The 284,015-nt window shown below is 39.9% G+C and overlaps 22 protein-coding genes and 5 long non-coding RNA genes across 45 annotated transcripts; 13 read left to right on the forward strand and 14 right to left on the reverse strand.

Annotated features, from left to right (window-relative positions):
- Positions 1–1,971: 1,971 nt before the first annotated feature.
- LOC118496047 lies at positions 1,972–2,395 on the forward strand. The gene is made up of 2 exons (XR_004898518.1): positions 1,972–2,062; positions 2,102–2,395. It is a non-coding gene; the product is annotated as an uncharacterized LOC118496047 (long non-coding RNA).
- zmp:0000001114 (suppressor of tumorigenicity 14 protein homolog) lies at positions 2,226–22,671 on the reverse strand. Of its 2 annotated transcripts, none has more exons than XM_036006129.1 (19): positions 22,394–22,671; positions 14,842–14,989; positions 14,045–14,205; positions 12,794–12,864; positions 12,181–12,353; positions 11,455–11,490; positions 10,685–10,913; positions 8,796–8,935; positions 8,548–8,651; positions 8,086–8,195; positions 7,681–7,811; positions 7,085–7,189; positions 6,385–6,492; positions 6,071–6,184; positions 5,513–5,632; positions 4,821–5,001; positions 3,317–3,585; positions 2,615–2,751; positions 2,226–2,478 (listed from the first exon to the last, which is right to left on the reverse strand). In XM_036006129.1, exons 1-19 carry the CDS (start codon positions 22,418–22,420, stop codon positions 2,317–2,319), a joined length of 2,526 nt encoding a protein of 841 aa, XP_035862022.1. In that variant the 5' UTR covers positions 22,421–22,671; the 3' UTR covers positions 2,226–2,316. The 2 variants fall into 2 exon arrangements, with proteins under 2 accessions (XP_035862022.1, XP_031154748.1); XM_031298888.2 differs by having other exon boundaries at positions 11,452–11,490.
- Positions 22,672–24,057: 1,386 nt separating this feature from the next.
- On the forward strand, positions 24,058–58,533 carry aplp1 (amyloid beta (A4) precursor-like protein 1). 2 transcript variants are annotated; one of them, XM_031298894.2, is made up of 17 exons: positions 24,058–24,323; positions 44,898–45,077; positions 46,101–46,230; positions 47,807–47,919; positions 48,404–48,597; positions 48,693–48,994; positions 50,286–50,413; positions 52,043–52,117; positions 52,222–52,380; positions 52,543–52,671; positions 53,158–53,257; positions 53,379–53,546; positions 53,676–53,696; positions 53,807–53,874; positions 54,039–54,104; positions 54,262–54,405; positions 55,558–58,533. In XM_031298894.2, exons 1-17 carry the CDS (start codon positions 24,264–24,266, stop codon positions 55,657–55,659), a joined length of 2,139 nt encoding a protein of 712 aa, XP_031154754.1. In that variant the 5' UTR covers positions 24,058–24,263; the 3' UTR covers positions 55,660–58,533. The 2 variants fall into 2 exon arrangements, with proteins under 2 accessions (XP_031154754.1, XP_031154755.1); XM_031298895.2 differs by having other exon boundaries at positions 55,561–58,533.
- LOC116049349 lies at positions 52,324–77,666 on the reverse strand. The gene is made up of 3 exons (XR_004104856.1): positions 77,594–77,666; positions 76,745–76,853; positions 52,324–52,399 (listed from the first exon to the last, which is right to left on the reverse strand). It is a non-coding gene; the product is annotated as an uncharacterized LOC116049349 (long non-coding RNA).
- On the forward strand, positions 65,810–75,667 carry zbtb32 (zinc finger and BTB domain containing 32). The gene is made up of 5 exons (XM_031298899.2): positions 65,810–65,918; positions 68,550–69,589; positions 70,466–70,575; positions 72,692–72,859; positions 73,930–75,667. Exons 2-5 carry the CDS (start codon positions 68,574–68,576, stop codon positions 74,157–74,159), a joined length of 1,524 nt encoding a protein of 507 aa, XP_031154759.1. The 5' UTR covers positions 65,810–65,918; positions 68,550–68,573; the 3' UTR covers positions 74,160–75,667.
- Positions 77,667–94,029: 16,363 nt separating the features above from the next.
- LOC116049350 lies at positions 94,030–96,447 on the reverse strand. The gene is made up of 4 exons (XR_004104857.2): positions 96,417–96,447; positions 95,875–96,019; positions 94,141–95,322; positions 94,030–94,090 (listed from the first exon to the last, which is right to left on the reverse strand). It is a non-coding gene; the product is annotated as an uncharacterized LOC116049350 (long non-coding RNA).
- An 878-nt stretch (positions 96,448–97,325) lies between these two features.
- On the forward strand, positions 97,326–104,112 carry igflr1 (IGF-like family receptor 1). 2 transcript variants are annotated; one of them, XM_031298901.2, is made up of 7 exons: positions 97,326–97,672; positions 97,763–97,955; positions 98,238–98,277; positions 98,888–98,966; positions 99,054–99,134; positions 99,324–99,428; positions 99,759–104,112. In XM_031298901.2, the coding sequence occupies exons 1-7, from the start codon at positions 97,585–97,587 to the stop codon at positions 100,082–100,084; spliced, it is 912 nt and encodes a 303-aa protein (XP_031154761.1). In that variant the 5' UTR covers positions 97,326–97,584; the 3' UTR covers positions 100,085–104,112. The 2 variants fall into 2 exon arrangements, with proteins under 2 accessions (XP_031154761.1, XP_031154763.1); XM_031298903.2 differs by having other exon boundaries at positions 98,894–98,966.
- A 274-nt stretch (positions 104,113–104,386) lies between these two features.
- kmt2bb (lysine (K)-specific methyltransferase 2Bb) lies at positions 104,387–133,539 on the reverse strand. 2 transcript variants are annotated; one of them, XM_031298886.2, is made up of 36 exons: positions 133,140–133,469; positions 131,470–131,548; positions 127,749–131,294; positions 127,457–127,638; positions 127,140–127,259; positions 126,619–126,805; positions 125,826–126,057; positions 124,693–124,760; positions 124,344–124,601; positions 123,462–123,568; positions 121,912–122,037; positions 120,912–121,025; positions 120,544–120,690; positions 120,351–120,443; positions 120,126–120,243; positions 119,908–120,021; positions 119,370–119,554; positions 119,080–119,181; positions 118,573–118,683; positions 117,728–117,804; positions 117,278–117,501; positions 117,060–117,163; positions 116,791–116,928; positions 116,412–116,570; positions 116,183–116,300; positions 116,004–116,082; positions 115,746–115,906; positions 115,486–115,638; positions 112,247–115,394; positions 111,537–111,637; positions 111,228–111,365; positions 110,814–111,066; positions 108,458–108,565; positions 108,099–108,182; positions 106,936–107,065; positions 104,387–105,426 (listed from the first exon to the last, which is right to left on the reverse strand). In XM_031298886.2, the coding sequence occupies exons 1-36, from the start codon at positions 133,467–133,469 to the stop codon at positions 105,151–105,153; spliced, it is 11,670 nt and encodes a 3,889-aa protein (XP_031154746.1). In that variant the 3' UTR covers positions 104,387–105,150. The 2 variants fall into 2 exon arrangements, with proteins under 2 accessions (XP_031154746.1, XP_031154747.1); XM_031298887.2 differs by having other exon boundaries at positions 105,151–105,426; positions 133,164–133,539.
- A 1,178-nt stretch (positions 133,540–134,717) lies between these two features.
- On the forward strand, positions 134,718–137,497 carry psenen (presenilin enhancer, gamma-secretase subunit). 2 transcript variants are annotated; one of them, XM_031298911.2, is made up of 4 exons: positions 134,718–134,875; positions 135,267–135,347; positions 135,645–135,749; positions 136,654–137,497. In XM_031298911.2, the coding sequence occupies exons 2-4, from the start codon at positions 135,287–135,289 to the stop codon at positions 136,791–136,793; spliced, it is 306 nt and encodes a 101-aa protein (XP_031154771.1). In that variant the 5' UTR covers positions 134,718–134,875; positions 135,267–135,286; the 3' UTR covers positions 136,794–137,497. The 2 variants fall into 2 exon arrangements, with proteins under 2 accessions (XP_031154771.1, XP_031154772.1); XM_031298912.2 differs by having other exon boundaries at positions 135,270–135,347.
- Positions 137,498–138,552: 1,055 nt separating this feature from the next.
- Positions 138,553–140,335, forward strand: hspb6 (heat shock protein, alpha-crystallin-related, b6). 2 transcript variants are annotated; one of them, XM_031298909.2, is made up of 4 exons: positions 138,553–138,740; positions 138,829–138,986; positions 139,708–139,830; positions 139,927–140,335. In XM_031298909.2, the coding sequence occupies exons 2-4, from the start codon at positions 138,831–138,833 to the stop codon at positions 140,086–140,088; spliced, it is 441 nt and encodes a 146-aa protein (XP_031154769.1). In that variant the 5' UTR covers positions 138,553–138,740; positions 138,829–138,830; the 3' UTR covers positions 140,089–140,335. The 2 variants fall into 2 exon arrangements, with proteins under 2 accessions (XP_031154769.1, XP_031154770.1); XM_031298910.2 differs by lacking the exon at positions 138,553–138,740 and having other exon boundaries at positions 138,746–138,986.
- A 110-nt stretch (positions 140,336–140,445) lies between these two features.
- proser3 (proline and serine rich 3) lies at positions 140,446–146,506 on the reverse strand. Its single transcript, XM_036006273.1, has 13 exons — positions 146,051–146,506; positions 145,862–145,970; positions 145,491–145,765; positions 145,108–145,259; positions 144,899–144,975; positions 143,797–143,882; positions 143,587–143,717; positions 143,174–143,388; positions 142,578–143,074; positions 142,296–142,491; positions 141,317–141,488; positions 140,780–140,861; positions 140,446–140,593 (listed from the first exon to the last, which is right to left on the reverse strand). Exons 1-13 carry the CDS (start codon positions 146,059–146,061, stop codon positions 140,557–140,559), a joined length of 2,040 nt encoding a protein of 679 aa, XP_035862166.1. The 5' UTR covers positions 146,062–146,506; the 3' UTR covers positions 140,446–140,556.
- Positions 146,507–146,588: 82 nt separating this feature from the next.
- Positions 146,589–154,790, forward strand: lin37 (lin-37 DREAM MuvB core complex component). Of its 2 annotated transcripts, XM_031298908.2 has the most exons (10): positions 146,589–146,689; positions 147,123–147,169; positions 147,401–147,476; positions 147,567–147,617; positions 147,783–147,812; positions 148,015–148,100; positions 148,270–148,430; positions 153,503–153,634; positions 154,005–154,078; positions 154,346–154,790. In XM_031298908.2, exons 2-10 carry the CDS (start codon positions 147,136–147,138, stop codon positions 154,431–154,433), a joined length of 732 nt encoding a protein of 243 aa, XP_031154768.1. In that variant the 5' UTR covers positions 146,589–146,689; positions 147,123–147,135; the 3' UTR covers positions 154,434–154,790. The 2 variants fall into 2 exon arrangements, with proteins under 2 accessions (XP_031154768.1, XP_031154766.1); XM_031298906.2 differs by having other exon boundaries at positions 146,665–147,169.
- Positions 154,791–160,370: 5,580 nt separating this feature from the next.
- Positions 160,371–162,813, reverse strand: LOC116049348. Its single transcript, XR_004104855.1, has 3 exons — positions 162,747–162,813; positions 161,275–161,341; positions 160,371–160,408 (listed from the first exon to the last, which is right to left on the reverse strand). It is a non-coding gene; the product is annotated as an uncharacterized LOC116049348 (long non-coding RNA).
- Positions 162,814–165,266: 2,453 nt separating this feature from the next.
- Positions 165,267–167,755, reverse strand: LOC116049342 (chymotrypsin-like protease CTRL-1). Its single transcript, XM_031298904.2, has 7 exons — positions 167,542–167,755; positions 167,231–167,334; positions 167,053–167,132; positions 166,877–166,958; positions 166,552–166,732; positions 166,245–166,372; positions 165,267–165,600 (listed from the first exon to the last, which is right to left on the reverse strand). Exons 1-7 carry the CDS (start codon positions 167,696–167,698, stop codon positions 165,439–165,441), a joined length of 894 nt encoding a protein of 297 aa, XP_031154764.1. The 5' UTR covers positions 167,699–167,755; the 3' UTR covers positions 165,267–165,438.
- Positions 167,756–168,368: 613 nt separating this feature from the next.
- Positions 168,369–182,191, reverse strand: hsc70 (heat shock cognate 70). Of its 2 annotated transcripts, XM_036006095.1 has the most exons (10): positions 182,070–182,191; positions 180,119–180,323; positions 179,812–180,017; positions 179,444–179,596; positions 178,816–179,371; positions 178,461–178,663; positions 178,149–178,347; positions 177,778–178,010; positions 177,457–177,591; positions 168,369–168,801 (listed from the first exon to the last, which is right to left on the reverse strand). In XM_036006095.1, the coding sequence occupies exons 2-10, from the start codon at positions 180,321–180,323 to the stop codon at positions 168,700–168,702; spliced, it is 1,992 nt and encodes a 663-aa protein (XP_035861988.1). In that variant the 5' UTR covers positions 182,070–182,191; the 3' UTR covers positions 168,369–168,699. The 2 variants fall into 2 exon arrangements, with proteins under 2 accessions (XP_035861988.1, XP_031154757.1); XM_031298897.1 differs by lacking the exon at positions 168,369–168,801 and having other exon boundaries at positions 177,078–177,591.
- Positions 170,394–172,218, reverse strand: LOC116049340 (C3a anaphylatoxin chemotactic receptor-like). The gene has a single exon (XM_031298900.2). The coding sequence runs from the start codon at positions 172,208–172,210 to the stop codon at positions 171,182–171,184; it is 1,029 nt and encodes a 342-aa protein (XP_031154760.1). The 5' UTR covers positions 172,211–172,218; the 3' UTR covers positions 170,394–171,181.
- Positions 173,987–176,337, reverse strand: LOC116049343 (chymotrypsin-like protease CTRL-1). The gene is made up of 7 exons (XM_031298905.2): positions 176,267–176,337; positions 175,956–176,059; positions 175,777–175,856; positions 175,601–175,682; positions 175,276–175,456; positions 174,969–175,096; positions 173,987–174,320 (listed from the first exon to the last, which is right to left on the reverse strand). The coding sequence occupies exons 1-7, from the start codon at positions 176,316–176,318 to the stop codon at positions 174,159–174,161; spliced, it is 789 nt and encodes a 262-aa protein (XP_031154765.1). The 5' UTR covers positions 176,319–176,337; the 3' UTR covers positions 173,987–174,158.
- Positions 182,192–183,341: 1,150 nt separating the features above from the next.
- si:dkey-238d18.4 (TBC1 domain family member 15) lies at positions 183,342–194,407 on the reverse strand. The gene is made up of 11 exons (XM_031298885.2): positions 194,396–194,407; positions 190,241–190,674; positions 188,418–188,603; positions 188,146–188,264; positions 187,529–187,632; positions 186,351–186,418; positions 186,093–186,239; positions 184,844–184,934; positions 184,566–184,714; positions 184,321–184,462; positions 183,342–184,227 (listed from the first exon to the last, which is right to left on the reverse strand). Exons 2-11 carry the CDS (start codon positions 190,449–190,451, stop codon positions 184,059–184,061), a joined length of 1,386 nt encoding a protein of 461 aa, XP_031154745.1. The 5' UTR covers positions 190,452–190,674; positions 194,396–194,407; the 3' UTR covers positions 183,342–184,058.
- A 1,530-nt stretch (positions 194,408–195,937) lies between these two features.
- LOC116049329 (myelin-associated glycoprotein-like) lies at positions 195,938–199,190 on the forward strand. The gene is made up of 9 exons (XM_036006250.1): positions 195,938–196,160; positions 196,255–196,626; positions 196,817–196,849; positions 197,008–197,037; positions 197,143–197,272; positions 197,692–197,766; positions 198,003–198,084; positions 198,188–198,276; positions 198,369–199,190. The coding sequence occupies exons 1-8, from the start codon at positions 196,064–196,066 to the stop codon at positions 198,260–198,262; spliced, it is 894 nt and encodes a 297-aa protein (XP_035862143.1). The 5' UTR covers positions 195,938–196,063; the 3' UTR covers positions 198,263–198,276; positions 198,369–199,190.
- Positions 199,191–199,597: 407 nt separating this feature from the next.
- On the forward strand, positions 199,598–201,397 carry LOC116049328 (myelin-associated glycoprotein-like). 2 transcript variants are annotated; one of them, XM_031298880.2, is made up of 4 exons: positions 199,598–199,848; positions 199,963–200,004; positions 200,086–200,463; positions 200,579–201,397. In XM_031298880.2, the coding sequence occupies exons 2-4, from the start codon at positions 199,965–199,967 to the stop codon at positions 200,854–200,856; spliced, it is 696 nt and encodes a 231-aa protein (XP_031154740.1). In that variant the 5' UTR covers positions 199,598–199,848; positions 199,963–199,964; the 3' UTR covers positions 200,857–201,397. The 2 variants fall into 2 exon arrangements, with proteins under 2 accessions (XP_031154740.1, XP_031154741.1); XM_031298881.2 differs by having other exon boundaries at positions 199,750–199,863.
- A 2,648-nt stretch (positions 201,398–204,045) lies between these two features.
- Positions 204,046–206,317, forward strand: LOC118496070. Its single transcript, XR_004898547.1, has 2 exons — positions 204,046–204,730; positions 205,861–206,317. It is a non-coding gene; the product is annotated as an uncharacterized LOC118496070 (long non-coding RNA).
- Positions 206,318–206,753: 436 nt separating this feature from the next.
- Positions 206,754–214,021, reverse strand: LOC116049327 (myelin-associated glycoprotein-like). Of its 3 annotated transcripts, XM_031298878.1 has the most exons (10): positions 213,862–214,021; positions 210,943–211,012; positions 210,407–210,766; positions 209,384–209,674; positions 208,260–208,511; positions 207,893–208,150; positions 207,684–207,774; positions 207,437–207,529; positions 207,267–207,339; positions 206,754–207,188 (listed from the first exon to the last, which is right to left on the reverse strand). In XM_031298878.1, the coding sequence occupies exons 2-10, from the start codon at positions 210,989–210,991 to the stop codon at positions 207,153–207,155; spliced, it is 1,503 nt and encodes a 500-aa protein (XP_031154738.1). In that variant the 5' UTR covers positions 210,992–211,012; positions 213,862–214,021; the 3' UTR covers positions 206,754–207,152. The 3 variants fall into 3 exon arrangements, with proteins under 3 accessions (XP_031154738.1, XP_031154739.1, XP_031154737.1); XM_031298879.2 differs by lacking the exon at positions 213,862–214,021 and having other exon boundaries at positions 207,437–207,526; positions 210,943–211,114; XM_031298877.2 differs by lacking the exon at positions 213,862–214,021 and having other exon boundaries at positions 210,943–211,110.
- A 6,349-nt stretch (positions 214,022–220,370) lies between these two features.
- Positions 220,371–238,046, reverse strand: LOC116049324. Of its 5 annotated transcripts, XR_004898568.1 has the most exons (15): positions 237,762–238,045; positions 236,864–236,933; positions 236,344–236,739; positions 235,943–236,239; positions 235,708–235,807; positions 235,561–235,572; positions 229,274–229,344; positions 226,266–226,322; positions 225,750–226,145; positions 225,349–225,645; positions 225,114–225,213; positions 224,958–224,993; positions 224,817–224,849; positions 221,102–221,197; positions 220,371–220,964 (listed from the first exon to the last, which is right to left on the reverse strand). XR_004898568.1 is itself a non-coding variant. In XM_036006321.1 (14 exons), exons 2-14 carry the CDS (start codon positions 236,901–236,903, stop codon positions 224,449–224,451), a joined length of 1,845 nt encoding a protein of 614 aa, XP_035862214.1. In that variant the 5' UTR covers positions 236,904–236,933; positions 237,762–238,045; the 3' UTR covers positions 223,511–224,448. The 5 variants fall into 5 exon arrangements, 4 of the variants coding, with proteins under 4 accessions (XP_035862214.1, XP_031154732.1, XP_035862216.1 ...); XM_036006321.1 differs by lacking the exons at positions 220,371–220,964; positions 221,102–221,197 and adding an exon at positions 223,511–224,458; XM_031298872.2 differs by lacking the exons at positions 220,371–220,964; positions 221,102–221,197 and adding an exon at positions 223,511–224,461.
- Positions 238,047–242,794: 4,748 nt separating this feature from the next.
- On the reverse strand, positions 242,795–244,192 carry LOC116049326 (sialic acid-binding Ig-like lectin 13). Its single transcript, XM_031298875.2, is given in 5 exon segments — positions 242,795–242,898; positions 243,034–243,330; positions 243,435–243,617; positions 243,620–243,829; positions 243,954–244,192. Coding segments are annotated over 5 exon segments (834 nt in total). The 5' UTR covers positions 243,994–244,192.
- A 6,630-nt stretch (positions 244,193–250,822) lies between these two features.
- LOC116049325 (myelin-associated glycoprotein-like) lies at positions 250,823–256,406 on the forward strand. 3 transcript variants are annotated; one of them, XM_036005862.1, is made up of 13 exons: positions 250,823–251,451; positions 251,963–252,056; positions 252,186–252,581; positions 252,680–252,976; positions 253,389–253,488; positions 253,649–253,684; positions 253,797–253,829; positions 253,935–253,976; positions 254,209–254,235; positions 254,431–254,466; positions 254,548–254,619; positions 254,746–254,773; positions 254,861–256,406. In XM_036005862.1, exons 2-13 carry the CDS (start codon positions 252,011–252,013, stop codon positions 254,921–254,923), a joined length of 1,176 nt encoding a protein of 391 aa, XP_035861755.1. In that variant the 5' UTR covers positions 250,823–251,451; positions 251,963–252,010; the 3' UTR covers positions 254,924–256,406. The 3 variants fall into 3 exon arrangements, with proteins under 3 accessions (XP_035861755.1, XP_031154734.1, XP_031154733.1); XM_031298873.2 differs by having other exon boundaries at positions 250,824–251,451; positions 251,981–252,056; XM_031298874.2 differs by lacking the exon at positions 253,649–253,684 and having other exon boundaries at positions 251,981–252,056; positions 253,818–253,829.
- A 521-nt stretch (positions 256,407–256,927) lies between these two features.
- Positions 256,928–281,181, forward strand: LOC116049323. Of its 2 annotated transcripts, XM_031298867.2 has the most exons (19): positions 256,929–257,069; positions 257,171–257,554; positions 257,644–257,931; positions 258,013–258,309; positions 258,756–259,133; positions 259,214–259,501; positions 259,970–260,263; positions 260,486–260,515; positions 260,610–260,951; positions 261,052–261,348; positions 261,473–261,569; positions 261,690–261,737; positions 262,080–262,106; positions 262,232–262,276; positions 262,363–262,389; positions 262,565–262,603; positions 262,700–262,765; positions 262,876–262,909; positions 264,838–265,064. In XM_031298867.2, the coding sequence occupies exons 1-19, from the start codon at positions 257,027–257,029 to the stop codon at positions 264,862–264,864; spliced, it is 3,051 nt and encodes a 1,016-aa protein (XP_031154727.1). In that variant the 5' UTR covers positions 256,929–257,026; the 3' UTR covers positions 264,865–265,064. The 2 variants fall into 2 exon arrangements, 1 of the variants encoding a protein (XP_031154727.1); XR_004898450.1 differs by lacking the exons at positions 261,473–261,569; positions 261,690–261,737; positions 262,080–262,106; ... (4 more) ...; positions 262,876–262,909; positions 264,838–265,064 and adding exons at positions 267,841–267,844; positions 281,012–281,181 and having other exon boundaries at positions 256,928–257,069; positions 261,052–261,411.
- On the forward strand, positions 276,432–280,562 carry LOC116049319. Its single transcript, XM_031298860.2, has 11 exons — positions 276,432–276,515; positions 276,619–277,002; positions 277,108–277,395; positions 277,477–277,773; positions 278,214–278,591; positions 278,672–278,959; positions 279,050–279,343; positions 279,570–279,599; positions 279,694–280,035; positions 280,135–280,431; positions 280,551–280,562. Exons 1-11 carry the CDS (start codon positions 276,473–276,475, stop codon positions 280,553–280,555), a joined length of 2,646 nt encoding a protein of 881 aa, XP_031154720.1. The 5' UTR covers positions 276,432–276,472; the 3' UTR covers positions 280,556–280,562.
- Positions 281,182–284,015: the final 2,834 nt, after the last annotated feature.

Here is a 284,015-nt window from a genome sequence, read left to right on the forward strand (position 1 = left end):
ATAATACAGGTAATGCAATTAGGCACTGAGGAATCGGATAAAAGATGTTTATTACTACGACTCTTTCATATTAAAAAAAAATAAATGCAAACACACACAAAGAAAGGTTATAAAGTATGTCTATATTCCAAATCACACTGTACAATGCTCATGAAAATATCTTCATAAAAATATCTACTATCTCAAAGTTGTGGATTCTCCCTACTTTTTGAAAAATACACATTTACGCTTGCATAGTTTCACTGTAAGACTCAGTGGAATTATTAAAAGAGGTCCTCTGAGTGATATTCTCAACACATTTTTCTTCTTAATTCTTTCCCCTCCAATAAATAATACTTATGCAAATCTTTGGTTTGCTTATCCAGGATACAATATTTCCAAGATAAGTCAGAGATGAAGGCAAGTAGAGTAAAAGAAACCATCCAGTCAAATCTTAGATTTAAAAGTTGACTGAGTTGGTCGTGAGCAAAGAGAGGAAACTCTCATAGGGATAAGAACTTATTGCATTGCTCTGGCAAACCGATGAAAACCCATTGGTTTGCTTTGGCTCTCAGGTGTGTGTGACTGAAGACCTCAATCATGCTGAGCTTAACTAGAGAGCTGTGCAAAAGCCAACTGGATCTAATCCTCATTCACAGACCAGACAAGGCCAGTGAGCATCTGTAAATATGTAATAAAAATACTAATCTAGGACCCCTGTTCAGATCAACAACAACTTAAAACAACTTTAGCGTCACTCCATCACTGATGGAGGCTTTTAGATTGATTATTGCATTTTATACGCTTCTGGTTTCAATTAATTTTAGTATTATATGAAAATGGCCCTGCATGGATTTGAGTAACATGTTGAGTCTTTTGCTTTTCTCTCTTAACTTGTGTTATCACCGGTATTGCAGATGTCTCTACAAGTTAACGCTTATACTTTTCTGATCACTGAGACTAATGGCTACGTGGCAGATAGGTAGATAAAAATTAGGGATGTCCAGATCCGATCACGTGATCGGAAATCGGGCCCGATCACGTGGTTTCAGACTTGATCGGAATCGGACGTTACCTCCCAATCAGGACTCGGATATATATGTATATATATTCTCATTATTTTTTAACACATCTATAGTTATGCGGTGGCACAGAGTTAGACCCTTTTGACTCCACACAGAAACAGCAACGCATGCAGCATGACATCACTTTGTTGCAGAGACGCTATTGGTTAAATGCCGGCAAAGTAGAACACGGAAGCAGCTTGAAGCGGAAAGCGCGAGTATGTCTGCGGTCTGGAGGTATTATAAAGTTGATGACAACAAAATTGCCATAGCAAACTGTGAGATATGTAACAGAAGTGCTCCGTTTGTTAACAGAGTTGTTGAATGTTAAAATAAGATGAATTAAATAAAAAATAAGGAACATCCTGGATCTGTTTTTTCGCTCTTCTTTATTCTTTTTTTATATATTATAGAAGTATCGGATCGGGACTCGGTATCGGTAGATACTCAAAATCAAATGACTCGGACTCGGACTCGAGGGCAAAAAAACCTGATCTGGACATCCTTAATAAAAATGCTTTAATCAATCAATCTAAAAACCTATGCTATGCTTTGGAAAATAATCGTCAGTAATGTATGAGTGTTTTGTAGCAAATAGGCTAAAACAAGAGTAATGGTCCTTTAAGATACTTTGATAAATAAAATCCCAAATGTATAGCCATATACAGTATGAGCCCACTGGCGAAGTGCAACGTTTGACTGCAGCCAAAGAGGATGAAGGCATCTCACCAGTTTAGAAATACACTATACTAAGGCTTAAAAGCACCATCTACTTGTACACTATCAAATGTGTAAAATGTTCAGATTAAAAAGTTGCCTTGGACAACTAATTCCCAGAATTTGCATATTTCATCATTTGCACTCAGGGTATATTCACCAGTGATACATGACAATATTGATGGGGGGGTAAAAGACATTGTGCTCATTTACACCTTTAAAAACTATACAAAATATGAGTTGGAGTGGTTTATGTGTAACTGTGTGTGTGTGTGTGTGTGTGTGTGTGTGTGTGTGTGTGTGTGTGTGTGTGTGTGTGTGTGTGTGTGTGTGAGTGAGAGTGAGTGGTAAAATGGGGGTTGGCAACCAAATAAAGTGCTTTAAGTCATTCATGTTGAGTAGTTGGGTCCGTGCAGCAATATCCTCAGTCTGCTGCTAAATTAATACATGTTGGAGAGACTTGTCCCGAATCAGACTCAAATGTTCCGTCTCCATCATCTTTAGCACTATGATGTTAGTCCCCATTCTGCATCCCTCTCTGTTCCTACCGACATCATCAAATCCCTGTCTCCTTCTTGACCCAGTCTACTAGCTTGGTGACGCGCGAGTAGACACCAGGCTTGTTCCGACGAGCGCAGCCCTCACCCCAGCTTACGATGCCGGCCTGGAACCACTTCCCACTCTCCTCGAAACATACCAGGGGGCCTCCGGAGTCTCCCTGGTGACCACGGTGAGGGGAGAGTGGTTATTAGATCGGGTTGTGATGTGAGAGCATGATAATTATTTGGTTGGGAAAAATCTGTATCAGCCCTTTGTCCTTATTCTATTGTGGATAACGTGTTGCTCGGTCTCACCTGGCATGCGTCAACTCCTCCAGCCAAGAATCCACTGCAGAGCATCCTGGAGGTGAGTTGGCCCTCCGTGACCACGTCACACACCGTGTCGTTGATGATTTTCACCGATGCTTTCTGCAGCAGCTGTGCCTTTGAACCTGCAGGAGCAGGACAAAGGGGTCACATGACCTCTGTGTTCGCCGCTAACATCAAAGGTGTTAATGGGCTGGATTAGTGTTAGCTAACGAAGGTTTAAGAGGCGTCCCAGGAGAGCAGACGCCTGTCTTGATATATGGATATGGAAGAAGGCTTAATGGAATAGAGCAGATTAGAAAAAAAGATGAGAGAAAAGGGAGGGAGGGTTGAGCGGAAAAGAAGTATGTCATGATGGGAAAGATAAAGAAATGGGAGGGACATTAAAGGAAAGGAAGGCTAAAGGATGAAATGAGAAAGAGATGAAGGGAAGAAGAAGCAAGCAGGCAGGGAAGGAAGATGAAGGACAGAGAATGAATAGCTCATTGTGAGAAGGATGGGGGAGGAGTAGGATGTCTTAATCTTGATGTGAGTTGGATATGCAAAAATTAAAAACACAACTGTAGAGGGGGTCACCCATAATTGAGAAATAACAGTATAAATATTCAAAATTAGTATAATATATCAGTTACAGCGAAAAACAACAAATGACGACAGTTCTACCCAGAATCACCAATTCCTGCATAATACCTCCTTCTCGGAGCGCGCCCCAGCCTGTGACCCAGCAGGACATGCCTGCAGGGAAGACGTGGGAGAAAGCGGGTAGGCAGATGGGTTGGATAGTGTTGGTGAACTCCAGCGGCTCGCTGAGTTCCAGCAGTGCAATGTCATAGTCAAAGGTCATCTGGTTGTAATTTGGGTGGGTGATGATCCTCTTCACTAATCGGAGCTGCACTCCATCCTGCTTGTACTGGTCCTGCATGCCACTGTAGGTTTGCCAGTTGGATGCAACAAGGTTCCTGTGGTAGCATCGTGGGGCAGAGGTTATGTTTCTGTACATGTGCGAGCCAGGATGGGTGAACCCAACATTATGAACATGTGTGCAATGCAATACAAGCCCACACAACAGTCCTGCAACATATGCTACTAAGGTTACAGTTTCTGTTGAGACAAAATGATAAGAACAGCTTCAAACATATAGCAATCCAGTATCCTCGCTAACAGTCTCAACAAGACCTAAACATTATAAGTAGGGCTGGGCAATATATCGATATTATATCAACATCAATATATGACACTAGATATCGTCTTAAATTTTGGATATAGTGATATGACACAAGAGTTGTGTTTTTATGGTTTTACAGGCTGCATTACAGTAAAGTGATGTACTTTTCTGAATTTACCAGACTGTTGTAGCTGTTCTGTTATTTGCCTTTACCCACTTAGTCATTATATCCACATTATAGGTGATTATTTATCTAAAATCTCATTGTGTACATTTGTTGTGAAAGCACCAATAGTCAACAGTACAATATCGTGGCAATATCGACACTGATGTATTTGGTCAAAAGTATCGTGATATTTGATTTTCTCCATATCGCCCAACTCTAATTATAAACAACAAAAGGTATTTGATTAGATTATTGTACTGGATTGCATTAAATTTTCATATTGTCTCCACCCCTGTACAAAAAATATGCAAATATGCTACTTATTGTGATATATGACATATATGATAACTGTTGTGGCTTCCATAAAGTAATCTGAAAAACGCTTGCAAATTTGATATCATTTTTGTATAGCAAATATCAACTGTGAATCTTGTGAAAATGAACACATTCATCTGTCAACAACAATAGAGGTGGCTCAGGTCGAACAGCATGGTTAGTGCTCCACCTACAGGGCACTCTGATGAATACAGCTCCATGCTTTCATAGATGAAATGTAAATTTTGCCCCCCTCCCCTTCAAAGTTTTTCCGAATTAACTGCATCATCAGGGGCTAATTTTCAGACTTTGCAATTTGTATATAAATGGTCCTCCGATGTGCCTTTTTTTCCCTGCAGAATATGTCTGAGCATATTGCATAATGAGATGTAATAAAATCTTGTCTAATGTGATGAATAATAACATACTAAGGGAAATAATAACAGATTATACACCCAAATATATGAGAGGGAATGTGTTACATATTATATACATATTACAGTCCTGCTCTGTATATGTGTATGCACACTATGGATGTTGTGACTCACGCTGCGCTGCTGGTGACAAAGCAGTGGGAGGCCGAAAGGAGCCACTTCTTAGATATGATGGAGGCCCCGCAAACATGCCCATTGGTCAGGAAGTGAAGGCTGACCTGCCAGGGCCACTCCCCCAGCTCAGCGTTCTGCCCTCCTACGATGCGGTTCAGCTTATAGGGCCTGGTGCCACAAGCTGACATTTAACAGAGAATATAATTAGAGAGGAGGGGCGTTGAACAGTAAGAGCAAAATACTAGGTGAGACTGGCTTTGTGATCAGAGGGAAAAATCAGAAAATGAGATTAAGTTGACTGGAAGCTATCATGATGCCAGCCTTTGCTGTGAATCCTACTATGACTCTTTGGAATCCTAATAAGGCACACTGGCATATTAGCTGATCAAAAAAACTGAAAAAAACACAGACACACCCTAAGGCTTAAATGGAGGAAAAAACAAAAACTTCAGAGATGACAAGCACTGCTTTCAAAGACGAATGAAATAAATAACGCAGTCAAGCCCTGGGGCTCTTATCTAACAGACAGCCCTAACGCGCAGCTCAACCCAGCTATCTATAATCTAGTTTGAATGACACTGAAGAGATTAGATCCATTTTCAGCTGTTTTACAAATTGTAAAAACAATAAATAAAAAATAAAATAAAAATGCTAAATTTTGTAAGGCGGAAAGAGATTAAAACATTTCTTACCGCAGCTGGCCTCGTCAGAGTTATCAGAGCAGTCGCTGACGCGGTCACATTCGGCATTCACCTTGTTGACACATTCTTTGTTCCCACACTTGTAGCTGAACTCAGAGCAGACGCCCGGAGCTACAGTGGGATGGAGACGGGTCCCAAAATCAAAACACATAGCGTATTTCAATGAAGCGTTAGAGCTTTGCTAAGTAATAGTAATACTATGCAATCAGCAAGGCTTCAAAGTGAGGCTTGAATGCACAATGCATAGTGATTGAAGAGCAGATTGCATTGACTGGGGATATTGATTGGGGTTAAGGTTTAATATTCCCCTTTATTCACAGAAGTGAAAATCAAAAGAAAATGCAAGAGAGCCCTGTGTGTGTGTGTGTGTGTGTGTGTGTGTGTGTGTGTGTGTGTGAGGAGGAAATAAGAGAAGGAGCTAAAAGAGAGAATAGTGAAAAATACTTTTGAATTAAGAATGAAGTATTCAGTGCAGCAGGGTTGTAAAATTCTAAAGCTTTTTTTTTCAATATGTGACTGGCTGGGAAAAGAATAAGTGCTGCCACTTACAGGCTTCACAAGAGGCCTCGTCGCTTCCATCTTCACAGTCCTGTTTCTTGTCGCACACAACTTCCTGAGGCATACAAACCCCGTTACCACAGCGCCACTCAGTCTCATCACAACCTGGAGGCAATGAAACATAGTGATGAGGAAATCATTATAAAATAAACATGAAGACTTGAATAAAGGACAAGACATGGATGCAAAATAAATATGCACACAGCCCAGGAGTCAGTGACCAGAGTATTAGCAGTGATATGTCTTTAATGTTAGCACAATTAGCATAGCATTAGATAGGGTTTGAATGCTTTAGAAATACTTACTGCAACTTTTCTCATCGCTCCCGTCTCCGCAGTCATTGACGCGATCGCACACCCAGAGTCTTGGTTTGCACAGGCCATTGTCACAAGCAATCTGATCCTTCCCGCACTCTGAGGTAATACAAATGGCAAGTATTAGTGCAACCGAGGAAGAGGTTTATAGGAGTGATTGGAAAAGGGCATGTTCAACAACACAAATCACAGGATATACCTTACACCAGTAGGTCAAGATAATTAGAAAAAGGTAATGGCTAGAGCCTTAAAGAAATAGCCACACATTTTCTTTTATTTCTTGCCAAGAGTTTAATGAGAAGATAGATACCCCTCTCATGTTTGTAGGATACATTAACGGCTACAGCCAGCAGCCAGTTAGCTTAGCTTATCACATACTGCTGACTAAGTCGTAAGTCTCTTGTAATAAACTAACATTGCAAGAGTTTGGAAAAGGGCTCCCTTCACAGGTCAAATGCAAATAAAATAAAGGATAAAGGGATACGGATGTTCCAAATGCAGTTTGAATAGTAAATATATACATCCAGCCACTGTGGAGATATCAATGTCTTAATGTGTCTTCCTGCAGTTTGTGCTTAATGTTTGGAACTATACCTTTAGGGGCTGAGAGTGGAGGATATAGGAAACAGGATAAGAAATAAGGAGAGGAGGAAAGACAGAAAAAGTGTGATTGGGTCGAGGGGGAACTCACGGCAATTCATCTCGTCGCTCATATCACCACAGTCGTTCCAGCCATCACACTTCAGTTCTTTTGCGATGCAGATGCTAGAGGCGCAGGCAAACTTGTTGGGGCAAGCTGCTCACAAAAACAGAGAAAAGAGGGAGGGAGCAGGGAGAAAAGGAGCGAAAGACGATGATGACAAATTGAGCGAGAGAGAGTGACAGTGTATGTTCGCAACATCCATCATGTTGCCAATGCTTGTCCCTGTTGATCAGAGCAATTATAAATCCATTTCGGTCAAACTGGGAGACAACGTAAAGAGCGGAGGGTATTGAAAGTGGAGTGCTCCTGACTGACAGTGGCAAATAAAATGGACCCAATAAACAAGCTCTCTGGTGATTAGTCTAGCTCTTGAGTTTCACTGCTGCAGTTTCTAAGCCTCTATCACTAAACAGCTCCTTTAAATGTCAGTCAGCTACTGTCTCGTAGTCTCTCAGACTACATGGTTACTCCCCCCATCTCGCTCTGTAATGGCAGGCTACGAGTGTCAGTGTCACGTTGCAACGTTTTGCCCATCTTGCCAAGTGTCGTGTAAACGTGGGTGCGAGACGAGACTTTAAACTCACGGTTTGCAGGATCATAAGCGCTGTACTCGGCACTGAAGCCTTTGTCAGTGTAGGACACATCAGAGTGGAAGCTCACATCTAGGACGTTGGTGTCGCTGGTCAGAGCCAAAGAGGAAATTTCTCCGCAATACCTGGGACACAAGACCAATGTTTAAAGTAACATTCAGGTTTATTCCAACTTGGGTTTTATTTTTGTAGTTCTAGTGGGTATGATGACAATGTGCTCACTAAAGTAAATGCTAAGATTAGAGTAAAGGGCAACATTACTACAACAATGTCTTAAGGAGTCGAGAAACTAGAGCAGTCAGAATAAGAAAAAGTTGTTCTGTGAACTGTGACGGATGTTTACTACAGATGGTATATAGGGTATCATTTAGGGTGTCATTTAAATGGTTAAAGTCTTACTTGTTGCCCATAACCTCCACATAGTCTTTGTGACAATCACGGGTGTCCACCCTGGGCTCTTTCATGCGGAACATGGTGAACCTCACCCGCACCTTCTGCCCAGCAGGGACCTACAGAGGAAAAGCTGATTGGTACTAACAACCTTATTTACCATGCATGTCACTCCTCCACCTACACACCAAGACATGTATCTGTATCCCATGTAAATGCAAGCAGACAAGTTTGCAACACACCAGGCCATGGGCGCACACACACACACACACACACACACACACACACACACACACACAGAGCTGCGGCAGCAACAGCGGTCTGACAGATGAAGATAGAAGAGGTACTGAACAGCTTGGCTTCTACAGTGCTGTCTCAGCATTCCTCTCATGGCAGGCTAAGGATGGAGGAGGAGAAGAAGGGGTTTCAGGTAGAGGAGGGGGCCAGCGTAAGGAGCAGAGTGTTGCAAACCTTGATGGTCCAATTGCAGTCCACTTCAGGAGGATAGAAGCTGGGGTAAAGTGGGGAGGTAAAGACTCCTTGACTTTCAGAGAGGATGCCACCACAGGCTCTAACTGAAAGGAAAACGCGTCATATATTCACATTTGAGCATAACACAAAGGGTTTAAGTATTAAAAGAACTAAACAAATTGAGGTGAACTGTTGTAGATAAAGTACAGAATGCAGCTGATGGTAAGTGCTGTAAATGTCTTAATTACCGTTGGACCTGAGTCTGGCGCTATACACGGCCTGGAAGCCAGGCCTATGGATATCAGAGTCAGTTATCAAATTAATCAGCATGATGTTGCCGGATGACACCACCGCCAGAGGGTTGGAGGGGGGCCTCTGACCACACTTTCTGTGAGAGAAGGATGAGTAGTCAAGCAAGATGGTACACAAACCAGGTACAATTACAGAATCAGAAAAAGGTGTTTGCCACAAATTGTAACAACCAGAAAGCGTGAGCTGAACGCCTGATGCATTTACTGACCGGAGTTTTGCTCTTTCTTAAGATGTGAAACATTATACAGCTATAATTCCTTTTAGTCAGAAGCACTAAAAACATCAATTTGGTAAACAAGTTTAAAATGCTTAACAGAAAAAATATTTTTGAAAAGAAATCAATAGATAAGCAGAGAGGGGTAGAGTAAGAGATAAATAAGGAGAGATGTGCCACCACTAGATAGAAATTGCTTAGACGGAGTTTCAAAGTCAAACATTAGGTACATTAGCAAAAAGTTTCAGCACTGCTGGCGGCAAAGCAATGAAGGTGTGAATGACACTGCAAGAGCAGCAATACATCTACCTCTAGTAGAATAATGTCATTATAGAGTATTATATTATGGCTCTCATAAACCTCATGTCACCTTGGATAAAGTTCATCGCTCAATAGCTTTATAAAAATGTTATGCATCACTTGGTAAGGCATATTTTTTTTATTATTTTTATATTTATTTTTGGGCAATAGTTTCTGAGTTCTGAGTTCTGCAGCCACAAATAATGTTGCATTCAGGAGCCTTTACTTTCAGAATCATAGCCCTCCCCCATAGACAAAGTGCAATTACACACAGTGGTGTAGCAGGATTCAGGTTGGCAACCTTCACAGATTTGAAAGCAGAGGTCTTTTTGAGCCAACTCAATCTCACTGAGGTCTCAAAAGTTAACGATAAAATGAGACATGCCGTGGTAAAGGCTTCAGGGCCAAGAAAAAAAGTTGTAATCACAAATCCAGTGAAAGGAATGAAGTGGAACATGTTTTCCACCCACATCAAAAGAGCTTTTACTCCTAAATCCCTCTGCAACATTTCAGTCAAGTGATTCCTAGTGGTTGTCCTCTGGGAATCATGCAGAACTATATTTCCCCTCTCTGATCGTCAAGGCTAAATAAAAAGAGACAAATGTTGGTTGAGCCCTATCAAACAAACCCTGCTAACAAGGTTTAAGGCAAAACGAGAATATGATTTATCTCACAGTTTGATGTACTGTGGGAGCAAAAACTTGTCAATTTACTGGTTTTCTCTTCCTCTCAGGGGAGAGGCAATAGCGCAATGGAAATAGTCCTCATTAGGGCTGCACAATATATCGGTTTTTTTTGGGTTTTTTTTTTTAAATCATCGCAATATCAACTAGCGCAATATACATATCGCTAAAGGCTGCAATATATCGCAATAGACACTACGAGATTTTTTGTGTTAGTTGAACAAATATCAGTAGAAAACTGCAAATTAAAATGTAACTCATTCTTTTTTAAGTGGTGCCTTTTATGTTCAATTCAATGTTCAATTTGTTCAATAAAAGAAATTGTTTTGAATTCAACAAGTAATTTGTTGTATTTTAGAAGAATACTGAAAGCAACAGAAGGGCAGAACCGAGTACACTTCAATATCTGTTTATTTATCGCAAGTAATATCGTTACCGTTAAATTCAACGTTATTGCATATGGCATTTTTTCCTAATATCGCGCAGCCCTAGCGCAAGGAATACTGCATGGCATAGGCTACTGCGAATAAATAGTATGAAACCTGATCCAGAGAGATTTTACTTTTAAAAAGCACCAGTATGACCTTGTACCATGAACCACGTTTCTATTAAAAAGGCTCCGACTTACATTGTGATGGCCTGAGAGTAATCTGGACTCAAAGAGTCATAGATGGAGACAAAGTCATGATTGCAGTCATCCTCGATGTGGAATAAAGGGAAAGCGACAAATATGACGTTTTCCTCTGAAGCTCGGATTTGCCACTGACAACGAGCCTTGGTGGGGTAGCCTGTGGGGTACCCTGGTGACGTAAATGTTTTTTCTGTTTCTTCAGCCTCCAGACGGTAGAAACACTCCTCTAGAAATAAAAATATTGGGGATCATAGAGTGATCGTCATTGTGTTTTGTATCCTGCTCATTTAAACTTGTTTTCTTAAAAAACATTGACAGTAAAGTTTTTTTTCCTTGCAATATTATTTTTATTCTGAAAATTGTTTTTTCCTTGCAAACATTTTTTTTTTATTATGCATAGCAATGACTTTGCATTACAAATTACACAGTTGAACACTATTTATTCACAAGTTCTGCCATCCTTTATGTCATAGATGTATGTAAAGACAGATTCATGTCCGGATAGTACAGCTACTCTGGTAATGCAGTGTAATGTAATCTAATCATCTCAAGGTAATAAATCAGCAGACAGTGTCAAAGAAAAGTGTTGTGCATAGTGACTGACTCGCTCTGGCCTGATACAGGGTTCTCAATCTCTGACTAGAGCAGCACATGTACAGTACAGGCCAGGCCAGTCATTCGTTACAGACTGGCAGGAGGCTGAGCATCTAGCCAGCTGGAAAATTACAACTGCGAGTGATTGAAATGGGACATGCCGTACTCACCGCCGTCTCTGGGGTTCCTCACCATGCGAGGATCTGTTACTGTAGACAGAGCGAAGAAGCAGTCAAACAGGAGGAAAGGTAAGAAAGGTCGCTAATGTTGGGTGGTTGATAGGATTTGATTTGATGCAAATATTTGGGTTGCACGTTTTCTGTTCAATTTCCCTGCGGTTAAGAGAACCAGTGATGGTGTGTAGCTCTTTCTGCTCCATCTCACCTTGCCCTACAGCAGCAAACCCATACATATCTGTCTAACTATCTTGGACAGCAACATCAAATCACAACCACAGAAATAATTTTAAAGAAGACCAAAAACCACTGAGTCACAGGGCCAGAGCTTGGCGGGTGGCCAGGATGTGGACAAATGCAATGTGAATGCTGAGAGGACAGAAGGAAGAAAAATGGCTGTCTCAAGCCAGGCCAGAGCCCAGCTAATATCATTAGAGGATCCAAACAGCATAAAATGTGCAATCTTAGATGCAGCACAAGCAGAGAGGTCTGGCTTATCTATTATCATCTTATCAGCACAACTCAGAGCGAGCTCCTGTAATACAAATAGAAAGCATACCAATGATAAAATAGGAAAATACCAATGCTAATAGGAAACGACAATGACCTTATTTATATCTCTATTCACAGAGCTTTATCTTTGATGATTGTTAAATGTCATAATCTGGAGCCAGTTGTAGATCCATCTTTCTGCCCCTTGGTGTGACCCCTGGTGGTACCTACATGAGGCAGTGACTTCAGTGATCTTGATATCCGCACGGTTCCACAGGCTGCGCTGCCCCTTAATGCCATTCTCCAGGACCTTCAACACCCGCATCTCTGAGAACTGCGGCACGATCTCCAGGTCTTCGACTGGAATATCAAACTGGGTCCAATAGAAGGCAAACATACCCTCACTGGTGTAAGCAGAGGTGAGAGAGAAATGGGTGGGTGGGAAGTGAGAGTATAAACACTTGTTACTGAAAAAGCAAAAATTAGTGGAATATGGGTGATTTGGATTACTGTGAATCACAAAATTCAAAGCAGTAGCTGAATGCTCTGTGAGCTGTTGGGATTTACTGCAACGGTTGTACAGAACTTCACAATCCACTACAGTGCAATGCTACACACATAACAGGGTGTGGTCACAAGACAACATCTAACATTGATTTTGGTTGATCCAAGAAATGCAACAGATTTGAAACCGATTGAGGCTTCAAATGCCTACAGTTGTGCAACAAAGCTTTTCCTTCATACAAGATTTAGTGTGAAGTTTATTTTTTTAACATACGTTTTCACTATCTGTTCAGCAGTATAGAAAATAAAAAAATTAGAGGAGCTCAAAATCTCACAGTACCTGAATGCAGTGATCTGAGACTTAGTGTAGTACTTTTGGAGGAGTGGATCTTTGTTGTAGTTTTCCTTAAGCTGTGTAGAGAAGATGTATTTTGAGAAGAAAGCTACTGAAAAGAACATGTACACGATTTCTGCTTGTCTGCCTAAAGACAAAAGTACAAATTAGCATGTTAACATTAAAACCGCTTTCCATGAAAAGCACAAAACAATGGGATTCTCAATTAACTGTTTTGCCTTCAGCAGCAGTGAGCTGCGAACTGTGTCAGACAAGGCTACAGTCATACTTTATGGTCTTAAACGTGGGTCACTAACATATATTATGCATGTAAGGCATTATATAACCTCAAGTGCTTGTTGTGAAAAAAAGGAACAAGAACCAGCTGCAGAAGGATGAGCAGGTGTCATTTGGTAATAAAAGCCCAAAATGACATGGAGAAAGGAAACGGGTTGTTCGTAGGACAAAGAGTTCCGTTATCATAAAACATCAACACCAATTTCAAAATGGCCATTTCTTAAGTTAAAGTCAGGAACATTAAATATGAACCCATATTAAACTAAAACAATTTAAGACACACAGATCAGATAAAATACAGTTTTTCAAGGACTCCAAAGGCAGGTGGTGCAAAAGTGGCAGAGTCAAGTTGGTTAAACATGTTGCCTCTATCTCAAAGGTGCCTTAGCTCAGCAGTTTACTTAAAACTATAGTCCATAAGTTGTACTAATCATGTTAACAGTAACCTAGATCTGAAGATATTCCTCAAAAGCGGTCCTTTTTGTTGTTGTATGCAAGTGCAAACCTAGTACACCATGAAGCTTTCCCCCCGAATCATCTAGTCATCTAATACTCCAGCTCCAATCTAATCCTCAGCCAACACCCTCACTTCGGTAGCTTTTCACTGAGAAAGTGTGCGCTTGATGGGATTTGAGCGAGTTTTTTTTTTTTTTTTTATCAACATGCTCCTAAGTAGTGCTACAAACATCTCCACTGCCTCCAATAATAATAGATGCTGTGGAGGGAATTACAAAGAGGATGTACAGCGTTTTATTCCACCCACGCAACTGTGCCTTCAGCTGTTTCTGTGCAATGGTAGGGGCGTTTTAAAAAAAGCATTTCCACAATGCCAAACAACTAATCCTCAGTTAGAGAAGGGAACTGAGTGTAACACTGCTCAATATAATTAACAATAAACACTGTAGATGATAGAAAGGGAACAAAAATAGGAAAGTCATCTTCTTTGGGTGTCAAACTCACAAGTGCCTCCAGGTTGACTGCCAAATCCTCGAATTCTGTGCTGTCAGTATTCTCCAGCTCCTGGTCATACGGTACACCAACCAACTTCATATGCCCACTGAAGACCCGTGTTGATGGGCTGAGCTGCTTACTAGAAGTGGCTTCTGAATCAGCATGTTTAACTTGGAGGAGAGAGGAAGATGAGAGGTAAGTGTTTGATCAACACAATGCTATAAGATAGCTGCCTCTGATTAAATGGGAGAAACAGACCCTGAATCACCATTTTAAAGTTGTGCAGTGTGATCTCATATCAGGCACACAGTTTGGCTCTGAGATCAATTAAAACAGCCAGTTGAATCAAGAGGCTGTTTATCGAGACTTCAGAGGCCTTTTTATCAGACCCGGTATGTGTAAATGACAGGGAAGCTGTGCCATGGACTCTGTGACATTTTTCTCCTTTGCATTATTTAAGGAGAAAGTCGGAGCTGTCAAATAGGCCAACACTAATGGGAAATTACAAAGTCCAAACAAGCCACTCTTACTCTCTTAACTCAAAGTGATGTGCTCAAAGCAAGTGGGAGTGATGCAGTTTCTGATGTTATGCCTGTCTTGGCAGTAACTGATTTTAGAAATGTAAATATTTACAATATTTCATTTAATTCTATTAAGAAACTAAAACTTTGATTTATGTACAAAAATGTCCAACATCTTTGGATTTTCTTCATCTTTAACTTACCCACACATAAAAAAGCATAGGACTATACATCAAATCTCTACCGTGGATGATATAGGAGAGGAAAGCTTTCAATTATACTCACAGACAAACAGCCAAATGAGAAACGCTGCAATGGCCGCAAGGATGAGAAGCGCCACAAGGACCCCGATCAAGATGCCGACCTTCCGCTTTGATGAGACCTTCTCTTTGCTGGTTAGGAAGTCAATCTGCTCGTGATGGCCATTGCGGCCCTGATGCAGAAAAGGAGCAAAACACAGTCAGCGAACATACAGCAAGTATGCCATGTTCAGGATGCAGATAACATTTACTTTGATTACACTGAACAAGTGGGAGAAGGGTTCTCATTACAGTAACACTAACCTCTGCTTTAACCCAAACCTTAAAAAAGATACCCAACTTATTCTACAAGGATTTCAGCTTCTGATTGAACAAATCACATGTTCTCCTCATAGATAAAATAAATAATGCATGGTAGTTAGTTGTGAACCTCCAAAAGATTAGTTTGGTAAACAATTTGTTTTAAATGGTAGGATAATGATTTGCCAGTGTCAGATGGGATTTTCTATAAAGGAAATTAGAGAAACAACCCTGGAAACACACTAATCCCATAAAAGAAGATAATGCCAGTCAGTCTTGTATTAGGGAAACATCTCTGACCTGTAGAGTTTGTACTCGAGGAATAGATTATTTGCAAAATGGCATAAAACAAACAATAGTTTTACTTTTCAATATTGAAACTGCTAAACTATGACATGTTTTTTTTTTAAAAACATGATGTGAAACGTCTTACTTCCCAATGTGACATGTTCAAACAGGCAGCTAGGCATATGTTACCAAACACAACTGGCAAAACCTGTTTGGCAAGTGTGACAACACTCCCACACTCATACCATCATACATGCATAGTACATGCATTGAGAAATTTCATGATAATTTAGGGAGTCCTTGTAGAGATTATGGGCCTGCTGCTTTAGGCTGTGTTTGTGCATGTGTCTGTCGATACTGTGTGCATGTGTCTGTTGTTGAGCTCTCTCAAGTGGGCGGACTGAGAGAAAGGTTTCAGGCCGGTTAGTAATCAACACACAACGAATTCAATGCCAGTAGCCCATGAGTGAAGAAGCCCGAGTGCCATTAGGGATGGAGAATCACTTTGGTATTAAATCAATTTGTCAGATGTGCTGCCCCTTAAGACGGGGGCTCAATTACATAAGTGTAGATGATAACTCATGGCAATTAAGGCCTATTCTTACCCGGCTCGGGCTTCCACACATGCTTTCTAATTGGAATCTCTAACAGCAATCATGGGCCAGAATGAGCAGAATCATTAGAGATGGGGTCAGCAAGTGCTCCAGGGTCTCTCGCTATCAGTCACCCTGATCACAGCCTAATAAAACCATTACATACTCTTCATCATATTTCATTCTTCAGTCCTAGAAAGAGACACTATCCCATTTTTTTTTAACTGTGTAGCTTTTCTTTTTAAATACCAGCTCAGAGTGTTATGCCATTATTAAACAGGAAGTAGTGCTATCTGTCTCTCAACACTGACTGAAGAAAAGCCACAACATGATGATGCAAAATACAAGTGTTAGCCTAATGTTTTGACAAGAAAGCTATTAAAGTTGCTGGTAAACATTTTGTCTAGTCAGTGTCTACAGTGTATTTTTAAGAAGTATAACCCGTTTTGCAAGTGGGAAACAAGGTACCACTGCTGTGAGGTGTGGTTTAAGAAAAAACACCTTAAGCAGAGTTACAATTGTCATTTCAACACTTGTCCTTAATAACAATGATTTATACCAATCCAGATCTAGATCATAGATATAAATCATAGATTGTACTGTATTGTAATGTACAGTACTTGGCTACTGGACACCTTTGGCACTTGTTCCTGTTCACTAGACTGGATACTAGGGGTGGGACAAAATATTGATACGGCAATATATCGTTGTCCTTCGTGCGATACGATAATCAATACGCTAGCGCCAAATATTGATATTTTAATTAATAAAATAAGGCGCTCTAAATCAATTTCCTGCTCCCAGCGTCGCTACTTCATGGCTTCTCAAGGTGGAGCTCAACACATGAAAACGGACAACAGACTGAAAAACTTGTGTTGCAGAATTGTGCTGTTTTCTAACAGTTTGGACTTGCAGTGAATAAAGAGAGAAAACCTGTAATTAACCTTTCCACTGGCATTTTGTATTCATAGTTAGACCGATATCGTGACGTATCATTATAGGATTGTCTAGCAATAAATTGATTATCGTAGAATTGCTGTATCGTGATATTATCGGAATTGTGAGCCATGTATCGTGTATCGTAAGCTGTACCGTGATTCCCACCCCTATACTGATTTTATGCGTAATTATATTAATTTGATAACTGCATTTACTGAAACATTTTTCAACCAGGTTAAAGCATCAATAATGGGACCATTTTTCAGTGTGTCCTTTTGATACTGAAGTATATGCTCTGCTGGATATTTAAGCAAAATTCAAAATGCAAAACTTTATTTTACATTAACTCAGGGAACAGATCGAGCTACTTTTTCTGCCACAGATCCAATCAAATCTGCCATGTTGACCTTCATTTTCAATACTCAATAAATCAAACATCAATATGCAATGCTACAGAGCACAGGGCTGCAAAAATCTAAAGCCTGTAGCCCAAACAACATTAGTCGTGGATTATTTTTGTTTCAGTTCTCAGTTGCCACACATGAATATAGGAAGACATAAGAATCTTGAAGTAATAAAGATGAACCAAGAGCAGAGTGAAAAGAGAAACTGAAATCTAAATCAAAGTGACTGGTGCCAACAAAGTTATTTTATATTCTGTACTTCAGTCATGCAAGATGTGGCATTATGAAGTGCTGTGTAAGTGTCCTAAATCCTTAAAAAAGTGAAGTAGGCTCAGTAAAATAAATAACTGTCTTGCTATTTTACTAATCTACTGACTCTCTACACATGGAAATTGACTGTCAGACAGATTTGTCTCAATAGGTAAGTAACCTAGCTGACACTTCAGTAAAAGAAACATGGTACATACTGTGAAACTGGTTTGTAAATCCGTTCTGTATCTGCGTGTGAGATAACCTTTTTTTTGTTTTTTACCTTTGCCCTGTCATCTCCCAGACTGTTCTCCTCTGTTGACCTAGGGTGGCTATAGACTCCCAAAAGCCTCCTCCGATGCACACGGAAATGCAAGCATCTTGCTTTAGTTACACTTTACTTACACTTGAACAGATCGGAGTAATCATTAATGTTAAAAGCTTTAATGATTACAACACCTGTAACATTTGTGCTGTCCCTACAGTGACAAAACAAAATGGCTGGTGTAACAAAAAGGCCTATGGGCTTCAGCCACTTATTTTCATGTCTCAGCCAGTCGAGTCCTGTCTCCACCTAAGGGCAACAGAAACACCACAGATGATCCTAGAACCCCTTGTCTTAACTTGGGGTGAACAGCATGTAAGCAATATGCAACCAATTCTGTTCACACACTCTTTATCTGATAACCTTTTTATGTGTAGGTTTAAATCAATATGGAATGCGTCATTGAGACTGTGAAATCATTCAAGGCCAAGGTACTTAACAACTACTGTATAACTAACAACTAACATGTATAAGTGTTCATGGAGACTGACTTCTGTGCCATCTTGTTTTCCATTGAACTTAGTTCCACTATGCATTTGTGGTATTGTAGCGAGGCGTATTTCTTGGTGCTCCACCCTCCAGGCTTCAGCCATACACTCTTGACATACTCTGAACATTTTCCAGGGGTTATAAAGTAGTCACACAATGCAGTCACAGTTTCACAGTGACACAGCACAACCTGTAAGAGGCTAAACATTCAGCTCTGGGTTAGAGCTCAAGAGTAGTGATGCTAGATTTGCAAACAAATCGTTCTTAAAGCTGAGTAGGTAATTTATTTTTGGCAAACTTGGGCAAAAGAAATTCATAATAACCTTTAAGCATATTGTAATTCAAGTGGTCTCATAAAAAACCTAGACTCCTGCGTCTCCTTCTTGGCTTTGTTTTAAAAGTCCCATGGCATGCAACTTTCACTTTATGAGCTTTTTTAACATTTGGGGTGGCAGTAGCTCAGTCTGTAGGGAGTTGGGTTGGGAACCGGAGGGTCGCTGGTTCAAGTCCCCGTACGGACCAAAATACGGAGGTGGACTGGTAGCTGGAGAGGCAGCACCTTGGCAGTTCACCCCCTAGGCACTAACAAGGTGCCCTTGAGCAAGGCACCGAACCCCCCCCAAACCGCTCAGGGTGCCTGTTCAGCAGTCGCAGTCACTCTGACATCTCTCCATTAGTGCATGTAAAAGGACCTGAGCATGTGTGTATTTCAGGCCTGTGTGTAATAACAACAGAGTGTAAATTGTCTCTCTCTCCTCCTCAATAGCATTTAAAGCTACAGACACAGAAATGGCACATCCTAAGGAAAGTGGGACTGTGCTAGTGGCTATAATTCTGCACCAAGGCTGAATTTCAGGAAAGAGACTTCAGATACAGTATTAGGCGACCACTGATATATTATGATTTTATATTATTATTTTTATATAGGCCACTGGCCACCTATATAAAAGCATCCAAAAAGCAGCATGTCATAGGACCTTTAAGGCTTAAGTAAATCTAGCTGCCACATGAGACTTTGGCCAATCACAGGTAATTTCAGAGAGAGAGAGCGTTCCTATTGGCTGTTCTGCAAATGCAGATGTGCGCGTGCACGTCCCTTTTGGTGAGAGTTCTGTTTACCGTAGCCAATGGCTCAGGGCTGCAGCTGATTCAAGGCTCAACTATTAGAAAAGAGAGTTTATTGTCATCCATCTATATACACATTAGCCTTCTACATGGACCAGAGACTGCAGCACCGCCTATTGCTGCCATCCAGCCACTACTAAAGAGAGTACTCCACCCATTTAGCATTGCACCCCCATAACATTGTCGCCCTCACAAGGGATAGGTTTTGAAAAATGATGATAAAATTGATGCAGCACACCCAGATAAATCATCTTATTTATTCCACACATTATTCATCCTTGTCAGAACCTAGACCACCAGTTAAAAATGTGGACGCAACATGCTAGAAGCAAATAATCTAGCCTTGAGTCACTAGCCTCAAGCAGAGATGAGGAGCGAGCTACAGAGGTCTGGTTACCCCACTTATTTCTAATTCCACCCCCAAAAGTTTCTTGTAGTCTTCAACCCCAACCGACGTTGCCTGAAGTGACATCTCTTAAGGCAATTTGTCATATTTCGAGCAGCTCCCTCTGAAACCACAAAAGGCTAAAAACAACTGTTTTCCCCCATATGCAGAGGTACCTCCCACAACCTGTAAACATGATGTGTAAAATATGTGGGTTTCCCTCTTTACAAAGCTCTTATATGCCTTCTCCGCATTCACCAGCACTAATCTGTCCTTTCCAAACTAACCCGCCTGGAGACTGCAACCAAAAGGGACAATCAAATATGACAGCCAATTAATGCAATTTAGGCCTCTGATTCACTTTTAGTGAACAAACACCTACACACATCACTTACTTGACAGTGGCCCTAAGCAGACATTTAGCAGTTAGCCTCTTATACCACAGCATCAGCCAGGTAGCTGTGTGTGAGGAAGAGTAGTGAGGGGGAGTAAATCGACAAAATCCTCATTACAGAACTGAGGAAGACTGAATGAAGAACAATGCTGCGGCTGCCATTATATGGAAGTAGGGCTGGGCAATATATCGATAAACGACGCTAGATATCGTCGTAGATTTTGGATATCGTAATATTGTGATATGACACAAGTGTTGTCTTGTCCTGGTTTTAAAGGCTGCATTACAGTAAAGTGATGTAATTTTCTGAACTTACCAGACTTACTAGCTGTTTTATTATTTGCCTTTAACCACTTAGTCATTATATCCACATTATTGGTGATTATTTATCAAAACTCTCATTGTGTTCATATTTTGTGAAAGCACCAGTAGTCAACCCTACAATATCGCCGCAATATCAACATCAATGTATTTGGTAAAAAAAAATATTGTGATATTTGATTTTTTTCCATGTTGCCCAACTCTATATGGAAGCAGCCTCCATCAGGTTGTGCACACAGATTGTCTAATTTTACACAAAGATGCAGACAGTGGCCAAAGATGGAAAGCCCTGACTGAAGTGTAAACAAAGCCTGCGTGAAACCGAATATATAACTGAAGATAATTAATTATTTATTAAACTCCCCAGTTTTGTCAACTGTTCATTTGAATGTATCACTCAGTGGAGTCATTAATAAGAGACGTGGCGTTAACACATCATTGACTTCACTTGCTTAAATTCAACATGGCTGCCCTTGAGATGTGGCCTAAAATGCAAGAGAAAGGCAGTATGTCCTTGCCTGAAGAATTGTGTACAGACGACTCTGCTGAGCCACCACATAAACAGAGAACATACTGACTACAATTATCATAGTTCCCATTTGATCCAGTATCTAAGACTGACCTCATTGTCTATGAGTAATCAAATATTAACAAAGGAAGAAACAGTTCCACTCATGCATCTTGCATCATTTAAAACAAGTATCTCTCCCAGCTTTCAGAATAAAAAAGGCAGGGGTGTAGCATGACAACCTTATAAATTGAAATTTCTTGAGAAATCTCACACACCCTTCAAAAGAAAAACCTAACTTAAAAAACACTTGTTTTGATATGTCTCAACAGAAGCAGGAAGGGGTCAAGTAAGAACATGCTTGACAATTCCCTTGTGTCTAATACCTCACAGTGTGGGCACCCTGTCCTTTCGGAGCTGGCTCTCATGGATATAGATATTTTCGAGAACAAGCTGCTGTTTTTGAAGTCCTTGTTAATGTCACACTAAATTAAGAAAGAATTATTTTGCTGGAATCCTGTTACTGTTTGCTCACTTTCCCAGCAGTGCACACACTGGTATACTCACACTGGCACATATTGCACTATAAAAGCCATCCACTTCACAAAACTGTCTTTGTGAGTGAAAATTATAACTATGTTTTGTAAAGAATAGGTAATGTAAAAGAAGCATTGTTTAGAAATTAAGTGTGAACAAAAAAGATTCTGCAGAATGGATCATTTAATTACCCACATTTCCAACTCCAACCGTTATTTGATATTAAATTGAGTGTATTCTATTATTTATTAAAGTATATGTCCTTTCTGATAGCAGTTTAGATGTTAATAAACAAAATCTCCTTGTTCATAACAAGGTTCACTTACCACACTCATGCTAACACCAAATTAAAAACTTTCCAGTCACAGACCACTGACAACACCACAGGGAGAAACCGCATTTAACAGTAGTCAAGACTGGTTTAATCATTCATTCAAACTTCCATAACATTCAAACTCCGTCCTAGTATCGACGTTGATCCTAGGATGAGAGAGACCCAGAAACATAGGCTACTGATGAGAATATAGCCTCTAAACGCCGTCAAAGGCCAAAATATCATGGTTTGAAATGTCTGTAGGCCTAATCGTGTGAACACTGTCAATAGCAGGTGTATGCCCAAAGCAAACCGACTTTAGGTGTGTAGTAAAACTGTGTCTCTTTGAGGGACATTGACACAACGGACATTGTCATTGATACGAAGGATAATTTGACCAAACTTACGTCGTATTCATATCTGGCGGAATGCATCTTCCAAAAAACGCTCCAACTGAAGTCCAACAGGATCCAACAGGATCAGTTCACCTTCCCAGCAGTGTTACACAGTTATGTATCCTGAATTTGCAATGTGTAGAAAAAGTATTTGCAAGTCTTTAAAGTTAAATCCAAATGTCAGGAGGTCTTCCTGTACCGTCGCGAGCTGGCAGTGCTGAACCACCTGAAACCGACCGCTTCCTCACACACCTATGATGTAAACCACGCCCAAATGCCTGCTAAAGCTATATTGGCGCTTTTCCATTACACGGTACCTGCTCGACTCGCCTCGAAAGCTACAAGACCACGCTGTCATGTGTAGAATATCAGCAGTTAAAGTTATATTTGTGCACGTTACAAAAGAAGCTGTGTGCAGTCATTGAGGAAGTCGTTCAAGGAAATGTCACTGATGCATAGAAGGTTAACTTTAAGCCGCTGTGTTGTGTATACCCACTGCTCCTTTTGGAGATTCCAGACACTGTCCAGCGGTTTTATGTGTTTGTGTAAGTCTAATGCAATACAACAGCATGTCCACTCAGCTAACATAACTGGAAAACAGCTATTTTGAACACAATTTAATACAATGCAATCCACTACAGCATCATAATACGGCCTCAAAAAGTAATTACGCCAACACTCTCAGGATTTTAAGAGGTTTGTAGTATCCAGTGTTGCACAAGAAAATAACAAAAAATGAGAAAAGTCAATAAATAAATAAATAAATATAGGCTACATTCCAAGGCACACATCTAAAACTAATGTAGTCTACAACAGTACTACCTTCTTTAAGTTTATAATGTTCAGGTTTTGTTAAAACAGTTTGGTGTTGATTCAACTTTCTGATAATTTTGGCAGCCACATTTATAGTCCTGTTAAATTAGATCACGGTATACAGAGTAGTGTTTCAAATATGTTGTCCACCCCATTTAGATCAATAAGGGTATACTAAATATTAGAAACACCACTCAGTATAATGCAACACAGTTTATTACAGGACTGTTGTAATTAGTGTTACCTAGCTGTTCCTAATATGGCAACTGAGGGTAATTGTATGTATCTCTTTTTTTTATTTCTTACCCGGTTTAATAATTATGTGACCCGTATTTGTTTTAGTAGATTTATTTATTTAAACTGTTAAACGTTTGAAATGAAAAACGCTTGTATATTCATATGCTGGATTTTTCAATGAGTGTGAAGGAGTAGGTGCAGTTTTAAGAATATTTATTATTTAAGTACTTAAACAATTTTGTATGAAAAACATATCAGACAAAACATATTATTCACAGAGGAGTGTTTTATATGTCTTAAAATGTGCGTTGAGAGGGATCTTTAAGTTGTATTCTCTATGGCTCAAGATGACGTCATCACACAGCCAGATCTGTTTGCTGTTCAGCTGAAGGAGAAACCCACTTCATTTAATTCACAAATGAAAACTGCAAAGTAATGTTAATTAGCTAGATATTTTTGGGTGCACTCCACTCCCTTTAAACTGACGCACTTATAATCAGCAGACGAGCCCTGTCGTGCATTCTCAACCCATCACCACCAGATGTCTCTCCTCACTAAGCCACCGTGAGGTCGCCATGAGTAAACTGTGATAAATTCCCGCAGAAACAGGGCTTGGTTCTGTCAGGCTTCATCCACATAAAATCCCAGGCTGCCATTGGAGAGCCCATTGGCAAGAGCGAACAGGACGCAGACGCAGGAGATATCGCAGGAAGGCTCCCGACGAACGCAGTGTCCATCACTTCAGCTCATGTAACCAGACAGCGTATGTTGGAGGCAGTTATTTAACAAAATCAACTTCGTTATAAAAAAAGAGACAAAAGAAGGCGAGAAAATGGGACATACTGCAATATTGATAGCTGTATTGTCCTACTGCGTGTTGGAAAACGTCGAGGTAAGAACAAGACAATCTGAACCATTTGTACCGATGGCGCATTGTAATTCTGCTGTCCGTTTAACTGAATGTCGATGTGGACAAAATGCTGCGTTATAGTTCATATCGACATTACACATGCCACGCATACAGCTGCCTTTTTCTCCATATTGCTGACACGCACCCTTATCTAGGGCAGATTTAATTTGTAAATGCATCCTCGGGCTATGTCCTATGACAACAAGAGTAACGACACACAGAGTCCACGAAAACGCAGTGATAGTGAGAGGATTTAAAATGCAAATACTGCAATAGCACGGACGTTGACTTTCAGGACGTAAATAAAAGAGTCTTCATAGAGACGTGGTTTACAGTGCATTCGGCTCGCTGCGTCAAGCCTGGGCCTGTGTCGAACATGAAAATGTCACATAGGCCTTTTGCTCTGTGCAAGGATGGAGCTTAAATCCCATCTTATTGGTATGGGACATCTGGCCTTGTCAGAGAGAGAAATCAGCTTGCATCCGCTGCAATTTAGAGGAGTCATGCATATGCAACTGCTGTTTTGTGTTACATTTGGTCTTCATGACAGAGCAGTGAATCAGAAAACTCCCAATTTAATCTCACAGTGAGGATCAGGAAATGTCAGAATTTCAATGGGTTGTCCTCTTTCATGTAGCTCTATTTCTAAATATGTTGCCTTGAAAATGCATGTGAATAAACTGATCATCCAAGAGGCTGTGACTTTGATATATCTTTGGACACAGAGTGCGATACAGAGTATACAAATGAGAGATATGTGGTCATTTTATTGGCATCTGTCTCCATCAATAGGTAGAGAGGAGACAGTGAAAGTCTCTGATAGAGAGCGACAGATCAATGGGCCACCAGCTGATTCCACCTCCCGCCTGTCTCATCACGACTTACAGCAGACGCAGTTTGATGGACTCTGCCTTTAATAACTCTTTAGTCACCGATCATGTCCCCCACTGTAATAGACCTGAGGCAGGAATTCAGGTTGGCGCATGGGCATTTGTTTGTAGGAGCAGGGTGGTGTTTGGAGGTGGAGGAGAGGTGGATGAGTCATGATGTCCCAGCTGGAGCTGTGTTTCAGGTCAAACGTACTTTTCCACCTGGAAATGAAGAGTGAATGAAGCGGCAGTATCGTATGTAGAATATTGAGTCTCCCCAAGTTCCTAAGAGGATTTGTGAGATGTTTATTTATTAGCCATCTTCCACAGTGAGTCTGCAGCAGTCATAAAGCCTCTCCTTTCATTCTGAAATAATTTCACTTCTCTAAGAGACTTAGCAGGATTACTGCTATGCTAAGGAACAGGCTTTAGCTTCATACAAGGAGACCTACCCATGAAGGTTTACACTGAAGATTATGCTGTGAGAGGGTTGGCTGGCTGGATTACACTGTGGTATTAGTCCTAATAAAGCTGTCAGCTTCCCTTAATTTACTGAACATTCATTCAGCTGAAATGTGTGAATTGGATCAATTTGTTTTGATCTCTCTTTTAAAATGAAATATATTTAAATGTGTCAGTGCTCTGGGATAATCAAAACGTAATCAAATTAAATTTCCAGACTGCGTTCTGGATTAGTTTGTTTTAGCTGAAATACAAATTCAGCATCGTTCTGTGTTCCGATCGGACAGACTCATCGATGCCAGGTTGTCACATATGTCAAGTCCAGTAATGGCTTCCCAGGTATCTCAGCTGCAATAGCAGTTACCTGTCGCAGCACCCAGAGCATTTAGCTAATTGACACTCAGATACAAGAAGTCATTCATGAAAAAATGACAATAACAAGTAACAACCACCTTTATGGACAGCCTGTAAACCTCTATATCATGTAGTTTGACTGACTCCATGGAGCAGAGGAAGTTTGAATTATATTACATTTGTTGGGTTTTGTGTGCCCACAGCCTTTTGGTCGATTACATGTGCTCTTTCATCTTTAATAGGTGTGGGCAATATGGATAACATATCACAGTCAATCACATTGTGATACTATAGAGGTGGGCGATGTAACAATATACTGTATACTGTAAGATGATATACATTTTCTTAGAGATTTTGTCATACTATTCACCCCTAAATCATATTGTTCATAGGTATTTACTTTTCTGGGTTTGTTGAAAAACAGACATTCCTGACTAGTTATTTTATCCAATGACAATTTCTCAACTGTGTATACAGTAGATTTTGTGATCAGTGTTGCAACTAACGTTTTTTCGTTAACAGTCAATATATGTTATCTGACCATTATTTTCTCAATTAATCGATTACATTTTATAATGTCAGTAAAATAGTGAGAATAAGGACCAAGCTGACATATTAATGATTCCTGTTTTGTCCAACCAACACTCCACACTCCAAAGGTATTCAGTTTACGATCAGGAAAGATTAAAAGTTTTTGCCTACATTTTTTTACTTAAATGAATATTTGATTATCAAAATGGCTACTGATTAATCTCTGTCAGCCGACTAATTGTTTATTGCTTCAGCTCTTATTATGATATTGAATTACATACACCATTAAAGAGGATTTTATTGTTATCACACAGCCCTATCATGATGTAGTTTATTCTCTGGGAAATTAATAGAAAACTAGATGCAATTACCTGACAGCTATGTCTTGGCTAATCCAGTAAAAAATAAATAAATAATATAACCAATCCAAGTTCCCTTATTGCAGTAATGCAAACATATTAAAAAAAATCTGATATTGTCATTTAGCAGTCCTGGTCATTGATTTGCAACATTGCATGCAATTGTTTAATACAACACAAGATATTAAAGAAGTACAGCTACTACTGCAGAAAAGGTTTGTTAAATGCCATATTTGATAAAGAAAAGAATAAGCTATAGGAACTACAGGTATGCTCATCTTAAGTCAACCAGCTCTGTATTTATCAAGATAAATGACTGCAGTGTGACCCGGAGCCTGAGCACTCCAGTCCAGAGAGGCTCCAAAGAGTAGTCGCAGACCCAGAAACTAACCCACCATATCTACAGGTTTCAGCAAATGCAGAAGCATAAAGGGAGGATGAGAAAATGGAAGGAATGAGCAGAAGTAAGACATAGGTTTTAGTATGGCTGAAGATAAAATAAAAATGGTGAGTCATAAAGCTGCTGTGTAACCCCCCTTTTCCACCAACACATCCCCACCAACAGCAGTTTCAGGTCTTATGCTGGAATACAGCCATACAGATCCATGCACCTCCCACCGCGATATCCCTCTCAGTGCAGTAACACAAGAGGATTTATTGGGGGAAAAAAACAAGAAAAAAAGATAAGGACAACTACACAACTACTCTCTCTCTCTCTCTCTCTCTCTCTCTCTCTATATCTATCTATCTATCTATCTATCTATCTATCTATCACACACACACACACACACACACACACACACACACACTGCCCTATACTCACTTAATTAATTTTAGAGCCAAGAGATAATCTGGTTCCACTAATGGATTCCCGTGCGCTTGCTATTCTCTACTATATCCACAGGCAAGTGGGCATAAAACGTACCATTTTGTTGTATCACATGTTTTCCCCCTGTTCTCTGTATCGGAGTTCCTTTCCAATGATTTTGGTGTGCAGCACACTCACAGGACCTGGATTAAATCCTGCAGAGTCATTGTGAAATGAGAGCTGTAAAAGTGTCCTAGTAATTGAGCTTTTACTAAAGGTGACAAACTAATGAATGATATTATTGCACCCTGTTGGCCATTCTTGCAATCGACAACATTGAAACAGTGCCTTGTGCTGTGCGGTTAAGAGGGTTATTGGGTGGTTCATTTTCTATTATCGCTACAAGTTGTTTAGAGTGTGAATGAAGAAAGTATATGTGTTTGGGTCTCCAGGCATGGAGTTCATCCAGCTATTCTGCTGAAAATAAATTGACATTAATTGCACATTTGCATCCTCCCAATAGGTTCAGGAAAAGCTCTGCCAAATCCTGTAAATGATTCAATCTTGTCTTCTGGCCTTACTGAAATATTTCAAATTATGCGTCTCAGCTGGAAAGGGAGTAATTCCCAATTCAGCGTTTAATAATGTTTGCTTGCAAGGCTCATCACTTTATGTCATCTCTATAACCTGCCATGCATAACCTGATGCACTGCATTTGATGAGTTAATTTCTTTGGCTTCCCAGACTGCACAACTGTTTCATAATCAAGGACTAATATTAATTTCCAGTTTCCTAAAGTTTACTTTACTTTTCATCATCTACCTACTGAATGTCACATATAACATATTGGCTATGTAGATTTGTGGGGCAATTTCAAGCCTTGAGTACTTGCAGATCAAATGTCTGTTAAATGTGTCGGTAAAAGCTGAAGCCCAGATGGGACTGTGTGGTTCGGATGTGTGCAGGTTTCTAATGTGTGCGTTTTCACGTCATGAGTTTGCTCAGTGTCACCTAGAGGGATTGAGATACTGATACTGATCACATCCATGTGGCTTGCAGGGCAGAGATATCACTGCAGACCAAGGTCTTCACACCCTGCACAACTGGCTCAGTAAGCCTAACGGGTTGGATTTCTGCGGAAAAGTTTAACGCCATGGCGAAACGAGATGTTTAGTCCTGCCGCAGCTAGTGGGAGGTTTCAGAAGAAGCCCCCCTCAAAAACATCTGCAGGGTGGTGATAACACTTGTCCTCCATGTTCAGGAGGAAAAAGAGAGAGCAGTGAAACAGATTGAGGGCTGAGAGAGAGAGAGAGAGAGAGAGAGAGAGAGAGAGAGAGAGAGAGGATGATCTGAGAAATGGAGAGGGTGAGGGAGGATAGTGTAAGTGATGTAGAGCATGTAGAATGTTATGTGGGTTGCAGGGTGGAGTGCATGCTAATGGAGGAACCCAGCCCTATGGCTGTTCAGCCTGGGCATCTGGAAGAGCAGAGAGATCCATCTCTGTCGTATTCACAGGTGGCCTTGAAAAGAGACAAGGGGTGCAGAGGCAAGAAAAAAACCCTGTAGCCAGAGTGGAGCACTAAAAGTGGGACTGTAAAAAATTTAATTTTCTTAACGGCCATTGCTGCAGGGTTGGAGAGAGTGTGGGGTTGGTGGGTCCGCTGAGACTGATCAGGCTAGTATTAACATTCTACAGGAGAACATTGGGAGCTGTTATGAAGGGAAATGGATGTTCTTTTTGGCAGGTTGTTTTCACTCTGCAATCATTTGCACAGCATTGGCTACAAAAACACACAGCTCCTGTCAGAAGGACTTAAAGCTAATTTCTAAGACATAAATCCAAATGTAACAAAGGTACTGTGGTATTGATGGGTAGAAACCACTCCTACACACAATTAGGTCACACACTTACACAGATAACTCAGAAATACACACACACACACACACACACACACACACACACACATTCACCACACACTTGCTGCTTTAGAAAGATGGCACGCTGCAGAAGCTCCATCAATTATTAAAGGCCGTGGAAAGGTCTGGGCTCTTGCTTGTCGACGGGGCTTTGGCACTTGTCACGCAGCCTCTCAACGCTTCGATGCCAGTCCTCTCTCTTCATGCTACCTGTTTTTTTTCTCACCCCTCTTCCCCGCCCTTCAGGTCCACTCTCCAGGCTCGCTCTACAGAACACAAAAGAAAATCCCCACGCCTGTCTCCTCCTTGCCTCTGCCCCCCTCATCCCTCCTCTGTCTCTGCCCCAGCCTCCCCTGCCACATCCCAGAGGCACTCCTTACCCCTCCCCTACCCTCTCTCCCAGACACTGCTCCTCCATCTGCCTCAGCAGCTTTCAGTGGCCAGTGACATCTTTTAAATTTCCTTGTGTATACTTTCATTTTTCTTGAATAATTCATGCTCCAAACTCATCCTTTGTTTTATTCGTTTTTTACATTTTTTTCTTCATTCTTGATATTTTCAGACATCTGACTCCATCTGTCTTTATTTGCACATAACTCTGGTTCTCTATTGTCGCTACACAAAAGTATTACCATCATATATTCTTCCAATATGAACCAATACAATACAAAGTGAATTTCTTTCAGCAAATATCAGGAGTTACATTGTTAGGTTTGTGCTGTAATCTGCTTGTTGGTTGTACCCATTTCCCCTAAATACATGCCATCAAATTCTCTTTTAGTGATTTCCTACATTTCCCTAAATGCTTTTCGACAATCCCCAGACAACTGGTGTAAACTTGTTGCATCCAGCTATGATGTGTATGCGTAAGCAGTAAAGTTATCTTAATATTGAGTATTGGATATTCAATGAGTACTTCAATGAGACAAACATGTGATATTTTCCCAAATATGCAACCAAAAGGATTGCCAGCAGTTGTTTATTTACCAGTGTTAATGTGTTATTGTAGAGGAGTGCATATTTCCTCAAACATACCCTCCCTTCCCCTGAGACAAAATGTTCCCACAGCATTTGACTCAAGGCTTAGTATTCAGCAACCCCAGATTAGATTCTCCAAAGGCTGCCTGCAATTGACTCTGCCTCTGTTTTATACAGTATACATAGATGGCTTACCTACTATAAACAACCAGGCTGGTGCAAGCAGCTATAGATGATACAGGGACTCAGGTGCTGCTGTGGCTGCTGTTAATCATCAACAATAAGATTCAGCCAGTGATGGGAAGAGACAAATCGTATTCCTTTCTTTTCTCAGCTCAGGGTCATTGTGCTCGCCAAGGCCAAGCTGTGCCAGTTAACAGCCAATACTCAACCAAGCTCATCTGACAAATTGGATACTTCGCGTGAGTCTAGCAGGGGTTTGAAAAAAGAGTGTAATAAAAGCACAAATCAGAAATGGAGGTTCCAGGCCCCAGTAAGGGGTCTTCTGTACAGATTGTCTCAATGATTAAACCATTTTCCCTTCAGTTGGACACTGTGGAGACTTTATGGCCTGAGGAAATGAGATAACACTAATATTTAATCTACTGAGTGATTCTGCAGCACAGACTGGCAGACTGCACCGCCAGCACGCATTATCTCACCAGAGTGGCCCTACTCTAAAATAACACTGCAAAGACTAATGCAAGACGGGACATGTCAGCCTCATATGATCTCAGTTGTCATTAATATTTGTCCTCAGTGGATTTGTTAAACTGCGCTTTCTAGTACTACTGAAATGTAAAAGTGCTTGTTTTGAATATGATGCATAAAGACACTTGGTGAGGTAATTTATCATTTATGCCTCTGCCGATGATAATCAGATGATTCAAATTTGTTAATACCCCATCTTTTGTAATAGTGAGTATGAGCATACTTAAAGGAAGTCTTGGAGGGACAGTTGGTAAAACAAAAATGGAAAACTAACCAGTTGTGTTGTAACACGCAGGCTGTGCTGGCCCTGAAGCAGAGGAATAAGAGGAACATGTGATGAATCATCATGCGTGTCAGCGACTGAGTTACCACATTGAGATTTACCAAGAGTGAATCATCAAAAATAATACAATATAATGCTGTCACTGATAGTGGTGTAATAGCAGCCAAGACTTTGTTAAATATTGTATATTGCATTAATTGTATTTATTATGTTAATACCATTGATGTATTATATTATAATTTATATTATATTATACTAATTACATTTACGGCTGTGACTAACAATCATTTTCTTGATTGATTATTCTGTAGATGTTTTGCAATGGTTGGAGTAATTGTTTAATCGATGAAAGAATCTATGAGAAAAAAATGCCCATCAGAATTTCCCAGAGCCCAAGGTAGTGATGAAAAATGTTTTGATTTCCCCAAAGATATACAGTTTCCAGTCATATGAAACGTATAAAAAGTAGCATTTTGTTTGCCATTCTTCATGAAAAATGTCTTTTAATATTAATTCATAAAAAATATAGTTGGCGATTTATTTAAGTTTTCACTGCCTCTAAAAAGAGTCAATAAGCCCAACTCAACAGGGCCCAGTATTGCATAAAGTAATTTAAGTGGCGAGTAAACAACCAACAGACAGTGATAAGGAAAGCTAACCAACCATTAAGCCAGCGATCAGCGACCCGCCGAGGATACAAAATCAAACCAAACATATGGGGACTCTTTCATGTGAGAGAGAGAGAGAGAGAGAGGCAGACAGAAAACGAACGGGAGAGAGACTGAGTGACATGCTTGAAATTCTGTAGGGAACCAGTTGCTACGGTAACAGGGAAGGTAGCTGGCTCCTGTGGGTGGCGTTACCATGGTAACCACCCTTAGTGGCCAAGTGATGCTGAGAGGGAGAACGTAGAGGAGAGGCCTAAAAAAAATTCTGTTTACGGGTTCGATGGGAACAAATGACACAGATGAAGAGGACAACAAGTGAACTGAAGCTGATGTTAAATTTGATTGATTTTTTTTTACTTTGCTTTGTACAAGCGGCAAGCCGGTTCCAGCGGGCCCTATCATTAGCTGTTCATCCTGCTGTTCACTAACAGAGCACCTCATTACCATGAACAGTAGGCCAAAGATGCTGTGCACGGCAACCTACTCTCTGAGAGACCTGGGAAGAGGTTATCCCCTCATTATGTCTTTGCCGTTTGTTGGGGTAAAGCTAGCCATACTGTACAGTCGGATCTCTCACTGGGAGTTAAAGACCAGTTTGTTCCCACTGTGGCGATACCACATGCCTCTGGTTTAAAGCCATGAACCAACATGTTGTGGAGTTTGGTTAAATGGTACATACACATACCATTATACTTTATGTGACGTATAACGTATTGTATGCAGTATGGATGTGGGGTCTCCGCCACAGTTAAAAAGATCAATTATTGCTTTTAGCTTTCTGGTCACACCACCACCTCAACAAATACATATAATAATGATGTAAATAAATACACACAACCACACACCAATCTGCCTCTACCTCACATTCTCTTTGTGAGGCTCACACAATATATACTGTGTGTGTGTGTGTGTATATATATATATATATATATATATATATATATATATATAACCTCAGAGCCTAATTTTCATAAGATGCATCTGCTAGACATGCTCCCAGGGGAGCAGGCATGATGTGATTAGAATTGTGCATGTGCATAAATCAGAGACAGAAGGAAAAAGATATATGAATGTTTTAACCCCCTTTCCATTCTGCCCCTCCTCTGTTGCTGCCTCTTCCCTATGCAGTATATCACTCCATCGTCTGCTGAAAGTCTCTATTTGTTTTATGTGCACATTCAGTTCAGCACAGTTTTATGTATTTGACTTGCTTTAATTTAAAAGACTTATTTGCAATCATAAAAAACAAGATATAGAATACAGCAGAAAAAGACAGATAATCAGTTCTTTATTTACATATTTTGTGCTATTAAAGTGCAAAGAGCAGAGGAGGTCATAAGTCATATGGATGACATGCATCCATGTCCCAAAGGACTCAAAATTTTCTGAAAAGAATATGAACTTGACAAATAATTTAAAATCGTACTTGAGTGATTTAAGTTCCAAAGCAATTTAATGTGTTTCAAGTAATTTGCCTTCCTGCAAGATGCACTCCAAACTGTTATAACTGATCATGAAACTTTTAACTCTATTGGCAGATTCCTTGTTTTAACAAGCACAATATGCAGTGTAGGGCTGCAACTAACGATTATTTTAATAATCGATTAATCTGTCGATAATTTTTTCGATTAATCGATGAATCGGATAAAAAAACAAAAAAGCATTAATTTACATCAACTCAATACATACATACATACTTGTTGTTTTAGTTAATAGTTGTGTAAAGGTAAGTAACTCAAAGAGCAGATACAGACAAAACACACACACACACACACACACACACACACACACACACACACGTTCACTTGAAGCTTATTCATTAAATTATTACCATCATTGTAGTAAGTGCAAGTTAAGTTCATTTGTACACCACATTTAAACACAGCTTAAGATGACCAAGTGCTATAAAAGAACTTTAAAATGAAATTAAAAAGTACAACACACACAAATATATATGTCAACAATAACTGATATGGGACAAAGCACAGAATATATATATGACAATAGATTGAAAAATTAATAGGCCAAAAAAGGCGAGTGAATAAAAACGTGTCTTTAGTCCTGCTTTACTACTGTTATTAACAAGCTAACGCTAGCTTGTCATGCTAGTCAGCTGGATAACGAGTAAACACCACACCAGCACCAGAAGAGAGACGTTACGTTCCTCACTTCAAAACGGAACAAAAGTAGGATTCTGTAGTGACTTTACCCTGCTGTTGAACTCCCTTCCTCCTCATCAAGGACTCCAACATGTTTACGTTTTAGGTGCTGAATCATCACCGTGGTGCGCCCGTGCCATGCCATGTCGCGTTTGCTTTGATTTATTTAGTGTGAATTCTCCCACACCTTGGATGACTTAGGTCGTACTGATTTCTCTGCCTCCGCCATGTGTTTCAGAACAACGTTAAGGGTCCGGTCTCTCTCCGTATTTCCTCTACCCCCGCTCTGCTCTTTTTTCTTCTCTTTCGCTCCACGCCGCTCCGCACCGCTCCGCACCGCACGACACTCAACTCAATTGCAATCTCCGCGACTGAGTGGCGTGTCGTGCGACACAACGAATCGATAATGAAATTCGTTGCCAACTTTTTTAATAATCGAATTTTATCGATTTTATCGATTCGTTGTTGCAGCCCTAATGCAGTGTAGATAGATCTGTAGAGGGTACACTTACCCTTTATGTGCAATACTCACAAAGTGCATGAAGAGACAGGGAAGTAAAAGTAGAACTGGGGGAGAGATGACGTGCAGATCCAAAGGAGAATACCCAGGAAGAAAGACTTCAGTGCAAATCGGCTGCAAAGACAACAGAGTCAAAGGCAGAGTGAAGGGCTTGAGAGATGCAGCAAAGGCCCAGAGTGTGAGATAAGAAGAAGCATCAGATCTTATTGATGCTGGCTGCCTGCTGTTCGTCAGGGAGACCGTAGAAATACAGTCTGTTTTTAAATGGATCAATTATTACAGACTTTTAACCTAAACATACCCTCATTTAGGATTTCAGATTCCTTTAATCTACTTAAAACATGCTCAAGGGCGTTATGGTATTGCTTTAAGACCTCCAGTCTCATCTCCCCCTGCACAAAATACACACTTGTCCGATAACTTACTCTACTATGAATAAAGTTATCATTTGTATATATGTCCTCTTTCTGAAATTGAAAATCATGTTACTGCATTATCTCCATTTACCTTGGGCTTGAGAGGCAGCAACGGCCCAGAGTGTGAGATAAGAAGGTTTGGTTCCAGGGTGGATTATCCATTCTAGAGATCCAGCTCAAAGTCTGTCAGTCATTTAAATGGGGAACTAAATTAAATGCTGCTCTTGTCCTGTTGTAGTCTCAGGATAATAATTATTTGACATATGTATGCACGTTTTGCTTATCAGAAGAGAGGTTAGAACTATGTATGTGGGAGAAAAGGCAACACTAGCCTGTAGAAAATAATTGTCTTTGTGTTTAATACATTCTAGCTGTGACCATGCACACCATGCACTTGCTAATAAAAATGTGAACCTTCGAGTCACAGATATGACTGAAGACTTTTGAATGTATTTACCACATGAATACAGATTTGGAGAGCTTGTTTGCATTGTGTCAATTTTAAAATCTGACTTGATTTAGTGGCAATTGTGTGACATTAGGATGTTTCAGATGGACCTGAAGTGTTGAAATCTGCGCTAAGCCTTTGATTCCTTCAATCCCCTGAGGTAGCTCTTCCGCTTGAAATCGTATCTGCAGGCTCACAGTGTTTGGTATTACCATGTTGGCATCCCCATGTTGTGTTGCTTAACTGTGAAGGAGGTTCAGCAGTGTTATGTAACAGCAGAAATGCATCAACAATGCTAGCAGAAGACAAAATCATTTCAGTTTGGCAATGTGGAAGAAGCTCTCTGGACTCCGGAGTCTCTGTTTTTCTGGCTGGATTTATTTTAATGAAATATTATTATGCAGTTTTCTGTGTCCCACATATCTGCAGGAGAGGATCCAGTGAATGACAAACTACCCTTTGTGTTTTTGTCCTTTCTGGAGAGAAAACACGCACAGTGTGGCGTCATTATGGTGCGTGAGTCAGAAACAGCATTTGTTGAAATGTGGGTGGAACAGAGAGGAAGACAGAAGTTGAGCCTACTCTACTCTATGCAACACAAGGATCATGATCACTTATTTAATTTGGAATATTGCGTATGCTGCCTTCCCAGAGAAATGGAAGCACCACCCATGAAATCAATGTTGTATCTGTGGGAGTTTCCTGTTTTTTGTTCCTGTGATTGCTTTGGACATTTCTGACAAGTTTGACCACAGATGCTGCTGAAAGGCAGGATGTTTAAACGATAGAAAAAGCTCACAGGAAACATATCTGTAACAATGTTGCCTGCACAATGGGAGTAAAATACAGGTGTGTGTATTATGGAGTGTAATATAAAGAGAGAAAGGGGAAGAGAGATGCAGGATGTGTGTATACATGATATTTATCATGAGTCATGTGAGTCCTAGCTGGGAAAGGTGGTCATTGGGCTTCTGTTGAGTCCCATGGGGTTATCATACATAAGGGAAATCGGTATCCAACTCATATGATTCCAGGAGGTGTTAGGACCTTTACTTATTTCCCAACTGCAGCAGCATGTAGACTGCTAGTTGGAAAGATATATGTTAAAACCTAGAGAAAGAATATATATTAAGACTCCAGTGTGCACAAATCTGAGTACTCCTAAATAACCACAATCATGAAATGGTTGGCACTGCCACCCTTCAGATCTATGATGTCTCTTGCAGTGATGCCATCTGACATGCCCTGTATTTTAAGCTATACTTGAAATTAAATCAAATATTGGGAGCTGGTTTTGGTTGCTATTTCAGACCTAGATGAACCCTGGTGATTATTGGGCCATCTGTTCCCAGTGTGCCCAGCTGGAGGCTGGACCGCTGTAAGCTGGACTGATGAGACCTGACTTAGAGAAGGCCGTAATGGTTGCACATCTTTGCAACCAAAAAGCCTCTGTCATAATGGTTGGCGATCAGGCATTGAAATAAGGCATTCAGATTAGTATGCAATAAGTAACTTTACAGATGTGGTTTACAGTAGGAAGCAATAGAACAATACATAAAACACAATGCAATATGTTCCACTCTGCCCATCAGTCTCTTCTGAATAGAAAATGAATGGCTTCAATTAGCCATTAGTCAAAGATGTATAATAATGAGTGTCAATGTGCTGAGCTAACCTGCTCTATCCTCCTTTGTCCCCTCTGCACCATGAGAGTCTGGCAGACTAATGTTGCTACTCTCTAATAACTACATGCCACACCAGGAAGAGGCCTGATGGAGCCTATGAATAATTAACCAACATGATTACAATGATGAATGCTCACAAATCTCTCTGGCCATTTAGCACTGGCCTAGGGAGGGAGGCCAAATAGCAGAGTGTCAGGCATTGTGTGAAAGCTGTTAGGGAGGGAGGGGGAGACAAGAGAGATATCAAGGATAGGGCGGCATGGGTGGATCGGGCTCAGCCTTGAGAGGAGGCGGAGAAAGGGGAATATAGAGAGAGAGTGAAGGAGGGGCCCGGAGAGCAGGAAGACACCCACTATTCAGCCATCTGTGCTGCAGAGAAGTACAAAGACATGCTCAGGAAGGCGTGTGTGTGTGTGTGTGTGTGTGTGTGTGTGTGTGTGTGTGTGTGTGTGTGTGTGCGTGTGCGTGTGTGTGTGTTTCATACATGTATAGGTTATGCATCGATGAGGCCTATTTGTATGTGGGTGTGTTCCCTACATGAGTGATGGAAAGTGGCCAGTCCACAATGTAACAGCAATCATGAGCAATCCTAGCTAACCAGTCTTTTCACACCAAGAGTGAAAAGCTCATAATTTTCACAGTAGATAGACATGTATCACCAGCATTACATAATAGTATTTATTTGGAAATATAATGACTTGAAGTATATAAACTCTCATAGCAACATTTAGTAGTATTGAGAGCAAATGTATAATGTACAAATGTTGCTGCCTGGATCTTCAGGTCCTGTAATTTTACAAGTTGTCTGTCCTTGTGATGTATGTTGTCACTACATGGTGTATTTTAGTTAGATGGGATATCCCAGATCCTTGTTACTAGGGAGTAGGGATTAGCTCCTCAGGGGTCTGATGTCTCTAGTTAATTATCAGGTGTCAAGCTCTCTGCAATATATCTCTGACCAAAGAGTCTGTATTTATGTAGTTGCTAGTGCATTTTCAACTTTAAGTAAGCACCATAGTGTTTCACACAACATATGCACAGATACACACATGTACTTTGTAATAACACAAATACATAGGGCATACAAAGGGCGCATACCTAACAAAGGAAGTATAGAACAGAGGAATTATAGATAAATTAAATTCAGAGAAACATAAAGCAGGATCTAAAGCACAATTAATCACAATTGTATGCAAGGGAATAAAAATGATCTTAGTGCTATCAAAGGCCCCTATGTGACTGTAATTATTCTGCTCCATGCTCTAAGCACTAAAATAATCTACCTAAAGCATCTGATGCATTTATGGCATGGTTCTCCGATGTATAGTCTGGCAGCAACTTATAAAAGGTGAGCAATGATGGGTGGGCTCCTCTCCCCCGCCCTTACTGGTCTGGCTTGCCTGCCAGGGCCGGAGATTGCATCATCACAGAGGATGAAGTCATCCTGCAACATAAGGGTGGAACAGGTGCTGAAAATTTAATTAGACCAGTGTGGAAGATGCTGAGGAACATGTAAATGTACTGCCCTTGCCCAAACCCAGCCCTGACTTGCAGAATTATTTATTTTACAAGATCATATCTGTTGTAGGCTCTTATTTTGGGTGTTCCACGCTGCAGCATCATAACCTAGAGGGATATCTGTGAAAATATAATTAACCATTATTATATCCGCATTAGCTTTTTCACAACTTCTGGCACAGTGTGTCCTTGTCTCAATGGGATCACTTAGTTTCCTTGTGAAGCTTTCTGCTACTGCAATTGTGGAGGCACCCATGTGTGAAGTGTGAAGCAGCACAGTCAGTATGCAGCGGATATGGAGAAGCAGATCAGAGAAAAATAGAATTTCAAGGGAGCTAACGGATGCAAAGAAGAACCTGATGTAAAAGCAGAAAGCCAATCAATGCTTTATATCACCAGGTCGTTATTAATGATGCAGCATTCTCTGCAGTGGGGAGCTGTCAGGCTTCTGGGCTGTCTGCCTGTTCAGCCTCCTCAGCACTAGGACATGATATGTGGGACTCAGCATGGTTGAACAGTGCTGCCTTACCAACGTCTGAACCTCTTGCAGACTGTACTGCACAGAGATGCTTCAGTACACTACTGTATTTTCTCACTGAGACATGGAGAGCAGCTCTGCGGCCTGTCCTTTACTGGAGAAGAGGCATAATTGTTGACAGATTGTGAAGCATTATTGTGAAGCAAACTGGATCAGTGTGCCTCAGTGAGACTCAGAGAGAGTCTTACACTGCCTTGCTCACACCACGACAGTCTTAACACTAAATACAAATTGCGTACCACCAAGACACTGAAAATCATTGTCTTCATGTTTGTCAGTCCTAATGGAAGTACAGCTATAAATTGTAAGTATAAAACATGGACAAAACAGCTTAATGAAGGCCCGAGAATGATTAATTCACAGTAGCAAAAGCTATTTTTAGCTGTGAATAAAAAGCCTAATCCCTCACCACAGAGGACTATTGTCTTTCTATTTAATCTGTAGCTAGTGAATACAGCAATGTGTCTACTAAAGACCTCATAGCATTGAAAGAAAAGCACGTTTTACTTTTTGTAATTTTTGTAAGCTTTACCTTTCTGCTTTGGTTAAATAAATAAGAAATATATTTTTAAATAATGATCAGTAATATTAAATATATGTTGTGAATCAAGTGAAATGAGTCTACAGCCATGCTAGCAGCTCTGAGAGGCTGCACTCAGGTACAGCATTGCTTTGAGCTAAATCCTAATGCTAGAATAACAACATGCACAGAATGACAATAGCATGCTGATGTTTAAGATGTATAATGTTTACCATGTTCAACATCTTAGTTAAGCATGTTAACATGCTAACATTTTACTAATAAGCGCTAAACACAAAGTGAATCTGAGGCTGATGGAAATGTCATCCACTTTGCAGATAATTGGTCATCAACCAAAGTATAGGACAAATTAGAAGTTTTGACATGATGATGGTGCTAGAGGTAAAGTCAGGGGATTAATAAAGTCATTACAACACATTGTAATTTAACCATAAATGTCTGTACCAAATTTCACTAAAAGCCAAAAATGTTGACCTTGTGATGGCGTTAGAGGAAAAGTCAGGGGATCACGTCAGTAGGCTTCATCCTCTGGGGATCATGAATGTCTATCCATCCAATAGTGCTTGAAATATTTTAGGCTGGTCCAAAGTGGTGGACCGACCGACCAGTGGACTGACATTGACATTTATAGAGCCATGCTGCTTGCATGGCTACATTTATTATCTATTGTTACCTATTCAGGTTCACTAATTGGTAAGTTATATGGGAGACAATTTGCTGTGTACATGTTTGGTCTGTATGACCCACAGTTTTGGAATAAAGTAGGTGTGTGCAACAGAAATAAGTGTGCACCATACCTAGCTACAAATGATTTTCCCTGCCCTCCAAAATCTGTCTGGACTTTCTTTATCAATTGACGATTGTTATGTTGTTAGACTCTGCTCTTGGTTGAATGACCAACTTGCCATGATTAGCAACTTAGCAAATCCTCTCCACCGTCCTCAACAGCACTCTGGTACATACATATTTGTGCAGTTCTGTCGTAGTTGGGCTTCAGGTCGGATATTGGAGTTGATTTTACAGTAATACCAATGATATGTGATCTAGGGCTTAAGAACGATTGACATGATGCAATTATTTGAACTGGGCAAAAAGTACAATAGGTACTATTTAGCAATGCATGCTAAAAGGTATTTTAGCATTAATTGCCTAGGTATTTTAGGATTAATTGCCTGGCTTAATTGTAAAAGTTATATGTATATATTTTAGTGTAATACAGTAATTAAAGCTATAGTGCGTAGTTTCTGCCACCCCCATGAGCAATTCTAAGTAATGACAACAAAACTGTTGGCGCGTCCACATGATACAAGCCTTCCGTGACCGCACACAGCCCCCACCGCTCCTCCACACAGTTGCTAGTAGCCAAGGAGGACACAAAGAATTAAAAAACCATGATGTACTCTTCAGAAGAGGTAATTATCTTTACTCGAGTTTCTGCGCGGGAAAGTCACCGGACGCCACAATCTGCTGTACATAGCCATACTGAGAAATACAGAGAGTGTTTTGTAGAGCTGATAGTCTTAATTAGCTTTGTAGCAACTCATTTGGCAATGGCTTGAATGTTCATTAATATCAAAAAGTTACTTTCTAAAGTTTTAAGGTTCCACTTGACTAAACATGATCAAATTAAAAAGCTAATGAAAACAGTATGTTTTCGGAACAAGTACAGTCAACAACATTCACTGGAATGAAATCAGGCATCTATTGTCTTGCTTGTCTTGTTAAAGCACTTAGTCTTGCCAGATGTTTCCCTGACTCATTAGTGTTGCATTAACTGATTTCCCAGGTCAGTATTTATTTTTCAAAAAAATAGGTCCACAATCTGACCATTCTACGTGAAACACTAAAGATGTTAAATACCGCAAAATACATTTCTGTCTAGCAACTGATGTATCCTTAAACGTGTTCTTCACCATTTTTGAGTAAGAACAAAAAGGACTGACGCATGTTGATGACAGCTTTAGTTATTGCTGTGAGAATACAATGACACAGTACGATGAAACACATACTGTCCAAAGGCACTGCATGGCATTTACACAACAGAGCAGACTGTTGAGTCTATGTGATGTCAGGCCCTGAGCAAGGTTTATAGGATGCTGTGGCTGTGTGTGGTGGTGACCAGCGTGTGGCGAAGGAGTGATCATAGGAGACCAAAAGAAGAGTACATCATAAAACAGTATTTCTTATTATGGGTTATCACAAGAGGGAGATCTAATCTGGTTCCAGATCAGGCTGGAGGCTGGGTGTGCGGCCTTGCCTGGAGGTCAGGGCCTCAGTCTCCTGATGGACTGCTATTGATTGGGGGGAACGTGGCGATACAGTTGCAGTCGCTCAGCATTGATTTTCTGCAAGTGCAGTAGTGTAGAGCAGGCAGAATGAGAGAGCTGGACCAGGGGGAGCTGCCAGGTTATCTTCTCAAATATCAGGAAGTATTTTTCTTCTTTTTTTCATGGCACTGACCTTCCCTGAGTCAAAGAGATATATCTGTTTAGACATTAGATCAGCAGCTTCAGCAGTGTTTTCTTGTGCTCATCCAACAATACTCTTAAACATTAAAAAGCTCAAATTCAGCACTGTCAATATAGTCAATATTTTATAATACAAAAAGTAATGCAGAATTTAATTTGTATATAACCCACGTAATCGTGAGCCAAGATGTGCAGGATTGCCTATAAGGAGGAAGTCAGGCGACGTAGTTTATAAACTGACAAAGTCCCCTAGGGAGGAGGTAGACGGATGGGTCAAAAAACACACAGGACTCACACCCAGAAGTATGCTGTTTGTGTCTCTGTGAAAGCAAAAGTCACCATTGACTTATTTTACCTTACTCTTGTTACATAACTTACATACTTAACTAACGTCATATACATAAGTAATGTAACAAACATACTTATTTTAACCCTAACCACGATCTTTTCCTAAACTTAACCAAGTAGATTTGTAGCCTAAACAGGTTGAGCACTGCACAGGTGCAAAGATCGCTCATGTTGCTGAAAATCTGTAGAATAACGCACAATAAATTCAATATAAATATCATACGAACTACAAATAAGAGCCAAATTCTGACCAGCCAAAGCGTTAGAATTGGCTGCAAAAAAGCATTGTTTTAGAATGCAATATTGTGAAAACCCCAGAAGGCAAACAATGGGAAAATATGCTCAACAAGAAAAAGGAAAAGTCAATTTTGTAGCATTTACAAAATGAGTTATGTTCAAAGTATAAATCTATGCTGTAGCATGTTGACTGTGACGGATTACCTGTCTCAAGCTCATTTGCTCATCATCCACTGGCAATTTATATTCAAACAATATTAAAATGCATTGGAAAAAGCCTATAAGGTAGGAAAATGCATTCATAAATCTAAAAAACTCTGCTACGCTTTGAGAAATGGTCAGCAGTAATGAAAAGTAGATCCGTAATTTGTAAGAAATCTGCTAGGACATGCAGAAACACAACCTCCTCTTAGCGTAATTATAATGCATAGACTGCTCAGGGCCTTTTATATTTATTGTACATTTACTCAAAGGGTTTTATATATTTATTTTATTCTGTATGAATTTTAATTAGGACTTCAAACACTTGAGCTCCGGTCGGCCAAAGCAGGGCTTCCCTTTGATCAGGCGTCACTCTCCCATATTTTATCTCCTCCATTTCTTCCCTTTGGGTAACTTCCTTCTAATTGGCTCAGCGTCGCTCGCCTTGTCTGTCATCAGTATGTCTATCTCTCTGTCTGTCAGCGCAGATGAAAGGATATGCGTTTTACATAGCCTCCGGGGCGCGGGATGCCTTTTTGAGGAGTTGGGAGGTTGGACAGTAAACATTATTGCATGCTCTCTACCATGAATGTTACTGTCAAGTGATGCACTGAGAAACCCACATCTTTTACTTGCGCTAAGTGACCTCCAGCAGACTGTGTGCATGTGTTTGGTAAACAACTCATGTTTGCACCAGAGATGACTCAGACATCCAACATAATATACTTTTGCACTTTCTCATGATTTTTGAAGGCTTGCTGCCGTACCGTTTTCTAAAAAAACAGTTTTGTATGTTAGGTCAGATGAAGTCCTTGTTTGTGCTGTTTTCCTCCTCCTGCCTAACCCCTCCCCTCCTTTATTCCTCCCTGGGCTCTCGCTGTCTCTGTGCTGTGTGTTAATGTAGTGAAGTGGCCCATCGGTCAATGAGCTTGTATTAACACCTGACTCCCAACCCTAGCTGCTGTTTCTTCCCTCCCCCAGGCAGAGGCAACATATCCCACGATCAATAACAACATCCTAGAAGGCAGCTGGAGAAGGGAGAGAGAATCTTTTACATACTCTTGTATATTTTTGCTATACACCTTCCTTTTCATCCACCATCCATTCTTTTTGTCAGCTGTCTCTGCTGTCAGGGAGCATATGCCATCAGTCAATAACTCAGGCTTTTTATTGGCTCTTGTTGTCATTCACTTCAGGGTTATTTCAACAGGGAGTCTTCTATGGATCTTTCCTGAATTTTTAGGTTTTCCGATATTCTCTTAAAGCTTGCAGTGTGCACTCAATTCTCCTGTGTATTAGCTTCTACTTCCTTCCTCTACATTCTTGCCTCTCTGTTTCGATCTTACACTCACTCAGTCTTGCACCCTGGCTTACACTTGGGGTTGAATGTTGGATAGTGCTGGAGTGCATTTAGGAATTATCTGTGGTCTACCCACCCTGGATCAGCTTCAAACACAATATTATCTGTCATTGTGTTTGTATCGACTCCACCTCACCTCCCTTGTCTCTCCCCCACCCCTCCTCCCATGCTTTTTAGGCTCTGGCAATGACCGAGGTGAACGGGCCAGGCCTCCAGGTGGCAGAGCCGCAGATTGCCATGTTCTGTGGCCGTCAGCTCCTGCACATGAACCTACAGACTGGCCAGTGGGAGCCGGATCCTCAGGGCCGTCCGGGCTGCTTCAAAGAGCCTGGTGAAATCCTGTCCTACTGTCAAGAGGTAGGGTCCTGAAACTTGCAAGGGAAATAACATAAACCTGAACAACTGCAATGAACACCAGTCTGGATCAATGCTTTTAACAGCAGCGCAACAGAATCATCCTTAATGGCAAAGAGCTGGTCTTGAAAGAATGTTGCATTAAATCAACACTGTAGAAGTCATAGAAAAATCAAGTAAATGTGCATATTCTTATTCTCTAATTTGCTTTTTTTAACACCTGTCCTATAAATCTATATATTTAACCATATATAGTAAAGTGATGGTGGCTTGTTGGAATATTTCAATATTTCATTTGTAGCACCATCCACTTTTCCTCCTCTTGTTACCTGATATGTGTACTCTTTAACATCTACTGTAAAGTAATCAATGGTACACATACTCTCCATACACTCCACATTTATTTGAAGTGCAACAGTAAGGCAACCAAGCGCCACCTGGAGGTCAGAGTAGACATAGCTGCTACAGAGAGCAGCAGCCACGAGCCTGAATGGACTGTAATGTGATTAGCAGACACATTATGCATCTGTGATGGCTTTTACACAAAAGCCTCCCTGTTTTCCTTGACATTTGTGATGAAAGCATTTTTAGTGTTCATTCAGACTCTGTGCAAGCTACATTTCTCTCACCATTAAACCTCACGAGTTTCAAATTATGGGCCTCAATTTTAAGTGTAAGTAGTCAGATGTGAAATTGGAAATATTAAAAAACAAGAATGTTCATTGAAATGATAACTTCAGAATGCCATGTCCAACGTGGCTTCAGATGAAGGCCTTACACAGCTTTGTATACGTATTTAGAGAATATGTTGCATGACTCTCTCCCTTGTTAGTGTTTTCCCCACTGACTGTCCTCTCCCCCGGATCATGCTACATTGATTCTCCCCCTCTCAACCAATTCCTGAACCTCTTCTCTAACCATTTTCTCCCTGTCCACTGCTCCTCTTGTCTTAAAACCCTCTGTTCTGTCCATCCATCTATCTATTTCTGTGTCTCTTGTCGTCTCTGCATGTACCTGTATGTCCAGATGTACCCAGCACTTCCGATCTCCCATATAGAGGAGTCAAAAAGACCTGTCACCATCCCCGCCTGGTGTAAGAAAGGTTGGGGCCACTGCCAGACACACCCCTTCATAGTCCTACCCTACCGCTGTCTAGGTAAGAACAACACACTGGACTGCCATTAGATAATTACACTACCAAGAATACACAAGTTTAGATTTCCTGTTTTAGATAGATTGACTGTGTGCTTGAGATCATGCTACCTGTCTCAGTAATATTTTAAGCTTTTGGCCTTTATTTGATAGTAGACAGTGGAAACCGAAAAGTAATGTGGGAATAGAGACAGGGGACCACCAAATTCAAACCAGGATTATTGCAGTTATGCTTTGACCACTAGACCAACAGGACACCCCTATGGAATAGTTGAATATTTTGGGAAACATGCATATTCGCTTTCTTGCAGAGGTAGATGAGAAGATTGACATCACTCTCATGTCTCTCTGTTAAAAGTTGTGAAAAGAAATACTGGGAACCAAGCAATCGGCCTGTTCCAAACAGGCACTCGCTTCAAACGGGCACTGCACTAGTGAATACAGCCAGCAGCAGCTTAGCATCAAGACTTGGTATTTCCCAAGTTGAGCTGCTCCTTCTCTTGGTTTATTGCACAAGATAGAATAGGCCAGGCCTCAATAGTATCAATTTTATAGTTATCAACAACACATCATTTTGAGATTCCCTTGAACACTACACAGCCTATAGCAGTTTTATTGGGACGTAAGATACAACAACATACAGTATATTAAAGAAAATAAAGTGTGACATCATGAATCAAAGCAGAACAATCATATACATAGCTCATGCCCATACAAATAATGTATATGCTAACATGATAAGCATGCTTACCACATATGGCTTTACATTGATTAAAAAAAATCACTTTGCATCTCTCCCAGCATCACAGCTTTCTATTTGGGTTACTATTAGAACTGTAGATAGGCGGTGATACAAAGCAGGATGTGCAGTTTTACAGTATTGCAGACGAGGCCGTCTGATATAAGCCACTAGGGGGGCAGATAGGCCTACAATGGATGAGAGAATGACTGAGTGAGTAATAAACAGTAAGTCAGCCTGGATTCATGAAGCACTTTGATTCTTTTGAACAGCGCTGTAGAACTGGCTCTAGCTTGTTTGATTTCTGCTTTCTTCTTACTTTCCTTTATGCATGAGACCTAAAGACCAGCGTGTAGTATTAGTGCTGTATGAAGAACAGCTTTTAATTGGATATAGACTATTAAACCTCTTGTTCATTTATGTATGGTCTATTGTATAAAACAAATAAGTCATATGCATTTATGATCTCTATAATACATGTTTTATATTCATTTTTAGCAAAGCACATTTTTACTTGATGTCCTTGACTTGCTACCATAGCTGCAATTTGTCTGCTCAAAGTGCTTGTACATTACACATGTACGCCTTCTGTCTGTCCTAATTTATGCACTCTAGCTTATCTATTCTAGTCCACAATGTATCTACTTGTTTCATGTAATCTGTGTATCGCTCAGCTTGTGTTTATTCATGTACACTGTTTTTGCGCACTTAAAGTACTCCCACTGCTTTAAATCATCTTACACTGACCTCACTTTTTGCTTTAAATCATCTTACACTGACCTCACTTTTTGCTTTAAATCATCTTACACTGACCTCACTTTTTTCTTCAATCCTACTGCAGAGGGCGAGTATGTGAGCGAGGCCCTGCTGGTGCCCGACCGATGCCGTTTCCTCCACCAGGAGCAGATGGATGCTTGTGAGAGTTACGTGTACTGGCACAACATTGCTAAGGAGGTGAGAAGGGCAGATCAACGGCATGTTTCCAATTGTAGAATGACGACCTGTGAGTAAGAAAAAACAAAGGTTTTCAAGCCATGTTAAAGCATCAGGTTGATTTTTATGAGACTTTCCACTGGGGGCATTTTCATGTACACAATGAACTTTCCAATGCAGATTTAAAACCTATTCTGCAGCCAGCCCTAACAGAAATAACAGAGTCAGACTAGACTAGAAAAGTCTTCCCAGTGGTGTGTTGTGTATCACGTCGCCTACATGAGGTTTTTTTTAAGATCAAAATGGTGGCGGAGTTCAAGCTGTAATTCTCCCTCATTATCACCTCCTGTCAACTTATTATATTCCCACAGGAGAAACTCAGAATTCTGTCTTGCTATATTTAGAATTTGCAGTATTTTATTCAACTTTAACATAGAAAAATAAATTCCAAAACTCAATATACATTGTGTTTTCAACTTAGTGGAATTGATTGCCTCTCTCTTAGGAATGCACTGCAGACAATCTGGAGCTCCACAGCTACGGGATGCTGTTGCCGTGTGGAGACCATTTCCGCGGGGTCGAGTATGTGTGCTGCCCAGGCCGAGGCAGTTCAGGCGGTAAAGGAGAGACGGAGGAAAGAGAAGTCCCTGCTGGTCCGCAGACTCTCACATCCCAGACCAGTGAAAAACTCAACTCTGTGTAAGATGATTCAGCTTGACCACACGGAGATGTCCGAGGATGAGAGATTGTGTGTTAATGTTCATCAGACTAAGGACTGTTCCACTTCTCCACAGCACCAAAGTGACAGCCCCCACTCCGAGCCCCTCTCCTGACACAGATGTGGACGAGGCCGATATGGAAGAGGAGGATGATGAAGTGGTGGAAGAGGAGGGGGAGGAGGAAGAGGAAGAGGAGGAGGAGGAAGTTGATGAGGAGGAGGTAGAAGAAGAGGAAGAGGAGGCCATTCCTGTTAAAGATCCAGAGGAGTATGAATACCCCATTGACCCCTACCAGACATCAGACTATCTGGACTCTTTCTACTACAAGAAAGGCCATAAACCCACCACCTCTGCACCTCTGATGAAGGGAGACATCTGTGAGTGTCCCTAATTTATTCTGTTAATCGTTCAAGTGTTTGTAAAAAGTGGCCTGCAATGAGTGTTTAGTAGCTGCGGCTAAAAATTATACACTCCTGGAGTATAAACTGTGGTGTTTAGTAATGGAAGGATAGCTCTGTTTTGTCCAACATATATGGCCATACTCCCCATATGCATGCATGCAAACAAGCCTCTCTGTCTAAATATATATGGGAGCTGTATTTGCTGCTTAATTCCTTCCAGTTCAGCCTCTGGTGAGTCTATACTGACCACTGACCTCACGGCCTGTGTGTCATGTAGATCTGGTGCATATCACACATCCACACCCACAACAACCTGCAGGCCTCAGCGGAAAGATACTGTTCACAGGAAATGGAGCAGTTGACCACTAGACACATGAACTTGACTAAGAACAAACTCAGGATGGTAAACCATGACAGTGCTCACTGTCTGCGTGGGGAAACAGTGTAAGCAATTACGTGAAAGAAAATACTGATTGATACTGTGTCAGTCGGTCTTGGGTTGGGTGTGTCATGATGCTGTCAGAGGTTTATTTTTGCTGAAAGTATTATTAAACCCTACCATACAAAAAGTACAAACCCTCATGCTACTCTCTCTTTTGTATAATACAGCAGATACTTGTTTTCTATCACTGTACATACTGTATTTTCATTTCAAATATAGGAAAATGTCAAAAGTATATAAGTAATAGATGTAAAAATGTAATGCAATAGTACTGCTGCGTACACATATTGATGTCTACTTATCCAGAAATAATGTGACATTGTAACAGATAATAAATAATAATGTATTTCCATTAAAACAAGTGGAATTTATGTACTGTAACTAATTCAGTTTACTTGAAGTCTCAATACAAATTCCAATTTTTTCATCACAAAAATATCATGGATTACATTTAATAATCTTGTAAATTGCTTTCCAATATTGGGGATTAGTTGAAAGCCAGAGATCTATAGTAATGATTCTTCTTGTGTGTTGCACAAAGCGATGCTTTTCCTGGTACTCTGCTGAGGTTATAAAAAAGTAATTATCTTCAGTCAAAATTCTCTCCAGGACACAGCAGATGTAGTTGCACATTGTTGCCTGTTTAATTTTTCCCTTTCCTCAAATGATGGTGTAAAATTGCCCTCTCTCCCTCTTGCTACTTTCTCAATGCACACCCTGTCACATTTTGACCAGGGCTGTTCTTTTAATTACAGGAGAATTGCTCTCTGGCTCTTGCGATCTGTGTGACAGTAATAACCTCTGTTTTCTGTCTCTCCCATCTAGTGACTACACCTCGGCCCACAGATGGCGTTGACGTTTATTTCGAGAAGCCAGTGGATGACACTGAGCATGCCAACTTCCTGCGTGCCAAAACAGACCTGGAAGAGCGCAGAATGAAGCGCATCAATGAGGTGACTTTCACAGGGCTAAGAACAGGCTAATAGTTTGTTGGCGGGCAGGTCGGACTGAGACTGGCTGTTCCATTGCTCTCATTTTCTAATCTTATTCTTAGAATGACAAGTCACGACCTGCACATGTTTTGTGTATTCAAGGAAGCAGATAAAGAAAAGAATAATATAAATGTCACATACGGCGCTAAGAAACAGAGCTGGGTGGTGCGGTCTAAAATAAAAAATCTTATGGACAGTGGACTGTATATATTCCCATGTATAATGAATCCTCTCATAATTTCAATAGAATGGGATTTCAGTGCAGCATAAGACTCTACAATAGTAACCATTTATTGCCAGGAGTTAAAGTTTTTATCAATAAACCAATAATATACTTTGCAGTGGTTGTAGAGGCAGAGCTTAGACAGCACATTATGTAAGTTACAGTTTTTTTCAACTGCTTACACACAAAATCTTTTCATGTCACACGATTTTTAAAACCTCTCACCCAAGTGCAAAATTACACAGCAAATCTCCAAAACCATAAGCTATTTCTCAGCCTTTCACTCAGTTTTCAATTGCATAAAACACTTTTTTCAAAACACTACACACAATTCTCCTAAGACACAAAAATCTAACAAGAAGTGACTTGCTTTCCTTTTCTAAACACAACCAATCAAAATGCTACACTTATTTACCAGGGCACACACACTCTCCTCACGTGTATATATCCAAAAATTTACTATTATGAGATGTGTTTATGCTATTTTGGATGCAGTGTTTCATTTTGAAGGAGATGTGAGGCATTTTGCATTTTGTGTTTGCAGTTTTGGGAATTGTGTCTAGAGTTTTGAAAAAAGGAGAGTTTTGAAAACGTGTGTAAGCAGTTGGAAAAAACTGTAAGAGCGAATCACACTGCACATCTATGTTTGCGTGCATGTGTGTATCTTACATGCACACAATCTCAAGACAGCAGCTGTACAACTTCAAGATTGTCTTTTTGATTTGTGGTTTTACCACAAATACCGTATTTTCCTCACTGCAGTCAAGCCATCTCGCTCAACAGTTTCGATCAGCACCATGTCTTTACAGATGCACAGATGTATTTACTGTTCTTAACTGGCCTTCTATATAAAAAAGGACAACTTAGTAAGTCAAACAATGATATCTGGATCATAGTTTTTATTTTTATTTTTAACAGTCATTGTAACCAGCATTTGTTGTTGTGGTGATAGAGTTGATCAAAGGTGTTGTTGTGGCAACTAATACCCCACTTTCTTGAAAGAACAGTTCAACATTTTTGGGAAATAATCTTATTTATTTTCCGTGAAAAACTTAACTTGTCATTTTTACACTTCACATTTGTACATGCTATGAGAGTGGTATCCATGGCGGAAATTTGAATGAAGATCAGTGATGTTTTTAATCGCTGCACTAGTTAACAGGCAGAGTTGCTTGTGTGCACTTTATGTGATGTGACAACTTACACACAGTCTATAGCAAAACAAATGGTACAGCCAAAAATATATATCCTGTTGCGTGCCTCTGTCAGTGTGCTATTTATACAGGTTATTCCCTATTTCATACTATGATAGTGTATGTGATACTTTTATAGAAATAAACTGGTGTCATGTCTTTTTAATTCCTTAGATCATGAAGGAATGGGCAGAGGCAGACAACCAGTCAAAGAATCTGCCAAAGTCAGAGCGACAGGCCCTGAATGAGGTAAGCAGACATTTGTCAACCTGCTGCATTGGGTTTATTCAAAAGTTGAAGTTATCTTGTGGCAGTGTAACACCAGCTCTACTCCCTCATCTTTCCTCTATAAGCACTTCCAGTCTGTGCTGCAAACGCTGGAGGAACAGGTCGCTGGAGAGAGACAGAGGCTGGTGGAGACTCATCTTGCCAGAGTAGAGGCCATACTTAACAACAACCGCCGCCTGGCCCTGGAGAACTACCTCACTGCCGTACAGTCTGATCCCCCTCAGGTAAGTCCATCGTGGAGTGCTGAGGAGGGGAGAAAAACAGCACATATAGAAAGTTAAACCTGGCAACAATCATAAATCTGCTTTAGATTCTTTCTCTGTGGTACCTTTTATCTTACTGTCTGGCATTTCCTTACTCTGTCCTCCTTCAACTCTGTCTTCCAGCCAGAGCGCGTGCTGCAGGCTCTGAAGCGATACATGAACGCAGAGCAGAAGGACCGCAGACACACACTCCGGCATTACCAGCATATTGTGGCTGTCGACCCCCAGAAGGCTGAGCAGATGAAATTCCAGGTGTGTGTGTGTGTGTGTGTGTGTGTGTGTGTGTGTGTGTGTGTGTGTGTGTGTGTGTGTGTGTGTGTGTGTGTGTGTGTGTGTGTGTGTGTGTGTGTGTGTCTGAGAGTGTGTGAGGTATTTGCTTCCAAGAGGCTTTTTATCCACACCTGTGCTTTTGAGATGCAAGGCTGCTTTCTGCTGACCATGAAACGTACAAAACATTGTGTGCTGAAGAGCTTGTACGTGTTGTGGATAAGTTAATAAATACTGAATTCACAGAGGTAAAACCAGCTACCAATCTTCTTTTTATTAAACTTAGATTAAAGCCAGTCTTTGCTGACTTGAAATGCAGCTTTAGACACATGACTCCATATAAAATCTGTTGGGCTTTCATTTTGTATTAATTTAAGGAAGCAATTCACTGCTTCTTTTATCACAGCTAAGACCAGTTTGACACACAGACTCATTGTATGAGCTCCGTGTCCTTTTTTTGTTTTTTTGCAGGTGTACACACATCTCCATGTAATTGAAGAGAGGATGAACCAGAGTCTTGCACTGCTGTACAAGGACCCTACCTTGGCTGAGGAGCTGCACAATGATATCCGTAAGCTTTAACTACCATTATCCATCATTATAACCTTTTTTTCAGTGTTCAAATCTGCAGTCCCCTGTGTGTGAACGTGTTGATGACTTCTGTTTTTTTTTTCTTTATGTGCCACCTGTAGAGGAGCTGGTCAAGGCAGAAAGAGGAGACATCAGTGAGCTCATGACCACCTCCTTCTCCGAGACCCGCACGACTGAGGAGCTTCTGCCGGCTGAGAGCGAGGAGGAAAAGGATGATGAAGAGGAAGAGGAGAGAGCCTTCCAGAACAGGCCTTATCCTCCGCGCATTGGTATATACATCCACATACAACTCATACAAATTCAACATCCTTAAGTCTGTCCTAATTGTGTAAGTGAGGTGTAAAAACGCAAAGCTGCTGTTGTTTATAATGCTTTTTTCACTCTTTTTTTCTCTAAAGAACTGCAGTCTAATAAGAAAGGTGAGCTGTTCAGTGTCATTAAATGCATGGCTTCCTTTCTGTTTACAATGATTGCAGTGTACTTACTCTTACTTTTGCTCACAGCTACATGTTTTTGTCTCCACCCTTAGTGTCTGCAGTCGATGAATATGACTATACCACATCTGAGAGAGGCCCTACTTATGAATATGAGGAAAAGGTAATGATGATGATCATTTTGGCCATTCTGAAAGGCTGGTGATATTATTTCAGTTTAATAAACACTATGCTTAGACACAGAAATATGTGCTTTGTGTTTGTATGTTTTCAATGTTTATGCGTCCCAATATTTCTCCTATTCTTACACATTCCCTGTCCTCTTAGATCAACACCTCTGTGGAGCTCAAACAGGTAGTCAACAAGCCTCCTGAGATTGAGAGAGACGAACTGGTAAGGGCTAGTATGAGAATCATAATGTTCCTGTGTTCAAAAACAAGTGAAGACATTTGCATGAATTCAAATTAAAATGACTTAGTTCATATTGTCCCTACAGTACAGTACATGCCACTTTTTTAATGTCTCACTGCACATTTCTCTCTTTTCACAGCAACCCGATGCCTTGGAGACGTTTAACCGTGGCGCCATTGTGGGGTTGCTCGTGGTGGCCATGGCGATTGCCATGGTGATGGTAATCAGCTTGCTGCTGGTGCGCAGAAAGCCATACGGCACTATCAGTCATGGCATCGTAGAGGTACGATCCTAGATAGGCCTTTTTATTTAAGCCAAAATCAGTCTTAATGTGTAATATATTTGCATTGAAATGTCTTAAAATGGCTATACCTGTGTTATGTACTTTTTTTTACTTGTGTACTTGTGTACATTATCCCAAATGTTTCCAACAATGTTCAAACCCAGAGAAATCTGTAATTTGAATCAGTGACACAGAGCGTGTCATACAGTATAACCTGTGACCACTCTAGCTGCTCTAACGTCCATCAAAACATGGGGAACACCGGAAACACCAGATGATACATTTGGGAGTAATTGTAAATCATACAATGTCACAGACATATACTCAGTAACAGTAATGCATCATTTGTTTCTGCCACACAGCATGTTTTTTCATTACTTACATGCCACTTTGCAACACAGTAATACAGTAGAGACCTAATTTACTGATATGATATTTCAATATCGATCCCTAGTTCAATTGGGAGACCCCTAGCGGCAGAAAATGACGTATTGTATATTTAAAGGAATAGTTTGACATTTCGGAATATATGCTTATTCACTTTGGTTGCATGGAAGCATTAGCATTAGCATGGAATACTGGAAAGATTGCAAAACAGCTATCCTGGTTCTGGCCAAAGATATAAATACAAAAGAATGACTCTTCCTGCACCAAGCACATAACCCTCTGTAAAACAGTGAATTGTCAGTTTACACTTTAATACAATTACAAGTTTTTCTATGGATTAACTGACGTGGATGTAACATATTCATTATTGAGATTTAGAGATGCTGGTTGGCAGATTTTGTTACCTGTGGACAGAGCCAGGTTAGCAATTTCCCCATGTTTCCAGTCTTTATGTTAATCTAAGCTAACTGGCTGTTGGTTCCAGCTACATACTTACAGTACAGATATGAGAGTGGTATTGATCTTTTCATCTAACTCTAGGCAAGAAAACAAATAAGCATATTACCTAAAATACCAAATTATTAATTTAAGGTAGTTGGTGATTAAATACTATATATAAGAAGGCTTTTGGGCTCTCCCAGGCCCAGAGGCCATGGCAGATTCTTAAACAATAAACACTTCATTCACATCTCAGTTGATGGTGTAGTCCTTGCTCGTAAATTTGTCTTTAGTGTGTAATAATTAGAGCTTTTGTGTGTCTCGCAGCAGGTTGACCCCATGCTGACGCCAGAGGAACGACAGCTCAACAAAATGCAAAACCATGGCTATGAAAACCCTACCTACAAATTCTTTGAACAGATGAACTGAGGTACTGGGGCTGCCAACAAGTCATGCCTGACCACTTGTTTTGTCGTCCCCCTCCCCCACCACCCCCACTCTTCCTTACAGTGGTGTCCCAGCTACACTCCCTTTGACGGATTTATGATATGTTGCAAACATGAAATAACTGAATAAGTATGGGGAACCTATTGTAAATGACCAAAACAACCTGTCATCACTACTAGAATGTGAATAATGACATATGATACAAACTTGCATCACCTATTATAAACTAATACTCCTAGTCTGAGTAGAGGGGTAGAGTCTGAGGATTGTTCTTACCATTAGCGGTGCCACAGCGTTTCATAATCCTGAAAACATTCACCTCATAGACAGGAACACCATCCCAGTGGCATGACTTGACCCATTGCTCCTCACTAGATGTGAAGTTGAACGGTACATAATGCTTTATAGTATTTATTTTTTAGTAGTAGACTCTTTCGTTCAAATTGTATCGCAGATATGATGTATCTGTGTAGATGAGTGTGAGTGACAGCCTAGTTAAATGATGGTGTAATTCTCAATTTGAAACCCACTCAGTGATAAAAGGTCAATTACGAAGTTCTTGTCAAGCTGTCCTTATCTCCATGAGCTACTGTAACATTGGACAATACCTCTAATATTCGGACATGAACATTAAGTGAGGATGTGGAGGTGTTTACTTTGAATGTGTGAGACATTTAGGTTTTCATTTTAAAACATACAGAACTATGTTCTGGTACAAAAAGCATCATGTTTTTTAATTCTAAGGATCTGCTCTCATTATTATTATTAATTATTTGGCCAAATATACCAAATATTCCATTTAGCTAATTTAGTCAGTGAATGAGTTTATTTTATTTGTACTGCTACCTAAATAACTGTAAACAGAATAATCAGAAGTCTGTTATGTTAATGAAAGCATGACAACTTGGTGTATGATACTGCTGTATTTATTTGTGTTGTTCTTGTCATTGCTTTTGAAAAGTTGGAAATGTCACCGTTCAAAATGGACACTGTAAATAACGTAAGAAATACATACTACTAGATGTAGACATTTCTATGATTAATTTGCATCGATGTTATGGAATAATACATAAACTAGTACATTGTGCTGTTGCGAGAAGGAGAAACATTTTCCTAACATGGCTGATTGAAAACGGACTGTTGTAAAAACCAGCACAAGACAACGACACAGTAACTTCTTTCTGAATGTATTTAAGGTAGACATTGAGATTCCATCTTCTTTTTCAGTAATGCATCATTCCCCTAGTAGACCTAATAGGAGTAGTGAAGTTCAACACATCCAACAGACAGAATACATGCGTGGCGTCCTTCTCATCACTTCCTGTAGCAGCCTGTTCATTTTCACATTTGGCAGATGCTTAGGCGTGTTATAATGCACAGAGCAGCGGAGTGTAAAAGCCACAGCTATAGTGATGTGAAGTGTCAGTGTGTTTAGTAAGACCACACTCAGGCATGATAGTAGTAAAACATGTTGTATGTCTTTAAATCTCCCAGTTTGACAATTTTGGACTCAACAACATTAAATGTTAGTACTCTATAGATGCTATATTTAAGTTACTCTCTTCTTAAATAGCTTTTCACTGAATGACTCATTGTAGTTTGTCATATGTATGATCAACATAGTACCTTGTAGGTAAAGAAGAAAGGGATTGCCCCTTTTTTCTGGCTGATAACTGCTTAGTGTGTCAGGTAGAATTTCCTTTAGCCACTTCTATCAGAACATCTTGGTTAAGGAAGGTCACATTGTGGGATTTTGCTTTTTGTTTATCAGTCTTTACGTAAATACGCTATAGTAGAGATAATCCATACCAAAATTAGTTCATATTTTATTTATTTATTACTGGTGGAAGTTTTCTTTAAAACCCTGCATTTGTCCATTCAATGTAAAAGTTGTTTACTTATAAGTTGTGTTTTTTTTGTAAAGTTTGCTTTTCAATAAGCAAAAAAGAGTTTGACTATCGGAGGTGTGATTTAACATTAATCTTCAGTTTTTTTCGTTAGGCAGGTTAATTGCAGGTTGCGGTTGTGTTATGACAGGTGAAGAGAAGTCATAGCCCTTGTATAATTTGTACAGCTACGTAAGTGAATGAAAACGTATGTTCACAGTTTAAGTCAGTTGATCTTGTAATGATACTACTGAAACCATAGATGAGAATAAGCTTGCCTGTGTTTCCCAAACCACTGAAGGTTTCCTACCAGCATTTAGCAGACTTAGAATGGTGTATACTGTAGTTAATCGAATCACATTTGTATGTACGTCCTCTGTCAAATTCTGGACTTCTTTGTTGGTCTGTCCCCTTACTTCCCGGCGAAATATAAACAATGTTATTGAGATTTTAATTGCTGCATTATTGCCTTTTACAATGCTGTGTTTTGGATGTAATTATTCTGTATTTTTTATTTCTATGTAATAATCAGTTGGATCAAGGGTCATGCTTTTCACCTGTAATGTAAATTTAGAAGCTTGTATGAGAAAACATTGACAAGTTTATAACATTCAGAAATATGAAGTATAGACAGACATATGGCCTCTGCCTAATTGACAAGGAGTGGCACTAAGCACAAGTAGAAACAAATTACTCAATTTGTGTACAGGTTGCTAAATGTTACACATTGATTCTGTCTGTCTGATTTCAATTATACCGCATTGATTCAAGGGATGTTGATAGCACCATTGAGAGAGCTGTTCTTCATTTTCATTCAGACCTTTAACCAAAGACATGCTCCACAAATAAGCAGACAGTTATTCCTATTTGGCAAAGATGTTCTCTGTTGTGTAACTGTATTTGCAAGCAATCTGAGAAATTAAAACTGGTCAAGCTAATTAATAGTGTAATAAAAATGAATGACCCATAAGATACTGTGTCTGTGCTTACTGAATTACTTCTTCACAGATTTGCAGATGTTCATTCATCCATCTCACAGAGGCAAGATGCAGGAGATTGAAAACTGATTATGATGTAACCTGTGTGATGATGTAAAAGCCCCAGTCAAGATGGGGGAAACTGACTAACTCATTCTGGAAAATCTTTTTTTTCTTTTCTTGCATCTCCTCAGTTGAATTTTTTGGAAAAAGAAACCTAAAGTACACTTAGAATATATTAGAATTTGTTTTTTGCCACATTACAATCTAAATTACAATTGGTTTCATGACTAAATGCCAAAACAAGTTCCACAGTGCAGTTTTTAAGGTGTGATTTGATGTTTATGTCTGAAATACAAGTCCTGCTTTTTTGTGTGTCAGACATTGACGTAATATAATACATTTGATAGCAAAACTTTCTACAAGATACAATCTTAATCAAGATATAGGTCAGGTGTAAGATAAGGTTTTCTCTCATTTCTCAGTATGGAGTTTCAGTGACTCCTTAAGCCACAGTGTCATTTCTCTGAGGCCAAAATTAAAGTTCACTTCCTATGTCAGGAGAGATACATATGATACATATCACATCAGTGCTCTAAACAAAGCAAAAGAAACTATGTAGGCGTTATGTTTCAATGAGTTTCTTTCAGTTTTAGGGGCCATATTAAGTTGTGTAAATGAGGGGCCGGGGCTATAACATTTAATTTACATTAGAATTCTACAAACAATGGTACTGTACAGAGAAAACCGACCAACACCAGAGACAAAAATTCAACTGATTAGCTGCCTTGACACAGTTCCCAAGCAGCAATTCACCTGACTGTCACTAGCGTGGGTAGGCCTCACACTTCCTTCACCCACAAATTACAACGAAGCGTCAAGACCCAGGCCCTAGCCCTGCACAGGATCACTTCTTCCAAACCACAACACTGACGGGTAGTCCTGCTTACCCAGATTACTGTGAAAAGGCTCTGTGGCTGTACAGTGACAGTTTGTCATTGATGCCTCAGCGCACATCAGTCATCTTGGTAGTGGTTCCTCTGAAGTCGACTGCTACCTATACTGCCACTGTGGTAATGTAAGACGACTCATATTAACCATGACTTTTATCACATCACAGTCTGAGTGAATTGTGTTTAGTTCACTAACACTTTGATTCATTCAACAAAAGAACAATATGAAACCCCTTAGTATGCAGAGATTAAAATGCTTGGTAGGTAGATCAAAGGTGAGTTGCTTACTTGATGAATTAAAAGATAAACATTGTTAACATCATATAAGATGTGTGGTTGCTGAGGGACACACTAGTGTAGAATGAATGAAGAATGTGCATAGACTAGCTTTTACCTCAGATACCCCACACAGTTAGACACCTTAGTGAGTCAGCATTGATGCTGGGTCTGATGGTTATTGTTAAACTGACAGTGAGGGGATAGCAGATGCTGAGGAGTGTGGTGTGGGGGACTAACAGTCTTGATATTACTGGAAGGTGAAGCCCTCAGCTCTAGCTGTATCCTTTCCATATGGTGCAAGATGACATTTAAGTGTTGGTATAATGCTAATTTCTCTGAGAGGAATACATGAGATCACACTGGTTTGTAGCAATACTTGATGATAACTGTTCACACAGAAAAAGGTATGCACAGAAGCCCCCCAAATGTCAGCGCACGCACACGCACACACACACACACACACACACACACACACACACACAGTGGGAGGTCAGTAATATATACGTAGCTGTTGGAAGGAAAGCACATCTTCTGAAAATAGAATCATAACTTGAGAAATGTCACCTAAAGTCAACAAGTCAAACCTGTGAACACACCAATTACAAGAAATCACCTTGTGTTTAACACTACACAACACACACTAACACTACACACATGTCCCTTGACTACAAAAGTGACAAGTGAAAAGGGCACTACCCTATGCGTGTTAAATGATATATTTGGAATTTAGTTCTTAGTTCTTTAGTATTTGGGGGCATGCTTTGCAGCCGCTTAGAACGCCAGATATTTTCAATTGTGTAAGGTTTGGAATGCAAGAAAATTCCAAAACAAGTCCATATGTTTGCTTACACTATACTCATGACATAGAAACATCACTACACAGGACAAATGGAGGGCAGCATGCCAAATTTAATTTCATTTATTTTACATCATATATCTTTCCATATATTACATGCATATGTCATGACCAAAACAACTATGGAAATAAGACGGTACTGTATGTAACATTAGAACATCTCTTCCCGAGCACACTCATATATCACTTCAGGTCATATATCTACAGTTACTGTAATTAGACCTACACATAATGCTTTAGATCTGGTGCAGAACTTCTGATGACAAGCCTAATCAATATTAGATCACTTTCCAATGATGCATTACTAACTAGTGGCCCGATTAAAGAGCATAATGTTGACATGAGGAATGTACATTTAGTGAGAACTGTATATGCCAAAATATTATTACCTCCTGATGAATTCTGTTTGCCTGATATCAGACAGAATTGTCAACTCATTACATTCAGTTTCCATATTCAGCCTGACATTACCTCCACTCTAACCGATTTCCGTGGGGGAGGGGGATTTGATTTTCCCCAACTAATCGCAAGAGACCAACATATCCGCCTGAATCTAACGTCATTTTAAGCCAGGACTTTAAAGAGTGGAGTGAAAACAAAACAAACTACGATGTCGGGCGATAAAGAGAGGGTTAGAGATGTGTTTCATCTAGAGTCTTTTTATCATCTGGGAAGACAAAAAAAAACAAGCAAGACCCATAGCTCGTGTGAGTACATCCCAGTACAGAACACATACACACACAGGCATCATAGCTTCAGCGAAACGTCACTTACACAACCTTTGGCTGTGCAGTCTCTTATTACCTATACGCCCATTACTAACAGTACATAACAGTTTTACAACAAACTGGGAATTTCTTGACTTGCAAAATTATCTTTCAAATTGACAGAGAATGTGTAATTCATGGCACAATTTCACAGGATCAAAAATGTATTTGTCTCTTGTCTTGACTACCATTCATATTTCTTCCGAAATAAGGTCCCATGGTGGTCCACTGGAAGGGGAGGGACTTTGCCTCTCTATTTTGACAGCTTGACAACAGCTTGAAATGGCATTGATTGGCTTATTGGGAGTCCCCCCATTGATTGTTTTTTTCAGTGAACTCTGGAGTGGGCAGATTCAAAGGTCTGGACCCCAGCAAGAATTCTGTCCGAATTGCATTGTTGTCTCTTTATTATCCTATGAGCCAGCTGTGTTGACTGTGTTTTAATTGTAATGTCTGAATTGTGAATATTAAATATCACCCAGATTAACCCTATTTGTGTGGACTGTCACCACAGGAAAATCAGAACTGTGGTTTGTTGTACCAATCATTTTTAACAGACCAGCAGAAAATTAAAGTCAAAGTATCAAACAGCCCAAATAGGCATAATTTCAACAGACAGAACCAAACTTTGATGTGTGCATCAGAACTACTGAAACCTCAGAGCAATCAATTTACAGCATGCCTCAACAATTGTTAACTGTCTAATAGCTTAGATGTTGGAAGCTGGGTTTTAGATGTTTTCCTCTCTCTAAAACTAGTCTTAACTTCTCTCTTCCTTCTCCTCTCTTCTTGCTTTTGTTTTAGCCTACCTTAGCCTGCATGAGATCAACCCTGATAAACTTCTTGTACTGTCTCAAAACTACATTAGTATTCATCGATGGGTGTGTTTTTGGTCCTATCTGTAATTGTATTCTATTTTCCAAAACAGCATAGACTCAGAGTATTAAATTGTTGAGATTGGTGTACCACAAAGCTTTGTTTTGAACCCACTGCTAATTCAAATCTACATTATGATGCTGAGCTAGGAGTAAATTTGGCATCTATTTTCAAAGCTATGCTGATGACACTCAACTCTATATATTCTTTAAAAATGTCTTGTCCCTGAATCAAACAATAGAGATAATGCCTTGTACTGTATAACATTTTGATATTTGACTGATTATTCAGCTTGAGTCAAATATCAAAAACTTAACTAGAACTGCAAGCAGTTATGACGGGGTCCAAGCCTCCCTGCACCAGTCGCCCCTGACGCGAGTTTTCCCCGTCGACCCAGGGAGCGCACGAAAGCGGGACCCAAAGCGTGATGGTGGGGAGGCAAACATCGGGAAATATCAAGGGTGTGAGCTGCAAGGTCTGCGGAATGTTGCCGTTGCAAATATCCCATAACATTAATTGAGTAAAAGGGCCGAAACTGGTCTACGTTGACTATAGCGCCCCCTAATGGCCGATCTTTCTAACTTTTGGTCAGGTGCATCTGGAGATGCTACGTACCAAGTTGCGTGCCAATAGGTCGCACGGCCTAGGAGGAGATAAAAAAAGTTGTTTTTGCGAATTGTTTTATATATTGCGAAAAAACCTTAGCGTAAATGGGCGTGGCCTATATCATCAGATTCAGCTCAATTCAAGGAACACGGGGACGTAAGAATTTCTAATGTGCGATGTGGGAGTTATAGGCAAAACCACGTTTTACATCATTATAGCGCCACCTAGTAGTCCATGTGTGTAATATTTGGTATGTGAGGTCCATAAACCATTGTACATCTATGCTGTAAATTTGAAGTTGCTCACATTAGTGTAAGTGGTGAATCCAAACCTGGGTCCCATAGGCCACGCCAACTTTGACGAATCAGTACCCCACTGTAGGCGTGGCCTCAGGAGTGGCCCTAGATGATAACCTCAATGAGCTGTTCATGATATATAAACTTTTTTAACTTGTAGCGCCCTCTAGTGGCCGATTTTTGTAAAATTAGTTTTGGAGACCCAGAGGGTCATGGCAAACAAGAATCTAAAGTTTCGCGATGATAGCATTTATTTTGGCCGAGATATGGCAAAGTTCGTGTTTTCATAGCTAGCTACACAAATTTGTTTGTGCGTAATTTGCGCAATTTTCATCTGATAAAAATTCTTTTGATAACTTTTTATCAGGTCGGTCTGGAGAGGCTACCTACCAAGATTTTAAGGCCAAACGCGTTTTTTCTGCTATAGCACCACCTTAGTGGTGGAAGTGTCTGAATTTTTGTGTCCGAGGTCCGTGCAGGGTTCTGGACCAGTCCTGAAAACGGCACCCCCCCACCATGTACAGTTTAGGCTGTAGCATGTTTTATGCGGAGAAAAATAATAATCCTTAGGAAAGCAATAGGGTTCCATAGCCCTGCTGTGTGAATGGCGTAGCTTTGCTACCGCTGGTTCTTCCAGACTCGGGCTTGGATCCCTAATTAAAATGAAATGTCATTACATTACGCAGTTTCAATAAAAGTAAACAGGGTAATCAACAGCAAACACAGCAACTTTTTTCTGTCTAAAGCTTTATTAACGATAATTCATACAAAAAAGCTGCTTTCAGAATCTTGAATATGAACAATACATTTGACCACATAACACCATTGTACCTTTCTTCTGCTGCTGCAATTCATACCAGATGTGACTTCAAAGGGATTTTGCCATGTGATATCACATCGGCTTACACGCTTTCCAATTATTCAGATTTCATTGCACGAATACTGCCATCTGCTCCCCATTTGCAATTTACCATCAACAATCTATCTCAGCTGTTGAAAAGGAAAGAGTGGAGAGCATTTAGTTAGCAGTGGCTAACTGTGTTTGTCATTTAGTTTTTGTTTCAGTTTGTAATCAAAATGTTTCTTTCTTTCTACACTTACATCATTGTCTGATTGTGCTCAATGCATCTCTCTTAATGTGGTCTTCCCTTTTTTCTTTTTCTATTGGGGTTGTCTTTTGAGATCCTTGTTTGCTTTATAGTTCCATGATCGTCTGCTGCCTTTTTTATTTATTGTTTCATAATGGAGTAACCTTTTGGGGCCACAGAACTTTACAACAACCTGTATAGAACAGACTCTAGTTACACTACAGCCAACATTCACTCTCCTTTAGCTATGTTTTGGTCTCCACCAACTCTCAGAAGTATCTTGCTCTTTAGCTGCTGAATGCTCCACTACAGTATGTACACCAGCAATGTGCTAACTTTGTCAGCTGCATTTTACAAATACATTTTGAAAATCATTGTATAAATATTCACATATATCAAATTATATGACAGTATATTCCAATGATACTTGCATTTCAAATGCAACAACTGAAAAACAAACCTGAAATGTGTATGACCATAATACAGAGTTTTAATAATACTGTATAGTACAATAATAAATAGGCTGCTAATCAAAGCTTAAAACATAGCTTTAGTTTTTAATGGCCAAATAAAGCTTTAAAGGCAAACAAAGGAGTAATAATGTACTCATTACTCAACCATCAAGGTCTGCTAAGCTGACCAGCTCTCTACAGTTGGCCTATTTTTACAGGTTTTCACACTGACATCTGATATATCGAAAGGACAAAGCAGATATTTTTATTTTAAAGGTGCAGCTTTCAGTTAGGCCTAGGTCTGCATAACGCTACCACTGGGCTTTGTCTGTATGTTTCCTGTCACAGATCAGTGTCTTTGAAGTGGTTTTTGTCTCAGCACAGAACAGCCTATTAACATAGTGACCAGCAAGTGATGCTGGAGGGGAGGAAATCATGTACAGCATGTACAGGTATACAGCATCAGTAGGGGATGCAAATACCACTCTAACCACTGTCCCTGTTACGCTCAATTTCTTTTTTGCGATGAGGACTTGTAAATCTAAAATTTAACTGCCTTTAAAGTAACATTAAGCACACCGCATATGGTACAACTAATCTACAGTGCACATATTTACCTGCGTAGCATTCAAGGCGACATGGTAAGTAAACTCACTTCTACTGCAGAAATGTTGGGATTTCAAGGGGATTCAAATCTTTCTTTTCGAATGCGGTTCAATTGCAGCCAACAGACAGGCTCCTCATTTAGAGTCAAAACTGTTAAAAGTGATGGCGCTGTGGTTAAGTTTCAGAAAATGTGTTACTTCTATTGTTACTTCTGTTTATTTCGTGATTTGCATGCAATATCAATATACGTTATGTTTTCTACCCTGTAAAACATTTGAAAAAAAAAAACTGCCTCCATGCTTAAGCAAAATAGACTTAAAAAAAAAAGAAAAAAAAAAGAACCGGTTAACACAGGAGAAAGTTAGTCTTTCACAGTCAGTCTTTTATCAAAAAAGAACAAACCACTGAGCACCATAATCAATGAACCAATAAGGAAAAGAGATACGTTGAAGAGGAGGGACTGTAAAGGCAAAGGAGGAAACCACCCTGTCCCTCACCAAAACCTGTACCCAGACAGACATGTCACCTTGCAAGTCACTTCACAGTCATGATGCGAGGTAGCTTTTCATTCTCCAGGGAGAATTTTCACTAAATACCGGGTAAGTGTCTCATTCACACACCTTGCTGCTTTTAAGTTTCTAAACTTGAAACCACAAGGAGATACACTTTAACGTTGCTTATCTAACCTGTTTTCTGTGATCTACTGTGAACACAACCTAGTGTGCCGCTATTGATCTTCTGTTGCCGTGGAGGCTTTAAGTTCAGGCAACTCTCTTGTGACTCCAGTTCTTTACATGCGAGCTTTGGGGAGGCTGGCTGTAAGTTCATGTCCTGTCAAAGGATGTGTAAACCTGACATATGCATGCAAGGTTTTCCCCTGTGTAAGCATTGAGATAGTACTGTGACTGCAAGAAGCTCAAAGACCTGCTAACTATGTCACAACTCTGCAAGAGTGCATTGTAAATTTGAACAGCATCAGGGGAAATTTGATTATTGCACAAGCCAGTTACAAAATATATTCTAAAGATACAACAGATTTAGACAAAGTTCGCAGGGACTTGAAGCATAATAAAACAGAATACAATACAATAAAATAATTGATGTAAAGGCCAGCGGCCTCGGGAGAAGACCACTACATGCATTACTTTGACGCATAATTAAAAATATATATATGTCAGGTGCATCACATTAATCACATTAATGAGAGTAGGAGTCAGCCACAATATTTGAAAGTACAAACTAACAAGCAGTTAAAACTAAAGTTGTTGTTTTTTTTTATTGTTGAGCCAATCTAATAAACAGTCACCACTGAAAGACAGCAAAATTTCTCTCTCTGCAAATGAAAAGGATTAATGGTTTGTATATTAAACAACACATTGCACTACTTTAAAGTTTCTGCAGAATATCCTTGTGCATTAAATAGCATGTTGTTAACTCAAGTCACTTTAAAGTTATTTATCATAAAATACAATGTAGAACCATGTGAATCGACCTGCTAAATTACTATCGCCACAGTGCTGCTGCTATGACTACAGTAATACAATTACACCACTATATATTAATAGCATTATTATTTTATAATTATATATTCATTTTTATTGATCTTATGTGAAAGGAAATTCATATGAAATAAAATGACTAATGTACAAAATGCATGACTGCATATTGTACAGAATATATTTTAATTGGGCATAAAAGATGAACTAACATAATTTAAAAATGTATGTTGCATGATGAGACAATATACAATACTTTGATCAGGCAGCGCATGGCTTTTGACAGCTGTAAACGGTCTACTGCTTTATATTCATGTACGCAGATGATACTGTAGGGTTCACTGAGCTGATGCGTGCTTGATTTGTATGATCATTTTCCCTACGTGCTCTCAACTTTGTGCAAATTGTATAACTGTAATTAGTTTTTTTAATTAATAAATTAACGCTAAACTGACGCCTGAAGCTTGCTGGCTGGCTCTTATCAGATACAGTAAATATAAATGACTTTCTACTTCTGATACTGGAGCTGCTTCACTGTCACTTTCACTCTCAGCGCTATATGCTGTTATATATATGCTATAGGCTGTGTTTAAATTTTAAATAAAATAGTAGAATTGAGTTAATTTGATTAAGAGCAGAGAGAGAGAGAGAGTGGGTTTTGGAAGGCGCACAAATAAAACTGCATACACATTTTAAAAGAATTCCAGTAATGAGACAACTAAATGTCATTTTGTTTCACATCTACTTTCCATTTACAGTCACCATCAGGGGACCGAATGGGGTTGCAACTTGCACTGTAATAGCTCACAGTACTTGTGACCTCCGCTGCAGAAACCAACCACACACTGTATAATCATAAAAGTTCCTTATAGACTTCAGACTGTGTGAAGATGACAACTTCAGGCATCCGGTAGTTTCGACTCACAGCCACAGCGTTTTCATCCATGTAATCTCAATTTTATTAAAATTCCAAATATTTCTGTCACATACTTACATATTTACATAATCCCACCCTTGCATTTGATGTTTGTTGTATATAACAATACAGTTATTGTTGTTGACGCTCAAACTTTACTCATGTTTACTCATGCGTACAGTCATTAGTCATGGTTTCATATACTGTTACGGCTTTGTGGCTTGAGAGTGTGTATGTGAGCGCAGAATATCAAAGCTTTCACAAAACAGTACATTTCCACACATCAACCAGAAATTCAGACACAATATCAGATACAGTTGTGATTGAGGAAAGTTTTTCTGCACATTTGAGAGTCTCCTAAAAACAAATTGTGTGAAACCTATTGGTTGTCAAGATAGAAATATGTGGGTGGGTTATTTGCTTTAAATAAAAACCCATAACCATTTTATAAACTATTCTGCAAACTAGTTAAAAATTTAAATTCACTGTTACACCGTCTCGGCGCAATATAAACAAATAATGAAATCACTTTGGGTACATTCTGCCCCCTCAACTCTCATTATAGGTAATGCTGTTTGGAAAGAATTGAAAAATCAGACTGTACGAAACACAGAGAAACATATTATCTGCTAATCACACGCCAATCCCTGCTGTTGATTTGCAAAGTGGTTTTCCTACTAACAATTTAGCATTTCTTGAAATGTCACATACCTCGTAACCATCTGGAAAATAGATGTTACTAATTTTGACACAGTGTGGGCATAATCTGATGGGATCTCTCTCTGATTGTTTTTGTTCCTTTGACTCTCTCTTCTCAGACGTTTGATAATTTAAATTTGAAAATGATCCGAATCAACAACACCCAATACTTCCACTTCCTGCAGCAGGCAGATGCCTTACGTCGCTCAGGGTCGCTCTGTGATGCCATCATCTCTGTGAAGAGTCAAACTTTCAGGGCTCATCGGCTGGTACTGGCTTGTGCTAGCAGAAGACTCGCGCAGCAGCTAGCCCAGGCAGACATAGACAGCCCAGTCCACTGCACTCTGGAGTATTTATCACCCCACACCTTCCAGCAAGTTCTGGACTTCACCTACACACAGACTCTTGAAGTGTCTGTGCATGACCTGCACCTGCTGCTTAGAGCTGCTCAGTTGTTGGAGATGCAGCCGCTGGAGGACCAGTGCCGGAAGCAGCTGGGCAATCTCCACTACAGAGCCAGAGAGGAGGGCAAAATGAGAGAAATCATATGTGTCAAAGACGAAGAAGAAGAATGTGGAGAGAACGATCAAAAGCGAAAGGAAAGTCCAGTTCAGGAGGAGAAACTGAAAGAGACGCCTTCCCCAGTGGAGGAGGCAAGCGACTACATTGTCATGGAAAACCTCTCGCCCTCTGATCCTGATAAGAACTCCAACAGTCAGCCATCCCCAAGAAAGAAGCCCAAACTCCCCCCTGTGTCAGCAACATCCCATAACAGAGACAGTGTTTTCACCAGGCCTGCCAGCAGCAGTTCCTCTTTCTCTTCTCCCTGGACAAACATGTGGAGCTCTGTGAGCACCCTGAGGCGGTTAGCGAACTATTCAAGCTTAATTGCAACTCACCCCCTTCAGTCCCCAAACCAGTCCTCTGTAGCATACCCATTCTCCCTCTCCACCCCTCACATGTTCCCTCTTCTCGGCTCTCATTTTCAAACCCCTGTTCACAGCTCTGTAATGGGTTACTCAGGCTTTTATCCACATTACACACAAAAGCTTTACACCAGGTCTACAGGGATGAGGAACATAATCAAGCAAGGCCTGTTAAAAAGAAAAAAAAACAGCCAGAGAGCATTTACTGGGACCGTTCAAACCAGTGAGCAAAGGTAAGTCGAAACTTGGACATGATTTTGGAAACTTCTGTTTTTTAACTTTCAGTCATTGTCTCCCTATTTTTCCTCTCACAGTCATTTAGAATCCCCTAATTTGCTCAATTGTTCCCTTGCGACAGGTTATTACCTGACTCAATGCTGTTTGAGTGTGATAGAGCCTCCTGCACTTTCCAACTACAGCAGTTTCACCTGTTAACCCTTCCCTGTCAGTCAAGTCTTTTTCTTTTCTGACAAGTCATAATCTTTGTTTTCAGACTAATTACAGCACACAAGAGCAAACTCTAATACAGTTACATAGAAGTTAATTTTCCAATAAAGATAAATATAAGTTTTTAGCTTTTTTGTTAGATTAAAACAAACCATACTTGCTGTTGTGATACTAGAAGATTGTTTTTGGGTGATTTACCTCCTACCGTACAGTTGTTCCAAAGGGGAGCCCCCTAAATTTCTCCCCTCCTTTGCAGAATTCAAGGTTTTCCACCCACTAAAACCTAGTTGTTTAGACATGGCCACTTTGTACCACAAGAAATTGTTTTTCTGGAAAAATATAGCTTTTCATTATCCTGCTTGTACTCTCACATTACATGAAAGTTAAATGAACTTTTACTCTGAACAAGCGCTATAGATACAGTATCTTGTGGTTGGGGATGGAGAGGAAGGAAAGGGTGTTAAAGGATGTAATCTGTGATAGCACATAATGTCGTAAAATATACGCCGACTGACACATTTTACACGGGAGACTTTTACTTGCTGTATGGTTCCTCAGTGAGCTCTCTCTTTGGAGCACAAATAAAAGCAGTTTCTTTCTTATTGTTAAAGGTACAAGTAGTGTACTTTTTTGCAACCGTTATAAAAATATATTTTCCACAGTTACCATGAGGTACCCAAAGCCAGCAGAGAGAGAGTTAAAGACTGCAAACACTGCAGTACAAGCCTCCGTGTTGATCCAGTGCTGCGGGAGTCAGCCTCCACACTACCAGGTAATGATACGGTCATAACAGAAACCATACTGTTATATATTTAATGATCACAACACATTAAATATGCTAGTATTACTATTCAACACAATCACGGCTGTAAGCAGTGCTCCTGTGCAGAACCAATCAATGTAACACGATAGTAAGACAGTTCTTGTCATGACCTCTAACCTCGGGTAGACTCCAGCAGCTACGTAGCTACGCAATGGAAAGTGATAAAAAGAGAGTTGTGGTTTTGAGAGCATGGTGCAGCAGAAGCAGGAGTGTGGTTACTAGATACAGATATATATGTATATATATATATATATATATATATATATATGCAGTACAGTATGCACTGCATCGCAACAGTGGTTTGTCCTATACCAAACAAAAATCATACATATTTATTTTAATGAATGACATAAATGTAAATATAAATTAAAAATTATAATTTTAATGTAAGTCAATGCGATACCACAAAAAAATAGCTAAACCAACAGAGAGAGTGAGTGTGTGTGTGTGTGTGTGTGTGTGTGTGTGTGTGTGTGTGTGTGTGTGTGTGTGTGTGTGTACATGCAGGCAAGTATGATAGTTCGTCTTGTACAATCAAGCTGATTAACATGTTTTATCTGATGGAACATTATGTTCTTACTTAAAGAGATAAGGCTATTGGTAAAACTGTGCTTTACAAGTGACTTACTCCAATGCAGTTTGCAGTGTGATAACTTACGAAAAGTACTATAGTCAGTAAGTACAGTAAGTACATAATACTACTCAAGCACTTATGGAAAATCTGTCTCTCTAATGTATACGATTATAAAATGTATGTGTGACAGCACATATACAAAAAGAGTATAAATGAAGCATTTGTGTTCAGTGTCGCTATGAAATGTTTCCTTGTCTTTTGTTTTTGCTTTCCCCTGAAATTATAGTACTGTATGTTAATAAGGGAAATTCAAATTTAAACATTATCTATACAAGATGTTAGTATTTTATTCTTTTAAAGTGAGAAGTGAATAGAAATATTGGACAGGAAGCATGCTAATGACAACAGGTCTCAGCAGGTTATGTTTGTAGAGGTGAGTGTTCAATTGTTGTGGTTTATTCTCTCATTTTCCCCTACTACAATACACACCCTTCTTATTTCAGCATCCTGTCTATACTCTGAGGCCCAAGTTTTCACTTGAGAAACCCTAAACACATATAAGGTACTGAAAGGCTTCAGAGTTGCTACTTTAACCTCAAAATCACACCTTTGTAATTTAAAAAAAGACCCAATAACATCTATGGTTGCAGACAAGAGACGTGTGCATTATGACACGAAAGTAAGCTTGTAAAAACTGAATGTATTGTCTTGCAACAGGATGCTGACCTAAAACAGACTTGTGCCTCTCAAGGTGATTCAAATACTGTGCATCCGACGTATTATTTTAAAGCATATGCAAGAAACTGAAACTGGTATTATGGGAGTATTATAATGGGTGAAGGCTCCTGTCGCTTTAAGCAGGATTTAAAAAAAATGCAGCTTTATTATCGATTAATATGCTGATTATTATTTCAATTCATCGGTTAATGGCGTGGTCTATAAAATGTTAGAAAATACAAAAAAATGCAGAGCCCAAGGTGATGTCATCAAATGTGAAATGTTTTATCCAACCAAAAGACAAAAGACAAAAGATATTCAATTTACAATGACATAAAACTGAAAAGCAGAAAAGCACCACAAAGGAGAAGCTGAAACTAGGGACTAACAATTAATTCATTATCAAATCATTTGCTGATTAATTTTCTCGATTAATCAACTAATCAAGCAGCTCTTAAATGATTCACTTTATTGTAAGTAATTGGTCATTTAGGCGGCTTGTAAATCTCATTGTCCTTTAATGTTTTTGTCTATAAGGACTAAAATATGACAATATACATAAACAATTTACACATAAGAGCAAAAGAAAAAAAAGCGCAGTTTTATGAGCTTACATTTTTTACTGTGTTTGATAGTAGGAAACATGAATGAACATGTAGGGGTGGACTGTTGGCTGTTGCAGGAATTATATTTTTTGTGAAAAGCCAGGCTCCTCATTGCCCACCGCAATGTTCAGACCTTGATCTGTTTCGACCTCATCTTGTGTTTGCACAGGTGATGCCTGTGCAGGGTGTCGATTCTGTGGAAGAGGAGATGTAGTTCAGCATGAACCACAATCCAATCGACCAGACCACAGAGGTGATAAACCCTACCAGTGCCAACACTGTCCCAAGAAGTTTAGTCTGAAACATCAACTCGACACACACATCCGTGTTCACACTGGTAAGCACACTGTTAAAATCGACAGTGCACGACAAAACATGCTTTGTCTGGCAAAAGAGGGCACTTATGACTCATTTTTATTGACTCTCACAGAGAAGTAGTCTCTCTTTCTTTAGTCTCTTTTTTGTAGCCAATGGGTTTTTTTATGCTTAAAACCATGCTAGCACTTTTGCATGTTGTAGACCATTTACCAAAGTATTACTGATGCACATCTTCCAAAGCAGCACTGTTGTGGTTTAGATTTTTGACCAACTTCCAGGCAGGGGACGGTTTCCATTCATTGTAATACTATGAGCCACACCTTACAGGAACTTGAAACTTGCGTGAGATAATCCATCAATCAACGATGAGCATCTAGCTGCTTTAACTGCTTTAAAGCTACTATGATTATTTCTGTAGTGTAATGCAATTAAAAGTGTGCCCTTACAACTGTATAACCATGCAATAATAGCTGTGATCACAGTAACAACATCAGGCAGAATATTAACTGTGATGAATTTCCTTTGTCAAGCAATTTTCTCTGCAAATAGGCCCCTTTTTTCAGATAGAATGGGTCTTTAAGATGAAATCTCATCCTAAAAACAATATTTTAAAGAACTGTTTTACGTCCCCTGTCATCTAAATATTAAATATTAACTTGTTCTAAAACTGAAATATGTAAACACACACATGAATATATTTCAAAAGCAGTTGTTTTAAAAAGGACCTGCTGTTGAGTTTTAATCTTACTTTTAATTTTTGTTCAGAATGATAGTTAATACCTATTGATCTACTGTATTTTGTTTTTGTTACATCCACACACAATCATGATTATACAAACATATAAGTTTTGCATAAATCTGAGATCTGAATGTTTTCTTTAATTTCACTCTAAATTAAGCAATTAATCTCACAATAGGTAACAATTAGACCGGATAAATTACAGTCAAGTAATATAATATACCCTATCAAATTACCAAATGGTATAACACTGGCAAGGAATACACTTTTAATGGCTAAAGGTATGAGGCCCTCTCTCATGTAAACACACCTTCATTGTCTTCCTTCTTGTGCCCCCCTGTTCTCTCAAGGAGAGAAACCCTTTGAGTGTCGTCTCTGTGGGCAGCGCTCACGGGACTACTCAGCCATGATCAAGCACCTGCGCACTCACGGCGGGGCCACACCCTACCAGTGCACAGTGTGCCTGGAGTTCTGCAATAGCCTGGCCGCCATGCAGAGACACGTCAAGAGCCACGCAGTGCAGGACTTCCCTCCTGACTGGAGCATCAACAACACCTATCTGTACAACTCACACATGTGAGCCTCACAGCACAGACTCCTCTGTCTACACAAAGTTCTCACAAGTGTCGCTTTAGTTTGTGCCTCTCATGTACCACCAATAGGCCTACATCTCAGTCACAGAGATAAGCATCTGTTTTTCTGAAGAATACATCCCCGATGATGTTTATAAAAACAAGAAGGTCCTTTAACAACACTTAACACTCTCAAAGTTATAACAATATTTGGATCAACGACAGTTCATATCCAGGATAATCCCCAGATTTTCCGCCAGATGTCCCTCACCTTCCGTTCTTTGTGTTGCCGTTCTTAAACTTTGTTCTCTTCAGGAAACAATCAGAACCTCCAATCAGACAAGCTACACACTGAAAATGGCAAGTTTTGAAGAAAATTGGGATCGTGCAACAAGGCAGGCCTGCTTGGCTCTTTCAGGGAATGATTGTAAAGATTTACAAAGAATATGTTAAGGGCATTTACTATCTAACTGGGATGTTTTGGGATGGATTGGCAGGGATTTGTTATGGACAAACTACACTGGTAAGAGCAAATTAAGTTTAACCATGTATCCTGCTAATTTAAATAGCTCACTGGTCTCAGGTCTACTGTGTTGTGTGAACCGTTAACTTTATTTAATATTGTATGTGGCATTTTCTTTTGCGGGGTGCAAATGTTTCACCAAAACAAGTTCCTTCCCGAGACCATTTTGAAGAGCCACTTTGTCTGCGTCTGGACCTTAGCGTTGCCCAGAAAGAAATACAGAAACACAAGAAATACAAACAACCCACAGCATATTTTTTTCCTATCCAGGAATGTATTTGTGGAGGAGCCGGACCTTACTCCGCAGTGGAGATAGGTCTGGCAATGTGAGACTATAACAATACATGAAAGGCACAAACTGGGGCTATCACTGGTGTTGCAATAACCTCTATACAAACTGAAACGGCTCTGTATTCACATTTACAACTGTAGAATATAGAAATGTGGGACTAATTTCCCTTGACATGTCAGAAAAGGTAATGAAAGTGTTTACCATTTAATCAGGTCATGTACATGCATTAAAGCCACATCAACAGCTTCTCCTTGTGAAATGACGCAGGCGCCATCCCTCTTACTTTCATACTTATTGGAACTTCTTGTGAACAAAAGTCAGCAAAATCCCATATATGGTAACATTAAACCATTTTTGGAAGACTGTATTTATGAAACACTGACAATAAGGAATGTGGTGGAAGAATAAAAACCTCACTGGACAGCTCATTAAACTGCTTTGGTTCATTGAGATGAGAATAACTGAGCTTTTGTAGGCAGCTATGTCTGTCTAGCTAGTGACAAACTATAGAGTAGAATTTTCTTCTTTTTTTTAATTCTTCCATAGGTAGTTTTTTTGCATCGTCAGTCACTGACCTAATTCACTAGTTACAGTTCAAAGGCATGAATACTGAATAAATACCAAGTGGGGTTTGTTGATTTGTACAGCATTATCTGAATGTGTATAGGGAATGAAATAAATAAATACATGTTTAAATCCTTTTATGCCATGTTTTAGACTACTAATGCATCAAATAAACAAGCTTACACAAAACGGCTACCTTGGCAAATTTGTGTCATTTGTACAGATAATAAAACACATATAGATGTAAATGTTGAAAGGAAGTGCTGGGGCAGTTGACCACACATTTTTCATTTTATCATTACATTTGAAATCATTAAACATTTTCTGCTGTTTCTTTTATATTCTTTTATATACTCAACATGTCTACCCTCTCTACACATGATATCATTAATGAGCATTAAATCATTAAGTATCAACTCTGTCAAGGAACTGTATACCTTACTTATAACAGTGTGAAGAAGATAAAGTGTGTTTTTCCTCTTGCAATTTAAATGAAAACTCTCTTTCTTTCTCTATTTTGCTGATCAGGCTACATGGTATTCCTCAAAAGTCCTTTTCATTTTCCATTGCACAAGGCTTTGTGTAACAGAGTTAAAAATGTAGTGTATTGTTATATATGATTTTCGCCATAAATGAACAGCCTTGGTTAATAGTTGTGAATGAAGCCACCTTTGGCCATTTGGTGTACTACAGATCTGCTGCGTGTAGTCTCGCGCTGCTCCCCTACCCGATCAGAGAAGCTGTATACTTTTGATCGGGTAGGTTCAGTGTACAAAGTACTTCAACCAGTATATCAGTTTCCTAAAAAAGCTGTAAATGTGTACACCAAAGCCTGAAGACAATGTTCTGATTTGTTTTCCAAAGGAAAAATAAAGAAAGAAGAAAAATTCAACATTTTGCCTCTGTTCCCCTGATGCTTGACCACCGTTACATTTGCACCAGCAGCAAATGTAGTATTTGGGATCGGTGATTGTGGCTGTGTCCACACTGGCATACAGAAACTGATAATCGACTTTAGTCAATGATGCAGTCCCTTTGATGATTTAGGGAGGCTTCATACCGGGACCCTGAAACTGAGGCAGCTAAATGGAACTGACTGTTAGCTTAACCCCTTCCCATAACAGTGATTGTCCAATCATAGCTTAGCAACCATAACTAGGCACAGCAGAGTGCAAAAGAGCAAAAGTGTGAGGAGTGCAGTTAGCCAGTGGTACCTGGTAGGTGATGTGGTGTGGAACTGACGCAGGTCTACTCTGAACTAGCCCTTCTCAAGTGGCATGTAGGGTCAAAGCGAGTGGGATGTTTTGGCTGGGCACATTATGCCTGTGTGTAAAATGATGAGATGGAAGTGGCTGTTAGTGTTGTTAACTGCATCACTATTTCAAAATAGAAGTACATACCATTTGCCACAAGATGTCCCCATGTGTCAAACTATATAAACTTTATTTATAGAGCACTTCAAAACATCCAAAGATGACCAAAGTCCTGTACAGAAGAATAAAGACATAAAGTACATAACTCACACAGGCACAAAATACAAACAGAATTCAAACTACTCAATAAAAAAAAAGGGTTCCGTAAAATACTGTCACTCTGAACACCTACTGTAAATGCAATCTGATGTAATAGCAGTGAGGTTTAGTGTTTTTACACTGAAGCTAAGGTGATGTAATCTATGAAAAATATATTTTTTAATCAACATTATGAGGAAACATGTTAAATGAAGCACACACACACACTTTCAAATGTCCTCAAACTGGAGTAATTATGTTTTGTTTGTTCTGTGGGAATACTTCCGTAGCTTCCAGCTTTGCGGTTTTATGAAACCACTCTCCCACACAGCAAGATTTCAAAAATGAGGATTCAGCTTTCCAGAAAACCTCATCATCCTGTTTTCATGAAATTCATAAAATTTGCTGCCAATCATGATTTCACATGGGGTAAATTTATGTTCTAAGAAATGCTCTGATTAACGACAATACAACTGAAAGTAGAATAGAAAAATATTATACGGCCAAAATAATGAGGCAAAACTGAATAAAAATGTTAACTGGCACACTTACTTAAAAACAAAGAGGATTAAAGGGAAAGTTTAGATCTTTTGAAGTGGACCAATAAATGGCGGTCAGCGAGTCCCCAGTTTGGAGAGTCCCGACATAGAAGCTAAGCAATGTACTGCTGTGGACGGGGCCACACAGCAAAACATATTTTAGCCACCTAAAAAATGATCCACCTAAAAAAAAAAAAACTCAGTTTCAATTTAAGTGTACCCTATATTTAGATCTAAAGTATAAGCATATTTCACCATAATAGGCATGCCAGCTGTATAGATTATTGTAGCCTCTAAATCATTCAGGTTTGTTTTAGCTATGTGAAATCAACATGGACATGTCTTCACTGAAATACAATCCTATGTTACATTTTTTCTCAGTTACTTTGGTGCATTTGTCAAATCATAATTTGCATTTGCACAACAGTGAGTGCATTTCTTAAAACAATTGGTGTAAACTGCACCGCATACTGACTGACCTAAAAAATCGTGTATCTTGCTGGAAATCTTTTGTGTCCAAAGCAAGTATTTATACCAATGAATCACACTGACAAGTCCTTACGCTATTGTTTATACCAAGACAATGAATCTGCTTTGTGTTGTTGTCCATATTTAACAGTTCACTCTGGAATGAACAATGTACATGAAAGGGAGCACTATTTCCTATGTGACAAAGTTACACATTATTGTCATCTCTGATCTGAGAATTGCGCCAAAACAACTGAGAAGAACTGTAGCCTACTGCTGTAAGCTGCAAAAACCAAATACCAACTTGATTATACAGCTCCATACAGGTATTTGTAGGATATATTTGTATTTTTTATTAAAAAAATAATAATTTATACTCTTTATTGATCCCCAATGGGGAAATTACAATTTACACTCTGTTGTTATTACACAATAATAATATTGTATTTGTATGTTTATATGATGTAAAATATGTTTGGACTGATTGACACAAGTCATGTTCATTTTCACTGAAGTTCACATATAGGTAGTTAGGTATATGGCATTTACACCGAATAACTACCCATTTCCAAATGTGTAAGCTCCAGTTTTGGAGGAATTAATTGCACATATGCATTAAACAAAGTGTTTTCCAGAGAATGAATGATGCATGTATGAAAAGTGAAAGCGGAGCTCCTTCACCAGCCGGAATTCCCCCAACTGCTCTCTGGACCTGAGGGATCTCGTGCACCCACACCCTTCTTGCTGCTGCCTTCCTCCGTCTTCTCCTCACAACCATGCCAAGGCTTTCTTAAGTTTCAAAGACAGAAACATCACTAATCACAACTGTGTATCCTACACAATGTCGCATGTACTGCACGTCTGATGTGAACACCGGACGCAGACGTGACGTGCATTCAAATATTGGCGTATGTATGACGTAAATTTGCGCTGAACCCCCACAACAAATATAGTTGGGAATAGGACAACCTAACGGCGAGCGCAGCGCATGCCGCGTACAATGTGAACCGGCCCTAAATGTCCCTTGATTTCTTTTTGTCCCATTATTTTTTCTCATTTTAATGCTCTTATCAACATGGAAAAGTGGATCAGCTTGCTTTGCGCAAATGTTTTTTTATTGAAAACAACATTGGCATACTGTAGTGTTCAATTTCACACTAACATTCTCACTTGGAGCAGTCATTCACACTTGGAGCAAATAATCTCTCACTCAATGTAACGGCTTTGACGAGGGGGCAGAGAATTCGCATCAGCTGCGTGCTTGGTATCAAGCCGGCCAGCTCCGCAGAACTCCAGGGAGCCCCGAGCCCCGGTAGTCCAGTAACCCAGAAACGGTGACTTTGCCCTAGGTATGGAGCGCGGACTGCCGCTGTCTCGTCAGACTGTGTGGAGCTCCTGAACTCCGACACGTCTTACCAAATTTGCAAATAGCCGTATCAATTTTCGTAAAATGGCCCATATTTGAGCTTTATATAGTTGATTTCTCGCATAAAAAAAGTCTCAGAAGTGAATTTAGTAACGAAATAGCAGACAAACAATGTATAACATTGCAGTGTCTGAAATATGAGACCTGCTGTCTCTTCTCCACTGTATGTGTATGTGCTTCGCTCAACCAATCAGCGCGCAGCTCATCTAAATATTCATGAGCATGCCATATTTGGAAGAAAAGCTCTCGTTCCAATAGAGCCATTCCACAGGGATGCATTAGGGCCCCTAGAATAGCACCTGGGTCATTTTCAGCCCAACCAATGTTACATACCCTATTAGGAGACCTTAAGGAACAGTGTGACATACCCTATATAATCAATCATTCTATCACCCCTTTAACCTACAGTTTATTCAAATGAATAATATCCCCTCTTTGGGGATAAAGCATTCAATTGACAGCTTTCAATTTACAGATATGTTTCATGTAAACAATGTGAAATGAATGTGCTTTCTGTTGCATGTTTTAAGTGTTGTTTCATCAAACCCTGGTCAATTTTCTGCTTTGTTAAATTAACTGTGTGGCATTTTGGGATATACGCCTATTCACTTTCTTGCCAAGAGTTAGATTTATACCAATCTCGCGTCCGTCTACAATCTCTTCATTCAACTTTTGGCAAGAAAATCAAAATATCCCAAAATGTCAAATAACTCCTTTTGTTAATACATTTTGTCCAATATTGTTGTGCTTTGCTCCTCAGAGTCACCCTAACCCATGGACTGTTCAGAACAGTCAGTAACAAAAACAGGATGAAAGGAATTCCTGCCCTGTCCTGAGTAAGGCATATTTCATTTCCTGTTTCATTTGTGTTTTTGTGTGACTTTTTGGCCTTCAGCCTTTACAGTTTTTTCCCCGATCGCTATGACAATTTTCAATACTTTTAACAACTTTCCTAAACTCTTAACACAGTTAGCACAACATCTGTCTGTGTAGGCTATACATTTAACATATTTCTTGTTGCTTTGACACAAAATGCATACAGTTAACACAAATTCAAAATGCTTTTAAACATTTAGATGCATTGCATGCACTATTTAGAACAAGGGTGATTTTAAATTGTCCCTTGTGGTGCTCATAGCACCTAAAATTACATATAAAAATGTTTCACTTGCAGGACATAAAAGAAGACAGGATATTACAGCTGACAGGAGGAGCACTTAGCTACCTTAAAATTAATTTAACTACTTTTAACACTTAGCTACAAATAAACAAAGAGCAGACAGTGGTGACAGACATGACAGCTCTGAGGGACTTTTATTTTTTTACATTGCTTCACCCAGTAAAAATAGATTGATGGGAACTAATGAGTCAGTTTTCTAAAAGTAAAGCTTATTTGTAGGAAAGAAGCCTAAACTTCTAGATCAAATCTGAGATTAACTACCCTGAGGGCAGTGTCAATGCATCCCATCAATCCATACAAGACACTAAATACTTCCTTTTAAAAGCAATGATTTTATCCTGCATAATTTTAAGTAAGACTACAGCAGCCAACACAATGGGGGTAAGTTTAGGAAGGAGCTAAGCTTGATCGTCCTACTGCCTCAGCAGTAGAGATAAATAGAGTAGACTCAGCTGTTCCTCATCTACACAGTAAAGGGTGCAAGGGTTATCTAAATCTACACATTTTGACACTATCTACTGTAACCCTCATTTAACACTTATATCACAAAAAAGGCTAAACAAGGCTATGCTATTCATTACAATGTATTTAAAGTGCCCATATTATGCTCATTTTCAGGTTCATGATTGTATTTTGAGGTTTTACCAGAATAGGTTTACATGGTTTAATTTTCAAAAAACACACCATATTTTTTGTTGTACTGCACATTGCTGCAGCTCCTCTTTTCACCCTGTGTGTTCAGGTCTCTATTTTAGCTACAGAGTGAGACATCCTACTTCTGTACCATCTTTGTTGGGATTCGCACTTGTGCAGTAGCTAGGTAAGGATCACATCAGCTAGCTAGCTGTTTCTCCAACTTCAGTCTGTACAAGGCAAGATTAGCCGGGAGACTTCTTCTATCAAGGGCGCACTTCCAACTTTGCGTGGAATACCTGCAGAACAGGGACATGTAAGTAGTTCTTTTGTAGATTATGGTGAACTTGTGTGTTGTAGCAGTGTTTTGACATTGAGAACAAGGGGGCTAACCGCTAGCATGCTAGCGCTAGCATGGTTTAGCCCCCTCGTTTCGGCTAGTGACGTAGAAAACTCTGCAGATTTTGAACAGCTCACCCGGAGACTGAAGGCAGGTTACATTCAGAAACCCGTATCTCACTCAAAACAGCATGGATGGTTTTTTCCAAGTTTGTATGCGTGTGGAAGCACCAGAGACACAAAATAACACCCCAAATCACAGAAAGTGATTTTTTAATAATATGGGCACTTTAAATACTGTCAGCATAACTGTGACTGCACAATGAGTGGAACTTACTCAGTTACTCAACACTAATAAAATACGTCATTGGCATTGCCCACTGTTTTGCAAGTTTATATCCAAAATTTCACTTCCACTAATTATATTAGTCATCTTTTAGAAAAAAACTAATTCTCATCATCATTTGCTTCAGGCAGGCCTTGATTTTCAGAGTTACTGCCATCCAAACTGTCGAATATTGAAGGTATTGGTGCTCTGCAGTTACCTGACAAACTGGCATTCCATAATCATGTTACTGTGATAGACAGATGGCATAATAAACTTTATCCTTGTATCTGCATTATCTGCATTTGTTTATAGTATTAGTGACAACAGTAACAACATGAGGTCGCTGCCACAGCCTGCTATTACCTTCTCCGTGCATAATGTAAATTTAAAACAACGCATACATAACTCTAAATTAGAAATGAACTATTTGGACACTATACAGTATATTGCGGCTGTAAGCAGTCCAAAATATTGCTGCCACAAGGGGCTAAACACTGAGAGATACACAATGTGACGCGCTCGAGATTTTATTGCAATGATTTTTATTCTTCTTCTTCCACACGTAAAATACACTTAGCACTGCAGTTACCAAATGTAATTGTTACCTGGTGAGTAGAATAATTGCGTTAATGCAGCGTGATGCGTGATACGGTCAACAGAAAGTGTTCGGTCCCAGTCACACCCCCTCTCTGTCAATGCCCAAAAAACCCAGGTGCACAGGTGAAGCGAACAAATAGAGTATCACTTCCGCTCAAACTGCGATGACAACGCCCACCACCTGCCATATCAGTGCACAACACAATAATCAACAAACAACACAAATGAGACCATAAACAACATCCAATATGTGGCTCCTACATTCCGGCCCCTAATTATTTTACCACAATAATTACACAACTACACATTATGTAGGAGGCCAACGATACACCCTTTTTTTTTAAGGATAAAAAACAGTCCATTAAAAAATGTCCTTTTCTTCTTGAGCTCAGAAAATCAAACCGCATAGAAAGAGTCCATAGACTATTCAAAAAGGGTGATCCTTACAATCACTTAGTCATGTAGGGACAAAAAAAAGGCCCGTGAGACAATTTTCAAGTCACAGTCAAAGTCTATGAAGTTCAAAGGTCAGCTTGATGTCCTCATGGATCCTCTGCTTCCTGTAGAAGGCAAATCTTCGTAATAGGCCTGTCCAAATAGCTGGTCTTTGTCTTGATTCGCACCTGACGAACAAGTCCTCTTCTATCAGGGATAGTTTGCACAATCCTTCCTGTAAGCCATGAGTTGCGAGGTGCTGAGTCGTCAACTATGAGCACAATATCTCCAGGAAGAAAGTTGCGCTTGACACTTGTCCACTTCTGACGCTCCTGAAGAAGAGGCAAGTATTCCTTAATCCAACGTTTCCAAAACAAGTCAGTTATATACTGAACTTGTTTCCATCTGCGACGAGCATAGATGTCTTCCTTTTGGAACTGTCCCATTGGCAAAGATGGCTTGCTTTTAAGCAGCAAGAGATGGTTAGGGGTTAGTGGTTCCAAATCATTGGGATCATTGGATGCCTTGGTAATGGGACGCTGTTTATGATAGCTTCTGCTTCACAAAGAACTGTATAAAGACCTTCCTCATCAAGGTTCTGCACCTTCAGGGTGGAATTCAAGACCTTCCTCACAGATCCTATCAACCTCTCCTAAACTCCTCCATGATGTGATCCTGTGGGGGGATTGAAAACCCACTTAATTCCTTTCTGAAGGAGGGTGTTGTTGATTTGAGCAAGATTCCAACCCTCCATTGCCTCCCGTAATTCACGCTCAGCACCAACAAAGTTGGTTCCATTGTCTGAGCGCAATTCCAATATTTGTCCACGTCTTGCTATAAAACGTCGAAGAGCATTAACAAAGGAATCTGTGTCCAATGACGATGCTACTTCGATGTGTATTGCTCTTATAGAAAGACACGTGAAGAGAACTCCATACCTTTTCAATATACTCCTTCCCCGCTTAACTTCGAAAGGTCCGAAGTAATCCACTCCAACACGAGTGAAAGGAGGTTCATCCGGAGAAACTCTGTCCTGAGGTAAATCCGCCATCTGCTGTTGCCCTGGAGCTGCATGCAGTCGCCGACAGACAATACACTTTGACAGGGTCTTCCTTATAGCCAAACTAGCCCCAGGGATCCAGTATCTTTGCTGCAGGCTAGCTAGCATGTGATTGTGACCACCATGTCCCACCTCTCTATGTATATGCTGAAGAATCAGGTCAGAAATGTGTAAATCTTTTGCCAATATGGCAGGATGCTTAGATTCTTCGGACATAGCTGCTCTGCTAAGTCGTCCTCCGACTCTCAGGATACCGTCTTCCAGTACTGGGTTAAGCTTGTAAATGTGGCTAGTCCTTTTCACATTTTCTCCCTTTTGCAAACTGTTGAATTCTTCTGGAAATCTCCTTTTCTGACAAAACCTTACAATCTCCATCTCAGCATTTCTGAATTCCTCAATTGAAAGAGGCTCACCAACAGTCTGAGCCTTGAAACTCTGCATCTCCTTTGCCATCTTCCTCTCCTGTTGGTCCTTATCCAACCTACCTTGAGCAAAAGTCACACTCAACTGCTTCCTCTTCTGACTGAAGCTCAGTAGCAGGCTCCTAAGCTTAAGGATCCAACCAACACTCTTCTTCAGACGGATCAAGGAAGAGAAGTGATTGATCAAGCAGGTGACTGCATCCATCTTCTCTTCAGCCTGCACAGCATTCACCATCAAGCTCATCTTGACTTCAGGGTCATCTAGTAAGATTCTCCTAGAGCCATCAGGGTTTTCAGGCCACCTCTCTTCTGGCCCAACAAGAAACTGAGGTCCAGACACCCAAATGTTATCTTTCAGAAGTGTTGCCACCTTTACTCCCCTAGAAGCCAGGTCAGCAGGATTGCTTGTAGTGTTAACGTATCTCCACTGAGATGGATTTGATACGCTGAGTATCTTTGAAACCTGATTGGCTACAAAGGTCCGAAACCTTGAGGTCTCATTGCTGATGTACTTTAGTACAGAAGTACTATCTGTCCAAAAAATTGAGTCCTGAAGTGGCATCTGCAACTCTTTCCTCCACAACTCATCCATTCGACCTGCAACCATGGCAGCCGTCAACTCCATACGAGGAATGGTAATTGGTTTCAATGGGGCCACTCTGGCCTTTCCCATTATGAAAGCACAGTGAACTTGTCTGTGAATATTGTGTAAAAGCAGGTACGTCACTGTTCCATACCCACTCTCACAGGCATCTGCGAAGTGGTGTAACTGAGCAGAGATTACTTTTCCAAAATCCACTGGTTTCAGACATCTGTCAACTTTAAAACTTTCAAGCTGACAGAGCTCTTTCAGCCAACTTCTCCACTCTTGTACAGCCGAGTCTGGTACAACATCATCCCAACCTAGGTTCTTTCTGCACAAATCTTGAAGGATCCTTTTGGCAGACAAGACAACAGGTGCCAAGATTCCTAAGGGGTCATATATTGAACTGACCGTGGAAAGGATCCCTCTTCTGGTTAAGGGTTGCTCTTTGATCCTGACTTTGAACTTAAAGGTATCGGACTGAACACACCACTGAACGCCCAATGCTCTTTCTACAGGAAGTGTATCATTATCCAAATCCAAATCCTTAACCTCTTTCGCTCTCTCTGTGGTGGGTATAGCTGCCAGCACGGCACGTCTGTTGCTGTTCCACTTCATGAGTTGAAAGCCCCCTTTAGCACAAAGGGTACGAAGATCTTTGTAGAGTGCCGTTGCCTCTTCCTCAGAAGCCACTGATGTAAGGCAATCATCCACATAGAAATCGTGCAGAACTGTTTCAATTACCTTGGGGCTGAACTGTTCCCTATTATCCTCTGCACATTTCCTAAGGGCAAAACTTGCGCAACTTGGCGAAGATGTGGCTCCAAACAGATGCGCAACCATTTTGTGCTCTGCCAGGTTCTTACTATGGTCTCCATTTGGCCACCAAAGAAACCTCAACAGATCTGAATCCTCCGCTGGTACTCTGACCTGATGAAACATTGCCTCGATGTCTGCCATGAGTACAACAGGCTCCTTTCGAAATCTTGTCATAACTCCAACTAGCTTGCTAGTAAGATCAGGTCCCTGCAGGAGCTGTGCATTCAACGAGGTTCCTTGGAAAGTAGCTCCGCAATCGAAGACAACCCTGATCCTTTTCTTCTTCGGGTGGTATGGTGTGGTATATACCATACCCTACCGTCACTCCTTTCCAGATCCTCAGGTGGTACCGTCTCCGCATAGCCCTTGGAGATGACGTCATTCATGAACGCAGTATAATCAGCGTGAAATGAAGCATCTTTACCAAACCTCCTCTTGAGGCTCAGAGCACGCTGTTCGGCAACTCTCCTATTATTTGGCATGTTTACATCCTTTTTCCTCAAAGGTAAGCCAATACTATAATGGCCATCCATCCACCTAGCAGTTTTTGTAACGTATTCCAAGAACTGACTGTCTTCTCTCGATAACCCCATCTGCTCGTCCTGACTGCATTCAGGAAAATCGGTCTTTAGCTACTGCTTCCACAAATCATCCAGGCTTACAACAGAGATTCTATTGACAGTGACATCTGGCTGTCCACAAGTAGTTTTTGTAATCCCGTCGCCTTTCAAAGGTCCATTTACAGTCCAGCCCAGCATAGTTTTGATTGCGTATGGACTCCCATCCATGCTTCGGACAACTTGCCACGGCTCCAGTGCCTTTGGGACGTTGGTTCCAATCAGCAGGTCAATCTCTGCTTCAATCTCTCTTATCTGTACATGTTTCAGATGTGGCCACTGTAGAAGATCCTTCTGGCGAGGAATGTTGCCTCGATGAACTGGCATGTTTTTCTGTGTGTAGATATCAGGCAGTTCACAAAAACAATCTCCGTCCAATTCAGCCACCTCCAAATCTGAAACAATATGGCTTCCAACAACTTTCTCCTGACCCATAGTCCGCAGAAGAATACCTGTTCTTCTTCCCCTGAGATTCAGCCTGTTCATCAGCCGCTCCGTGCAGAATGATGCGGAGCTCCCAGGATCCAGGAAGGCATAGGTGATCAATGTCTTATATCCCTTCTTAGACTTAACTCGAACTGGAACTATGGGGAGTGTACAGTCTTGCTCACCGGCCCCTGTTAGACCACTGGATTGAACAGAGATCAGAGCACTGCTCATCGCTGTCTCAGATTCTCCTTTGGCTTGCACTAAATTTATTTCCTTCTCTTTTGGGGAAATATGGAGTACACTAGGGTGTCTCTGACTGCATATCTTACATGAGAGACGCTGCTTACAGTCTCTACTCATGTGCCCAATGCACAAGCAGCCAAAACACACCCCATTTTCCTTTAAGAAAGCTATTTTCTCATTGTGCAACCTCCGTCCAAATTGGATGCACAGATCCAAAGTGTGCGTACCTCCACAAAACATACAAGCCTTTCTATCAGATGAGCTTCTCTCCTTCCATTTTGGTCCAGATTCAACTTTCCTTTCCGCTGTTGCTATGGTGGTAGCAAAGCTACTTCCCTTGTCTCTAGAACAAGGCTGAAACTTAGATTTCCTCAGAGTCTTAGTTGCTGCCGTCAATGGAGTATCCTGTATATCTCCAAATAACGGATCACCTGCTATCTTCACTTTCAATAAAGTCAACGATGTCTGTAAATGTGGCTCTCCTGCCATGCCTTTCTTGCAACTCCCATGCCACAGTTCTCCATCGGTCCCTATGTTTATAGGGCAACTTCTTCACAATGGTCAGCATAGTGGTAGGCATGTTCAATTCTCCCATGTATTCAACTTCTTCCATGGCATTACAACATCCTCTCAGAAACAGGCTGTAGGCCTGTAGAGATTTCACATCCTCAGATTTAATTGGTGTCCATGAAAGAGCCTTTTCCATGTAGGCAGAAGCAATTTTCTGTACATTACCAAAATGCTCTTGTAGCAAAGCCTTAGCCTTTGCATACCCTCTATCATGTGACATATGTTGGCAGCTTCTGACAAGCTCTCTTGGCTGCCCCCTGGTGTACTGTTCAAGGAAGTATAAGCAGTCTTTAGGATTGCCTGCTTTCTCTTCGATGCTGTGTTCAAAAGCCCTTATGAAGGTATGATATTGCAAAGGATTGCCATCAAAATCTTGAATATCTCGTTTTGGCAGAAATGAAAGAGATTGTTGCTGGACCAATAAGGCAGTTATTTCATTTTGTTTTTCCAAAACCGTAATTATTTGACTGTGATCATCGCTACTTGGCACCAGTGCTACAGGCTGATTACTGTGGTGCTGAAACGGTGGTTGTGATTGAATGGTTTGTACTGCACCTTTGTGCCACCTGAGCTCTGGGTATCCTGATGATGTAATTTGGGTTTGGGTCGGCTGGATGATATTTTCCACTTGAGGTTTTGCACCCAACAAATGTGGACTTGGCTTTACATGTACTGGGATGTTTGAATCAGGCACAAATGATTTTGCATTAGCACTGAGTATTTTGTCTTTCATTTGTCCCCTTTCAAAATAAGAATCCATGCCATTGGACTTTATAGATGGATGACTTGAAACATGAGAACCTCCAGAGCCTCTTAACACACTCACTTTAGCCATTGTTGCGGCTATTTCCACTTCCAGTGCAAGCTGTTCCTTTTTTTTTCTTATCTGCTCCTCCATGTCTTCTAGCTCATGTTTATCCTTCAATAGCCTTTGTCGTGCAATGAGAGCAGCCATGTTGGCCTCAGCTTTAGTGCATGCTGAAGATGTTGTTGAGACACTTGACCTCGAACGAGCCGAGCTCCTCCCATTAGACCTTCTACTTCCAGTGTTTGACACACTGTCACTTGGTTTAACTTCATCTTGTATGACAGAGGCTTGAATATTTAGTCCCAATTGTTGTGAAACATGAGGATTATTCTCATCTTGATGTACATCCAGCTCCTTTGGTTCCTTTTGTGATACAGACATGGGAACATCATTTGTGGAAATATGAGCAATATCGCTTCTTTGTCTCCCAGTTTCAGAAAGCCATTTCTTTGCATCCTCATGCAGTCCGTTGTGGCGTTTAAGTACACTCGAAAACCACTCATTTTGTTTTTCATATTCCTCTCTAGGAAGTAGAGGAATCACCGACTCATGCAACTGATTAGCTTCACTAACCATTTGATTCATATTCTCCAGATGCAATCGCACCTGTGAGGCATTGTCATCATTTTGCATTAGATCCTTTATTGTCTGTATTAGACCTTTAATTCTGTGAATCTTTCCTTTGCGTTCCTTCTGAAGTTTCTCAATTTTATTCTCCAAAGCTTTAGAGGTGAGTATGATTTCTCTTTTTTGTTCTTCCATCTTTGAGAAATTGACATTTGAAATGGCTTATGATCCACTTGTTGCCTTTTTCCAATGTTCCACAAATCACACGAAAATCCACACCTTCAATCACTCAATCCACTGATGCCTCATCAACCACATCGAGAGACCAACAATAAACCACACAAGCAAACAACAATGCATCCCCAATGGACAAGCGGCAGTAACTAATTGACACAAAGTTACTAGGCTACCTACCGCTTCCGTGGCTAGGTTGCTTGCGGGCCGGTCTATTGTTTTCTATTGTGAAAAACAAATAACTTGAGAAATAGCAGAGTCATATGATTTATATATGAAAAAAGCTTATATTCTTTGTTAAGTACAAGTAGTTTAGTTCCTTAAATATTTCCTTCAAATGTTGGAGACATGACCAATGATTTTCCTCTGCTCCTCTTACCAAATTCAGAATTTGGGATTTTAATTTCACAATTAGGTTGCCAAAACAGACTATAGTACCATAAGAGACAATTTAATTGGTCTGCAGATATGAATATATGTAGATATAGAATATAAATGGAATTGCAAGGAAACAAATGGATTGTTGCCAAGAGTTGCCAAATTTGGTAAAAAATTAAACTAGAGACAAAATCAGGATGCTGACAGAGTGAGGTGACTCAGAAAGGAAAGAGAAAAGTGTGTCATAGGCTAGTGATGCATAGAGCTAAGCACCTCTCATTTTCCCTAGCTCCATGTGAACAATGTAATAGGCCTACTTGGCTATGCAGCCTTTCATCAGACAGGGTTTTAGTAGGGATGGACGATAAACAGAATTTATCGAATTATTGACATTGTTAATCTGTTAGACAACAACAGTGATAGGGTCCAAATCCAGGCAGCTAGGCAGGCTGATTCAGTTCAGGGATGTATTGCCAAAGTGAAAGTATATGTAAGCTTACAGGTACAGGAATCATGAGGCAGGCAAGGGTAAAAATCAGGAAGGAAGTCCAAACAGGCAAACAAATCCAAAGGGGCAGGCAGGAAATTCAGAGTCCAAAAGATCTGCAGTTAGGTTCAAAAGAGGTAGGTAATGTCCAGATTTCATGGCAGACATACAGAGCCTGGAAAGTAAAGGTACAACACACATGGCAACTTTGAGGAACTGGAAGGATTGGACTGAACTGGAATGAGTGGAAATGGGCCGGTTATATAGGTCTACACTGCCCTACAAAGCAAAAAGGCAGTAACTATGCAGAGTGCAGAACTGAGAAAAATGACTTTAAAGTTATCCTGTCATCCAGCTAAGTAGTTGTAGGTAGATTATTGGACATGTGGCTGTTTTTGTTACTTTATATTAGCTTATTCTTTGTACATATCAATCCTCATATTTAATTTGATATTTTACCCCTATTTTGCAGTTACTGTATTCTTGCTTTGTATTACTTACCAAAAACGTGGCACCATACCAAGGAAAAATGCAGTAACTACAGATTCTCCAAAAACTATTTTGCCACAACCTGGGCTCTGGGTGTGTTAGATACACTGTATTTGAAATAATTGGAACCATTTGTTTTTCTGAACATGGTATACCAAAACCAAAACTAATTTGACTATTTTAGGTCAATATTTTCCACCCGGAAGCTGTTCTGGTGCTGAAACGGCTGCTTAAAGTCTCACATTGCTAAGCTGTTATCAAGTTATCCTGTCATCCAGCTAAGTAGTTGTAGGTAGATTATTGGACATGTGGCTGTTTTTGTTACTTTATATTAGCTTATTCTTTGTACATATCAATCCTCATATTTCATTTGATATTTTACCCCTATTTTGCAGTTACTATACTCATGCTTTGTTTCACTAGGGCTTTTTGCAGTTACTGTACAAACGACTACCATTTTTCTCCAAAACGACACACATTTGAGATAAGATGTTTTGTCACATAACAAAGGATGCCTTGAATGTCATGAAAATGATAATAACTCATTTTTGACCAAAAATGCAGTTACTGCCTTTTTGTTTTGTAGGGCAGTACTGAAAGGCTGACGAGGGAAAGTGGAAACAGGTGAGCAGCTGTTGAGGATGAGTCTGTGACTGGAACAGGTGGAAAAGTCTGAGGGCATCTAGTGGACAGGTAGAAAATGACAATGACCAGGTTTGGCAAAGCGGAAATATGGCTGGAGGGAGGGAGAGAGAAAAATTAACACACTATCAATGTTTTTAACTTTTTCTTATGTTTTTGAACACTTTTTTTTACGCTTTCAACACTACGTAACACTAACTTAATAACTGTAGTTTTACACTTATTTTTGGAATTTATGGTCAATAAACCTAATTTATAGGAAATTATACCTAATTTTTGAGTTAAAAAAGCAGAAATTAGGAATTATATAGATGGATAATCACAGACTAGAATATGTCAACTTTTATTCAATACTATTTTGAAACCACTTCAATTTTTTTCTCCAAATGCTATAAAATTGAATAAAACACCCCAAGATTAATGAAAGTAGAGATTTGTATTTATCAAAGAGCGTTGTGTGGAATCAGCCATGTTATTTTGGGTAATTAAAACCGGGTAGTTAAAAAGAAAATTGATGTAGGAATTTGGAAAACGGGTCAAATTTGACCCGAGGACAACATGAGGGTTATAGTCTCCTGTCCTCACTGATACAATGATAATCTTTGAACTGTGGAGCGTATATGCTTAGCAGCCTCTACACTGCCGGAATCCTACAAGAAGAAGAAGAAGAAGAAGAAGAAGAAGAAGAAGAAGAAGAAGAAGAAAAAAAGAAGAAGAAGAAGAAGAAATAATCAGGTTTTTTTTTTTTGTTCAAACTTTAGAGAGCAGACACAACTCTTTTAACAGGCTAAGAAGTACTTGGCATGATGAAGAAACTGAACTTAATGTGTTAAATAGGTGGAGAAAAAAGTAAGCAGCAGGGAAGGGAATGCCATGCAGTGATATATACTTATCAATACTTAATGTTTAGATTAATGTGATAACTAATAGATTGATTTTAGATAATACCTTCCAGTCCTTGCTAAAGCCCGTTGGATGTACTGTGAAGCCACAACAAATAACAAACAACATTAAAAGCAGACAAACATAGTTATATTACACATTTTCAAACAGTAAATGTCTGTGGCTTGAATGTCAGTCACTTTGTTGAATTAAGAATAGCCTACTATTGCAGTTCCCAATGGGCTTGTTCAAAACGGGCCGACTGCTTAACCCCATTTTCCACTGGGCGCGTAAAGCGTGTTTTACACTAGACGCATCCAATGTGGCGCGCGCCATCGTGACGTCAAAATGACGTAATATTCTGCCGGCGCGCTCGGCTCTTTTTTTTTTGACTGGACTGACCCTTAAAGGGTCTTATACACTAGACGCAGCCCAGCTGGCGCGTGCAAATGTGACGTCATGAGATCGCCGTGACTATTTATACCCGCGCTGGTGCTCGTGACACTAGTTGCAGTCTTCTCCTGAACAGCGGTGGCGCTAATGAGCAAAGGCTACCGACGTTGCTATTTCTACAGACTAGAAGAAGAAGAAAAAGGTAAATTATATATATTATATATATTATAGATATTACGTCATCCGCTCCCCATTTCCGGGCGAGGCCCGACTTAGGTCGGTGACTCGAGTCTGTTCGGTGTGTCCCAGGCCGTTGGCCATCCGAGGAGCCGTCGGCCTTCATTTGGGCTGACCCGACATGTTCAGTCGGAGATAGGGCAGTCGGGACTCGCCCGGAAATGGGGAGCGGATGAGCCGCTCAAAATCTGACGAAAATCTTTTAAACTGACCTTTGTCAATCTGAAATGAAGACAGATTCAGCAACAGCACGGCCTATTTCTCGCTTAAAATGTTTTCAGAAACACGTTTCGGTGAACTATTTTAGTACAATATGAGATCATATTCTGAACAAGCTGCCATGACAGTCTGGCTGTGAATTTCCAATATGGTCCAGCTGCGGCTTGCGTCCGCTCACGCCACGCCCCCGCTCACACCACGCCCCCCGCTCACGTCACGCCCCTTATTTTCTTCGCCTTCAAAATAAAAGCCAGTTTGGGGTGGAACCATAGACTGTATATAGTCTATGGTTGGAACTATAGAATGTCAGTTCATATTGTATTGGATTCGTTTTTTTAATTTGCTAATACATAATCCATTGAACTGCAAACAACAATCATCAGTTCATGTTGTATTGGATTAGTTTTTTTTTAATTTGCTAATTTATAATACAAACAACAAAAGTTCAAATATGTATTTAAAAAAAAATCTATATCCGTAGTATAATTTCAATCCCTCTCACCACTGCATAGATGCTTGGAAATGTATGCATTTGACTTTGTTTTAAAGATGTGGGGTCAGAAGTGGAGGAAGAATAAGATATTGGTGACAGGAGGAAGGAAATAACAGGATTATTTGGCAATGGGAAAGAAACAGGGGACAATGCCTTAGTTAAGGGAGTTTTTCCTTGCTACTGTCGCACTAAATGCTTGCTCTTGAGGGAATTACTGGAATTGTTGGTCTTTGTAAATTATAGAATGTGGTCTAGACCTACTCTATCTGTAAAGTGTCTTGAGATAACTCTTGTTATTTTATACTATAAATAAAATTGACTTGAATGAGATAATTTGTTGCTAATAACATTTTATTCAAAAACAAAATCAAAACATATGGTATGTATGTCACAAACAGCAGATTACTTACAGTAAGGCTTAGAAGAACATGTTTGGCACAGTTAAAAGCCAACAAGTAAGAGTGTTTTTTTAAGGTGAAATTAGAAAGAATATCAATCAATAGAGAGTCAATAGACAGAGCCTGTTAACTTTCTCTAGGTCAAACACAGAAAATTGTTAAGAGTCAGGAAATAAGGGAGGACTGCCTGATTAAAACTACTTGACAAGACAAAATAAAGCAGATAGGTTTTATGCTTTGGACTAAATAATATAACTTTGGGTTTATTCTCATTCTGCTGTAAAAACGTTTCAGTCAACCAGGCTCCTGGAGATGATAATAATTGGTTAGTTTACTGTAATTATTAGGCTCCAAAGGTACATACTGTAGGTAAATCCGTACCTGTACTGGTCTATTCTTGTTTTGCACATGATAATATGTTGTGCACAACTAGGATAATAAATAAATGAAGGGGAAGGACCGAATCCTCTGATTCTGATGATTATGCACTGGTGAAATCACAGTAATAAACATAATATAATTATATTGTGATAACGTTTTGACTTATATACTAATGAGCTATAACACTATTTAGGAGAAGAGAAGTGAAGCCGGATAGGCTTCACAGCTACAGACTGTTTAGATTCAACGTTTCACCTGTTCAACATGTCTGGACTGTGGGAGGAAGGAAGGAAACCCACACGGACATGGGAGAGATCGTGACTGTACTGTAAGTAAACACAACCACATGCAAACACATGCTGCTGAACACAGAAAGACCCCCGCTGGTTTGAAACCAGAACATTCCTGCAGTAAAAGTGCTGAACACTGAGTCAACCATGAAGATGTGGATGTAAATATATGAGAGGACATGTTAGATTGACATGAATGGGGCTGGGTAGGGATTTGCCTTCTTGTAGTTTTTCTTCATCTTATTCATCTGTTCTCCATCAAACCCTCCTTATTTTGTGAGAGTAATTGTTGTGTTCCGAACAACCTTATGTACGTATTTTAGAGTTTTTGGTACCCTGGTGATCAATGAACAATCTTTTTCACCATCTCTCTTCGGGTTGACCTCTGGTCTGAGAAGATGAACCTGTTCTTCTCTCAGGAATTCCCGTCTCTCTTAAAGTTTTCACTTATCCAAATATTTCAAAATCTACTGGATGGATTGACACAACGTTTGGTGCACACATAGCTCAGGGTGTCTCTAGGGTCACAGCAAAGTCCCAGCTTATTGGAGGACACAAAAAGGTGGGTGACAGCAGCTGTGTTTGTTGCATGGGTAGGTCCTGGTAATGCAACTACTGTCTGTGTGTGTTCTCCTTTTCCTGGGCTGGTCGCAATAGAGTACATTTGAGTAGAAGGCTCTCTCTAGATTGAAGCACTAAAAGAGAAAAAGAGAGTAAATAAATGCAGCAAGTACATATTAAATTATTTTTTCACACCCCTTTGTTACATAAAAAGAATAGTAATTGTATTATTTATTTGTTACATAAATCTAATTTTCCTTTTTCAGATGCTCAGAGCTATTTGTTAAAAGTTCAATGACAAAGTAAATGTCCTGGGGAGCATGTGTCAGGGTGTACATACAAAGTAATCAGTTCTGTTTCTTCTGATGTTTAAAATACATCTGACAATGCAGTAATGATGTTGTGAAATGTCATGTAGCAATAATAATGAAGCCAGATATGCCAGACCGCATTATTATTTTTACTATTATTATATTACTCTGTGTTGCTTTTATTCAATTTGAATACATTTATTAACTTTACAACTACTATTGTGACACTGCATTTTAATGTACTTTAACGTGTAGATCTTAAATTTCATTCACTGTTCACCACAGTTATGAGGCAATACCAAAATTTGCAGTCAGTTATTTCAATAAAACATGAGATATTTAATATCACATTGTATGTTTTTCAAAAAAAAATACCTGCATGTTTAACTGTGTTTCGCTTGTGGCCCTGTAAATGAGGGACCAGCTTACACAAGTCTCCCTTCTTTTCACAAAGGGGACACTTGTACTGTGAATCACAGGTCGGTACCAACTGAGGATCATTGTGCTCTGGCAGAACAGACTGAAGAGAAGAGGAAGAAATGATGTATACAACACAATGTTAGTAAAAGAAGCTTTAACTTTTGAATGTAGCCAATTCTCAATAACTCAAATTACATTAAAGTGACTATGTCACTTTGTAGTGTTTCTGAAACTCTGTCATATTTCATTTAATAAAAACTATCATCATCTGAAGTACCTCACTCAAACACACACACACACACTAACTGTCAGAGTTAGCTTAACTCTGACAGGCTAAGCTAAGGTTAGCATACACTGACACAGCTAACTTTAGCATACTTTTAACACACCGTGTTAACTATAAGCTATCATCAACATCAACATCAATAGCTGTAGATAGTAGCCTAATATTAATTTTAAACAAGCCGGGCTAAATAACTCTATTATCAGTAGCTTACCTGGTACTCACTGGCAATATGAAGCTGTAAGTCAGACGTGGCGTGAGCGGCAGGGGGGCGTGGCGTGAGCGGATGGGGGGCGTGGCGTGAGCGGACGGGGGCGTGGCGTGAGCGGCCGCAAGCCGCAGCTGGACCCTTCTGGAGAAAAAAGAACCACGTGACGCGTTCGTCCAATCAGCTGCCGGTTTTCATTTTCTGGGAAATCATCAGACTGTTAATAGAAATAATACAGAGCAGCGCCGCCTGCTGCTATGGAGACGTATTACGTTTTGCGCGCGCGCAGAGCGTATGCTCAAGTCGGCGTCGCCTCAGTGTGTTCTGAGGCATTTTTTGGACCTTGGACCCTGATCAGTCCGACTGGCTTTTCTGCCGACGGTCGGCCCGTCTGGTTGGTGTGTCAGGGCCCTTAGCCTCCTGTACTGCTGCAGCTTTCCCCGGAACCATTTTACCCGGAAATAACTAACAGGAGGCCCTCAAAGCAAATCATATGCATCTCCACTGTTTACTACTAACTTACTGTCTACTTCTACTTATTTAGGTGATTAGGTCATGCTTTAATCAGCCGACTGGACCGAGTGCTGACGCGGACTCATCTGGCGATGTCGGTGTGACTTTGTCCGTTTGAAAGAGAGAGATAGAGGGGAACAAAAGGTGAAAGGCAACGAAAATAAACTTTTTAGTATTTTAATTACATTTTGGTCTCGTCTTATTTTTCAGTCAGCATTTAATGTTGGCGGTGCTTAACTAAATTAACACTTCAGCAGAGGTGTCAATTTTGATTTCTCATGCTTGTAGGAAGTGAAGAAGAGTTTGTCAAAAACACACACCGTGAAATAGCCTACACTTAAAAAAATACACAGCGGATCGAGGTATTGGTTTCCAAATAGGAATAAATCTAATGAATAAATAATACACGTATTAGATCTACAGTTAGGTGACAGTAGGTGATAAGTTCAAATACTCTCAACAATTACTTATTACAATAAATATTAAACAAACGACATAATAATGGTCTGAAAAGATGATTTAAAAAGCCGACAGCATTGGATTGTTATACAGCTCAAACCAATGCCCCTTAATTTGCGTTGTGTTGAGTGTGAAGGAGTGGGAGGCGCCATGTCGAGAGATTAGGTAGCCTACTGAATTTCACTCCTGAGAGCAGTTAGTGATGATGGGGCACTCTGAAAGATGCCCTGACCTGAAAACCTTCTGGGATAAGAATACTTTAAAATGTGAATTGTGTTCTGTACGCCCAGGTAGGTCATTATTATTATTATTATTATTATTATTATTATTATTTTATTTTATTAGTTATATTTTATTGTTATTTTTAACAATACCTACAGGATATGGAATCACCCCTAACTGTGGCCATGGCGACGACGGATCTAAACATGATGTCCCGTACAAAGAGTGCAAAGACAATACGTTTAATGATGGCAGCAGTCCAGATTGTCAAACTTGTGCCTCATGTCCGCCCAGGTTTATCATTTCGAGCCCGTGCAGCACAACTACTGACACGAAGTGCGAAGATCCAGGGTAAGAAAGCATGTTTAATAATCTGGAGGGAAAAAAATGCAAAACTGCGGCTGTCGATATGTCAGAAAAAGGCCAAAAATAAATAGCCTATTGATTATGCACTCCATCGCTAATTATTATCCATCCTAAGTAACGGTAGAAGTATCACACCAAACCATGGCATTATCGTTCCCACGGTGCGGGAACATTCTAGAATGACTTCTTTAATCCAAGTAAAGACCGCTTTGTGTTGTGCAAAGCAAAAGCCTACTCAGTAATATTTTCTTTCTGAATTTCTTTCAGGACGACCACAGTTCCTGTCACAGTGAGTAGGCTGACGCCGGTAAGCATTGTTTAGTATTATTTTAAAGGTGTTTTGAATGGGCGTACATGATCCCAGTTTCTCTCTTTCTCCTCAAGAACCAACAGCATCGCACCATGTTTCAACTTTTTTCAGCACGACCCCGACGGAAATTCTTTTAGGAAATGACTTATCTTTTATAGACTAATAGGCCAGTTACTTGCGTGCTGATGAACAGGAAGTTATTGCGTCATGGTTTATTTTGTAGACTGAAATGAACCCACTTAAAATATCCCCGGTTTCATGGTTTGAGTCATTTAGTTTTTTATTATTATCTTAGAAATGGTTAAGTAGCCTAATTACTGGCAGGTATATAAAAGTGTTTTAAAAAATAGAATTAAAATAATTCTCAGCAAGTCACAAAATCATTAATTCCATAAATTCATCATAAACCTATAGCCTTTTAATCCTTACAGTTGTTCTACAAAAACATGTTCCTTCTTTAAACGAAAGAATGAAAGAGCATTTTCCTCTCTAACATGGAACAAAAACAGGAATATGGTTTTGGTTTAACGTGACAGATGGTTTTTGGTTATTTTGATTTGAACTTAAAAGCAAACAGTCACCACAGTTCACTCTGTTTTCATGTCTGACTCAGACAAACCCAGGATCAGGCTTGAAACCAAATGAAGCTACTACAACTCCCCTCTCTTCTAATGCAGGCCTATTGTGTAAGTTAAACATACACTTAATTATGGAACACATTTCTCATAGTCTAAATTTAACCTAGACCTTTTTTCCTTCTTCTATTTTTGCAGGGGCAGTGCCGTTGGTCATCGTAATTTCCATCATGCTTGTTGTGTTATGTGCTTGTCTAATCTACATGAAGAGGAAAAGAGGTTTGCATATTGAAAATAAAGGTTTTAAACACAGATACGTGAGCATTAAAGTGAAAAAGAAACTGTGGACAAGTCTGGGAAACTGCACAAAAGCTGACCACTCCCTTTCAAAATACACCTTTGGAATGTAATTATACTGGGGTGGTTCTGCCATTGATTATAACTATGTGTGTCTCATTCTTAACACAGGCCAGCCCACAGTGTTGACATATAGCAGAAGATCATCATATGTCAATTCAGGGTTCTCTCCTCTGCCTGACCCACCTGGTAACAATGATCTGGAGGGGATTCTGAGTGAGTGGAAATTACACTGATAACTCTAAATGTACTAAAATATGTGGGCCTATAGCTAAATGTTTTAGTCAGCCTGTGACAATGTTAAGATTCAGGGGTATTAGTGATGTGTAGGTGAGGTTTTATACCTCGTTCATGCATCCTGTTCTACTGGAACAGTAACAGTCACAACCATAACAATGAGTATGACCCTGGCTGCTGTTACGTGACGTCTATTGCGTTATTACTGGAACAACCATTACACAGAGCTTGGATAATACCAATTAAATAACCTGATATAATAAATTGGCAAAAGAATGCATTTGATCCCCCCACATCTTTCCTCTGTAGGTCCCAACATCCTGTCAGCACCTTTACAGACAGTGCTGGACAACCTGGATGTTTTAGAAGAGCTGGTGATTCTATTGGATCCAGAAAGCCGGGGAGTAAAGAACACCAAACATCTGGCGTCTCTTTGCTCCTTCCCTGCCACCTGGATTACTTACACCTACTCTATGAAGGAGAGTAAGAGCCCTCTGAAAGCCGTGTTGGAGGGAGTCACCAGCAGGCACCCTGACTTGACAGTAGGGTACCTGGCTAATCTACTCAGACGTATGGAGCGCAATGATGCCATTGCTGTTCTTGGGAAACTAGGACAGGATGTGATGCAGGTGTAATAGTTATTTCACCTGTGAATGCCAAAAGCCTTTTACTGCAGGGTTTGGACTGTTAGTACATGTCTGCATTACTCTGATCATTTCTGTGGAATCCACAAAGAAATGGTGGAAAAGGAGGCTTTTTGAACAAATCTGTAGTAACACAAAGGAAAAATATAGGGAGTGGTTGTTAGAATAATTATATTATCAAGATTAGACAGAGACCACTGAAGAGATATTAAAGTTCATTTTACTCAAGAACCCAACGAGGAGGCTTCTCCGCGCTACGGAATAGTACAGACAATGACCTAACGAAAAGCTCCTTACAGCTACTTTTTATAATAAATGTAATAAATCATGATACACAGTAGATGTCGTCAATTGTTATCTTGTCAGAGTCGATGACGTCTCCCCTATCTGGTCTGGGAGGGCATGTATGCCCTCAGGAACACACCGTGCTTTAGACAAGGACAATCAATGGCTCCAGTTATCTTGTTTAGTGTATTCAGTATAATATTATTCTATGCAAACAGTTTAATAATAACAAGAAGAGAAAGTATGTAAATCAAAATTTCTTTAACAGTGGTTTGATGCAGAATAGAAAAAAATGATTAATCCATTAATTGTACATATCATGTTTAGTTCACTTGTCACAAGGAGTACTACTCAAGTTGTAAAAACAGCTGTACAATGTCCTCTGTGGTTCTAAGCAGGGACTTTTTGTTGCATTCTGGGATTTTTTTATTGGCATCATCTTCTAGAGCATAGCCTGGGAACTGGATGATCTACAAGCTGTTCTATTTGCTCTGGCAGATACGTCTGGCCCCCATCCCATTCAGACAGATTTCTAGCCGAGCTGGCCCCTCCAACGCAGTGCACCAGGCTCACGAAACTCAGATCAAACTGTCAAACTAGGCGGTGCTGATCAAATACTGTATGAATCAAGATCAGCGTTATGTCACACGTTTCGTTGCTTGGATTGGTTGTAGGTCTATCCAATTGCGTCCAGAGGCATTTTGGTCTAGCCCCTTAGAAATCAAAAATGACTAGGTTCCAGACTAATACGCATTTGGGAATTAGTCTGGCAATGCCAGGCTATATAGAGCATAGATTTCACACATAAATTAGACACATAAAATGGCAAAGGGTAAATGTAGTGAACAACATAGTAAATAGGAAAGGGATATCAAACAGCCATTGGCATTTATTGGACAGAAGTGTTCTAATGAAAGATATTATCAAGTTGCATTATGGGAAGTGTAGGATAAATTTTTTTGGAAATGTGCAATACTAAATTAACACAATAAATGGATAAAGTGGCAGCTACTCTGCATTGCAATTTCATTCAAGCTTGGCGCTCTTCTCTGGGCAGCATAAAGAGGTTTATATGTATAGAAATATCTCTGAAAGGACAATAGTACTAGCAGAACTCTATTTTGTGCCTTGAAGTACCTGCATTTGTGCGCATGTTGAGCTAATAAAAAGTTTTCATTTTTCTGCATTGAACCCCTCCTTTTTTTCTTTGTACAACTAAAAGTTCCAGACAGCTTCTATCTTCTAATCTTTTTACATCATATTTACCCAGCCTTTTCACATTATTTATGCACATATTGAAATACAATTAATAGTCTAATGAATCATTTTTTAAACAAATGTTAATTTAGTTATTTTTTAAAGCCTCTTGTAACATGCCTCCAAATGAGTATCAGGGCCACATTGAGGGGGGAAAATATCTGATAAAGTAGTAATATTTTGAGAAAAAGGTGAAATTATGAGAAAAAAAGTTGTAATTTAATCAGAATAGTCATGATAATGCAAAAAAAGGTCGCATTACAGTCGCAAAATCAGCAATGGTAATGACCATAAGTTACATGCACCAGTTAGCGCCTTATAGAAGGAAATAAAACCAGTCGCGTGATGTATGAGCAAGAAATCTTTTTTTTTCTTTGTACAACTAAAAGTTCCAGACAGCTTCTATATTCTAATCTTTACCCAGTCTTTTCCAGATGTGCTTTAAAGTGGGAACCGCTGACCTCAGGGAACCTGGTTTCCTCCAGGCAGCTGAGACAAGAGCATCAGAATATGATTAGGCCTCATTCGCACATACTCAGGCGGTCTGGCAAAAAGGCAAGTCTTCCCATTCATTTGGAAGGGGGTAGTGCATTTAAGCTGCTTTAAAACAGTACGAGGGTAAAAAAAAACAAAAAACTGACCGTTTCCTGCAACAAGGTCCAGCACAAAGCACAGTCCTTCCGTTTCTTTGCTTTCTCTGTGAAATGAAGCTGGCTTCAATTGCAGTAGGAAATGTCAAGATCTACAAATGATCTGACGGAAAACAATAATTGTGTCTACTTGTGCTACATTGGGGGTTTAAAGAACCCAATAGGATGTCACACAAATGAGCCATTTGACACTCCCACACTGCCGCACAACCCTGTGCCGAATCACTGGAATGCCTGATCTAGTGTGAATGAACCCTTAACGTCAATAGGCTGTATGTAAATATGACAAAGGCAGCCAAAATCTAGTCTGCTGTATTTCTCTGTGCTCTGCTGACATGGTAGTATCCCATTACAGGCCGACACAGCAACACCACCATCAGGACTTCTTGAAATAGTAATAATAAACTTTTTCACCGGAATAATTACAACTTCATTCTCGAAATCTCACTTTTTCTTCTAACAGTGGTCCTAATAGTGTCGTACATTATTATTGTTTCACAGGATTAGTTTTTCTACCTTCACCTTTTATAATAAAAATTGAATTTCTTCAAACATCTTAACATCTTTATTAAGCAAATAACATTATAAATAAAAAAGTGCATAGAAAAATTAAACAGGTTTAGAAATATGTATACAAATATTTACAAACCCGGGGTTTATTTGTACATGGTAACAAAGACGTAGATTTAAAGATCACATATTTTCGCATTTTTATGTCTTTTACACTTTAAAATAACCCTACTATATATATATATATATTTATATATATGTGTGTATATATAACATACAGCTTTCTTAACAGATTCTGGGAGAGATGGTCATGATAACTTCAGGTTTTGACTAGTGCTTTCCATCCTTCATTGCAAACACACGCACATACAAAATGACACAAACAGACGCACGCACACACTCACCAGCTCTGCAGGACATTAAAACCAAGTTACTCTTAAATTATCATCCTCTATTTGCATCAGTATTCCCAAACATCTGTGTAAACAGCTGAGGTAGAATCCTTGCAAGGAGTTGGGAGTGACTGCGCTTGTTGTCAGCTAGGTGATTGACACAAGTTGTTCTGGGCTCCATCCCAGTGATTGGACATGCAAGAAGGAAAGGGGATTAGGATCAAGACAAAACATGGTGGGGGGAAAAAAGATGATCATGGGCTGGGGGAGGCAAACAGTGCTCACTTTACTCCTGTGGCTGATTCTAAGACAGTCAGTAATCTACCATAACAAAAAATAAAAATTATTTTTTAAAAATACCTGCATTAGAACAATTTCTGTCATAAAGGCTTGAACGCATGCCAAAACTGCCCCCAAAAGAAAATTCAAGTAAATTAGTTTAACAGAGGACCTCAGTTGTAAACAAAACAAATAGGGGAGATCTAACACACTACACCGCCACCGTTTATACAAAGCACAACCTTTTACCATTAAAAATATAAATCAAAACATGAATAAATATAACTACCAATTTGAACAGTGTGTGAATTAGATTATTCTCATCAATGACGGCACTGAACATCGACTAAGAACAACATTAAACATGATTTTAAGGTGCTGAGTGCATTCTCTCAGCTCCTTTTCAGACTGAATGTTTTCTTAAACATCTAGAAAGTCTGTGCAGGTGCTGAATACACACACTCAGTGGCGATGCTTTATACCAGTGCTCTCCCTGATTAAGAGGCAAACTGTAGCAGGTTTCAAAAAGATGAAGATAATTTGTACGTTTGATGGTTATTTATGTGCAACTTTAGGGCAGCAACGTCTTATTGCAATAGGTAATGAGCATCTGCCATGAGAGTAATAAAATATATATTTAAAAAACTGATATTCACCACAACTCTTCTATTTTGGCTTGGGTAGTGTTTGCTACATACACTGTACATCAAGAGGAAAAACAATGTCTTAAAGACCGATTCTGTCTTTATAAATATGACACTACGTTACTGACTGAAACCGTTAAGATTGCTATCTATTTTTAAGTCAACACAGGAAGAGAGGAGAAAAAACAGCACACCAATGATCTGAAGTGTGAAACTTAGCAGACTCTTTCCATTCCGTTGACGATAAGAGTACTGCTGGAGTGCATACATTTGAGATAAATGGTATCAGCAGGGTGAATAAACAGCCAAACAATTCCTGATTTGCAGGACATTTTTGTCCAACTAAAGACGTTAAAGACCTTTCAAAGCTTAGCACCATGGTTGTTTTGTCATTCCCGAAAAAAAAAAAAAAAAGAAAAAATATTAACAATGTGAGAAATTTTAAATGAAAGATAAAACACACATATAAAGGTTCGGGTGAATGTATGGCTCAAGAACTGACTTCACCACTGCACGGATGGGGCAATAATGTTCCCATCACTGGAGGATGGAGCAATCGTGATTACAAGTGTATTATAGACAGAAAAGAATAAAAACGTATAAGGAATCTCTCAACGCCTAGCTATAGGGTTTCAGCAATGATTCAAAACAAATAAGGCTTGACGTGTGTATCAAATAAATTCTGTTGGTGTCATCCATACTGATCCAAGTTTTTAATGTCTGGTTTTAAATGTCCTGTTCTCATGAACATCAAAACCACTTCCACACTATTTACTGTTGTGGTGGTTATTGTGGATGCTGTGTCAGCTGTACATCGGAACTCTTTCCAAGGAAAAATAAAAAAAACTTGCCAATATGAACTTTCTGAGGAGGTTCTTCTCTTCTCTTCTACAATCCATAAAAATGTCACTTCTGAACAGCCAAAATATTCCCGACTGGTCTCATAGTGGCTAATTCCCCTTCTGTGCAGACTGCCCGCTGCTTCCCCAAGACCTTAATTTAAGGCTGACTAATAAACAGTCGGGTTAGGGTCAACTGTCTCAGTTGAGGAAACGCCGACATCGCCGGGTCCCACAGTTACAGTTGAGTTTGCTGCTGGCGTCTTCAATGGGGAATTTGTAGTCATATGTGAGCTCCTCCCCCCTGTAGATCTTCCGAAGAGCAAAGATGACGATATGCTTCCGGCCTTCCACATTGATCACTCGAGAGTAGCAGTTAGGTTCACAGGAGTGGTTGATGAATCTTGCTGCGTTGCCATGCATGGTTGCATCCACCACATCAAAGTCATCGATGCGGAACATGTAACAGCCAATACCCTGCAAAGGCAAAAATAAAACATATTGATACATCCTCTAACCCAGTGGTTCCCAAAGTTTTTTCAATAATGTACCCCCTTTGAATTGTTTGTTTAAGCCAAGTACCCCCTGACCAGCGCAAAACAATATAGGTACAATACAGCGCTGGCAGTAGGGCTGGATGATTAATCGAAAAATAATCATAACCGAAATTCAGAGCCTATAACCGACGTAATTTTACCAAGTCGGTTATTTCGGTCTTTTAATCCTATTAATATTTCCGCGGCCGCCCACTGTGTGTTAATGTACTTTCCCCTTAAAACGTATTACGGCCGCCGCGTGTGTAGTCACGTGACTCCGCCCCGTCCAGTCTGCGACCATAGGTGCTTTCTGATCGGATAGTACTTTTACTTTTTAGAGGAAAAGTACACTTCTAAGCAGTTCTAAGAACTACTCTCCCCCAAAATCTTTTTTCCCCGTTTGCATTCCCACTGGCCAAGTGGCCATAGGGACTGGTAGGAGGGGTAAGGGAGCGACGCAAGCACGGCAACGGTCTTTATAGCATTGTCACTAGACCTTAGCGCCACATACAACAACAACAAATGATGCTAATACTTGTGCACTTTTCCCATGACTTTTCCTATATTAAATGCACGTCCATTCTCGTAGTAATTCACGTAATGTTTTGCTCAACACAGACGGGGCTTTATTATACTCAGAACAGACCCCGCCTCTGCCTGCAGCGCTGGGGACGTGTGTGTGTGTGTGTGTGTGTGTGTGTGACGGCCGGCGAGCCGCAGGACACGCTTGTGGAGTTTAACTCCGAAAAGACAGTTAACCACAGGTTCCCGTTAATCTTATGATGGACATTTATTATTTATTTTCTACATTTTTCAGAAACTTTTTTTTACATTAAAACTTAAATTACTTTTTTTATAAGACGTTTTTATTTCATTGTAAAATCTACTGTTGTAGATTTCAGTTCAGTTGTTTGAAATATTTAATAAATAAGCATTAATTGCTATCTGTGTGTTGTTTCCTTATTTTAGAATCGCAAAGATAGGATTATGCACTCTTTGATTAGAAAAAATAACCGTGAACATATTTACAGTATAAGAAAATAATTTTTTTTTAAATAATCGTTTAATAATCGTAATCGAGGTAACTTGTTCGATTAATCGTGATTATGATTTTAGCCAAAATCGTCCAGCCCTAGCTGGCAGTGATAGATTTACTAAACAACAACCTTGTAACTGAAAAACATTTAAATGCTGCGTTTCATATTTTTAGAATCCATCACTAAGATAATTCATTATTATAGTATAATTATTTTCACAATAATGCATGACATATTTTTAAATTAGCATTTAGCAAAAATCTCACGTACCCCCTGCAGTACTCCAAAGTACACCTAGGGGTGCGCGTACCCCCATTTGAGAAACACTGCTCTAAACTTTCTCAACTGTAACCGTCAATTATTGTAGACTACATCTGAATGAAACTGATCAAAGAAACAGAAACCCGACCAACCTTGCCATCGTAGTACTTCTCCCTTTTGTCAGTGAGCACTGAGCGAATAACGATGCCTGCATATTCAATAACCATCTCCCCTGCTTCGATGTTCCTCTTGCAGAAAAGACCACGGCCGTGGATAGCAGACCTGCAACAGACGCACAAAGGTCCGGTTAGGTCAGACAAGTTCATTTGCTGGGACGCCAACAGTGATGATGCGTCAACTGTCTTGTCGAGGTGCAGACTCAGCCAATTTCTGGATGCTATTTTCCCATAATTCTTTGTTATTTAAGGTATAGAATGGGATTAAGTACAGTGTATTGAGTATTAACTAACATGCTAATCTGTGACGATAACTAAAGCAAATATTATCTGCTGAACATTAACATGTAGAGATTTTCAAAGGGACCATGTTACCATACTAACTTTAGAATTTTGTTTAAAGATCACGGTGTCTAAATACAGCCAGACACAACAGAAAGCACAAATATTCGGTTATACATTTTTTTTTTTGCAATACATGTTTTCCACTCTACCTACAAATGTTATCTAATCCCCCCCCACCATTTTTCATTCACATTTGGATATTCCCCAAAATGACATGTGCACTTAGGCAAAGTGATCCTGCGACATTTGATAGCACTTCATGAATAGATGGCATTAAAGCTACATGATACATTTCAATGGACATAACTCATTGGTCATTAGTTTGTCTCACTTAAAATATTCCACAAGTCATTTTTGTACAAAGCCCTAATATTCCCAGAAAGGATTTGGGTAGTCTAATCATTGTCCTCATCAGCATAACTATTGTCCTTGATGCTGATTGAAACTCTCTAAACATTTTCTCAGACCATTTTTATAATGTTTTTGGCTATCTGTGGGTTGTAAACTTACCTTGTGAATATTACAATTTTTTACACTTAAATGGTGACCTTAAACATTGAATGTGTAACTAATGATGACTGGAACTTCTTGTTTGAGTCACTTGTGGCACTGTCTTCACAAAGGCATTTGCTATGAAAATTATTTGCAATACAGTTTCATTGTTCCCACCCAGAATGTTAAAACCCAACAATGTTGGCCCCAGGTGCTCCTCCAAGACAATAACCCAAATCAAAATATGTGTTTAAGTATTGTATAGAATTCAGATTATTTTGCAAATGTAGTACTGTGCTGACCTGTACACGCCTACAGCCTCCTTCGATGTCCTTTCCAGATGTCTGAAGCGCATGGCCATGGGCAACTCCAAACTAGTGGCCCGTCTAAGAGGAAGAGCAGACGATAATTTATCAAAAACATCCAGAAAAGATTATTTTTGCCATTTCTTTAAAAAACAAAATGGTCTGAATTATCTAAATATTTAGGAAATATGTGGACCGCATGTACCCTTCCATCTAATAGGTTACCATACCTGTTTTAATACCAAATTGCAGAAAAGTTTGGTAAAAAAAAAAAAAAAAAAAAAAAAAACGAGCAAGGAAAGTGTTACTACATTTTAACTGAGGAAACATCTACAGTTAAGTGAGTGAAGCCTGACCTTGTGGACTTCAAAAGAACCTCATCTTCCTCATCGTCATAAGGCCCAATGTCAGGAAGCTGTCTATGCTGAGAAGCCAGGAAGTTAAACATGTCAAATGTGGACTTCCTGTTGAGAGAAAACAGAAAAGGATATATAGATAAGTATAGACTGATTCAAAAAGTCAAACACAAAAAGTCAAATACATTAAAGCTATAGTGAGTAGTTTCTGTCTCCCCCATGGGAATTCTAAGTAATGACAACAACACTGTGATCACACACCACCCTCACCCAGGGGCGGACTGGGACCAAAATTCAGCCCTGGCACTGTAGTCACACCAGCCCACATTACCATGCAGCCCCACCCACGGACACGTGCATTCACTAATTACATTTGTGTACAGATGGTGAAATAATATAAACAGTACCTTATGTAACAGATTTTTAAACATTTAATGTAACTGGCAAACAATGCTTACTACTTTTTAAAGAGCACACGTTTATAACAAATGTACACATACGGTCTGTTTATGCTGTTTGTATGCTGTTACTGTCATTCTCTACAGTATGTTGTTCTTTGTTGTCACTGTCTGTCTGTTTGATTGTCCATGTTTCTCTCTGTTGACACTGTACATATTGTCTGTCTGGTTAACCATCTTTTCATCCGTTTCAACTGCAATTTTAATGTTTTTGTGGCTGTCTATAATTATACTTCCGGGTTTTTCCTTGCTCAGAATTTGTCTTTGCTGGAACACACAAAGCAGGGGGAGGAGGGGGTCTGGGGGTCCTCCCCCAGGAAATTTCGAGGGTAAAAGACTTCAATTCCTGCATTCTGATAAATGTTTGGGCACCAATTTATGGTAAAAATGTCTATATTTATGGCAAGGAAATCACAAAATTCTGGTGGCTGTTAACAATTTAAAATACAAAATATAATGGAATATTATTATATTCAGTAGTCCAGTAAGGGGGCTTTCACATCTGGGACATGGGCCCGGATAGACGACACTTGACCCCAAAGTCCAGTTGTTTAATTAGCATGCATGAACAGGGCTTTTTTTCCCCAAAGAGCACGTTTTGCTCCCATGTTGAAAAATGTAGGTTTGACTTACAGAGGCTACTGCTTTTACTGCTAAATTGTACAATAACACAATCATGTTATGTATACAAAACATAGTGAAGTGTAATGTTTTCTATATTCTATTGATCAAAAATGATCAGTGATGTTGAGACTACAGTGTAATGGACCACCACAGTTCATGCATACATGTGAACCACAGATTAATTGCAGAGTTTAACCTACATAGTGTAAAATGTGACACTACGTGAATGGGGCACAGCAGAAAGATGGAGCAGAACGATGCTGCTTGTTCAGGGTTTTCATGTGTACTCCTATAGGCCTACACTTCACATCAGGCGTTAAAACCCAACTGTACCAAAACACTGAACTGGACTACTATTTAACGCGACAACGAGACGTTTTTAACCGGTAATGAAACTGTCTGAATTTAATACTGATGTTGTCAGACGGCTGCGCGGAGGGACAGCAGTCAGAGCTCCGGCGGAGCTCTCTGCCCGTCAGCAGCAGCTTCACCCTGCTGCAGCCGGTCCCCCAGAGCAAGGGCATGATTTTGAGTGAATGTCCCAATTTGAGTAACTTCTGATTGGGTCGGTCGGCCCATCTCGGGACCAGCCCGGCCGTTGCCGACTGGCCAAATGCTTAATATTTATCATTATTATTATCATTATCATTATTATTATTATTATTATTATTATTATTATAACTATAGTGAAATCGTGCAAGCGATAAAAACCCGTCCTCTGCGCTGTCGGCCTGTAAAGACAATTTATTTGTATATTAAAAAAAAAAAATCTGACCGGCCCACATTAAAAAAAATGGTCCGGCTCCTCTGGCATTTGCCAGATTTGCCAGATGGCCAATCCGCCCCTGACCCCACCCCTCCTCCATGCAGTTGCTAGTAGCCAAGAAGGACACAGAGGATTAAAAACACATGACTGACTCTTCAGAAGAGGTAATTATCTTCACTCGAGCTTCTGCGTGCGAAAGTTGCCGGACGACACCATTTTGTAAACACAGCCATACTGAGAAATACAGAAAGAGTTTTGTGGAGCTGATAGTCTTAATTAGTTTTGTATCAACTCATTTGGCAATGGCTTAAATGTAACGGACGTCCATTAATATAAAATAGTTGTGCACTATAGCTTTAAAACATCACACTTTTTTAAGAAAGAAATCATTTGTAATGCACCTGTACTTTTTCCACCTCTATTTAGAGAAAAGGACTAGATAAAAGATTCAACAAAGACAAAACATCAATAAGCAGAATTAATCTGTAACTGTAATTGGTATACATACCTAAGGTACAGCTCAGAGCGGGCACAACCACTGGGATTGACAGGGAGGTCGTCCTCCTGTGTGAACTGTTTGAAGAAACGGAAGGCGTGACGTTGACAGCGGTGGGCTCCTTGAAGTTGCTCCAGTAAGAACACCACTGCATCATGGACGAGACCCAGCATATGAGCACCGGTGATCCTCTGAAAGGTTAGAGGTCTCAACCTCGCAATAGCTCGTGCCTCCTGCACCCCGTCTATTACTGCTTTCCAAGCCACTGAAGGGAGAGTTAAGAATTAGGCGTAATGAAGTGAATGCAATAAACATTAATGGATACAGAATTACCAATTCAAGAAACTGGTTTTATTATTTTGAGAACATGTTAGATCATTTAGAAGGCTTTTGAGGGAAATATTTCTTATGCAATATTAGCCTTACCTTCAATACTGTCTGCCTCTACACTGAAACCATCATCGCTGGTTATCTCAAATCTTAGGTATGGCTGGTCTCTGTTAGTTGGAAAGTCCTCATCCTCGTCAGACGATGGTGGTTCCTCCTCTGTGGTAGAAGCAGCGCCTAAAACAGAACAGTTTATACAGTCTTTTACACTACTCTTACATGTTGTGGCTACAATTTAAGCAAAGTTAGTTAGTGTCATACCATATGTGGGAGACATTGTTGAACTATGGAATTGCTTTTTTCCATTCAAATAAATCATTAAATTATGCAGTTAAAACTCAAGAATACCAGAGTATTTCTTCCAGTCAGTTAGAGTGCTGAGTCCCACTGGTTCCCATGCATGCTGTTTGCCTTGTTCACCCCTGGCCATATAATCCCAAGGCTCTGATCTGAGAAAGATAATACAAAAGCTTTAACACAAAACAGTAACCAAATGCACTCAATGTAATACATTTGTCCTGTGTAATATACTGTTTCTAGAATCCACAATGTGAACACCAATGCTGTATTGGTCTAGTAAATCCAAAAGTATGCCATTCATTAAGAAAATGAATGTAAGTTAAGTATAGAAGCTTAATTGAAGTCACTGAAAAAACATTTGTCAATGTTGCAAAAAATTGGATGTTGGATGAGTACCGAGTACTAGTGGAGCTTGGATCGGTAAGCTCCACTAGTACTCTAACAACTCTTACTACTGTGTATATTAAGCTCAGCTTTTATTTCATTTCTTTGCGTTAGCTTCATTTCAAACAAGCAGATTAGATTAGATCGAATAGGTTAATCGTTTCTTGAGCAAAAATGCCAAACATTTGCTGGTTCCAGCTTGTTAAAAGGGATGGTTCGGAGTAATTTGGCTCGAGGTCATGGTGCAAAGGACCCTAGGGTGAAATTACTCCGAACCATCTGTTTAAATAGATGGGCTGCTTTTCTTTTTCAATTAGTTAATAATGAAAATATTTGTTAGTTGCAGCCCTATTTAAGGAAAAATCAAATCTTACCCTGCGCTATCAGAATCGCTTATATGCTCCTCCTTTAATTGGTCCAGGTTTAGTACTTCTTTCACTGTTGGGGTCTTGATGCGGACTCCTGAAGCCCTGCTGGAGATGCTTGGAAAGGTAGGTCTGTGACACCCCTCATCCTCACTGGGGGGCTCTGGTTTTAGGAAATCAACCTTAGACTTCTTTGTGACAATACGGTCTGAAAGCGAAGACACTCTCTTCATGCGGACGTGGGTGCGAGGTCGGGGTATAGGAGCTGGTGTTGGTGGTACTGATGGAGAGCGAGGCAACACTGGAGGCTCTGGTTCAATTAATAGGCCAGGTGGCAAAACTAGTGAGGAAGGGCTTAGTGTTTGAAGCCCACACCACTTGGGGGTGTAGTTACTCGCCATTGCTTGATTAATAATTGCTTGAGCACTTTCAGCAGGAGTCATGGGAGGATTCTCAGTTGATGGAAAAGGCTGCCCTGAGGCCTTGGATTTTCTGGATGCACTTGAATCCTTCTTCTTCTTTGTTTTTTTCAACTCTGGAGCGGTTTCATCTTTTGGGGTTTTTGCACTCTTTCTTGGCTTTTTCACATTAACTGATGCCACTGCACCGTTGCTATTGTGAGTTAGCAACTGTGTAATTGTGGTTGGATTCTGAACTGTGGGTGTAAGCGATGCAGGAAATGCTGTTGCAACGTTGGCCCCGGGGGGTGGAGCATTCATAGTACCAGCTGCTGCTAGTGTTGCTGACAGTGCATTGCTTTGCAAAAGGCTGGCAATCTGAGTGACACAGTTGAAGGAGGGGGAGCTGGGAGTGGGCAGCTGGAAAGTGTTGCTTTCTGGGTTCTTCACAAAGATCTGCCCGAGGCGGTTCACAAGCAGGACATGTGGTGTAGGATCCACATTTGGACCTCCCACCTCCTTCACTGTAAGAATAGCATGTCCAGGTAAAGCTTGGGGAACCACTGGCTGTTGAGGTTCTAAAGCTGGTCTGGGTGTAGAAAAGTTGATGGAGATTGTGTGACCTGATGTAGCTTCCTTCTGCAAAGATGACGAGCTGTAACCATTTAAGATCACAGGGGCTGACGTGGTTTGGAAAGGCGTCGGAGCTGTTGAACATTGTGTTGACAGTCCAGAAAGACACGAGATAGACGCAGAAGAAACAATGGTGACAGCTGTAGAACCCAATGGCTGCGTTTGTGTGGAGTAGATAGGTAGAGAGACAGTTCCACATGTTCCTGCTGGGGGACAAGTGCCTGATGTAGCTGATAGCACTGGATCATTTTGAGGGGTAACATTTAGCAGTGTTTGTGCCACATCTCCAACAGGAGTGAGGGTGGTTAGTTTAGTAGACAAAGGCCCCATGGATGGGAAGGTTGTTGACTCTTGTGAGGATGTTACTGGCTGAAGTGTAATACTCGTTAGAGGAGGCTGACTGAAACCTGGTAAACAGGAATACATCTGCAGAGAGTCTACAAGGCCTTGAGAGGAGGTATGTACATCTGTAGACAATACAGGGGAGGGCTGAAGAAGATCCAACAGGGTGCCCTGACTGGTATCAGCAGAATCTGCTAATGAGGGTCCCATTTTATTAGCTGTTAAGTGGTTCATCAACACAGTGGAGTTGCTGCTGTCAGGCTCTGAGTTCAGGGGTTTACAAGCTTCAGACTGTTGTGTCTTAAGCGGTGTGCCTTCTAGCAAAGGAACCATCTCAGTTAAATGTGGACTAGTGTCACATCTCTCAAGAGCAAGAGGTGTTCCAGAGGAAAATCCTAAACTGGAACCTTGGAATAACTCTTTAGAATAGGAGGTCTCAGGCACCTTTGTGAGTAGGTTAGGCAGAGCATCACAAACTGCAGTAGGAAGCACGGTCTCCTGATTTACTAAAGAAGTGTCAGAGCTTTGCTCTTTGAGTGGAAAGTTTACCAAGGTTTGTGGAGAAACAAACCCCATGTTGTTCTCATTTGATCGCCTGGAATCATAGGATTTAGGTGGACCTTGAGGTGAACTATCTGTAGGTCTTTTGCTGGCAACTGAGATGGTGACTGATGAAGAATCAGTGTGCTTATCATTGGATGAAGCATTGGGAAAAAGACCCTGAACAGCCTGCGTGCCGTTTGTAGTGTCCGATTCAGGGACACTTTTATTATTTTGGCTTTTGGCTTGTATCTGAGCTTGACTAGAACCCTCAACTTTCTGAGCATCATCGTTGGTCGCTATACTTGCATCACTCTCTGTACCATCATCTACACCATCTAGCTGAGCCATAGGCCGGGAGGAAGGGGAAGAGGGAGACTTGGAATGATCTTTTGATCCGGGACAGCTGACTATTGTCCTTGAGAAGTCAAAATAGTGTTCCATATCATCATCAGAAGAGGTGTTGCCCAAGTCATCCCTGGCTGAGGCTGCAGACCGTGGCAGGTTGGCAACGAGAGTCTTCCTCTTGTGTACCTCTTGGGCTCTTCCCCAAAATTCCTCCTGATCATCACCTTCCACCACTATTTGTCCCCCACAGTTCATTGCCACGCCTTCATTCAGGAGTGTCTCTTCAATCTCCAGTTCTGTCCTCATCTCTTGGCCCAGACTCATGTTGGGATCCTTGTGGAATGCACTGTAGGGGAATTCTTCCTCATCCTTCTGTTGATCTACATCCCCCTGGGGTGATGTACCATTTGCTGGAGAGACATCTTCAGGTTCTGGTGAAGCTAAGAAGTTGTGAGGCACCTCGACTGAGTCTGACTGGTTCAGATCAAATGACAATCGATTTCTGGGTAGATGTTGTATGGATGGAGAGAAAGAGAGACTTGGAGAGGGAAAGCTTCCTGCACCGTCTTGCCACGGAGACTGAGGAAAGAAAGACGAGGTACAATGGGTCATTGTATTACCAGGGCATCGGACTGAGGAAGCACTTCTACCTCCGACTGGGCGGGCTGATGGACTTATCACGTTGTCTGGAGCACCAAGTGGGTACAGTGGGGAATTGGGAAGGGAAGACTTTCCAGCACGGAGAGTGATGGGTCCAGTCAGAGGGCCCAGAGGAGGGGGGGGCATGTGACTGCGGAGGCCTGTTGTCTGTGAGTGTGGGCTGTGGCGACGAACCCTTCGAGTATCCTCCAGATCACTTATGGTTAGTATGTGGTGGGGTTTCAACTGGATTACTCCTAAGAGGAAATCAGAATTGAGACTTGTGTGCTTCAACATATGTTTTGTTAGTGAACTTACTAAAAATATTTTAATGAATTTATATTTTACCTGGGGAAGGCAGAGGTCGAAACATTCCTCCAGCTGGTCTCCTGGGAATCTTTGGCCTTGCACCGTGATCTGACTTGGGCGTAGGTCCAAGGATAAAGGTTTCCACCATTGGGGGTTGGGATTCTGTTAAATCAGTCTCTTGGGCTTCAGATTCTAAAGATTCATAAAAATGGTTTAGGAAACTATTAATATCTTCATCTATCAATTTACAGTAAATCACTTCTGAATGTACTGCAGTTTTTCAGTAGTAAAATACGCACCAGGTAGTGGACAGGGGCTGTGAGCAATGGTGTGATTTTCTCCTTGGTCAGGCATTTCCTCAACAGGCTTCTCAGGTACAACGGGCCGAACCTCCCGCACTGTACATGTATATTTGCACCGGCGCAATGGATTAACTGTACTCCAGTACCAACGAGTGCACCTTAGAAACGAAGAAGAAAGTTTTAAAAAGGCTTTTCATGCCATGTTCCATGTAATTTATTTATATAATCAAGTTAAAAAGATAAAATGCAACTTACTGAAAACCCACAGGAAACAGTTTTCCTTTAATAGCTGAAAGTTCTGTCAGCACACCCAGTTGGTCTATCTGTAGGGAACCTGTGTAGTGACAATTTAGATACCAATTAGTTAAACATAAGATCATTATTAGTAAATGCCAAGGAGTGAACAGGAAACCAGCTAAAAGATAGGTACTTACCAATCATCAAGTTGATTGATTCTGGTTCAAGTCCAGTCAAGAACTTTCTGCGGAGGCTGATCCCCTCAAAATCCACATACACCCTGCGTTTTACTTCAAATTCTTGACCAGTTATCATCTGTAAAACAAAGGAAAAAAAGTGATAATGCAACCTTTAAACTGATAATTCAAAACCTTTAAACTGATACGATCAGAGAATGTTGGGAGAATTGGAAGAGCAAAAATGTACCCTGCCACTGATGAGATGTCGGTGTTTGTAGCAATAGACCTTCTTATCCTCCTGGAACACACAGTGACGGGAGCGGGCACACATGAAGTGATAGTTGCTTTGACATGATGTCAGACAGCAGCCCACTGTGGCACCAGTCTGGTTGCAGCGTTCACATCGCTAAGAGAGGATTGGGATTGATGTAATAAAAGGAAGAGCAATCAATTATAATGCATATTTGTTTACGATTAGAGCCTGCTATCAGATTTTTTTAAATTGTCAAATATCAGTATTTATATACAAGTTTACAAGCAATCAAATTCAGATTCCAAGTAATATTGTATAGCAATATACATTATTAAACAGGTAAATCAAATGATGAGGTAGATTAACAACCAACCATCAAGCGGCCCCTTGTGACAGCACTGTGTACGTGTAGTAGAGAGCCATTATCCTCTTGAAACACCTCAGCTGACCACAGACAGCAGTTGACATGTGCCCACTCATTCTGGCCCAAGTACAGCAACCGACCTGCTTCCTATGGAACAACAGCCACAAAACAACTGTTAAACCCCTTGAGTAACCAATCAACTGCAAGTACAGTATTTACAAGTAGTTTACTCTCCAAGTTGGGTATTTACAATTTACTCTGAACTGAATATTACTTACATTAGGTTTGAGGTCACCATATTTTTGGCACAGTGTGCACTGTCTCTCGTCATCCTTAGACCATCCGGTGTCTAAATCAGCTTTTGAAAGACGGCCTCTTTTCCCTACATAAATGTTAAAAACGTTAAGACTTAAAGGGCCAAATACTGCAAAAGATTTTTAAACATAAATACGAGTAGCCAATTCAAACTTCATCTCTCCTGAATTGACAGCCTTACCTTTGAATTTGAGCCTGACAGCCCTGCTGGTTTTGAAGTGGTTGCGACTTGTTGGCTCCCCAGACAACGGAGAAACTGCCTCTTCTTCCTTTACATCTAAGCTTTGTCCATTGTCCTCCTGCAGGAGCCCCAGTGGGGCCCTGGACACGAGCTCCTCCCTCTCCTGCCAGCGGGCGTAAACATGCTCCGTTGTAGGAGGATGAACAGCATGGGACAGCATCCCCCTATTAAAGAAAGAATTTGACAGTTTAAAAGCTAATAAATATTTCTTTTCATGCCATAAAAAAACAAAGCAGTGCTTGTACCTTTCATATATGTATACAAGTACATCAAACTCAAAATCATGATAAAGGCCTATCTATCAAATACTTTTAAAACATTTTTTTTTATATGTATGCACATTATTATTATTATTATTATACAAACCAGTAAATGGAAACCATTACTCACATGGGCAAGTCTTTGGTACAAGAGTTCCACACCTTTGGGTCTTGGCTGTTGAACCAATTAAATACTTCCTCGAGGAGCTAAAGACAAAACTCATATCAGTTAATTATAAATGCTAACTTACTTGCATTTTTACAACTATAACATAGCTTCACTAGTTTCTCACACTATAATCTAGGGCTGGACGATTAATCGGAAATGTATCGACATCGAAATTCTGAGGCCGTTATTGACGTATTTTTCACATGTCAATAATTTTGATGATAATAAGGCTCTGACAAGCTTTGCCCACTCCGTGTCTGCGGACAGCTGTAGGCTTGTTCCCGTGTTGATGTTTTGTGCATTGTCGGACACATGCAGCCACTTTCCTGAAACCACTTGCGGGACTGATACAAGTCCACAGTGGCCCGCGGCGTGTATGTCCGAGCCATCTCCAGCGCCTCCACCTGCAGGTTGTCATCTGTGTGTCTGTCTGGTATACTCTCGGACGGCCGATTTAACTCGCCGGTCCTCATCAACATGAATATCAATATGTGTCACATAGCTCTTCACAAGCAGAAAAAACGCTGGTTCAAAGTTAGAACTAACAAGTTAATTAGCAGTTAAGAAATAGATTGTATAGCCTATTTACATTTGTATCAAGCAAAAGACGTTTTTTAAAACTTTATACAAAAAAAATTAAAAAAACGCAGTCAGTCGGCGAAAAATTTAATTATCGTTCATTTATCGTTATCAAGGTAAAATATGCAATTAATCGTGATTTTGATTTTAGGTATCGTGCAACCCTACTATAATCCTAAAATAACTAATAGGTTTACAGACAATTCTACTTTTTTGTCATACAGCACCTTTAAATAGTAAGAGCGTGCCAGGGCAGTAGGTCTCTGCTCCTCTGGAAGATCCTCTTCTTGCTCAAGCCTCTTTCGCACAACCTGAACCACATCTTCATGAAACATTTTCTATAAAAAAAACAAAAAAAAAACAACAACACAACATTTTTAGTGTCCATTAAGTTGCATAACTTAGTTTCCCATACCACTGTAGAAGCATGATGCCTTGCAGAAAAACACCAAGATGGAAAAAAACTATTAGAGTCATGTCACCACCTATAATACCGTGGAAGGAGGGGCTGGCACCTATTCTTAGGCTCTCCTTTTGAAAATCAATAAGTGGCTTTAAAGCTACAACTTTGGTTATCAGTGACATCATATGATTTCCCCAGTTTTCCTGTGTGGTTAGTGTTCACGCATATCAGAATGTCTTATTAGGTGCATAGGATGAAAAACTACTGACTGTGAAAAATGTATTAGCTGAAGTACTCAAGTGTTCAGACACTGAATAAGAGGTTTACTCACCAACGTAGTATAAAGGCCTTTGTCAAACTTTTTCCCTACAGCTCGGAGGTCACAGGCTGGCTGTCCTTCTATTCCAATGTCAGGGTCAACCAACTTTTCACACTGCAGCAGAAACCAAAGCATATTTGACACACGGCATTTCACAAGTTTCAGTACTGCATCAGCGCATCATGTAAAAGATACATAAATTCCAGGGAACTGTAACAAGCACTTCAACATAAACACATTGTGTGACTGTCCTATTTTTCGTGTGGCTTTTGATTCATAAGAAAGAAAGCTGAGTCTTCTACCTGTGAGCAGGTAACAAGGTGCTGGGTAAGGGTGGAGGAGAGCAAGCAAGCCAGCACCTTTTCCACCCCAGCCCTGAGCTCAATGTACAGCAGCTCCCTCCAAGCACTGGGCTGGGTCACACTGCATGGCCGACATGAATATACGACACTCTCTGGCAAGCTGGACAGGATCTCATACAGCTCATCTGAAATTATTTTTTTAGAGGAATTTCACAGTGGAGGTTTAGTGAAATGCATTTCTAACCAAAACATGTTCACATACCAAGGGCATGTAAAGCAGGGCTTTGTATGCACGCTCAGCAAATAACAGGTAATAGAAGGTATTACATATCTTCTTTTTGAGCTTTTTTCTTCCTGCTCACTACATTCTTTGTTATTCTGATGCCCTTTGTTTTCTTTTAGGTTTTGGAAATAAACCTCAAAACAAAAAATGTTAAATCATTAAGTTTGACATGTCTTCGCCAGTGTTAATGAGCACAAGGCTTTGATGCCATCAGTTAGGGTATTTCCATCCTCAAAGATAAAGAATAAAAGTCACCTGTTAGATCCTCACACTTGGCATGTACCCAGTGGTTACAGGTGCCACACTGCATCATCTGACTGTCATAGTCATTGTCCTCATAGCACTTGAAGCAGATTGGACAGTAGTTACCTTATGAGAGAAAGAGGCATTCAGAAAAGATTAGCCTCAACATAGAACGGTAATGTTGGTAGATGACGAAGGAGTGACAGATCATTCATCAATTCTCCCCTCACCCAGTTCATAGAGTTTTGAACAGTCTGGACAGAGTCCTTTGTCGTGGTTCCAGTCAGTGTCCCAACCCTTCCCTGGTGTGACGCCACAACTTTTACACCTGATGCATGTCATACAAACCTGCACAGAAACCAGCATGTAAGGACCAACAATCAAAGTATTCCAACCTCAGCATGCTTACAGTAAACATACATGACTTTATGTTTACTAAGAAACATGAAACCTACCCAAGCTTTCCTCTTCTTGTTTTGCTTTGGATAGTTGGGACCCAGACACGAAGTATGATAACAGTTCTGACATCGTTCACACTCCAACAACGGCTGAGGGAGACAGGAAAAATGTAATGCTTACTGACTGAACTACAATAATACTGCGTAGTAAGTAAAATGTAACAAAACAAGTCAAAATAGCCGGCCGAACCTTTGAGTGCTTATTTTTCCTGCCGCACACATGGCAAAACTTGCAGCGACGACAGCACCAGTTTTCCTTGTTCTCTTCAGAGGGGCGGTCCTCTGGTTCAAGGCAAAACTGGTGGAAGGGCTCACAGCATACTTGGCAATACAGCATCTGCAAAAAGAAATTCACAAAAAAGAAATCTGAATTTCAAAATTGCCCTCAAATTATACAGACAGACCTGATTTTTTTTTTTTTCATCTGCATTATTTGGTGTCATGTTTTACTATAACACAGCTGTAAGAACCTTGTCAGTCACAAGCTAACACAATTTAAAGAAGGGCAAAGAAACAGATCAACCATTTCTATTGAAATAGAGCAAAAAAAGTAGTTACCTCGTGTTGCCCTTTACTGGCACAAAGGAAGCAGACATAGGGTGGCATGAGGGATGCAGAGGTCAATATACTTAACCCACCCATATTCCAGACGTTGTCCAAAGCACAGTCCTCCTGAAAATAAAGACATTGTGTACACAACACGATTAACAGCTGAGAAAAGTCTGCCCACTGTAGTTACCAGCATTATACTATGTCTGGTGACCAATATAGGGGGTGACTATATGAAGAGTCAGTTTACATTTTAAGTTCTGAAGAAGTTGTATGGTCAACTGTACGTTTTTATATATTATTTATGTTAAAATGTGCCACTAAAGACTTCAGTTGAAACACATAATTAACAAATAAACACTGACCTCTAGTGGCCTCCAATAATAATATTATGTAAACTAATGACTTACAATGGCTTTAATTTACTACATGTGTGACTTTGTGTTAAACAACGATGAATACACCTTCTTTGGAATGAACGTTTGAAGACAAAAGAAGTATGTATATGTCATTGTACATCGCATAGCTGTAGCAACCAGAAATGCTGTGGCTGTAACCACTGAACATCATCATTTAAAGGAGCCGTGTGGAGGATCAAGTGGCATCTAGCGGTGAGGTTGCAGATTGCAACCAACTGAATACCCCTTACTTTACCCCTCCCTTCCCAAGCATGTAGTAGGACCTAATGTGGCCTTCAAGTAATGTAAAATGCAAAAGGCCCTATTGACAGCAAGTGTTTGGTTTGTCCGTTCTGGGCTACTGTAGAAACATGGTGATGCAACATGGCAGGCTCCGTGGAAGAGGACCCGCTCCCTATGTCGATATCAAGGGCTCATTCTAAGCTAACGAAAACACAACAACTTAGTTTCAGGTGATACACTAATGAAAACATCATTAGAATTATTGTATTCTATTTCTGCCAATAGATCTCCCTAAATCCTACACACTGGTCCTTGAAAAAATGTGGTTATTTTACAATATGTGTGATGTACTGTAAAAAGTGACATACCTTGAAGTCAACCCTGATTTTGTGAGTAGGTTTAGAAGACTCAGCTTCTCTCTGCTCAAATCCATGGGCCAGGGCAGCCAGGACACTGGGGGGAGTCTGCTCGCAGGGACCCTGAGATGAAAGACCCTGAGAGACAACCATAACATGAATGTGGGCACGAATGGACACACTTAAAACCCTAATATACTTGCTTTTCACTACGCATTCTAATGGCCATGTATTACGCTTTAATTACATTTCCTGTTTTTATCATTTTTCTTTCATCCACGTTGCAGTATAGAGCAACAGTGGGCTATGGTGTACTTATAAATCTGCAGTGCAATTGCCGTGTTTATGTTCATTCACATTATTTTGATTGTAGTCATCTGGGAGTTTGCCGTGAAGACTGCTTTGCTAAATGTGTATTACTTAAAAGAAGACTACTGAGTCTTTCTTCCATTTCCTTAATGTTGTAAGTTAGATTACAATTATGTGGAATGCACCAGAGTATTACACACCTTAGTTGAGGACTGGCTGAGTTTTCTTTTGCACAACTAAAACAACTTTTGAACGAGAACATGTTCCACCAAGGTAAAGGCCGTTTTATAGTAGAGCGTAGAATCGACGGCGTACCCACGCAGACCCCTCTGCGTCTACCCCGGACCCTACACCGTAGCCTGGCGTGCACCTCTCCAAAAATGTAACTACACGTCGCGGCCACGCATGTCACTCGGCTGTGGCTTGGTAGCATTGCATTTCCCCCGACTCATTTCCTGGTTCTCTTTTTCCATAAACAACATGAAATCAAGGAGAGGGTTAACTTTTCCTGCTACAGATTTCCCACCGTGGTCAGAAGGCACAGGGGAGACACTTTGTTACTCTCACTATGACTCTAGAGTTACAACTAGCTCCGAAGACAATTGCCGTCACTCTCTCACTTTCTCCCTCGCTCTATCACCCACTCCCCCTACACACACACATGCCGGCTCGAGGCACACACCGACGCATAAGTAAACAAAGAGTTTCGCGATTGACCCTCCGGAAACCACACACCCCCTAGCGTCCTGGCGGTGAAATGCACCGCGATGCAAAGAAACACGTTCAACCCCGACGCAGAACTCCGAAAGGGTCACGACGCTGTAGGAGCGAAGGCGTAGCTATGGCGTGGAGTTTGCGCACAACCGTAAAACGGTCTTAAGTTCCTTCCAGAGGCAATTTTGCAGAGGCACAGCTATTGCAACCCTCCTCAGCAGCGCTGTGGAGAAAGGTCTGGCAATGCGAGACTACACTATGCCAAAAGCTGGCAGTATACAAACAAAAAAATCGCATTTGGGGTGTTCTCAGAGACAAAATTTGGCAGGTTGGCGTCAAAGGATTGTGAAAATGTCATCAATGTTATTCAAACCGCTTAATTATCAAAATAGTTGAGGATTAATTTAATAGTTGTTAACTAATCTTTGTAGCTCTAGTGTTGACACTTATTGTGTGACAGAGCAAATCAAACACAAAACAGCCACAAACACAAGTTGTGTATTCCAACCATGGCACTGATCAAATTCAGAATTACTAACCTTCTCAGGTTTACGCCGAACTTGTGGAACACGGTGTGAACTGGACTTTCGATGCCTGACTTCTTCATCTGAAATGTCTCCAAGGAATCCATCCAGTGACACAAAGTCTTTAGAGGGCAGGAAAAAACAAAACATAAGAGGCACATCATAAGGCGTTAAAAAAAACATTAAGTTTAAAGACATGCATTTGCAGTTTGTTTACAGCTCTACATGATATGTAAGCAAATACATAATGTGGTGTTAAGAATAAAAATAATCTAGATTATGAATTAGGAAGAGCTGCAAGTAACGATATTTTCGTTGTCAATTAAGTTGATTATTTTCTCAATTAATCAGTTTGTGGTTTGGTCTATAAAATGCCAGAAAATGCCGATCAGTGTCTTATTTGGTCCACAACTCAAAGATATTCAGTTTACTGTCATAGAGGAGTGAATAAACTAGAAAATCCTCACATTTAGGAAGCTGGAATCAGAATTTTTACTTTTTTCCACAAATAATGACTCAAACTGATTAATCGGGCCCCCTCCGAAAAGCTTTTAGTAGCTTATTTGGGGTTCCCCATTTCACGCGGCTTATATATGATTATTATACCTTATGAGATTGTGTTTAATGATACATTGATGACATGTGAAATAAACATGGTTAAACAGGTTCTTGTGGGCTGCTTTGGCCTCTGATCTGGAGCTGACATCAGGGATCATGCCGTGAAAATGTGATGCCTTACGTTAAATAATAAAAATGACTGCTTACGCTAAATAAATAAGAGCTAAAAAATATCGATTATCAAAATAGTTGGATATTAATTCCATTGTTGACAACTAATGGAATAATCAGCTCTAGAATGAAGCATCTATGTCATCTGGTTTATGAACGTTAATTTACCTTGACTGAAACGGGATCCAGCACCCCTTCTCCTGGCTGGGGAGGCAGAGCTTGAGACAGCTTTGTCATCAAGATCAGAGTCATAGTCCACCAGGTCAAAGTAGACTCGGGGTTTCACGACACGCTTTGGCTGCTTCCTTACTGACGGACTCTGACCATCACCCTGGAGACCAGATGGTGATTCCGCAGCACCCTCGTTCCCTTCGTCGTTACTTGAATGACCCCCGCTGAGAGAGGATCGCCGTCGCTTAGAAGCACCTTTAAAAAAAGAGGCAGCATGAAGCTGACATGCTGATGCTATGGAAGTATTACAGCAACTTGAAGCTTGCACGCTCAAATGAAAAATTACCTTTGGGTGCTGTTCTTCCACTTAGTCTGCGTGCTTTTCTCTCTTCAATTTGATCACATCTCTTATACCTTGTGGTAAAACACACAAACACATTCCTCATGATTTTGAAACACTGATAAGCTCCACTATACAGTCCCTCCAGGATTTCGCGATTGCGCAAATTCAACCAATCACCGCGAATTTGGTGTGACTCGCAATTTTGACCAATCACCTGAAGTTTCCCGCGACTTCAACCAATCACAGCAGTCCCACGTGCACTCTGAGAGCCAATGACCAATCAGGAGTGAGAACGGGTTGATCATTTCCTTGTTTTTGATATGAAGACGAGACGTGTGTGACTCATTTACCAACAAAACGTACAGCGAAAGACCGTGCAAAACATTTCAGACCGTCCGATACATTTTAACATCAATGTAGACTTTAACGATTTAAAAGTCACTGAAGTTGCTGCCGTTTCCATCCTGGCTGTTGGCTCTCTGCAGCGGGTGGGGCTGCTGCTCCGTTCCCCCTGCGACTGATGCTTGCACACACACACAAGCACACACACAAACACACACGGTGGATGCAGGACAAAAAGGTGATGAGACGACACGATGACCTAAATTGAGGACAGCTGCACTCGTTATTGTAAGTGCAATGACAAGTTAAAGTCAGTACTTTATCAAACCGTATGAATGTGTGTCCCAGGCCAAGTTAGGAAATTAACTAATGTAAAGATCAACAAGCCACTGACACATATGTTCAAATTTGATTCATTCAATAAATTATTATTTTTTGTCTTAAATCCACCAGCCATTTTCATATTATACCAACATTTGCAGCATCCTGAGCCTTTTTGGTAAGGTTAATAGGAAAACTCAGCCCAGAGTAGTTTTATTTTCCCCAAAACAAGTTTCCTTTTTATTTTGAAAGAACTATACAAAAAAAAAAAAAAAAAAAAAAATCGCAACTTTTTTGCAACTCTCCCTCAACTTCATTGCAACAAACATACAAAAGACATCGCAACTTTTATCGCAATTTTTTACAAAAGCTCCCGCGAAATCAGGCATTTTGGGCCGCAACAATGTCAAAAAAAGGCCGCGAAATTCTGGTGGGACTGACTATAACAAAAAATGAAGTAGAGGTCAACTTACACACAACACTGCCGCTTGGTATTGGGACCACCAAACTTGGGTTTGTCGAGGCAGTTCATGCACTTGCCACAGTCATCCTCGTGGTTGCAGCCTTTGCATATTCCACACCTCCGAGAGCGATACCCAAAAGGCCCGAGTCCTTTCTTTTTCACAAAATTCGACGGCTTCTTGACCTTGGTGACCTTTGGATCTGACAGCCCAGGGCTGTCTGATTCAGAGGGAGACCCAATATCTGCAACAATAGACATTCACCCATTAGTAACTTAAGTTAATCATTCACCTTTCAGGATGTGGTTGCAGATCATTTGGTGGCACTAATTTTGGTTTGGACATTGACTCACACTCAGTAGCTAATATCTTGCCTATTAAAAATGTATTTCTGTGTATACACAAGCAAATAGAATCACAATGACTAATGATACACCAAATCTCTTGAATAACAGATTTATGGGAAGAAGGTTTATAGTAATAAGCCAACTTTAACAGTTTTAAACGAATCATAAATGAAATAGGGCTATATTTATTGTGGGGTAGAGGTGTAACGATTCATATATTGTATTGATGCATTGCTCATGAATTATTCAGTTTCAAAGCATCCGTCTGCTAAAAGAAATCAAGTGTCTCTACTACTCCGTCCTCTGCCAGGACTGAGAAGTTGTAACTAGCAATGTCACCATGTCTACTATTAGTCCTACTGCTGCTGCCATCAAGTCATCACATTAAAGTCTTGAGAGGTTTTACGAGCATGTAATGAAACTAATCCAGATAAGACTTCCCATCAGTTGACACCTACCTTTAGGGATGGCTGTAGGGGAAATGCCAGTTCTTTCATGCAAAGGCAAGGCGCTAAGTCTGGGAATGTCATCTGGTACCAAGGCTCGAGGCTGCCCCAGCACCACGGATGCAGCACGACACACGTGCTTGATACGTGGACCCCCTGCTCTACGGAACTCCTGGCACAGGGGGGATATGAGCTGCGGCTAGAAGAAGGAAAACATAAAAATCCACTCAAGATAGAGGCACTGATGTAAAGAGGCTGGAATTGACAGAGGACTCAATTATTTTCTTTTTCTTCAAAATGCATTGTTATTACATCCCCAGGCAATACAAATGGAAGTGATGGGCTACATTATTTTAAATTCTGAATCACTGGTTATACATTTCAGTAAACTGAACAGAGCATGTTTGCTCATGCTAAGTTTGCAACTATGGCAGAAGGTTAATTAACAACAACAAACTGATAAAACCAGAGACAGAATCAAGATTTGCAGTTGGGTCGATTTCCGCCTCGGGCCTATTGATTTGTACACTTACTTGTCCTTGAGGTGGCTCTGTCTTGACTGGAACATCAGCATCAAGCTTAACCCTCTGCTGCCTCCTTTGTCTCTTAGAGGTCACATCTCGAGACCTGGCGCCACTCGGGCCAGACAACAGCTATGGGGTTAACAGGCAAAAACAAGGCATCAATACAAGCCTCAGAATACTACCCCTGAATCATTCCACACTTCAACACTTGGAGGTTTTCCTCATCTATGACAGGTCCTATTACACAGATTCAGACTGTATCTAATAGTGAACAATTAGAGTGTACAATGACAGAGATCATGTGCTTGTGGTGATCGTGACCTTACCCCAGATGACTTAAGCTGTTTCTGCTGGTCAATCTTAATGAGCTGGACCTTGGCTTTCCTGAGGAGATTGAACATTCTTTTATTTGCACCAGTGAGGCGCGCTCGTTGTGTAGCTCCCTTCTCCACAGATCCAGGATAATTGCCTTCACCTGCGCCTGAGTTCTGTTCTGACTGCAGCTCTCCTGTAGAGATAAAAGTAATATATGACCATAACATTGGTCCATTATAAGTAATAAAGCAAAGGTGTGTTTAGCGTTTAATAATCTGATGCTTTTTAAATAATTTTGCTTACCTGAGTGACGTTGGGCAGTGTCTTTCCCTGCTAAATCCTCCTCTTTCCCGTGCTGAAATGCAAGGGACTTGAAGTTCATAGTCCTAACACACACAGAAACTTTTCTCACCACTCCAGGAGAATCAAGGTCTTCTATCTTGAGCTTGGATTTGTTTTTCCCTGCATTTGTACTCCGTTGCCTAAGGCTGATGCTCATGGCCTCATCATCGAGTCCTTCTGCTAAATCAACAGGAGGCTGAAGAGGTTTACTCACACTCTCTGTCTCTGCTGTGTTTTTGCTCTTAGGAAGTCCCGTGTGCGACTTCTTTAGCCTTTGATAAATCTTAAGATGCGCCGCTTGTTTATTAAACTTAGGGGAACTTTTCTTTTTCTGGGCATCCAGGACGTCAGTAGATACTTCTGTGGGCTTATCAACTGGTGTAGATAAAAACAAATCCTCACATTTGTCCTCTGAAGTTTTGTCCAGTGTGTACACTTCCTCGCTCGACTCTTCTGGCACATGCCACTTGAAAGTAGAGTTCTTTAGAGACTTCTTCTTTTCAATTTTGCCACTATTTATCTCAGAAAATAGGCTGTCAGCTATATCAATGTCGTCATCTAGGTCCTGAGCTGAAAACAGATCGACATCCAATTGAGCTTCACTCAATAGGTCTTCCTCGTCAACCGGCAGGATTGGGGATATTGCTCTGCCTGTCCCATCATCTCGCCTCTTCCCTGGGCGCATTGGCAAGCCTAATTGTAAACCCTTCTTTGGTGAGTTTCTTCGAGGCAAGACCGACATTCCAGCATCATCCATAAACCTTTGTGGGGTCTTGATCACACGTGAGGATCTGGCACTTACAACAGGCATAATGAAGTGCTTGATGTTTTTAACAAACTTTGATTTACCAGGCTGGGCATCCACAACATTTGCTTGTCCACCATCGACTAATGTGTCTGTTTCTTCCTGCTTTAAACTATCATTGCCAACCCCCATTTCCATCAGCTTAGACATTATTTTAGAATGTGGTTTTGGCCTTTTAGAACCAATAAAATGAAGGCCTGAAGGTCTCTTTTTGTACTTTTTATGTACTCCAATAAGTTTGGAGCTTGGGGTTGGTGTTATAGTTGCCAATGGGGTGGAAAGGTCACTCTCCCTCTCAACAATTTCTTGACTTTCAGATAATTTAAGTGGAGCAAATTTTCCATCTGTGTTCCTGTGCCTGTGTTTCTGACGCTGCCCAATCAAACTTTTGCGCCTCTTTTTTACTTTTTTGAGAGATTTCTTTTGTCGGCGCGGTGTTTTTGGGTCACTTGCTTGAATTTCTTCTACCAAAAATGGTTGACTATCTATCAACTGAATGTCGGTTTCCTCTTTTACCGGTGGCTGTATCTGCACTTCTTCCACTGACACAGTGTCCTGTTTTGCCTCAGGCTGGGTGCAATCTATTGTTTCTGACTGACTGACTTCTGTTACTAAAGACTGAGTATCCTCCTTGAGCACAGACTCTGTGATAGTAGCTTCAACTGTAGCCAACTCTGTGCTGACAGCAGTTTCAGGAGAGACAACCACCTTCTTCCTTTGAACAGACCTCTTTTTCCCTAGTTTATTATTTCTACATCTTCTAGGTTTGGAAGGCACAGGCATTGGTTTGGCCTCTTTGATCTGCGGTTCTACCTCAATCTCCACCTTCTGTGGAGAATCTTCAACTGGCACTGGTGAGGGATCATCCGCAATCTTTGAGGAAACCTCATCAGGAACGTCAGTGGAGTTTAAACTGGTCACCTGTGAGGGATCCTCAGCCAAATCCTGAAAGGAGTTTTTAGGAAGACCATGTGAGCTTGAATCTTCCGTTGATGCCTGAAAAGTGTCTTCAACGTGCACCTGCGGCATTTCTTCATCCTGTGGACTTGTTCTAAGCCTCCGTTTCTGAGTGGTCACTGGCTTATGACTGACAGACTTTGTTTGTGGTAAATCACAGCTTGGTGTCCTCCTCCTTAATCTCCTCGTTGGTGTGACTTGAGTATCCAGACATGAGGATTTATCCTCATTAACTTCACTTAGATCTTTCAGAACATCCTCTTTCTTTTCAGACACAGGGCTAACTTGCTGAATTAAAAAGGATGGTTTTGAGCTTTTATGTTTCCCAGGAGAGGAGACCTTTTTGATCTGAAGAGGTGGAACTTTCCCGCAATCCATTTTAGTCATTTCTTGTGGAGGTGTTTCATTCACGCGTTCCACTTCAACTTCCACGTGTAAAGTGGACTTTTCCTCAATTGACACGTCAGCCTTGTTTTGGGAACCCTTCTCATTATCGTCCAAGCTTTTACTCTCTTGGGGGGCTGAGTTTTCCAGTTTGGATTTTTTATCCATCGCCTTCAAACTCTTGTTGACACTGGTGTCACAAAAAGTGGACTGATCCACCTTACTCACAGTCTTCTCTGTTACTTTGACAGCATTTTCAGCCCCCTTTGTCTGACTTTCTTCCTTCACTAAAGTTAAAGTCCAGACAAACTTTTTTCTCAGTTTTTTCTTTCGAGTTGAGTTTTTCCCACTGGCCTGTGCATCATATTTTGGGTTTCTGACCTTCAACAACTTTAAACTTGGGACTCGCATGTCCTCAATTTTCAAAGCCAAACTGTCATCGGATTGTACAGCTAAATGATCGATCTCTTGCGATGATGGACCATAGTTTTCTGGCACCGTAGCATCCTTATTCAGCCTCTTGCTTTGCCTTTGTTTGCCACTTCTCGCTGATGGTTTGGTCTTCACTGTTTGAGAAATTTCTGGCTTTGACTCCACCAGAATGGCATCACTTTTACTCAGACTTTCTGGTTCAGCTGCACTGTCTGAGACTCTTTTAGTGAGTGGGTTAGTGACTCTATTGCTCCTACGAGTGACTTGTTGATTAACTTCAGAACCTTGCTCTGTCACAATTTCCTTATGCTTTAATTTCTTTGCATTCGTTTTTGGCTCTACAGTCCCACTCTCCTTTACAGTCTCAACTAGATCGGATGATTTTCTCTCTTTTGATTTTTGGTCATCAACCACAACTTTGGCACTAGTCTGGCAGACAGGCTCGGTTGTCTTTGAAGCAGATCTCCCACGCCTTCTTGCAGGTACAGTCCCCCCTTCCTTATCTTCTGTGCCATATTTATCCTCATGCGGTTCAGTTTTTAATTTGACGTGAGCACTTGAAATCTGGTCGCCCTGAATGTCCTTGGCTTTGGGCTGATCCTGGATTCCTTTTATCTTTAACTTCTTCGCAGATTTTTTATGAGGCTCCCTTACGGTTTTCATTTTCTTTTTGGCCACCAACTTTATAGTAATCCTTGGTGCTGCTGATGAGGCTCCGCTTTTAGTGGACTGCCGATCCATGGTGGTTTTTCCTTTCGAACCTTTCCTGCAATCCTTTGCAGGCTCTGCTTCAGGAGATAAGCCGTGTGTTTCCTCCAAAGATTTTACATCCTTTACAGGGTCAGGTGAGGTAATATCTGCCTCCACTGCTAGCGTTTTAAGCGGTAGCTTCTCACTTTGTCGTTTAGATTTTGTGTTGACAGCATCACCTACAAATCAAAAACATTTTAAATATTTTTAAAATTCATGGCTATCAGTGAATGCAAAATCGGGAATAGAAAACAACCCTTTTTCATATTGTGTTGCCTGCTTAATCCAAATGTATGTGTTGTTTATAAATTACAACAAATACTTCATGTGGTGCAGTAATATATTTTTCTTTACCTTTGGAAGGGTTTTGTCGTGACCACACAGGTCCTTTGGAGCCGTTTCTCTCAGTTTCAAATCCTCTGAAGTCGTCTCCCTTGCAAAGTAAAAACAGATCATTAACACTTGAGTCAAAGTAACACCACTCTGCTGGAGGCTGCCGAACCATCAGCAAAAAACAATGACTAAATGTTTAGTTAACAGCATTCATTTTGAATTCGAGAGCATGGCATTAATTGTATCCAGTATCCACTGCACCGTAGATGGAGGAACACTGATAATGGCTCTGAAAGCTCATTATGAAGAATGGATTCATGTCGAGCATAATGATGAGTTTATCAATACACCTAACATAACAATTTATTTATCTTAGCATATTGGACCAACGGCTATGTCAAATTATTTAAAAAAAAATGGTTATTTGGTTAAGAAGTTACAGCAATAACATCAATGACAGACAATGAACAATTGTTTTAATTTTTCCACATTCAAAACAACTTTTTTCATTCATCTCATCCGAGTTGTAATACATAAACCATGAATAGAGCCTGCCTTAGTAACAACCAAAAGTGTATACTGTTTTTGGAAGAACTCTTCCTGGACTTTTTAATTATGCAGTTACGTGTAATCTAGATGATTAACCACCTCATGCAAGATCAGAACTTTATAACATTTGTATGACTCACACTTGAGTAGTTAGGACGAACTCCTACACTCCCTACAAAAAACTGCAGGGAAAGGTAGCTAGGTCTGTAATTACGATTCCCTCCAAGTACTGTACATCTCCCTCATGCTTGCAGCTGTGACCTGAAAGCCTACAAACAGCTCCACTCTTATGAGTCAGGATTATACATTAACGATAAACATTACATGTATTAATCGTATGGAGCGGTCAGTTCTAACAACAAGGGTGCAAGTGGCTTTGGCACACTTCTGCACCACCATTTAAACATGTCCTGTTTGGTAACATTAGCTAGCAGTTAGCCATCCCCTCCTCTTGAAAGCATTTAAACTCACTTCTGTCTGCAGAAAAGATAGCCAAAATGAAAACTTTACGTTAGTTATCTGAGTTTTGATATCACAGTTACCTCAGGCGGAAAAGTGTGGTCCTAGAAAAAAAATTGTGTTTTACCTTATATAAACTAGTTAAGCAGGCAACTGTGCCCGCATCTGGACAGCGTATGAAAACAGAACAGTTATTAGCCGCTAGCTGCTAGCCGCTGTGCAGGATACAGAGGCGCTAGCCGTCCCGTTCTTTGTGTTCGCTACTATTAGCTAGCTGCTACTCTGGCCTGATAACGAGCGGGCCATAGATGAAATAATTGCGATTCCTGTTTACAAATTGCCGTACTCACTCACTGGCTTTTAAAAATATATTCTACTCACGATTTCACGCTTCATTATTTAAAACTACATGAGAGCAATTGAGAGAACAGTGCTAATGTAACTTATCTGCTTAAGTAGTATTTTGTGTTGCGGCTGTTCATTAAATGTCATGGGAAGCTGCCCTATGCTAACACAAATTAGCATGCAATGTTAGCTTACCAAGCTTGAAGCTAACGTTAGCCTAGCGAAGGGATGTTGACATTTCACCATGGTACTAACCTGTCACACTGCTGTGGACAGCACTCATACTTGCACATTTAACAATCACACAAAATATGAGAAGATGAAATAAAGATACTAACTCCTGGTTCGGTTTGGGACCTCACCTCTTCACTCCCACTAGAGCTGTATCCAGCCTGGCCAAGGGTCTGGTGGCTCGCCTCTATCCCAAGTAAGCGCAAGTGAGACTGGTCTTCGTTTGACGATAGAACCTGGTTTGCGGGCCTTGGCCCTCCGTCAGTCACATCATCAGCTTCTGAGCTTGATCGCCCGAGTTGCCATCGCTTCTCGGAGCGCAAACGACTGCGTGACGACCAAGGCCGACCGGGGAAACGACCTCTGGCCGTAGCGGTTCCACCTTGGCCTCCTACGGCAGCCGCGGTTGCTGATCCGCATCCCGCTGCCGCCATCATTGCTTCAACAACAACACCACACACCGACGGCTAGCAGTTCGAGGAGAGACAAGAGGGAAGGCGCGAGATGGGAGGGGGGAGCCGCAATGCTACAAGGGAAGGTGAGTTTTTTCGGTGAGGCTTCAACGGTAGGTGAAAGTGGGTCGACCTCTGGTGGTGATTATAGGCCACGTCACATCTCCAATCAGAAATGTGTACATATTAGCTACATCTCCGACTATGCCACTTCGCTAGATAGATATGATTCATAGATATGAGTCCAACTTTAGTGATCGCACGAATTTTAATTCCGCTGATGAACCTGAACAACTAAACCTGATCATTTGTACAGATGTTTCAAGCCTACATTAAATTTCCAAGGCTGCATTTATATGCTGTTAAATGTTTTATTAAAGAACAGAAATATTGGTGAGGTAAAAGTCGCAAGACTTCTCAGTATATGATAGGGGGAATGCAGAGGCAGAAAATAAAGAAAAATAGTTACAGTTTGTTAGTCTGCTCTGATGATTAGTAGTACCCTGGCTCTAACACATTGCAAATACAGTAGATGGCAGTATGCATCTGTAGCCTATTGTCACCAGAAGAAGCCGATGATGAAAAACAGGAAGAAGCAGAAATCTTCATCAATGAAATATAATTCACTTGTATAGTTTGTATTTCTTTATGTTAATTTCACGCTCATGGAGCAAATAAGGAAATATTTTTTGCAGAATAAATTGGCCAAAAGTGAGTAGGCCTAATAGACTATACTACTACAAATAGAAAGAAAAATCTTTTCTTCAATAATAATTTTGAGTATGATTATATTGATTTTTTTTAAGTACTGGGTTTTGGCTTCAGACCTCTTAAATATCCTCATTTCAGATTTGATGAGCATTTTTTCAAACGAGTCAGTCAAGTGTGAGGTCTTCTGTATGCAAAGAACTGAGTGAGAACAAAACTCTCAGCTCATAGCCTTTCAGAGCGTTCCACAAAAAAGCTAATTGAAATATTTTGTCACACTGAATGTAAAATATGTGAAAAGAGACAGACCTACACAACAATTTGATTGGATGGGAGGTGAGTATTACAGGATTGTTATAGCTAAATATATAGATAGGGGCAGACAATGGGAGGAAGGACAACTTTATTAACCCGGCACGTAGGCCCATGAACCATCCATCAATATTAAACCGCTTATATAAGCACACGAAGCAAAATCATGTGACGCATGTCCCACACTCCAGTAAAGTAGGTGGCGGTATGCAGTGCAGGTTAGCGGGTGCTTTCCTTAAAAAAAAGAAAAAGAAAGACGAAGAAGAAGAAGAAGAAGAGGGAGGAAGTATTTGATTGTTTGTATTGAGCTAGCTAGCTAGCTCATTTGCGACGATCAGATTATCTGACTTTTTTGGCCTTGTAAATATCAGGTAAAGTACCACATTAATATACAGTATTTTGTCCCGAAATAATATCAAACGACTTCGCCCATAATCTGGAGAGCGATGTAAGTTACTGCTACAGCTGTTTGTAGCATTCGGAACAACCTAGTGTTAAATTGCTAAGCTAACAAAATGCTAACGTTAGCCTGAGGTCAATTTCGAGTCATCTGACAATCCAAACTAGGTACTAGCAGGCTGTTTATTGCTTGAATTTTATACAATTTAATTACAATGACTTTGCTTTAGTCATGTCTTGGCTAGTAGTCGATTGCGTTTCAAACGGAGACATAACCAGCATCACCTTTGTCACAAAAGTTTCATGTTTTTAAGTTGATGTCTCAAGCTGGTTCTGCCCTGTAACTTGTTTTTCTTTCTGTAGCAGGATCCACCAAATTCACGATGAACCTGGAACGACTGCCCAACGAGGAGAAACTGAGCCTATGCCGAAAATATTATTTAGGTAAGAGTACTTAAAAATGGACAGGACACGTACCGATACAAACATCTTTATATTCCATCAAATCTCCTCCCCTTTGGTTTGTAAATGCTGGTTAAATGCAAGTAGTGTTAACACCTGCCTCCATAAGTTATACATGTATATTAAATTATCTGATGCATGTCACTTAGGTGAGAGGGAGGATAGGTTAAAAGTGACTGGAAGCCTTTTGTAAAGCAAAGCATGAGCAACTTGAGTAGATGTGTCTAAATATGAATTCAGTAGACTTGTCATTGATGATTTTTTTTTTTTTTTTCTCAGGTGGCTTTGCGTTTCTACCGTTCCTGTGGCTGGTCAATGTTGTTTGGTTTTTCAAGGAGGCCTTTGTAAAGCCAGTGTACAGCGAACAGCTCCAAATAAAAACGTGTAAGTGTCAGAACTGCTACTTTAATACCAGACATTTTACATAATTAGCTTAGTTTAACAAAACACATGTATTTAGAAACGGTATGTTTAATGTTCACGTCTAGTTTCCCCCTCTATTTATGCTGTGGATTCAACACTTGTTAGGACTCAGTTCATTCACTCATTACATTTTTAATCTAGTCAAGACGGTTAGTAAAACCTCAAAGTTTTGGTCTACATTCTGTTTACACACATCTAACAGAATATGTGGGCATTATTGTTCCATCATGGTCAAACTACTGGGATGAAGTTAAGACATCTTCAAGTTCCTTAAATCCTGGAGGAGATGGGACAGCTTTTCTTGGTGAAGAGAGTTGATTAAATGCTTTCTAAGCAGCGCTGGACAATGGTTACATTTACATATGTATATTATGGCTTTTAATGTAAAACTTGTATTTATAATAGTCTTGTATCCACATACATGAGATCAAAAATACCAAAGAACATTTTTTTTAACTGTTGGATTGGAAACACACAAAACACATTAGACTCAATATGTGATTTTTAAATACTTAGCATGTTGACATACTGCTGCAAAATAAAATTCTGGGAGAATTTTCACAGTTAATTTGATCTATGCCTAAACCTATAAATTAGGACAAAATACTCATCACACATTTTGGGCTAGCTGACATTAACAGACAGTATATGTCCTTGTGGTTAGTATTTTCTGTTTGAAAAACAATATTTCCCCACATAAATGCGAGCCACTATTGACACATTTGGTTTAAAATATGTACTTTATAAAACACTATCAAACACTTTTTAAAGACCGCTTTAGGCAAAGCTCGAGCATGATGTGATATACCTGTGTGTTGATTGTTTTTAATGCAAAGTAATTGTCACTTGTGTGTTTTTCATCTAGACGTAAAGCGGTCAGCGCTGGGGTTGCTGCTGTGGGTAACAGTACTCACTACCTGGATAACCATATTCCAGCACTACAGAGCAGAGTGGGGGGAGGTGGGAGATTACCTCTCATTTACCATTCCACTGGGCATTCCTTGAAAAATTTGTCTTTTTTAATGACAGAACTAATGATCCACTATAATGGACCAAAGAATGTTCCTTCTTTAACTACAGTGAACAATTCTGGTGGTTTGTCTGGTCTCTAGAGCTAAATTCAATGGCTGAATCATATTAACAGTAATCCCTTGTGTCTTCAAAAGAGAAATGCTGTAGGATTTGAAAATTAATGTTTTTTTATGCTTGCCAAGGCATTTGAGAAAGTTCTTTGAGTTCTTTTTTTAGAGTAGGCTAATTTTGTATAGCAGACAATGTTAACTGTCATGACAGTATCTAATAATGACATTCAGGACTTTGATGATTAATAGATTCAACATGCTTTTTCTTTTTTTCTTGACTTATTGTGGAGTTTAATGTTTGTGTGTGATTGTACACCCAAAACAATTTTTACATGTGTATGAATGACGAATAAAAAAAAAAAGTCCATACTGCCTCCAAGTTACTGTTTTTACTCCATTCGCTGTTTTTCACATGGCAAGTCGATGAGCTATTTTCTCCATATATACTCCTAATATTTTGCATTGTTACTGAAGGCTCCTAAAGTCTGGGCAATCACTGGCGCCTGTTGTGAAACCCAATAGCTTAATCCCTCCAAATGTCCCCACTTCCCTATCATCCTATATGAGTCATAACATAATCAGTGCCATTTTTAGTCACTCCCGTCAAAGCCTAAGTGACAGGTTCTACATTACTAACGGGGAGAACATGTGCTCAGCGTATAAGCGGCTGACCTCACTAGAGTGTGCCAAGAACAAGTCAGAAGCATCAGCATGTACCATGCTTTTATGATGCAGGGAGACCCTAATAAAACTGATTTACAGGGAGTAAATTAAAGAATCCTTTTACGGACATTGTTTCCAAGTGTGTTGTGTTTTATGTGTGTATACTGAGTGAAGAGATGGAAAGTAACATTTACTCAAGTACAATTTTAAGGCACTTCCACTACACTTCAGAGGTAAATATTGTACTTTTTACTTAACTAAATTATTTGACAGCTTTCTTTGCTGATAAATATTGTATAGATATTATAGAGAGATAGATATAGATTAAACTAACCAGTAATATGTAAAGTAACTCCAGCCTAGGCCAACTACTGCATTAAAGTGCCACTTCTATAATATACAATAATACAACACCAACAGGACCACGTTTTCTGCATTGTATTATTTATTTATTTTTTTACTTTTGATACTTCCAAGTACATATAGCTGATGAACCTTAATTATTGAATGCAGGACTTTGACTTATAATGGAGTATTTTAATTTTTTTTTTTTACATTGAGGTGTTGCTAACCTTAAGTAAATGATCTGAATAGTTGTTCCACCACTGTGAGAGTGAGTGATGGGGGGGGAAAGCACATGCTCTGGCATGTGTTAGGGACATTCCTGCTGTCACTGTCTGTCTGGCATCAGCTCACGAGGGTTAACAACATCTCTTTTGAACTTATTTTTGGATAGACCTTCCTTGACAACCGACCTTAAGCATATATTTCGTAAGAGGTCTTATAAGAAAACAGTTTGTAACGGTGCCATTAACCCTAGGAATAAACTGCAGGCTACAACATTGGTAGGCTAATAGCTAATAAACACATTCATTGCCAATAAGCTCACAACAGCTGCGTCACTCCCAAAACAATACACTCTTATCCAAAATGGTCCTGCCTGAACACCCAAGGGTACGCATCCAGAACATAACAGAGGCAAGGTGCCCCACTATGAATTCCCAACTAATTATGCAACTCCAGTATAAAACACACACACACAGTCAGTCACGTCAAGCATCCAGAGGACAAGGAGCTTGGAGTCAGACAGACCGGCGCACCAGTGCATCATCGTTACTCACAGTACCTGCTTTAGAACTCACCACAAGCAGTTAAACAGGGGCTGTCCTTTCCCGCACACTTATTTAGACAGGGAATATAAGAAGAGGTAGGTTGTGGTCAGTGTTGTATGCCTTGTAGCCTCAACTGCTCTCAAGTCAACTCTCCTTTTTTTAATTCTTTTTCCTACTGATTAGAAATGGACTTCATCCTGCCACCCAATCTGCCAGATGGTGGTATCCCATGGGAGAAGGTTTTACCACCTCTTATTCCTGGTCTCAATGGGACTTATGGACAATATAATTGGTTTCCGAAATTACTGATGCCAGAGACTGATAATACCAGCTCCGCAGAGGTAGGTCATTTTAAGTCACTTATGTAAATAAGTTAATATATTGGCTCAATAGAACTGCATTGAAACACAATTAAAACACAGTGATACCAAATAACCTTTTACAATGGTAATTTAAAATGCAACTATATGTACAGTACATTATAATGTACATTGCAAATGTATATTGACTCCAGGTCCTAGCTTTTTTTTAATGCATCTGCCTGATGACCTGAGGTCCATCACAACTGTCTGCATTCAAAAGCAAACTCAAAACCTTTATTTTCTCAGGCATTTGTTTAGTGTGTGTGTGTGTGTGTGTATGAATTTGTATGGTCTCACTTGTATGTCTTATTGGTTTTTGTTGATCGTCTTGTTTTGTATTCCCATTTCTATTCATGCTTTTTTTAGTGTGTATGCTGTTTTTAATGTAAAGCACTTTGGGGTTAGGTGTAATGAAAGGTGCTATACAAATAAAATTGACATCTGACAGTCATTTTCAACTGCTGAAAACCCTGATTTGCAGCTGAAAGCTAAAAAAACAAAAACAAGAAACAAGTAGAACTGTTCTGTCAAACTACTGTTTCCAAAGTCAAGAATGAACTTTTACGCTCAAATATCATTAAGGATATCTATTTAGTAAATGTTGGTGGCAAATAGGGCTTTTTTTTTTGGGCTACTTGCTGCGATTAGAAATATTTTATTTCTATATAATAATACACAGTATTTCCACTCCTGTTGGTAGGTTAACTGTGACAACAGTGGATTTACAGTTCAAGTTGATGTAAAGCACTTCAACCCAGAGGACCTAATGGTCAAAGTAATAGGAGACTTTGTGGAAGTGCAAGGAAAGCATGAAGAAAAAAAGGTTGGTATTCTGGAAGGAACACTGATGTATTTTGCGGTTTATTTGCAATAGTTAAGATTTGTCTTATCCTCAAAACCTTTCTTAATGTGTTGTTAGAAGGATGGTCCAGGGGTTACAACACGGCAGTTTAACCGGCGCTACCGAATCCCAAAGGGAGTGGACACCATGGCTTTGGAGTCAGCGGTCTCTCCAGATGGCATCCTTATCATATCTGCACCGATGCTGCAAACCGAGGACCCCAGAATCCTGACCAAATAACCTTAATACCAAGCACTCAAATCTCAACCATCTTCACTGTGCATAAAAAAAGTGTAATGGAAGCCTTTGAGAACTCACAGGCACATGCAAAAATAACTTCAGGCTTCTTTATCTACAGCAACACTCAACATGTGCCAAAACACCCATTTGTTCTGTTCCTGGCACTGTTCTAATATTCCCTGCTCTCTGAGGTTTGTATATACTGCTCTGCTATTACTCATCAATCTTACATGATGTTTCAAGGAACCAGTCTTTGTAAATATTCTGCATTTGAAAGTTCAAATTGCTGTTTTTGTTTGTGCAACTTTTGTAAAATGCACTGTATTGTAATGATGTGATTAATGATGCACACAAACATATCTCCAAACTCTTTAATGTGGCAATATTTCTTCAAAAATGAAAAAAATAAATAATTTTATTTCTTTATAAAATAAAAAAATGACTACAACAAGTGCCTCTTGTCAACGTTCAAGTAACTTGTTGCTCTGTAACAGAGTCCACTTCACTAAAAGGAAAAAATACAGAAGATTAGTTTTCTGGAATTCCGAGTGCTATGTTTAGAGGATTCTAACAGCAGCTACAATTCTTATGATTTAAGATGAATGGGCTTCTACAAAGAATATCCTTTTACATAAATGATGACAATCAATTTGGCTAGCTGAGCAATTTCATTTATAGGTTATTATTTTACCTGATCTGCTCCTTTACCCATCTTCTCTGCTTGCGAAGGACTTGTAATAAAGGGTCATCTTCAAACTCTTTTTCATCTGAATCTGAAAAAGGACAAAACACTACTGTTGAAGAGGGTTAATAATAATAATAATAATAATAATAATAATAATAATAATAATAATAATAATAATAATAATAATAATAATAATAATAATAATAATAATAATAATAATAATAATAATAATAACAACAACAACAACAACAATAATAATAATAATAAGACCAACGCTATAAGTTATTGTTTTGATATTTTAACCCCTGAAAAACAGTATGAAGTTATGACTACAGCGAAATTCAAAATGGATCACAAATGTTACAGCACAAAAAAAAAAAAATAAAAAAAAAAAAAAAAATAAAATAAAATCGAGAAAGTTCTTGAGGATTTGACCTTAAGGCTTGTGGCATGTTGGGAATGGAAACTAATCATAGGTCAGAATATATTCTCCACAATTTACTACAAGCTAAAGGTTGGGGCTCTTTGTTGCCATAAGCTCACCTTCAGCTTCTTGCAGCAGCTGTGAAATGACCTCCATTGAGTTCTGTGCATTGCATGGAGGAACTGAGGAATGTGGAGGTGCAGAGGAAGTGCAAGTAGGAGAAACCGACGAGTCAGGGTTCCTTTGTGCTGGAGATGAATCCACCGTAGGAAACAATACCTCTGAAACTACCTGTCAAGGCCCAATGAGAAAACCCTACTGGTTAATGCAGCTTCTGATTACCATGACATCACCAAGGTGTGCAGAGTGATGGCAGGACCATTCAATATCTGTAGTAAATGGAGTATATTTAAAGAATGTGTGCCATTTTTTCATGACATTCTAACAACTTAAATTATTTAACAGGACAATGTCTCACACACAAGTCTATTGAAGACACCTTGGAAGAACTCAAGTATAGGTTTCTTGGATTTGATAATCACCTTGTGTGAACAATAGAACCCGACTGATACATCGGCGGGGCGATATTATCAGCCGATATTAGGCATTTTCCAAACTATCGGTATCGGCATTTATAATGGCCGATAAATTAATATTTAAAAAATAAAAACGTCCGAAACCCCCTTTAACCATGTTATGAGTGTTGGCGTTTCATAGTTTGTCCACCAGAGGGTGAAGTTTATTTTTAAACTGCATTATCATAAATAACTAATGTTAGGGGAATCTGTTTTGTTACGCGTTTCTGGATTAAAAAAATAAAATAAAAATAATTATATATATATATATGCCTTAAAAATCCTTTATCGGTTGGGCTCTAGTAAACAAGCGTGAATATCAACTCTAAGATTTATAAATTCTACTGTATTTTGAGCAGCAACACACTGACATCTTTCAGTTCTTCATACTGCTGTCAGATATCAAGTTATGACAGCAGGAAAAACATTAAGACAAAATATATGCAGACAACCTCCGTGGCTTCATAAGGCCCTTGTATTACTCAAACTACATAAAGAGCATTAAAAAAAATAACTTGAGAACCTGTCCTAAGGCACTGTGGATTGGAGAAGGGGGTGGTGCATGATTGCCAGTACAGCTCTCACTGGGAAACCCCTGGCTTCCCTCCTGTTGCTGCTGCGCTGCCCACGGCATGACCTTATGACCGGAAACTCTTTGATGTGAAGAACTCCTGTTTGTAGAGCCAGGGCCATCAGCATGTTCCCTATCTGCAGTATATCTGCAAAAAAAAAAAAAAAAAAAAAAATTATATTAAGCATTCAGACTTGATTTTTTTTTATTTATTTTTTTATGTTTCAATACTACCTTGTTGATTTCTTCTGCTTTCTGAAGGACGGAGCTGTCTTCCTCTCATTCTTCCCTGACTCTCTTGTCAGAGCATTCTCCCTCTCAGATCTTTTGTGGTGACTAAGCCCTACTCTTTCTATAGCTCCAGATGAAGCCAGTGGTGGGGATGGCATAAGTTCACAAATAGTCTCATCCGTGAAGGTGTTCACCGAGTTTCCAGGGACTCGTGTCTTTTTTCGGACAACTTTTGTCTGAGACTCATCTTCACTTTCTGAAATGTTTTGTTGCGTGTTAGCACGAGATGACTGGATGGGACAGGGCAATACATCACAGAGTAAATGCATATGGGCAGGAACATGGGCAACAGTCTGGGGATAAGAGACTGAAGAGCCAGGAGGTGGACCTGAAACTGGGGGACATGGTCCGGGGGCTTCTTTGGTCTCTGGCCAGGGAGCAGTGATGTGCAAATGTGAAGCTTTTTGTGAGAATACAGGAGGTTGTGTACTCTGATGTTGCTATAGATGATGCAAGAAAGAGGAAATTAAAATTATTCTGAAAATCTGCAATAAATACAACAAAAACATGGAGTAAATATCATGCACTTTGACTCCAACCTTGTAAGCCTGTCCACTGGCTGAAGGATGGCTTGAAATGGGGGCCTGCCAGCTAAAAGTGGGACCATGCCGACTGGATTGTTGCAGGGACTGGGGCCACTCCCTGGCCTGCTCCATCTTTCTCTTTAAACGCCACTGGAACAAGATGTCCTCTTCCCGGCGTGTGGGGGGCAGCAGTGAAGGAATGACGCAGGAGGATACAGCTTGAACTGGGTCTGGGATGTTAATGTTAATAAACACATTGCACAATAACAATGACACAGCAGTACAGTTTAAAAAAACAAGCATGGAAAAAGGGGAACCACCTACTACAAGTTGCATAAGGAGGAATGGCATTGAGCAAGTTTAAATTCAAAAGAAAAGTGACAAAATTCCAACTCAGAAATGAATATTACTCAACACTCTTGCCTTACCAGTAGATCTTATTAAACTGGGAATCAAAGGTCTTCGTGCTGGCTCATCAACACTGACTGGAGAAGAGAAATCAGAGCATTCCAGGCCCTCTGAGCTGACAGGGATAGATCCATCACTCAGAGTACATTCACTGTTAGAAAGACAAAAAGTTATTTACAATTCCAGGTATGAATTAATTTATAATTAATGTTACTCGCTGGTCTTCATACCCTCTCAGCAAAAGTCTGCTGGCCTTTTCTTGAAGGTGTAGGATCTCTGTGTCATCTAATTCACCCTGATATGTGTCTGACAAAATCTGAGAAATAAGGAGAACAGACAGACCACTCAATAAGCCACAGGTTTGCTCTTAATGTTTCATTAAAAAGAACACTCACAATAGTGTGTAAATGAATACAACTAGATAAATATGCAGCATTTGAGTAAAAAAAAAAAATCTAATCAGTCACATTATCTGGCCTAACATTGTTAACAAATACAGTGGCACTGTACAGTAGAGATTGGCTTGGTTTAATGTCAGTTAGCCTAATAGCTGGTTTGATTTGCATTGAGAGATGATTTTATGGAAAGTACCCCTTGCCAATCTCTAGGTATGGTGAAGGGTATGTGATGATGTGGGGCTATTTTAATTCCAAAGGCCAAGGGAACTTTATCAGTATCCATGAAATAACTGGCCATTAAAAATAAACATCTGCCTGCCTCTATGGGAATTTAACATAGGGGTGTGCTTTCTTATGCCCTCTGTATTTTAAGGAAGAACATTTATTTATTTACGATACATTATTCATTCACAAAGAAAATTGGTGTCCTTAAAGGTTGGATTTTTCCTCATTTTTTTTAAATTAAGGCATTAAGATCAATTTCCAAAAGATGATTTTTGTATTCCTCTTTTTAGTCAACTTTAGCATGGGTTCATAAACGTATGAGTGCCACTGTATACTGAGGTTATTTTGTGAGGGTGATACATTTGACATGAGCAGGCTGAACAAGCCATACATGTATCAAACTTGGCTTCATAAATGATGGCTTCCCAGATATTTAGTAAACAGACGTTTCCAAATGGACATGTGGTCTGGTCTTAAAATGCAAATATTTATATGCCTACTTAGTCGGTATAAGGCGTTTCTCCTGCAGACACTCTGCTCCCTGGGCATTCAGACAAATTGGCATAAACAAGGGCAGGGTGCAGACAGGGTATAATCCCTTATAACAGCATACCCAAAGAATAAAAAAACAAGATGGAATAGTATCTGGTGGTTTGTTTTTTTACTTTTTAAAAGAAATGAATCTACATTTGTAGGTAAATGCACTCACACTAAGCGATCCTCTGCATGGGGAAAGGGACCCGTCACGTCGACGCTGTCCAGCTGGACTGTAAATGGCAGGTCCATCTGTTCAGAGGAAGGGATTCCACAGAAAGATTTGACCAGCAAGGTTGCTTTCCACATTACAATTTAGGAGCTGGTGACAGTTAATAACCCCATAACATAAAAAAAAAAAAAAAACAGTAAGTGAGAATGTACCTTTGTCTGTTGTTTTAGTTGGTGTTGAACTGCGGGGTGAAGATGAGGGTGGCATCCACCAAAAAGGCAGCTGCTTCTCTCCAATGGCAGAGTGCATCTGCTGGCGCTCCTCTCGACTCTGCGGTCGACCATGGCGAAAGCGATCTATGTACCTGGGAGAGCAAAGGCCAATGCTGACTATAAGTAGTGATTCAAATTATAATTTAAAAGAACCACTGACCAATAATAATGGTACAATAGCACTGTCAGTCATGCCTTCCATATTGCAGCTTTTCATTGCGAGAAAAAGTTACATATCTGTTTAAGAAGATAACTTAGGGCATAGGCACCACTACGTTTGAGGGTTCGAGGGTCTTGACTCTAAACTACAAACAAAAGCATACTTTGCCATTACGGAGTCCTGCTGAACTCCTAGCTCTGAGGTATCTGTGGATTTTCCTGCTCTTGCAGACTGTTTATGTGTCTCCATGTCAGATGAAGTTGTACTGCTGGCAGGAGAAGATCCACACTCAGTGGAGGGCCAGGACTCTGCAAAAACAGGTTGTCCATCCGAGGCAGCAAAATATTGGCCACGTGGCTCAAGCTGCCGTTGGCTCTCTGGGCTCAGAGTGTGTAATTGTGGACTGGATCGCTGGTTTGAGCGTACAGGACTCAAAGTCTGCAAAAGAACAACAAAGTGACAGAAATATTTGCGATGACTTAGAAAAGTAAAGTAAGAATCAAATATGTCTTGCAGTATGATAACATTACATACAGTTTTTTTCTTTTTATTTGACAGGGACTGGTTGTGGGATGGGTGGTAGTATGCCTTCCCCACTCTGGATGCTGGTTGAAAGGGATTCTTCCTTGTAAACACAGACCCACTGTAAAAACAACACTTCTGATATGACCAACTGTAACTATTGTTTAAGGTACTATAAAAAATGTGATCTTTAGATCTTACCTGGATTTCATTACAGCTTTAGAATGTCACAAGTGATTCATAGCACACAAGACAGGATGCACAGAAGAAGTTGCTTCAGTGTGGCTCTGATTTATACCTGATACACCTGATATACTTGATCCCAGCTCTTTGACAATAAATTATAGCTGGATCGGCATGTTTTACTTAGGTCTTACCGTAAAATAACAGTTAACTTAGAATGACGAAGGCCACATCATCCGCCGGCCTTCTTTGTTGACTTGGCATGTCCACAAAAGAAAGTTACCATGGTGGCAAATGCCAGTACGACACAAATTGTCCATTAAACAGCAAACTGAGATGCTACAGCGGGCACTTTAAAGATCTATTAATGCAACCAGTCCAACTTTGTAACTGAAAACATAATTACTTAGCCCTTTCACACAAATGTAACACTATCGATGAAACCAGAAGAACTCGCCACCGTTTATGCCGATCGTTATTTACTACAAGACTTACAACCAATAGGCACCGAGTTAAATATGATGGACATCAAATTTACCCAATCACTTAGAATGTCCTCGCAGCACAAGCGCCAATCAGTTAATAGGAAACCGGCAGCGCGCGGAAGAGGAAAGTCTGCGAAGGATCGTTGATCAAAAACAAGCTATGTTAGCAACGGTAATTTAAGCTAGTAAGCGCTACGGTCTGATACAATAATACAACGCCCAATCTGCAGTTTATTTCCTGTAAATGTTTGGAAACCGCTAGGGGTAATCATTAGTCAGCTAATCGTAATATAGGTAAACGTAGATAACGCTGGGCTTGAGAAACTGGATTTTGCGTTATCCAATGGTTACTGCTAACACAGAAGGTGGCTAACGTTAACGGATTGTAAACGATCCTATCCTAACCGCAGCCAGCTAACGTTAGCAAGCAAACGTCCTGTAGAAGTCCTAGCTAGCTAGCTAAGTTAGTATTGTCAAGTAACGTTAGCATAAGTTACAAGTCGGTATCAACCTATAAACACTGCATGGTCAACGATAGTGATTAACTTAGTGGTTATAAAATTCGGCGTTTTTCATAATTAACGCTAACGTTACACATATTATAGAAAGGTGGAGATAATGCACCACGTCAAGATCAAGACTGAAAGGCCAGGTAAGTAACAGTTATCGTTAACGTTACTACATTTTTAATGCAGGCAATTTGATGTAAATGTCCTCCTGACCTAAGCTAGCCTATTGCATTTGGGTAACGTTAATCAGTAACTTTACTCAAATCCAGTAATAAAGTATGCATTGAATATGAATTCTTTGGTGTGAGAGTTTTCAGTAGCTAAACGTTAATTCTTGCACCCACTGTTTACAACTTGTATTATTACTTCTGCAGATTTAGAGGGGGCTGGTGCACGAAGCAGATTGGATGCTGTGTTAAAGGGACTGGTAGAGAGGAGTGAAAATGAAAGGTCAGTGAAACTAATAATATTAAAATTTGAAACTCACCTAATCATAGTTCTTACTTTACAAGCAGACTAATATCTTTGTATTTTGAACAGGGAGCAAAATGAGGGCGATTCTGGAAAAATATCAGCAGACTCCTTAAACAAGTATGGATCAGTGATTTGGATTTAAAATGTATTTGCCAATTTCGTAGAATGTGTGATATACCGTAGTTGCTGCTGTGAAGTTAGTGACTATTTGTTATATTATTTCAACATTAAATAAGTGTAAAGGCTTGTTTTTAGATTTCATGTTTCACCTGCTGTTTCTAGGGATTTGTCTCCATTGTCTGCTGGAAAAAGGCAAGTGATTTAATAATTCCATTTTTTACAGTTGTCTACAATTGTGGCTAAAAAAAAAACATCTCACTGTGGTCCTGCCCTGTCAATGATTTTATAATTTCTCATTGACAAGTTGCATGTCTGCACAGTACACCATAATAGATGTAAAAGCAGTAACATTTATGAAGTTTTCTCTGTTCCTACCTTTGCTTTGATTTCCCAGGCTGTCAGCTCGATTTCCACAGCACCGGCGGAAGAAGCGCAAAGAGATGGATGAGGGCATACCAGAGAGCAATCAGCACAAACAAAGTAAACTTAGTGCAAATATAGAAAATAATTCTGCAACAAATTAAATTGTAGTATTTGTCCTTTTTGTCCGTCAGTTACTGTATGGTCACTTTTGCCTTTTACTTCATTGTGCAATTTCTCACTTTTTCTTTCTTTGTCTTCCCATTTTCTGTCTTTCTCCATTTGTTAGATGCTTACATTATTAAGTTGTTTGATCGCAGTGTGGATCTGGCTCAGTTCAACACCAGCACCCCACTATATCCTATCTGTCGTTCCTGGATGAGAAACAATCCTTCTGTCCGTGTGCTGCCTGCTTCCCCAAGCCCCCCACACAGTATGGTGGAGGAAGAGGTGAGGCTATACAGTTACGCTGGATAACTTCACTTGTATTCAAAAAATTAAAAAAACACCACAAAGTCAATTATAATTTTAAAGTTACACTTCACTGAAAACCGTGAAAGATTCATTAATTGTAGACTAGAATGGTGGCTTTTGTTGTGTTCCCTTACAGAGTAGGGAAGCTTATATTGTGGCCAAAAATATTACAGAGAGCAGTATTATCACAATATTGCATCAAACGTTGGGGTATTACTACTTCTGGAGAGAGAGAGAGAGATAGATAGATAGATAGATAGATAGAGAGATATATATATATATAGAGAGAGAGAGAGAGAGAGAGAGAGAGAGAGAGAGAGAGAGATATATATATATATATATATATATATATATATATATATATATACAGTGAGGAAAATAAGTATTTGAACACCCTGCTATTTTGCAAGTTCTCCCACTTAGAAATCATGGAGGGGTCTGAAATTGTCATCGTAGGTGCATGTCCACTGTGAGAGACATAATCTAAAAAAAAAAAATCCAGAAATCACAATATATGATTTTTTAACTATTTATTTGTATGATACAGCTGCAAATAAGTATTTGAACACCTGTCTATCAGCTAGAATTCTGACCCTCAAAGACCTGTTAGTCTGCCTTTAAAATGTCCACCTCCACTCCATTTATTATCCTAAATTAGATGCACCTATTTGAGGTCGTTGGCTGCATAAAGACACCTGTCCACCCCATACAATCAGTAAGAATCCAACTACTAACATGGCCAAGACCAAAGAGCTGTCCAAAGACACTAGAGACAAAATTGTACACCTCCACAAGGCTGGAAAGGGCTACGGGGAAATTGCCAAGCAGCTTGGTGAAAAAAGGTCCACTGTTGGAGCAATCATTAGAAAATGGAAGAAGCTAAACATGACTGTCAATCTCCCTCGGACTGGGGCTCCATGCAAGATCTCACCTCGTGGGGTGTCAATGATCCTAAGAAAGGTGAGAAATCAGCCCAGAACTACACGGGAGGAGCTGGTCAATGACCTGAAAAGAGCTGGGACCACTGTTTCCAAGGTTACTGTTGGTAATACACTAAGACATCATGGTTTGAAATCATGCATGGCACGGAAGGTTCCCCTGCTTAAACCAGCACATGTCAAGGCCCGTCTTAAGTTTGCCAATGACCATTTGGATGATCCAGAGGAGTCATGGGAGAAAGTCATGTGGTCAGATGAGACCAAAATAGAACTTTTTGGTCATTATTCCACTAACCGTGTTTGGAGGAAGAAGAATGATGAGTACCATCCCAAGAACACCATCCCTACTGTGAAGCATGGGGGTGGTAGCATCATGCTTTGGGGGTGTTTTTCTGCACATGGGACAGGGCGACTGCACTGTATTAAGGAGAGGATGACCGGGGCCATGTATTGCGAGATTTTGGGGAACAACCTCCTTCCCTCAGTTAGAGCATTGAAGATGGGTCGAGGCTGGGTCTTCCAACATGACAATGACCCGAAGCACATAGCCAGGATAACTAAGGAGTGGCTCTGTAAGAAGCATATCAAGGTTCTGGCGTGGCCTAGCCAGTCTCCAGACCTAAACCCAATAGAGAATCTTTGGAGGGAGCTCAAACTCCGTGTTTCTCAGCAACAGCCCAGAAACCTGACTGATCTACAGAAGATCTGTGTGGAGGAGTGGGCCAAAATCCCTCCTGCAGTGTGTGCAAACCTGGTGAAAAACTACAGGAAACGTTTGACCACTGTAATTGCAAACAAAGGCTACTGTACCAAATATTAACATTGATTTTCTCAGGTGTTCAAATACTTATTTGCAGCTGTATCATACAAATAAATAGTTAAAAAATCATACATTGTGATTTCTGGATTTTTTTTTTTAGATTGTCTCTCACAGTGGACATGCACCTACGATGACAATTTCAGACCCCTCCATGATTTCTAAGTGGGAGAACTTGCAAAATAGCAGGGTGTTCAAATACTTATTTTCCTCACTGTATATATAGATAGATAGATAGATAGATATATATAGATAGAGAGATATAGATAGAGAGAGAGAGAGATTGATTGATTGATTGTCCGTCCCAAAGCAGTGACAGAAATTCTCCTTCGACAGGGCAACACACGTTTTAAAACATACAAAACAGCAGCTGTACATTGTCTATTTTAAACAAATGGATTTTATCACACTTAACAAACTCTGAAAAGTGAACCACTTAACTCACCATCAATTCAAGCAGGTTGGTTGTTAAAAGCCCAGGGCAGTTGACTGGCAATTATTTAAAATGCAGCACAGTGTCTGCAAAAGCCTAACATAGCTGGACACTTACATGGGGCTTTCACAAGCCAGAAGCGCCTCTCTCCCTCAGTCTGACCAGCATTAGGGTGCTCTCTTGTGGCTCAACAATTTAAAGCTGCTTCTGAAAACAAAAGCTTTGTGCTGTGTTCACATTCCCCTCTGAAATGGGTGTCACGGTAATGATAATGGAAATTGTCTGCAGGTTTGTCACTACCAGTATGTTTCACCACACTGTCTGTCTATCTATCTATCTATCTATCTATCTATCTATCTATATATACTTAAAACTTTGAATCTGTGTCGTTAGTATGATCAGTAATTTAGCAGAAAATTGTCTTTGAAACAGTAAAATGAACTGTTGACAGTGTTAACTTAGTTACTTCCAAAATGTAATACATTATAGATTACTAGTTACTGTCATTTGAGAGTAATTAGTTATATTACAATATTACTGTCTCTGAATTGTAATGTGTTACACTACTTTTGAGTTACTTTCACCAAAATAACGGGAAGTTTGATTTGGCAGCTAGCTTGTGAATTTCACCACCGGATCAATAAAGTTTCGTCTTTATCCACTTTAATACATCAGAATCAGAATCAGAAAGGGCTTTATTGCCAAGTACGTTGCACATACGAGGAATTTGTCATGGTGTTGTTGGAGCATGTCACACATACAAATATAAGAAGGATAAAAAGAATATAAACAATATAAGTATAAACATATACACACAGTATGTATTAATAACGATAAAATAAATGTAAATAAATAGTAAAATAAGTTAAACAGTAGTAAAAAGGAACGCTACAGCAGAGTAGGTACAGTGGCATGAGGAGCTAGAGGTGGGGTGTGGAGAGAGTCAGGGGGGGGTTCCGGGCCTTGTTAATAAGGCTAGTGGCGGAGGGGTAAAAACTGTTTATGTGGCGTGAGGTTTTGGTCCTGATGGACCTCATCCTCCTGCCAGAGAGGAGTGTCTCAAAGAGTTTGTGTCCGGGGTGGGAGGGATCGGCCACAATCTTTCCAGCACGCTTCAGAGTCCTGGTGGCGTATAGGTCCTGGAGCGGCGGCAGATTGCAGCCAATCACCTTCTCAGCTGACCGAATGACACGCTGCAGCCTGCCCTTGTCCTTGGCAGTGGCAGCAGCGTACCAGATGGTGATGGAGGATGTGAGGATGGACTCAATGATGGCTGTGTAGAAGTGCACCATCACGTCTTTGGCAGGTTGAATTTCTTCAGCTGCCGCAGGAAGTACATCCTCTGTTGTGCTTTCTTGACGAGGGAGCTGATGTTCAGCTCCCATTTGAGATCTTGGGAGATGGTAGTTCCCAGGAAACGGAAAGACTCCACAGTGTCAATTGTGGAGCCACAGAGGGTGATGGGGGCAGGTGGGGCTGGGTTCTTCCTGAAGTCCACAACCATCTCCACTGTCTTTAGAGCGTTGAGCTCTAGGTTGTTTTGCTTGCACCAGGTCACCAGGTGGTCAGCCTCCCACCTGTAGGCGGACTCGTCTCCATCAGAGATGAGTCCGGTGTCGTCCGCAAACTCATAGATCATCATAATCATAGATTATTCATATTTTGTATAATTAATAAAATATGCAAAGTAACTAAAGCTATAAAAAATAGATAAGTAAAACGTATAATAGGCAAGTAGGAGAAAATGAAAATACGCAATTAAAAGTACGGCATTGTTGTAAAATGTTTGTTTATAGCACTTCAATAAGAAATTCATGTTGTTTAGTTTAAAACACTCTAAAGGAAATGTTCAATTATAGTGTGATTAAAACTCACTATTTACAGTGCTTGATTTACAGCTGATTTGTGAAAAGGTAGCCTACACAACCTTATTTAACAGTAATTTAGTTTTACTGCGAACCGTCACAGGAAGTGCTTTTATTATGAAGTAGGCTACACGGAAGTTGTCTGTTGTGTAGCCTACTCTTGCTAGCTTACTGACATGCAACATGTCCGTAAGGCTGAAGTTGTTCACTTTCTTGTTTGTAAAACTGCAACATATTGAACAGTAAATGGTCACAGTAAAAGACAAGCGCTTTTGGTCGTCTTTCGAAGCCATTCCACTACAGGCATAGTTACTTATCACCGCTGATAAAATGCAATGATATTTACGTGTAGCAAGCCTCAACATTAATTCCCGACATGTTTATATCTGTCAGCCGCTGACGTACCGTCACCTGTTGGGACATACGTGCTGTCCGTACCGTCTCTGGTTCTGACCACGGGAACAGAAACAGGACAGCTCACTTCAACGCAGCGTAATAACTCCTGAAAATAATGTCCATCTCGCAAATGTATCTGTCTCTGCAGTCATCTCAACCATCGAATACAGCGACAGGAAAATAATACACCTTTTTTTTTCCTGTGAAGAAATGTGTCGCGGTGTTGGTGAATTCTTAAAAAAAACAATGCACCACTAAATGTTGCGTTAAAATGCGTTGTAACTCGCGTTACTGAGATTGTAACGAGTATAATATTACCGAAATTTAATTAGTAATGCGTTATATTACTGCGTTACAGCAAAAAGGAATACATTACTGTAACTGCGTTACTTTTGTAACGCGTTACTCCCAACACTGACTGTTAATGAAATTAACTTTTAAACAAAGTATTTACAAAAGTCCTTACAGACTTACTAGAAAGTATTAGTAATTTCTTAAATTCTTTAAAGATGTCATTATGCCATAGTCTTTGGGCATTGTAACGCCAGGAATAATATTGTGTAAATGTTTTCTTTTTCCAAATCTCTTTCTTTTTCCAGCTTACCGATATGATCAATGGTAAAGGTCAGATTGTGTACAGACTCCCTCCTCCAACCTCCTGTCCAATCAGTGCCTCTGGTGAACCCATCAATCTCAGGATCCCACAGACTGAAAAACCCACTGTTACCAAGGTTCTGTAAAATATATGCATGAGAATTATTAGTGGTGTTTTTCCTTGTATTGTGATATTAAATGGCACACATCTATTACATTACATGTCATTTAGCTGACGCTTTTATCCAAAGCGACTTACAATTGCTATATATGTCAGAGGTTGCACGCCTCTGGAACAACTATGGGTTAAGTGTCTTGCTCAGGGACACATTGGTTGATGTATCACAGTAGGAATCGAACCTGGGTCTCCCACACCAAAGGCATGTGTCATATCCACTGCACCATCACCACCCAACTATTATTACTGTCAAATTATTACATAAAATTCATTAGTTAAACAGGTAAGAAATTATAACTAACTAAATCTGAACATTTTGTCTTTCTCAGTTAACAGATTCAGTTCCTGTATCCGGTTCTCTCATATGTGACCACATGGAACGTTGGAAAAAGATAAGACAAAAGTATGTTCTTTGTGACAAGCAACTTGTTCTTATATAATTATAATAAATAATTATTCACATTTTCATTGATGTTGTGTACTGTAGAGTAGACAGCCCACCTTGAGGTCAGGGTTTCACCCGTGTGTGTTCTTGTGCGACTTGGTCAACATGCAACGTAGTTGAATTGTTGCCGTTATGAAGTTGGGTTATTGTGTACAATTTAAAAACTCTGAAACATCTAACAGTCCTGTATGAGTTGAGCTGACCCATATTGGTACTTTTTTTCAGATGGAAGGAGTGCTCTAACAAGAACCAGTTAAGATACAGCGAGAGTATCAAGGTCCTTAAGGAGATGAAGGAGCTGTATGATCGCTAACTGGCTTGTACTGTCGCTCTCCACCACAGAATGGACTCCATGCAGCTGCAAAGGAGCAATAGCATAGCAGTCAATGTTTGAACACACCTGCCATCTACAATCTGATTCCAAGGAAAGCATGAACACAACCTTGAGCCTTAAATAGACCATATGTCCTATGCATTGCAGAAAAAAAATATTTTGAAGGATGTTTAAGTTTGTTGCAATTTCTTGTGTTCTAGCATGATGTGTTCTTATTCATAAACATTCTGTGAAGATGTCTAAATAAATGAACTGGCTCTTCAGTTTTCCAAATACGCTGTGACTTGTGCATCCTCATCATTAGCAAGACTGATTAAAGTCCATTGTGGTCTCTTACACTTTCAGATTTGCTTCTTTCTCTTCAACACATACCTTTGCAGGACACAGCAACTACAATTAACTGAAAGAGGTCTGTCTTAAAGCTAGGGTAGGCACTTTATTTTTAGTGTTATTAGGCAAAAATTCCATAATCTTTAAGCATCTACTTCTGCACCTCTTCTGGGGTCCGTTTCCAGGCGTTAGCCAATCTAGCCTGTGACAGGAGACTGGTCAATCACAGGTCATTTCAGAGAGAGAGAGAACGTTCTTATTTTGCATTGCCTTTTCCTGCAGATCTCCCTCTTCCCTCTCTGTCACACCCAGAGAGGGAAGAGGGAGATCTGCAGGAAATGTCTCCCTCTACTTCAAATTCTGGCGTTCCACTCATTGCAGCTTAAAAGGGTAACTTTGGTATCTTTCAACCCTATTTAACCATGTTTTTGTGTCAGAGTGACTGATGGGAACAACAATTGGTCCAGTATTGAGCAAGACCGCTGCAGTGTAACGTTAATAGGCAATTGTCCACCTTCAATTTACATCCACTAAAGTGAAACATCCCTGAACTCACTATTGCTGAACCCACCAGAAAATCTGAGCATGTCAGTGGCAAAAACAGCACTTTTAGTAGATGCGTTAACGGTGCGCATTTGCCCTATTGGATTATAATTATAATTTATACTTTATTACGGATTACAGCCCGGTTCGCAGCTACCGGTTACAATGTTCGCTCTTAACAAAAATCCTTGAAATTGGTCCAGTACCAATTTCAAGGATTTTTGTTCACATAGTCACTTAGACACAAATGCATGGGAAAATGGGGTTCAAGTTGAAAAATACCACTAACATTTGATATTTACTATATTCTTCTGAGATGCTAGTAGCTTCTTGGTTCTTTATCAACTATGTAAGCCAGAGTTGAAACAGATTATGTTGCATAGTCTAAATTAAAGTGTCAGTTAATGGACACATCATGTTCTCTGTTGTAATTTTGCTGACTTGATGGTAGTAATATTGCTGACTTGATGGCAGTTACAGGAACTAAAGAGGTCAGCAAATATCAAACAATAACATGTGTACTACAGCACATTGAATAGGAAGTTACTATCTACATGACTAGGATTCTTAAGGGTACGTTTCCAAGGGAATCTAAGATTGGGAATTTTAGTTTGAAGTTTTTTTTCTTTCTTTTTTTCCTTATTTTAAAATGATCATTTTGTTTTACATTGTGCTTTAAAGTAATCTGCGGGTGGTCTGATTTACAGAGTACGTTCCATTTTTGCAAACCCAGGAAGTTAAGCATGTACTGTTGTGGTATCCTGTAAGATAAAACACCATCTGGTGAGTAGTGTGTACTCGTGTTGGTGATGTAGAAGTAAGAAAACAGCTCTTAAAATATATTTTTATTCACCTTATTGAAACGCTCAATTATTAAAGCTCAGTCTTGTGTGACATATCATGGATGCTGCTATGGACAAATAGCCTGTCAATAACCATGGGTAAATGAGCATCAAAAGCTTACAGACAAACATCAAATTGGTTCCTTTATCATATTAGTTATAGGCAATTCCATATCTGATGTCTTAAAGTTTACATGGTACAAAATAATTCATTGTTACACAAAGAAATACCCACACAGGTGTTTTCAATTATTCCGGCTGATTAGACCTGTAACATATAGGGAGCTATGTGATATCAATCTACATGTACTTGTAAGAAAAAGGTGGAAGATGTAACAGATGCAACGCAGTAACAGGGGAGTCGGTGGGGATGTCTTATCAGCCATGAGTGAAAACATCTGATTGTGAAAAGGTGCATTAATATAAAAAAATGTAAAAACAAATTGGTTACTGTTGTATTGGTGTCATGTAATTCCGTGTGGGATGGGCCACTTAGTGGCATGACACGTGAATAAAAACATCATTCAATCAATCAATCAATCATAGCAAATATTCAACACATTTGTTTCTGTGCACAAAAGTATCCCAGATAGCAATTTATCTTTGGCCCAAATGTGGCCCACATATGCAGTTCTCTTATGGCCCACATTTGGCCTTGAATGACGGCGCTGACCTCAGGTGAGTGTGGCTCCCGAAACTCAGCCACAGGTCCCCCTAATGTGGCCCAAATATGCAGTTCTCTTATGGCCCACGTTTGGTTTAGTTTGAAATGTAAACAGACTACAGATAACTAGTTACCCAGTTTAAAAAGTAACCATTTTAATTACTTTATCAAAGTAGTGAAATTTATTACATCTGATTACTTTTTGATTAGTATTCTAAACATGTTTATAACTGGGCTATACAGCTGAATAACAGTGAATTTAAACCAGGCAGTTTAAACCTCACAGTAGTACCAACATAGTCAGACTTATAAAATGCAATATCTACATAAAGCTACATATAAGCTTTTTAATTGAAAAGATTTTTTCAGATGTAACCCCATTGTAATACTAAATTAATTACATTTTTCCTCAGTGACTAGTTACATGCAGTTTCTTGCTCCCAAACCTATAGAAACACAGTGAACCAGCAGCTATCAGGGTGCGGCAGCTGACTGATGTGCATTCGCAGACTCAAACAGTTTAGAATTACAAATTTACAAATGTTCCCTAAATACCTCAATTGCCTCAGAAATGCCATGGTAGATGCTTGCTAGCCCTAACCCTGCACCCAGAGAACCTCTAGTGCATACTCAGTTACTGCAGTAAGGAAAGTCAGACGGGTGTATGGTAAAAGTTAGCTTGAAAATAAAGTTTTTAGGCAGCTTGGACTGAATTTTGTAATGCTTTTTATTTGCACATTTAACAGTTAAGACTGGTCCTGGCTGGTTTCTGTCTCAAGTTCTCTGGCTGTTTCTGTCTTTTTAACTCTGGAACTTGGAGATTGTTTCAAGCTACAAATTGCCTTGAACCTTTTCAAACTCAAAAGTGGGCCTATGTTGACAATACCTGACCAATTTGGTATTCCTAGCTTCATGTTTAGGTTAAGTGTGTTCAGTATTATAGTTTTGTCATTTTAAGAAAAAAGGAACACATACCAATATTGAACATTTGAAAACACACTAAAAGAAAATTAATCTTAACATTTACTAAAATAGAACATGTTAATAGTATAAAATGAATCTTAACCAATCTATAAAACACAATAAAACAACTATTTACGTGTGTGTGTGTGTGTGTGTGTGTGTGTGTGTGTGTGTGTGTGTGTGTGTGTGTGTGTGTGTGTGTGTACCCCCAGGATCCTCCAACTTAAATTCAAGGCTTTTTAAGACCTTTTTAATACCATTTCAAATTAAATTCAATGCCAACTTCGTACCCATTCCGACAGAAGTATGAGGGGAAAATGTAAAATCTGTATACATTTTTCAACCCTAGAAAATAATGATGTACAAGTAGGCTACTTGAATTAAATAAAACATTTTATTTAAATTATCAGTCATTTAATACAATTTACTGAATAATAATATAATCGAATTAAATAAGATATATTACACTGCATAATTTTACTTTTACTTTTGGTACTTTAAGTATATTTTGATAATACTTTTGTACTTTAACTTAAGGGAGATGTTGAATGCAGGACTTGTAACTGACAAGTAACTTGTAACTCTACACAGTTTTTTTCTACTTTTACTGCAATACATGATCTGAGTAAGTCTTCCACCTCTGTAAATCACCAATAACAGTCATGCATGAAAACCTGCAGCAATGTTTAACACTGAAAACACACAGCTCAGTTCAGCGTTTACTTGCAGCTCTGCTACAGTAGCAGATAGCCGTTAACATTACCTGCCGGTCACATCGTCTCTAAATAGTCCGCTCACACTGAAGTCCTGCACAGATCAAGAGATGTTAGAGTCCGATGACTGCTCGATACGCTGCCCTTCTCGCCCTCTCCGAAATCTTTTTAGACAGGTTGAGTTGAGCCTCGAGCGCAGTCAGCACCACCAGCCTGCCGTACTGGCTCGTCCTGAGGGCCTTCTCTGGTGTCTGTTGAGGAAAACAAACACAAAACACAGAGTGAGGTCTGATGTAACAGACATAAAATGGACTGAGTCTTTAAAGTACATATCTTAGGAGTTTTACTTACATTTTGTAGCCTCGCTATAAACTCCCTCTCCTCCTCCAGTCCCGAGATCCCTGACTCCTGGTAGGGGACAGGGGTTTCGTCCTCGGAACTGGAGGAGGAATCAGGATTGTGGGACCTCTTCCTGGTGGTGGAGGCTTCTGGTGACTCTGGTGATGGTACAGTGGGGGTGAGGGCCTGGCGGAAATCCCTCATCCTCTTTGACTGGGCCACGTTCAGGCTGAGGGCGTAGAAGCAGTCAGCTGTGGCCGTGTTGTGGCACAAAGGTGGCCACCATCTTCTGCTGCTCGGCAGACAGGTTGTTCTTTGCCTTAAAACAGTAGAAGAGAAAAGATTGCTACAGCCAGCATATAGCTTTCTGATCACGGTCGGAAACTAAGCAATCAGGAAAAGTTAACACATTGAACATTTAAAATTAAACAGCTGATTAACGTGAGCTTGTTGCTCCGTGTGAGCTGATGACCTCATCTGTTGACATTTCTGAATGCCTTCCTACAGCTGCTTCATAAAAGCTTTCCACACAAACTAACGTACATGTGTCATTAGTATAGAAAAAAAAAATTTGATTTTAACTGTGTCGGGCTCAGACACAAACTTCTTAATGCCTGTCGGACGCGGGCCGGGCTCGCACAGAAAAATTCGGCCCGATCCAGACTCTAGTGTGTGTGCATAACGTTATGAGCAGTTTGCAGTTCACTGTGCCGCTAACTGCTCGCATCATCTGTACCGATGATCTAACATGTCCAGGGATACCATATATCGTCTGCAAAAACTCCCACAGTTGTGCACAAGGTCTAGGATACTGTACATCAAAAACATAAAAAGCCTTAAAGCAGGCATCTACTGCCCCAAGAAGAGATGGGTGCTCCAGGGCATGTCCATGCACTATAACAAAGGCTTGCGATAACAGATGCCTGTCCCCAAGAAGAAGCACATGTGAAAAAAAAAAAAAACTTTATAAAGACACCTTTACTTCAGATATTAACCCTCGTGACAGGCATAAGCTTGAGTGATAAAAATGAAGGCCAAAATTATATATAATCTATGTGGATTTAAATTATGTATTAAGTAATGGGTTAACAACTGGAAAACTATGTCTTTCTGTGTTTGCTCTAACAACATTTCGTTTTAATAATGATAACAATAAACTGAAACAGATCATTGTTGTGCAGTGGTTTGGTCTGACACATGTGTGTGATAGGTCTGAGAGAGGTAGGTAGTAGAGGATGGATACCCCAACTGAGCCCGACTGGACCCAATGGGCCAGGCCGGGTTCGGGCAGATATTTAGAAATGATGTTCGGGTTCAGTCACATCACAACCAATTTTAAGCGGGAAATAAAAGGAAAATGTATTGAGGTCTGCAAATCTTCAGACAATCTGTTACAATACTTGCTGACGCTTGTTTTATTTGTTACATTTGTATTAACTCACAGGCTGCTCACCTATGAAAGCTTTTGTAGATTCGGCGTAGCTGGGGCGGACCGTCTTTCTCCGGATTTTGTAGGTGCCGGGGTCACCACAGGTAGCAGAAGCAAAGCGATGTGCCTGTCTGCAATATTGCAAGCATAAAAGTCAAATGTAAAATTCTACAACTCTGTATCACATTCTGGCGACTACATTTCAAAATGCAAAAAAGATTCCCTGACCTTGCTCTGACTTTACTACAAAATGCTCAAATTCCTTGATTTTCCGTGCCTGGTATAGACCCTCTTAAATGTCACGGCATTCCAGAAATGTAGTATAGTGCATGCAGAGCATGCATTATATTGTTCTTTTCTTGTTTCTTCTTTTTATCATTATTCTTCTTCCAGGCCCTAATTTGACTAGAACCGCTTGCTGTAGAAATTCCATTCAAAATATTGATGAGTTGGTCCTTGTGCAAATTTTGGGTCTATGTCTTCTCATGTGATTTATACTTTGAGATACTGAATAAGAACTAATAAGCTCTTTGTGACATCAGTGAAACTTCATTGAACTCAATCTAACTTAATTACATTTGCAGCACCTGATCATTGATTAAAATGTGTGAAGTCCAGAGAAAATTTAACTCAGGTTCTTTTTTTCTGCATGGAAACTGGTCAAATACTAAGCCGTATAGATGACATGTTTCGTTGATCGGACCAGTATTATACTAAAATATCAGTGATCATAAAGACATTTATTTGTAACAGCAGGCCTAGGCTATTTTCAGACTATTTGTTGATTTACAGCAGGATTGTTAAGTGCTGCATCAAAACCAAACCTACAGGATATATTGTTGCATTTCGGGGCAGTGGTATCAGAAAATATTACCGGCAGATACCCACATTTACAATATCAGTATTGGACATGAAAAAGTTGTATTTTGCCATTCTTATTCATAGTACATATATGTCTTTTACTAAAAACTTATAAGCTTTTATAAAATGTGCCTACCTTCAAATGTAGAGAGTAAATCACCCAGGTCCCATTCTACCAGTTTATTTTGAACATGATCATCCATCTACAGGAAAACAATAATAATAAAAAACATTACAAAGCTGCCATATATCACTTTCAATAAGCATTCAGAAATGTCAAGCAAGCAAGCGGTCATTCTCATTACGCCAACAACATTTGACAGCTAATAACATAATGAATAATCAAGAATAGTTATTTTGGCAGGCAACACACGCGCGCGCGCGCGCACACACACACACACACACACACACACACACACACACACACACACACACACAATTCACTGCCAGCACAGGTTAGAATCAGCCAATTTCTATATTGCATAGTGGAATTCAGCTGCATGGAGGTAAAGTACTCCGTGACAATAGCTCATGCAGGTCAAATTTAACACGTTGGTCCCAATTGATTAGACTGACGCAAGACTTCTTTGCCAGGTTGTTCACTAACTAAAATGAACCTATTGGCGGGAACCGGCGATGTGTTCGCCTGTCTTTGTCAGCATTACAATTTGTATTTTGTATTTAAAGGAACTACATAAAGTACTTAATACATAACATTTAGTAACGTTACACAAACAGCTAAAACACATGCAAGCCTGAGCATTCAAAGTAGGCTACATAATCACTGAATACAAATTTCGCTCTTTTTTCTGCATGTTCACAATTCAGCAAGCAAGATGGCGGCGTTCGTCTTTTAACACAGTCACGGTCATTCGTAACGTAGGCTGAGGACGGTTACCGGTAAAAAAAAATTTGCCGCGCATTTTAACACTTCTAAATTAAAATATCCAAAACTAATTTACCGTTGGCAATGTCCGTACGTTACTAACGGTCGGTGGATTAGCTAACATTAGTAACGTTTTATTCATAAACCGCTCCTTAAACCGAGCTAGCTACCAAGCCAATGTAGCATACAATGACTCAGATATATCTTAATAAAAAAGAAAACCGATAGACAACGTAACTTTGAATGTGCAAACAGACATAGAAGATAACAACGATACAGCCTTGAAATGTCTCCATTAACGACTCCTTTGAAATAACGTTAATTAAGTTAAATGTCACACTTCATAAGCTAGCTAGCTAGCAGCTGGCTAGCTTATGTGAGTCATTGTATGCTACATTGGCTTGCTAGCTAGCTAGCTAGGTTAGTGCCATGACAAATGTTAGCACGCTTAAACGTAGCTAACGTTGATTTAGCTCGGTTTAAGGAGCGGTTTATGAATAAAACGTTACTAACGATAGGTAATCCACCGACCGTTGGTAACATTCGGACATTGCCAATGGTAAATTAGTCTAAAGTCTAAAAATGGGTGGCAATTTTTTTTACAGCTAGCAGCTAACTAGCTAAGTTACGTTAGCTAATGTAACATTAGAGTTTATTCTAGAAGCACTGTTTAACAAAACACATTTTCAGCAACAAACTACCGGTAAAATGAGAATGCTTACCTCGCTTCCCTGCCCCAGGAACCAGATGTGTTTTTTAAGAAAATTAGTTGCTGCTGTTCCGACTCATCGAGAGCGAGAGACGACGATGTGGGGTGACTGGGGGTTACTGACCAAATCAATTTAACATGTCATTTTCAGTTTCTGTTTTTCTTTTGTCACTATTGATTACAAGTTTGCTTTAAAAAAAATCTGGACTCATTGAAGTTACAATGCCTGGGGTCTTAATCAGTGCTCAATGTCTCACTCTCTCGTCAGTGATAACCACTTTGCTTTCTGTGAAGTTTCAGGAAGTGTCTGTGGAGGCCTTTATTCAGTGCTCACAGTCTCTCTCTCGCCAGTGATGACCACTTTGCTTTCTGTGAAGTTTAAGGAAGTTTCTGTGCCTTTCCTCTCTAAAGGTGCAGTAGAGTCTGACTTCCGGGAAATCCGAGAAAAGTGTGACGACAAGGAACGAGAGGACATAAAGGACAAGTGGTCCTCTGCCAGGGCACTCTCTAGGACAAAGCATATGGACTGCCTGAGCTTCTACTGGAATTCATCACACAAGAAAACATAGAGAATGGGGTTCAGGCAACTGTTCATAAAAGTCAGACTCAAAGCCAGTGGACCTACAATCATGACAGTATTCTTAAGATCTGGGTTATTAGAGGCCTTTAAATCTATAAAATGTAAAATATGGTAGGGCAACCAGCAGATGAAGAATGCAAGAACATGGGCCGTTGCCCAGAGTCCCCACAATGAGGATCACACAGTAGATTACCAGGGAGGCCATCCACACTTTTCTGATGTTATCTAATGAACAAAACAGAAATGTTTTATTACAGACATTAGTATCTTCAACACATTCTGCAATATGCACTGAGAAAACAGACTATTTTTATAACCAGATAAAGTAAATAATAATAATAATATTATTAATACAAATAATATTACACTTATTTAATATATTGCATTTTACAAAAAGTCACAAAGTGCTTAAGAGTAATATTGTTAAAATAGGATCCCAAAAGATTAAATAGAACAAGCCAAAAATAATAAAATAACAATAGAACTACAAATAAACACAGTAAAATGAAACTTAAAAACAAACAAATACAAAGATGAGACAAAGTCCAGTTTAAAAAGGTGAGCCTTCAGCTGCTTTTTAGCATCAACAGAGACCACAGAACGTGTGACTAGGAAGGGCCTTCCACAGTGTGGACCCACCACTTCAAATGCACGGTCACCCTTCACCTTTGGTCTGTAGTCGATTGTGAGGGACACCAGTAATCCTGGCTCAGAAGATTTAAGCAAACCTACTGGTAATATATACGGATGGAGCAGATCAGAGATGTACACAGGTGCCTGACCATGCAAGGCTCTATATGTCAGAACAAGAACCTTAAACTAAATCCTCAACTTTATAGGAAGCCAATGTAAAGAGGATAAGATGGGAGTGATGTGAGTCGTCCTGTTGGACCTGTTCAACAGCCTGCAGCAGCATTCTGGACCAGTTGTAGACGGTCCAGGGATGACTTACTGAGGCAGGTGAAAAGGGAATTGCAGTAGTCGTGAAGGACATAGGAGCGTGAATGATCATCTCAGATTGTGATACAACAGACCTGAGTTTCTTTATGATCTGATTTTAATTAACTCCATACTGTTTACCTGTTTTAGAATGCTCCTGTCCTGGCACATGTTCTATAAAACTCTGACTCCCACTATACTACTAAATTGGATGAAGTCACAGAATACTATGCAAACTAACTTTTCCACTCATTTAACTCAATTGGTATTGTGGTCACACAAGGGTTTATGCATACCTATTTTAGATCACTTCGCAAGAAATGATGGTAGACCACCTTTCTGTTAATGCAATTAAATAGCAAGCAAGGATTCTTACCAGTCTCCATTTTTCTGTTGCAGCAAGAGTCTGTCTTTATTCTAAGTTGATCTCTATCTGGTTTTGCTTATTTACTTATTCTCTCGCTCTCTCTGATTACTCCTCCTTCTCGGTTCATGCAGCTGCCAATGAGACAGTACTTCTGCTGCTGCTGCTGCTGCTGCCATGGCTTTGCAACAAGACACATGGAACATAGAACATGGAACATAAAATATAATAATTAGAATATTATAAGATTTCAACAGGACTTGACATGACTCTTAAAATGACTGACTCACTCTGACACAGTCTCAACAAAAGTTTAAATAAGCTTCACAAATGTACTTTTTGTTGGAGGGTTCTTATGTTGCATATTTTATTATATTCATTATCTAAGTATTTCTTTTTTCAACCCTCCCTGTGGAACGGCTTGTCATTTACATTTTGATCTCCATCTTAAATGATTGTGTTAAAATGTTGGCTCCACACACACACACATGCCACAAAAAAACCAATGTGACCGATTTATGTCCCCACAACATAAGTTTCTCCACACACACACACACACACACACACACACACACACACACACACTGTATGTTTAACACTTTAGCCTACATGGCTGACATGAATGTAAAACATAAAAACCAACACTGGTGTTCTTAAGAGTTATATTTTTTATGCATGATTTCTCACAAATGCACCAAACATAGCAGTACAGTAAGTGGTTGCTATTCGACAGCTAATAATGGTGCTGTATAGAATCACAGTGAGGATCAGGACAATGGGAAAACATGCACATGTATATTGCAGATTTTTTGTGTTTGCACGTTAGTTGGAAGCAACAATCTGGTCGACCCAGCTGCGCAGGTAGGACACACGTGCATACACAGCAGGGGTGCGCACGTTGCAGTTAGAGGTTCCCCAGGACACAATACCTACAAGGGACCACACTCCACTGTTCTCACAGACCAGAGGGCCACCAGAGTCACCCTGTAATGAGACAAAATATGATTTTGTTAATTGGCTTTTAGGAGCATGCATTGAGTCATATAATAGAATGAAATCTTGGATCAAGCGCTTGATAGTGATGCATTGAGGTTACTTGGTGTTCTGTACAGCTTTTAACAGGATGTAGGCTGGCCTGCCATCAGTGTTACATCAATTCAAAAACAGGAAAACATGCAGCAAGAACAGTAAGTAACAGCAAGAAAATAAGAAGATAGAACCCTTTTTAGTTACACTTTCATTATGAAGTATCTTACAACCCATCAGTTAATGATTAATTAGTAATGTGTGTTACTAGTTTGTTTGCTAAATCTATAAATGGCTCAGACAGTAAAGACTGCTCTTATATATTCTGTGAATATCCATTATCAATTTGGATTTTTTTGTGTATAATATTTGAAATCTAAGTAATTAGTAAGTCATTCCAAATACATTGTTATAGTCACTTCTCACAGTGTATTATAATTTACATATTAAATATGTCCTACATTTGTGATATATCAACAAATCAATTTAAATTTAGTATATCACGAACAATTGGTTTATAACTGACTTGCAGCTGATTGTTGTTTTGAAAAATTACTTATTTTTCTTACAAATGTGTATTTTAGGCATTGAATCCGTGTTACCTGACAGGAGGACACTCCAGAAGCACCAGCACAGATCATGGCATCAGAGATTTTGTTACCCCAGTGCTGCTTGCACTGAGCAGGGCTGAGCAGAGGCAGGGCAGTCTGCTGGAGGTAGCGGGGGGTTGCTAAAAACAGAGAGGAAATGAAGATGAGGCTCACTGCCCAAATACATCTTTTACATCTTTCTTAGTGGATGTTTATATATTTTTTTTAATATTTTTTTCCTTTGTGGAAATGGAGCAGTTCATACGTCTGTTTGTAAATATACTCTGTGTGTAAAACTTGAAAGCAATCGCTCACTCACAGGTTTGGCCGGTCTTGCCCCACCCAGTGGTGACACATCTGGTTCCATAGGGGATGTTGGTGCTGGAGGAGGCCAGGCACACAGGAGACACACGGGATGTCATCTGAACTGGGGAGGACAGCTTCAGAAGGGTGATGTCATTGTTGAAGTTCTGGGCATTGTAGTAGGGGTGACTGATGGCCTGGATGGAGAGGTGGGCATAAATCATAGGCCAATATAATGCAAATTTGCAATGACACATATAACCAGGAAATGGGTACTTTAAGTAAAGTATTACATTTTTATTAAGTAAAGAAAGTTTTTTATGTGTTATGGTGTTGCTTACCCTGGAAATGGACTTGACCTGAATTTGCTCACTGTTGGACTGACGATCATGTTCTCCTAAGATTACACGGTGGTTTCGAGGACTGGAGAGAATAAAAAGAGACAGAGCAGTGATTACAGAGATGGCAATGTTGGGATTTTGCTCATGTCAATGTGGGGCATGGAAAATTTACTTACGACACACGGCAGTGAGCAGCAGTGACAACCCAGTACTGGTTGATCAGGGATCCACCACAGAAGTGGAATCCTCTACCATCCTAGAAGTGAGAACATGTGTTTGTACAATTTCTGAATTCCACAAGGGGTTGAGATTGTAGCAAAACTACAGTGAGTGTGGGTGCATTACTTAGGTTACCTGAAGTGAAACCTGCCAAGGCCAGGACCCAGACACAGCGTTCTGCCCATTTACAATCTTGTTGTATCCGCTCACTTGGGGCTTGATAGCAGGTACTCCACACCCTGATGCCAAATCACACAATAGAATACTTATCATGCTTGTTCCACAATAGGGCATACAGTGTATACCAGGAAGTGTTCTGTGTATTATTGTGGTTACAATCTTGTCAATATGCAAGCAGTCAAACATTAAGAATCTATTACTACCAAACCATTGCAGAAAAATCCTACAGATAAAATGCATCTGCTGGTAAACCACCAGTCACTCACCCAGTGCAGAGGCCACAAGGGCAAAACAACTGACAAGCAAGAACATGGTCATGTCTCGATCTTGATTCACTTTTCTGAGTGTCACCTGTGTGGGACACTGGCTTTTATACTGGCACTGGCTCACACCTGACCCTGAGTTCCACATGTAGCACTCCATACTGCAGGTACCCCCACACCACACACACACACACACACACACACACACACACACACACACACACACACACACACACACACACACACACACCAATGCCTGTGATAAGTCTGGGAAGGAAACATCTGGTGATAAGCACCTGACATGAAGCCTTCATCCACCTATAGTTGTATGCTTGTGTTTGTCCAGTGTGCATAGGTCATGGCTTTTAGCAAACAAATTGTTGCATAATCATTCCATTGGTAAGAAGCAACAACACTGCCCCTTGTTACTACTCTATTTACATTAACATCCATGTGTTCTTGAATTCATTTTTAGGATACATTTGCACTGAATTCAATATGTTAAGCTGTTTACGCCCTTGCTTGCATCCTTTTTCAGCAGAAACTGCTTTTTTAAAGTTTTTTTACAGATCATAATCTTTGACAACTACAGCACCTTTTTTATCGTGTTCTTTTTCAAAGCATAGTTTCCTGTGTAATGCTAGCTAGAAAAGATATTGATTAAAAACCTTTGTGGTTACAGCAACCAGTTTTATCTACCATTTCCAACAGCTGCAAGTTGAGAGTCCCAGTGTGTACCCATTGTATGCACTATTGAATATTCTTTATATGAGTTATTAAAAAACGTAATGGTATTAAAAGATGTAAACCACAAAAAACAGTACATTTTGTAAATCCGAATCCCATTTGTGATCTTTATTGATTTAATGTTTACAAACCTTCATGGAAAATCAGCACTGGAGAGAGAAATAATGAAGACGACAAACAGACTCTGATTATGTCTCATCTGACTATTTTAACCATGTGCAAGTGTCAGATTTTGTTACTTAGATTAGAAGTTAAATATTGAAATCTTAAAGTTTTGAACAAATATAGCAATATTGTAAATCAGAATGAGCCTGTGATCAAATGTTTATTGAATGTGCATTCTGGCTTAGTAAACAGCTTTAAGGCAGTAAGTCTGTGTTGGGATCTGAGATAAAGAAACTGTCAGTATAGTGTTCAGTCGACCTCCTCGATAGTTGGGCCAGAGGAGGAGCTGCCTCCAGCTCCACCAGGGAAGCCACCTGGCATTCCTCCAGGCATCCCTCCTGGCATACCCCCCTGATATAGCTGGGTGATGATGGGGTTGCACACCTTCTCTAGTTCCTTCTGCTGGTGATCATACTCATCCTTCTCTGCCGTCTGGGTAACAGAAGGAACAAATCATGTTTTGAGTTGGTGCATATTGTAGTTGTCTGCTGCATAACAAATTGATGTGAAAGGGAAGTGGGGAAATTGCTTAATACATTGTTTACATGATTGAGGTTGCCTCTCTGCTTTCACAATGTGAGCCAAAGAGGAACTTATCAAGAATCGTGTTTCAGTCACCTGGTTCTTGTCCAGCCAAGCAATAACTTCATTGCACTTGTCTACGATGGTCTTTTTGTCCTCAGGGCTGATCTTGTCTTGGAGCTTCTCGTCCTCCACAGTGCTCTTCATGTTGAAGGCCAGAGACTCAAGTGAGTTTTTTGCTGTGACCTTCTCTCTCTGGGCCTCGTCTTCAGCCTTAAACTGCTCTGCCTCCTGCACCATTTGCTCAATGTCCTCCTTGCTCAACCGGCCTAAGGGAGGATGAAATACAAATGTGTGTACCTCCTGTGCAAAATGTACTTATTCTCTCTAATCTAATGTACATCATTCCTTCACCTTTTGTGCTATATCAGCTCCTGATTTAAGAAGCATTTTATTTGGTTATCTACCTTTATCATTGGTGATGGTGATCTTGTTCTCCTTTCCAGTACTTTTGTCCACTGCAGACACATTGAGAATGCCATTGGCATCGATTGTCAAAAGTCACCTCAATCTGAGGGACACCTCTGGGAGCAGGTGGAAGACCAGTCAGCTCAAACTTGCCCAGGATATTATTATCCTTAGTCATGGCTCTCTCACCTTCATAAACCTGAAAACAGTGATTTGGTTGCATCAGTGAACACTGTCAAGAGTAATTGTAATGCATTTGGGCAATGGAGAGTTTACTTAAGTGTTAAGAACTTTACTTCAAGGTTGCTCTACCTGAATAAGCACACCAGGTTGGTTGTCTGAATAGGTGGTAAAGGTCTGTGTTTGCTTGGTCGGGATGGTGGTGTTCCTTTTGATAAGGACAGTCATTACTCCTCCAGCGGTCTCAATTCCCAGGGACAGGGGCGTGACATCCAGCAGGAGCAGGTCCTGTACATTCTCAGACTTATCACCTATCTCATCTAAATTAAAGTGTCAGTTAATGGACACATCATGTTCTCTTTTGTAATTTTGCTGACTTGATGGTAGTAATATTGCTGACTTGATGGCAGTTACAGGAACTAAAGAGGTCAGCAAATATCAAACAATAACATGTGTACTACAGCACATTGAATAGGAAGTTACTATCTACATGACTAGGATTCTTAAGGGTACGTTTCCAAGGGAATCTAAGATTGGGAATTTTAGTTTGAAGTTTTTTTTCTTTCTTTTTTTCCTTATTTTAAAATGATCATTTTGTTTTACATTGTGCTTTAAAGTAATCTGCGGGTGGTCTGATTTACAGAGTACGTTCCATTTTTGCAAACCCAGGAAGTTAAGCATGTACTGTTGTGGTATCCTGTAAGATAAAACACCATCTGGTGAGTAGTGTGTACTCGTGTTGGTGATGTAGAAGTAAGAAAACAGCTCTTAAAATATATTTTTATTCACCTTATTGAAACGCTCAATTATTAAAGCTCAGTCTTGTGTGACATATCATGGATGCTGCTATGGACAAATAGCCTGTCAATAACCATGGGTAAATGAGCATCAAAAGCTTACAAACAAACATCAAATTGGTTCCTTTATCATATTAGTTATAGGCAATTCCATATCTGATGTCTTAAAGTTTACATGGTACAAAATAATTCATTGTTACACAAAGAAATACCCACACAGGTGTTTTCAATTATTCCGGCTGATTAGACCTGTAACATATAGGGAGCTATGTGATATCAATCTACATGTACTTGTAAGAAAAAGGTGGAAGATGTAACAGATGCAACGCAGTAACAGGGGAGTCGGTGGGGATGTCTTATCAGCCATGAGTGAAAACATCTGATTGTGAAAAGGTGCATTAATATAAAAAAATGTAAAAACAAATTGGTTACTGTTGTATTGGTGTCATGTAATTCCGTGTGGGATGGGTCACTTAGTGGCATGACACGTGAATAAAAACATCATTCAATCAATCAATCAATCATAGCAAATATTCAACACATTTGTTTCTGTGCACAAAAGTACTGACCGAATCAATTTAACATGTCACTTTCAGTTTGTGTTTTTCTTTTGTCACTATTGATTACAAGTTTGCTTTAAAAAAAATCTGGACTCATTGAAGTTACAATGCCTGGGGTCTTAATCAGTGCTCAATGTCTCACTCTCTCGTCAGTGATAACCACTTTGCTTTCTGTGAAGTTTCAGGAAGTGTCTGTGGAGGCCTTTATTCAGTGCTCACAGTCTCTCTCTCGCCAGTGATGACCACTTTGCATTCTGTGAAGTTTAAGGAAGTTTCTGTGCCTTTCCTCTCTAAAGGTGCAGTAGAGTCTGACTTCCGGGAAATCCGAGAAAAGTGTGACGACAAGGAACGAGAGGACATAAAGGACAAGTGGTCCTCTGCCAGGGCACTCTCTAGGACAAAGCATATGGACTGCCTGAGCTTCTTCTGGAATTCATCACACAAGAATACATAGAGAATGGGGTTCAGGCAACTGTTCATAAAAGCCAGACTCAAAGCCAGTGGACCTACAATCATGACAGTATTCTTAAGATCTGGGTTATTAGAGGCCTTTAACTCTATAAAATGTAAAATATGGTAGGGCAACCAGCAGATGAAGAATGCAAGAACAATAGAAAAAATAATTCGGCGAGATCTCTGTTTCCTGACCCTATGCAGGCGCCCTGCACGAACAGCTATGGCCACATAACAGACAATTATTACCAGGAATGGGATGAGGAAGCCCACAACAAAGCGAAAAATGCCAAGAATCCACATTTGTTCAGGTGTTATGGAATCAGAATAACCACAATAACTCTTCCCATCTCTAACACCAAGCTTGCGAAAAATGGCATAAGGGGTGCTGCAGACCATAGCAGTCATCCAGATGCAAATGCATATGAGCTGGGCTTTGCAAACGGTGCGCTTGTTTTGTGCCCACACCACCACCCAGATTGACAGGCAACGATCCAGACTTATGGCTGTCAGAAGAAAGATGCTGGCAAACATGTTGACTATGATCACAAAGCTGTTGAGCTTGCACATGAATTCTCCAAATTGCCATTGATGATCCTGAGAGATGGAAATGATTGTTAAAATCAGGAAGGCCGTAAAGAGGAAGTCAGCCACGGCCAAGTTGAGAAACCAAACTGAGTTGACTGTTCTCTTCATCCTGCAGCCTGTCACGTAGATAACCAGGCCGTTGCCCAGAGTCCCCACAATGAGGATCACACAGTAGATTACCAGGGAGGCCATCCGCACTTTTCTGATGTTATCTAATGAACAAAACAGAAATGTTTTATTACAGACATTAGTATCTTCAACACATTCTGCAATATGCACTGAGAAAACAGATTATTTTTATAACCAGATAAAGTAAATAATAATAATAATATTATTAATACAAATAATATTACACTTATTTAATATATTGCATTTTACAAAAAGTCACAAAGTGCTTAACAAGAGTAATATTGTTAAAATAGGATCCCAAAAGATTAAATAGAACAAGCCAAAAATAATAAAATAACAATAGAACTACAAATAAACACAGTAAAATGAAACTTAAAAACAAACAAATACAAAGATGAGACAAAGTCCAGTTTAAAAAGGTGAGCCTTCAGCTGCTTTTTAGCATCAACAGAGACCACAGAACGTGTGACTAGGAAGGGCCTTCCACAGTGTGGACCCACCACTTCAAATGCACGGTCACCCTTCACCTTTGGTCTGTAGTCGATTGTGAGGGACACCAGTAATCCTGGCTCAGAAGATTTAAGCAAACCTACTGGTAATATATACGGATGGAGCAGATCAGAGATGTACACAGGTGCCTGACCATGCAAGGCTCTATATGTCAGAACAAGAACCTTAAACTAAATCCTCAACTTTATAGGAAGCCAATGTAAAGAGGATAAGATGGGAGTGATGTGAGTCGTCCTGTTGGACCTGTTCAACAGCCTGCAGCAGCATTCTGGACCAGTTGTAGACGGTCCAGGGATGACTTACTGAGGCAGGTGAAAAGGGAATTGCAGTAGTCGTGAAGGACATAGGAGCGTGAATGATCATCTCAGATTGTGATACAACAGACCTGAGTTTCTTTATGATCTGATTTTAATTAACTCCATACTGTTTACCTGTTTTAGAATGCTCCTGTCCTGGCACATGTTCTATAAAACTCTGACTCCCACTATACTACTAAATTGGATGAAGTAGTCACAGAATACTATGCAAACTAACTTTTCCACTCATTTAACTCAATTGGTATTGTGGTCACACAAGGGTTTATGCATACCTATTTTAGATCACTTCGCAAGAAATGATGGTAGACCACCTTTCTGTTAATGCAATTAAATAGCAAGCAAGGATTCTTACCAGTCTCCATTTTTCTGTTGCAGCAAGAGTCTGTCTTTATTCTAAGTTGATCTCTATCTGGTTTTGCTTATTTACTTATTCTCTCGCTCTCTCTGATTACTCCTCCTTCTCGGTTCATGCAGCTGCCAATGAGACAGTACTTCTGCTGCTGCTGCTGCTGCTGCCATGGCTTTGCAACAAGACACATGGAACATAGAACATGGAACATAAAATATAATAATTAGAATATTATAAGATTTCAACAGGACTTGACATGACTCTTAAAATGACTGACTCACTCTGACACAGTCTCAACAAAAGTTTAAATAAGCTTCACAAATGTACTTTTTGTTGGAGGGTTCTTATGTTGCATATTTTATTATATTCATTATCTAAGTATTTCTTTTTTCAACCCTCCCTGTGGAACGGCTTGTCATTTACATTTTGATCTCCATTTTAAATGATTGTGTTAAAATGTTGGCTCCACACACACACACATGCCACAAAAAAACCAATGTGACCGATTTATGTCCCCACAACATAAGTTTCTCCACACACACACACACACACACACACACACACACACACACACACACACACACACACACACACACACTGTATGTTTAACACTTTAGCCTACATGGCTGACATGAATGTAAAACATAAAAACCAACACTGGTGTTCTTAAGAGTTATATTTTTTATGCATGATTTCTCACAAATGCACCAAACATAGCAGTACAGTAAGTGGTTGCTATTCGACAGCTAATAATGGTGCTGTATAGAATCACAGTGAGGATCAGGACAATGGGAAAACATGCACATGTATATTGCAGATTTTTTGTGTTTGCACGTTAGTTGGAAGCAACAATCTGGTCGACCCAGCTGCGCAGGTAGGACACACGTGCATACACAGCAGGGGTGCGCACGTTGCAGTTAGAGGTTCCCCAGGACACAATACCTACAAGGGACCACACTCCACTGTTCTCACAGACCAGAGGGCCACCAGAGTCACCCTGTAATGAGACAAAATATGATTTTGTTAATTGGCTTTTAGGAGCATGCATTGAGTCATATAATAGAATGAAATCTTGGATCAAGCGCTTGATAGTGATGCATTGAGGTTACTTGGTGTTCTGTACAGCTTTTAACAGGATGTAGGCTGGCCTGCCATCAGTGTTACATCAATTCAAAAACAGGAAAACATGCAGCAAGAACAGTAAGTAACAGCAAGAAAATAAGAAGATAGAACCCTTTTTAGTTACACTTTCATTATGAAGTATCTTACAACCCATCAGTTAATGATTAATTAGTAATGTGTGTTACTAGTTTGTTTGCTAAATCTATAAATGGCTCAGACAGTAAAGACTGCTCTTATATATTCTGTGAATATCCATTATCAATTTGGATTTTTTTGTGTATAATATTTGAAATCTAAGTAATTAGTAAGTCATTCCAAATACATTGTTGTAGTCACTTCTCACAGTGTATTATAATTTACATATTAAATATGTCCTACATTTGTGATATATCAACAAATCAATTTAAATTTAATTAGTATATCACGAACAATTGGTTTATAACTGACTTGCAGCTGATTGTTGTTTTGAAAAATTACTTATTTTTCTTACAAATGTGTATTTTAGGCATTGAATCCATGTTACCTGACAGGAGGACACTCCAGAAGCACCAGCACAGATCATGGCATCAGAGATTTTGTTACCCCAGTGCTGCTTGCACTGAGCAGGGCTGAGCAGAGGCAGGGCAGTCTGCTGGAGGTAGCGGGGGGTTGCTAAAAACAGAGAGGAAATGAAGATGAGGCTCACTGCCCAAATACATCTTTTACATCTTTCTTAGTGGATGTTTATATATTTTTTTTAATATTTTTTTCCTTTGTGGAAATGGAGCAGTTCATACGTCTGTTTGTAAATATACTCTGTGTGTAAAACTTGAAAGCAAATGCTCACTCACAGGTTTGGCCGGTCTTGCCCCACCCAGTGGTGACACATCTGGTTCCATAGGGGATGTTGGTGCTGGAGGAGGCCAGGCACACAGGAGACACACGGGATGTCATCTGAACTGGGGAGGACAGCTTCAGAAGGGTGATGTCATTGTTGAAGTTCTGGGCATTGTAGTAGGGGTGACTGATGGCCTGGATGGAGAGGTGGGCATAAATCATAGGCCAATATAATGCAAATTTGCAATGACACATATAACCAGGAAATGGGTACTTTAAATAAAATATTACATTTTTATTAAGTAAAGAAAGTTTTTTATGTGTTATGGTGTTGCTTACCCTGGAAATGGACTTGACCTGAATTTGCTCACTGTTGGACTGACGATCATGTTCTCCTAAGATTACACGGTGGTTTCGAGGACTGGAGAGAATAAAAAGAGACAGAGCAGTGATTACAGAGATGGCAATGTTGGGATTTTGCTCATGTCAATGTGGGGCATGGAAAATTTACTTACGACACACGGCAGTGAGCAGCAGTGACAACCCAGTACTGGTTGATCAGGGATCCACCACAGAAGTGGAATCCTCTACCATCCTAGAAGTGAGAACATGTGTTTGTACAATTTCTGAATTCCACAAGGGGTTGAGATTGTAGCAAAAACTACAGTGAGTGTGGGTGCATTACTTAGGTTACCTGAAGTGAAACCTGCCAAGGCCAGGACCCAGACACAGCGTTCTGCCCATTTACAATCTTGTTGTATCCGCTCACTTGGGGCTTGATAGCAGGTACTCCACACCCTGATGCCAAATCACACAATAGAATACTTATCATGCTTGTTCCACAATAGGGCATACAGTGTATACCAGGAAGTGTTCTGTGTATTATTGTGGTTACAATCTTGTCAATATGCAAGCAGTCAAACATTAAGAATCTATTACTACCAAACCATTGCAGAAAAATCCTACAGATAAAATGCATCTGCTGGTAAACCACCAGTCACTCACCCAGTGCAGAGGCCACAAGGGCAAAACAACTGACAAGCAAGAACATGGTCATGTCTCAATCTTGATTCACTTTTCTGAGTGTCACCTGTGTGGGACACTGGCTTTTATACTGGCACTGGCTCACACCTGACCCTGAGTTCCACATGTAGCACTCCATACTGCAGGTACCCCCACACCACACACACACACACACACACACACACACACACACACACACACACACACACACACCAATGCCTGTGATAAGTCTGGGAAGGAAACATCTGGTGATAAGCACCTGACATGAAGCCTTCATCCACCTATAGTTGTATGCTTGTGTTTGTCCAGTGTGCATAGGTCATGGCTTTTAGCAAACAAATTGTTGCATAATCATTCCATTGGTAAGAAGCAACAACACTGCCCCTTGTTACTACTCTATTTACATTAACATCCATGTGTTCTTGAATTCATTTTTAGGATACATTTGCACTGAATTCAATATGTTAAGCTGTTTACGCCCTTGCTTGCATTCTTTTTCAGCAGAAACTGCTTTTTTAAAGTTTTTTTACAGATCATAATCTTTGACAACTACAGCACCTTTTTTATCGTGTTCTTTTTCAAAGCATAGTTTCCTGTGTAATGCTAGCTAGAAAAGATATTGATCAAAAACCTTTGTGGTTACAGCAACCAGTTTTATCTACCATTTCCAACAGCTGCAAGTTGAGAGTCCCAGTGTGTACCCATTGTATGCACTATTGAATATTCTTTATATGAGTTATTAAAAAACGTAATGGTATTAAAAGATGTAAACCACAAAAAACAGTACATTTTGTAAATCCGAATCCCATTTGTGATCTTTATTGATTTAATGTTTACAAACCTTCATGGAAAATCAGCACTGGAGAGAGAAATAATGAAGACGACAAACAGACTCTGATTATGTCTCATCTGACTATTTTAACCATGTGCAAGTGTCAGATTTTGTTACTTAGATTAGAAGTTAAATATTGAAATCTTAAAGTTTTGAACAAATATAGCAATATTGTAAATCAGAATGAGCCTGTGATCAAATGTTTATTGAATGTGCATTCTGGCTTAGTAAACAGCTTTAAGGCAGTAAGTCTGTGTTGGGATCTGAGATAAAGAAACTGTCAGTATAGTGTTCAGTCGACCTCCTCGATAGTTGGGCCAGAGGAGGAGCTGCCTCCAGCTCCACCAGGGAAGCCACCTGGCATTCCTCCAGGCATCCCTCCTGGCATACCCCCCTGATATAGCTGGGTGATGATGGGGTTGCACACCTTCTCTAGTTCCTTCTGCTGGTGATCATACTCATCCTTCTCTGCCGTCTGGGTAACAGAAGGAACAAATCATGTTTTGAGTTGGTGCATATTGTAGTTGTCTGCTGCATAACAAATTGATGTGAAAGGGAAGTGGGGAAATTGCTTAATACATTGTTTACATGATTGAGGTTGCCTCTCTGCTTTCACAATGTGAGCCAAAGAGAAACTTATCAAGAATCGTGTTTCAGTCACCTGGTTCTTGTCCAGCCAAGCAATAACTTCATTGCACTTGTCTACGATGGTCTTTTTGTCCTCAGGGCTGATCTTGTCTTGGAGCTTCTCGTCCTCCACAGTGCTCTTCATGTTGAAGGCCAGAGACTCAAGTGAGTTTTTTGCTGTGACCTTCTCTCTCTGGGCCTCGTCTTCAGCCTTAAACTGCTCTGCCTCCTGCACCATTTGCTCAATGTCCTCCTTGCTCAACCGGCCTAAGGGAGGATGAAATACAAATGTGTGTACCTCCTGTGCAAAATGTACTTATTCTCTCTAATCTAATGTACATCATTCCTTCACCTTTTGTGCTATATCAGCTCCTGATTTAAGAAGCATTTTATTTGGTTATCTACCTTTATCATTGGTGATGGTGATCTTGTTCTCCTTTCCAGTACTTTTGTCCACTGCAGACACATTGAGAATGCCATTGGCATCGATGTCAAAAGTCACCTCAATCTGAGGGACACCTCTGGGAGCAGGTGGAAGACCAGTCAGCTCAAACTTGCCCAGGATATTATTATCCTTAGTCATGGCTCTCTCACCTTCATAAACCTGAAAACAGTGATTTGGTTGCATCAGTGAACACTGTCAAGAGTAATTGTAATGCATTTGGGCAATGGAGAGTTTACTTAAGTGTTAAGAACTTTACTTCAAGGTTGCTCTACCTGAATAAGCACACCAGGTTGGTTGTCTGAATAGGTGGTAAAGGTCTGTGTTTGCTTGGTCGGGATGGTGGTGTTCCTTTTGATAAGGACAGTCATTACTCCTCCAGCGGTCTCAATTCCCAGGGACAGGGGCGTGACATCCAGCAGGAGCAGGTCCTGTACATTCTCAGACTTATCACCAGCCAAGATGGCTGCCTGCACAGCTGTGAAGAGTGTGTATGGTGAAACTAATGCCACGATGACAAGAAAGCTTTATGTAACAACCACTTAATCATGTTTAAAAGACAGCCTTTATACTAAAACAGTGATATGACTAGAACATTTGCATAAACCTAACTGCTGTAGAGGTACCTACCTGCACCATAAGCCACAGCCTCATCAGGGTTGATGCTCTTATTGAGGTCACGGCCATTGAATAAGTCCTGCAGCAGCTTTTGAATCTTGGGGATACGTGTGGAGCCTCCCACCAGAACAATGTCATGGATCTGGGCCTTGTCCATCTTGGCATCCCTCAGGGCCTTCTCCACAGGCTCGAGGGTTCCACGGAACAGGTCTGCATTGAGTTCTTCAAAGCGGGCCCTGGTGATGGAAGTGTAGAAATCGACTCCTTCGTAGAGGGAATCGATCTCAATGCTGGCCTGGGTGCTGCTGGAGAGGGTGCGCTTGGCACGCTCGCACGCTGTGCGCAGACGACGCACAGCTCGCTTGTTGTTGATGATTTCCTTTTTGAACTTGCGCTTGAACTCAGCGATGAAGTGGGTAACCATGCGGTTGTCAAAGTCCTCACCGCCCAAGTGAGTGTCACCGGCAGTGGACTTGACCTCGAAGATGCCATCCTCAATAGTCAGGATCGACACATCGAAAGTACCACCTCCAAGGTCAAAGATAAGGACATTACGTTCACCGCCAACCTAAAATAAATGGTAAGAATTACTAATAGGAACACGAAAGAGGATAAGGTTTGCTTTTTATTATCTAGTTACCTTTTTGTCCAGGCCATAAGCAATGGCTGCAGCAGTGGGCTCATTGATGATGCGTAACACATTAAGGCCAGCGATGGTTCCAGCATCTTTGGTGGCTTGACGCTGGGAGTCATTGAAGTAAGCAGGTACTGTGATAACTGCATTGGTCACAGGCTGTGAAGACAGTTAACCCTTGAGTCAATACATTTGTGTGTTCAAGGCGCATATAGAAACAATTTCTCACAATGTCTTTTGAAGCAGAGGAAAGTGCTTGCTATGATTCTGAGATATTACAGTTTAGATAACAGGTTTAAATACTAGGTACTGTTTCCTGACAGTTGCAGCTTGTCACTGCCACCCTTTTTGCCTGCATAAAACAACTGCATTACCTTGCCGAGATAAGCCTCAGAGATCTCCTTCATCTTGGTGAGGACCATGGAGGAAATCTCCTCTGGGTAGAAGGTTTTGATCTCACCCTTGTATTCAACTTCCATCTTGGGTTTGGATGAGTCATTAACGACCTTGAAGGGCCAGTGCTTCATATCTGACTGCACCACAGCATCGTCAAACTTACGGCCTATCAGACGCTTAGCATCTGAAGGAGATTTAAGAGAAAAAACAAGACTCTGTGAGTCATGTCTTAATTTTGGATCACTGTTTCTTAGCCTGTTGCCTTTTGAGTGTTGCAGTCCTTACCAAATACAGTGTTGGATGGGTTCATGGCCACCTGGTTCTTGGCAGCATCTCCAATCAGTCGCTCAGTGTCTGTGAAGGCCACATAGCTGGGTGTGGTCCTGTTTCCTTGGTCATTGGCAATGATTTCCACTTTGCCATGCTGGAAGATGCCCACACAGGAATACGTGGTGCCCAGGTCAATGCCTACTGCTGGTCCTTTAGACATCTTAGATAAAAGAAAAAGGATGAAAAAAAATAGCTGAATAGTATATGTATTCATCATCACTGAATAAAGGTTTTATTTTCAATTGTATGTTTATCATTGTAATTTTTTCATACTTGGACTTCTAAAATTGTGATACTAAAAAATGTGATTCCTTGTAGTACTATGCATGCACCTGCACAGTATGTACACCCATGTACAGTATACCTACTGTCGTTTCTACAAAGCCCTGACCCTGTTACATAAATCCAGATGCAGGGCCACGTGAGGCTCAGCTAGTGGTGGAGTGGTATCCATGCCATAGTGGCTTAAACCACCTCCTGACACTCGAGACCAAGAGACTGGATTATGTCACACTGCCCGTTAATTCCGTTTCCACACCGCTTCTCTCTCCACTCCTCCCTCAGCAACAAGCAGGCTGGTGACATGAATGTACTGATCCTGGCATAGTGATAAGTGGGTCTATTTTCCGACAGCTGGTTCCAAATAACTTACAGTGACTATAATAAGCATCAGCGTGTCTACACCGCAATGAATGGAAGATGGGAAAAAATTGATCATTGATCACTAATCATTTATCAATGACTAGTGGGAAAAACTTGCTTGGTTCCTATTAAAACAGAGTTCTTAAAAACCAAAAGTACACACAGGGAACTACAGCTTTGAGGTGCAGTAACAAACAACTCAAAAAAGCCTCCTCTTGCCTTACTTCTTGTGCTCTGACAAAACCAGCAGACTGGGGCATGAACATTAAACTTCTTTAGAAGCAGAGAAAACCACAAAGATATATCTCACAGAAATAGCCTTTTTGGCTAATTCTGGCTTCATGTGTTTTATTAATTTGCACTGTCCCCTTTCAAATAAACTGAACTGAAACTGAAACAAATATTCCACCAAATCACAGAGCACAAAGCTGCCTTGATATAAGTTGATTTGATTACATTTTTTAAATTTTCTTTTTAATCTGTATGCTTCATGGGTGAAAGTAGAAACTCTAATGTCCCAGAACTGCTTCAACTAGAACAGACTATTGAATTATCTCTTGTTACCCAGTTGTGTAACACGGAGCAATGCTGATATAGCACTATTGCCTCACTGCCTGTCCTACGCCCACATCTGAAACTTGCAATGTGCAGTGTAAAGAAATATGTTGGAACATGATTATAACAGCATTGTGGCCTGTGACAAAGTTATACACATACGGAGGTGGTTTGTATTAGAGACTGTCTTTTGCCATACGGTATAGTTAATGCAATTCAGTTTCCTCTGGTTGAGGCTATCCTGAAACTGCAAGATCACATCCAACTGACAATGTTGTCATATGGAATTGAATGATCAAAATCCATATGGGGCGGCCTCTAGCTCACCCAGTAAGAGCGTGCACCCCATGTAGGCTGAGTCCTTTGCAGCGGCCCGGGTTTGAATCTGACCTGCAGCCCTCTGCTGTGTGTCATTCCCTCTTTTTCTCTCCCCCTTTCCTGTCTATCCACTGTCACTATCGAATATAGGCAAAAGCCCCAAAAAATAATCTTAAAAAAACAACAAAAAAATATCCATATGCATTTGGTTTGCTTGACGGTCACATGCTGTGTGGTTTTTCTTAGGGATTCTGCTTCAGATTGTCATGCCATTGTTTGACAGAAACCATGCAGGCCTCTCACATTTGGCAGTTAAGTTTTTAAAGCTACAAGCAAGACAGACTCAGAATGAAGCCAGGCAGAGTGCAATGCTTCTTATAGAAGGGGTTACCTTGCGCTGTCAGATGTTCGACTTGAGTTTACTGAGTTAGAGCGACACAACACTCTCCAGCACTCCTTTCCCTCTCCTGGCCGGCGGACTAAGAGAAAGAGTGCCTCTGCTCCCTAGTGTATATAGACATGAGAGCCCATCAGGGTGTCAGGTGACTCCACCAAGGAAAGTTCTAGGCCCATGTTTCTGTTCATTGACTGGATTTCCTTGAAAGAAAGCTTGTCTTTGTTACCTACGTAGCCCTCTTCTAGTTGAGCAAAACAAACAAAAAGTCAAATAAAAGATAGGGCTTTGATTTGCCATCTAAACTAAACTTGTTTTTTTTTTTTTATTTTGTGAGCATTGTTCTGTTATGAAAAAGTAATTCCTGAACACAATAATGTTGTTTTAACCATTATTAAAATCTCTGGATATACCTTAAACCTCTGGAATTACAATCAATGTGCACTTTGTCTTAAACAGATGTTTGATCATAAAAAGGCTTTAAATATCAGCCAGATGTGAATGTCATTTGCAGTATAGGACCTGAAATAGATAGATTACATTATTTGTTCACACTGTAGCTCAGGAGGTACAGAAAGTCGTGCATTAATTGCAGGGTCGGAGGTTCAATCCCCAGCTCCTCCAGTTTACACTACACGTTAAGATGTCCTTGAGCAATACACTGAACCCCAAGTTGCTCCACTGATGTTGGTATGGGTGAATGAGAGGTAAAAATGTTCAAGCGCTTTGTATGTTAAAGCAGAAAAGCACCATTCAAATGTAGAGTTACACTGACTGAGTCATGTTTTCTGTGTTTTTAGGAGAATTAAATTCTTTTCATCCATCCATCTTCTTCCGCTTATCCGGTAACGGGTCGCAGGGGTAGCAGCTCCAGCAGGCAAACCCGGCCACCAGGCGCTCGCTGACGGGCCCTCCATCTGGGCCTGGCTCCAGACGGGGGCCCCGGGCTTCCTCCGGGCAGGGTCACTCCATCTCTACCTCGTTTTTTCATAGGGTTTTTGAACCATTCTTTGTCTGGCCCCTCCCCTGAGACCACTTTGCCTTGGGAGACCCTACCAGGAGCACAAAGCTCCAGACAACACAGCCCTCAGGTTCATAGGGACACACAAACCTCTCCACCACGATAAGGTGATGGTTCCAGGAGAGGGCTTCTTTTGCATTCCTATATTTCAGATTAGGTGTTTTTTTTTTAAATCCTTTTTGATATATTGCCTGCATTTGGTTAGTAATATGAGGGGTCTTTCATTCAAAGCACAAATAAAATCAAAGTTATCAAAGTAAAAGCTGACTTCCTTTATTATGTAAGGTATATAAAATAAGAGGAAAACACCATGATATTGCCAACTCAACATAGTAAACAATCTTCAGTAGTTTCATTGAGGTATAATTTTTAGGGTTATTTGTATTGTGTATGTGTTTCATTCAATATTTAAGACAGTAACAGTGCAGTAACTTTTCCTTCCCCATACTGCATGGTCTCTCTGCCAGAGCTAAAAAAACTGGACGTTTATTCCTGTTACATATGCCTCTCTGACACCTCTCTGGCTTTAAATATAACTGCAGTTCGTTACCGACACCACCTGTTGCGACACACCAGATCTTAGTATTCATGCACGTCTGTCGAGTAGTTGCTTTCTTTTAGCAGTTGAATATTGCATAACCCAGAAAAACAAATGCTTTAAGGCGTGGATTCCTATCTCCTAATAAGAGCTACTATTGAGCTTAAGCTTTTCTTATTCAAGGATGATCAGAAGAGCAACTAAAAATAACTCACAGTTGGTCAACTGTCATATAATAAATACTGTACATTTATACTAAACAGCAGTAACTGATCCAACTTAAGGTAAGCAGCCTTTAGTGTGTTTCCCTCAGAAATAAAAAAAACAAGATAAAGAACATCAAAACTCTAAATAGGGATTATTTGTCCCCTGTTACAAATTACAGTTTCATTACAGTCTTTGACATCAGGTATTTAAATAGTAGCTATCACTTTAAAACAAGTAAACTACGGAGTTGATAAAGAAAGTCCTCTTCTTTGCCCTTGTCTGCTCTGCAGCACCCATTCATGTAATCCCAAGCACAGCGCTTGCAGTAGTTGTACAAATGGTGCTCCGCTTTCTTCAGTGTGCTGTTCAGGTCCAGTGTTCCCTGAAGCCTGCACAAAAAGGCAAATGTTTAACCAACACATTCATTAACAAACACACAATCCCTTTGTGATGAGCTTTCATGTTTTAACATACAGACAAACCTGCTAGTAAACTGGATGAGTTGTACATCATCTCGGCACAGCAGCAGAGACTCTCTGTTCTCTAACAGGATGGCTGCACAGATGAAGAGCTCAAAGGTGAAGTCAGTGTTAATGGCCGGCAGCTCTGAATTTGAACTGTCTTCTGCAGGGACACATCACCGCATCAGAGTCAGACATTGAACAGAGGTATCTATCCCTCCACAGTCAGCCTTATTTATTCTGTTTACGTGAGTTATGAGTTCTACCTGGTCTGCATTTTCGTGCCAGCCTTTCCTGATAACGGGCTCTGTCTACTTGCTGGGAGATAAGCTCCAGGTGGTCACAGCTCAGGATCTCGAACAAACGTAATGCGTCACTGTGTTCAAACTCCCTCTGGAAACCCAGCAGCAGCCACCTTAAAAGACGCACAACACATGCACACACACAAACTAAATTTGCATGTGGAATAAAAACACATATAAACCCATATTCACAAATAGAGAATAAAAATACAGACTGTTACCAAAGATCTGCGTAGATATACCTGTGGCAGAAGGTGAAGCTCTCCATGCGGTCTGTGACCAAATGAGAATAAAGCTGCGGGTCCAATTCCTTCAACAGGGCTGCCTCCAACTCTAAAAGACATTAAACACAACTCTTTCATATGCTTACACTGCAGAATCTAAACTCATTTATAGACTGTACTTTCTTTCTGTTTTCCACCTCCAAGGAAGGTTTTTTGGTTCGGATGGTCTGTTTGTTTGGTTTGTCTGTCAGCAGGAATATGGAAACACTACTGGCCCGATTCTCATGAAACTTGGTAGAACGGTGTAGGCCAAGCAAGAACCCATTAAATTCTGGAGCGGATCCGAATCACAGGGCGGGTACACAATTCTTTTTTTTACTTTCATTAACATTGTGAGATAGGGTGTTTGTGCTGTATTCATTTGGTGTCGGAATAATCGGAAAAAAAAAGGTCTTGACTGGGATAATTTACACAGCATTAACATTGTGAGATAGGGCATGCCTTGGCGGAGCTCTGTGCTCTACAAGTGCCCTTCTAGTTTCTAATATGTTTTTGTCTGGTTTTGGCTCAGTGTTTTGGGATTTTTCACATATTTATATGTTTTTTGTCTGAATGAAAAATAAAGCTTTGACAGATTCAGACATTCAGACAGTCAGATTTCTGAATTAACTAACCAGTCCATGATAAAACTTAAGAGACATGAGAAAAACACTTTGATATATAATAGACAGACTGCAATTATTGTTCTGGAGATAAGTTTTCCAATGTCCTTGTTTTACCACTAGAGGTCCTGAATCTTTTTTTGCAATTACATTTAGGAACCAATCTCATTTCACAACGTATTTGAAACATAGCATTTAGGCCTACTATACATAATGATTAGAGCCCGACCAATAAAGTTTAAAAATAAACTTGTTTGTTTTATTTTCACAACAGAACAGAGGAACATCAAAATATATTAAAGTTCTGATAAATAAAATGTATAAAAATACAAACTTAAGATATAAAACTTAAAGGGTTAAACACGAGTGTTGCCAACAGGGACATTGTAGAGGCCCTCTGGTGGACAAACTATGCAACGCCAACACTCATAACATGGTTGAAGGGTGTTTCGGCCGTTTTTATTTTATTTTTTAAATTTCATTTATCGGCCATTATAAATGCCGATACTGATAGTTTGGAAAATGCCTAATATCGGCCGATAATATCGGCCCGCTGATATATTGGTTGGGCTCTAATAATGATGCATTTGTTTTGGTAATCCCACCTATTTTCCTGTGCAGACCGTCAGCCCTGAAGTCCTTGGAGAACTTCTCCATGTAGCAGGAGAAGCTCCAGAACGTGTCAACTTCAGAGTCGAGAACCTCCAGGAACCGGCTGCACAGGTCGTTCATTCCTTGGGCATAACTGACCTCTGGATCAACAATCCATCAACAGTTAGTGTCTATAACGGCACAACACACAGCCTCTGATGTTGTCTGATCTTGTCAGTGTCAGTAATCCTGAGGTCATTTGTGTTGTTTACCTGGATGAAAAGCAGCATAAGTGATGAGGATGTCTCTTAACACCAACAGATTGCCTGAACCTTCACCCCTGCAGACACAGAAGTGAGAAGAATTAGATAAACACTGCAGAAACTTATTTACTGTGCACTATATAGAGTTGGCAAGCTTTTTTTTTTTTACTGATATGATACTGTTATGGAAATAATCCACACACAGATAGGGCATGATATAATGACAGTTGCTTCCTCACATTTATAGGGCAGGTAACAATTACTTTACTTTTCTTTTTTTCCATGAGACAAATACTAGATTAATTTAATTAGTTAACTTGAAATGATTTTATTCTACAGCAGTTTCACAAGTAATTATAAGTGATACAAATTTGATTACTCAAGCTTTTAAACCACAATTTAAAATTAAGCTCTCCGTTCTCCATTCACTTTTTTTCAGCATTGTACCAACATGCTTGTATTTAGGAGAAGCAGTCAGACTGGTTCAGGATCCCTGAGGGGCAGGAGGCAAAATATCTTAGTAGCTCCCAAATTAAGTTTGGTCTGTTCATTATCCCCCAGTGTTTATCTAAATTCAGAGCAACTCACAGCTCACTAGACTTAATTATCTTTGAATTAAAAACCAAAAGTCTTTCCGTTAACAGGTAGAAAATGCCGATAGCCTATAAACAGCTGGTTGTAAATTTTGAGATTTAAGATTTACAGCCTAATCCAGGAAAAAAACAAAGCGTGAGCGACCTGTGTAGCTATGTGCTGGTAGGATTCCTTATTTCTTGTAAAAGATGATGTGGCCTTAAGAGTTAATTGTGTTGGTATTACAGTCTTTTAACAATATATTAAACCTGACTTGCCACATTCTATTGCTTTTGCTTTTCCTTTCTGGGTCACCTAAAGTGAGCAGAAAGTGAATGATCCCTTTTAGCTGCTTAAAACTAAATAGTTTACTCCAACAACTTGTTTTAAATGTTCGTTTTGTTACTAGTGTGTTTATAATATGTCCTAAATTATGTCAATGTCCAGCACTTTGGTCAACCTGGTGGTTTTAAATGTGCTTTACAAATAAAGTTGGATTGGATTGGAGTTGGAACAAACCTCATATCAAGGGTCAGCAATCACATCCCATACACTATCTGTTGACATATCTTCAGTATAGTAAAAAAACAAAACAATGCCTCACTATCACTCACTGATAATAGCTCAGTACTCTGTTGGTTCTTGGCACATCCTTGTCAATGATACGCGTGGCTTCCTGCAGCTCCTCTTGGTCAAACGTGACCCGCTCAAACAATATCTGGTAACAGTAAGGAAAAATATATATTTGACCCCTGTTGATTATGATCTCTGTGTTAACCGCTTTAGTGGAGTCCATACAGTTGGAAACAATTAATCTTGTTCTTGCACTAGAAATGGAAATAGTAATGTGGGCTGTACACTAGTGTCAGTTCATTCTGTTGAAGCTGCATATGAAGTATCATTGGATGCACAAATCCTAGGTGCACACACTCCCCAGACAGTGCTTAACACTTCAGCGGGTACAAAATGTAAATACAGGATACACAGTTTGCTTAACATAATTATATCCTTGTCCCTAAACATACTTGACTCCTCCCACTTCACAAATATTATATCTTCTATCAAACAAGGACAAAGAAATATACATTTAATGGAACTACAGAAATAACAAAATAAATAAAAAAGAACCAAAGCAGAAACGTATTGAATAGAAAAACCGAAGTATGTATAAAGTAGAAAACATAACAATGAAATATATAGATTACGATTATACTATTTAAACTCATCTAACCTGTGCCTGAAGCTCCAAGAAAGCCAGTCTGTCGCTGACCCCCTCCGACTGGTCCTGGGTCTGTTGCTGGGCCTGTGTCTGCCTCTGCTCAAAGTACCTGACTGCCGCCACCAACTCAGCTGGAATGAAGATGGGATTATGTGGTCATATATTTAAAAAAAAAAAAAAAAAGAAAGAAAAGAAAGTAGGACATTAATTAAGGTTGACACTCTTTAGAGCCGAATGACCTTTTACTTTATTGCGACATAGTTGATGCATGTTTGGGCATTTACCATCCGTGCCGTTAAGGTGCATCTGCACTGCCGAAGGAAGGAACTGCTGCCACTTTCTCTTCATGATCCGGTAACGCACGGCCATCTGCTCCTGCAGCAGAGAACGCTCTAAAGCTGTCGAGCTGCATGGGTACATCCCAAACAGGAACCGCCACGCCAGGCCACGCTCAGAGGGACAAACGCCACCTGGACAGGGATTGAAAACCTTTGATCATTTACAGTATACGATCAATATAACTGACTCTCCAGTGTTTGGAGCTAATTATCATTTAGTCAAACCAATCTCCACCAGACCAAAACTAAATTTTTTAATGAATCGCATGCGAGAATTAGAGCTTTGCACCTGAGAAAAATCTGAGAGAATCTTTATGAAACAATAGCTGATCCAAAATTTGGTGAACTTTACCCTGCTTTCACCGGGATTTGAGATGTCTTATGTAATGGTTTTCTCTGCGAGTTCTTTAATCTTTGGTTTCCATGTTTGTAGGGATGGAATGTGCATAAAGGCCAAAAGGCCAAAGAAAAGAAGGGGGGGGGGGGGGGGCACATTCCTGCTCATAGATGATAGATTCAGAGTGATGTTTTACCCCAGTGAGAACTGTAGTGTCTAGATGTTTGTTGTCCTGTGCCTGGTGCCCAGTCAGCATGCCAAGATAGTGCCAGGACCAGTTGAGTGACAGCCTAAGGACTGTGTTCAGGGGCTGTTTAACATATATTTATGCACTGGTGCCACTTCAGAAACACTAATGCAGAGGTATCCTCATTTCTTAGCTTCACACACTTCACTGAATGTTTTTGTCTGGCTGGTGAATCTCATGTGATTATATTCTGCTTCTTATCACAGTAGTCACACTGGAGTTCTTTGCTCAAGGGGGTCAAATGTACAATGCAATGTTCGATTTTAGAGAATGGTTTGACTGTGACTTAGCTAATGTCTTGAAGCAAAGCATCACTTGACTTCCTTCTGGTCTGCAGAGACAGTCACTGATGCATCTGGACACAGTTTGATTTTTCTAGACACTAAAGCCACATGTTGATTATCAAACTTTTATGAAACAGATAAATGGAAACACATAGTTAGAAATTATTTAAAAAACGTTTTGTTCAGAATAATACTAGGCTATATAACTGCATGCCAAGCACTTCCATGTCACACCCTACTGCATTAATACAGAAACAAACAAATAATCTTGTAAACAGGAATTTTGCTGGATTAGCAAAGACTTTATATTTCTAAATGAGGATTATGGGATTACTTAAGGTTTTTGCTTGGCCTTTTGTGACCTCAGAATCATTAGTTTCTACTAGGCTACATTAAGTTCAAACTGAGCCACTGACAAATATGCCTACTTTTGTTATAAGAAAAGTTATAAGAAAAGGTTTGTCACAATGATTCTATATTAGGTCAATCAAATACCATAGGGCCTATAAAGGACTTGAAAACAATCATATTAGCTACAGATTTAATATCTGAATCTACATTTTTACATTGCATTACAGAGCTGACTAGGCACAGTGCACGTTATGCACTTTAGGCCTATCCAATATAACTTTTTTACTGTTTGTTTTTATTGGTTGTTTTTAGCTTCATTGCAGCCTATTATTCTCATTTTTTGTTAGCTGTGTAAGGAAGACTGGCAAAGCAAGCTTTTCATTGCATGGTGTAAGTTGTCTTTACTGTGCAAATGATAATAAACCTCTTGAATCTTGAAAGCCTATTTTTTTTATTTTTTTGATAGACAGATAGATAGATAGATAGATAGATAGATAGATAGATAGATAGATAGATAGATAGGTTCTCGATTGATTGATTGATGATTTACCGTTTTTGAAAATATGCATCCTCAGTCTTGACTCGTCGACCCTCCCCTCGGCGTCCATGACTCCAGGTAAGGTGAGTCGTGCGGCGGACAGAGCAGGACAGCTGACCGCTGCTACTCTCTTCTGGAAGCGGACATCTGGCTGGGGACTGTCCGGTGAGCTCGTCTCCTCTCCGGCTGTCTGTCTCAGATCCTCCATCTGTGTCTGCAGCATCGACGGTAGTCGCAATCACACCATGCACAGGTGAAGAAGAGCTTGTCAACAGACACCAAACTGTCATCCTGCAGACTACCTGCTACTGCTGCCTAAACACTGAAACCCATCTGGAGCTGAAACCAGCCAGGGACTGACTTCTGCCGCCGGAAGGAGTCGACTCGTTCGAGATCACAAAACGTGTTGAATGAGTTTCAGCGAACCATTTCCAGCTCTGTTGAATCTCCTTCGGCCATCTGGGAGTCATATGACTGCACCTTGAGATCCGAGTTTGGCCCACATTCCAGGTGGACTTGAGTGCCAAAGTTCACATTGGATTTGCGTCTCACTCCACCTAGTGGTTTCATTTTTAACAGTATCAAGCAGCAAATCAGAAGCCCCGGATGACAAGAATGTGTCCCAAAACGAATCAGTCAGTTAAAGACTTAAAGGACAAGAACATATGTTAGGCATATAAGCTTTTGCTTCAGCCAGAGATGGCAAAAGTAGGCTACTCACTTCCCGTAGCCTACTCAAGTAAAAGTACAGATACTTGTGTTAAAAATACTCAAGTAAAAGTAACGAAGTACAGGCTTGTAAATGTAGCCTACTTAAAGTATAAAAGTAAAAGTAGCCTTGCGACTGACAACCATTTTTTATCAACCCGTTCTCATTCCGAACTCGTAAAATAAGGACGTTTGGACAGTGGCTGTCAGCGTCTGATGTGACGAAAAAGGCGTCTTTCAGCGTATTTGTGTAACGCACTAGGGAGAGCAGCAGTTAGATAGGATTTAGCGAGTAGTATGTAAGGGCGAATTTCCGGGCAAGGAGGTTGGTTGGGGTGATAGATGGGTCAAACAAACACAGGACTTTCCCCCAGGAGAGTGGGGTTCACATCCCGCTTGTCACGCTTGCTATATTCGCTTTTTATTTTCCTCCCGCGTGTCACAAAACCGTACGCCCACCCACACAGGACTTTCACCCAGGAGAGCGGGGTTCGCATCCCGCTTGTCACGCTTGCTATATTCGCTTTTCATTTTCCTCCCGCGTGTCACAGAACCGTACGCCCACCCACGACCCTTTCCTAAACATAACCATCCCGTTCTTCCCGTGTGTCACGGAACCGTAAGCCCACCCACGACCTTTTCCTTAACATAACTGCTTCAAAAGGAACGGCAATAGTCCTGACCAAGCGCGTTTACTTATAACGCTAAAGGGACGGCAATAGTCCCGACCAAGCGCGTTTACTTATAGCGCTAAAGGAGACTTTTAGCGTCAATAAGAACGACAAAGGCACCTGACCAAGCGTCCGTATTTTACGAGATGAGTGTGAGAACCTGTTGTTTTTATTCAAAGCTACCTGGACCACACAAATGTTACTAGGGTGTGAGCTGAGAAACTCCAGTGGACATGGAAAAAAGCCTCTTTATATACCATTGCCTACATTTTAAATGGATGTCTGCCATTATAGGCCTAAAACATCACATAGATGATTATTGTGACGTAGACTGGGACTCCAGGTTAATAAGATTCTGACTGAGTAGTAAGATATGAATTCAATTGTGATTCTGTGAGAATTCACAGATCCAGTTTCTCTTTTTTAATCTTCCCCTTAACATTTAAAGGAATCTACATGTACTGTATGTGTGTGTGCTCAGGGATACTTCACCGATTTAGCATTAAGCTTTGTATCAGTAGAAACACGGTAGTATTTTTGAATGACTGTGCTTCCCTCCCTCATGTCCCCCTGAGATGAGAGATCTCTGTATTGTGGATCTGGAAAAAAGCCTCTGATGACGCAAAAATCATCGTTTTCCGTCATCGGAGGCATTTTTGCCCAGAGGCAATGGACTACAGCCAGTAGTAGGAGCTACTTCCGCATGTTTTCAACCCGCTCATAGGGGGAAGATTCCGAAAATTGCCGAGGCAAAACGAGAATCAGCCATCTTGAATCCTCGCTGGCTTCTCAGCAGAAAACTTTTAGATAGATAGATAAATTTGTATTCATCCCGAAGGAAATTTTAGAACAATTATGTGCATTCAAACTACCGCACATGTGTACCACCGGGATACATTGGTACAGATCGGAGAATATGCAGGACACTTTATTACAAACGGAATACTCGACACACTACGCGAGCTTCGCCCGCCGGCTATCGAGACCAGCAGTGTTGCTCGATGCCTCTGGCCGGTAAAGGGATATCATCAGCGGGGAACATTGAACGAGTTTGCCGGTGGAAAGCTAGCCGGCCACCTGTTCCATCAATCCTGCTTGCAAGTGTCCACTCATTAGACAACAAACTGGACTACATCCAACTTCAACGAAACTCCCAACGCGAGTTCAGAGACTGCTATGTTTTTGTTGTTGTGGAAACATTGCTGTATCGGACTATCCAGCTACCAGGCTGACTGCTCTGTCGCCGGGTAAGACTAGCTAGTGGAAGTGGGCTGTGTTAACACGGACTGCCTGGCGCAGAAATGGGGGTGCTTGTATCCAACTAACTGCTAACTGCTGGTGGAGTTTGTGACTGTTAAATGCCGACCATTCTACATTCCACGCAAATTTACGGCTGTGTTTATACTCGGTGTTTATAGCCCACCAAGCGCTAATGCTAGTAGCGCTATGTGTTAGCTGAACTTTACAAAGCATATAATGTGTGTGCACTAAAAGTAGCCTGTTTCATATGTCGTTTTTATATAATGTCGTTTTTATATATTTTAAATGTTTAACACCACTTGAGCCAGGGTGAAACGTTGTTTCGTGTATATGTTTGAAATGACAATAAAACACACTTAAGTTGAGTTGACTGTCTCACTGTCTGTCTGTCTGTAAACGGTAGGCGTGGCTTGGGAGTAGACGCTAAAGCAGCGAAGCAAGTGCATTCTGGGATTTGGTGTCTTTCATCCACATGAGCCAAAAACACATTTTCTGGCTTTTCTCGGCCTAGAAGCCACCAAATTTCACATTTCTAATACATAAGTGACTCAATTTAAAGATTTATTCATCTTTCCAACGGTGAAATATCCCTTTAAGAAGTCCCCCATACTTTTAGAGTTACAACTAACAACCACTAGATGGCAGCAGCGTATAAGAAATGAACTGAAAGCTAGTAAATCTTTTAACATGGAGTGCTAATAATAATAAATGTAATATGTATGATCTCCGTTTTCTTCATTTTCAATCATGTCGCCGTCCATACTACTATGCTAACGTTACCGCCATCAAGCCGCAATGATTTGCCGCGAATGAATGACGCCAAATCTGTTGAGTAGTCTTGTAGTGGTGCGTCAAGTACAACGTATATTCCAACGTATATTCCCATCCAATTAGGTTGAATTCGGTATTGATGACGGGAAAAATAATAACAGTTCCTCCACTGAAATTATGAAACTAAAGTAACGAGCCAATTTTGTAAAATGTAAGGAGTAGAAAGTAGGCTACCGGTATTCGTGTTAAAAATGTAAGGAGTAAAAGTAAAAAGTCGGCACAAAAATAAATAGTAAAGTAAAAATATCTGAAAAAGCTACTTGAGTACAGTAACGAAGTATTTGTACTTTGTTACGTCACATCTCTGGCTTCAGCCTAAGCCTTTTCAGTCACTTTTTTACTGTTTGAGTTTACACTGTGATGTGTTTATAATTATTGTTTTAAAGATGACTGGAAGATTCAAAATTCAAGAGGTGTATTATCATTTGCACAGTAAAGACAACTTACACCATACAATGAAAAGCTTGCTTTGCCAGTCTTCCTTACACGACAAATAAAAAATAAAAATGGATAGGGGGCATAAAGTGTACTGTGGTGAAGGCCACATGTCCTTCACATCTCCACTGATAAGTTGTGCAGTTTCTCACAGTTGGAGAGCCTTCCTGTTCTGAGCAGTGCTGTCTCCATACCATACTGTGATGGAGCCATGGAAATAAACAACTAAACTCTAAACTAAAGCTTTGATATCCCCAACTACCAATATATAGTCCATGATCATTTCTGCAGGTTTCACATTTTGTAAAGTCTATCTTATAACAGTAGCCTACTGGGATTATGCACATAAACATGGTTATTGATCACTGTAATCCTCTTTCTTCCCTTCCTACAGTGATTAAATGGAAGTGATTGGGAACAAAATCCACGATCAATGCATTCAAGTTTAACTGAAGCTAATGATGTATGAGGCTTTAGACAAATCAACTTCCTAACCAATAGACCTCAGTCTGTCGGTTATATAATCACACTACAGAATATACTATATTCTCAACCATCACCCTGAACACCGGCGTTCAAGAAGGCTCACCAGCGTCTCTTCTTGTCTCCTCAGATCCTGGTGAACCTCTACCGCTGCACCATCGAGAGCATCCTCACCAACTGTGTCACAGTTTGGTATGACAACTGCTCTGCCTACGACCGAAAAGCACTGCAGAGGGTGGTGAAAACTGCCCAACGCATCATTGGTTCCTCACTCCCCTCCATCGAGGCCATCCAGGGCAAGCGATGCTTGTGTAAGGCGCGCAGCATCATCAAAGACTGTTCTCACCCCAACCACAGACTGTTCACCCCACTCCCGTCCGGGAGGCGTCTCAGGTCTCTCCGCACCAGCACGTTCAGAGGAAGCGCCTATCCTGCGGCTGTCACCCTACTAAACTCTAGCTCTGCATCCCGGTGACAAACAACCAACTAAGCCCCCCAACCCACCCCATCCCCCTCCCCTGCCCCCGCTCCTGCCTGTTGAGGTGTCCACGACCATGGCAACCTTGACAGGGACAACAAGGAGGCGGACATCCCCAGCCCTCTCCAGGACATCCCCAGAACCCCCCTTTGTGGTTTCATGGACTGTGCAGCAGAGGGATGTAACACAAAGAGGGAAGTTGGTGCTAAAGACACTGTAACTTTGAAGTAACAAGTACAAGAGGACCAATTACAGCAACCAGTATGTATGAGCATGTCAGGATTGTATTAGGTTTAAAGAAATGTGAACATATTATTTAACCCAGATACAGACTTATAATTGCTATTATTTCAATACTAAAATTTTGTCTATGGAGCAGAGATACCACTTTACTATTTGTATACTGATGGACGCCTCTATCATTTGTGAAATCCCACACATATTAAGCTATGCTAATGTGACAGTAAGACTTTTTCAGTATCTTCACCGTCTGAGTTATTGTTTTGAGTGTAAAAAAGAATTGTTGGTGACTCAGATAGGTTAAAAAAAATATACACTTAAGCTTCAAGTAAATATAGTTTCTACCCGTCACACATACACTGTATACCATTTGTATTAGTCTTGTCATATTTGCCCTCAAGATTTTTGATGCATACATGTATAATATTTCCTCCCAAACTCAATGAGAAAGTAATTTTGTTCTTCACCTTTCTGTCCAAACTTCCTTTTTTTGTCAATTCACACTGAAGGAAACAGGAAACACACCCAACAATTTCACATCAATGTTAAGATGTAATACATATTGACAAAGCACAACGAAGCCCTACAAGCTCTTCTGGGTCTCTCTCACAGTGAGTATTGCATTTACGCAGAATACAGGCAGTTTAATTCTAGAACTTTGTAGCATGTAGGCTCCCAGGTGCTATAGATATTGCTGTAAAACTGAGTTCACTCACTGAGTTCAGGATTATGTCGGTTAACCTCAAAGTGTCTTTCTTGGATCAGATGAAGCTGTCAGGCCTGATTGATCTTAGTCTCATATTTATCCTGGTCTCTAATTCAAAAGGTGGGTGACATAATAAGTTGTTTTGTGTTTGGAATTTTATCTCATGAAGTATGCACTTAAATAAATATGAATTCTGTTTTGGTTTTAAACACAGGTCAAAACTGGACTGTTAGTGTCAACAAAATGTTTAATGAAACATTGGGTTCAAACGTGACCATACCATGTTCCTTTACCTATCCATTCAAACACCACACTGAAAAGGTTCAAGTTTACTGGAAAAAGCTTGGGGAAAGAAATACCCTTAATACCTTCGACAAAGACCGAAATGCATTTGTTTTTCACCCAAATGACACATTTGTGCTTGAGAAGTACAGAGGAAAGACCAAACTCACTGGAAATAAAGCCAAAGGTGACTGCACCCTCAAGATCTTTAATGTCTCGGAGTATGAGCCAAATATCTATGTGAGAGTTATTGCAAAGGACAATTACAGTTTCACGGCTGATATTGTCACCATTTATGTGTCTGGTAAGAATTTCAATGAAACATTTATAGATAAACAAATAAATAAATACACACACACATACATATATATATATATATATATATATATATATATATATATATATATATATATATATATATATATATACACACACACACACATTTGTTTGAGTAAAGGGAAATTTATATAATACCTTACATGTTTCTCCCACAGCGCCAGGTGATAAACCAATCAGTCTTAAGCCAGGTACAGTATATCCTCTCAGTTTGTATTATCTTATTCATGTTGATTCTGTACTCCTCAATTTGCTTATTGGCTGCATATTATTTCTCCATTCATTATAACAAAAGACTAGGGTAAAATAGAATTCAAATGTAAACTTCTTTTTTTTTTTTTTATACCAGAACCATTACCCAACTTTGAAACAACAACAAGTGAGTTTACACATTTAGATTCTTAGGACAGTTTCAGACTAACATTTAATATGTAAACATCTGTAATTAATTTTCCTTCATTGAAAACATCCCTGTTCACAACAGACATGGCAGTTTTCTCCACAGTGGGTACGACCAGGGAGGCTTCACTGTATACGGCTATCTTTGTTCCAGTCGCTGCACTTCTGATCATTATTGTTGTCGCTGCAATCGTCGTTTGCATAAAAAAAAGAAGGTAACTTCACTTTATCTCGGTTGTAATTTCTTTGTTTCATGACTGATCCTTGTGTTTTTCTTATGTGAAGCATGTGCAGTCCCACACAACAAAAAGGTGTTTTGCTTCTTGTCACTTCACTTGAATGTTTGATGTTCGCTGTGCAGAAGGATGTATGTGCAGTTTGACATTAGAAGGTTGTTTCTACGTTCATCTGCTGAAGGGAAAAATTTCTCTTTACTCACCTTAAATGTGAGCTTAAGGCATGTACATATATGATTTGTTTGATGTGCAAAAGGAGGAATATATGTAATTTAAAGAGGTATTTTTCTTTCATGTAAAATTCATGGAGGGGGTCTTTAAATGGGTAAGTTTTGTAAAATAAAATATCTTTATGATAAATAGATGATAGATTGATATCTTCTAACCTATTTTCACAGGTCACAATCTTTTACCAGGGAGGAATCTGGATATTATGCAAATGTTAGCCGAGCATCATCAAACCAAGCCAAAAGGTTTGTTTCATGGTATGATTGTGAAATCAAATTAGAATTGGGATACTATTGTTTCAGTGTCTATATGCATGAGCAATACAAGAAACAAAGTTTAATACTAGACTCATAAAGACGTTTGACTCTAGACAAAAAAAAAGATTCCATCAGATATGTGCATGTGAATTGCAGACACAATGACACGTCTGATGCCTGTTTATTTGAATAAGAATCCGAACAAGTCTCTTTTGTCTTTTCAGAGAAGCATCTTGCGTAACACAAGACAACAATAAACTTTCTGAACTGAAGGCCATTGATGAACCTGTCTACATCAACATTGAGGTACAATACCCCCACTCAGTTGGGTTTTATTATACTAAGAAGATGGCCTAAATCTAAAACTCCACAGAATACCTTCAATGTAACCAGACTTCTGTCTTTGCAGGCCATACCAGGTCAGATGGATCGAAGTATGGAACACACAGACAATATATATGGAAACGTGGATTATGAAAAATAGCAGAAAAGCTGCATCTCGCTGGGGTTTTGCAGAATTTTCTGGTATGGACGCTCTTATTTTTAATTTTTTTTAATCTCTTTTTCAAGCATAAATACAAACACATAAACACAAAAAGAGAACAAACGAATAAGAACTTAAAATCAAGCAATGGGGGCTTATATTTCAAAAGAGAAATAAAAAAGGTAGAGCTGGGAGTCAAACTTACCTGCTCCATGGCCCATATTAAAGGCTAGCAATGTCCCCATGTAGCTGTGAGCATAACAATGTCATTTTTTTTAATCTAAGCCTATTGCCTTACCTTACATGACATAGGATCCTCTGGTTGTTTTTTATTGTTTATATGTTGCAGTACAATCGACCCTGAGGCTCAGAGCTGTTAGCCTGCCAATGTTAGTGCTGAACTGCACCACTGATTGATGCAGGAAATGATACCAAGCATTTAGCACATCTGTTTATCAAGTTGTTTGTAACATCTCCTGACTGGAGTTTTGTTTTTTGTGTGGAATCGATTCATGTTAACTTCTATGTACAACTTCAACAAACTTTGGGTTCAGTGGAATGACACATTACGTTTTCTAGTCTTTCTCAACATGTTTGCCAATTCACTTCTGTGCTGGAGCTGAAACTTCTCTTTTCTTTTCTGATTCAGTTTTCTATTTAGACATTAAGTTATTACTTGTGATGTGACATTAAATGTAAGGACTGCACCAAACAATACATGGAGCTCATTGCTTGTCCACAGCGATCTACATAGCCTACTTTTCTTCTGCAGCACTGTGGTCTATAAAACTGAACTAATAGCAGCCAACTGTTATTCTTGGTTCCTGATGTAAAGCACGTTGGATACCTGCTGGTTGCTGTAAAGTGCTATAAAAATAAATATTGATTGAACTGGATAAACAAATAAAGAGGATGTTATTGAAACTGTCTATTGAAACTTGAAAATGTTGCCACTGTCTCCTTTTTTCTGCTTCCGTGTTATGTAATTTCGTCTCTGTGAGGTTTAGCCCTCATTTGACTGACATGACATGGAAATATGCCTGAACAGCAAAGCTGTGAAATTTAGGAGTTGATTTCCTCAAAAGGAAATGTGGTTAACTTTGGCGTTTCCCTTAAAAACACAGACTGATAAAAAGCTAATTTTACATGTGGTAATATATAAATACATCTTGTAACTCATCTATAAACTCCTCACAAGTTTTCTATATTACACACTGGGTTGGACGTCATTAGTGTTTTTATCATCTTCAATGAGACAAACTGCAGCATTACGGGAACATTGTGTTCTCTGGAATTTCTTTCTTTATTAATTTATTGGTGAAAAAAGTAACAGAACACGTTAAACAGAATACAAACAACAAGAAAGTAATCACATATTGCAACAACATCCGTCTACTAGGCTTCTGCTGTAGCTGTTTCAACACTGACCCCCCATTATGAGCTCAACGCTTTGTAAAACATTTAGTAACAATTGCAATTTTAAAGAGTGAACATAGACTATAAATATGACATCCAAAGACACAGCACAAATCTCACAAGCACTGTTAGTGAAGGCATATTCAAACAGACGTTAAAAGGATTCAGAGGTAAGTAAATAATTGGTATGTGTGCAAAACTACACCAACAGACACACAGTGCAGTTTAAGAAGTAATTCATTGCCTTTATGCTTTGTACACTTTCAATTTCTCTTTCTTGCCAGTGATGGAGCTGAAGTTGTGGTTTTCCTTTCTGCTGTTAAATGGTGAGTCTAAATTAAAATGAACTTGCATAAAATACTTCCTCTTACACATAAAGATACATCCATATTCTCTCTTGTTTTCAGTGATCTATGATGTCCAGTCCCAATCTGCCAGCAAATGGATAGCAAACATGCCGACAAATATTCCTGTCCTGCAGGGCTCCTGTGTGGTTATTCCCTGCATCTACACTTACCCCAAGCCCACATCAAAGCGGATCCTGAACAGGTGGAAAGGATTCTGGATGAAAGGGAAAACTATCGTCTCAACCAATATCCCCAAATGGAAACTGACTGAAGAGTACAAAAAACGAACCCAGTTTTTAGGAAAACTGCAGGGACGCAACTGCACCATGCTGCTGGATGCTGTCAGGCCGACTGATGTTGGCCCTTTCTACTTCAGGATTGAAATGCCACAATACAAAAGCTTCTCCTACCCAAACACAGTGACCATTGATGTTAAAAGTGAGTATCATAGATTATTTTAATAATTTTTAAGGAAAGAAATGAACATTCTTTGTTATTAATATTTGTATCATTGTGTTATGAGTCATGTTGGTATTATATTTGAACTCCCTAGGCAACCCAGAGCCTCCATCTATGTCTGTGAGGGTATATGATAAAGTAACTGCCTCCTGCTCTGTGACTCACTCCTGCCCAACGATTCTCCCTCGATTCTCCTGGAGTCATCCTGGAAGCGTCTCTAGCCGATCAAAGAAGCTGAATACATGGCAGTGGGAAACAGAATCAACCCTGACCTTTGTCCCTCAAACCACTGACTCCAACATGCCTTTAAGCTGCACAGTGCTGTACAGAGGAGGGAAGCGGGCGAAGAGCTCCATAATTATCTCCATATGACGTGAGCTCAGTGCATGACCTAAATATCACCTTTTGTTCTGAACGGTAAATTACTTAATGTCACATGTATCACGACATTTTAAATCTGTAGTTCACTGTTTATGTTTCATATTAATGTTTAATATGTTTGTTAGTTTATGTATGCACCAATCACCAAGGCAAAATTCCACATAAGTGTAATTTATTGTGGCAATAAACCCTGTTCCTATTTTCGGATTTCTGATAATGCCTTACACCTGCTACATTTGTTCAAGTTTACTCTCCATACAGATGTTGATAAGTGAAAGGGAAATGTATGTCTACACTGGGAATTATGAGACACAATCAGTTAGTTAATTGACATGTCACTGCACACTGTAATGTAATTTGAAGGAGCAGAAATGACATAGCCTGATATCTTTGATCAGTGTCACTCTCGTGATCAGTTTTTTACCAGTGCACATCTGGTGGGTTTACTTCAGAAATGCTTCACTGTTGGTTTAAGCCTTCTGTCAATATGATTTATTGTGTCTGATTAACATTAAATATCATTTCAATGTCACTTTATGTGTGTGTTTACGGTTTTTAATGTATGTGATTGTGTAAAAACGGGAGGGCAAGATGGGGAAAGATGCCCCTCTTAAGAACATTGTTTAGAGTTCAGAGTTAAGAGTTCTTTATTGTCTCTCAAGTAGAAATTTGATCTGCAATTGGCGGTACAAAAACCAACCACAAAACTATATATATATTTTTTAAACACAATAGACAAGGCATGAAACATTTTAGCAGCACACAACCAACAGATTGATTAAGAAAAATTTCATCACTTAAAAGTACAAATAAAATCACTTGTGATTGTCTGGAAATGTGACTTCTAAAAGTGTCACTGAGAAAGCTTAAAGTGACACTAATAAAAACTGTGCATTCAAGAGATGATAAAATAAATAAATAAAAAAAAGCTTTAATTGCACAAGGGATAAAAGAACATTTGTACCTGTCTGTTTTTGCCTATCTCTGCCCAGAGGGAAGAGGAATGAATTCCTCCAAGAGTCGGTGGTCAGAGCTTGACAAGATTGATTGTGCCTTCTGCTAAACTTGTCTGTCAAATGTCTTTGTGAGAGAGAGAGCTGCTGTATGACAATTATCTAGCTGGCCTCTGTAACAATTTTGGACAGACGACTTTTGTTTTGTATTGTAAGGTTCCCATAGAATGAAATCAAACAAAAAGTGAAAATGGACTCAGTATAAGATCTGTAGAATAAAACCATATGCTTAATGTTATAATAATAATAATAATAATAATAATAATACATTTCATGTATAACACACTTTACATTAAAACACATCTCAAAGTGCTACAGGGTAAAAGCATCAATATAAAAGACAGATAAAAGCATAAAAACGGGAGAATAAAAGCAGCAACCAGCAATTAATTTAAAGTCATAGGTCTCAGTATCAGTATCAGTCACCTAATAACAACACATCCTGCACAAGTCACACTTTTCAAATGTCCTCTTTAGCTGTATATATTTGTATGTATGAACACATGCACCCTCACAGATTGAAAGTAATTTCAATATGATTGTGTATAAATCAACACAGTTTTGGGGGTGGGGTTATATGAAATAAATGTAGTTATAAAAAAGCTTGTTTATTGTATGATTGATATTTTTTGTTTTAAATGTATAGGCTACTAGAACAAAAATGTTTTAACGGCCAAGTAATTTAAATATTAGGGCACCCATATGGTTGAAATTTCAAAGGAATAAAGAAAACAAATGTATAATATGTATATTTTCAGCCTCTATAGGGTTGTTAATGATGAATACTGTTTCTCCCAAAGATAATTTGTGTTCAAGTTGATGATCATTTGAGGTCTGAGGCTTGTGAGGTTAGAACGGGGCAGTGTTTGGTGTGTGTCTGTTTGAAATGTGTTGACCATTTCTGTACTAACAGCTGAGATAGTGACAAGCTTCCTCTTTGCCTTCCTGTCAATTTACCATTAACACACTTTCAAGCCACAGATTTTTCCACATTGACCTGAGCGCCCACAAAATATTTTAACTTTGTCAGATTGTTATAGTTGATACATGAGTAAATACAATCTGTGTGGGTGTATGTGTTCATACATGCAAATATATACAGCTAAAGAGGAAATGTAAAAGGTGTGACTTGTGCAGGTGTGTTTTTATTAGGCGACTGATACTGTATACAAATTAAGAGTTGTCAAACATGTATGTAACACGGATATGTCAAGACTGAGCTAATTGCAGAAATTGTGAGACACAACCCAGGAATGGTTTATAAAACATGAACTTGCTTGGTTCCTAATATATTTTTATGGAGAAAATTGTGCCTGTTATAAGTCATGATAGCATTTTCCTCACCAGCGTTGGAGAGATTGTGGACATACTGTCTGGTCACAAGCTTTAAAGCAGCAGCATTTGTTGGGACCAGAAAGACAATACAGCTGCATCGTTACTAGTTGTTTGGTGTCTCTTTCAGGCTGGGTTTCCTGGTCCTAGGAGAGATGGGGACCTTAAACATGTCTGTGTCCAGGAGCCAATTTCCCATGGCTTTAAGTTTAGGCTATTTGGAGTTACAAATAGCAGCTATTTATTTATATTATTTCATATTGCTATATTAAAGTTGTTTATTTGGCCTTTAATTAATACACTGAATATGTTCCCATTGATAATGTAAAGTTTATTATTGCTCAGAACGAGGGATTTAATGTCTTAACCAATATTATTCATTTTATAAATGTGGCCCCGTGCTCAGTGTGAACTACAATTGATGTTAACCTTTTAATGGTAACTATGATCTTTCCCTAACCTTAACCAAGCATGATTCTAGTTAGTGAACTTTAACCATACCATATTTCCCTAGCTTTACCATGGTTATCAGATATTGTAGGTATTGTAAAAAGTGAGAATTTAAAAACACTGGCATTGAACATTCAGAAAAAACAAAACAATGTGGGGTTTTGCAGAATTGTGTATCAACGTTGTTGTTTTTTTTCTTCTTAAATCTCTTTTTCAAGGGAAACCTGGCCAAGCAGCATAAATACAGACACAAAAAGAGACCAAATGAATTGGAACTTGAATTCAAGCAATGGAACATTTAAAAAGAGAAATAAAAGAGGTAGAGCTGGGAGCCCAACTTACCTGCTACATGGCCTGGTGAGCATAACAATTTTATAACCAAAAGGGATGATTGCAAACCTAATAAAACATAACTTTTTTTTTTTTTTATTTAATTTAGGACAATTGCCTTACATGATATAGGATTCTCATGTTGTTTTTCATGGTTGTGTTTTTTTATTGTTTATATGTTGCAGTACAATAAACCCTGAGGCTCAGAGCTGTTAGCCTGCCAATGTTAGTGCTGAACTGCACCACTGAGTAATACAAGAAATCATAACAAGCATTTAGCACAGTTTGAGCATGTTTCTTTTTTTTTTTTTTTTAACTCTTTTTATGTTTTGTTTTCTGTGGAATCGATTCATGTAATCTATGTACCACTTCTCTTGACAAAGATCGGGTTCAGTGAAATGATACATCATATTTACTCTTTCTCAACATGTTTGCCAATGCACTTCCTGTTCCATCTGTGCTGGAGCGGAAACTTCTCTTTTCTTTTCTAATTCAGTTTCCTATTTAGAGATGAAGTTATTACTTATAGTGCGACATCAAATGTAAGGACTGTACCAAACAATACATGGAGGTCATTGCTTGTCCACAGTGATCTAAATGTTAGAGAAGGATGTTAGTGAAGCTAACCACAGTCTACTTTTTCTGCTTCTATTTTGGTGAGCAATAGCTTGGTTGTATCCACGTCCTGCATACTTGGCTCTGCCTTAACATCATAGTGGAGAGTCTGTTGTCCTCCCAGGGTTTGTCTCTTAGACTATTTCCAACTGTGGAGTTAGTTTTTCATGCATCTCTATACTGTAATTTCTCTTATGTGACAGACCAAAGTAAAAGAATGCTTATCTATACTTTATAACAATATTTTACACTACTTTATGCTGCTCTTAGAGTTGCGTGATGTAATATTTGTATTCTTAAATGTTACCTGCTAACTTAGAGAGGGGGATTATATTCATATAGGTGCATTTCTGTATCTTTTCAGTTTAGAAATGTATTAGAGTTGCAACCAAATTAGCACTAATACGTTTATCACCTATTAAAAATATAGAATATGTCATTTCTTCTCTGTGAGGATTTGCCCTCATTTGACTGACATGACATGGAAATATGCCTGAACAGCAAAGCTGTGACATTTAGGAATGCAAATTTCCACAGTGTTGATTTCCTCAAAAGGAAATGTGGTTAACTTTGGTATTTCCCTTAAAAACACAGACTGATGAAAAGCTAATTTTACATGTGGTAATATATAAATACATCTTGTAACTCATCTATAAACTCCTCACAAGTTTTCTATATTACACACTGGGTTGGACGTCATTAGTAGACTCAAGGGCCTTAAGAATAAAAAATGTGTATTGACAGCATGTGATGGTCTTTAAAACAACAACAGTCCTTTGTTGACTCATCTTTTTATCTCGTGTTTTTATCATCTTCAATGAGACAAACTGCAGCATTACGGGAACATTGTGTTCTCTGGAATTTCTTTCTGTATTCATTTATTGGTGAAAAAAGTAACAGAACATGTTAAACAGAGGACAAACAACAAGAAAGTAATCACATATTGCAACAACATCCGTCTCCTAGGCTTCTGCTGTAGCTGTTTAAACACTGACCCCCCATTATGAGCTCAACGCTTTGTAAAACATTTAGTAACAATTGCAATTTTCAAGGGTGAATATAGACTATGAATATGACAACCAAAGACACAGCACAAATCTCACAAGCACTGTTAGTGAAGGCATATTCAAACAGTTAAAAGATTCAGAGGTGAGTAAATGAATGGTATGTGTGCAAAAATAATACAACAGTTATACAGTTTAAGATGTAATTCATTGTCTTGCTTTTTACACTTTAAATTTCTCTTTCTCACCAGTGATGGAGCTGAAGTTGTGGTTTTCCTTTTTGCTCTTAAATGGTGAGTCTTAAATTAAAATGGTGTTACATAAAATACTTCATCTTACACTTGTTTTCAGTGATCCATGATATCCAATCCTAATCTGCTAGCCAATGGACGGCAAATATGCCAACAAATATTCAGAAAAATATAAATACTGGTGGGTTTACTTCAGAAATGCTTCACTGTTGGTTTAAGGCTTCTGTCAATATGATTTATTGTGTCTGATTAACATAAATATCATTTCAATGTCACTTTATGTGTGTGTTTACGGTTTTTAATTTGTAGGATTGTGTAAACACAGGAGGGCAAGATGGGGTAAGATGACCCCCTTAAGAACATAGTACACATACGCTTGATGTTAGAATGTAATATGATTGTGTATAAACCAACACAGTTTTGGGGGGAGTGGTAATATGTAATAAATGCAGTAATTTAAAATAAAAGCCTGTGATTGTATGATTTTTGCATGTTTTTAATTTTTTTTAATTTATAGGCTACAAGAATAAAAAATGTTTTAAAGGCCAAGTCATTTAAATAGGAGGGCACCTATGAGGTTGAAATTTCAAAGGATTAAAAAAACCAACTATATAATATGTATATTAATCAGCCTCTATAGGGTTGTTAATGATGAATACCGTTTCTCCCAAAGATAATTTGTGTTCAAGTTGATGATCATTTGAGGTCTGAGGCTTGTGAGGTTAGAACGGGGCAGTGTTTGGTGTGTGTCTGTTTGAAATGTGTGACTTCTGTCAACAGCTGAGATGGCGACAAGCTTCCCCTTTGCCTTCCTGTCAATTTACCATTAACACGCTTTCAAGCAAGACAAGGGTTTTTCCACCTTGACCTGCATACATTGCACACTGCATATATTTACATTATCAGTTTGTTTTAGTTGATTAATGAATAAATACAATCTGTGAGAGTGCATGTGTTTATACAGTACATACAAATGCATATACAGCTAAAGAGGACATTTAAAAGGTGCGACTTGTGCAAGATGTGTTACTAGGTGACTAATACATTGATTTGACTGAAAATTAAAAGTTATCAAACATATATGTAACTAAAAAATGACAGCAGTTTAATGGTGATTTTTCATCATTCACATTTGTGACTGTTGATCAGACAAGCAGTCAGGGAATTATTTTCAAAAATATGTGGGAATTACAGGGGAAAAACAGCACTTATATACAGAATAAAACATATTTTTTGTACAACTTTCTTGACCCACATCAGATGGAGCTGTTCCTCAAATGAGTTGAACAATGTTACATATTGGCATATATTGCTTCATCACAGTCAGTCTGTATAGGGAACAAGATTAACTCACTCTCTTCTCTCATGTAAGGAAATAATAAAGGAATGAAGAAAAATGTACATACCTCCATGTTGCCATACACATGATCATCGATGTAAATGCCGGAGCACTGTACATCATCATAGCACCTTTCTTTTCTGAGGACAGAATGCAGATGTTTTTTTCACATTTATTATGCAAGGTTTCACTTTTGACATTGACATGTTTGTTTAAACTGAGGTAAATGACTAAAACCTTTTTGTTGCAGCATACTGAGGGAGCACCACATCTTTATCTGTTTTCAGTGAGCTCATGCGAGGTGTTGGTGCATCCTTAGACCTCCCCCTGCTGGCAGAATAATGGTGTTTAGTTTAAGAACCTCAAACCCAACGATATATGTATGTTTCTGGTGTCTGTGGTGGTATTTTTTTTAAATGTACACATCTTTTAAATGTCTAACAGCAATCACATTTCAATGCTTTATTTGAAAAACATAACTTACCATTTTTTAACAACTATCACTGTTATTAAAAGCATCACCAAAATCCCGCCTGCTCCAGAAGCGATGATAATGTAAAGATTCTGCATCTTACCTGTCCAAACAGAAACCATGTAGTGTAATTTTACTCTTTCTCAATACAAAGTTCATTCCTTCAGTCTTCAGGCGAATGTAATGCGCTTCTGAAAATAAAAAAATAAAAAAGTCCTTACTGTTAGGTAAAGGGAGTGTGAGGTTGGCATTGCCCAGGGTGTTGTTTGCCAGACAGTAGACAGCCTCAGAAGATCCAAACTTTGCCCACAGAGTCCCAATGGTAACAAAGCCATGTTTCTCTACCTCGGTGCTTGGCAGGACTCTGTCAGAAAGCACAAAATAGACCATGCTGGGAGGCTTGGACTCTGCAATGCACACACACTTTACCATATCTGTCTCTGAGGAGCAGGAAGAAGCCATCTTAATCTCAGGGGCATCTGTAAGCACAAGGAATGGAGTTATGAGTTAGTCCTCCTTTATTATATTAATTTTTATATATGTGTTTAAATGAAAACTCTCTCCTTATTTTTACACTTGTTTACTTACATAACACATTAAGCTGCACAGGGGTTGAATTGCCTCGTCCTACTGCATTGATGACAGTACAGTACAGAGCTCCTGTGTGTCTGGAGACATTTGGCAGCATGTAGACATTTCCTTGATGCAGCTGAGCACCAGTTTCATTATGCCACTGATAGCTGCTGGCACGGGGGTGAGCATCACTGGAGCATCTCAGCTGCACAGCTTCTCCCTCCTTTACATCTGACTTATGCTCAACTGTCACATTTACTGGGGCATCTGCATGGAAACATACAATTAACCCTTCATGATACCATGGTGGAGTATATTTTGTAGCCTACTCTTTTACAAAGTATATGCCAAAGCTGAGCTGATAATTGACTCAAAATGTCAAAATGTCAACCTCATGTGGGTGCTAGAGGAAAAGTCAGGGGATCAACAAAATCAGGGATGTATCCTCTGGGTACCACCAATGTCGATTACAAAATGTCATGGCAATCCATCCACTAGTTATTGAACTATTTCAGTCTTGACCAAAGTGGTGGACAGGCAGAGCTATGCCACTATGGGTAAAAAAACAATCGGGAAGGGCCAAAATAACTTCATAAAGCCATTAAGTAGGTTTGTATGTGTCTATAGAAAATACAGAGAAGCAGACTTAATGTGCTGTCTTTCATGCAGCCAGCTAATCCAATATATAGTAAGAGAAAACATAATGCTCTTTTTACATTGCAGATTCCTGATGACTTTAATCCTCTGACAGTGACTAAATCTGATTTAAGAAGCTTCGAAGCTACTAAATTAGAGTGTTGGTAAAAAAGCTTCCACATTGGTAAAGAAAACCCTAAATCCAGTAGGTTATGTCATCACACTAACATTTCTGCCCATCTTTCACTGTAGGCCTCTGTGTGGTTTGGTTTCAAATTTTGATCTTTATTCCCTTTATTTCCTTGCCCCGATTCGTTCTAATTCTTTAACAATTTTCATATTCCTTCAAATGTTTTTCATCATCTTTTTGTAGCTGTGAAGCCTGTTGTAACCCTGGTTTTAAAAAGTGCTATATACTGTATAATAATAGTATCACGTACTTACCAAGTTACAGTGTTTAAAGCATCAGCTTTTATTATGGCCACACTGCCATATACACTTACATTTTACTTTGAGGTCTCTGGATGTTTTTTGATGCTGCCCTCCCTTGTATGTTACAGTGCAATGTAAAGGCTTGTTGTGATCAGCGCGGGTAGCTTGAAAGTTCAGGGTAGATGTCGCTCTCCACTGGCCATCGTCAAGCTGCTGTGGTTGTAAATGTATGTCTCCAGTGTGACTCCAGGTGAAGACAGGAGGAGAGGTGGGGCAGGAGTGAGACACTGAGCAAGATGCAGACACCTTCTCACCTTCCACTACCTCCTCTTTCACAGAGAACTGGATGGGATTTGGTACACCTGTAACAACAAGAAAGATCATGATAGGCAAATGCAAAGATCATAAGGCTACTATTACAAATAAGGATGATAACGTTGTCTACTGGGCAATGTTGTGTATTTTGAAATGTTGTATTGGCCCTGATGGGCTTTGATATTTAAAAAAGAAAAAAAAATAATTGAAAAGGAAGGAAACTTAAAAATCCCAAATCATGAGAAATGTTGACTGAACTAACAGGATTGAACATTTAGGAATTCTCAAAATGGGCATTTGGCCTCCATGTCATACATCTTTCTAGAGAAATGAAACTGTTTCAACTGTGTTTTGATCAAAGTTATTTAAAGTGTTACAATAACACAATTAAGGAAGTGAGAAACCAGATAGTTGTTGACTATTGAAACCTAAATGACCACTGTTACCAACTCAGTAGTATTGTCAAAAGGACTTTATTTAAAGTTATAGTTACAAACTCAGCTTTCAAAGACAACTGAAATAAACCATCAAGGTAAACACTGCTGTATAGTTAAAACATGTTCTTATTATTTCTTTGGACTCCTGACTGTTTGCACGAATATAATATTGCATATTATGTAGAAAAAATAAGTCAATAACATGAGGAAAGTAACCATTGTTGAATTTTCTCCATTTTCACTGATGCAACACTGGAATTAAAAAAAGACTTCTGAGAAAATGCAGGAATCAATGAACTGTACTGTTACAGAAGTCTGGTAAAAGGTGTTAATATTACTTACTCATTGTAATGGAGACTGTGTTCTCTTTGTAAGAAAACTTGTCATAGCCTGCCATTTCGATCCTGAAATAAAACGGCCCTTGGTCACTTTGTTGAAGGGGATCAATCTTCAATGAACAGTTCTTCTGTCTGATGTCTCCCAGCAGCTCTGTCCGACTCCGATACTGCTGCTTCACTGTTGACTTGTCTGGGTGATAGATGAGCACATGTGCCCCCTCAGCCCACATCCCAGTGAATTCAGTGACCACACTGCTTGGATCTGGGTAGTTGAACGAGCAGGGGATCACCACACAGGATCCAGGGAGACCTTTTACTGAGGACGGCACCTTAATTGTCCAAGATGAGACTTCAGTTTGAGAACCTGTAGTCAAATGCAGAGGAAAGTGTAACAAAGAGATAGTAGTGGTGAGAAGGACTTGCACAAAATAAAATACTAATGATAAAACAACAAAAAGACAAACAGCTGACTGTTTAAATTGACTTCTTGTGAGTTGAAAAGGTAAAAACTGGTTATACAGTGTATAAAATGAACCATACCCTTAGAGCAAAGGCACACAAAAAACAGAGGCCACTTGAGAGAGTCCATGTCGTCCTCTCTGGGTCAGATCTGCAAATAAAGTGACAAATATTTTCAGACTTGTCAGGTGCCGCTGTCATTTCCCTCTGATGAGAGATGACTTGTCTAGTTTCCATTCCACTTTTTATACACCACACATACACTGCCATAAACTGTGCTACACACAAAATCTGATTTTTGTCTTGTTAGACATATATTGGGGAAGTCGATTAATCATCAAGTCCCTCTTTTCAAGTATGTAAAAATACTCTATGATTAATATTACAAGAAAAAGAAAGCACATCTACTTTTTCTCCCTCATTGAGAAATGTTGGATCTGGCCTCATGCCCCGTCCAATGACCGCTGCTTGTGCTAGGTTGACCGGTGAAAGAGCAGTGTGCATCAAGATGCAGCAAGTGTAGTTAGCATTCTTATATTTGTTTATGTAGCTTGTTAACTTGTTAGCTTTTTACTGGCAGTGGGTGACACAGCTACGGTGACGCTCTCTCTGTACTGACAAGTCTGCTCTGAGCTGGAGGTTTAGGCTTAGAGGTTTCTTTTTTTAAAGATTTCTTTTGGCATTTTTAGGCCTTTATTTTTGACAGGACAGCTTAGACTTGACAGGGGAGAGAGAGGGGGAATGACACGCAGCATACGTTCGGAACCGAACCCGCGGCCGCTGCTTTGAGGACTGAGCCTCTGTATATGGGCTGGCGCTCTACCAGGTGAGCTACCTAGGCACCCAGGTTTCTTTTAGAGCTTTTGCATATTAGACAGCGATTAGCTTTCAAATCTGTGATGTACTAAATCAAGCTGGTCCGTGATATGTTTGAATCTCAGATTTTAGGGAAGTGCACGGACATCTCCCCTTTTAGTAGAGGAATGTGAAAACACCTCTCTAGTGGCAAACTAGAGTTTGTCACTATAGTGACACAGATACAAGTCAGTATACATCTTGTGCTCTGACCTATTCTCACTTAAAGGAACACAACGACTTATTGGGACTTTAGCTTATTCACCGTATCCCCCAGAGTTAGATAAGTCCATCCAGTCCTTCTCATCTCCGTGCATGTCGTAACTCTGTCTGCCGCACCCACCGCTAGCCTCGCTTAGCACAGATCCTGGAGGTAACCGGCTCCATCTAGCCTACTGCTCCCAATAAGTGACAAAATAATGCCAACATTTTCCTATTTACATGTTGTGATTTGTATAGTCACAGCGTGTACAAATAACAAGGTCACATGAAACACAGCCATATTCTAACCGTATACATACTGGGAACTATATTATCAGAAGGCGAAGCACTGCTACTTCTGCTACTTGGGCGGAGTGATTTGCTCCCAGCACCTGAGAAGCCCAGTGGTGAGGATCAGAGAGTTCACCTGGAGTTCGCTCAGAGTTGGAGTAATATCACTCCGCCCAAGTAGCAGAAGTAGTAGTGCTTCGCCTTCTGAGAATCAGTGCGTCAGGCAGAGTTATGACACGCACGGAGATGTTACGGACTTATCTAACTCTGGGAGATACGGTGAATAAGCTAAAGTCCCAAATAAGTTAGCGTGTTCCTTTAAGCTGTATACTTTTCAGGTTTTATTGTCATAAATAAATAAGAAAGGGACAAGTGTCTAATCAGCTCTTATGAATTTAATTTTGTTTTAAATCTTATCTTTGTTGTGCATCTGAGATCACGACCCTCGGCTATGTCACAACGTGTGCCAACCCAATGCTCTCACTTCCTTCTTTGGATATTTGATTTATTTTAGTAATAATGACTTCTCCAATTTTATTTTTGTAAGGCATATTTCCCACTTCATGAAGCCTAGACTCCTTGAGCTCATCGTTACTGACCGACAACCCTTGCAACATATTTTTTCATATGGAGAGCTTATTTATTTTATTTTTTATAGGTTTGATGAGCAGGGACAATGCCCACTCAAAAATATAAAAAAATGTGAAATTAGCTAAGATGCTATTTTACATCTGCTGTCCCATGACTGGTTGAAAGAGGTCAATATTTAAAAATTATATATAATACTATAAATAATACATACAGATTTAGCCCAATACAATAAAAGTTGATTATGCTAATGCTAATAAACATAAGACAAAAAAACATTTTGTCAAGATCAACAGGAGCACACACACAAGTCGAACTTTCAGACCATATAACAAACAAGGCACAATAGCATAGACATACATATTTGATAGACATACACAAACATAACATTGCTGGGACAGTAACAAGCAACAGGCATTAGCCTGACTAAACACTAATGAAACAGACAACCTCACAGGCATCGCACAAGAAGCACAGACAGGCAGAGCAGAAGAGAAGAAATGGCAGCAAGATTAGTGTCTAAATGTAATGTTGACAGTGCTGTCTTCTTGTTGGCTACTTCTATAAGTTAAATTTAAAAGAAGCAGTTTTAAAATGTCAAATGTGAATTGGTAGTAGAGTTCCACCCTCGAACAGCCATGTGTGTGAATTAACTAGTCCACTTATTGAGCTGAACAAAGACAACAATAAAACGCAACACAGAGAAGACCACGGAGTGCAATGACCCATTTTTGCACTAAAAATAAATCAAGAGGCCGAAACAGTGTTAGTTGGAAGGTTGAATGCATTTGTCCAACAACCTTTCTTAAACTGTTTTTGCTTCAAATAAATTACTTCTAAATAACATTGACAATAATGTGCTAAAATGTAAAATGATTATATGAAATCCATGTAGGCTAATACAAAGATGAAATATTTTCCTGAACAGCAAGTGCTGACTGAAAGAAATGACATGTAAACTCCTTGAAAAGTCCATAAACGTTGCAAATGATATATATCTCTTTTTTCTTTTCTTTTTTTAGATCTTAAGCTCATTTTCTAACAAGAAAATTAAACTTACTGTACCTCACACCATGTGTTTCACAGATCAGCAGAGATGTTAACACAGGATTTCCTTTGCTCATTCAGCCTACAGCTACAACGTGATGAGGTGTTGCATGTGTGACAATTGCTGAAATAGTTTTTTTCTGAAACTATAAATGTTATTTTTACGTTGGCTATATCACACCCAGTGTTGGGAGTAACGCGTTACAAAAGTAACGCAATTACAGTAATGTATTCCTTTTTGCTGTAACGCAGTAATATAACGCATTACTAATTAAATTTCGGTAATATTATACTCGTTACAATCTCAGTAACGCGAGTTACAACGCATTTTAACGCAACATTTAATGGTGCAAACACCGCGACACATTTCTTCACAGGAAAAAAAAAAAAAGGTGTATTATTTTCCTGTCGCTGTATTCGATGGTTGAGATGACTGCAGAGACAGATACATTTGCGAGATGGACATTATTTTCAGGAGTTATTACACTGCGTTGAAGTGAGCTGTCCTGTTTCTGTTCCCGTGGTCAGAGCCAGAACCAGAGATGGTACGGACAGCATGTATGTCCCAACAGGTGACGGTACGTCAGCGGCTGACAGATATAAACATGTCGGGAATTAATGTTGAGGCTTGCTACACGTAAATATCATTGCATTTTATCAGCCGTGGAGAGTAACTATGCTTGTAGTGGAATCGCTTCGAATGACGACCAAAAACGCTTGTCTTTTACTGTGACCATTTACTGTTCAATATGTTGCAGTTTTACAAACAAGAAAGTGAACAACTTGAGTCTGACGGACATGTTGCTTCTCAGTAAGCTAGCAAGAGTAGGCTATGTCGGTACACGATCCGTTCTGCCTGCACGATCCGTTCTGCACATGCGCGGTTGTACGAGGATTTACGACACTGCACGATCTGTTCCACGCTTCCGGTCGACAGCCAAGCTAACGTTAGTTTAGCTAACAGCTAATTCGGCTAACTGCTAGCTGAGACAGCATGTAATAACTTTAAAAGACCCTCAAAATAAAACTTGAAAATAAACATTGACATATATAACAAACACCTAACATATATAACAGCTGTTACGTCAGTTCTACTTTACTTGTGCTCATTTAAAATACAATCACTCAATACTTGTCTTTATTGTTATTACTGTGAAGTCTTAATTTAGCTGTAGCCTGCTTTTCCCATTACGTTTGAGTTAACGTTATTTTAGACTGAATCTAGCTGTCAGCTAGCGGTTAGCCGAATTAGCTGTTAGCTAAACTAACGTTAGCTTCCCGGTGGAGGCTAGCCATAGGCTAGCGTGGAACAGATCGTGCAGGTCGTATGGATACGTAAAACAGTATTATCTTGCGCATGTGCAGAACGGATCGTGCAGGCAGAACGGATCGTGTACCGACCATAGACTGTATATATTAATGGACAGAGCATGTGTGACGTCACCCATTGGTTTGTGGAGATCAGTTATCCGTCGTCGAGTTTGCGTTTATGGGCGCTGTCGGTACACGATTCGTTCTGCCTGCACGATCCGTTCTGCACATGCGCAAGACAATACTGTTTTACGTATCCATACGACCTGCACGATCTGTTCCACGCTAGCCTCCACCGGGAAGCTAACGTTAGTTTAGCTAACAGCTAATTCGGCTAACCGCTAGCTGACAGCTAGATTCAGTCTAAAATAACGTTAACTCAAACGTAATGGGAAAAGCAGGCTACAGCTAAATTAAGACTTCACAGTGATAACAATAAAGACAAGTATTGAGTGATTGTATTTTAAATGAGCACAAGTAAAGTAGAACTGGCGTAACAGCTGTTATATATGTTAGGTGTTTGTTATATATGTCAACGTTTATTTTCAAGTTTTATTTTGAGGGTCTTTTAAAGTTATTACATGCTGTCTCAGCTAGCAGTTAGCCAAAATAGCTGTTAGCTAAACTAACGTTAGCTTGCCTGTGGAGGCTAACGGCAGTTGAGTTGACATTATTTTAGACTGAATCTAGCTGTCAGCTAGCGGTTAGCCGAATTAGCTGTTAGCTAAACTAACGTTAGCTTGGCTGTCGACCGGAAGCGTGGAACAGATCGTGCAGTGTCGTAAATCCTCGTACAACCGCGCATGCGCGAACATTTTGCGCATGTGCAGAACGGATCGTGTACCGACAGGCGCAGCCATCCTGGTTGCGGATGTGACGTTTTTAGACGAGAGGGCGGAGTGAGGGAGGAGCCATAGACTATTGGGCGGTGTCTGACTGTTTTTTTTTTTTGGAGTTGGCAACGCTGCTGACACTCTACGTTACCTTACACATGTTCACTGGCAATCTGGACGCAACTGCTGCTGAAAGCTAGCATACATAATTCGAGGTAAGATATAGCTTCGCTAGGTTTTAAATATATCTTTGTCCAATAGTTATATTACATATAAGATGAGTCACATTGTAAAGTAAATGTATCTGAAGTTACCATGTAAATTGTCTGTAACGTTAGCTAGCCACTGGTAAAACATGCTAACGTTAATTTTCTGCAAATCGAAGTTTACGTTGTCCTAATTTAAATGTAGTGTCAGCGAAATGCAAAACGGGGATTGTTAATGCTCATAATCAATAATCATTATCTAACACTAAGTATTAGCAGATGTATAACAAAGTTTCTTAGAACGTTTGGTTAACTGTAACAACCATAATGCACTGATATGTCTTGCTACTGTTTGCTCCATCAGTCTATGTTTGGCACAATTAGCCTTTACATGCTTTTAAGAGCTAACGTTAGCAGAAATAAGCTCATTTAACTAAATTAAAGTTACACTAAAGAACAATAGACTGTTGTTGATTCATATGTATTCTCCCCCAATAATTAATGAAGTACAGTTACATGCTAGTGTGCATATATATGTAACTATGAGGGGCTCAAATGGAAATTGATGACTCTTTTTTTCACAAATAGGAGTGTGGAGAGCCACGATGGCATGTGCACCCACCCAATACCTCAGAAGTAAGTCCATTTTCTCTGGCATCACCCAGAGATGCAGGTGGAGGGCTGTTAACAATCCGGGGAAGATCGACAAGGCTTGCAGGGTTTTTTTTCTTTTTCCACTGTGCATTACAGACAACCAACAGACTGTCACACTATGCTCACTTTAATTGTAAAGGCAGCTTCTATTTCTTTACCCAGGCATTTGGACTTGACTGAACAGAGTGCTGCACAAGTGTTTTAAGCTATATTTTTATATTGTGGTTTGTAATGTCAAACATTTCTACTGTAATTAACAATGTGACACTAGTGATTCAACTACCCTTTTTTTCATATGCAGACATGTCTTACCTTGACCCACAGCAGTGTTTTATGTGTGGAATGTACACCGGATTGTAAAAGGTGAACTACATTATTTAATTCATCAATTTAACCCCTAACATAATCTTAAAAATATTGCCAGTGTTGTTTGTGGTTTATGTAGTTTTTGTAGTTAATGCCCATTTCAATGTGAAATAAAGGTCTTTCTAAAGCTACATTTGTTTTTCTGAAGCAACTATAGGAACATGCACAATATTGTAGTCATACAAGAAGACATTGGTAATTTGATAGAATTTGTAATTGATTAAAAGTGTCTATTTTGGCTTTAATCAACAAAAATATGATTTCTCAAATGTTACCATACTTGAATGTTGACAAAGAAGGATCAGGGAAATGTAGTTTGTGCTTTTCTTGTGTCTTTATGTACTTGTCAATTTTAATCACCATGAAAACACTTCACCAAAATCCTTTTAGATTAATTTATAGACATTTATTTTGACATACATAGTCAAGTGTTTAGTAGGTAATTGAAAATGCACTAGGTGCTGTTTAATCTGTGTAGGGTTATTGCAAATTCATTATAACAAAAGTATTATCACAAATTGTTGGTTGATTGTGGTAGATGAGAGGCAGCTGGAACCCAGACTCCCACCCTCTAGACTCCACTCCTGCAATAAGAGACAGACAGAGAGAGGGAGGGAGGAGAGACAGACAGAGAGAGGGAGGGAGGAGAGACAGAGAAGCTACCTAGGAGCAGCAGGCCTAACAGTAACACAAGAGGACACATCTATTACAGGACTCACATTTTAAACCTCTAAATACCAATGACTGCTAAAGTGCTAAAAGTTGGTCTGTCCTTTCAGCAGAAGAAGCTGAACCGAAAATGATTTTCTGGCATCATTATAATCAGAACACACTTGAGAACTTTGGATGTGGTCAATGCAATCTGTTTTCCACAACAAGATGAATGGCACCAAATACGCTGCTCTATACACCAGGTCTTCCCTCTGGCTCTGGTCATTCAGTTTTCAGTGTGGATACCTTTGTAAAGACAAACATGTAGTTAAGAGATGGTAGATCACAATGAATTATATTAATATATGAGCTTGTACATGAAGGCATGCTTCAGTTGAGGACATGCAGTATTAAGTAAACATACTCCTACATGTCAAATTTATCTTAGACAATGTGTATTGTACGCAACACTTACATTACTTACATTTTAGTAATAAACAATTTGTAAATATAGATTGTAACATGTATGTGACTCATCTTAAAACAGACTAATGTGCTGACAGAAGGTCTTCAAATAGATTAGCAGACAACTACAGTAAGTGGAAGAAAGACCTCAGTGTAACAGCATCGGCAACAGTGGTTAATAACTCCTGCAGCATGCTTGTTAGGTACATTAACGGTCTGAAATAATGTATTTAGAATTTTGAGAAAAGAATATTGAACCTGGTGCTTTATACAATACATTTGGCTGCAGAACTGAAGATTTTTCAAGATAGAACACTTATGTAACTTTACAATAATATATATATATATTTTCACGTGCGACATTTTATTGCAAAAACGGATATTCTGGCCTACTGCCCCGTCCGTCGACGCGCTCCAGCGTGGCTTTGTCCGAGGTGAGGGTGACGGTGATGCTGTGTGGGTGTCTGTGCCTGTCCTTCGGGCGCCTCCGGGTAACGTTGCCCAACTCTCGGGCGGGGTACATATATTTCAGTATATTCAAGTAAAAGCATCTCCGCTTGTCCCGTGCGAATGCCCCACACAAAACTCAGATGTGAGGGGGTACTTTCTAAATCACAAATGATTCTAATCCCGTACGAATAGGATTTATATGAATTTGCACTATAACGTTAGCTATATCAGGCTTTGACTTTAAGCTAACATTACCATTACATGCGCATCGATTAGCAATAACATCACATATGGTTAAAAACAGATTACCGGCGAGACCGTTGTGCATACCTACTGTATACGACTGTAACGTTAAATATATTAATTTTAATCCGCTTATACGGTCTGGTCTGCATAACGTTATTAGTTAGCCCGCTAGCTTGGTTAGCAAGGTGCAATCTAGCTAGCTAACTGATATTCATTGGGATGCTAATGTTGGCTAACGAAAAACGGTATTAAAACAAAATGTAACGTTACTTACCGGAAAAACTGAACTGCCGACTCCTTTGAGTGTCTTGTCGTACAACCGAACGTTGAACAAGACATTATTAGGCGACCAAGTGTCACAGTCACGAAGACGAAAGCTGGTCAACCCCCAAAGTGAAGTTTACATGCCATGGATAAACTTTGCTAAACCTCTGTCATGATTGACAGGCCTCGAACTGTCAATCACATCATAGCCACGCCCTAAAACATCCCCCGCTTTATCGCCGATTTTAAAATCAACGAGACCATAATTCAAAAAATGAACATCATTCTGTGTTGCAGAAGACTTAAAACTAGCGATTGAGAATATAAACTCTTAATTGAAATGTTTACTGAGGTAATAAATCAAGTGAGAAGTGGGTCATTTCGCCATAGACATCTATAGAAACGGACCTCCTTTTTGCAACCGCACGTGTCGCCCCCTGCTGGAATTCAGATAGAATGCAGGTTTAAGGCACTTCCGCATTTGCCGCATTTTGCTGAACCGGATGCGCTGTCCACTAATACATACAGTCTATGGTACCGACAGGCTACACAACAGACAACTTCCGAGTAGCCTACTTCAAAATAAAAGCACTTCCTAAATAATGTTAATAGTGAGTTTTAATCACACTATAATTGAACATTTCCTTTAGAGTGTTTTAACCTAAACAACATGAATTTCTTATTGAAGTGCTATAAACAAACATTTTACAACAATGCCATACTTTTGAGTATTTTCATTTTCTCCTACTTCCCTATTATACGTTTTACTTATCTATTTTGTATAGCTTTAGTTACTTTGCATATTTATATCAATTATACAAAATATGAATAATCTATGATGTATTAAAGTGGATAAAGACAAGACTTTATTGATCCGGTGGTGAAATTCACAAGCTAGCTGCCAAATCAAACTTCCCCTGTTATTTTGGTGAAAGTAACTCAAAAGTAATGCAAAAGTAGTGTAACGCATTACAATTCAGAGACAGTAATATTGTAATATAAATAATTACTCTCAAATGACAGTAACTAGTAATCTATAATGTATTACATTTTGGAAGTAACTTGCCCAACACTGATCACACCCAATCGGTTTGACTAGATCACATCATTGCACACAAAAACTTTCACTTTTTCTTCCATTTCAGACAAAAAGGAACCAATCTCATTTGAAATTTGCACTGATGTCTCACTTCCTGCTCATATGATCACACCAACAGTGTTGTGGTAAAAAAAAATTGTCCCTCTATGCTAGACCTCTCCTGTTAAAGTGGCATCACTGGGGCTTTCTGTAGTTACTCCTGCAAACATTCCAACTGACAGGATCTTCTTGCTGAGTTGTAGACTGAATTGTTCACAGTGATGTCAGTCATTCGTGGACCTTGATCTCCAACATAAGCAGGGTTCAGCATTTCACCCTTGTTTGGATAAAAGTTGTCGCTCTCTTGGAAAGCTAGGTTCACGTAATGGATTCTGCGCGTGGGGTGGACCATTTTAACAGATAAACTCTGCTTTCCTTTAACTTGCCAGCGATTCTCCTCGCGTTGTGTCAAGAAGTCCTCCAGCTTGACTGTTTCCTCCTTCTGGCGCCCCCAGGACAGTTTCCTGGTAGTGGGAAGGATGAAGCCAGTAGATGCTGAGTTACCCATGACAGGAAATGGAAAATGGGTTGAAAAGTCTGTGAATCAAAAAACAAAAAATTTACCAAATGAATATAACACATTAAATGAAAAATACAGTGCTAAACTGTAGAATCCACACACACCGTTTTTTATCTGGAAAGTAAAAAAAGGTCACAGGGATTTCTGTCCTCACCTCTGGTTTATCTGTTGAAGCTCCAACCGTGAATGGGAGATGGTCAGGCTCTTCCATTTTAAAGACCTGCTGAGCCAATTGAAGGCCTGACCTCATCTGTCATCAAAGGAACAATTAATTGTATCCTTCTGGATGAGTTAATCACTGCTGATGAATGGATCTTGTAAGCTGTTCGTATTAATCAGTCCATCAATCAATCACCGGGAAATTTGTCAATCACAAACACACAATCAAAGCATTACATGTCATCATGTTAAAAGTTGTATGTATGCATTGAATCATTTATCATTTATCATTATTTAATTGATTTGGTTTCTCTGTACTGTTTTGTACTATGTATAATATAAAGTATACGGTAAATACAAAGTGTATAAGATGTGTTCACTGAATGCCTACAGGAAAGAGTTACAGTCTAATAAAAAGTTATTCTGTTTTAGAATTGCACTTCACGTCATTCCTCTGAAGGTATTTGAAACCTTCTGAAATTTAATTGTATAATATATATTAATAGATTCTGCCACATTTTCAGTTTCCCATGAGATGGTTTATGTCTCTCTAGCCCCATTTTTGCAGCATTCAAACTTTTCAATATCCTAGCATATGACTAGGATGTTTGGAATTAGGGACTGTATTGAAATTATTGGCCACAGAATTTGATGTACTCACATTGCACCCACATAAAACAACAGAAGTGAAATTAGCAATCTCCAAAATGTATGACAAATTTAACAAAATGATGCATCTGTTAACCTAATTTCAGCCATTCTTTATTTTTAAATGAAGAGCTGTCGCTGTCTCTTTCTATGACACAGCTCCTGAACTTCCCAATTTAAAATGTAATGTTTATCATAAAAACACCCATTTTGTTTCCTGGAAAAATCTCTACATTAAGATGCAATGGCATTGCTGAATGAAAGACAAATTCTTCTACAGTTAGCTGTATCAGATGATACCGATAAGTAAATGTAAAAGTGTAAATGTATTTCTCTCAGAGTAGAACACTTAAAGGTTTAAAATGGCAGAGATTATTTTCTTCTACATGCCTCAATTTGAGCTATCTTGTTGTTGAGGAAAATACAATCACACATCACACTTGTCACCCAATTTAGTTTGCTTCCTCTTCTTGTTTCACTCCCACCCTTTCAAGACTTCAGCTAGTCTTAAAGCACCACCATCTGGCCAACATGACTGCATGAGTACTGAGAGGGGCCATTTTGGATAAAACCTCTATGGCAGTTAAGTTTGTAACAACCTACAGTATTGTTAAAAAAAAGTGTCTCTCTGACAAGTCTGGTGTAGGAGCTCCAGATTTTGGGTTATCTAAAGGTTGAGTAAGAAAGTAAGCAGCAAATATCTTTTCTTAAAAACTGAATATATTCATGAGTCAAAGTACACAGAATGAAAAAGGTTTATAGAGATGAAATGTATTTTTTATATTTTGTGTTTGTCACATTTCAGCACAGTGTTATCACCGGCTATAATTATCATTTGAGAAACACAAACGCAAATACAGATTTACATGCCAGTTGACAGTGAATACATTTTTTACAATTTATTTCTTCCTCACAAACATGTTTACAGTAAATAAAACTTTGCTTTTCAGGGAACTATGCTGCTAAAACATTCAAGCTTTGTCAACAGAATATATCTTGTTTTTTGTCTTTATTTTTGCAGATTTTTGTTCCCATTAACATAATGCAGTTTCTCTGAAGCTAATATGTGAATAAGATGAAAATGAGCTTGTCAAACAAACATATTACACCCTGAAGCAAATAATTTGCCTTTTGGCTTAAAGGGGCAGTACTCAATAATCAGAAAATGATATAGCAGTAAACAACTATTTGCTATGTAAAGATATAGTGGAGTAATGGTGTCCTGAGCAGTGAAGGAAGTCACACTTCTTCTGTGTGAGTCAAGTTGTCTAAAATAAGCATGTTGAGTTAAAGCTTTAGTGCGTAACTTTTTTATATTAATCAACATCTGTTACATTCAAGCCATTGCCAAATGAGTTGCTACAAAGCTAATTAAGACTATCAGCTCCACACAGCTCTATCTGTATTTCTCAGTATGGCTATGTTCAGAAACTGCTGTCATCCAGCGACTTTCGTGTGCAGAAAATCAAGTGAAGATAATTACCTCTTCTGAAGAGTACATCATGTTTTTTTAATACTCCATGCACTCTTTGGCTACTAGCAACTGCGTGGAGGAGGGGTGGGGGTGGTGCGCGATCACGGAAGGCTTGTATCACATGGATGCACCGACAGTTTTGTTATCATTACTTAGAATTCCTCATGAAAGAGACAGGAACTACGCACTATAGCTTTAAACATGCAAAGAAACATGACAAATGTACAACATTGGGCTAGTTATCACTGCTAAAGAAATAATTAATATAAACATTGTTTTTTTCCCTCTATGACAGTATGATTTTAAGAACAATGTACTCAACACATTTGATGCAAAAAAATCAGATAGGTTAACAATACACAAATAACATTGTAATTTTACAATGATTGACCTGCACGGAAAGGTTCACTTGGTAGACAGAGTTACTAATCTCCATATGTAAATGTAACATTGACCACGAAATGCCATCACTCCCTACCCGGGTCTCTGTCATGATACAGCAATAAATGTAGATAAACATGAACACTAAATCAACCATACAAAACTAAAACCCAGGTAACATAAATGCACACCCAACATTAACAGAACATTATTAAAACACATTTTAACTAGGACAGAAACCGTTCAGAACATACATTTTTTCCTATGAGCCTTTTGCATTGCTTCAGCGCAGAACAGTTCAAATGACCCCGCCCCTCACATACAGAAACTTAACATCCTTAGTTATCTCTGCTTAATATGATCTGTGCATAGCATACTTAAGCTGATTATTACAAACAACAAATGTGATTACGTAATGAATGTGTTTTAACAAAACATGAAAGAATAAGTAGTGAGCACTAAAAAGTTTAATTACAACTAAATTTGGATTTACAGTGAGACAGGCCCTCCCCCGGTAACAGAAGAATAAAACTTGTTTGCTTCGACCAAAAGACATGCCATGTTTGTTACCAAATTGTTTAAGATTCAATCACAATGTGGGCAAAATAGAGACAGATGAATAATAAGAAAACACTTATTAATACCAGATACATATCATATGAAATACCAGTTCTGAATTGTGTGCAAAAGACATGGGACAGTAATGTTGCTCTGTATCTGCTGAAACTGAGTTTTAAATATATTTTTTAAATGGTTCAACTGTGAGGACATCACAACAAATAAAGCAAACTGGGTGGTTTCACATATTTAAGTGAAGTTCCTTTTTTCAATTCTCACCTTTAGATTCTCCCCCTGATTTAAAAAGAAGAACAGAAAATAAGGCATTGCCATTTCATATAAAGACAGAAGCATAGATCGTATCGTAAAGCAGAATCAAAAATAAATGTGTTACTTCTGCAGAGATATGCAAGATCAATGAAGCATTGGTGTGTAAAGGTTTATGGTTGGAACAGTACAGAACTAGTCACCAAATTATAAGATGAAAATCCATTAAAAAAATCCTTTTGCCTTTAATCAGAATGGCCTACAATAATTTCAGCTGTTTATTGCTCTTTTAAAATGTAATCCATGACAACCTGTAGGCTACCCCCCTGTTCTCACACATTCCAGAACTTTTAGGGCTAAAATGTACAAAATGTTTTCTCACCTGCGAGACAGTCTGGAGAGGCGGTTCCACACACTAAATGTGACAAATAGATAAAGAAATAAATACATGAATCACATTCTAATGAGAGAAAAAGAATCAGTAATGCACTAAAAACTGGATCTGATATATTTTTCTCTTTACCTGCCTTCTTGATTTTGGAGCTCTGCTATGCGTTTCCTTAAGCAGACAGAAAAAAGTATTTCTTTGAGGAGCACTTCACAAACTTCAGAATTAGACAATAATGAAATACATTCCTACTTTGTTAATCTCTGTAATATAAGTAAGTAATAAACTCACTTGTATCTTTTCACCATGAAAATGCAGAAGACTGCAAAGATCACAGCTGTGCCAAACGCTGCCACCGTGGGAATGATGATGTGGTTATAGTTTTCTGTACCTGCAAATAGACAGAGCCGTATATAAGGTCAGTACTTCCTTTATATTGCACAAATGCAAAGAGGACAGCATCCAGCATATGAACTTTACATAAAGAAAATCCTCAAAATTCAACAACAGAGTAAAAAGATCTCACGTTTTACATAAAGTGTCAATGTTGTAGATGATGTCTTCTGTCCATTAAATTGAGCTGTACAGGTGACGTCACTGTGATCATCCTTCTCCTCAGGAATGATGGTCAGGATGGACTGGGCCTCCCAGTAGCCCAAACCCATTTCCTTGTGGTCCTCTATTACCTCATCTGCTGTGCCTCTACTCCATGTGAGTTTAGGCACATGGGAGGGGCAGGTATGGCGGACTGAACAGGTGATAGTGTAGGGACGATCTTGAATGGCCGTCTTTTGGTGACTCAGTGTAGGATTCGGAGGATCAGCTATCAATGAAAAAAAGGAAAAGCAGATATTAAGCAAGAGGCTAATTATTGTAACATAGAAAATCAGTATAGATTTATGACATTTTGGAAAGTTGGTGACATACGGAGCATTGTGAACGTGACGCAACTCTCCACAAAGGAGAACTTGTCAACGGTGGATGTATCAGTCTCTGTTCGTGCTAGTTCGATCCGGAAACAGAAAGGGCCGTTGTCATGATCTTTAATGTTAGTAATTTCTAAAGAGCAGTTGTCCTGACCTAGCTGCCCTAACAACTTTGTGCGGCCCCTAAAGTTTTCCAAGACCTGCGTTCTATCCTCGTAATAGATGCGTTGGTCTCTATCAGTTGAACGATGCCAGATCCCTCTGAGTCTGGAGGTGGGCAAGTTCTCTTTAGGATGGGTGAATGAACAGGGTACCACAACACAGGATGTGACCAGGGCGTCAAGTTTCTTTACAACATCGGCCCTCCATTCTTCAGTAAACACAGGGCTGATAATAGCTGAAAGAGAGTTTTGGAAGTAACAAAAAAAAAAATGACTTTGTGTTAACAGATATTTTTGTTTGAATGGGGTGTATATAGTAATGAGATTGGAAACAAAAATGATTACTAATTATATACCTGCCAGGACCAGACATAATATCATCATCTTGCTGTCTTTGTCCATACTTCTCTGAGCTTTTGGTGGTGTTGAAATGAAAAGAAAAAAATATGGCAAAACAATTACATGCAAGTCCATGCAAATTACAATATAATTGCAAAAGTGAACTCGAAAGGGTATTTAGAAGTATTTTAATTAGGGCTGTCAGCATTAATGCGTTAATCACGACGTGATTAATGGCCGAGCATAACGCGTACGCGTTAATTTTTTTTAATCGCACTAATCGCATGCCAACATTTATTAATTTATTTTCACTTCACTCGGCTTCACATCGTGCCTAACAGGCTACCAATTTGACCCTTCGCTGCACTTTGCCATACTTCCTCATAACACATCCTGCTGCTGCAGGCTGCAGGCATGATGGAGAAAGACAGCAGCAACGCAATTCTGAATGGCGCTTTTTATTTTCCAAAACTCCCGGACGGGTCGAAAGCCATATGCACATTGTGTAAAGTCGAATTAAAATATCACCGAAGCACGTCAAGCTTGAGCTACCACCTACGAGCTAAGCATAGTACAGTTAACATGACTCAGGTTGATGCTAGCGGGCTCAGGCAAAGCACTATTTTGGAGAGTGCTACTTGCCAACCTGTGGATGAAACCAAATCCAAAGAAATTACTACCGCTCTTGCAAAATGGGTGGCAACTAACTGCAGACCTGTCCGCATCGTAGAAAACTTGGGTCTTCTACGATTACCATGTTCTGACCCGTCTTATACATTGCCGTCGAGGGGGACAGTAGTTTCACACATACACAGCCTGTACGACACGGAAAAAGCAGCCAAACTGGAACTGCTGCAAAGTGATGCAAGGTGATCACTGAACGTCAGTAAGGGACCATTCGGTATTTATGGAATGGACCACTGGAGGAAAATAGGGGAGGGTCATGTCTTTTTATATTTTGCTGAGGGGAGGGTCATCCAACATTTTTTAGTCTGGGTGGGGGGGTCACCCAACTTTTTTATTCATGAAAAGAGCAAAATTTCAAAGTGGCTTGTTTGGTGCATATTTATCCATGTAGCTCTCAGTCTCGGCCCCCTAGCAGATGGTCTGACCGCATAGTGGAGTTTGCTGGGGGGGGGGGGCAGGAGGAGCACTGCCCCCCTGGTGGCTCAAACGGGTAATTGCATTGTTTAAAACATTAGTGGAATAATTACATCTGGCATGACCAGATATTAAATAAATATCTTAAATAACACAAAACAACTAAATGGTGGTAGGTAATACATCAGAGTTCATATACTGCTTTAGTAAAAAAATATTACCTGGCTGACGATGGGAGCAGCAGGACACAAAAAAACGAAACTTACTGTTGCACTAGTCTGGACATCTTACCGTGCCAACCTTGCAATAAAGGTTTCCTAAATGCCATCTATATAAATGTGATGTCAGCTTGCTAATTGATTGTGGGTTTTGTGTAGATTTGGACTTTTATACGTTTATTCCACTTTGTTTAAACAGCGAAGTGGAGGCCTCGTATGTGACGCTCATATCGGCCTTGCTGGATATACCGTATCATTTACCTTTTTGTGGATCTCCTGATCGCTGTGGATTACTTTTTTTTGTCATTGGATTACGGCAAAATGCAGATCTTTTTTCTCAACGTGTCTTAATGCTTTATGGTGTGACTGCGCTTGGTTTCTGCGTTTGGAGAGGCATCTCAACAGACTGTAGGTCCAACACTGATTGTTCACGGTTACATTTTAGTTGAATTTAAGCGTCTGTCTATTGCGTTCCAAAACAGCCGTGCCGCGATTGGATTTCATAAGGGCGAATTGTTAAATTCTTACAATGTAACTTAAAAACTTTAAAAATAAACATATATGTTTTGGAATATAATGTTCAGCTTCGGCAGCTTTACCTATGTGCTAAAATATACAATGACGATAGTGACAAGTCCATAGCAACCAGTGTCGAATTGGTTATATCCCAGCGTCCTTTGCTGAATGGTCTCAATGTTTTATTGTTTTATTTCATATGAATACTAGTTTACTAGAGGAGTAACTTAGTATTTGAAGTAATGCAGTAATGCATGAAGTGTGCATTTAGTTTCCATGCTTATTGTGTTTCCACAACAATATTAGTGAGTAAATCTACTGAAATGGCCACCACACCATAACAGAGGAGTGTGATGTGTAAGATGAGAATGCAGAGGTTAACTCCTGTACATAATGGCTGTAAAAATCAAATGGCATCTGTACTTCTTTGTTAAGTGCAAACTTGCACGCGAGGGGAGGGTCATTCCTTTTTTTCAAATCGTTTTGGAGGGTCATAGGAAAATTATTACTGACAAGGGGAGGGTTACGTCTTTTTTAAGTTAGAGGCCACAAAACTCCTCCGATGGTTCCTTAATTAAATAACGAACAGTCCCTAAGTAATCAAAATTATTTAGGAGTTACTGCACACTATATTGACTCTAGATTCAAATGCGTGACTAGATTCACACATTTTTCTTTTGTTTACAGTAAATAAATAAATAATAAACAAATACAAATCTTAAAATCAAGTTCATAAAGTCACTTTCTTTGCGTTCATTTGATTCCCAATCAAGATACACTGGTAAGAATTGCTTTCCATTGTTAATATGTACTTAAAAACAGTTCTGAAATGCAAAATAATACAATTTTAATCATGTGATAAAACGTGATTAATCTATAGAAATTCAGCGATTAATCGCGATTAAAAAAAATAATCGTTTGACAGCCCTAATTTTAATTTATATGACAAATGTACCCATAGATGATATGCATTATTGTTCAAAAGGTTTGTCTGTTACATTGGTTTTTTTTTTCTTTCTTTAACATAGATAAAAACAGTATATTCCAAATACTCCAATAGTGCTAAACCTAGACTAATCTTCAATTTCTATTGTGATGTTTGAATATTAGCTTTGCTAAAGCAGCACATCTATATTATATATTCTTAAATTATTATTCTTAAAGTGTAATTTAGTGTTCTAAAATCTTACCTGATTTTGCTGCTATATGGCGGATCACAGCTGTATCTGCTAGCCTGGAATTCAGTTCAATAAGACATGAACTGTAGGGGAAACACAAAGCACTGCAGGCAAAACTACAAAGAGAGTCCTGTTTTGTTTTTTTGTGTAGAGGCAGTGACAGTTGAGTTCATGGTGTAGAAGGCAGGGGGTGGTCTCTTCTCCATTTGCTTAAGAATAGTTATACCTGACTAGACCTCTCCTTTGGTCATTTGAATGTCTTTGTTTATTGACTTTCAAGGAGCCTTATGTTTACAATAAAAACATCTCTGAAAGAGTCCTGTTTTTGTGTTTTTAGTTTTTGAGACAAAAGCACAAAAGTATTGTTTTGGCTCTAAGAAGACGAAGAAGACATACTTTATTGATTCCCGAGGGGATATTGATTTTTTTTGCTGTTGTTATTTTATAGACATAAACACACACACACACACACACACACACACACACACACACACACACACACACACACACACACACACACACACACACACACACACACAGGACCTAACCTGCATTAATGGAGAGATGTCAGAATTACGAGGCTGCCCATGGACAGGCAGTTGGGTTGCACTTGCTCAAGTGCACTTTCACACTGCAAACTTAGCTTGTATGGGGCAACTATGCGGACCTGAACCAACGACCCTCCGGTTCCACCGAGTCCCCACATACTGAGCTTCTGCCGCCTACTCAAGCATACTGGATATAAATTGGATGGATTGAGATTAAATGCTGACTTTTTAGTTTTAGAGGCAATTAAGGGCAGTGGTGGTTCTGGCCTGAAGGAAGAGACTTGAGGCAAAGATACTGTGTGAGGTGAAAGGGACAGGTACATGCCTGTGATCTGAAAACAACAAGAAGTTAGTTACCGGTATTGTAGTTTGGCTGCTGATTTGGCCTGCTTATCAACAATGTCAGCAGTCGGAGCTGCAGCTGTGGCATACTGAGAAGGAGCCAGTTTGTAAAAAAACATCCATGGCAGTTACATTGTAATGAAGCAATACGATCACGATTGTTTTGTGGTTCTTATCCTATCATCTACTGGCTTGGCCTCTGTGAGTTAACTCTGAAAGCAGTTATGAGATCTCTGAGAAAAAAGTGACACAAAGCAGGATTCAGTTCAACAATGTTCTAAAAGTTAAATGAGACACACAAGAATATACAGGCTACATTTTCTTTGCTCCATTCACTTCGATGATGAGTAGATAGATAAGAAAGGGGCACCTAAAGGAAAGGAGGATTGGTTTAAGGTAGGTTCATGCATATAAATCTTCAGGAAGGAAAACAGTAACAATTCATATTACCAATTCATGATGCCAATTTAAACGGATGAGAGAGGCTTTGTTCAGAGTTTTCACAGAATGGAATGTAACAGATTCACAACATACGTCTGTAACTGTCATGTAACTGTTCACATGCTGGATCTAGTTAACGGAGTAGGGTTAGTCGCATAATGATGAGGCTGCCACAAGGGGGCGTGATACACATTGCTTAAGGCAGTCTGGAAAATGTCCTAGGATGTAATGCTGTATGCCAAAGATCTTCAACAGGGGGTCCGAGACCCCTAAGCGGTCTTCAGAGTCAATGCAGGGGGGCCTCAAATTATTGTTAAGTTTTGAAAGTTTTTTTTATATTATCAGCAAATATAAATCCCCACTGATTATAGGCTTACTGGCCCATAGGTAAGGTAGTCCCTAAGGTAGCCATCCACAGATACAGTTCATCCTAAGGATTCACTGTGCCACATGTATGTTTAACATTAAAACCTGATTCATAAAATCATGCCAATTATCATTTATAGCTTGCAAAAAAGTATTGTATAAAGGCTTTAGGCTGCCCACAAGTTACTGTAGGCCCAGTTTAATATGCAACTTAATTTTATACAATATATGTAGTACGGGGTCTCTGCTCCGTCTCTCTTTAAGTTAAGGGGTCCTTGGTTTAAAAAATGTTAAAGACCCCTGCTGTATGCATCGGCCCATACTGTACACATGTCAGGAGACAACTAAATGAGAAGCCTCTCAAGTTGTATGAACGTGTCACGGAGCATTCATTCCGCAAGTAGAAACGTGTACATTAACAACCTATTGTCCAAAATAAGTCTCGCTGACAAGTTTGGTGTAGTTCTAGATTTTGCTCCAGTTGAATAAAAAAGAAAGCGCAAAATATCTTTTCATGAAAATCATGTACATTTATGAGTCAAAGTATACAGAATGAGGAAGGTTTGTAGAGATTCAACCCTGTGGAGCCTGGCAGTGGCGGATGCAGAACGTGACAGATGGGTGGGCCTGGATTAAGTCGAGGTGGACCTGAATCTAGGCAGTTGTCCCGAATCATCCACATAGTTCCTGAATATATTATAGATGGATTATCATTTTCGTTGTTCAAGATACTGCTCGTTCAACTTCCAATTATGATTAACTACACTGAAAAAAGTCTAACATTGCTGTTGTTCGTTTAATGTGTATTTTCTCGTTGAAATAGCTGAAAATTATTAGTTTTTTCATTTAAAGTAAACGTTCTAGTTTATGTTTATGGTTGAATCCATTTTTTTTATATGGATACAATATAAATTGGCAGCGGGACATTAAACTGAATTTATTCATTTGATCAGAGCAATTTTTATTAGATCTGTTGAAATTCTCGAGAAGCCAAACCCACGACACGCGTTCGTCCAATCAGCTGCCGGTCAGGGGCGTGGAGCATCAACCATGGATGTATGACGTTGCGACACCACGCTTCAGTCTTGTCGGACATATGGATCTCTACCGTAAGGCTCACACCTGAATTATAAAATGTATGTCCTGGTAAATTCACCATGGGTACTGCATGATGTCTCAGGAGTTGTGCTACTATTCACAGCTCCATGATTTGTTTTCTGATGACATCAATAGTCTCGTTTCGGGTGTTCAGCTGAAGCAGACTGTTTCTCTTCATACATTTGAAACAGATGTTCAATGTTATCAATTTACTAAACAATAAATATAAATGTGTTCTAAAGGAAAGTGTTCTGAGTAGTCATTGATCAAAATGTATTAAAATCATTTTTTTCAAATTTGATTTACTATACGTTTGAAATAATGACAACTGTTAGTTTTTTATTTGAGGCAACCTAAAATAATTAATTTACTCAGATGTATAAATAAGTAGTTTGACCCAACCTTTAAAAGGTGGTTGCTTGGAGTTAGACTTTTCAGGTTAAACTAAATAAAATGATTTACTTTGAGTCAATGTCAACTATTTCGTGTGATTGATTACTTCAATTTTTTTTAAGTTGATCCAAGTTTTTTTTTTTTCAGTGTATCTCATATTTTTGATTAGGCTAAATAAGCCAACATATCAACAAACTATCTACTATTTTCAACATAATAAGTCATAGTTTTGACCTTAACCAAAACATTATTTTATCTCATGTATTGTTTTCTTGTCCCTGTAGAAATGTGTTGCTTTACGTTGAACATTGGACGCATTTGAGCAGAAGAGGACCATAAAGTGCTCTGATATTGGCGAATTTACGTTTCTAGGATGGCGAAGGAATGTCCCACCCTTATCAACCTCTGATTGGCTAGTACTCGCTGCCTTCGTTTATTGGATTGGTTAGGTTTAGGGATGAGGAAGGAGATTGGTTAAAGTTCGGGTGAGAATACCAGAGTAAGCCAATCAGAGGCAGGGTAGGGCGGAACATGGCTTCGCCCTCCTAGGAAAACATAAATTCGCCTCCGTTTGTGCGTCTTCTTCTGGATTGGTTTAAACCGACAGAAAGCTGCCAGAGCTTCTGACCTGCGGGGAGAAACACAGCCTTCACCCGCACACATTGAGAGTTTAAACACACCCAGCTGCAGACATTCACTCCCAGTACTATGTCCACTTTCTGTGTGCTGAGCCTCAGCAAAAATGAGTGAGTGCAACTTGTTTAGCCATATTAAAGCATAATCAAGCTACCATGACACTTCTAGCGAACGTTACCGTTGTAATAGTGCTACATTGATATTACATTGACCAATGAAAACACCAACACACTTAACTTTTTAAATAGTTATCAGGCTTACTTATAATTTTACTGTTTTTAACATGTTATAGATAAAATACACCACATACAGTACTAATATCCATGTTCATAGGCGCCGAAAATACTGAGCAAGTGCCAGACTGCCAGTAGGCTGCATTCATTTAAAATTAAACATTGTATTTGGTGCTAAGTGGAGCGTCTGTCATAGTATGCCTAGGCTACTAGACAGGTGGAATTGATTCTTAATTTACCATGAAGCTGATAGCGGTAACGTGTTCATCTCCAATCCTATCTGTATTTGTGAGAAGTGGCGTTGTCCTGAGGTGAAAGATTTATTATCGAGCCAATAGGCGTGTTTGTTCGTGTCGGCCGCTGTCCATTTCCTAAGGTTCTGAAATGCAACACTGCAAACATTTTTTGACTACTTTTTTTTTTTAAAGGGCGTGCGCCCGTGAGCACCCACTGAGGAAAACATAAATCGGCGCCTATGTCCATGTTTAACTATACAGAGTAGTATTTTTTTGTTGTTAATTTGATTGGGCGGGCCAGCTGTCAATGTGGGCGGGCCCACAGCTCCGCGCCTGTTTGGAGGAAAAAGGAATTATCAATCAAGCAATGATGAAGCAATCACAACAGTGTGAGCACAAATCAAAAAAGTAATGTACAAATAATTTTCTTTTACTCATATCTGTTCAGACATATGGAAATGGTGGGTGTTTAATTTAATTAAAATGTATTTATTTTATTTTGTGGAGAAACAGTTTTGTCACATTTTAGCACAGTGTCATCACCCGCTATAATTATCATTTGAGAGACACTAGCACAGTGCATTTAATACACATTCACATGCCAGTTGACAGTGAATACATTTTTTATAGTTTATTTCCTCCTCACAAACAAACATGTTTACAGTACAAAACGTTGCTTTTCAGGGAACTATGCTGCTAAAACATTCAAGCTTTGTCAACAGAATTGTATAGCTTGTTTGTCTTTATTTTTGCAGATTATTGTTTCCATTAACATAATGCCGTTTCTGTGAAGCTAATATGTGAATAAGATGAAAACGAGCTGGTCAAAGAAACTAATTAAACCCTTCAGCAAATAATTTGCCTTTTGGCTTAAAGGGGCAGTACTTGATATTCAGAAAATGATATAGCAGTAAACAACTATTTGCTATGTAAAAATATAGTGGAGTAATGGCGTCCTGAGCAGAGAAGGAAGTCACACTCCTTCTGTGTGAGTTATAATCTGAGTTTCTCTGTTTGTTGTTTTGAAAGCCGACTGGCCACGCGTGCATGTGAGTGCCTAGTGCGTCGGTATCTGTAGCCGAGGGATGCGACAAAGTTTTGGTATTTGAAAAAGGGAATGGTCTGTGAGAGCCGTGTGGCAGCAATCCCAGACCACTTTTTCTTCTGAATATCGAGTACAGCCCCTTTAATTTCAGTTAAAAAAAAAAAAAAACACATGTAGGATTTAAAACTTTCCAACTTTGCTGTCTCCACAGTGGTAGCATCAAAAAAGGACAGTGACAGTCAGCGATAGACAGTAATGGAGGGCACTGGTCACTTCTTCTGCTTTCTTTTGATTATCTAAAAAGAACAAGAAAATACAGATATGATCTGATTCAATTTTGCAATCAGAATGCGATTGTGATCAGATTTCTTTGAGGAGTCAATACAATCTGTACCCTGGGACCACATTCTCAAGAAAAAGGTTTCCCATCTCAAGTAAACCAGACAAAAAGCTACAGACAAGCCCTCCCTCGGTAACAGAAAAACAGAACTCATTGTTTGCTTCGACCAAAGACACACCATGTTTGTTGACAATTTTTTTAAGATTTGATCACAATGTGGGCAAAATAGACAGATGAATAATAAGAAAACATATCATATGTAATACCAGTTTTGAATTGTGTGCAAAAGACTGCGATGGGACAGTAAATGTTGCTCTGTGTCTGCTGCATAGTTTTTAAAGCAGAATCAAAAATGAATGTGTTACTTCTGCAGAGATATGAAAGATCAATGAAGCATTGGTGTGTAAAGGTTTACGGTTGGAACAGTACAGAACTAGTCACCAATTTATAAGATAAAAATCCATTAAAAAAATCCTTTTTCCCTTTAATCAGAATAGCCTATAATACTTTCAGCTGTTTATTGCTCTTTTAAAATGTAATCCTTGATAACCTGTAGGCTACCCCCCTGCTCTTACATATTTCAGAAATTTTAGGTCCAAAATGTACAAAATGTTTTCTCACCTGCGAGACAGTCTGGAGAGGCGTTTTTTTTTTATGAGGAGCAAAGAACAAACTTAAGAATTAGACAGTAATGAAATACATTCCTACTTTATTAATGTAATAACTGATCATGTTAATCTCTGTAATATAAGTCAGTAACAAACTCACTTGTATCTTTTCACCATGAAAAAGAAGAAGACTGCAAAGATCACAGCTGTACCAAACGCTGCCACCGTGGGAATGATGATGTGGTTATAGTTTTTTGTACCTGCAAATAGACAGAGCCGTATATAAGGTCAGTTCTTCCTTTATATTGCACAAATGCAAAGAGTACAGCATCCAGCATATGAACTTTACATAAAGAAAATCCTCAAAATTCAACAACAGAGTAAAAAGATCTCACGTTTTACATAAAGTGTCAATGTTGTAGATGATGTCTTCTGTCCATTAAATTGAGCTGTACAGGTGACGTCACTGTGATCATCCTTCTCCTCAGGAATGATGGTCAGGATGGACTGGGCCTCCCAGTAGCCCAAACCCATTTCCTTGTGGTCCTCTATTACCTCATCTGCTGTGCCTCTACTCCATGTGAGTTTAGGCACATGGGAGGGGCAGGTATGGCGGACTGAACAGGTGATAGTGTAGGGACGATCTTGAATGGCCGTCTTTTGGTGACTCAGTGTAGGATTCGGAGGATCAGCTATCAATGAAAAAAAGGAAAAGCAGATATTAAGCAAGAGGCTAATTATTGTAACATAGAAAATCAGTATAGATTTATGACATTTTGGAAAGTTGGTGACATACGGAGCATTCTGAATGTGACGCAACTCTCCACAAAGGAGAACTTGTCAACGGTGGATGTATCAGTCTCTGTTCGTGCTAGTTCGATCCGGAAACAGAAAGGGCCGTTGTCATGATCTTTAATGTTAGTCATTTCTAAAGAGCAGTTGTTCTGACCCAGATGTCCCAACAACTTTGTGTGGCCTCTAAAGTTTTCCAAGACCTGCGTGCTATCCTCGTAGTAGATGCGTTGGTCTCTATCAGTTGAACGATGCCAGATCCCTCTGAGTCTGGAGGTGGACAGGTTCTCTTTAGGATGGGTGAATGAACAGGGTACCACAACACAGGATGTGACCAGGGCGTCAAGTTCTTTTACAACATCGGCCCTCCATTCTTCAGTAAACACAGGGCTGATAATAGCTGAAAGAGAGTTTTGGAAGTAACAAAGAAAGAAATGAGTTGAAGCAGGTCTCTTTGACATGTTGTGTAAGTGGGGTGTATGAATGGATGAGATTGGAAACAAAGAGGTGACCAATTGTGTTACCTGCCAAAAGCAGACAGAATATCATTCTCTTTGTGTCCATATTTCTCTGAGTTTTTTTTGGTGTAATACGCTGTGGTGTTTAAATGAAAAGAAAAACAAAATGAAGTGGATTAAAATTATGTGCAAGGCCACAAGTATGTTGTCTTGTACCCCTGTAAAGAATCTTGAGATTCATGCCTATGAAAAGCCTAATACAAATACATGTCAATTACTTACTTGCATGCCAATTACAATACAATTGCAACAGTGAAGTGATTTAAATGCATATATGTATTTATATGGCATCATAGATATATCATATGAAGAGACTATGTCCTCATATGTAATAGGCCTATACTGTATGTATTTTCACTTATCAAAGGTTAAAATATTAAAGCTTTAGTGTGTAATGTTTTGATATTAATCAACGTCTGTTACATTCAAGCCATTGCCAAATGAGTTGCTACAAAGCTAATTAAGACTTTCAGCTTCACACAACTGTCTCTGTACTTCTCAGTATGGCTATGTCCAGCAAATTGTGGCGTCCGGTGACTTTCCCGTGCAGAAAGGGAGGGGGGGTTGCGGTCATGGACAGTTTTGTTGTCATTATTTAGAATTCCTCATGGGGCGGCAGAAACTACGCACTATAGCTTTAATTACATCATGTGATCTGACATCTGACTTTATTCTCTTTTTTCTTCCTTTTCTGTATTCAGTGTCTGAAAGTGAAAGACAATAAAATAAATCTAAGTATGTTGACAAACAATTTTGATACAGTACATAACAGAGGAAAACATTTTTACCGTGTTAGGGCCTTTACCAAACCAAAATATTCAGAATTAGGATAAACATATGGATCATATTGTTCATGCTGCTGTAATATTTTCACGTTTCTCAAGTTTTAGATTTAACTACTTACCCAAATTGTGAAATTCCAAGTAGCTCAGACAGGCTCTGTCTTGGCCTACTGTGTCGAGACAGCTTACAGTAAACAACAACTGCAGTGTCCACGCTGGCAAGATGCAGTAGGCTTAATATTACCTCAATAACATCAACAACTGCACAGCAAGTAGTTATACTCAGTGACACTGGGAACAGAGACAGTTTTACTTTCTCTCGCTCTCTGACTTACTTTCAGCAAATGTTTTCCTTCAATAACAGAAACCGCCCACTTCCAGGCAGAGGCACAGGATGCACCCTGCATTAAGGGCAGTGCACAAATTATTGGGTTCAGATGGGGGGGTGGGGGGGTGAATTTTTTTACAAAAGCTTCTTCAGCAGACCCTCTTCTTGACTTACAAAAAAAGCTAAAATACAATCCCCCTAATATCTCAAAATTGGGACTGTATAAATATTATGTGAGATGCTTCCTATAAAAGAGCGAGAGAGTGATGTATCATATAAAAAGGGATTAAAGTAACATCAAACAGATGGCTTTCATGTGTATTTGGCCCTGGCTGTAAGCAGAGGACAACAATCTTATCTCTGTTTCAGGGCTCCGTTGTTCCCTATCACAGCCAAAAAAGAAGCTAATGTCAGTTAATGCATATTGATCTTAATGTGATATGGCTACTAATTAAACATTATCTCTAGCAGAGAGCACTTTTTACAAAGGTCTAAGTTCTATTCAGTTGTGCACACAAGCTTAATTCCTTCAGTCCAAACTGATCTGGACTAACTAACTTTATAATCCTATCAAGTCCCACATCAGCAGTTAGGTTGTGTTTTCATTTTCTAGTCAATATTTGTCACTTCCTGTTACATTTTGAAACACACTGCGTCGTGATACAGGTCATCGTCTTATCCATTTCATATTTACTGTCATTTCAATGTTTAATCCGAGAGGGGCAACCAAAGTTAGTCCATCAGCAGTCTCAAAGCTGATAGTCTTGCATTGTATTGCCATACCGATTGCTATGCCAGAGCTAGAAAACCAAAGCGCTAGACACGGGGGACAGGAGGCAGGAGTAGAGTTTTAAAGAAGATTTATTACAGACTTGAATATTGCGAGCAGGTGGGGAACTGAAGGTGGGAGTCCAGACAGGGGGTAGCCAGGAGTGATGTGTGCCAGGGTGGTGTGGAACAACACGGCTAGGAAAGAGGTAAAAAATGTACTGCGTGGAGGTGGGAGGTGGGAGGTGGGAGGTGGGAGGTGGGAACTGGACTGGAACTGTGAACTCACACAGCGTGAGCAACCTTCAGGCAGTGTGAGTATGGCAGTGCAGAGGTCTTGTAGGCAGTCTTGATTGCAGAATAGGATGCAGCTGGTGAAGCTCTACTCAGGTCTGCGCACACCTGACTCTGCTTGAATAATCAGTCCCAACCACACACTGACAGAGAGGGAAAAGTTAAGCAGAGGCCATGGCACCCATCAAAACAGTGCTGCAGAGTATCAGAGCTTGTGACTGCCTAATACGTTCATTTAGACTCAACTGATTACGTCTCCTTAAATGTAAAATGCAGGCATTTATTCATCAGAATGCCTTTATTATCAACATCCACGTTTTGTTGTTTGTCATAAATGTATTATTTTAAGATATTGGGGGGAGGTCTAAAGAAAATAGTAACACTTATGGTGAGGGCTTGCTTATGAAACAAATTTAACAGCAAATGTAGCCCCCCTTTTTCCCTCCTCCTCAATACTTTTAGTACAGTCCCTTTTCACTTGAAGTGGCTGGCAGAGCACCAATCAGTGTTACCAACTTAGCGACTTTTTTTTCCTTCACAAAAGCGACTAGCAACAAATCTGGCGACTTTTTGTAGTAAAGACGCTAGTATTGTCTGGCGAACATGCAAGGTATTTCTCTCTTGTGGCCGCCAAAACAGTCACCTCTCCCTTCCGTTCTGAGACTGAGGAGCAGGAGCAGCCCCAGCCCCAGCTCCTCCCCTCTCTGCTCTCTCCTCATGTGCAGCAGCACTGCGCAGTAGGCCAGCAAACTCGATTCCTTTTAAGGATTCGGGTTATTCTGAGTCACTCACTAAACTGATCCAGGTTGTGCGAGTCACTTGAGTCACTTGAGTCACTTGAGTCACTTGAGTCAGTATTGTATGCTACATCCAAGGCAAGCTTTTGTTTTGGATAAAATGCCATGTTTTCATTTAGAATCTTTTAATTTTATTTGGAAAACGTTATATCCATAAATGTAAATGGTCTGAAAGAGAACCGAATATTCATTTAAAAATGACATGATATTATATTTTGAAACTTTAATAGGACTGACAAATAAGAAAGCCATCCGGACTCTGAACATTCACTATGACTTACAACCTCTTTAATGTAAGTTTCATGCGCCCCTTTTTCATGTATGTATGTATGTATGTATGCATGTAATGTTTTCAATGTGTATGTGTATCTGTACTTGAATAATAAAGTTTTTTGAAGACAAAAAAAAAACATGAGTTGTCGGCGAGGTGAGCTTACGGACTGTCTGCTCACCCTAATTGCATTTTAATATACTACATTTATACACCAAACCTATAGTAGGCCTAGCTAGGCTATGTGCAGAACATTGTATGTTATTTCAGAAGTGAAAAAATGGCTTTTGTTGTGGATTTGCTTTACCCTGAGCTCGAGGAGAGACCTCACTCGCTCGTCTGAATCAGATCCACTCATGACAACGTAGCCGGCTGATTCGGCTGATTCGCGAGATTGACTGACTCCCGCGAGAACTCACGAGTCATCAACAACTCACGAGTCATCGAGGACTCGCGAGTTGTCGGCAACTCATGAGTTGTCTGCGAGCCGAGCCAGCCAAGCAGAGACGAGCTTGTAATGTTTCAGACTGTCTGACCTAATTGCATTTAACATAGCCTACTACATTTATACACCAAAACCTACAGTAGGCCTAGCTAGGCTATGTGCAGAACATTTTATGTTATTTCAGAAGTGAAAGAATGGCTTTTGTTGTGGATTTGCTTTACTCTGAGCTCAAGGAGAGACTTCAGTCGCTCGTCTGAATCAGATCCACTCACATAGCCGGCTGATTCACGAAAGAACTCATGAATCACTGACAACTCATGAATCCCCGACAACTCACGAGCCCTCGTTGACTCGTGAGTTCTCAAGTGAATCCCATGGTCTGCGAGCTTCCGGCTCTGAGTTTGCATGTCGGGACTGTCTCTCTGCTCACTCAGGTGCTTGAGTTGACTTGTGGAGTTGCTGTTGCCTACGAAAATGTAAGTTATAAAGCTTTTTGCAGCTAAGATGGCTAGCATAGTAGAAGCTAATGTTGCAAGAGGTTTGTATGTGGCGCTGTTATCATTTTAGATTGAATTGTAGTAGGACTCAACTGAAACTGGTTAATGATACTAGAGACTCGCGATTCGTGAGTCAATTTAAAGACTTGTGTTAAAGACCCGAGTGAATCACGACTCGAACAGGTTTACTGCGCAGGCAGGGGACAGGGGACAGGGTGTGGGGCGGGGGCCGTTGTAGACCTGTACGAGAGACAGCGCGACGCGCCTTGAGAAAGACGCCAGTGAGAAAATGATATAGCAGTAAACAACTATTTGCTATGTAAAAATATAGTGGAGTAATGGCGTCCTGAGCAAAGAAGGAAGTCACACTCCTTCTGTGTGAGTTATAATCAGAGTTTCTCTGTTCGTTGTTTTGAAAGCTGACCGGCCACGCGTGCATGTGAGTGCCTTGTGCGTCGGTATCTGTAGCCGAGGGATGCGACAAAGTTTTGGTATTTGAAAAGGGGAATGGTCTGTGAGAGCCGTGTGGCAGCAATCCCAGACTACTTTTTCTTCTGAATATCGAGTACAGCCCCTTTAATTTCAGTTAAAAAAAAAAAAAACAACACATGTAGGATTTAAAACTTTCCAACTTTGCTGTCTCCACAGTGGTAGCATCAAAAAAGGACAGTGACAGTCAGCGATAGACAGTAATGGAGGGCACTGGTCACTTCTTCTGCTTTCTTTTGATTATCTAAAAAGAACAAGAAAATACAGATATGATCTGATTCAATTTTGCAATCAGAATGCGATTGTGATCAGATTTCTTTGAGGAGTCAATACAATCTGTACCCTGGGACCACATTCTCAAGAAAAAGGTTTCCCATCTCAAGTAAACTAGACAAAAAGCTACAGACAAGCCCTCCCTCGGTAACAGAAAAACAGAACTCATTGTTTGCTTCGACCAAAGACACGCCATGTTTGTTGACAATTTTTTTAAGATTTGATCACAATGTGGGCAAAATAGACAGATGAATAATAAGAAAACATATCATATGTAATACCAGTTCTGAATTGTGTGCAAAAGACTGCGATGGGACAGTAAATGTTGCTCTGTGTCTGCTGAAACTGTGTGTGCAGAATATTATTTTGTGCCTCCTTGTGGCTATGAATGTATTGTTGCAGCTTTAAATATTAAATATTATTACATTTAAATACATATATATTTTTTAATGGTTTAACTGTGAGGACATCACAACAAAAAAATAAAACTGTATTCACATATTTATTTAGGTGAAGTTCCTTTTTTCAATTCTCACCTTTAGATTCTCCTCCTTATTAAAAAAGAAGAACAGAAAATAAGGCATAGTCATTTCACATAAAGATAGAAGCATAGTTTACCGTAAAGCAGAATCAAAAATAAACGTGTTACTTCTGCAGAGATATGCAAGATAAATGATGCAGTGGTGTGTAAATGTTTAGGGTTGTACAGTTGGAACAGTACAGAACTAGTCACCAAATTATAAGATAAAAATCCATGAAAAATTCCTTTTTGCCTTTAATCAGAACGGCCTACAGTAATTTCAGCTTTTTATTGCTCTTTTAAAATGTAATCCTTGACAACCTGTAGGCTACCCCCCTGTTCTCACACATTCCAGAAATTGTAGGGCTAAAATGTACAAAATGTTTTCTCACCTGCGAGGAGCACAGAACAACAGTCAGAATTAATGTAATAACTGATCATGTTAATCTCTGTAATATAAGTCAGTAACAAACTCACTTGTATCTTTTCACCATGAAAATGCAGAAGACTGCAAAGATCACAGCTGTACCAAACGCTGCCACTGTAGGAATGATGATGTGGTTATAGTTTTCTGTACCTGCAAATAGACAGAGCCGTATATAAGGTCAGTTCTTCCTTTATATTGCACAAATGCAAAGAGGACAGCATCCAGCATATGAACTTTACATAAAGAACATCCTCAAAATTCAACAACAGAGTGAAAAGATCTCACGTTTTACATAAAGTGTCAATGTTGTAGATGATGTCTTCTGTCCATTAAATTGAGCTGTACAGGTGACGTCACTGTGATCATCCTTCTCCTCAGGAATGATGGTCAGGATGGACTGGGCCTCCCAGTAGCCCAAACCCATTTCCTTGTGGTCCTCTATTACCTCATCTGCTGTGCCTCTACTCCATGTGAGTTTAGGCACATGGGAGGGGCAGGTATGGCGGACTGAACAGGTGATAGTGTAGGGACGATCTTGAATGGCCGTGTTTGGGTGACTCAGTGTAGGATTCGGAGGATCAGCTATCAATGAAAAAAAGGAAAAGCAGATATTAAGCAAGAAGCTAATTATTGTAACATAGAAAATCAGTATAGATTTATGACATTTTGGAAAGTTGGTGACATACGGAGCATTCTGAATGTGACGCAACTCTCCACAAAGGAGAACTTGTCAACGGTGGATGTATCAGTCTCTGTTCGTGCTAGTTCGATCCGGAAACAGAAAGGGCCGTTGTCATGATCTTTAATGTTAGTAATTTCTAAAGAGCAGTTGTTCTGACCTAGCTGCCCTAACAACTTTGTGCGCCCCTAAAGTTTTCCAAGACCTGCATGCTATCCTCGTAATAGATGCGTTGGGCTCTATCAGTTGAACGATGCCAGATCCCTCTGAGTCTGGAGGTGGACAGGTTCTCTTTAGGATGGGTGAATGAACAGGGTACCACAACACAGGATGTGACCAGGGCATCAAGTTCTTTTATAATACTGGCCCTCCATTCTTCAGTAAACACAGGGCTGATAATAGCTGAAAGAGAGTTTTGGAAGTAACAAAGAAAGAAATGAGTTGAAGCAGGTCTCTTTGACACGTTGTGTAAGTGGGGTGTATGAATGGATGAGATTGGAAACAAAGAGGTGACCAATTGTGTTACCTGCCAAAAGCAGACAGAATATCATTCTCTTTGTGTCCATATTTCTCTGAGTTTTTTTTGGTGTAATACACGGTGGAGTTTAAATAAAAAGAAAAACAAAATGAAGTGGGGTAAAAAATGATGTGCAAGGCCACAAGTATGTTGTCTTGTACCCCTGTAAAGAATCTTGAGATTCATGTCTATGAAAAGCCTAATACAAATACATGTCAATTACTTACTTGCATGCCAATTACAATACAATTGCAACAGTGAAGTGATTTGAATGCATACATATGTATTTATATGACATATCATATGAGGAGACTATTAATGTCCTCATATGTAATAGGCCTATACTGTATGTATTTTCATTGATTAAAGGTTAAAATATTAAAGCTTTAGTGCGTAACGTTTTGATATTAATAAACGCCCGTTAGTTGCTACAAAGCTAATTAAGACTTTCAGCTTCACACACACCCGTGGCGCTACCATTGGTACCATTTTAGGTCCGGGCCCGCCCATTTTGACCCAGGCCTATAGTGAGTAGTGAGTGATTTTCATTCTAGCAGTTCATCCAATAAGCAGCCCGAGAAAAGCTTTGAGCGAAAGCTTCTCAGCCAATCAGCGGCTTCTAACCCACGTGTGGACTCTTAAGCCTGCCCACAGGCTGCATCGTCACCAGCAAGTGATCCAAATAAATGAATGACATTGGCGCGCAAGCTTTTCAAGCAAGCTCAATGAGACCGACACAGACGGTAACTATTAGCTAATATGAAACGCAAAGCAAAGCAGCTTGTTTTCATTTAAATTCAGCAAGAAACGCTCCGAGGAGCAGGAGGAGGAAACTCCTGCCATTTTAAGTAACGTGGTTACAAGTGACGAGTTACCATCCTGCTCGGCCGCCCTCTCCCCATCAAGTCCTCCCGTAGCCACCCCCTCACACCAGCAAGGCAAGTAGGCAACAGTTTGGCCGCTTTCCGACCAAATAGTTACAGGAACGTAGTTATAGGAAAAGTCCACTTCTAAACAGATCTACTAACTACTCTCCCCCAACACCGTTTTTTCCAATTGCATTCGCTCTGGCCAAGTGGCCATAGGGACTGGTAGGAGGGGTAAGGGAGTGATGCAAGCACGGCAACGGTCTTTATAGCATTAAAATCAGAAAACAAATACACCAAAAAAGTATGAACTAAATACTAAATCTAATGCATATAGCATATTTGTCATAATTTAAACAAGTCTCCCGAAGAGAAATGGGTATCTCTCTCTCCCCTGCCTTTGTCTGCTGTAGACCTGTTCGAGTCGTGATTCACTCGGATCTTTAACCCGAGTCTTTAAATTGACTCACAAATCGCGAGTCTCTAGTATCATTAACCAGTTTTAGTTGAGTCCTACTACAATTCAATCTAAAATGATAACAGCGCCACACACAAACCTCTTGCAACATTAGCTTCTACTATGCTAGCCATCTTAGCTGCAAAAAGCTTTATAACTTACATTTTCGTAGGCAACAGCAACTCCACAAGTCAACTCAAGCGCCTGAGTGAGCAGAGAGACAGTCCCGACCTGCAGACTCAGAGCCGGAAGCTCGCAGACCATGGGATTCACTTGAGAACTCACGAGTCAAAGAGGGCTCGTGAGTTGTCAGTGATTCATGAGTTCTCGTGCGAATCAGCCGGCTATGTGAGTGGATCTGATTCAGACGAGCGAGTGAGGTCTCTCCTTGAGCTCAGGGTAAAGCAAATCCACAACAAAAGCCATTCTTTCACTTCTGAAATAACATAAAATGTTCTGCACGTAGCCTAGCTAGGCCTACTGTAGGTTTTGGTGTATAAATGTAGTAGGCTATGTTAAATGCAATTAGGTCTAGCAGACAGTCCGAAACATTACAAGCTCGCCTCGGCTCGGCTGGCTCGGCTCGCAGACAACTCATGAGTTGCCGACAACTCACGAGTCCTCGATGACTCGTGAGTTGTTGATGACTTGTGAGTTCTCGCGTGAGTCATTCAATCCCGCGCTTCAGCCGGCTACATTGTTATGAGTGGATCTGATTCAGACGAGCGAGCATAGCGAGTGAGTGAAGTCTCTCCTCGAGCTCAGGGTAAAGCAAATCAACAACAAAAGACATTTTTTCACTTCTGAAATAACATACAATGTTCTGCACATAGCCTAGCTAGACCTACTGTAGGTTTGGTGTATAAATGTAGTATGTTGCAATATATGCAATTAGGGTGAGCAGACAGTCTGTAAGCTCACCTCGCCGACAACTCATGTTTTTTTTGTCTTCAAAAAACGTTATTATTCAAGTACAGATACACATACACATTGAAAACATTACATGCATACATACATACATACATGAAAAAGGGGCGCATGGAATTTACATTAAAGAGGTTGTAAGTCATTGTGAATGTTCAGAGTCCAGATGGCTTTCTTATTTGTCAGTCCTATTAAAGTTTCAAAATATAATTTCATGTCATTTTGAAATGAATATTCGGTTTTCTTTCAGACCATTTACATTCATGGATATGAACGTTTTCCAAATAAAATTAAAAGATTCTAAATGAAAACATGGCATTGTTGGGTACACGTAGGGGTACAGATCAGATTATTGGCATATTATCAAAGATGTTTATCAATATTAATAAAGTTATGAATATGGTTATTAATAACTTCATCAAATCAACAAACAATCAAAACGGGGCACCACCCTGAAACTTCAGGGGCCAATATTGAACTGTGGAATAGTCTCATTTGTCAGTGGAAGGGTGAAATCCGAGCACTGACCTGTGTTTAACCAGCAATTAATACAATAAGTATACAAATAATCACAAACAACTGCTAATTAAAGTATAGTAGAATTTATTAACTTCAAAATTATCAATGGCCAATCAATAATCCTTTAATCAATTAAAACCAATATACGTTTCTTTTAAGTACAACAAAACAAAGCAAAACAAAACAGCATGTGGAGAGACCCTCTGTGTGTGTGTGTGTGTGTGTGTGTGGGTGTGAGAGAGTGAGTGTAAAAGAGTAGGGGGTGACGAGGTGTAGTCTAGCCAAAGACTACAAAAATGGCTACTCTTGTGAGCTGCACAAAACTGTTTCAACCCAAGAGGGCGGTATTGATAGGCTAGGCCCAAGATTAGCCGTTAGCTCATTCAGGCTAAGCTATGTGCTACCAACAATAGGCTAGCTGCTAAGCTAACGTGTAAGGGAGACAGGAGCGCAGAACTGTGGAGCGGTGTGCGCTCTGCAGTTTATGTGACTTGCTGTTTGGCCAGCTGTTCACCTTAGCGCGTGTGTGTAACTAGCTATGTGTTCATATATGTGTGTGTGAGAGAAAGGTTAGAGAAGTAGGAAAGAAAGATATATATATACTTGGATCTAACAGTACCTAAAACTCCTCAGCAGTGGGAGAAGCAGAAAGTAGCATTTACAGCCTGAACAAGCTAGCTACATATTCAACACAACATATCAACAATGCACCGTGATCAGAGTACATTCACAGAATAGATTTGACTCAGCGGTCACAATCCTAGATTAATACATTACACGCGCAGCAGTAGCGCTGTATTAATCAGATCACATTAATGGTAACACAAAGTAGCAGCAATAGCAAATTACTCATTAATAAAACACACTATTTATCTCTGCCCAGACGTAAGCCTTCTTACTGTGTGTTCAGTCCGTTTGTCCGTAGGTTTCCACGAAAGAAACGGGGGTATGTGTCTGCTCGTCAGCAGATCAAAGGAAGCTTTCCTTCCAAAAAGAGCAGAAGGAAGGGAGCTAGAGTCGACTTGAGAAGAAAAACGTTGTTTCCTTCTCCTGCAGAAATGAAAACACTGGCAAGTGGTTTCAGAGGATCCATGGTGCTCCCAGCACCGAAATTAAATCCACTTTGTTTCAAAAATGGAAGTTTTAGCACAAACTTGTCGTGCTGACCTGTCGTCAACTGGAGTTGAGGTGGAAAGCTGAGATTTCTGTGTGTCATGCTGTAGTGACAAAGTCACAGGGCAAAAGACGAAAAGTGGGGGGTGACATGGAGTTTTATAGCTCAGGCCACCAGACCTGGCTCCATGCTGGTTTTATGGTACCTCTGAACCAATGGGAGAGTCAAAGTGAAGCTGAAGGTGTCGAACCTTATCTGCAGGCCCCTCCCTGACGCCATTTTACTCTTCTTAGCTCCTTTTCTTCATTTAGGAGTTTGGAGCAAGGGATGTGGACTTTACCGTAGGCCAAGATCCTTTGTCTGAAAGACCACATGGTCTCTTGGTCTTTTGTCTTTGAGTCACATGTTGGCTGAAAACCCTTTGCTTGAAAAAGATAATGTTTAACCTCCTCGATGGTCCCAACAGCATTTTATCCAAATCAAAAGAGTTAAGAGTTAAACTCCACAAGCACACACACACACACACACACACACACACACACACACACCGCAGCTTTACACACACACACACACACACACACACACACACACACACACACACACACACACACACACACACACACACAGCGCAGCAGGCAGAGGCGGGGGAGAGAGAGATACCCGTTTAAATTATGCCATAGGCTATACATTAGATTTAGTATTTAGTTCATATTTTTTTGGTGTATTTGTTTTCTGATTTATTAGAAGTTGAGTTGTACATAAAGTGGTAACATGCTATGAAATGTTATGTAGACTAAAGGGGAGACACCAACCTTTATACTTTTAATTGCTAATTTCCATCTGTTGTCCCTGGGCATATACAGTGCACTACAATAATATAGAAATAATAATTCCACATAACACTAATAGGGACACATAGGACACACCAGATGCCTACTTATTTTTTAATTTAAACTGACTTAAACTAATACACTAATAATAGTAGGGATCGCGTTCCACTCTTTTGAATAAGTAAGGGGTGTTTGTCCAACCATTGTCCAACCATTGTACTGTAACGGTACAGATCCATATGTCCGACAGGACTGAAGCGTGATGTCGCGACGTCATAGATCAATGGTTGATGCTCCACGCCCTTGACCGGCAGCTGATTGGACGAACGCGTGTCATGGGTCTGGCTTCTCAAGAATTTCAACAGAGTGTCATGGCGGCTCGTTGAGAATACAATACTCGTATTTTACGAAAATAGTTCACTGAAACATGTTTCTGAAAACATTTTAAGCGAAAAATAGGTCATACAGTTGCTGAATCTGTCTTAATTTCAGATCGACAAAGGTCAGTTTAAAAGAATTCCGTCTACTTCTACTGGATAGTCGCGTCGCGTTCAACTGATTCATTTGCATAAAGATGGGCATCGGCCAGCTTTTTGACGCACAGCATTTCAAATGCAGCGCCGCCTTCCCGGAATGCTTTGCGGGCGCGTTGAAGTTGCTTGACATCACACATAGGAATACAGTGGAGCGCGGCGCGACAGAAGCGTCGCACGGTCAAATGGATCTGTATCGTAACGGTAGGGTTCCACACAGCGAAACACCAAGCAAATTTCGGCCAGCGAAATATTGCCTCGGGGGCGTGGTCGCGAAAACAACACGCCAGACCGCAACAGAACAGCAGCTGCTAGGCAGCTAGCAGAGAGGGTTGAAGCTAGGTAGCTAGCAGGTAGTTTGCTAGCAAGCTATCGTTGCTATTGTAGCTTGTGAAATCTGTGTTGATACAAGCATCAATGTTCACCAACAAAACATGCAATCAAACAAATGCACAAGTAGCCTAGCTGCCTGGCTAGGCTTACAGTGAAATCTAATATCCAAACATGCTAGCGATTAGCCTGTCGGCTAGCTGAAAAGTTTGAGTGTTTAAACGAACATATACAGTGGTCTATTTAGTGGTGTATGTGCCCTGACTAAGTTCATGTGTCATAAATCACAATTTGTGTTGATACAAGTACCAATGTCCGTGTAGAAACATTTTAATCACATAGAAATTTTCATGATACAGCGTTGATAACCTCCGCCATCTTGGTCAGACTTTTTTTGTAACTCCCGCCTCCAAACAAAACACGCGGACCTGATTGGTTCTCGAGTGGTCCTCATTTGAATAAAGTTAAACTTTCGTCAACTTTTTTTTGCTCCCCTCGGCGATTCGCTCTCATCTCGCCCAATCAAGGCGAATTTCGTCTCCATTCAACCTCAATGAGGGGGTTATATTCTGGGAATATCAGGGACCGCCCCCATGATTACGTTGTTTTTCCGACTGCCAGCATTCACATGGTCGGGATGCGTGTTCTTCTTCTTCTGTTATAATGGCGTTTGGCATAACAACTTGTTGCATGACTGTGTGTAGCCTAGAGCATGTGAAAACATGGAGGCCACAATAACAAAAGATTTGCTGCTGTTTTCTTATGCGAGCACACAAACAGCACATCAACAGGTGTTTGTTTGTGTTATCTGCAGTACAACGAACGGGAAAGGACGCGGATAAGGTGTTGTTTTTTATACATAGGCCTATCTATGAATAATTTGAAACATGTCCGTGTATGTTTCTTGGCAGAGGCGTTTGTCCACAATAAACAGTTTATTGTCACTGAAATATTTTCAGTGAAGCAAAGTCACCTACATCAAACGTCAGTTGTCAACAACGCATCACCAACTGGGAAACTCTGTTAGCAAAATCTAGCCCCAGTTTCCCACCTCTGATTCACACATGAAGTGACATGAATGATGACGTTTTCACTGGGAAAAATGTTTTTCCGATGCCCATGAACGCACGGAAAGACGCCGGTGAGCTGGCCTGGCCCTGTAAGCCATTGTTCTTTGAGAATTCTTTATCGATCTTCCTACCTCCCTTTGTAGAATTTATTTTTTTACTTCAAAGATAGCTACCTAAGTAATAATTATAATTTAACATTCCAGGGAAGCGTCTACATATCAGAGAGATATATTTAGTTTATGGTAACATGTCCGCCTACTTTCTGTTCTCTATTCTGTTCACTGCTAAATTGATATGGCTACAAACTCCCTCAAATTTAAGGTGAATGCTATCACTTTTAACAGATTAGTCATTGTTTCAATTAAAATCCAATCTGCTGAAGTGCAGAGCAGACACAACAAAATGTGTCAGTGTTCTGATGTTCTAAACTGTAAGATCACAGATACTTTCAACTCTGTTAACCCCCAAAGTATAAATATTTGAAATATGAATGTCACACAATATCACAGAACAGGAGTAATTCTTCCATGAAAACATGGACGAGGTCTAATAACACTGATATCACACACATACAGCAGACATCAAGAAATGCCCGTTGAGAGCATCAATTTTAAATTACTGCCACTGTAAATTAAAGACCACTCCCTGCTTTCTACCCCTGCCTCTACTACATCTGCTTTCACGTTCCCCAAACAAATACACCAACAACATTATTGTCTCATGTGGCCTGCAGTTTTTTCTATTGCCTCTAGAGTTCATATCTTTGTCAACTTAACTGTAGAATATCACTGCCTGTCATCATTCTCAAGGAGGTGTTTTTACAAGAAACAGACGCTCTGATCAGCCAGACAGCAGCTTCATCAGGTAAGAACATTATACTTAATTATGGTACAACAGCACGTCCAGTGAATACTGGTTGGTTTACTACATTTTCTGTGAATATGTCAGTTTGGAAGTTTTAAATACAGTGCTGGGCTCAGGAATAATGCAGCTTAGCAATTCTATATGTTTTGGTTTGATATAAACCCAATTTAAGGATTTTTTTCACAGTTACTCATCATCGTTTGTCTAAATGGCTGCAAATTAGCACAAAAAAAGAAGAAAAATAAACAAAGAAAAAGTCATGATAATGAACAGAAATAGTGCAGGCAATTAATTTACTTTGGCCTACTATTTACTTTTGGTGAGAACATTTGAATGATGTACTATGTGTTGTTTTAGATGTATGAGGACATTAATAATGCCAGTATTTGCTGTATAAATAAAGGGTTCTTGTATGAGAAGATTAGTGCCGTTTGAAGAAGTTCCACACAGCTGCGTTGTAATTTGCATACAGTGGGAGTAGGTAGTGCTTATGATTTTATTTTTCATGTAGTTTATTTTCATCCCATAGTGTAATACACCACCAAAACCTCAGCGAAGTATGGACAAAGAGAGACAGATGATGATATTCTGTATGTTTCTGGCAGGTAATATAATTAGTCAACTCTTTGTTTTCAATGTCATTCATTCATAGACCCCACTTACACAAAAACATCTGTCAAAGAGACCTCCTTGAAGTCATTTCTTTTTTTGTCAATTCCAAAACTCTCTTTCAGCTATTATCAGTCCTGTGTTTACTGAAGATTGGAGGGCCGATGTTGTAAAAGAACTTGATGCCCTGGTCACATCCTGCATTGTGGTACCATGTTCATTCACCCATCCTAAAGAGAACTTGCCCACCTCCAGACTCAGAGGGATCTGGCATCGTTCAACTGATAAAGACCAACGCATCTATTACGAGGATAGCACGCAGGTCTTGGAAAACTTTAGGGGCCGCACAAAGTTGTTGGGACATCTCGGTCAGAACAACTGCTCTTTAGAAATTACTAACATTAAAGATCATGACAACGGCCCTTTCTGTTTCCGGATCGAACTAGCACGAACAGAGACTGATACATCCACCGTTGACAAGTTCTCTTTTGTGGAGAGTTGTGTCACGTTCACAATGCTCCGTATGTCACCGACTTTCCAAAATTCTACACATATATACGATTTTCCACATTCCAACAATATATCTTTTATTTTCTCTCTGCCTTTTTTTCATTGATAGCTGATCCTCCGAATCCTACACTGATTCACCAAAAGACGGCCATTCAAGATCGTCCCTACACTATCACCTGTTCAGTCCGCCATACCTGCCCCTCCCATGTGCCTAAACTCACATGGAGTAGAGGCACGGCAGATGAGGTAATAGAGGTCCACAAGGAAACTGGTTTTGGCTACTGGGAGGCCCAGTCCATCCTGACCATCATTCCTGAGGAGAAGGATGATCACAGTGACGTCACCTGTACAGCTCAATTTAATGGACAGAAGACATCATCTAAAACATTGACACTCTATGTAAAACGTGAGATCTTTTCACTCTGTTGTTGAATTTTGAGGATGTTCTTCATGTAAAGTTCATATCCTGGATATTGTCCTCTTTCCATGTGTTGTACATTACATTACATTACATTACATTACATTACATGTCATTTAGCTGATGCTTTTATCCAAAGCAACTTCCAATTAAGTTCTTTCAACCTTGAAGGTACAAACTCCGGACAGCAAGAAGTAAGTTTAAGTACATTAGTTTCAAATAAACCAAACTACAAACAGCCACTTGAAAGTGCAACGGTAAGTGTTTTTTTCTTTTTGTTTTTTATCCAAGTGCAGTTGAAAGAGAAGTGTTTTTAGCCTGTGGCGGAAGATGTGTAGGCTAGGCATTTGTGCAATACAAATGAAGAACGGCCCTCATATATGGCTCTGTCTGTTTGCAGGCACAGAAAACTATAACCACATCATCATTCCCACGGTGGCAGTGATTGGTACAGCTGTGATCTTTGCAGTCTTCTGCATTTTCATGGTGAAAAGATACAAGTGAGTAATGCAGGACACTAACATTAACTGACCAACAGAGAGCATCAGAAAAGTAATAACATTTTTAAGCGAAAGATGACTTTCTTGCACTTGTTTCTATGCTGAACACATTTGTGTACAGTATGTGCTGCTCAATAAAATTACTTTGTTTTCTCTCAAGGAAACGCATTGCAGAACTCCAAAGTGGGGATGGCAGGTAAACATGTTGTAAATCAGATTAGTTCATAGAGCTATACTAATGATTACATGATTGAATCATTTTCCTTCATTATCATAATAGAAGTTTCTGTATTATGTGTCATATTCAGCATGTGGAACCGGCTGTCCAGGCTGTCTCGCAGGTGAGAAAAAAAAAGTGGTTTGTAATTATTTTTCCTGTCTCATCCAACATTGTTATAGGAACTTTTAGTTGTACTGATGTGTTATTTAATGTGTGAATCTTTCAGGATTCGCTCTGACGGTCCAGGACCATCTCGTTCTGATCAAAGGTCTTTATCTTAAATCTTTTAATATCTTTATTTTAAATACTCTATATCAGTTCAGTGACTAGTTCTGTACTCTCCCCACAGCTTAGTATAGACCGCTGAATGGTTGGGCTTACTGTAATTTCCATGTGTGTGCAGACGAAGACTGCTTTTTTGGCATTCTTGATAAGATCTGTGCTTTTATTTTTATGCCTCACAAAATTTGCATAGTTTCTGTTCTTCTTTTTTTACACAGAAGGTCTATTTGGAGCAGATTTTCAAGGTAAGACATGAAAAACATTGACGTAGCATGTCTGCCTCCTTTTTTCATCACATGGTTGTTTTCACAGTTAAATCAAAACTTAACATTTGATAAATTATTTTGTCATTATGAAACTAGCAGATGTGCTAGTGTTTTGTTTTCCGCATTAAAATCTTAATGATTTTTATTACACTATGTACTTTTTCACTATAACAGAAGGCCTAAAGGGGACACGGTGGATTTGGGTCATATGTAAGTATCTTAAACGTTAGAAAATGAAGAAGTTAATTTTTGGTTTCTGAGGTGTATACTGACGTGAACTTTAATTCACAGGCCTAAAAACCTAAACTCAAAATCCTGTGCCGACCAGAAACCCTCCAAGGCTCGTTTCCCATCCCCCAAAAGGTACTTGACTTACTCCTGAACCTGAGCAGTTCATACAGTATAGATATATATTGTAGTACAGCAATATCTTATGGCGTTCTTTTTCTTTGTCTTCTTGTTATTGCTGCTGTTGTTAATGGGCCTCAGCCAGCCAAAATCCTGCAATTACCAAGAGGTACTATTAAATCGCTGATTTATTTCCCAAGAATTACATACAGGCGCTATCAACATCTGTGACAATAATGACCTCAATCTCTCACAGGACCTTAATGATGGTGACGATTACATGAACACTGCAGACCTCAACATCTATGGAAACATCTGAAAAACACCAGAAAACTAATCTAATCAGATTCATTATGATCTTTTGTAATAAGAGCATCTGATGACTGCAGTTTTGTCGTACATGACTACTATGATCATCTCAATCAAAATATATTTAATTATGGCTTATAAATTGATCATATTATATATATAGTATATTATAATTTATTATAAATATAATAACTTCTGCATAACAGTAAGTATGCAACTTTGTTCAGCCAGTGTATTCATTTGTTTAGGCATGATGTCATCATTGTTGGGCCTGAAACATAATCCAAATGTCATAGTGAGGTTGAAGTGAATAAATACCAAAGGCAAAAAATGAAGAAAACAAGAAAGAAGACTAGTTTTTCCCATCTAGCTCTCAACAAGAAAGTGAAAAAGTGTATTTACCAAAATGTCAAACAAGTTCTTCTTCTTTAAATCATTTAAATACATCCACATACATATATCCATATGGTGCTGGTGCATTTCATATCTCATTCAGTCATTAACAAAATTAAATAAGAGAATAAATATGGCTTTGTAATGGGAAAAGCTGTACGTATCGAGAATCAAAGACATGATTTACTGTAAATAAGACTTAACCTATCTAGAGAGAGAGAGAGAGAGAGAGAGAGAGAGAGAGAGAGTTGGTCAGTATCCTTTACAGGAAGCAGCATACTCCTTTTGGTATAGGCAAATTGCTCTCCCCAGATTTTAGGGGGAGGTTTCTTAAAATGATGGGTGGTTAGAAACTTTAAAAGGTGGTAAAACAATTCAGAAACATTCCACTCTGAAGGTAAGTCATTCTGATTTAAAGAAATAGCATATCAAAAGCTAAAGAAGCTTTCCTTTTTCTGTATCTTACAATTTCATATTAGTTTAAATGCTGAAATGCTGAGTTTTTGTGATTATCATGGCTTCCTTAAAATGTAGTTGCTGACAGAAAGTATAGCACAGACTTTGGTTTTTGTTAGAAATCTGAGACATTTTTTAAGTACAGGAAACCACTCTTGCATGTTGTGTCATATCCGAAATATATCAACACAAAATAATATTTCTTTAGGCTGAAATGATTTAGCTTGTTACCATGTCTGGAAAACTTTCTGAAATCGAGAATGTTTTTTTGTCGACAAAGTCTACCTTGTCTACCTGCTTTTTTATGCTTTTTTATGCCATTTTATGTCATATTAACAATGACTGGCCTAAATTTAGAACTTTCAAAAATGTAACTGCTTCAGAAATGAGGAATTATCTCAGTCTATTGAGAAAATTGCTTTTTTATTCTAGAAACAATGTAATGTGGTTTGTTTTGAACAGTTTTTAGGTTTTATTTGTATCTATGGCATTACTGTGATGTAGATGTGTTTTTTAACCATAACTTAATAATCTGTATGTATTTTATGTATGCTTTTATGTATGTTGTCTTCAACTCTTTTGCCATTGCTGCCTATTTTTGTCAGTATTCCCTGTTTAACTTAATAAATACATATAAGATTGAATGTGATATTTTATTGCAGCACATGCATAAGATGTTATTGTGATGGTTATATTTATCAGTATACATATATGAAATCACATGAGTTTTAGGCTACTAAGTACAAACATGGACACACGTGTGTGCTCTCTTTCCTTTTTCTCCCATTGTTTTGTTGGGTTCTTTTTTCTTTTCCAAAAATCTGTTCTGGTTAAACAGTTTATATGGTTGCAGAAAATATGGGTGAAACTTTTAAACTGATACTTGACCCAAAAACATCTGCAGACATTCACCCTGTAGAATTGAAAGTGACTTTCTCGAGCTTGAAACAAGACAGGATATATTGGCCTCTGCTGCTTTGATTTTGATCGTTCTTTTGTGAGTCTTTGAATCTGTCCTTTGTGAGTCCCCAAACTTTGGAAATTCAACACTAAATTTCTTGAGTACCCCTTGAACATTGGATCCGTAGGATGAATGAGATTTGTTTTTTTGGAACATTTTAATTTTCTGGAGCAGGGTACTTTTGATGAATTTGAAAAAAATAATCACAGATATATATTCTATTTTATGTTCTTTTCTAATTTTAAATGCATAAAACTAAGGTGTTCACTGTACATATTTTAGGTGTGTGGTACCATTCACAAGATGTCTGGATTTAACCATTTTCTTCTGAGCTTCTGTATTCTAGGTAAATCAATTTTTACTACTCAACTTTTGTTAAACATGTAAAAATTGACCAAATCTTTACATTTTTTGTAATGTGCCTTATGCATATTGGTGCTCTTGCAGGATACATTTTCTGCAGTTCCACGGCTTGGTATGTATATATGCCAAGCAATATCAGAGGATTGAAGGGTTCCTGCCTTTTAATCCCTTGCACCTTCAACTACTATCGTTATCCACCTCGCAGACCAGATCGTGTGGCTTGGTACCAGCATGCGAGCTACTCATATCCTTTAGTTTGTAAAGATTGGGACATGAGGGATGAAATTTATGAATTTAAAGGTAAAACGTGGACACCTAATTCTGGATCTGGGAGAAATTGCGACCTTTTAATCAAGCCAGTGACATGGGCTCACGACGGACAGAAGATTTACCCCTGGGTAGATCCAGACTATATTGGGAAGTCCACCCATGCATTCTGGGATAAAACTGTAACAATTGAAGTATTTGGTAAGTAATCAAGGTGAGCTTAGAAAAAGATACATTTTTAGATGGATGTATATACAATTTCCTTAATAATTCTTCACATTTTCTTTAAGGCACGGCAGAGGCACCTCGTATTACGATCTATGGAGACAGGAAGGTTGGACAGTCTGTGACAGTGCAATGCACCGCTTCCCACACCTGTTCCCAATATCCACCGGATCTGAGTCTCAACATCCCACTGCGAAGCCACAGTCTAACTCATAGCTCGGGGCCTGGTGGCACAACCGAAACCACCTTGACGACCACATTAAACATAGAGAGAGACCACCAAACTGTGCAGTGCTCCGTCCGACACTATGGCGGTCACACTGCAACAGCCACTCAAACCTTAAATGCAGAATGTGCGTGATGCATGTACAAGAATTAAAACATTTTTCTTTTTTGCTGACCTAAAATGTTAACATTTACTATTTCTATCTCAGGCTCCTTTTCAGCATTGACTATCAGCCGTACATCAGATGATTTTCTTGAGGGACAGGCAAGGAAAGTAACCTGCACTGCCTCATACACATGCTCCAAACATATACCAACCCTCACATGGAACTATGGTAGCATGCCAGCCTCCACTGATACCAGCAGCAGTGGAACCACTAGTTGGAGGACTGTCTCCACACTGACATTCACAGCATCAGCTAACGACCATGGACGATCTCTGACATGCTATGCACGATTCACTGGAGGACGGACGCAGGATAAGAGCATCACCCTCCAAGTAAAGAGTGAGTACAAATAATAATCATCTTCCTATATACCAGTATATGTTGCCTTTGTAGCAGTCATATGTCAGAACTGCTCTGCATTTTAGCTGAATCACCAACAAAGTATGCAATAGAACTGAAATGTATTTTGATAAAATATAATTTATTCTTCACATTTTGCCATTTTACCATAAAATCTTTTCACAGTGCTGGTTTGTTTAAAACAATAGTTCCCAGCATGGGGTGTCAAACAAGGATTAAAGGGAAGGTAGAAAATAAATTATAGTTCTGTTACACTTATTTATGACTTTTATCAATTTATATCTTGTGAAATACTGGATTCTTTAACTTCTTACTGCCTCTAAAAATCATTCAAATGAAGCAATTTGAGTGGAAACACGACTCTTTTCTTGAACTGCTTCTAAAAAGCTCTGCGACTTTGCTTCAAATGTTTCCTCTTTTTACAGGAAACATGCTGTCTCGCGGCTGGTCCTTCACCACCCCCCGCAGCATCACAGGCATGAGAGGCTCATGTATCATCATTCCTTGCACATTCACCTACAGTATTTCCCAGCCTGCTGACCTCCGAGTTATATGGTACTTGTTCCAGAGCAATGGGTACTCACCTGTATTTGACGAGCGTCAGAATATTATGAGTAAGTTTAACGGGATAACCAGCTTGATTGGATCTGTGGGGGAGAGGAATTGTAGTCTTAAGATTGAGAGGCTGGAGATGTCACATAACCAGGACAGACTTTACCCATGGGTAGACAAGCACCCTATCACCTCCTACCAAAGCCTGGGTCCCACATTTTATGAAAAAACCTCTCAACTTATTGTTTCAGGTAAGTATCTGGATGCCAATTCAATTCAAATTCCAAGAAAAATAGTTTTCCAAATGACTATTCTTACTTTGATTTTGTAGACCAAGCACAGGAACCACAGGTGAGCATCATAGGTATCCCCAGGGTGGGAGAGAAGAGCACAGTGTCATGTAATGTGCGCCATACATGTATCTCTGCTCCCCCCACCCTAACCATAAGTGGCATACCTGGAGAAGATCTCATTACGGACACTTTGGTAACTGATGGGATTTGGGAAAGGACAGTAGAGAGAACCTGGGCCGTAAAAGAAGAGGACCAGAGTGTGAAGTGTACTGTTAGCTACAGTGGGGGTCAGAGAAAAACAAGTGAGATCACGCTGAATGTTGAATGTAAGTACAACATGAGACCATGTTTTAACTGAAGTCAAATGAAAATAATCCTGTTTAAATGTAAGCCTTCTCAGCTGCTGCACCCACCCTCTGGAACGCCCTCTCCGACCACATCAAACAGTCAAGCACCCAACCATCATTCAAACAGGCCCTCAAAACTCACCTCTTCGAACTTCCTTTTTCCTGTTAACAGACTTTCCCAGTTTTTCCCTCCTTTTCATTGCCCACCTCTCTCTTTTTTGCCTGTGCTTGTCCATGCACCTATGTGTTTCCTTTTCTTTTTGTCTGTCATGTCACCTTGTCTACGTACCTTGTCTGTTTAGTCTGTTTTGTTTTGTCTGTTTGTAACCAAAACTGTAAAGTGTCTTTGAGTGTCTAGAAAAGCGCTTTAAAAAATAAATGTATTATTATCATTATTATTATTATTATTATTATTATTATTATTATTATTATCAAATTCCTGCTCAGGTCCATATGACGACATCACAATGACTGAGCGGCCTGGCGACACAACGGAGGGTGTGGCAAAGAGTGTAATTTGTTCTGTTTCCTACAAATGTAAGAAAAATAAACCAACCATTGTGTGGAACTATGAAGACATGCAGAGCTCATTAAAAACCAAAGAGAACTCCAGCAATACCTTTATCACTGTGTCAAATCTGACCTTTATTGGCTCTCTTGAGGATGACGGTAAATCTTTGACCTGCACTGCTCAGTTTGTTACTGGCGAGACCTCAGACTCTGAAACCCTTCATATAAAAAGTGAGTTCCTACATGTCATACACAGTGGTCAAGACATTGGGAGCTATTCTTATTATACATCACTCTCATATAGGAGTTGTATCAATATTCTCTTATAGCTCTCTAGAGAAAGAATGAAAGAAGATTTTTTTCCCAAAATGTCAAACTTTTGGTCTAATGATGAGATAACATTTGAAGAAGATTTATTTAATAATTGCTTTTTATCATTTTTTTCCCCTCCAGAATATGTGAGAGATCCATATGAAAATGACAGTGGGTGTACTTCTCCATTTTCTCAAAAGTCATCTTGCTGCCAGTGGAGTGATTTCTTCAGTCATCCCATCATGACTTGTTTATATCTTTACAGCGTTCCATGATCAGGCTGCTGACGTCCCTTTCAGATTCAGCGCCCTGACCGGCTCCTGTGTGGTGATTCCCTGCAGCATCCCGTACCAGGAAGATGAGCCTTTCACACGTGGCATCTGGTCCAAAAGAAATAATGATATCATCTACCATAATGGCCAGACCTTTGTGGTTGACCATTTCAAGGGCCGCACCAGAATGTTAGGAGATCTGAATGAGGGAAACTGCTCATTAGAGATTGATGACATCAAACCCTTTGACAATGGGCCATTCTGTTTCCATGCAGAGAGACATGACAAGGAAAGATACAGATTCAACAATAGCTGCGTATTTATTGTTATGAAAGGTCTGGAATTTATTCTTCATTTTATTTAAATGTGCCAAGCTAATGATCTGCTTGCTTTCTAATCAACAAAAGCACTCTGCTTTGTGTTTCACATGCTCAGCGTCCCCAGATAAACCAATGATGACCTCAGTTCCAGCAGAAGTCGATGCTGGCTCAACGATTACTGTCTCGTGCTCTGTGACGCACACATGTCCGTCACATCCTCCAGTGTTCTCATGGAGTGTCCCTCACCTCACCAGCGAGGTCACGCACACCTGGACGCCGCAGGGCATCTGGGAGACGACCTCCACCATCACGTTCATGGCTGCTGGAGGAGACGGGGTCAAAAACCTAACCTGTACTGCTATCTCCTGGGGTGGCAAGCAACGAGCCAGCACAGTCCAGATGACTGTGAAGGGTTAGAGCCACACAATTCATCTGTTCTGTTCATGTCTGGTTATGCAGTTTTATCATACATTGAGTTGTGTATATTACATTTACTCATACATGTAATTGAGCCTTAAATGTTCCTACATCGCCAGGATCAAGCTCTCGGTCAGTAGCCATTGCAGTGTCAACTCTAGTCCTGATTGTAATCATCCTAGCTGCAGTGTTTGGAGTGGTCTTCTATAGGAGGAGGTAAATACATAATACAATAATGGAGATGGGTAATACCAGTGCTATTGGTGCTATTAGTTGTTTATTGTAGAATGTAAAAGTCAACGTGTATTAGTAAAAAAAAAAAAATCTGACCAACAGGAAGCACTCTGACGACCAGCTTAGACCACCACCTCGTCCAGAGAAGAGGTACGTAAACCTAAATGTGTAATGATGACATCATTGATGACAAGTTTTCAGTCAGGAACGCTTATGCCAAGAAAATGACCACTATAAGAAATGGTTACTGTATTCAGTAATAGTAAGAAAAGTCAGATTATAATGTTTGCTTCGTGCACTTGCATGAATGATTGGACGTTACTAATCAGCTGATAGCACCACAGTGCTGCTGTATGAACCAATGATTTAAGCGTGGATAAAAAAGAAGCGTGAAATCATGTTTTTGCCTGAACTATCTGTCATTATAAACATAAATCCTGTATTTCCAACAAAAAGCAAGTAAATCTGTCTCTGCAATTCAAACTTCCACAGGAGATCACTGTGGGATAGATTATCCAGGTAAGCGTTATCAACGTTTCCTCAAGACCAATCTCTTTTGTTGGTCTCATATCATGCACGCTAAAATCACTGATGAGTTGTAATCTGTTTTACTTGAAATCATTTCTATTCATTGAAATGTCCAGGAGAAACCCTGAAGACAGGGAGAGACCTCCAAGACCAGAAAAACGGTATGTCAGCAGACTGCTTGTTTTAAAAACTGGACAAATACAGGAGACCAAGTAAGTAAAGTTATAACACTGTGCTTTTCATACAGGGGGTCCATTTGGAATCGATTCTCCCGGTAAGAACACCCAAAAATAACCATTCACTTTCAATCCCCAGATGAAGTGCCCTATGTTTACATGTCTACCACATTTCTACCCTTTTCAGTAGGGCAAACCTCTTATAGTAATCACTTGTAAGAAATACCATTTTAAAATATTGATTAAAATAAATAAAATGTATCACCCTTGCAGAAACCAAGGCAACTCTGCTAACCTCAGTGTTGGCTATTCGTAAGTGTCTAACAATGTTTTTCTACTACGTATATCAGACAGCTAATAGCAAGCACAGACAAAAACTGATAGTGTGATTCCCTCCTCCTCCAATAGACGCAACACCACCACCGTAAACTGTGACACTCAAATCTCCAAACAACGCTTTCCATCCCCAAAGGAGTGAGTTTTACTAACACAGCTGTTCCTAACTATTTTAAATGATATATGATTGTGTCTCATTTAGTTGTACATTAATTATCCGCTTCCTTTTATATTTCTGTTTGATCTAGTCACCGGAGAGCTCCTCGCTCCGTCAGGCCTGAGGTCAGTAGTGCTGTGGTGATGCAGTAATGCCCAAACCACATGTTAATCAAAGACTTTTTGCCTCTGCTTATCTCCTGTTTCCCAGCTAACCATTCAACCATCCAACCAATCATCCTATCACATATTTTTGAACAATCTTCACCTTTCTACGAAACAATTTTTAAATTATAAAAAAAGGGAAATTATGTCACAGCTGGTGTTGTTATTCCTGTCCCGGTGGCTATTTCCATGTAGATTCTCCTTCACTCAGGTCATGGTATATCTGGAAGTACTAAGCCAAAAACAACTTTATTAACTTTTATTATAGCTTTATGGCGCTTTTCCATTACATGGTACCTGCTCGACTCGCCTCGACTCTACTCGCCTTTTTTGGATTTCCATTATGAAAAAAAGTACCTGGTACCTGCTAACAGGTACTTTTTTTAGTACCTCTTCAGTCGAGGTTCCAAGCGAGCTGAGGCGAGCTGAAAAGGTGACATGAAAGCAACAGACGGGGGTGTCCTGAACAAACCCGCTATTTTTAAACAGTTTAGCCAGCTGTGTTTTTTTTGCTGCCTCCAGCTTCTTCTGAAACAAAATGTGTCTTCTGGCTGTGGCAACAACAACACACCTTCCATGTTCTGTGTGTCTCGTGTTAGGTGACGGCAGTTTACTGCGACGCCGCTTGTTTCAGTTCTGCGGAGGCTCCAGGCAGAGCTTTCACCGTATCCTACGTACACACACACATGCTGGCTCGACGCACACACCAGCTGACAAATGTATACATCAGGCCACATATTACATAGGCTACGGTGAAAGCTCTGCGTGGAGCCTCCACAGAACTGTAAAACAAGCTCAAGTGGCCTGATGTTTATACTTGTGCGCTGGTGTGTGCGTCGAGCCGGCATAACGACCAGCCACGCTGAGGCGGTACTAAAATCTGCAATGGAAAACGGACGCACAGTGTGTCGAGTCGAGTCGAGGCGAGTCGAGCAGGTACCATGTAATGGAAAAACGCCATTAGATTCTTGAAGACATTTTACCTCTCATAAGTGTTTGTTGGATGGTTTATTGTCTGAAACCCCCTCCCCCACACCTTTTCGATATGCCACAATATGGGAGGCAGCATCTTACAGTTTTTGTAACTTTCCTAAACCAAAAATCTGAAAAGCACGCACTTTGGATAAGAGGCAAGAATCTAAAGCAAGTCAGTTAGATTTAGCGCTTTTAGTCCCTAAGTGTAGTTTGTGTCACGGCCTGTCCCACCTCTTCAGCCACATTCCCTACTCCCCAGGCCCCTTCAATGCCATTTTCCAACTATCCACCAGATGTCCTCAGACGTTCTTTCCTTTCCCCATCACCTAACTGCCCCAGCCATCTCCACACCTGTTCCCACTCACTCTGCTGCTCTGCCTGGCTTTCCACGCCCACCTCCTCACCTGCACCTCATTCCCTTCATCAGCCACTCTCTCTTTGTTCCTCGGTCAGTTCATCAATGTTACAATGTGGTTTTCGGTCATCGCTTTCCAGCCTCTGTTGCCTGCCAGCCTGATCAGCTGCCTAATTTGGACTCCTGTCTATCTTTACCCTCCTTTCAACAATAAATCAGAGAAATCATTCTGCTGCCTCGACTGTCTGCATTTGGGTCCATTCTTTGTTGCCATTCTCCCTCACTCTTGTGACGGCTTGTCCAATCCACAGTATAGTTTAAAAAATTGCAGCAATGTACCATGATCAGTGATCAATAAAACAGGTTCTAACTGAAGGAATGTTACCCTCTGCATATGATAAACTAAGGTTCCTTGTTCTTCTTCTCTAATGCATTTCAATGACTAACCCTCCAACCAGTTTTTAGGTCATGGGCCAGAGGGTGGAGGATACTTGCCTCACCAGAAACAAAACTATACAACAGTGTAATTAATTCCAATGTCCTTGTGTATTTGTTTCAGGATTATAATGTGTATGGCAACTGTTGAGTTCTTCAAGACACTTCTCGGAAACATCACATTCTTAGGGACAACATTGCTGGTTTTTTTTACATTCGCACACATACATACATGTTTGCATGTGAAGGGAAGTGATGTTGGTCTTGCATTTAACCTTGCTTCATTTAAAGAATGTATTATCAGCTGCCAATGAACGTATAAACACAATAAATAAATATGCTTATCTCTCATTTTGTCTCAGTTGTTGTGTTTTAAATACAAACTCTCTAAAGACTAGACGAGTCTGCAAATATTGTGGTACAGTCGACGTGAAAACAGGAACGTCTCAGACTTCATGTCTAAAGGAAATATATTTTTACACACTTTCACATTATGAGGGGTGACTCAGGTCTTATAGGGCTTCTTTTTAAACACCATCCTTATTGTGGGTAGTGAGTGTATCATGAGGGCACATGGGTCCACTATTGAAAACAACACATTACATATTGTACATCCAAATAAAACATGAAATAATCATTTTAACAAAGTGATCTGGTGATGGAGAACTTCCCTTTAACATTTGAAAACTTTAAACTAGCCATCCATACAAAATGTGTATCAATATAATATTCAGCTTTTAAATTGTCTTTATATTAAATCTCTTTCCCCAGACACAATTCACAATTGTATTAATTTTTTTTATGCTGCTAAATTCTCTAAAAAGCTCTTGAAGTGTAAAAATAGCCTGTTGTATAAACTTTGTCCACCAGACATTTCCTGCAGGTTATGTATAGTCTGGCACAACAGAAGTACATTGCCAGGATAAAACCTGACTGAGCAATGTCAGGCTTTGGACCGTTCTCAAAATGCCTCGGCAACCTCTGAGCTACCAAGCTACACGCTAAAAATGGCAAGTGTTGACAAAAATCTGAATCATCTATAAGGCAGGCCTGCTTGGTTCTTTCAGTCAATGATTTTAAAGATTTACCAACAATATGTTTTCGGCATTTACAACCTAACAGAGACATGCTGGCATGTTTGACAACTGGTTAGGGACTGTTCATTATTTAATTAAGGGGCCACCAGAGGAGTTTTGTGGACTCCAACCTAAAAAGACTTGACCCTCCCCTCATCAGTAATAATTTTCCTATGACCCTCCAAAATAATTTGAAAAAGAGGCATGACGCTCCCCTTGCATGCAACTTTGCACTTAGCAAAGAAGTACAGATACCACTTGATTTTAGAGTTAACCTCTGCATTCTCATCTTACACATCACACTCCTCTGTTATGGTGTGGTGGCCATTTCAGTAGATTTACTTATTAACATTGTTGTGGAAACACAATAAGCATGGAAACTAAATGCACACTTCGTGCATTACTGCATTACTTCAAATACTAAGTTCCTCCTCTAGTAAACTAGTATTCATATGAAATAAAACGATAAAACATTCAGCAAAGGACGCTGGGATATAACCAATTCAAAACTGGTTGCTATGGACTTGTCACTAGGCTTCGTCATTGTATATTTTAGCACATAGGTAAAGCTGCCGAAGCTGAACATTATATTCCAAAACACATATGTGTTGTCAACGAAGTTCCTTCTCCACACATCAGCACCGCAGTGCTGCAGCTAAATATACCACATATGTTTATTTTTTAAAGTTTTTAAGTTACATTGTAAGAATTTAACAATTCGCCCTTATGAAATCCAATCGCGGCACGGCTGTTTTGGAACTCAATAGACAGACGCTTAAATTCAACTAAAATGTAACAGTGAACAATCAGTGTTGGACCTCCAGTCTGTTGAGATGCCTCTCCAAACTCACCATAAAACGTTAAAACACGTTGAGAAAAAAAGATCCGTATTTTGCCGTAATCCAATGACACGGAAAAAAAGTAATCCACAGCGATCAGTAGATCCACAAAAAGGGTCACGGTGTATCCACTTCGCCGTTTAAACAAAGTGGAATAAACGTATAAAAGTCCAAATCTACACAAAACCCACAATCAATTAGTAAGCTGACATCACATGTATATACATGGCATTTAGGAAACCTTTATTGCAAGGTTGGCATAGCAAGATGTCCAGACTAGCGCAACAGTAACTTTCGTTTTTTGTGTCCTGCTGCTCCCATCGTCAGCCAGGTAATATTTTTTTACTAAAGCAGTATATGAAATCAGATGTATTACCTATCACCATTTAGTTGTTTTGTGTTATTTAAGATATTTATTTAATATCTGGTCATGCCAGATGTAATTATTCCACTCATTTTTTAAACAATGCAATTACCTGTTTGAGCCACCAGAGGGGCAGTGCTCCTCCTGCCCCCCCCAGCAAACTCCGCGTATGCGGTCAGACCCATCCGCTAGGGGCCGAGACTGAGAGCTACATGGATAAATATGCACCAAACAAGCCACTTTGAAATTTTGCTCTTTTCATGAATAAAAAAGTTGGGTGACCCCCCCCCACCCAGACTAAAAAATGTTTTATGACCCTCCCCTCAACAACAAATAAAAAGACATGACCCTCCCCTATTTTCCTCCGGTGGTCCATTCCATAAATACCGAACGGTCCCTTATGGAAAATGTTTGATTTTCAAAGCATGTTCTATCGTCTGCAGTGAGCTAGTGAAGGTAAAGTTAAACCTAGAGACATGCTGTAAAAATGCCATGGTGTTGGTTGTGTTCTCCTTGGTTACGATAATGGATGACCAGCTGAAAACACTGAAGTCAAGGGGGTAGTTGCATCTTATTACGCCAGGTAAGATAAAGACATGGACGATAAAATAACTGCTGGACAGTTCTCCATCGTAGGCTATGCAGTACGGATCAACAGAATTACTCATTGTGTAAATGTTCCACCAAACAATGTTCTTCCTGGGACTATTTTGCTATTTTTTACTATTTTACAATTGTGATTGGTTTAAAGACATGCAAACAAGCCAGAGCATTTTTTTTACTCCCATCCCAGAATGTATGTGTGGTGTTGCCAGACCTTACTCCAGTGCTGACACAGCGCTGTGGAGATAAGTCTGACAATGTGATACTTTACACGACAAATACACAGTTAGAGATGGGGACAGGCTGAACAGTTGAGGGTCATCTAGAATAATGGGGACATACATTAGCAGCTAATAACCATTATTGAAAGGCTATATTATTTTACCAAAACTGTGTTACAGTTAATATTCACCAAAAGGCCAAATTCCTGTTGGCAATAAATTTAAAATATTTTAAATAACATTTTTCAGAATGTTCTGGAATGATCAAATTAATTTGCATAAGTCATCAGTGGGTCAGTCCATCCACAATTTTACATGTGTTTGTCTCATCACTTTAATGTCATTGCAAATGTTTGTCAGATACAGTAACATCTTAATGTTTTGATTTATTCTGTTAAGTCACCTGTTGATATCACAGCTGGGCATTTCTTAGTATCTGTGCCATTTATACAATATGATATTTAGGACCCGTCATCACTCATCATGTATTGTCCTTGTTTGAATTGTTACATGACTATTTTGAAGGGTAAATAGTAAAAAGTATTTTAAGTAATTGTAACACTAAACCAAATGCATATTTCAAGACTGGCTATTGGCTCTGTAACAATCACCTAGTCAATCAATTTCAGAAAAATGCATTTAGGTATATAGATATAGTATTCCAAACATACCTAAACAAAGTTTGTGCTGTTGAATCCAAGCATCTTTGCAGAACAAAAATTCAAGCATGCTCACATTTTTTTCATTAAATAATAAAGTGTTCACATTCTTTGTGGCTCGAGATATTGCGTCTTTCACAAACGGCCATTTGTTGCTAATAGGTTTATGACTGAACGATAGTTACGTTATTGTAACTCCAGATTCTATGAATATAGGCGTAGCCCTCTAAGCCACGCTATTGGGTTTATCCCTTCGCGCATGCGCAGTCGTGAAGATTTTCTTTCCCGCCCTAGCGTGCCGCTCGGGCTTCAACTACGTCCGCAAATACTGTATATAAACAGAGCGGACCCGTAGCTCTGCTCCCAACATAAGCTTTTTCTTCAGCTAATGTAACTGGAGCAGGTGGCCCGGATCTTAGAGGGCTACGCCTATACTCATAGAATCTGGAGTTACAATAACGTAACTATTGTTCTATTTCGTATAGGCTTCGCCCTCTAATTCTCCTCCCACCACCTGTGATTCGCACATTCCCCCCCAGCCAGTGAGGGACGCGTCCGTGTACACTGTCACGACATGTCACCTTGCCCAGGGGAACCCCAGCTGACAAGGTCCGGGGGTTCCCCCCAATATGACAGGTCCGACTGTAGGGAAGGAGGAATGATCAGCATTCGCCACTTGTGACGTATGGGGTTGATACGCAGACGGAGGAACCACCTCTGGATTTTTCTCATGTGGAGAAGCCCCAGGGGGGCCACCCTGTAGCCCGCGGACATCATGCCCAGAAGGCGCATGACGGACAGCGCTGACACCTTTGCGCGTGGTGTGGTGCGCGACAGGAGAGAGAGCAGCGCGTCTTGCCTTGGTGTTGACAGCCTGGCCCTCATAACAATCGAGTTTAGCACTACGCCCAGATAAACTATCGATTGTGTGGGAACCAATGAGCTTTTCTGCCAGTTTATGGCGAAACCCAGTGTCTGCAGGTGATGCAGAACTGCCACAGTGTGCAGCGCCGCCGTTTCCCGAGAGGGAGCCAGGATGAGCAAATCGTCCAGATAAAACAGGACTCTGACGCCTTTTTTCTGCAACGGCTTAAGTGCCGTCTCCATGCACTTGGAAAAAGTGCGGGGGGCCAGTGAGTAACCGAACGGTAGTCGGTTGTACTGAAAATGGGCCCCTTGGAAAAGAAGCGCAGGAATCTCCTGTGTCTGGGAATGATTTGGAAGTGAAAGTATGCGTCTTTCAGATCCACAGATGTAAATCATTCTTAGTGGCGCACACATTCCAACACATGTCTGATGGTCAACATGTGGAATGGGCGCTCCATGACAGTAGCTCCCCTAGCTCTGTCATGGCATCTGGCTCTGCCTGGGATGACACGGTTGTCTCCAATACGCCCGGGAGGGCTCTGTCGAAAGGGCCGGTCACCACCGTGAGAGGCGGGAGCGGTCACCGGGTTATTGTCTTCCTCGTCCCGCTGGCATGGACGGGGGGAGAGGGATGACTGAGCGGCACCGTTCATAGTGAATGAGCGTTCGCTCCCACTGTCTGCATAGTGAGAGAGCGGTGGAGCCCCGCGTGCAGCAGTGGGCTGGTGTGCGCTTGTGTGGGGAACGACTGTCATGTTGTCAGCGCACTGTTCAATGGGAACAGGGGCTGCTTGGCTCTTTAGATGGGTGGGGGTGGCCCTTAAAAGGGCCGTTGTGTTTCCATCTCTCAACTGTATGTGGACAGACGTTTCCCGCGCCCCGACGCCGCTGTTTGTTGGGGGGCTTGGGGGTGGGTTAGACTAGGTGGGGGCCGCCTTCATGGTCCTCCGGCTCCGAGAGGCCTGCCGGTCATGTGGAGCCGGCAGTCGCTGCAGAGGGGGGCCGGGCGGAGGAGCGGAGCTCGAAGCCTGGGAAAACGCAGCCGCAGCAGAGGCTGTGGCGCGCTTCCTTTCATGCCGGTTGTCATGGCGACGGCGCTGCTGTGGAGGAGCCGCCTTCCAAGAGCCGAGCATTCGAAATCGTTCCGCTTGGTGCAAATGGGACGTGGCTGTCTGTAGGCGGGGCCCAAATAGTCCAGCAGGAGCTATGGGGCCGTACAGAAGCTTGCGTCTGATGTCAGTGGGTAGCTGTGTCATGTGGAGCCAGATGTTTCGCTGGCTCCACAGTCTGCCATGACTCTGGACAACACCACCGTGGACGCCGTGGTCAGGGTGAGGATCGCGGTCATAGCTTTGCCAATCTCCGTGACTAGCTCCGGAGGAGGAGCTCCCGGAGTAGGCTAATGGCCATGGCGGAGGCGGCGGAGGCTAGCAAAGCTATTTTGTTCTGTGCCGCGAGACCCTGGGCCGCACACTGCTGTGACCGGTCAGTGACCTGAGCACATACCTGATCCATGGGGCGAAGGAGGCGTAGGCTTCCGGTGGCCGAAAAAAAGTGGCCTTCGGAAGCAGGATGGACGCCAGACTCTGCTCCAGAGGGGGGTCCGAAGGGAAGCCCGCTTCTGTGTCGCCTTGAACCCGGGTAAAGACGGGAGCCTTCAGTTTCCCGGGCTGGGAGAGCGCCTCTTCCACAAACGGCCGAAGCTCCGTGAAGCGCGGCCAGAGTGGGGCCCGTGAGGAGGGCGGCTCCTGAGCTCGTGAACTCGTGCTCGTCGATAAAGCCTTCCTCCGGCGGATCCAGGGTGTTGACGGATTGCCGTCTGTCTGCCCAGCTGCCATCCCCTTCCCTGCTAGCCTGACACTCCAGAAAAGCTTCCGCCCGCTGATAAGCTCTTTAGATGGCAGGCGGATGCAGAACTGGCAGGAGGCATCGGGGGTGAGAGCCTGACACTCCAGAAAGCTTCCGCCCGCCGGTTAAGCTCTTTAGATGGCAGGCGGATGCAGAACTGGCAAGAGGCGTAAGCGGCGCCAAGGCAGGTCTCACAGCGGGGATGGAGGTCCGGCGGCAGGATGCAGCCAGTCCGGCAGGTGGGGCAGAGGTGAACACCGCTGGAAGTCAAGCTTGTCTTCATACTGCTAGCTTGAAGAAAAAGTGGGAGCAGAGCTACGGGTCCGCTCTGTTTATATACAGTATTTGCGGACGTAGTTGAAGCCCGAGCGGCATGCTAGGGCGGGAAAGAAAATCTTCACGACGAAGGGATAAACCCAATAGCGTGGCTTAGAGGGCGAAGCCTATACGAAATAGAATCACAGTGAGGGCCCTTTCTGTATTTATTATGTATTAATGTGTGTAAGGAAACAGGTCTGAAATGCTCAAGCTTTGACATGTAAAAGACTTTAAAGCATCAGGGATGCCTTCAATCAGAGTCTGGCCTGACTCTGATTGACCTCAGACCTGTACACACCTATAGTGACAGAAAACTATTCCATGCATCAACTTCACACATGACCAGAGGTAAAACCAGGAGGTAGCATATTGCAGGCATAGAGGCAAAACGCAGGGCAGGTATACGTCATCATTGCTTCTGGTTTAGTTGCACCTTGAAAGGTCTGCGGCATTGAGGTCATAGTTAAAATCATTTCAACTTTGAGCGTAGCGCTCAGCTGCAATTTCGAGTGTGCCACGCAAAAAAACAAAGAGAACTTCAGCAACACCTTTAACACAATTACAACAAGTTATCTCTTACGTTCTCTATGCCTTTTTTCATTTAAAGCTGATCCTCCAAAACACTGAGTCACCTGTTCAGTCACTCATACCTGCCCCTCCCATGTTCAAAACTCACATGGAGTAGAGGCACAGCAGATGAGGTAATAGAGGTCCACGAGGAAACTGGTTTGGGCTACTGGGAGGCCCAGTCCATCCTGACCATCATTCCTGAGGAGAAGGATGATCACAGTGAGGTCACCTGTACAGCTCAATTTGGACAGATGACATCATCTACAACATTGAAACTCTATGTAAAATGTGAGATCTTTTAACTCTGCTGTTGAATTTTTTTATATCGTAGATGTTGACCTCTTTCCATTTGTGCAATATAAGTGAAGAACGGCCCTTATATACGGCTCTGTCTATTTGCAGGTACAGAAAACTATAACCACATCATCATTCACAATGGCGGTGATTGGTACAGCTGTGATCTTTGCACTCATGGTGAAAAGACACAAGTGAGTAATGCAGGACACTAACATTAACTGATCAACATTACATCAGATAAGTAATAGATTTTTTTGAGCAAAAAATGACTTTCTTGCACGTTTCTATGCTTAAAGGCCGTTTTACAGTCGCCGTAGCCGAGCTGGCGTGGGCGAATGTGACGTCAAAATGACGTAGATCTCGTTGGGCACCACTCTATTTTTTCAGCAGCGCGTGACAAAGCGGAAACAGGAAGCATGAACGAGCTCGAGGACAACCGGATGCCAGGACTCTCAGAGTGACTGCAAGTCTCTCTTGTAAACTTACTCGGTTAAGATGAGTTCTTTTATGGTGAATGAAAGGCTTGATCCGACGAAGTAGCTCACTGAATCAAATCGAAGCATTGACGTCAATGCTGCTGCCAGTTCTGCCGTTGTTTACCTTTTTCTTCTTCTTCTAGTCCGTAGAAATAGCAAAGTTGGTAGCCTTTCCTCATTATCGCCACCTCTGTTCAGGAGAAGACTGCAACTAGTGTCGCGACCACCACGCGCGAGTATAAACAGTTACGGGGCTCCCATGACGTCACACTGGCGCTCGACAGGTCAGCTGCGGCGAGTATACCCCACATTTAACACATTTGTGTACTGTATGTGCTGCTCAATACAATGACTTTGTTTTCTGTCTTCTCAAGGAGACGCATTGCAGAGCTCCAAAGTGGGGTTGGCAGGTAAAAATGATTCGTTCATAGAGCTATACTAATGATCAAATGATTCAATCATTTTCCTTCATTATCATAATATAAGTTTCTGTATTATGTGTCATAATCAGCATGTGGAACCAGCTGTCCAGGCTGTCTCGCAGGTGAGAAAAAAAAGTGGTTCCTACAACATTGTTGTTGTGAACGGGTTCGTATGATATCATACGAAAAGTTATGCATACTAAAACGTATATTATACGAAAACTAGGAGACCTCTGACTGGTCACGTGACATCGACTACAGAGCTCTGTCCTACAGAGCGGCAGTTGCTAGCTGTTTAAGCCGCTACAGAGCTTGGTGCCACCGACTACGGTGCTCCGCATTGTGCTCCAACAGGTCAACGATAGTTGGTGGTGTAGTTACCCCAGAATAGGTGACTGTGCGCTGGGCACAGAGCACCTCGAGCTGCCGGTCATTTCAGCGGGGATTACGGTTAAGTTTAGGCAAGAAAAAGTAAGCGTTATACGGCAACTAAAGTTAAATTTAGGCACCAAAACAACTAGTTAAGTTTAGGAAAATATCATGGTTTGTATTACATTATACATTTGTATTATATTATTATTTGTATAACACTCCCAAGGAACACGCATTTGCTGGGTGTAAGTCTTTTGCTTTCCCCGGGCTTGTAAGTCCTGTATTAGCGCTCACCCATCCTCCCCGACCACCTCCATACACGGCCAGCCGCGTTGTTATACAACAGCAGTCAATGTGGTGCACAGTGCACACAGCAGAAAAAAACATGTAAATCATACGGATTACAGTGCTTAACTTTTCATAGCTTTTCAAACGTATGGTTCATGAGAACAGGCTGGTTATTTAATGTGTTAAACTTTCAGGATTCGCTCTGATGGCCCAGGACCATATCATTCTGATCAAAGGTCTTTATCTTAAATCTTTTAATATCTTTATTTTAAATACTCTATGTCAGTTTAGTGACTAGTTCTGTACTCTCCCCACAGCTTAGTATAGACCGCTGAATGGTTGGGCTTACTGTAATTTCCATGTGTGTGCAGACGAAGAGTGCTTTTTTGGGATTCTTGATAAAAATCTATGCTTTTATTTATATGCCTCACAAAATTTGCATAGTTTCTGTTCTTTGTTTTTTACACAGAAGGTCTTTTTGGAGCAGATTTTCAAGGTAAGACATGAAAAACATTGACGTAGCATGCCTGTCTCCACTGATAAATTTCATAAGTTTTATCATCACATGGTTGTTTTCACAGTTAAATCAAACTTAACTTTTGGTAAAGCATTTTTGTTATAATGAAACAAGTACATCTGTGTTTTGTTTTCCACATTAATATTTTGTATTTATATTACCTTATGTACTTTTTCTCTGTAACAGAAGGCCTAAAGGGGACGAGGTGGATTTGGGTCATATGTAAGTGTCTTAGACGTAGCTAAAAGTAGCTAAATTTTGGACCTCAATCTCTCACAGGACCTTAATGATGGTGACGATTACATGAACACTGCAGACCTCAACATCTATGGAAACATCTGAAAAACACCAGAAAACTAATCTAATCAGATTCATAATGATCTGATCTGTAATAAGAGCATCTGATGACTGCAGTTTTGTTGTATGACTAATATGATCACAATATTATCAATTTATCAACAAGACGGAATTGAATACACCATATTTTGCTTGAGATTATCGTATCAGTAAGTATGCAACTTTGCTCAGCCAGTGTATTCATTTGTTTAGGTATGATGTCAAAATTGTTGGGCCTGAAACATAATCCAAATGACAACAAGAAAGGGAAAAAGTGTCAATGTCAATGTCTTCTTCTTTAAATCATTTAAATACATCAACATATATACACTGCAAGCACAATTATCAGGCAAATGAGTATTCTGATCTTATCATTATATCTATGCACATTTTCCAGCTCCAAATCATATAAACTTGAACACTTATTAGATTTAATCATTCTCGGGTGATTTATTGGTGTAATGAGGGATTGTGTGGTGTGGTGTGGCGAATGTAAAAAATCTTTTATCAAGGCCTGCATAATTATTAGGCAGTCTCAGCCTATGTTTTTAGAATCTTTTTTTTTTTTTTTTACAGGAACCAGTATATTTCTTTTGGTAGGCAAATTGTACCCTCCCCGGTTTCTTAAAATGATGGGTGGTTAGAGACTTTAAAAGGTGGAAAACTCCTCATAACCATTCCACTCTGAAGGTAAGTCATTCTGATTTTTAAGAAATACCATGTAAAAAGCTAAAGAAGCTTTCCTTTGTTCTTCATCTTAAAACTTTATATGAGTTTACATGCTGAAAGGCTGAGTTTTAAATTGATTCATAAAAGAATATAAATGTATCTTTCTCTTGTGATATCATGGCTTCCTTAAAATGTAGTTGCTGACAGAAAGTAGCACAGACTTTGTTTTTTATTAGAAATCTGAAACATTTTTAAGTAACAGGAAACCACTCTTGCATGCTGTGTCATATCCAAAATATATCAACACAAAATAATATTTCTTTAGGCTAAAATGATTTAGCTTGTTACCATGTCTGGAGAGCTTTCTGAAATCGAGAATGTGTTTTTTGTTATGCTTTGTTATGTCATATTAACTCTGACTGGTCTACATTTAGAACTTTTAAAACTTTAACTGCTTCAGAAATGACTTATTAACTCAGTCTATTGAGAAAATAGCTTTTTTATTCTAGAAACAACATAATGTGGTTTGTTTTGAACAGCTTTTAGATTTTTGTTTGTATTCATGACATTTCTGTGATTTAGATTTTGTGGGCTTATTTTTAAACATGTATTAATCTGTTTGTATTTTATGTATGCTTTGTTTAACTCTTATGCTATTGTGGCCTTTTGCCAGTATTTGCTGTTTAACATGGGTGAAGCTTTTAAACTGATACTCCACCCAGTAACATCTGCAAATATTTACCCTGTAGAATTGAAAGTGGCTTTTTGTCCTTTGTGAGTCCCCAAACTTTGGAAATTCAACACTAAATGTCTTGAGTAACCCTTAAAGATTGGACCCATAGGATAAATGAGATTTGTTTTACTGGAACATTTTAATTTTCTGGAGCAGGGTACTTTTGATGAATATGGAAAAAGAATCACAGCTATATATTCTATTTTATGTTATTTTCCAATTTTAAATGCATAAAACTAAGGTGTTCACTGTACATATTTTAGGTGTGTGGTACCATTCACAATATGTATGGATTTAGCCATTTTCTTCTGAGCTTCTGTATTCTAGGTAAATACATTTTTACTACTCAATTTTTGTTAAACATATAAAAACTGGCCAAATCTTTATTTATTTTTTGTCATGTGCTTTATGCATATTGGTGCTTTTGCAGGATACATTTTCTGCAGTTCCACGGCTTGGTATGTATATATGCCAAGCAATATCAGAGGATTGAAGGGTTCCTGCCTTTTAATCCCTTGCACCTTCGACTACTATCGTTATCCACCTCGCAGACCAGATCGTGTGGCTTGGTACCAGCATGCGAGCTACTCATATCCTTTAGTTTGTAAAGATTGGGACATGAGGGATGAAATTTATGAATTTAAAGGTAAAACGTGGACACCTAATTCTGGATCTGGGAGAAATTGCGACCTTTTAATCAAGCCAGTGACATGGGCTCATGACGGACAGAAGATTTACCCCTGGGTAGATCCAGACTATATTGGGAAATCCACCCATGCATTCTGGGATAAAACTGTAACAATTGAAGTAGTTGGTAAGTAATCAAGGTGAGCTTAGAAAAAGATACATTTTTAGATGGATGTATATACAATTTCCTCAATAATTCTTTTTTCTTCGTGCCTTAAAAATTTTCTTTAAGGCAAGGCAGAGGCACCTCGTATTACGATCTATGGAGACAGGAAGGTTGGACAGTCTGTGACAGTGCAATGCACCGCTTCCCACACCTGTTCCCAATATCCACCGGATCTGAGTCTCAACATCCCACTGCGAAGCCACAGTCTAACTCATAGCTCGGGGCCTGGTGGCACAACCGAAACCACCTTGACGACCACATTAAACATAGAGAGAGACCACCAAACTGTGCAGTGCTCCGTCCGACACTATGGCGGTCACACTGCAACAGCCACTCAAACCTTAAATGCAGAATGTGCGTGATGCATGTACAAGAATTAAAACATTTTTCTTTTTTGCTGACCTAAAATGTTAACATTTATTATTTCTATCTCAGGCTCCTTTTCAGCATTGACTATCAGCCGTACATCAGATGATTTTCTTGAGGGACAGGCAAGGAAAATAACCTGCACTGCCTCATACACATGCTCCAAACATATACCAACCCTCACATGGAACTATGGGAGCATGCCAGCCTCCACTGATACCAGCAACAGTGGAACCACTAGTTGGAGGACTATCTCCACACTGACATTCACAGCATCAGCTAACGACCATGGACGATCTCTGACATGCTATGCACGATTCACTGGAGGACGGACGCAGGATAAGAGCATCACCCTCCAAGTAAAGAGTGAGTAGAAATAATAATCATCTTCCTATATACCAATATATGTTGCCTTTGTAGCAGTCATATGTCAGAACTGCTCTGCATTTTAGCTGAATCACCAACAAAGTATGCAATAGAACTGAAATGTATTTTGATAAAATGTAATTTATTCTTTTTTTTTTGCCATTTTACCATAAAATCATTTCACAGTGCTGGCTTGTTTAAACCAATAGCTCCCAGCATGGAGTGTCAAACAATGGCTAAAGGGAAGGTAGAAAATAAACTATAGTTATGTTATTTATGACTTTTATCAATTTATATCTTGTGAAATACTGGATTCTTTAACTTCTTACTGCCTCTAAAAATCATTCAAATGAAGCAATTTGAGTGGAAACACGACTCTTTTCTTGAACTGCTTCTAAAAAGCTCTGCGACTTTGCTTCAAATGTTTCCTCTTTTTACAGGAAACATGCTGTCTCGCGGCTGGTCCTTCACCACCCCCCGCAGCATCACAGGCATGAGAGGCTCATGTATCATCATTCCTTGCACATTCAACTACAGTATTTCCCAGCCTGCTGACCTCCGAGTTATATGGTACTTGTTCCAGAGCAATGGGTACTCACCTGTATTTGACGAGCGTCAGAATATTATGAGTAAGTTTAACGGGATAACCAGCTTGATTGGATCTCTGGGGGAGAGGAATTGTAGTCTTAAGATTGAGAGGCTGGAGATGTCACATAACCAGGACAGACTTTACCCATGGGTAGACAAGCACCCTATCACCTCCTACCAAAGCCTGGATCCCACATTTTATGAAAAAACCTCTCAACTTATTGTTTCAGGTAAGTATCTGGATGCCAATTCAATTCAAATTCCAAGAAAAATTGTTCTCTAAATGACTATTCTTACTTTGATTTTGTAGACCAAGCACAGGAACCACAGGTGAGCATCATAGGTATCCCCAGGGTGGGAGAGAAGAGCACAGTGTCATGTAATGTGCGCCATACATGTATCTCTGCTCCCCCCACCCTGAACATAAGTGGCATACCTGGAGAAGATCTCATTACGGACACTTTGGTAACTGATGGGATTTGGGAAAGGACAGTAGAGAGAACTTGGTCCGTAAAAGAAGAGGACCAGAGTGTGAGGTGTACTGTTAGCTACAGTGGGGGTCAGAGAAAAACAAGTGAGATCAAGCTGAATGTTGAATGTAAGTACAATATGAGACCATGTTTTAACTGAAGTCAAATGAAAATGATCCTGTTTAGAAAATAAGCCTCACTATCACATTTTTGCTCAGGTCCATATGACAACATCACAATGACTGAGCGGCCTGGCGACACAACGGAGGGTGTGGCAAAGAGTGTAATTTGTTCTGTTTCCTACAAATGTAAGAAAAATAAACCAACCATTGTGTGGAACTATGAAGACATGCAGAGCTCATTAAAAACCAAAGAGAACTCCAGCAATACCTTTATCACTGTGTCAAATCTGACCTTTATTGGCTCTCTTGAGGATGACGGTAAATCTTTGACCTGCACTGCTCAGTTTGTTACTGGCGAGACCTCAGACTCTGAAACCCTTCATATAAAAAGTGAGTTCCTACATGTCATACACAGTGGTCAAGACATTGGGAGCTATTCTTATTATACATCACTCTCATATAGGAGTTGTATCAATATTCTCTTATAGCTCTCTAGAGAAAGCTTGAAAGCAAAGAAGAATATTTCCCAAAATGTCAAACTTTTGTTCTAATGATGAGATAACATTTGAAGAAGATTTAATTAATAATTGCTTGCTATCATTTTTTTCCCCTCCAGAATATGTGAGAGATCCATATGAAAATGACAGTGGGTGTACTTCTCCATTTTCTCAAAAGTCATCTTGCTGCCAGTGGAGTGATTTCTTCAGTCATCCCATCATGACTTGTTTATATCTTTACAGCGTTCCATGATCAGGCTGCTGACGTCCCTTTCAGATTCAGCGCCCTGACCGGCTCCTGTGTGGTGATTCCCTGCAGCATCCCGTACCAGGAAGATGAGCCTTTCACACGTGGCGTCTGGTCCAAAAGAAATAATGATATCATCTACCATAATGGCCAGACCTTTGTGGTTGACCATTTCAGGGGCCACACCAGTATATTAGGAGATCTGAATGAGGGAAACTGCTCATTAGAGATTGATGACATCAAACCCTTTGACAATGGGCCATTCTGTTTCCATGCAGAGAGACATGACAAGGAAAGATACAGATTCAACAATAGCTGCGTATTTATTGTTATGAAAGGTCTGGAATTTATTCTTCATTTTATTTAATGTGCCAAGCTAATGATCTGCTTGCTTTCTAATCAACAAAAGCACTCTGCTTTGTGTTTCACATGCTCAGCGTCCCCAGATAAACCAATGATGACCTCAGTTCCAGCAGAAGTTGATGCTGGCTCAACGATTACTGTCTCGTGTTCTGTGACGCACACATGTCCGTCACATCCTCCAGTGTTCTCATGGAGTGTCCCTCACCTCACCAGCGAGGTCACGCACACCTGGACGCCGCAGGGCATCTGGGAGACGACCTCCACCATCACGTTCATGGCTGCTGGAGGAGACGGGGTCAAAAACCTAACCTGTACTGCCATCTCCTGGGGTGGCAAGCAACGAGCCAGCACAGTCCAGATGACTGTGAAGGGTTAGAGCTACACAATTCATATCTTCTCTTCATTTCTGGTTATACAGTTCTATCATACATTGAGTAATGTATATTTATTAATACATTTAAATGAGCCTAAACTGTTCCAACATCGCCAGGATGAAGCTCTCTCCTAGCAGCCAGGCAGTGTTAGGTCTAGTCCTGTTTGTAATCACAACTGCAGTGTTTAGAGTAGTTGCATTTAAATTTGCTTCATTTAAAGAAGAATATCCCTGATGAAAAATTATATTCTTTTACTTTGTTATTATACACCTTACCCACAGGTCCCGAATTGCACACACATGCAAACACAGCCTATACACATGCATTATGCATTAAATGGAAAGTTGCTAAGTTGTTAAATAAACACAATAAATATGCTTTTCTCTCATTTTGTCTCAGATGTTTGGGTTGTGCATTTAAAATCCAAAGTGATTTGATTATTTCTCACATGATTTCCTCCCTCTCTGCCATCTTTCCTCAGTGTCTCCTCAGAGCCACACAATTCATATCTTCTCTTCATTTCTGGTTATACAGTTCTATCATACATTGAGTAATGTATATTTATTAATACATTTAGTTGAGCCTCAAATGTTCCAACATCGCCAGGATGAAGCTCTCTCCTAGCAGCCAGGCAGTGTTAGGTCTAGTCCTGTTTGTAATCACAATTGCAGTGTTTAGAGTAGTTGCATTTAAATTTGCTTAATTTAAAGAAGAATAAGATGTACTTGATTTTCATTTTACCTGATGAAAAATGATATTAATTAAGTATTAAGCATTAAATGTAAAGTTGCCCAGTTGGTGGTTTGGTGCCTTGCTCGAGGGCACCTCTGCAGTGCCCAGTAGGTGAACTGGCACCTATCCAACTACCAGTGCACACTCCATACTTGGTGTACGGGGATTAAAACCAACAACCCTCCAGTTCCCAAGCCATGTTCACACAGACTGAGCCACTGCTGCCCATATAGAATGTATTTTAGCTGTCGATTATCTGAATGAACCTGTTAATTAAACACAATAAATATGCTTTTCTCTCATTTTGTCTCAGGGTTGTGCATTTAAATTCCAAAATGATTTGATTATTTCTCACATGATTTCCTCCCTCTGTTTTATTTAATTTAGGCCCTAAGAACACACTTGCTAACAGGCAAAATTCCTGCCTGCACTAAACTAAAAAATATTTAAAATCCTTTTTATTTTTTTTATACATACTGTATATATCCATAAATCCCATAAACATGGACACTTACATTCCATTATACATTCCCACAAGTCTCAGCACCCCAAGACAGGGCAACATTTCCCAAATATCGACATCACTGTCTCACATTGATTGACATTTCCACATAACCCCCTAAACAGCACCTCCTAGAATAACCTGAGCTTAATTTAAAATAATTTTTAACAAAAATAATAAAATTGGCCGCCGACGGGCATTTGTAGTTTAAAACTAAATCACATTGAGGGCCCTTTTAGTATTTATTATATTTGAATGTGTGTTAGGAAACTTAGAGCATTTAGAGCACTCAAAGAAAACTGAATCTCAACAGCATTAGGATATTTATTTATTCAGCTTATATTAGTAACATCAAAATATTCTTTATCATCAGGATAATAATATGAAGGTAAATATGGTGCAAAAAGGGAGAGCTTGTAGAATACAATGTGAGAACTGGCAGAACAAAAAATCTGAACTTGTATGTTAAAATTTGCACTTGTAAAAATTTAATTTGCACTTGTAAAAATAAAATTTGCACTTGTAAAAAATATTCACACACATGTGATCTGAATTTGAAGTCATACAAAGAAAAAAAACATGAGAGCTTGTAAAAAAAATCTGAACTTGTAATTTGAAATTTACACTTGTAGAAAATGTTCACACACCTGTATTCTGAATGTGAAGTTACAGAAAAAATATTCACAAATGTGTAGATTGATATTTACATGAACACAATGACAGCTGCAAACTTATAATGCAACATTTACTCGTATACTTTTTTTTTTACTCTGGTTCATTTTCCATCACAACCACAACTCAGTGATTACAACCTCTCGAATCTGTCACTGCAACTTCACATATGTGCTCTCTCGCATCACAAAGTGGCGAATCTGCGCGCCTCGACTTTCACAACACTCTCTTGACGATACATTTGGTGCAAAACTAATTTGTACCTGTGGACTTAGGCTGTGGAGCCCTGAGCTAACAGAACGGGAAAAGCAGGGTTTCTATCGCCAGATGAGGGACAACTCTGTCTGGCTTATTTATGTAGCATGGAAACTTGGTGGAATAGCATGCTAGCGTTAGCTAACTAGCAGCCAGCCCGCTTCTAAATAAATACCTTTTAATTGTCTAAACACTTTTTAACAATCAAACTAAAACACTGGCGGTGAGCTCCACGGCCTGCAGCCGCAGACGGACTGTCATCAGTGGGTAACAGGTGCCAAGTTTCGCATCCCTGCCGAGAATTGCATCCACTAGGGAAAATAATGATTTTATAAGGCAAAGTACTGTTTAAAAACTAGGCAATAGTAAATCTCTTTGTCATGTTCATCAATAATGATTAGGATTTTAGAAGGTTTAGAGAGACATCAATGTTTTATCAGACTCTGTAGTAGCATTTCCTTGCTACCTAGATGCAATTTTCGGCAGCAATGAATTCTGCAGAAATGATTGTTTCTGCCCGAGCGGGTGCAATGCTTAGCAGGGATGCACAACATCAGCAAAGCAAGCTCTGGTCATGGCCGGGGGATGGGCCGCTGCTACCGGATGTGGGGCTCTCCGTGTCCCGCTGGAGCTCCGACTGCAGGTCGAGGTCGGCAGCGAAGCTTTCTGGCAAAAGCAGTGTTGCTACGCTGGTCGATCCCCATTGATGACAGTCCGTCTGCAGCTGCAGGCCCTGGAGCTCACCGCCAGTGTTTTAGTTTGACTGTTAAAAAGTGTTTAGACAATTAAAAGGTATTTATTTAGAAGCGGGCTGGCTGCTAGTTAGCTAACGCTAGCATGCTATTCCACCAAGTTTCCATGCTACATAAATAAGCCGGACAGAGTTGTCCCTCATCTGGCGATAGAAACCCTGCTTTTCCCATAGACTGTATATAAGAAAGCTTTTCCCATTCTGTTACCTCAGAGCTCCACAGCCTAAGTCCACAGGTACAAATTAGTTTTGCACCAAATGTATCGTCAAGAGTGTTGTGAAAGTCGAGGCGCGCAGATTCACCACTTTGTGATGCGAGAGAGCACATATGTGAAGTTGCAGTGACAGATTCGAGAGGTTGTAATCACTGAGTTGTGGTTGTGATGGAAAATGAACCAGAGTAAAAAAAAAAGTATACGAGAAAATGTTGCATTATAAGTTTGCAGCTGTCATGTGTTCATGTAAATATCAATTTACACATTTGTGAATATTTTTTCTGTAACTTCACATTCAGAATACAGGTGTGTGAACATTTTCTACAAGTGCAAATTTCAACTTACAAGTTCAGATTTTTTTTACAAGCTCTCATGTTTTTTTTCTTTGTATGACTTCAAATTCAGATTACATGTGTGTGAATATTTTTTACAAGTGCAAATCAAATTTTTACAA

Source organism: Sander lucioperca, chromosome 10, assembly GCF_008315115.2.
Source record: "Sander lucioperca isolate FBNREF2018 chromosome 10, SLUC_FBN_1.2, whole genome shotgun sequence".
NCBI classification, from domain to species: Eukaryota; Metazoa; Chordata; class Actinopteri; order Perciformes; family Percidae; genus Sander; species Sander lucioperca.

Coding starts and splice junctions, on each gene's coding strand:
- hspb6 (XM_031298909.2), top strand. CDS start 138,831: ATGGACTTCATCCTGCCACCCAATCTGCCAGATGGTGGTATCCCATGG. Junction 138,987..139,707: donor ATAATACCAGCTCCGCAGAG/GTAGGTCATTTT, acceptor TCCTGTTGGTAG/GTTAACTGTGACAACAGTGG. Junction 139,831..139,926: donor GAAAGCATGAAGAAAAAAAG/GTTGGTATTCTG, acceptor ATGTGTTGTTAG/AAGGATGGTCCAGGGGTTAC.
- zbtb32 (XM_031298899.2), top strand. CDS start 68,574: ATGATCCGAATCAACAACACCCAATACTTCCACTTCCTGCAGCAGGCA. Junction 70,576..72,691: donor GTCAGCCTCCACACTACCAG/GTAATGATACGG, acceptor GTGTTTGCACAG/GTGATGCCTGTGCAGGGTGT. Junction 72,860..73,929: donor ACACATCCGTGTTCACACTG/GTAAGCACACTG, acceptor TGTTCTCTCAAG/GAGAGAAACCCTTTGAGTGT.
- kmt2bb (XM_031298886.2), bottom strand. CDS start 133,469: ATGATGGCGGCAGCGGGATGCGGATCAGCAACCGCGGCTGCCGTAGGA. Junction 122,038..123,461: donor TTCGGCGTAAACCTGAGAAG/GTTAGTAATTCT, acceptor GTTGTCTCTCAG/GGTCTTTCATCTCAGGGTCC. Junction 111,638..112,246: donor AGCGATTCTGATAGCGCAGG/GTAAGATTTGAT, acceptor TATCTTTCTCAG/ATCAGAGCCTTGGGATTATA.
- LOC116049342 (XM_031298904.2), bottom strand. CDS start 167,698: ATGGAGTGCTACATGTGGAACTCAGGGTCAGGTGTGAGCCAGTGCCAG. Junction 166,959..167,052: donor GCTGCTCACTGCCGTGTGTC/GTAAGTAAATTT, acceptor TATTCTCTCCAG/TCCTCGAAACCACCGTGTAA. Junction 166,373..166,551: donor GGGCAAGACCGGCCAAACCT/GTGAGTGAGCGA, acceptor CTCTGTTTTTAG/CAACCCCCCGCTACCTCCAG.
- proser3 (XM_036006273.1), bottom strand. Junction 144,976..145,107: donor AACTAAAACAACAGACAAAG/GTACATTCTCAC, acceptor TCCTCTGAACAG/ATGGACCTGCCATTTACAGT. Junction 141,489..142,295: donor TCCACAGTGCCTTAGGACAG/GTTCTCAAGTTA, acceptor GGGCCTTGACAG/GTAGTTTCAGAGGTATTGTT.
- LOC116049328 (XM_031298880.2), top strand. CDS start 199,965: ATGGAGCTGAAGTTGTGGTTTTCCTTTCTGCTGTTAAATG. Junction 200,005..200,085: donor TTCCTTTCTGCTGTTAAATG/GTGAGTCTAAAT, acceptor TCTTGTTTTCAG/TGATCTATGATGTCCAGTCC. Junction 200,464..200,578: donor AGTGACCATTGATGTTAAAA/GTGAGTATCATA, acceptor TGAACTCCCTAG/GCAACCCAGAGCCTCCATCT.
- si:dkey-238d18.4 (XM_031298885.2), bottom strand. CDS start 190,451: ATGCTGCAGACACAGATGGAGGATCTGAGACAGACAGCCGGAGAGGAG. Junction 187,633..188,145: donor TCTTGGAGCTTCAGGCACAG/GTTAGATGAGTT, acceptor TACTGTTACCAG/ATATTGTTTGAGCGGGTCAC. Junction 184,715..184,843: donor AGCTTCACCTTCTGCCACAG/GTATATCTACGC, acceptor GCGTCTTTTAAG/GTGGCTGCTGCTGGGTTTCC.
- LOC116049324 (XM_031298872.2), bottom strand. CDS start 236,903: ATGGACACAAAGAGAATGATATTCTGTCTGCTTTTGGCAG. Junction 236,740..236,863: donor ATTCTGTCTGCTTTTGGCAG/GTAACACAATTG, acceptor ACTCTCTTTCAG/CTATTATCAGCCCTGTGTTT. Junction 225,214..225,348: donor ATTGACACTTTATGTAAAAC/GTGAGATCTTTT, acceptor GTCTATTTGCAG/GTACAGAAAACTATAACCAC.
- LOC116049340 (XM_031298900.2), bottom strand. CDS start 172,210: ATGGCCTCCCTGGTAATCTACTGTGTGATCCTCATTGTGGGGACTCTG.
- lin37 (XM_031298908.2), top strand. CDS start 147,136: ATGCACCACGTCAAGATCAAGACTGAAAGGCCAG. Junction 148,431..153,502: donor ACAGTATGGTGGAGGAAGAG/GTGAGGCTATAC, acceptor TTCTTTTTCCAG/CTTACCGATATGATCAATGG. Junction 154,079..154,345: donor TGGAAAAAGATAAGACAAAA/GTATGTTCTTTG, acceptor ACTTTTTTTCAG/ATGGAAGGAGTGCTCTAACA.
- psenen (XM_031298911.2), top strand. CDS start 135,287: ATGAACCTGGAACGACTGCCCAACGAGGAGAAACTGAGCCTATGCCGA. Junction 135,348..135,644: donor ATGCCGAAAATATTATTTAG/GTAAGAGTACTT, acceptor TTTTTTTCTCAG/GTGGCTTTGCGTTTCTACCG. Junction 135,750..136,653: donor ACAGCTCCAAATAAAAACGT/GTAAGTGTCAGA, acceptor TTTTTCATCTAG/ACGTAAAGCGGTCAGCGCTG.
- igflr1 (XM_031298901.2), top strand. CDS start 97,585: ATGATGGGGCACTCTGAAAGATGCCCTGACCTGAAAACCTTCTGGGAT. Junction 97,673..97,762: donor ATTGTGTTCTGTACGCCCAG/GTAGGTCATTAT, acceptor CAATACCTACAG/GATATGGAATCACCCCTAAC. Junction 98,967..99,053: donor TTCTAATGCAGGCCTATTGT/GTAAGTTAAACA, acceptor CTATTTTTGCAG/GGGCAGTGCCGTTGGTCATC.
- LOC116049319 (XM_031298860.2), top strand. CDS start 276,473: ATGTATGGATTTAGCCATTTTCTTCTGAGCTTCTGTATTCTAG. Junction 278,960..279,049: donor GATCAAGCTGAATGTTGAAT/GTAAGTACAATA, acceptor ATTTTTGCTCAG/GTCCATATGACAACATCACA. Junction 280,036..280,134: donor CGTATTTATTGTTATGAAAG/GTCTGGAATTTA, acceptor TCACATGCTCAG/CGTCCCCAGATAAACCAATG.
- aplp1 (XM_031298894.2), top strand. CDS start 24,264: ATGGGACATACTGCAATATTGATAGCTGTATTGTCCTACTGCGTGTTG. Junction 52,118..52,221: donor AGCGACAGGCCCTGAATGAG/GTAAGCAGACAT, acceptor TTCCTCTATAAG/CACTTCCAGTCTGTGCTGCA. Junction 54,105..54,261: donor AGATTGAGAGAGACGAACTG/GTAAGGGCTAGT, acceptor CTCTTTTCACAG/CAACCCGATGCCTTGGAGAC.
- LOC116049329 (XM_036006250.1), top strand. CDS start 196,064: ATGTCGGTTAACCTCAAAGTGTCTTTCTTGGATCAGATGAAGCTGTCA. Junction 196,627..196,816: donor TGTCACCATTTATGTGTCTG/GTAAGAATTTCA, acceptor TTTCTCCCACAG/CGCCAGGTGATAAACCAATC. Junction 196,850..197,007: donor ACCAATCAGTCTTAAGCCAG/GTACAGTATATC, acceptor TTTTTATACCAG/AACCATTACCCAACTTTGAA.
- LOC116049343 (XM_031298905.2), bottom strand. CDS start 176,318: ATGACCATGTTCTTGCTTGTCAGTTGTTTTGCCCTTGTGGCCTCTGCA. Junction 175,097..175,275: donor GGGCAAGACCGGCCAAACCT/GTGAGTGAGCAT, acceptor CTCTGTTTTTAG/CAACCCCCCGCTACCTCCAG. Junction 174,321..174,968: donor CTGGAGTGTCCTCCTGTCAG/GTAACATGGATT, acceptor GTCTCATTACAG/GGTGACTCTGGTGGCCCTCT.
- zmp:0000001114 (XM_031298888.2), bottom strand. CDS start 22,420: ATGCATTCCGCCAGATATGAATACGAC. Junction 12,865..14,044: donor CAGTCAACCTGGAGGCACTT/GTGAGTTTGACA, acceptor TTCTCTACACAG/CTTAAGGAAAACTACAACAA. Junction 8,936..10,684: donor TACTCTCAGGCCATCACAAT/GTAAGTCGGAGC, acceptor CTTCTCTCACAG/AAAGTGTGGTCAGAGGCCCC.
- hsc70 (XM_036006095.1), bottom strand. CDS start 180,323: ATGTCTAAAGGACCAGCAGTAGGCATTGACCTGGGCACCACGTATTCC. Junction 178,664..178,815: donor GGCTGTGGCTTATGGTGCAG/GTAGGTACCTCT, acceptor CACTCTTCACAG/CTGTGCAGGCAGCCATCTTG. Junction 177,592..177,777: donor CTTGGCTGGACAAGAACCAG/GTGACTGAAACA, acceptor TCTGTTACCCAG/ACGGCAGAGAAGGATGAGTA.
- LOC116049327 (XM_031298878.1), bottom strand. CDS start 210,991: ATGGACTCTCTCAAGTGGCCTCTGTTTTTTGTGTGCCTTTGCTCTAAG. Junction 208,512..209,383: donor CAGAGACCTCAAAGTAAAAT/GTAAGTGTATAT, acceptor GTTTCCATGCAG/ATGCCCCAGTAAATGTGACA. Junction 207,340..207,436: donor CAGTATGCTGCAACAAAAAG/GTTTTAGTCATT, acceptor TTCTGTCCTCAG/AAAAGAAAGGTGCTATGATG.
- LOC116049325 (XM_036005862.1), top strand. CDS start 252,011: ATGGACAAAGAGAGACAGATGATGATATTCTGTATGTTTCTGGCAG. Junction 253,489..253,648: donor TTCATGGTGAAAAGATACAA/GTGAGTAATGCA, acceptor TTTTCTCTCAAG/GAAACGCATTGCAGAACTCC. Junction 253,685..253,796: donor CTCCAAAGTGGGGATGGCAG/GTAAACATGTTG, acceptor TGTCATATTCAG/CATGTGGAACCGGCTGTCCA.
- LOC116049323 (XM_031298867.2), top strand. CDS start 257,027: ATGTCTGGATTTAACCATTTTCTTCTGAGCTTCTGTATTCTAG. Junction 258,310..258,755: donor CATCACCCTCCAAGTAAAGA/GTGAGTACAAAT, acceptor CTCTTTTTACAG/GAAACATGCTGTCTCGCGGC. Junction 262,604..262,699: donor AACCTCAGTGTTGGCTATTC/GTAAGTGTCTAA, acceptor CTCCTCCAATAG/ACGCAACACCACCACCGTAA.